This window comes from Podarcis gaigeae, assembly GCF_964106915.1.
Source record: "Podarcis gaigeae genome assembly, chromosome: Z".
Taxonomy (NCBI): domain Eukaryota; kingdom Metazoa; phylum Chordata; class Lepidosauria; order Squamata; family Lacertidae; genus Podarcis; species Podarcis gaigeae.
This window is the reverse complement of record NC_139691.1, coordinates 49,867,170-50,132,995: the sequence shown is the minus strand read 5'-3', so window position 1 is coordinate 50,132,995 and position 265,826 is coordinate 49,867,170. Positions and strand designations below refer to the sequence as shown.

General features: G+C 44.5%; 1 protein-coding gene and 2 long non-coding RNA genes across 5 annotated transcripts; 1 reads left to right on the top strand and 2 right to left on the bottom strand.

Annotated features, from left to right (window-relative positions):
* Nucleotides 1-27,122: 27,122 nt before the first annotated feature.
* Nucleotides 27,123-265,210, top strand: GPC3 (glypican 3). Of its 2 annotated transcripts, XM_083722916.1 has the most exons (8): nucleotides 27,123-27,493; nucleotides 47,551-47,712; nucleotides 130,359-131,053; nucleotides 159,731-159,864; nucleotides 163,892-164,017; nucleotides 194,754-194,874; nucleotides 226,403-226,562; nucleotides 264,189-265,210. In XM_083722916.1, exons 1-8 carry the CDS (start codon nucleotides 27,313-27,315, stop codon nucleotides 264,356-264,358), a joined length of 1,749 nt encoding a protein of 582 aa, XP_083579042.1. In that variant the 5' UTR covers nucleotides 27,123-27,312; the 3' UTR covers nucleotides 264,359-265,210. The 2 variants fall into 2 exon arrangements, with proteins under 2 accessions (XP_083579042.1, XP_083579043.1); XM_083722917.1 differs by lacking the exon at nucleotides 47,551-47,712 and having other exon boundaries at nucleotides 27,188-27,493.
* LOC310837060 lies at nucleotides 84,334-107,686 on the bottom strand. 2 transcript variants are annotated; one of them, XR_014560391.1, is made up of 4 exons: nucleotides 107,225-107,686; nucleotides 90,046-90,164; nucleotides 89,109-89,292; nucleotides 84,334-84,562 (listed from the first exon to the last, which is right to left on the bottom strand). It is a non-coding gene; the product is annotated as an uncharacterized lncRNA (long non-coding RNA). The 2 variants fall into 2 exon arrangements; XR_014560392.1 differs by lacking the exon at nucleotides 84,334-84,562 and having other exon boundaries at nucleotides 88,971-89,292.
* Nucleotides 122,650-135,328, bottom strand: LOC310837087. The gene is made up of 3 exons (XR_014560422.1): nucleotides 135,270-135,328; nucleotides 132,449-132,545; nucleotides 122,650-122,874 (listed from the first exon to the last, which is right to left on the bottom strand). It is a non-coding gene; the product is annotated as an uncharacterized lncRNA (long non-coding RNA).
* Nucleotides 265,211-265,826: the final 616 nt, after the last annotated feature.

Sequence of the window (265,826 nt, the reverse complement as noted above, 5' to 3'; positions counted from 1 at the left end):
GAGACCATATAACACCGGTCTTGAAAGACCTACATTGGCTCCCAGTATGTTTCCAAGCACAATTCAAAGTGTTGGTGCTGACCTTTAAAGCCCTAAATGGCCTCGGTCCAGTAGACCTGAAGGAGCGTCTCCACCCCCATCATTCTGCCCGGACGCTGAGGTCCAGCACCGAGGGCCTTCTGGCGGTTCCCTCATTGCGAGAAGCAAAGCTACAGGGAACCAGGCAGAGGGCCTTCTCGGTAGTGGCGCCCGCCCTGTGGAACGCCCTTCCAGCAGATGTCAAAGCGATAAACAACTACCTGACATTCAGAAGACATCTTAAGGGAAGTTTTTAACGTGTGATATTTTACTGTATTTTTGGTTTCTATGGAAGCCGCCCAGAGTGGCTGGGGAGGCCCAGCCAGATGGGCGGGGTATAAATAATAAATTATTATTATTATTATTAATAGGAAGATGGATACTTGCGACCTCCGGGGTCGGCACCATCGGTAATGGCGGATTCCCTCTAACTCTGAGGGACTTAGCTCTGCGGGAATTGGGTCTTGCCGCTACGGCGAAGCGGGGACCCTTTTAAAAATCACAGGCGGGTGAAGCCTGTGACCGTGGGACTCTGCGGGCACCTTCAGCGCCCCCCCAATCTGCAAGGGAACCTGATCACGGGCTCCGGAGCGAGCGGGGTGAGCGGCGCGGTGCTGAGAGTCAACTGCTTCTTCCGTGGAGCGAAGCCACACAGCTGTTACCGGAGAGCGCTGACTTTTTTCCTGTGACAATTCGGCCATCAAAACAACTACCCGTGAGTAGGCTAAATCTGAAAATAAGGGAAACAAAGGCTCAATTTGGCACCAAAGCGGGAAGGCATAAACAGGAAGTCCGCCTTCCGTTTCTTGTAAGCAGATCAAAGCAAAGAAGTTGTAAGCTAAGACCTGGAAAGTCGATTGAAAAGGACTACAATCCTAACATCAAAACAAGAGATCTTCCCCCCTTGGTTGCAGGAGAGGAGGGGGAAAGGGTGAACTATATTTTCCTGCAAAAAGAGAGGAAAAGAAACAAAAGTCCACCACTTAAAGCCTGGGAACGGGCTGCCAATAGACAATAAGACTGCTGTATAGTGAAATGTGCTGCTTATGAACAGTGTACTGTTTGACAGCTAACTCTGCAAGAGAGATACATTGTTTCTGACTGGTTTCTCCTCATTTTAAGGTAACTGAAAACTAATTGAAATTGAAACTGTTGCTTATCTTTGTTAAATGGGGGACCAAAAAGAGTTATTTTTTAATGCAACAAATATTGACTGCTACTGTGTCCCCCTAAAGGAAGTTTGAAATTGTTACAACAGGGCCAGGGGAATTTTCCACTTCAAAACAAACTCTGGCCGTGGGATCGACCTTGGGCTTCTGTTAGAGTGTTATGGCAGCTGGAAAAAAACAACGAGGTCTGGTAAATCCTGGCAGCAGCAAAGAGCATCAGCATCTGGCCCTTCTGCACCATCAGGAGCAGTATCTGCTCAACTTAAGTCAAAAGGAATGGCATCTGAAGATGTTTTAGCTCTGGCATTAGGTAAAATCAATGAATCTTTGGAAAAATTAAGTAAACAAGTAGCTAAAGCATCAACTAAAATCGACCAAAACACTACAAGCATTAATAACTTGGGACAGAAGGTGAATACCAATACAGAAACTATTGAGAAATTGCTACAGGAATCTACTTTGACCCAAAAGACAGCTGAAGAAGCAAAGGAAAAAGCAGTTGCTGTAGAGGAGAAGATACCACCGATATGTAGGCAACTCGAGGACCATAGGTCGATGTTGTCTATGATTGAATTGAAGGAAAAACAAACGAACTTGAGGATCAGGGCTGTACCTGAACTTGAGAAAGACAACCTGATTGACTTTCTTATGCAGGAATTTGCAGACTTTTGGAACCTAGATCTTGAGAACAAAGACTTTAAGATAGTGAGTGCTTTCAGGCTTGGAAGGGGGGGGGGAGAACAGGGTGAGAGACTGTTTGATCACCCTCCGAACAAAAGAGGAGAGAGATAAAATCCTGAGTCTGCATTTTCAGAAGACCTTGGAAATACATCAGTCAAGAGTGGAGATATTTAAAGACATTCCAAAATACCTTCTGGACCTTAGGTCCAACTACGGAGATTTGGTTGCCCTGTTGAGAAGTAACATAATTGTTTTCAGGTGGGAATTTCCCCAAGGCCTATCCTTTAGCTTTAAAGGAAGAAAGATAAAAATAAGATCAGTGGACGACAAAATAAGATTTTTGAAAGATCATGGAGAAGATTTGCAGAAAGAATCTGAAGAAGAGCCAAGAGCACTAAAAAGAGGAATACTAGACATAGCAACACTACCTTTTGGATTGGACAAGTGATACCACCGACAGAACAAGAACAAACACTGGGTGCAGTTGGAGGAAAAGCAAAGTAACTACATCATGGCTCTGCAACTACTAAGCTGGAATATTAATGGTTTTAACTCCCCGCAGAAAAGGAAAAAGTTTTTCATTTATTAAAAAAGGAACAATTGGACTTGATTTGTTTACAGGAGACACATGTGATAAGGCTACATAGAAAAGTATTGATCAATAAAAGATTGGGTCAAGAGTTTATTTCATCGGACAAGGTTAAAAAAAGAGGAGTAGTGATTTATGCAAAGGAGAGTCTATCACCGAAATTTATCTTTAAAGATGATCAAGGAAGATTTGTGGCAATTGAAATTCAAACACAAGGAGAGAAATTTCTGATAGTAGGAGTTTATGCACCAAATGAGGGGAAATCTGAATTCTTTAAAAAGTTGCATGAGACCTTGATGGACTATTTGGACTACAATGTGATTTTGATGGGGTATATGAATGGAGTGGTATCTACAAATATGGACAAGGCACAAAGACAGGTAGTCACCAAGGATGGTAGACTACTGAAAACCTTTTTTGAGATGACTGACAATTTGGACTTAGTTGATATTTGGAGAACAAAAAATCCCTTGGGTAGAGAGGGAACCAAATTTGGATGACTAGAGGTCCGGCTCCAAAGATTAGAAAAGTGAAAATTTGTCCTAAAAATTGCTCCGACCATAATGCTGTGAAAAATGGAGATGAAACTAACACCAACTGGCTCCTTCAGATGGAGGATGAATGACACCTTGTTTAGAGATGAAGAAGTGACCAAGAAGGCCCAAAAAACTTTGAGAAACTATTTTGAGATAAATATGAATACCACTGTTGAAAAAAGAGTAATCTGGGACGCAAGCAAAGCGGTCATGAGAGGGTTTCTGATTCAACAGAATGCAATAAAGAAGAGAACTCAAAATGAGAAAAAAGATAAAATTTTGGAGAAAATAAAGGAAGGCGAGAAGAAATTGAGAGCGAAACCAAAGTCACAAGAGATTCTGAGAGAAATAAAGCTACATCAAGTTCAATATATGAAAATGATGAATCAGGAAATTGAGTGGAAAATCAAACAGATGAGACAAAAGACATTTGAATCGGCCAATAAATGTGGGAAACTGCTAGCTTGGCAAATGAAAAAAAGACAAAAACTTAACACCATTACAAATTTGGAAGTGGAAGGAAAGAATATACAGAATCCAGTGGAGTTTAGAAAATGTTTCCAGAGATACTTTAAACAACTATATACACAAGGGCCACAGAAAGAGATTGATATAAATCAATTTTTGGAAATAAATGGACTACAAAAAATCTCTCAAGAAAACAAGCTAATGTTGAACTATAAAATAACGGAACAGGAGGTAGAAGGTGCCATCCAGAATATGCAACTGGGTAAATCTCCAGGGCTGGACGGCTTAACTTCAAAATATTATAGATGCTTGAAAGATTGGATACTTCAACCACTAAAGGAAGTTTGTAATGGAATTTGGGAGGGGGGAAAAGCACCAGAGTCGTGGAAGGAAGCTTACATTACACTTATACCGAAATCTGAGTCTGAGAAGACACAACTTAAGAACTACCGCCCCATATCTCTGCTTAATGTGGATTACAAAATTTTTGCAGATATTTTGGCTAAAAGATTAAAAAAAGTACTAGCAGAAGAGATACATAAAGACCAAGCAGGCTTTCTCCCGGGCAGACACTTGTCTGACAACACGAGAAATATAATTAATATCTTAGAAAAATTCCAAGTGAACATCAATACTAAAGCAGCTTTAATATTTGTAGATGTGGAGAAAGCTTTCGACAACATTTCTTGGAGTTTTATGAAGAAAAATCTTCAGGGGATGGGGGTTGGTCAAGGTTTTGGAAATGGTATAGGTGCAATTTATTCAGAACAAAAGGCTAAACTAATTGTTAACAATGTGGTGACAGAGGACACAACAAGGCTGCCCAATTTCCCCATTGCTCTTCATTTCGGTCCTGGAGGTTCTCCTAAATATGATCAGAAGGGACAAATTGGTTAAAGGTATACAAGTCAGAGCCAAACAGTACAAATTGAAAGCATTTGCAGATGATCTAGTACTGACATTACAGGAGCCAGAATCTAGTACTAAAAGAGTATTGGAATTGATTCAAGAATTTGGTCAGGTTGCAGGCTTTAAGTTGAACAAGTTAAAAACTAAGGTGCTAGAGAAAAATCTAACACCGAGTGAGAAAGAGAGGTTTCAGAAGGAGACAGGTTTAACATTGGCTAAGAAAGTAAAATACCTGGGGGTTAATATGACCGCTAGGAACTTAAATTTATTTAAAGACAACTATGAAAAATGTTGGTCAGAAGTGAAAAAGGATTTAGAAATATGGTCAAATTTGAAGCTTTCCTTGCTAGGCCGTATTGCTGCTATAAAAATGAATGTATTGCCAAGAATGTTGTTTTTGTTTCAATCATTGCAAATTTTGAACAAAATGGACTGTTTCAAGAAGTGGCAGAGAGATATTTCCAGATTTGTCTGGCAGGGCAAGAAGCCCAGAATAAAATTTAAAATACTAACCGATGCAAAGGAAAGAGGTGGATTTGCCCTGCCAGACCTTAAACTTTATTATGAATCAGCAGCATTTTGCTGGCTGAAAGAATGGCTACTTCTTGAGAACACAGACATTTTGGATTTAGAAGGTTTCAATAATGTATTTGGGTGGCATGCATATCTGTGGTATGACAAGGTCAAAGCACATAAAGCATTTAAAAACCATATTGTCAGGAAAGCATTGTTCAATGTTTGGATAAGATATAAAGATTTACTTGAAAATAAAACCCCAAGGTGGCTATCACCGATGGAAGCGAAGGCTCAGAAAAAGCTCAATATGGAGGCCAAATGGCTGAAATATTGAGAGATTTTCGAACAAGAAGGAGATAAATTGAGTTTTGAGAAACTAAAAGACAAAGTGCGAGATTGGCTTCATTATTATCAAATAAGGGAGGCCTACAATCTAGACAAGAAAATTGGCTTCCAGGTGGAAAAATCAAAATTGGAAACAGAACTGTTAGATCCCAAAACTAAGATACTATCAAGAATGTATAACTTGTTGGCTGACTGGGAACAGTTATGGACCACAGGTATGAAATTTACGGCATGCAATGCCTTAAGAGAGAATATTATGAAAATGATATACAGGTGGTACATGACTCCAGTCAAGCTTGCAAAAATTTACCATTTGCCCGATAACAAATGCTGGAAATGTAAAGAAAAGGAAGGTACATTCTTTCACCTTTGGTGGACGTGCCCAAAGATTAAGGCTTTCTGGGAGATGATCTATAATGAAATGAAAAAGGTATTTAAATATACCTTCCTGAAGAAACCAGAGGCCTTTCTCCTGGGCATGGTCGGCCAATTGGTGTTAAAGAAGGATAGAACTTTTTTTATGTATGCCACAACAGCAGCAAGAATACATTGCAAAGTATTGGAAGACACAAGATCTACCCACCCAGGAAGAATGGCAGATGAAGGTTATGGACTATATGGAACTGGCGGAAATGACTGGCAGAATCCGAGACCAGGGAGAAGAGTTGGTGGAAGAAGATTGGAAGAAATTTAAAGACTACTTAGATAAATACTGCAAAATTAAGGAATGTTAGAATGATGTCGGAATGAAGTTAAGTGGGTTTGGCAGCAATGTTATAAAGGAGTATGTAAAAATGGATTGTTATTAGGTGAGAATGTAAAGTTATAACACATTAAGGTAAAAGATTAAGATAAAAACAAGGAGGGAAAGGATTTGCTGAATTAACTAATTGAACAGGAATACAAAAAAGGGAGGTGTGAGGAGGTCAGGGAAACAAGCAAATGAAATATAAGATATGAAAAGATTGATTTGTTTTTAACTGCTTTTTATTTTTCTGTACAGTACTTTGTATTTCTTTGTATTTTTGTATTTTTTCTTTTTTCCTTTTTTCCCCTTTCCTATTTTGTAACTTTTTTTGTAACCTTTTTTTGAAACTTTAATAAATATCTTTTTTTAAAAAAGGAAGATGGATACTTGCCTGCATGTTCTGAAATGCTAACAAGAAGGTACTTGTAACCTCATGCTCCCCACTGCTTTCCCCACCAGAATGCTAACAGCAAACACTGCACAATGCAGACAGAAAATGAAAAGACTGATATTAGGCTAATATGGCATGCTAAAATTCCAGGCTTTTGTTTGAAAGGAAGTCTCCATGCAAAATGTAATAGCTTTGTAACCTAGATCAATGCTTCTCAAACTTTTTTCACTGGGCCAAACTTTCAGAATAAAAATTTGCTCACACCACACTAATTTTTTTACTGGTAAATAATACATTGGGAAACAAAAAGAAACAACTCCTAGCAGTACTTGCTTTTGAAAAGATATCTAAGCATATTCTGCAAATAAAAAAAATACTTTGATGAAATGTTTCTTTGATTGTCCTAGAATCTTCCTGCCACACTTGCCTTCCTCTCCAGCCACACCAGTGTGGTGCTTCACACCCTTTGAGAACCACTGGTCGAATTAATGCTGGAAGGGTTATAACCATAGAGTAAGTTGTCCTGCCAGGCTTAGCTCACTTTGGGAGGGACTAAGTTATGAAGCCTTTGTTTCCCCAGTCTACCTGAGAAACTCAATGTATGAGAATGTCTGAGCTGGTTGCTCCAAGTTCAGACCACAGGCTCTCACAAGCCACTTTTGAGTTTAATAATAATAATAATAATAATAATAATAATAATAATAATAATAATAATTTATTTATACTCTGCCCAGATGGTTGGGTTTTCCCAACCACTCTGGGCGACTTCCAACAAAATATTCAAATACAGTAGTCTGTTAAACATTAAAAGCTTCCCTAAACAGGGCTGCCTTCAGATGTCTTCTAAAAGTCTGGTAGTTGTTTTTCTCTTTGACATCTGATGGGAGGGCGTTCCACAGGGCAGGTGAGAAGGCCCTCTGCCTGGTTCTCTGCAACCTTGCTTCTCGCAGCGAGGGAACCGCCTGAAGGCCCTCGGCACCTTCAGGTATACTGTTTAGGGCTTTAAAGGTCAGCACCAACGCTTTGTGCTCGGAAACGTACTGGGAGCCAGTGTAGGTCTTTCTTTTTTCTTCTTCTTCTTTTTTAAAATGATATTTATTAAGAGTTTCAAGATTACAAAAAAAGAAGAAAAAACGAAAAAGATAAAGATAAAAGAAAAAAGATACATAAAAACCAATACAACAACACAACAGCAACAAAAAAGAAAAATACAAATCCCATATTACATATCTTATCTTTCATTTGCTTGTTTCCTTGACCTCCTCGCACCTCTCTTTTTGTATTCTAGCTTAATTAATTTTTTCAGCAAATTCTTTCCCTCTTTTTCAATTATTATTGAATAATTTATCTTGACAGTCTAACCTATTAATTAACTCAACAAATCCTTTCCATCACTAATTCCCAAAATAAAAGTTTTTCTTTATATATTTTCTTTCAATTTTCATCCAACGTCCCTTCTTCCTGGTCTCGAGTTATGTCAATCCTTACTGTCCTTTCCATCTAGTCATCAACCTGGTAATCTTATGTCTGAGGCTCTTAAATCTCTTCCATGCCCCTTCTGCAGATCTTCTTCTTCTTGTTTATACTTGCACTTTTCCTTGTCTTTTGTTGGTCTCTTTCTTGATTTCTTTCCTTTCTCTTTTTTAAAAAAAGAATTTTATTGAGTTTTCCAATAATTATATAAAAACAAAATAAAACAATAATATAGCACAGACAAAAAAAAGCAAAACAAAAAAGAACAAGTATAATTTCATTCCCTTTTTTTCTTATACCTTACTTTCCCAACTTCCCCATACCTCCCCTCTCTGTATTCCAATTTCTATTATGTTAGTTCAGCAAATCCTCCCCCTTAATTTCATTTAAACTTTTAACCCTTCTTTTCTTGTTACTTATCCAATTCAGCTGAAAACCACGCAATGTCTAAGCCAACGCCATTCTAACATTAATTAATTTTGCAATATTTCTTAAGATAGTCCTTAAATTTCTTCCAATCTTCTTCCGCTGTCTCTCTCCCCTGGTCTCGGATTATGCCCGTCATTTCTGCCAGTCCCATATAGTCTATCACCTTCATCTGCCATTCTTCCAAGGTGGGTAGATCTTGTGTCTTCCAATACTTTGCGATGAGTATTCTTGCTGCTGTTGTAGAAGAAAAGAGAAGAAGAGTTTGGATTTGATATCCCGCCTTTCACTCCCCTTCAGGAGTCTCAAAGCGGCTAACATTCTCCTTTCCCTTCCTCCCCCACAACAAACACTCTGTGAGGTGAGTGGGGCTGAGAGACTTCACAGAAGTGTGACTGGCCCAAGGTCACCCAGCAGCTGCATGTGGAGGAGCGGAGACGCGAACCCGGTTTCCCAGATTAGGAGACTACCGCTCTTAACCACTACACCACACTGGCTCACCACACTGTATGTTGTAGCATACATAAAGAATGTTCTATCCTTCTTTGGCACCAATTGGCCGACCATGCCCAAGAGAAAGGCCTCTGGTTTCTTCAGAAAGGTATATTTAAATACCTTTTTCAATTCATTATATATCATTTCCCAGAACGCCTTAATCTTAGGGCACGTCCACCAAAGGTGAAAAAAGATACCTTCATTTTCTTTACATTTCCAACATTTATTATCAGGCAAGTGGTAAATTTTTGCAAGCTTGACTGGGGTCATGTACCACCTGTAAATCATTTTCATAATGTTTTCTATTAAGGCATTACATGCCGTAAATTTCATACCGGTGGTCCACAACTTTTCCCAGTCAGCAAACATAATGTTATGACCAATGTCTTGTGCCCACTTAATCATAGCTGATTTCACTGTTTCGTCCTGCGTATTCCATTTCAACAGCAAATTATACATTTTTGACAAATTTTTAGTATTGGATTCTAACAATTCTGTTTCCAATTTGGATTTTTCCACCTGGAAGCCAATTTTCCTGTCCATCTTGTAAACCTCCATTATTTGATAATAATGAAGCCAGTCTCGCACTTTATCTTTTAATTTCTCAAAACTCTGCAATTTCAATTTGTCCCCTTCTTGTTCCAAAATTTCCCAATATCTCGGCCATTTGGACTCCATATTAAGCTTTTTCACAGCTTTCGCCTCCATTGGCGACAACCACCTTGGGGTTTTACTTTCCAGCAGATCTTTATATCTAATCCAGACATTGTACAATGCTTTCCTGACAATATGATTTTTAAAAGCTTTGTGTGCTTTAACCTTGTCATACCACAAATATGCATGTCACCCAAAAGTATTATTAAAACTTTCTAAGTCCAGAATGTCTGTGTTTTCAAGAAGTAGCCAGTCCTTCAACCAGCAGAAAGCTGCCGATTCATAATATAGTTTAAAGTCTGGCAGGGCAAATCCCCCACTTTCCTTTGCATCAGTTAAAATCTTAAATTTAATTCTGCGCTTCTTGCCCTGCCAGACGAATTTCAAAATGTCTTTCTGCCACTTCTTGAAACAGTCCATCTTGTCCACAATTTGCAATGTTTGAAACAAAAACAACATTCTAGGCAATACATTCATCTTTATAACCACAATTCGACCAGTCAAGGAAAGCTTCAAATTTGACCAAATTTCTAAATCTTTCTTTACTTCTGTCCAAGTTTTCTCATAATTGTCTTTAAATAAATTCGCATTTTTAGCTGTCATATTAATCCCCAAATATTTCACATTCTTAACCACAGTTAATCCTGTCTCATTCTGAAACCTCTCTTTTTCAAAAGCTGTTAAATTTTTCTCCAATACCTTAGTTTTTAACTTTTTCAATTTAAAACCTGCAACTTGACCAAACTCTTGAATTATTTCTAAGACCCTTTTTGTACTAGATTCAGGCTCTTGTAGTGTAAGTACCAAGTCATCAGCAAATGCTCTCAATTTGTACTGTTTGGCTCCGACCTGTACCCCTTTAACCAGCTGATCCCTTCTAATCATGTTCAACAAGACCTCCAGGACTGATATAAAAAGTAATGGAGAGATTGGGCACCCCTGACGTGTCCCTTTCTCTATCTTAAATTCTTCCGTAACCACATTGTTTACAATTAACTTTGCTTTTTGTTCAGGGTATATTGCACCTATACCATTTTCAAACTCTTGGCCTACCCCCATCCCCCGGAGATTCTTCCTCATAAAGCTCCAATAAATATTGTCAAAGGCTTTCTCCACGTCCACAAATATCAAAACTGCCTTAGTGTTTATATTCACTTCCAACTTTTCCAAGATGTCTACTATATTCCTTACGTTGTCTGACAAATGTCTTCTTGGGAGAAAGCCCGCTTGGTCTCTATGAATCTCCTCCATCAGAACTTTTTTCAATCTCTTAGCCAAAATGTCAGCAAAGATTTTGTAATCCACATTTAGTAAAGAAATAGGGCGGTAGTTCTTAAGTTGAGTTTTTTCAGTCTCTGTCTTCGATATAAGTGTAATAAATGCTTCTTTCCATGATTCTGGTGCCCTTTTCCCTCCCAAAATTTCATTGCAGACTTCCTTCAAAGGTTGTAATAACCACTCCTTCAAAGCTTTATAGTATCTGGAAGTCAGCCCATCTGGTCCCGGAGATTTACCCAATTGCATATTTTGAATGGCACCTTCTATTTCCTGTTCAGTTATTTTCTGGTTCAGTATTAATTTACTTTCATCAGAATTTTTTTGTAATCCATTTATTTCAAGAAATCGGTCTATGTCCATTTCTTTCTGCGGCCCTTGTGAATACAGTTGTTTGAAATATCTCTGGAAGCATCTTCTGATTTCAGTTGGATTGTAAATATTCCTTCCTTCCACTTCTAGGTTTGTCACCGTATTTAATTTTTGTCTTTCCCTTATTTGCCAAGGCAAAAGTTTCCTTTCTCAATGAGGAGTAGGTCTCTGGGGGATTCCAGCCCATAATTGTCTCCATCTCCCCTCATCAGACCAGCCCATTTCCCACAGTCCCACTTACCACAGTCATCAATATAATCCAAAAAATATTTAACAGCATATTTCAAAGTCCCTCCAAAGTTAACAGCCTCCTCAGCTCCAGGCTCCCCCTGGCCCACTCCAAATTCAATCTTCCAAAACAGCAGCTTATGCTCCTGCAGGGCCTTGGATCTCTCCATTTGTATTGCTTGAGGTGCAACCGCAACCTCCTCCATTATCATCTGCCCTTGCACTTGCCCAGTCGAACCAGTTTCCTGAGTTGGTCCCTGTATGATTTCTGTGTCAGTATTCCCTGTTTGTCCACATTCACTGACTACAGCAGTCATCAAATCCAACTTCTCATTCATCAAATCCATCTTCTCATGCAACTGCTCCAGCAAAGCATTTGTCTTGCAAAAAGCAAGCACCAAAACTTCCTCCCAACACATTTTTATTCAAGGTCAAAAGACTGGTTCCACGATCTTAATCTCACAGCTGTAAAGTTGCCATGTAAACTGCAGCAACAATTTGACAAGCTCCCTCTAGAGGAGACAATTTCTATTTGTATCCATCTTTTTAATGCATGTCCAACAAAAGAAAGTTACTTTCAATTTTCAAATATTTTGTTTCTTTAGAATGCAGAAGGCAACATTGGAATCAGTTTGTTTCTCTCTCTTTTTTAGCTACGGGTATCTGTCAAAATGTTCCATTCATAGTCAATGGATGTCTCCAAGAATTTCTGTCTCTGACACCCCGTTCCCAGGTTTGAGACGGTGGAAACTTATTTTTCTTTACTCCCTCTCCTGCAGGCTTAAACAGTCAAATCCCCCCCTTTTCTCCTGCTTCCAAGGGGGTTTTAGTGGTTATAAATGAAGGAAATTTCGACCTTTACAAACAACTTTCCAGGCTATTAGCTTACAAGGTTTTTGCTTCAGTCTATTTACAAAAAGCGCTTCAGTGCCAAATTAGAGTGTTTCTTGATCCAATTTTCCGTTTTTACTCACAGGTACTTGTTTAGAGTCCAATTGTCAACAGGAAAAAGTCAGCGCTCTCCGGCAATGGCTATGCGGCTTCCCTCTGTGAAAGTACCAATCAGTTCGCAGCACCGTGCCGCTCACCTCACTTCGCTCCAGAGCCCCAAAATGGGGTTCCCCGCGAGTAGGGGAGGCGCTCCTGGTGCCCTGCTGAACCCCACGTTCCCAGGCTTCCTCCACCTGGGATTTCTAGTGGGTCCCCACCATTGCCGCGGCAGGAAGACCCAGTTTCCACAGACCCCGTTCCTCCGGTCGGAGGAACTCCGCCATTCACCGATGGCGCTAACCCGGAAGTCCCCAGTGTAGGTCTTTCAGGACCGGTGTTATGTGGTCTCAGCAGCCACTCCCAGTCACCAGTCTAGCTGCCACAATCTGGATTAGTTGTAGTTTCTGGGTCACCTTCAAAGGTAGTCCCACTTCCTGGTGTGGTGTGCTCAGCGTCGGGTCAGGGAAAACGCTCTGCTGCAGTAAGAGCGCTCCCAATCACGGCTACGGGATAAAAAGACGGGGAAGCGAGGGCGACGCAAACCCTGAAGAGGTCTGAGAGGAGGTTCCAGACTGAAGAAAACAGATCCAAGCAGCGCATAAAGGGGTTTTCTGCCGTCCCAGCACAAAAAGTGGAGGGAGGTGGAAGAACTTCAGCGCAGAAAAGAACGCACACCCGACCGTGAGACGCCCCTGAGACCCGAATGAGAAAGCACCAGGCTGCTCCAAACTAAAACTGTAAAATCAAGAGTACTCCTGAAGGAACAAGGTAATAATGCTGGCTTAAATTAAAACAAAGGAGTACGGACTAACTTAATATTACAAAGGACAGTAAAGCTAATGGAGAGAGGAGCTTCAGCGTTCTGAGATTTATCAAGTTGTGGAAAATAAGCCTTGTAAAGAGGCAGAAAATATAAGCTGAGACATACTGAGTACCTGCTTCTACAGGGGGACGCTCTGTTGAGAGAGACAAGGAGCTGAAATAGCAAGCAGCAGCAGCAGCAGCGGAGACAACAAAGCAGCGGCCATTAAGAAGGAGATCAGCGTAAAACAAAGGGGTGAGTGAAAAAGGAAAAGGAGGGGGAGAAACGTGGAAGATTCAGTGGAAAAAGAGAAGGAATAGAAAAGATTTGAAGACCAGGCAGCGGTGGGAAGATAAAGATTAAGATAAAGAAGTGAAAGGGAAGAAGAAGAGATATACAAAGGGAGAGAAAGAAGGAGGAAAAGACTGGAATAGGGAAGAAAGCAGCTGGCGAAAATGGCACTGGGAGGGGAAGAATGAGTCATCGCCCTCAGAAGGGAAAAAGCCGGAAGAAGAATAGTGGAGGAAACAGTCACTGCAACAAAGAGAGGCTAGAGAAACAAAACAAGAAGGACCACCTCACAAGTAGATTCGAAAATTGCGCCACCTAGTGGTGGAAAATAAAATTACTCCCATAATTTAAAAAACGCTGCTAAGACACAGGCTTGAAGTACAACCATAAAGAAAACTAGCTATACACGAAAGGACATTTGAAATACCAAGTTCAGCTTCTAGAAAATAAGTTCTTATGACGGATGTTAAGTACTGCGAAGGTTTTTTTTCCTTTCTCTCTGATCATTGCCAAAGTAATTAAAAATACTTAAATAATTTTTTATTAAGACTTGGATTTTTTTTGCCTTTTTTAAAAAAAAAAATTAAATATTTGAGATGAACTGATAACAACATAGGGTAAAACCACCGGAATCTTAACTGACTCTCAATCCCATCAGGTAAAAGGACCAAATTATAGACTATAAACAGAGCATTTTCAAAGTTTAGGAATATATATATTCTTGGTTTGAAATAAAGATATCTAGATCAGAACCAAAAGGAAGAATGACAAATATGGGTTCTAAAAAATACCAAACTACACTGACATCTGGGTCAGGTCTACAAGTGAGAAGACAATCAACAGCTGAAACAGACCCCAATGCTGACATAAAAGACCTTATAATGGGGATGGAAAAGAGCCTAAATGATAAGTTGGACATACTAACTGGCAACATCCAACAAAACTCAAAGCTAATAATAGACCTAACAATACAAATAAGTGACCTCTCACTTAAAAATAAAGAACTGGATAAATCTGTACAAGAACTTAAGAGTAAATCTACCAAACAAGAGGAAATGACAAAGAAACTGCAAATGGAAAATAAGGACATTAAAAAATCACAAGACTCAACGAAGGAAGAAATAAACGACCTAAAGAGAGCCCATGAAGAGCTGCTAGATGATATATCATTGATGGAGATGCATCAGAAGGAGATGGTCCCTCGTTTCCGAGGCGTCCCACAAACTCATGATGAACAAATTCAAGAGAAACTATCACAGGAGATTGCAAACTGGTTGGGAGTAGAGGTAGAAGAGATGCTATTGGATATTGATAAAATTTTCAGGATCAAATCAGAAAGATCGGACACTTATAAAGGGCCAGGAGATTGCTTAATTTTTTTCAACTCAAGACTTTTAAAGGACAAAATATTACATCAAAAAGGACAAGTGAAGTTAGTAATAGATGATAGGCCTATCAAAATATTCAAGGAAATTCCAAAAAGAATTCTGAAGAAAAGGCAGAACTATAAGACAGTAACAGAAGCACTCAAGAAGAATTCGATTAGATTCCGGTGGGAATTTCCTGAGGATATCACCTTCACATATAAGGACAGAAGAAAAACTTTTAGATCAGTAGATGAGCTGGGAAAATTCTGGAGGAAGTACAAAAAAGAATTAACTGGAGAGCCAACATTGGAGCGAGAGGAAACAACGCAGACATCACAAGAAGCATAGAGAGACAAGCGCGTATTAAGGAGGGGGGGGGAGAGATTGGAAGAAGCAGATTATCAAAATCCTAAAATTTCTGAGTTTTCTCTCTCTCTTTTTTCTTTCTTTTTCTTTACCTACTCAACGAAACTACTGTAGGTAATAAATAAAAATTAATGAATCTAAAAATTATATCTTGGAATGTTAACGGTCTAAATGATAAGAGGAAGAGAAATAAAATAGAACATGTATTGAAGAAAGAACAATGGGATATTATATGCTTGCAGGAGACCCATGTGACTAGAAACCATAGAAGGGTTTTAGAAAATAAGAGATTGGGTCAAGAATTTATATCCTCAGATGTAAAAAAGAAAAGGGGAATTGTGATCTATGTGAACCCTAAACTAGACGCAAAAAAAATCTTCAAGGATGATGAGGGTAGAATACTAGGGGTAAAAATAAAAGGTAAAGAGCATTTAATTATAGTAGGAGTTTATGCACCGAATGGTAACAAAACAGAATTTTTCAGAAAAGTAGAAGCTAATTTACTGGAATTTATAGAAGAGGAAATTATTTTGATGGGAGACCTAAATGGTGTCACATCAATAGAATTAGATAGGACACAGAGAGAAAGAAAATCTTTAAAAGGCAGACTCCCAGACACCTTCTTTCAGATGGTAGAAAACTTAAATTTGATTGATACATGGAGATATAAAAATCCAGGAGAAAGACAGTATACACATTTCTCGGAAGTTAAAAAATCAGCGGGTAGAATTGACAGCATATGGGTATCAAATAACTTAACAACTAAAATTAAAAAAGCAGAAATACAGACCAAAATTATTACAGATCATAACCCAGTCACATTAGAATTAAAGGAACACAAGAAAACTAATAAAAGATGGAGACTTAATGAAAGATTATTAAATGACGAAAAGATTGTAAAAAAAGCGCAAGAACTATTGAAAGAATTTTTTGAATTAAATAAAGAACAGGATACAGACCTCAGGACAATATGGGATGCAAGTAAAGCTTTCATAAGAGGCTTTTACATACAACAAAGCGCAATAAGGAAAAGAAACAGAGAGCAAAAACTGGAACAAATATGGAAGGAAATAGGAATAAATGAAAAATTATTAGCAAACCAACCAAAAAATGAATTAATAAACCAAAAACTAAAAATATTACAAACTCAGGCTTCAGCAATATTAAATAGTGAAATTGAGGATAATATTAAATGGATGAAACAAAGGTCATTCGAATTTGCAAATAAACCCGGAAAGATGCTAGCCTGGCAACTGAAAAAGAGACAAAAGGAAAAACTGATTGATAAAATAGTGGAAGAGGAGAGAACTTTAGACAACCCTGAGGAAATTAAAAAGTGTTTTACAAAATATTATAATAAGTTATATAAAGCAGGAAATGAGACAGAGGTTGAAATAAAAGAGTATTTATGTGGAAAGGACATACCTAAAATTAAGAAAGAAAAGATTCAAGAGCTAAACTCCCCAATAACCACGACAGAGCTTCATCAAGCGATAATTAAGATGAAACTGGGAAAATCCCCAGGCCCAGATGGTCTTACCGCAATACATTACAAAAAATTAGAGGAACCATTATTATCACCTATGAAGACACTCTTAAATAGAATATTAGAAGACAGGAAGATTCCCAACACCTGGAAACAGGCGCACATAGTAGTAATCCCAAAACAAGGACGAAATAAAGAGTTTATAACCAATTATAGACCAATATCATTACTAAACAATGATTACAAGATCTATGCACAAATATTGGCAACAAGATTAAAGACAGTTTTGCAGGAATGTATAAATAAAGAGCAGGCAGGGTTCTTGCCGGGCAGGAAAATGAGTGACAATATAAGAACAGTGATCGATATGATCGAGTATTTAGACATGAAACCAAGTAAGAAGGTAGCCTTTGTTTTTGTGGACGCGGAAAAGGCGTTTGACAAAGTATCATGGAAATTTCTAAAAATATTATTAGACCAGATGGACATGGGAGACCAAATCACAAGAGGGTTAAAAGCAATTTATGAACAACAAGAAGCAAATATAATAATAAATAACGACACAACTGATTATTTTAAAATACATAAGGGCACCAGGCAAGGGTGCCCACTTTCACCTTTGTTATTCATTTTGGTTTTGGAAATATTAAATCAAGAAATCAGATTGGATCAAGAAATAAATGGAATATCCCTAGGAGAGAAAATATACAAAATAAGGGCATTTGCAGATGATTTAGTTTTAATGGTGGAAAATCCAAAGGAAAGCATAGCAAAGGCTCTAGAAAAAATGGAAAACTTTGGATGGGTATCAGGTTTTGCTTTGAATAAAGAAAAAACGAAACTAATGGTAAAAAATATGGGAGATCAAGAGAAAAAGGAACTGGTAGAAAAATTTGGATTACAAATTGTAAAAAAGTGAAATATTTAGGTATACAAATAACAATGAAAAATATAAATTTGTTTGAAGATAATTATAAAAAAATTTGGGAAGAAACAAAAAGAGAAATGGAAACTTGGACAAGACTGAAATTAACACTCTGGGGTAGAATTTCAGCTATTAAAATGAATATCTTACCAAAACTTCTGTTCCTTTTTCAAATGATTCCCATAATAGGGAAAGATGATTGTTTTAAAAAATGGAAAATGGACCTAACAAAGTTTATATGGCAAGGCAAAAAGCCACGGATCAAACATAAATTATTAACTGACATAAAAGAGCAGGGAGGTTTTGGACTCCCAGACCTGAGACTATATTACGATGCAGCATGCTTTACTTGGATCAAGGATTGGATTAAATTGGATAACAGCGACATTTTGGATTTGGAGGGATGGAACAACAGATATGGTTGGCATGCCTATCTAATTTATAACAAAGTGGCAGTCCATAAAGAATTTCTAAGCCACGTAATTAGAAATGCATTATACAAGGTCTGGGTGAGACATAGAAGGTTGTTAGAACCAAAAACCCCATGGTGGGTCTCACCGCTAGAAGTAATATCAGTTAAAAAGAAAAATACTATAGGAAGAATGGCAACTTACCAGCAGCTCCTAAAGGAAGAACAGGGCCAATTAAAACTAAGACCATACGATGAGGTGACCCAATACTGTACCACATGGTTACAATATCACCAAATTGCACAAATATTCAACCAGGATAAAGTAATAGGATTTGAAAAAGAAGAATCAAAATTACAAAAAGTATTATTACAAAACTCAAAAAATATATATCCAGAATGTAAAATTTATTATTAGAATGGGAATTAAAGGATGAAGAAGTAAAAGAAATCTGGTATCTGAAGAAGTGTGCATGCACACGAAAGCTCATACCAAGAACTGACTTAGTTGGTCTTTAAGGTGCTACTGGAAGGATTTTTTTTTGTTTTGAAGTAAAAGAAGTTATGATCAAATGGGCATGTGATATAGGATATGTAATTCGGCTGGACCAATGGGAGAAATTATGGAAATATGACATCAAATTTACGGCATGTTATACAATAAGAGAAAAATTTATGAAAATGGTGTACCAATGGTACTTAACTCCAGTAAAATTGGTTAAAATTTACAAATTAAAATCGAATACCTGTTGGAGATGTAAAAAAGAAATAGGAACAATGTTCCACATGTGGTGGGAATGCCGACCTATTAAACAATTCTGGAATGAAATCTATGAAGAACTCAAAAAGATGTTTAAAATATCTTTTAGTAAAAAACTGGAGGCATTCCTTTTAGGTTTAATTACAAATGATATCCCTGAAAATCAAAGGAAAGTATTCCTTTATGCAACAACAGCTGCCAGGATGCTTATAGCTAAAACCTGGAAAGGCAGAAAAATTCCATCAGTGAAAGATTGGCAAATTAAATTTTGTGAATACATAAATCTGGCAAGACTCACAGCTTACATAAGGGGACAATCGGACCAGAAATTATTAAAAGAATGGGGTTGTGCTAAAGAGTATATGAAAAAACATTGTTCTGGAGCTAGTATATTGGTATGTAATGAATGATGCTTTACAGGGTTAAAGAACAAGAAAAATGATGTAAAAAAGCACAAAGATGGAAGTAATCTAATTAGACACAACAATACAGTAAGAGTAAAAAAAATTTTGGAGGTCTTAGAACAAAGGAAGGAAGTCAATTTGTTTTTATGTATGTAATGATATGGTTTTGCTCTGTAGATGTGTGTTTTTTTGTTTTTGTCTAGTTTAGTTTTGTTTCCTTTGCCCCCCCTTTTTTTCTTTTTCTTTTTTTGTCTTTTTTTTGTTTTCTTCTTTTTTATTTTTATATGTGCCGGGGATTTTTGTCTGTATAGTACTATTTTGGATTCAATGTTTGTAATTTTTGTTATGATTCTGCATTGAAAATAATTATTTTTTTTTAAAAAAAGGTAGTCCCACATAGAGCGCATTGCAGTAGTCCAAGTGAGAGATAGCCAGAGCATGCACAACTCTGGCAAGACAGTCTGCAGGCAGGTTGAGTCTCAGCCTGCGTACTGGGTGGAGCTGATAAACAGCTGCTCTGGACACAGATTTGACCTGTGCCTCCATGGACAGCTGTGAGTCCAAAATGACTCCCAGGCTGCGCACCTGGTCCTTCAGGGGCACAGTTACCCCATTCAGGACCAGGAGTCCTCCACACCAGCCCGCCCACTGTCCCCCCAAAACAGTACTTCTGTCTTGTACTTCTTATAAATGATTTAGGAAATTTCACCACTGTGACTAAGTCAAATTTTACTTTTCCTTGCAACTTTTTCTGAATGCTGTATGGATAAAGCAAATGAACCTGACCTTTGGAGAATTGGTAAGTAAACCATTTTTAACCTACCTAATGTGTGGTCTTTTTCTATGTTTGGGGAATAGGGAAACTTTGGAAGGAAAGGTACATTGTAAGGCATACTGTAAAGGTCTAACAGCCTATAATTCCATGCTTTACCTTGCTGCACATCCTGTGATTTTAAATCTTTGCTAGAATTTTCTCACTGAAGGGTACTTCCCCAAAACCAGGATCTTAGCATCCTATTTCATTACATGAAACCAACACTTAGACAGCCAAAATGGCACAATTTGTACACAAAGCGGGAATTGGAGGAAGTCCAAGTGTGGCCAAACAAATAAATTTCCTTACTCGGGGGCACGTATGGGAGGGTGGGAGACAACAAAAACAGCTGTGACCATGGAATACTAACTGACTGTTGGAGGTGTGGATAGAAAGGAGTAGGAATGGTATTCTAGGCTGGCCTCAACTGGAACACTCCACCTGGCAATGCTGTTGCATGTCACAGTTGTACCATCCCCATCTGAAAACCTGGAGAACCACAGTGATTTGCGGTGGAGAAGAGGAGCATGGGGGCAGGGCTTAACCCTCTCTCCACCCACCACTTCTCCTTTCAGAATCAGCTCCTCCCACAAATTCCCCTTAGAAGAAAGGAACTGTTGTGCCTTCGGCATGCCGCTTGCTGCACTTAATGTGTGGCTTGACCCTCCCACTGATATGCGGGAAGCTGCTGGCAGCAGTCAGAAAGATGTCAATGGGCAAAGCTGCCTTCCTCCCTGCTATTCCTGTGCACTCTCTGAAGTCCTTGGAGCACCAGGGCAGTTCTGAAAATATAGCAGGCTTTTTAACACCAAGCAGGATTACCCACAAATCTGTGGGAAAAGCCACCTCTATCAACACAGATGCTCCCCCACCCTTTGGACTGGAATGATTCCTTTTTGCAGCACACTGATAGGCGATTACAGGTTTTGGTGCCTTGCTGGGAAATGTAGACTCTGAAATAACAAGGAAGGAATTATGGAAGCATGACTTTCATTGCACCTTAAAAAAGAAAATATATTAACCAACCCAATAAGTTCTTGGAGGATATTTTGCCAGGCAAGCTGACAGCATGAATAGTTCTTGTGGGGAAGAAACAGAAACTGAACATTACTCAGAAGCAGATTCAGAAGCTCAGAGTCTCTTTGTGATAGTCAAGGCAGCCTCCTCACAGCCATACCCTCTTCTATGATTAGATTATCATATTTAATAATACAATAATAATAATTAAGGATGCATTGGAATGATTGATACAAATCTCCATGGGTTGCCTTTCAGCTGGATCTACTATTTTCTGTGCATTTCTCCATTATCTTTCTTTTGAGTGACTTCAGTTGTGTTTACATTAAAGTTCCACACTATGTAACTTGCATACCATTCTCTTGAGAATGAATCATACAACTATGGAGTTGGAAGGGTCCCTGAGGATCATCTAGTCCAACCAACCCCCTGCAATGAAGGAATATGCAGCCGTCCCATATGGGGATTGAACCTGCAACCTTGGCATTATCAGAACCACACTCTAACCAACTGAGCTATCCAGGCTCACTGGGAGTTTCAGTGTTCCCTCTGGTGCCTCCTATGGATGCATGACCTGACTGCATGTCTCCAGGCACTGTAGTCATCTGTTTGGGATTCCCACACTGCAGAGTTGGTGTTGTCAGTCTTCATGTCACGTTTGCAGACATCTTTGCAACATAGAGTTGGTCTGTTAACAGGCCTGGTGCCTGAAGCCAGCTCCCCATAGATCACATCCTTGGGGATCCTGCCATCTTCCATCCTGGGGACATGACCAAACCAGCATAGAGATTGCTGAGACAGGAGTGTGAATGTGGGCATAGCCAGGATTTATTGGGGAGAGAGGCTTTATGTTGGGGGGGGGGGGCTGAACTGAGTTGTCTGCGACACAGTTGGCCAGTTAATTTAATTAAGTTTTTATTTATTTACTTGATTTCATGCCTGCACAACTGATGGATTGATAGTTTAAATGGTTTAGATCCATTTCAGTCCGGTTTCCGTCCTGGTTTTGGGACCAAGGCGGCTCTGGTTGCCCTAACAGATGATCTCCGTAGACAACTGGATCGAGGCAGGTCAGGACTGCTGATCCTTTTAGATTTGTCAGCAGCCTTTGACATGGTCGATCATGATCTTCTGGACCACCGCCTCGCCAACGTGGGGATACAGGTCATAGCCCGTAACTGGTTGTGCTCTTTTATCTCTGGTCGGGGACAGAGGGTGGCACTAGGGAGGGAAATGTCGTTGCGCCACCCCTTGGTGTGTGGAGTGCCGCAGGGCGCAATCTTCTCCCCGATGCTTTTTAACATCTTTATGTGCCCCCTTGCCCAGACTGTTCGGCGCTTTGGGCTGGGCTGTCACCAATATGCTGATGACACTCAGCTCTATCTGCTGATGGATGGCCACACCGACTCGGCCCCAAACCCATTGACCAGATGCTTGGAAGCTGTGGCTGGATGGTTTCGTGGGAGCCGATTGAAACTAAATCCTTCAAAGACAGAGGTCCTATGGCTAGGTCGGGATGGCATGGGGATGAGGGACCAACTCCCTTCTCTTGCGGGGGCCCAATTAGTGCCATTGCCTTCCGTTAAGAGTTTGGGTGTAATCCTTGGCGCCTCCCTTTCCATGGAGGTGCAAGTTACAGCAACAGCCAAGGCGACATTTTTCCACTTTCGCCGCATCAAGCAGTTGGTCCCTTACCTTTCCCGCCCCGACCTGGCCACAGTGATCCATGCGACGGTCACCTCCAGGCTTGACTACTGTAATTCGCTCTATGCGGGGCTGCCCTTGAAGTTGTCCCAGAAACTCCAGCGGGTGCAGAATGCTGCAGCGAGGCTCCTCACAGGGTCTCTGCCATGGGAGCATATTCACCCAGTGCTTTTCAAGCTGCACTGGCTCCCGGTAGAGTACAGGGTCCGGTTCAAGGTGCTGCTTTTGACCTTTAAAGCCCTTCACGGCCTAGGACCCTCGTACCTACGGGACCGCCTCTCCCGGTATGCCCCATGGAGAGCCTCAAGGTCCATAAATAACAACACCCTAGTGGTCCCAGGCCCTAAGGAAGTCAGATTAGCCTCAACCAGAGCCAGGGCCTTTTCAACTCTGGCTCCGGCTTGGTTGAACGCTCTGCCTCATGAGACCAGGGTCCTGCAGGATCTGATCTCTTTCCGCAGGGCCTGTAAGACAGAGTTGTTCCGCCTGGCCTTTGACTTGGAGCCAATTTGATTCCCTCTCCCTCTTTCTTTTTTCTTTTCATTTCTCCTCCTGCGATGAGGCTACATTTTAATATTTTAATGTTTCAATATTTTAATGTTGTATTTTAATGTTGTTTTTAAATTGTAATCATTCAACTTGTTTGTATTATTGCTTGTTAGCTGCCCTGAGCCCGGTCTTGGCTGGGGAGGGAGGGGTATAAATAATAATAATAATAATAATAATAATAGTTGGAAGTCACTCTTTACCTTATTTCTACCTCTCTCTTTCTGTTTTGTTATCATTCTTATTTTTTCCTTTCTCAGTATTTTACTACCACCACCACTACTACTACTAATAATAATAATAATTTATACCCTGCCCATCTGGCTGGGTTTCTCCAGCCACTCTGGGCGGCTCCCAATCAAATATTAAAAACACAATACAGCATTAAACATTAAAAACTTCCCTAAACAGGGCTGCCTTCAGATGTCTTCTCTTTGACATCTGGTGGGAGGGCATTCCATAGGGTGGGTGCCACTACTGAGAAGGCCCTCTGCCTGGTTCCCTGTAACTTGGCTTCTCAGAGCGAGGGAACCACCTGAAGGCCCTCAGCACTGGACCTCAATGTCTGGGCAGAATGATGGCGGGTGGAGACGCTCCTTCAGGTATAATGGGCTGAGGCCATTTAGGGCTTTCAGGGTCAGCACCAACACTTTGAATTGTGCTTGGAAACGTACTGGGAGCCAATGTAGGTCTTTCAGGTGTTATATGGTCCCTCCGGCTGTTCCCAGTCACCAGTCTAGCTGCCACATTCTGGATTAGTTGTAGTTTCTGAGTCACCTTCAAAGGTAGCCCCATGTAGAGTGCATTGCAATAGTCCAAATGGGAGATAACCAGAGCATGCACCACTCTGGCGAGACAGTCCGCGGGCAGATAGGGCTTCAGCCTGTGTGCCAGACAGAGCTGGTAGACAGTTGCCCTGGACATAGAATTGACTTGCGTCTCCATGGACAACTGTGTCCATAATATGTTATCTGTCTGAACTGCATGCAAATGAAGGTGATGTGCAGTCAGAAGGACCCTGTGTGAGAGATGGGGTGGGGGTGGGGAATCTCCAGGGTGAGAGGCTGAGAGAAAAGAAGGACGCTCCTAGATGTGAGGTGGGAGGACATACATTTTTCTGTACAGAACAAAAAAATTCCTTCCAGTAGCACCCTAAAGACCAACTAAGTTAGTTCTAGGTATGAGCTTTCGTGTGCATGCACACTTCTTCAGATACACTGAAACAGAAGTTTCCAGACCCTTCTATATAGTGAGAAGGTGGGGAGGGGTATTACTCAGAAGGGTGGTGGGAATGGGTGATTGGCAGATAGCTGTGATGAGCCTGTTGATGACTCTTAACGACTGCAATAGGTCTTACAGGAAAAAGCAAGGGGTGAGAAGGTGAAAAATGGCTTTGTCATGTATAATGCGATAAGAATCTAATGTCTTTGTTCAGACCAGGTCTCTCCATGGTTTTAAGTTTGGTAATAAGTTGCAATTCAGCAGCTTCTCTTTCCAGTAGCTTCTCTTTTCTGTACAGGACAAAAGTTAAGATATGTCTGTGAGAAACGATTCTCTTATCTATCTCTTCTATCTTTTATCTGTTATTTCATTCTTTTTAAAATTCTTTTTTGTGTTATTAGTTTGTCTTTTTTAATGTGAAAAATTTTAATAAAACTTTTTTTAAAAAATGGAATGTGGGCTTGGGAGAACACAAAAAGAAATTCCTTCCAGTAGCACCTTAAAGACCAACTAAGTCAGTTCTTGGTATGAGCTTTCGTGTGCATGGTATCTGAAGAAGTGTGCATGCACACGAAAGCTCATACCAAGAACTGACTTAGTTGGTCTTTAAGGTGCTACTGGAAGGAATTTTTTTTTGTTTTGACTATGGCAGACCAACACGGCTACCTATCTGTAATTGGGAGAACACATCTTTGTTTAAAACTCTGTCCTGCCATATGATACCCAAAATTTTCCTGATGCAGTACATGTGGAAGGTGTTGAGGTGTCGCTCCTGATGGTTGTAAGTTGCCCACGACTCACCACCATGAAGCAGTGTGCTCAACCCACAAGCCTTGTAGGCCTTCATCTTGGTATTGGGTGTTAGCATCACATTCTCCCAGACCCTTTTGAAGAGGTCAGCCATTTCTGTAGCAGCCTTGCCAATAGGTTTGTCCAGCTCAGCATCCGTGGAGAGGCTGCTTGTTATGGTGGAGCCATGCAGAAAAAACCAAGCATGTGGTCACCAATGCTGATACATGGAGTGCTGCCGAAGATCTGGCCCAGGATGTTGGTCTTCATCAGGCTGATAGCAAGGCCAAACTCAGTGCAGGCTTGGACGAAACAGCTGATGAGCTTTCTGATGAGTTTCTGAGTGTGCTGTCAAGGCTGTGCCATCTGCACAAAAACATATCTTGCTGTTAGGGAACTGCCATCGGAGCTAGAGGCGGAGGGAAGGCTCCAGAGGGATGCCGGAGAGGGTCCCAGTAGGGAGAGAGGCAGCCCATCTGCTGGGGAAGGAAATCAGTGTAACACCAGTGGAGAAGGGGGGCAGATGGGGGAATCGGAGAGGAGGCTCCAGGACTCACGGGTCCTCCGCTGCCCACACCCTCCCTGCGCAGAAGACTTCCGCGCAGGGAGAGTAGGAGGAGACTTGGCGTGAAAGAACTTCTTTGCTGGAAGAAGTTCAAGAAACGCCCACTGACGGATTCTGCCAGCGACTGAGACAGCCACGAAGTGAAGGGCTCAACCAGACAGAAAGGGTTCAACCAGGTAACCTGGCCAGGAGTGGCGGCAACTTACGCACGAGCAACCCCTATTACCATTACACTTGCATAAGGACCTGTCACACTTTTGTCTCGGTGTGAGATATGCCAGATTGAACAGATGCCCGTTGCTCCTTGAATATACGGTACATTATCTTGAGTTGAGCTGAAGGCATAGGGGAATAACAGGAGGAGGAATATGCAAAAGAGAATTGGGGTAAGTACCCTGTTTCACACCACTCTTTTTAGGGAAGACATCCGAGGATGAGGCTCATATTGGACAGTGCCACATATGTTCTCATGGAAGAACACAATCATAGTGTGGTGCATTTCATCTTGTTGAGCAGTGTGAAGAGTCCTTTTCTGCTAACAAAGTCAAAGGCCTATGTCAGGTCTATAAAGACAACATACAAGGGGCTCCTCTGATCTTGCCATTTCTCATGCAGCTGGTGCAGTGAGAAAATCACCTCCACTCCTGACCTTTGAGCTCTAAAGCTGCATTGTGACTCGGGTAGACCCTGTCAGCAAATGATTGTAATATGTAGAGAACTACATGGACAAAAGGATTCCCCACAGTGCTCAGCAGGGAGACCCACAGTAGTTCTTGTAGTAATGGCAGTCCCCTTTGTTCTAGACTACTGTGTCCAATTCTGGGCACCACAATTTAAGAAGTGTGTTGACAGGCTGGAACATGATCAAGGTTTTGGAAGCAAAGCCTTATGAGGAATGGTTGAAGGACCTGGGTATGGCTATCCCTGTCCAGGAATGACTGTAGTTGAAGAGCCAGGCACTCCTAGCCACAACGACACTAGTGACAACGAGATGTACAGGAATATCCCCAAGCTAGTTTCTCGAGCATAGGAAGTAGAGTCCTCTTGAACTCGCTGGATTTTCTTTCGCGCTATAGATTTGGAAGATTCCGGTGTTACTGAGGATGGCTAGGTGTAGCTTCCTTGGTCAGAAGCAGTGTACCAGCCCAGCGGGAGGGGCTGCTCCAGCCCATCAGAGCTCCAGCTGTTCCAAGTATTAGTCCCTCCTACCTCCTTTCCGCGCCCTCCCTCCCGCCCGGGCGCACCAATAAGAGACGGGAAAAGTTTGCGCGGAGCCAGTGAGGAGGGGGCGGCGTGCCGCTGGGACCAATCAGCGTGGACCTCGGCTTCTCGTGCTGGAGCGTCGGGGTCGGCTTGGCTGCTTCAGTCTGCCTGGCGCTTCTAGCTCGATCGCCCGCTGACTGACTGGCCGACTGGCTGTTGTCTCCTTTCCTCCTCTTCCTCCGGGCCTGGAATGCACGACCGAGGGCAGCGGTAGAGCGCGGCAGCCGCCCGGTGGCTAAAATGAAGGGCGGCGGGGCAGCTCCGCCAGTCGCGGCGCCCCCTCCTTGTCCACTGCGCCTCTGCGCGATCCTAGCCGCCGCTCTGCTCAGCGTCAGGGCGGAGCCCACCTGCCAGCGCGTCCGCGCGGCTTTCCAGGCGCTCCAGCCCGGCGCCAAGTGGCTTCCCGAGAGTCCCGGGGCAGGTGAGTTCCTGCTGGCGGGGGGCGGATGTGCGGGTGTACGCGGCGCAGGCGGCGGGTCCGGGGGGTGGGATGGCAACTTTGCAGCGCTGAGCAGCTCCGGAAGCTTGCGCAACTTCAGAGCCCCCTAGTTGGCTTCTGGCTCTCGGCCCCAGGTGGTGGGGGCTTCTGGGGACGTCTGGTCGGCTCTGGACATCGGAAATCCTCAAGGAAGGTTGAACTGAAGTGCCCGTCTGTGGGGACGGACCCGGGGTCTGCCTGGGTGGGAAAGGCGACTTTTCTGGCCAGTAGGTGCTGGGGCTGAGCCCGGGCATAGCTTCGAGGAAGGCACCTGGGTGCCCCCCCACCAGCCCCCCCAAAGCTACCTTTCCTTGGCCCAGCCGGGGCACCCCACGTTCCACCGCTGCTCGTCGTGTCCAGCGGGTGCCGGTTCTGCTCCCAGCGTCCCGTTCCCGGGCAGATTTCGCTGGAGTTGCGGGGGCGGGGAGTTTTAGGGAATCTTGCGCTTTTTCTTATTTGGGATTCGGAATTAAGTCCGCTCTCCTGGCTGGTTTTACTCCCAGGTAAGAAAACAGAGCGGTCTACTACTGCCGTCTGCAGTTTTGCTCTTGCCCTTTACAAACGCATTTCTGCGCACTCCGAGGGGGGAACTTGTACATGGAGCAGCCTGGATGCTTTGATGCCGAGAGGGGGAGAAATGCTGTACTGTACGGGCGTGGAGACCCCGTTTTGCATGCAGAGGCTCCAGTTCAATCGCGGGCGTCTCCGAGCGGGGAAGTGGGGGTGCGTCTCGTCTGGTCCTCGCCGTCGGGATAGCAGGGCTGCCCGAGAGGACGCCGAGGTCAGGTTTAGGACCAGACAGCTTTTTCTGGGGAGCCCAGTTGGTGTGGTGGCTGCGCACAGCGGCGCCTGGATGCGCAGCAGAAAGTTTTCCAAAGCGCAACATGATCGGGGAGATTCTCTAGCAACGGTGAGAAGGAAGAGTCTCTTTGAATCCCCGAGGGCCCGGCTGCCAGACTTGTCTCCTGGGCGGCCGCCCGCCTTTTCTCTCCCCTCTCTCTCTTTTTTGGGGTGGGGGTTCTTGCTCATTGTCCCTTCCTTGGCTCTTTGTGCTAATAAGCAAGGCAGGAGCAACGCATTAGCTTGGCTGCTTGAAAATGGGAGCCAGCCTGTCCCTTTTGAGTTGCTGTTAACGGTTGGGTAACCTTAAAAATGGTCGTATAAAAGAAACCTGAAGACGGATTTTTGTGACTATGGGACTGAGATGGTGGCGTGTGTGTCATGGGCGTAGCCAGGATTTATGTTGGGGTTGGGGGGACTCCCACCTGTCATTGTCCTCTGTCTGCCTCTGTCTGGCAGATTCAGAATGAAATGTCTCAGCAGTTGTTTTAAATACTTAATTTTGACCACAGGTACTCAGAAAAAGCTGTCAAAATATTTCTACAATTTCTACTTTTAGTTAAGTGTTTTTATTTATTTACTTCATTTAGGGAGCAGCAGCTGCCCTACCTGCCCTCTGGCTATACCCATTGTGTGTGTGTGTCAACCCTTTCTGGCAAGATTGCAGCTTCTGAAGTATTTTTTCCTCAACAGGGAAGGGGCAGGTGTGTTGAGATGCTCCAGGGTAAACTTCAGCTAGCCATGGCTACTAGCTGCATTGTCAGTGTTCCCTTCCACTGTTGGAGTCAGTGTTGTTTCTGCATGTCAGTGGCTGGGGATTGGTAGCAGGGAGGGGGCTATTTCACTCAGGGCATCTGGCTTTGAGAACAGGATGCTGGCCGAGATGGTCCTCCCCCCTCCCTCCTCGGAGGCGCTGCTTTGGCTGAAAGGCTTCTAGGTCGCTTCAGGTGTGAACTGCCCGCTCATGTCACAAGGGGGCGCTCAAGAGTCTCCTTCTCCCTCTCCACCTGCCTTGCCTTGCTTGGCCTGCAGCCTCGTTCTACACAGGGCCTGATCCTGCAGGGACTTTCCGTAGAGCAGCTGCTACGCATGTCCTGCGTGTGTTTACTTAGGAGCATGTCCTGAGAGCTCAGGACGATGTTCTGCCATGTCAAAGGTGCCCAGAATGGGAGCTGGCATGTGCTCCTGGGGCAGAGTGGGGCAGCTCCCAATATCTGGCTCCAGGGGGGCTCTGAAGTGTGGATGGGGGACCCCCAGCTGGAATCTCTCTGCAGAGCTGACTTATATGCTCTGAGTTTCCCTCTGGGGTTATACTTTTGCCTACCTTGCAGGGTTGTTGTGAAAATGTCTGGAGAAACCATGTGTGCTTGTCTTCATCAACCTTCAAACAGTATACATAAGAGTGCACTGTTATCAGCCATTCCACAGATAATAAAGCACACTAGAAACTTCACCACATTGGGCCTGGAACTTTGCCCCGGAACAGAGAGCTCTAGAAGAATCCCAACTGTTGGGAGGCTTCTGGGCAAGCCCTGTACTAGCCTGGAGGGGGGGAGACCCTGGGGAGCCTGATGTCTGCACCAAGCGGGGCTCCAGGCTGCACTCTCTGCTAGCCAAAGAACACTTCATGGGAAGCCCAACTTGCTATTCTTGGTCAGTGGAGGAGTGAAGCATGCAGGATAGGGATATGCTGAGGCACTGACCCCCTCAGGGTCATTTGAGGACATCCTGTGGGAATCTGGTTGGTCTTTGATGCAAGCAGGATGCTGGAGGTGATGCGCCTTAGCTCTGAAAGAGAAGGGAAGAAGCTATGTATCATAAAGACACCACAGTCACTCCTGCACTTCAGTCTGAAGGAAGCACAATCTCTGGTTGATTGCCTGGAACCACTGGCATCTTGCACCACACAGAGATTGGGGAGATGAGCAGCAGTGCAATCAGTTCAATACCAGCTTGGGCAGATGCTGGAGGAAAAAAAGGACACCAGAAATGAGCTCATGCCCCTTCCACACATTCAAAGTGTCTTCGCTTTCCTCAAAGAATACTGGGAACTTAGTTTGTGAATGGTGCCAGGAACTGTAGCTCCGTGTGGGTAACCTAGAGTTCCCAGGATTTTTGCGGGGAGCCATGTGCTTTAAGTCTGCAGTGGGGATGGGACCAGATTCTCTTTTTCTGTCACTTGAAATGGAACAAGCATTTGTTCAATTTGAATATCCTTAGATGCATCAAAAAGAGCTGAAAACCACACGATTGCCTTTGACTCCATAACATTTTTACATTTCAAATTCTGGCTTAAAAACGGATCTGTAATTAGTTCTAAAAAGAGCCTTAAAAAAGAAAAGGTGCAGAATGGGAATCTCGGTGACCTAGAGGGCAGAATGTCCAGGAAGGACTACCTTCCCCAGGGGGAGCCCAGGCCAGCTCTTCACATCACCCAGAACTCCAGTTCAGCACCCGTAAGAATAGGGGCTCAAGGAGTCAGAAGCTCAAAATGAATATGCCCTTAATCATGTGGAGCTCAGCATTAATATCTTCCATTTATCTGAATACCACTTTCCCACAAAATTGTGATCACAGCATATCAAGGGAATAACAATAACAGTTCAAAAATCAGTCTGTACAACATTTCAGGAAAGAATGCAAATAAGCTAACCTAATTTTAATGGCTTACAAGTAAACAGGAGAGAGAACCATGCCAAACCAGGAATAAAATGGTAATGTGCAGAACTGGAAGTGGGGATGGCGAGTCAGGGTTCCAAAAGGCAATCCTCAGTTGACTTCCATGAGCTGGATGGTGGCTACACTTGGCATTTGTGGCATCTCAGCTTTCACCTGGGTTTCCTCTCTGTCACTTCCCCAACGCTCACCTGGGGAGGTTAATGCTGCCATTCCTCCTTCAAGCCCCACATCTACCCACAGTTTCCTTTTTAAGAACCTAAGAACAGTCTGCTGCATCAGGCCAAATGCCCACCTAGTCTAGGTTGATGATCACCACTGCTGCTTGTGGGAGGGAGTGCCGCAGGTTAACTATACGCTTTGTTACACAAAGTCTGTTGTGCACAAACTCTACTCCTTGTGACACTCCTGTAATCTGTGTGGCCAGTATCTGTGTGGATTACTCCCCTCTTAAAGGTAAAGGGGCCCCTGACCGTTAGGTCCAGTCGTGGCCGACTCTGGGGTTGTGGCGCTCATCTCACTTTACTGGCCGAGGAAGCCAGCGTACAGCTTCTGGGTCATGTGGCCAGCATGACTAAGCCGCTTCTGGCAAACCAGAGTAGCACACGGAAACGCCATTTACCTTCCCGCCGGAGCGGTACCTATTTATCTACTTGCACATGATGTGCTTTCAAACTGCTAGGTTGGCAGGAACTCCCCTCTTAAGGTGGCATAAATGGTTCTCCTCTTCCCCAATCCATCCTCACAACAATCTTGTGAGGTAGGTTAGTCTAAGCCCCTTCATGGATCACTGCCTTGCCGTGGTGAAGGGGCTTGAAGAACTCAGAGAAGCTATGAACTATGCCGAGCAGGGCACCCAAGATGAACAGGTCATAGTGGAGAGTTTTGACCAAACGTGATCCACCTGGAGGAGGAACCGGCAAGTCACTCCAGTATCCCTGCCAAGAAAACTCCATGGACAAAGACAACAGGCATATAAAAGTTATGACGCTGGAAGATGAGCCCCTCAGGTCGGAAGGCGTCCAACATGCTACTGGGGAAGAGCGGAGGACAAGTAGATCCAGAGCTGATGAAGCAGCTGGGCTAAAGCCGAAAGGACGTTCAGTTGCGGATATGCCTGGAAGCGAAAGGAAAGTCCAATGCTGTAAAGAAAAATATTGCATAGGAACCTGGAATGTAAGAACCATGAACCTGGGTAAGTTGGATGTGGTCAAAAATGAGATGGCAAGAATAAATATTGACATCCTGGGCATCAGTGAGCTAAAATGGACGGGAATGGGCGAATTCAGTTCGGATGACCATCATATCTACTACTGTGGGCAAGAAACCCGCAAAAGAAATGGAGTGGCCCTCATAGTCAACAAAAGAGTGGTGAAAGCTGTACTGGGATGCAATCTCAAAAATGATAGAATGATCTCGATACGAATCCAAGGCAGACCTTTTAACATCACAGTAATCCAAGTTTATGCACCAACTACTGGTGCAGAAGAAACTGAAATTGACCAATTCTATGAAGACTTACAAGACCTTATAGAAGTGACACCAAAGAAGGATGTTCTTCTCACTATAGGAGATTGGAATGCTAAAGTAGGGAACCAAGAGATAAAAGGAACAACTGGCAAGTTTGGCCTTGGAGAGCAAAATGAAGCAGGGCAAAGGCTAATAGAGTTCTGTCAAGAGAACAAGCTGGTCATCACAAACACACTTTTCCAACAACACAAGAGACGACTCTACACGTGGACATCACCAGATGGGCAGCATCGAAATCAGATTGATTATATTCTCTGCAGCCAAAGATGGAGAAGCTCGATACAGTCAGCAAAAACAAGACCTGGAGCTGACTGTGGCTCAGATCATCAGCTTCTTATAGCAAAATTCAAGCTTAAACTGAAGAAAGTAGGAAAAACCACTGGGCCGGTAAGATACAATCTGAATCAAATCCCTTATGAATACACAGTGGAAGTGAGGAACAGGTTTAAGGATTTAGATTTGCTGGACAGAGTGCCTGAAGAACTATGGATGGAGGCTCGCAACATTATACAGGAGGCAGCAACGAAAACCATCCCAATGAAAAGGAAATGCAAGAAAGCAAAGTGGCTGTCCAACGAGGCCTTACAAATAGCGGGGGAGAGAAGGCAAGCAAAATGCGAGGGAGATGGAGAAAGATACAGGAAATTGAATGCAGATTTCCAAAAAATAGCAAGGAGAGATAAGAGGGCCTTCTTAAATGAGCAATGCAAAGAAATAGAGGAAAACAACAGAATGGGAAGAACCAGAGATCTGTTCAAGAAAATTGGAGATATGAAAGGAACATTTCGTACAAAGATTACCATAATAAAAGACAAAAGTGGAAAGGATCTAACAGAAGCAGAAGACATCAAGAAGAGGTGGCAAGAATACACAGAGGAATTATACCAGAAAGATATGGATGTCTCGTACACCCCAGGTTGCTGACCTTGAGCCAGACATCCTGGAGAGTGAAGTCAAATGGGCCTTAGAAAGCACTGCTAATAACAAGGCCAGTGGAAGTGATGGTATTCCAGCTGAACTATTTAAAATTTTAAAAGATGATGCTGTTAAGGTGCTACACTCAATATGCCAGCAAGTTTGGAAAACTCAGCAGTGGCCAGAGGATTGGAGAAGATCAGTCTACATCCCAATCCCAAAGAAGGGCAGTGCCAAAGAATGCTCCAACTACCGCACAATTTCATTCATTTCACACGCTAGCAAGGTTATGCTTAAAATTCTACAAGGAAGGCTCAAGCAGTATGTGGACCGAGAACTCCCAGAAGTGCAAGCTGGATTTAGAAGAGGCAGAGGAACCAGAGACCAAATTGCAAACATGCGCTGGATTATGGAGAAAGCTAGAGAGTTCCAGAAAGACATCTACTTCTGCTTCATTGACTATGCAAAAGCCTTTGACTGTGTCGACCACAGCAAACTATGGCAAGCTCTTAAAGAAATGGGAGTGCCTGATCACCTCATCTGTCTCCTGAGAAATCTCTATGTGGGACAAGAAGCTACAGTTAGAACTGGATATGGAACAACTGATTGGTTCAAAATTGGGAAAGGAGTACAAGAAGGCTGTATATTGTCTCCCTGCTTATTTAACTTATATGCAGAATTCATCATGCGAAAGGCTGGGCTGGATGAATCCGAAGTCGGAATTAAGATTGCCGGAAGAAATATCAACAACCTCAGATATGCAGATGACACAACCTTGATGGCAGAAAGTGAGGAGGAATTAAAGAACCTTTTATTGAGGGTGAAAGAGGAGAGCACAAAATATGGTCTGAAGCTCAACATCAAAAAAACGAAGATCATGGCCACTGGTCCCATCACCTCCTGGCAAATAGAAGGAGAAGAAATGGAGGCAGTGAGAGATTTTACTTTCTTGGGCTCCATGATTACTGCAGATGGTGACAGCAGCCACGAAATTAAGAGATGCCTGCTTCTTGGGAGGAAAGCAATGACAAACCTAGACAGCATCGTAAAAAGTAGAGACATCACCTTGCCAACAAAGGTCCGTATAGTAAAAGCTATGGTTTTCCCAGTAGTGATGTATGGAAGTGAGAGCTGGAGCATAAAGAAGGCTGATCGCCAAAGAATTGATGCTTTTGAATTATGGTGCTGGAGGAGACTCTTGAGAGTCCCATGGACTGCAAGAAGAACAAACCGATACATTCTTAAGGAAATCAGCCCTGAGTGCTCACTGGAAGGACAGATCGTGAAGCTGAGGCTCCAATACTTTGGCCACCTCATGAGAAGAGAAGACTCCCTGGAAAAGACCCTGATGTTGGGAAAGATGGAGGGCACAAGGAGAAGGGGGCGACAGAGGATGAGATGGTTGGATAGTGTCTTCGAAGCTACAAACATGGGTCTGACCAAACTGCGGGAGGCAGTGGAAGACAGAAGTGCCTGGCGTGCTCTGGTCCATGGGGTCACGAAGAGTCGGACACGACTAAACGACTAAACAACAACAACAACAACAACAACAACAGGTTAGTCTAAGAGATCATGACTGACTCCACGGTCATCCAGGGAGCTTCATGGCTGAGTGGGGATTTGAACCCTGGTGTCCCAGGTCACAGTCCAACACTCTTGCAACCATTACACTGCACTGGCTCTCAATTCACAAGCCACCCACTCACCCCCTTTTCCTTAGCACTGCTTTGTATCTGCACCAGGTTATTTCAATTAGAAAATGCTCATTTTCTGCCAAGCCTTGCAAGCAAACTTGTTTGAAGTTCATAGCAGACGTACGTACATACAACTGGAGGAAGGAGGCGAAGAGGGGGCTTGGATCAGACTACCATATTTTTCTCAAATGAGAAATGAAAGAAGACTGGGAGAGAAAGAGAGGGAGCAAAAAACTGGGAGCCAGAGCTCAACGACCATTCCAGAATGACTCTTCCCTGATTCCTGAGATTTATGTAGTCAGTTCTGGAAAGTAAACGATCACCTAAGTGTAATTACTCTGCAGAGATCTTCTAGAATGGGCCTATTCTGAGACAGATAAGAGGCAGCCATTTTGTTCATTATGGCAACATGTTATTATGGTCTTCAGCAAACGGAGGTCCCACCAGCATCCCCACAGCAAGAATGAAATGCAGAACACTCCTGTCTCTGGGCCAGTCTGGACCTTATTCACACAGCTGCCAGGCTCAGAGTGACCATGGGATTTCTCAAGGGGGCCACTAGGGGGCGCATCGGAAGATGGCTGACCATAACATCTCTCCGACCCACACGAGGTAATTGGAGGCTAAGATGGGGGTAATTAGCCTCCTTAACCCCCCCAGGATTGGGGGGGGGGGACGGCCCTTGCCTGCTGTGCCCTATACCACCCCTCGAATTTGTGGGGATGGGGGCACTAAGCACAAAGCCCTCCTGTGGGATTCCGGCACTCATCGATGCTGTCTCTGATTCACGCCACTAGTTGCAAGAATCTTCAAAAGAAACAATTTGGACGAGATAAATTGCACATACTTCAAGGAAAGAGGGGGAGTAAAGACTGCTGACAGAAGAGATTCTGATAAAACAAGACAAGAATAAAACATGAGAAGATACGCCAAGATACGGTACGGCAAATGACTGAGGGGGGAGGGGGGGAAACCTTCCTTTCTTTCTCTATGTGATTAAACAAGAATCCCCTCCCCTAATGAGTCAGAAATGTCGTTTTAAGGACTTAAGCTGTGGATTTAAGGCTGTGTGGAGATAAACTTTTGAACCAAAGCAATGTTTCAAGACGAAGCTGGAAAGTTAAGAGTTTTGGAATGACACAGTTAAAAATGCCGTCGCCATTTTGGGAGGCACTGTCGGAGGTCTTGAGTCGGGGAGGAGAAAGAGAGAAACAAAGCTGTTTACATATCGTGGATTAACTCCTCAGTGGGACTTAAGGGAGACAACTGCCTAATTTATGATGGAAAGAGCGATGTTATCTACGAAGGAGATGATATATGGAAACCATCTGGACTTAGATTGGAAGAACGGGAAACTCACACAGGATTATTATATTTGTGTTTATCGGCTTAAGGAGACTAACAGAAGAGATCGTAAAGGAAAAAGAGAAATTATATGAACAAGATATGATGTGGAAACACCAAGATAAGACTGGATAGAACTATGAACTCTGTTTGGACTGATTGGGACTGATTTGGACATTAACGCAGTAATAAGAAGATGATTTGAATCCCCCTTTGGATCTTGAAGTATGGGTTCCCCCAACAAAATTTAAAAATTTGGCTTTGTAATTCGGAATTTGTGATGTGATTTAATTTGATGTGATTGGCCAGTTAATAAAAATTATTTTAAAAAAAACAACAGAGTGACCATGGGATTTCTCAACCTGTGGCAGTTCTGTGATCACCGAATCTATGCATCTATTTTCCAGGGACGGTCCTGGAATTACAAAAGCCATTCGGGCTTCTGATTCAATACTGGGATGTACATGGGTGTAGCCGGGGGGGCAGCTGCTTCCCCCTCAAATCAATAAAAATACATAGCAAACTGAGGTTCTCCCCCCACCACAAAAGGCCTGCCGCTCCTAACAAAAATCCTTGCTATGCCCCTGCCCACCCTCCTGGCCACCGCCACTGAACTTGGGGAGGAGGATGGGCTGGTGCTTGCCCTGCGTGGCGGCCATGGCAGCAGCAGTGGTGGCTGCACAGCAACATCCCATTGCCCCTCTATGGCCTCTGCATGGCTGCTGCTACCAGTCTCCTCCCTTGGGCAGCTTGGGGTGGCTCCTGCAGAGTAGCTGCTGCTGCAAAGCCTTGTATGATGTCCTGGCTCTGAGGTGCAGGCAGAGGGCAGGGCCACCCTGGCTGGGAAGAAAGGGGTGCAAGGAGTCAGATTTTTTTTTTAAAAATAAAAAATTTCTTTGTGCATCTGCACCTATTCTTGCCCCCTTCTAAAAATTTATTTGTTTGTGTTTTTCCTCTTGTAAATCTACAAAGAATAACATAAAATTAAATTGGGATTAAGGGGTTTTCTCAGGACAGTGGAGGAGGGTACGGGTGCTCTGTTCCCTTGGTCTATGCTCTGCTGGGGTGCTGGTAACAAAAATGGGGGTGGAGTGGGGGAGTAAAGGAGGGTCAGTTGGTGTGTGTGTGAGAAACCTCCCTATTTTCATCTGAGAAGTGTTTGAGAGTACATTTGTGACTAGAGATGGGTGAATTTGTGGAAGCAAGAACATTTCCACAGAGGAGGGGGAGGTAAGCATGTATGTATGTATGTATGTATGTATGTAGCTCAACAGCTGGGTCCCAATTTCTCCACAGTGGCCTTAGCCCTGGTTAGAATCACCAGACATACAGTGAAGCCAAAGTTCAGCTTGCCCAGTTAAGCCCAAAAGGCACATAGAGGGAAGTGCCAGCCAGCCTGGCTTGCTGCCGTTTGGCAAGCATAGAGGCAGGGAAACAACCCTAACAATGACACACAAAAGCCATGGTTTGCAAGCCCACTTCAGCGCACAGTGTCACTTCCTAGTTCACAGGAAGCAACAGTTTATGTGTTCAGGTGTAACATGCTTACATTCACATTTGCAGAGAGCATAAGAGATAGCGCACCATGCCTTCTGCACAGCATGCCCACTGTATCTTGGTATTACCGCTAACTTATTGCTCCAAAAGGAGGCCACTTCAAAAGAGTTCCTGGATTTGCAAACCCATCCTCATATGCCAACTAGATAATGGCTAGTGTATATAGATAGATCAGCTTCATGACACACACACACACACACATGCAGAGAGAGAGAGAGAGAGAGAGAGAGAGAGAGAGAGAGAGAGAGAGACTGAGACTCCAACAGGGGAGGAGTTTCCACAAATGTGCATACTGAAATAACTGCTTTTGGAGAAGGAGCATGCAAAGCCCCATCATTTAATGCAACATGGACAGCAAGTAAGCAAGTGACTCTCATACAGACTGAGAAAAGCCAGGAGTGGAACAGAGGAAATTGCTTTAAATCAGGTCAGGCCATTTGGCCACCCAACCTGGGGTTGTTTCATTCAACTGCTAGTGACCGCTAAAGGCCTTGCACAAAAAATGTGTGCTTTTGGTTGCATTGCAGGGGATTGGACTAGATGGCCCTTGGGGTCCCTTCCAGCTCTATGATTCTATCATTATGTGGAGAAGAACATTGTCAGGATTTTGTTAGTAATATAGAATTCTCTCTTGGACATTCAATAAATACCAGAAAGATTAAACATGCCTTGAGTCTGGTCTTCCTGTTCATGATGTTGAAATGGGGGCCTGTTCATTCTCTTTGCTCCCTGCTGCCCTCCAGGGTGTAGCTATGGAGCCCAAAATCAAGGTGCAATGCTTTCCCCAGGGCAGGAGCTGCTTTAGCCCTGTTTCAGGTCTCAGTCTGCAGGGGATTAACCTACCCAAGCGTTTGCCCCACCTTTGGTACAAGCAAGCGATAACTGCAGTGCATTGTCTAGTTGTAGAATAGATACGCCTTCGATTGTACACCTGTGTTGGGCTTTGTCTACCATTGCTTTATGCATACTGTGTTACACTTACACATTTGGGGGAGCACTGGGCCCCCTCTGTGTTTAAGAGAGGCATCTCCTGCTTCTCTACAGAAACCTGAAATTGAACAAGGTCAGTAGTTGCATAACAAACTAAGGACCTATCCTCACTTCCCTTTCCTCTGCACTTTCCAGGCATCGTGCACAATTTAAAGTGTCCTGTTGTTGTTGTTCCAGAGCTTTAAAGCTCAATAAAGCAAATTGCAATCCTAGAAAATCTCAATTGATGTTTGCTCCAATTCAGCTTTAGAGAGCAGGTTTTTGCAGGGAAAGTTTGGGGCAAAAATTCTCTCTCTCCCTCCCTCCCTCCCCCTTCCCTCTATTTGAGTTGATTATTCTTGTTTAAGTCTCTAGAAGCACCAAACTAAAATAATAGAATCAAAGAATTGTAGAGTTGGAAGGTACACTTGAGAGTAATCTAGTCCAACCCCCAGCAAGGCGGGACATCCCTGACAGAAGACCAGTCAACCTCTGCCTAAAAACCTCCAAGGAAGTAGAGCCCACCACCTCTCGTGGGAGACTGTCCCACTGCCAAACAGCCCTTACTGTCAGAAAATGTTTCTGAATGCAGTTGGAATCTCCTTTCTTGTAGCTGGAAGCCATGGGTTCAAGTTCTGCCTTCCAGAGCAGGAGAAAACAAATTGAAGGTGCTCAGTACTTCCCTGAGACCTTGGAGGCTGAATTGAACTGAAGGGGAGGAGAATTGCAGTTCATAGCTTGCTCCTAGCAGATGATGTTGGCTGCTTGGACTTTTCCCCTGGCTCACAGCATTTGTGTCTGCTTGCTGCTTCCCCAGCACATTTCTGCAAAAGTGGCAGATATGGATGCCCTCCTGGAAAAATAGGAAGGATTAACCTGTAACATTTCGGTACAGAGAAATGAGACTTTTGGAGAGGGGGTTAAGTGAAAAGCATCTGCAGAACCTGGAGTTGTCGTGGTGAGTGGCTTCTCCTGGGCATGTATGCATTATAGATATATATGTGATTTCAAAGTGGGTGCTAATGATGCTTTTGGTCGCTTTCCTCCTTCCCCATTTAGTAGTGTGCGGCAGTTTTCAGGTCTTTTAGTTTGCCACGTAATTGAGTTTTCCACTCTTAATTATTTCAGGCCCGTAAGTTATTCTCTTGATAGCAGAGAAGCAAGGAGCAGGCTCCCCCCTTCCTTCCAAACTGCCTCAACCTGCTTGCAGCAATTGCTGTACACTGTGGCCATTTAGGTCTTGTTCCTCCTCTGCCAAGGGATTAATTTTAACAACTTCCTGAAGTGCTCTCTTCCCTTGTGTTCCTCTTCCCTTGATGGCTTCCTCTTCCCTTGATGTGTTATTTACAGTATTTACGGTATGTGCATAATTAAAATATATGGGAGCTATAGGCCCCTACAGTTTGGAAATGCGCTCTTTTTATGGTTGGAAATGTTCAGAATCTGTCTTGGATGTTTACATGGCCCTCTTTGTGTTATTTGAGAATCTTATGATTTTATCAGCAAATGTTAACTTAATCCCACCCCCTCCCCATGAGGCAGAGAACTGTAGAAATTAAGATCTTTCACTGTTTTGTTCAGGGATAGAACATCTGCCCTGCATGTAGAAGCTCCCAGGTTCATTCTCTGGAAGAGCTGCACTCTGAACCCCTGGTTTGCTCAACCCAGCAACCTCAACCCAGCACAGCTTGACTAAGACACACTACATTTGGGCCTGGAGGCAGGAGGGTGTCACACAGGATAAGGCATAACAGATGCCCTAAGCCAGATCCTCCGTGTGTTCTGGTTTTTATAACCTATTGAGCCTCGTTGGTATACAATTTATCTCTTTTTAATTAGGTTCTTAAAAACAGATAGCCCAGAGCTTGACCTGCATGTTGTCATTCCCCGCCAGCCACTACCTCCTTCTTGTTCTGCACCCCTGTGGGCATGGAAAAACTTTCTGCAACAGACGCCCGATGTATTTATTGCATTGCGGATATATGAGCTTTCCAGTAAAATAAAATATGGCACAGGAAAATCTAATTGCCTAATAATTCTCTTGTGCTTATATATATATGTGTGTGTGTGTGTGTGATCCTCATGGTATACCTCTGCCTGCCACCAAACACATCCCTGCTAGGCTGCTGTTCTTTGGGGGGAAACTGTTCTTGTTTGAGATTTATAAAGAAATGGTTTGAAGCTGCCAAATTCCACACAATGCAATTCTCCCCCCCCCCCCCTTTGCCTTTCTTTCCCACTCCAATTTTCTGTGGGTGCTCTTGCCACAGACTCTTCTTGGATGCTTTTTTGAACTCTCGCTGAGATGCAAAGTTCAACTTCGAACCACACTTTTTTGGAACAGGTTGGGCTATGCAGTGGCTGAATCTAGACTTTTGAAGGTCCCTTGCTGGAGATGGGAGCCAGAAAGTCTGGGCAAATGTGAATCAAGAGCCCAACAGGCAGGATGTGCTGCTCCATTGACCAGACAGAAGGGTTGTCTTAACGCTGTTTTGTCTGTCACAGGGCCTGCTCCTTTCTGTGGAGGAATTCCAGCCTGGGTATGGTGTCAGGTAGCTAGCCAGGATGAGCACCTTTTAACAGGACATTTGCTCTAGGCAGCTGCTTGGCTCGTGAGTTGTGGTTGCATCTTTTGAGCTGTGGCAGGCAGTCACAAGCCATGGGGATGTTGCCTTAGGACAAGAGGTTGTGCTCAGTGGTGCTTCTGCTCTGTCCAGCTTCGCTCATCTGTGTTATGCCTTTATTAATGTTACGGAAAAATCTTGGTGCGAGGCTGCTCAGTCACCAGCTTGTTGGGCAGAGTCTGTGGGTCCCTGCGGAATAAAGGAAGGAGTCCAGCCACCAACCAGAGCAAATAGCTGTAGACCAAAGTTTATTGCGCAACAGGTTCAAAGAGGAATCAAGGACTTTCCCACCATATCCCAGAATACAGTTCGTACAGCATCATTGCTACATCACTGACATGTCACAAAAGGGGAGGGGTTAACCTTGGCAACCTCATCAGCTTCTTATAGCAAAATTCAAGCTTAAACTGAAGAAAGTATGAAAAACCACTGGGCCGGTAAGATACAATCTAAGTCAAATCCCTTATGAATACACAGTGGAAGTGAGGGACAGGTTTAAGGATTTAGATTTGGTGGACAGAGTGCCTGAAGAACTATGGATGGAGGCTCGTAACATTATATAGGAGGCAGAAAAGAAAACTATCCCAATGAAAAGGAAATGCAAGAAAGCAAAGTGGCTGTCCAATGAGTCCTTACAAATAGTGGGGGAGAGAAGGCAAGCAAAATGCGAGGGAGATAGTGAAAGATACAGGAAATTGAATGCAGATTTCCAAAAAATAGCAAGGAGAGACAAGAAGGCCTTCTTAAACGAGCAATGCAAAGAAATAGAGGAAAACAATAGAATGGGAAAAACCAGAGATCTGTTCAAGAAAATTGGAGATATGAAAGGAACATTTCGTACAAAGATTACCATAATAAAAGACAAAAGTGGTAAGGACCTAACAGAAGCAGAAGACATCAAGAAGAGGTGGCAAGAATACACAGAGGAACTATATCAGAAAGAAATGGATGTCTTGTATACCCCAGGTAGTGTGGTTGCTGACCTTGAGCCAGACATCCTGGAGAGTGAAGTCAAATGGGCCTTAGAAAGCACTGCTAATAACAAGGCCAGTGGAAGTGATGATATTCCAGCTGAACTATTTAAAATTTTAAAAGATGATGCTGTTAAGGTGCTACACTCAATATGCCAGCAAATTTGGAAAACTCAGCAGTGGCCAAAGGATTGGAGAAGATCAGTCTACATCCCAATCCCAAAGAAGGGCAGTGCCAAAGAATGCTCCAACTACCACACAATTGCACTCATTTCACAAGCTAGCAAGGCTATGCTTAAAATTCTACAAGGCAGGCTTAAGCAGTATGTGGACTGAGAACTCCCATAAGTGCAAGGTGGATTTTGAAGGGGCAGAGGAACCAGAGACCAAATTGCAAACATACGCTGGATTATGGAGAAAGCTAGAGAGTTCCAGAAAGACGTCTACTTCTGCTTCATTGACTATGCAAAAGCCTTTGACTGTGTCAGCCACAGCAAACTATGGCAAGTTCTTAAAGAAATGGGAGGACTTGATCACCTCATCTGTCTCCTGAGAAATCTCCATGTGGGACAAGAAGCTACAGTTAGAACTGGATATGAAACAACTGATTGGTTCAAAATTGGGAAAGGAGTGCGGCAAGGCTGTATATTGTCTCCCTGCTTATTTAACTTATATGCAGAATTCATCACGCGAAAGGCTGGGCTGGATGAATCCCAAGCCGGAATTAAGATCGCTGGAAGAAATATCAATAACCTCAGATATGCAGATGACACAACCTTGATGGCAGAAAGTGAGGAGGAATTAAAGAACCTTTTAATGAGGGTGAGAGAGGAGAGCGCAAAATATGGTCTGAAGCTCAACATCAAAAAAACGAAGATCATGGCCACTGGGCCCATCACCTGCTGGGAAATAGAAGGGGAAGAAATGGAGGCAGTGAGAGATTTTACTTTCTTGGGCTCCATGATCACTGCAGATGGTGACAGCAGTCACGAAATTAAAAGACGCCTGCTCCTTGGGAGAAAGGCGATGGCAAACCTAGACAGCATCTCAAAAAGCAGAGACATCACCTTGCCAACAAAGGTCCGTATAGTTAAAGCTATGGTCTTCCCATTAGTGATGTATGGAAGTGATAGCTGGACCATAAAGAAGGCTGATTGCTCAAGAATTGATGCTTTTGAATTATGGTGCTGGAGGAGAGTCCCATGGACTGCAAGAAGATCAAGCGCATCCATTCTTAAGGAAATTAGCCCTGAGTGCTCACTGGAAGGACAGATCATGAAGCTGAGGCTCCAATACTTTGTCCACCTCATGAGAAGAGAAGACTCCCCGGAAAAGACCCTGATGTTGGGAAAGATGGAGGGCAGAAGGAGAAGGGGATGACAGAGGACGAGATGGTTGGACAGTGTTCTCGAAGCTACAAACATGAGTCTGACCAAACTGCGGGAGGCAGTGGAAGACAGGAGTGCCTGGCGTGCTCTGGTCCAGGGGACACAACTAAACAACAACAACCTTGGCAAACATGTCCAGACAAGTCCTTGGTACAAGATTAGCATAAGCAGACATGTCAGGGCAAGACCCAGGTATAAGATTAGCATAGGCAAACACCTCTGAAGTCCCCCCACCCAAAGCACAATAAAACTTCCTTTGCATGTCTGGACCCCGTGGCAAGTCCAGTGATGGAGTTAGGCTTTCCTTGGCCAACAATCAGCTCAGCAATTGTCACCTCTGGGAACCTCCTGGGGTAGGCTTGGGGAGGTAGCAGGGAAAAGAGTCATTTTTCCAAGGGCAAAATAGTGTTGAAATAGAGGAAACTGGCAAAGGAGTTGATTTTATATGATTGTTAAAGCTAGGTAACTTTCCTGAGCTGTCAAGTTGAAAGGATACACTTATGCATAATATTTGTAACATTTAACAACTTTAAAGATGTGACCCCCCCCCGTAATTTCCATAACAATTAATAAGGGCAGGCTGGTTGGTGTTTGGTCTGTGGGCTGCAGTTGTGAAAACTGATCAGCAGAAAGAGATCAAAATGGGCACACTTTCCCCCAAGTGTTGTATTACTAGAACCGAGGGTGGGTTTCCTTCTCAGAGGGGGTTGCCAATGGCATAGTTGCAAATAAGAGGCTGTTTTGGAAGACTGAGAAGAGCAATTGTGAGATACAGTGGGTTTGAGATGCCTTCATCTTCCCCTCCCCCACCAACCACCTGAAAACAGATCGGAAGGTAAAGCAATCTTTAGGCTAAGGACCATTAAGCAAATAAATTATCTTAGCTGCCAGAGAGATATATTTTTCTCTCCAGAGAGCTCTCAGACTTGAATTAAAATGATTGGGAGGAGAGTGTTACATGCTCCGGCAGACTTGATGCTCTGCGGGGCTTATTCATCTCTCCACCTGAGGCTAGTGCTTGGCAGCTATGCAGCAGAACAAGAGTTGCACCTGAACACCTCCCCAGGGGTGACCAGGTATGTCTAACTGCCCTCTTTGTCGGTGAGCAGATTTCTGCAGCAGCCTTGCATGGAAGTGAGCTTAGTGTGATTTAGCACAAACGTTTGGCTCCCAAATGTCTTTACTGGTTGGCTTGCCCTCGTGGGTGGCCGTTCGACATTTGCAGCACATCAAGTGGTCTGGAAAACAGAGATGGGCGAGTGAGAGAATCTACCAGTTTTGCAAACTCTTCATTTGGGAGGCAATTTTTACTTGCATCAGGCAAGAAGCTGTTTAGAAAACAGGATATGTCAGTTTTCCTCTATCTGGGTAGCTGGAAGAGGAGTCCTGCTAGGCCAGCCCCAAGTCCCACCAAATCCTGCATCCCTCAACAGCACACAGGTATCTTGGAGGGGATGCTGCAGCTTCCGAAAGCCTGCATTGTGGAGGGTGCTGGACAAGGGGATTCAGAGAATCCTTTCCAACTCTGTAGACATTGAGAAGGCCAGCACAAAAGAACAGGGCGGAAAGAGTGAGGGAGATGCCACACTTTGCAGTGAGATGCAGCCGTTTTGGTTTAGCCAAATGTCTCTGGATCCAGCCCAGCAGGCCTTTCTTCTTTCTTCAGGGTTCAATTCCCACTCAACCCAGAAGCTGCTTGGGTGACCTTGGGGACAAGTCTCTGCCTGTCTCAGCTTAGCCTACCTCACAGGGTTGTTGTGGGAGGGTTAAATGAGGAGGGAGAGAAACACATGCATGCCACCTTGAGCTCCTTGGAGGAAAAGGTGGGATACCAAGGCAATCAATCAATCAATCAATCAATCAATCAATCAATAACAAATAGTTACTGATTCCCACAGTCCTGGCTCAGGAAGGAACAATGTCATTTTCACGTTCTGTTTCCCTGTAACGGCACAGTCCAGCTCATTCCCGTACTTCTTCACCTCCCTCCCTCTAGCTCTGAAACCTAATTTCCTGGCTTTGCAGCTGTTCTGGTCTGCTTCCCCTGCATTTAAGTTCCTTAAAACAATCTGGCTTTTTCAGTGCAATGGGGAATCATGCTAGAAGAGTCATATGGATGGTGAAGCGTTCCTGCGGGGCCAGCACCTGGCTGCTGACAGGGGCCAGCCAAATATATGAAGCCTGAGGGGCTGCGGACAGTCGGACACATACCTCCCAATTCCCTTGACTAAATGGAGCCCCCATAACCAGGCATAGTGTACCTCAATATCACTTGCCGTCAAAGCCCATAAGTTTGCCTCTTTCTTGCTATGCTTTGAGGGCATGTCTTCCATCCTCCTGTGTTACTATCTTTTAGCATGATGCACAGGGACCATGCTGTCAGAAAGACTTCCTGCCCTCACTGAGGCTTCCTGTGGTGATAGAACGGTGTCTGATTGCCTTCTGTAGCAGAGAAAGTGGGCTTGCCAGCCAACGGTGCCCTGTGCAACTGGAGCATCCCCTCCCACCCGGGGTGTTTAATATTTCCCTTTGTGTTTTTGTTTTTAATGTGCTTTTGATTGAGGAGAAGAACAGGCGGTGCTTGTCTGGCATTCCTTTGCAGTTAGCCAAGGAATCTAATGCCCTTATAAAAATGGATAAAGCAAGAGAGGAAGATTTAATTTGTGCACTAGAGATGACTTACTGGAGGGCAAGTGGCAAGGGTCTTGTGCTCCTTGTTCAAGGCAGGTCAAGAGCGCCAAAGGGGCTCTGTCCAGCCCAGCCTCCTGTTCTCACAGTGGCCACAAAGGCCCACAAGCAGGACCTGAGAGCAAGAGCAGGACTCTCCCTTCTTGCAGCTTCCGGCAACTGCTGCTCAATAAGCACTACTGTCACCAACCATGGAGGCAGAGCATGGCCATCAGCTTGATCCAAATATAATCCTTCCCTTTCTTTGCTAAAATGGATGGTTCCAGGGCCTGGTCTTGTGGGTACATGAGGTCATTCCCTTTCCAAAGCTAAGCAGGTCTCAATCTGGCCCAGATTTTCTCAGGAGATCACTGGGGAAGACACTTTGTAGGCAGACGGGAGTCCCATATTGGGAGAAAGGTGGGATATAAATAAATCACACCTGACCTTGCCTTTGCCAACATGGTACCCTCTAGCTCTTTTGGACGACAACTCCTGCCAGCCCCAACCAGCACAACCCATGCAGATGTGGTCCAAAATAGATGGAGGGGGAGGGGCTCCAGGTTTTTAGAAAAAAGAAAACCTCACAGTAGGGCTGCTATGAAGGGGTTCCTGTTCCACCCCCTTCCTCTCTGGGGTCCAGATGCAATGTGCAGCTTGATTGGTGGAAAGAGAGGAAACAGCACAAATATTCCAATCACAGACCAGAGCTCTCCAGTATTCCTTTACCAAAGCACCCAGAGTCTCTGAACATCCCGGTTCCTGCCTCTCTGTTTGAGGACCTGCTGCGTGCTAATGGGATGTTCCCTGATGTTCTGCCTGCAGGATCAGATTTGCAGGTATGCATCCCTAGAGGCCTGACATGCTGCTCCCGGAAAATGGAGGAGAAATACCAAGCTATGGCTCGTTCCAACATGGAGCAGCTCCTGCAGTCGGCCAGCATGGAGCTGAAGTTCCTCATCACCCAGAACGCGGCGACATTCCAAGGTAGGTGGCAGCGTTGCATGGTGGGTCTTCCAGGTAAGTGGAGCTTCTGCTGGGAAGTCCTGAGGTGGGAAGGCCACTGGCTGGGGTTAGCCAGGCATGCCAGGCTGGGAATCTTCAGAGGGTCAGGGAGTAAGTCCCCCATCTTTCTTCCTGAGTTTATGAAACATGGCTAAGCTGCAACTATGATTGCTGCAGGTGCCCAGTGAGTTGCTCAGAAGTTGAGCTTCAGGTTGGCACAGTTCATTCTGGGATCTCCCGGTGGAGATCCAATCTGTTGCTGTAGTACAAAAAACCAGCACTTCCCCTGCCTCACTCATGTTGCAATCAGCGGTCTGCTGGTCCGTACAGTATTCATAGTCCATTAATAGATCATCTCACTGCAGTAATAATTTCTTAGGCAACACGTTGAGAAAACACTACTAAGCAGCGAACAACCACTTTTTTAAAAAGTATGTTTAGAACTTAGTAAAATGAATAATTCCTTTTCAGCCTGGCCTTTGGCTTGATCTTAACTAACTATGGCCTTTTAGAGTGGGTGGGATGTGGGGTTTTTTATTTTGTTTCCAAAAAAGTTTATATATATACACACACACACACACACACACACACACACATATACATATACACACACACACCGTATTTTTCACTCTATAAGACGCACCAGACCACATGACACACCTAGTTTTTGGAGGAGGAAAGCAAGAATAAAAATATTCTGAATCTCAGAAGCCAGAACAGCAAGAGGTGTCGCTGCGCAGTGAAAGCTTCTGGGATAGCTGTGCAGCCTGCATTCGCTCCATAAGACGCACACACTTCCCCTTACTTTTTAAGAGGGAAAAAGTGAGTCTTATAGAGCAAAAAAACCAGTATATATATAGAGAGAGAGAGAGAGAGAAAGAGAAAGAGAGAGAGATTTACATCAATAATATTTTATCTAAATCAAAATCAGCATGTGTGACTGTTTGGGCTACTGCACTGGATGGATAATAATAATAATAATAATAATAATAATAATAAATAAATAAATAAATAAATAAATAAATAAATAAATAAATAAAAATAAAAATAAATTTATTTGTATCCTGCCCTCCCCAGCCGAAGCCGGGCTCAGAGCGGCTGACATGAAATGTAGAAAACATTAACATAAAATCAGACAATCAATTAAAATACATCCTCAAATCAGATCAGGATCAGAATAAAATCCAATCAGATGGCAACCCGCAGATTAGGGTTGGGGACCTTAAATGCTCACCAGGCCCAACTGTTTGTGTTGAACTTACATGGGCCTGTGAGAAAAATTGGGAGGCCACTTTCATGCAAATTCTTATGGAAGGGGAAAGGGAGTTAGACTGAACCCCGACCAAAGGCCTGGCAGAACAGATCTGTCTTGTAGGCCCTGCAGAAAGATGTCAAGTCCTGTAGGGCCCTAGTCTTTTGTGACAGAGCATTCCACCAGATTGGAGCCACAGCCGAAAAAGCCCTGGCTCTAGTTGAGGCCAGCTTAACCTCTCTGTGGCCTGGGACCTTCAGGATGTTTTTATTTACCAGGAGAGGCGGTCCCGTAGGTACGGGGGTCCTAGGCCGTATAGGGCTTGAAAGGTCAAAACCAGCACCTTAAACCTGATCCTGTACTCCACCGGGAGCCAGTGCAGCTGGTATAGCACCGGGTGAATGTGATCCCACAGCGAGGACCCCGTAAGGAGTCTCGCCGCGGCATTCTGCACCCGCTGGAGTTTCTGGGTCAGTCTCAAGGGCAGCCCCACATAGAGCGAGTTACAATAATCCAGTCTGGAGGTGACCGTCGCATGGATCACAGTGGCTAGGTCAGGGCGAGAGAGATAAGGGGCCAACTGCTTAGCTTGGCGGAGATGAAAAAATGCCACCTTTGTTGTAGCTGCATTCTGCACCTCCATGGAAAGGGAGGTGTCGAGGATTACACCCAAACTCTTAAAGGACGGTGCTGGCACTAATTGCGCCCCTGCAAGAGATGGGAGTTGCCCCCCCCCAATCCCACATCCTCCCTTCCCAGCCAAAGGACCTCTGTCTTCGAAGGATTTAACTTCAAGCAGCTCCCATGTAACCATCCAGCCACAGCTCCTAAACATCTGGTCAGTGTGTCTGGGGCTGAGTCAGGATGGCCATCCATCAACAGATGGCAGCATACTGATGGCAGCCCAGCCCAAAACTCCAGACAAGCTGGGCGAGGGGGCGCATAAAGATGTTGAAAAGCATCGGGGAGAGGATTGCACCCTGAGGCACTCCACACACCAAGGAGTGGCGCAATGACAGTTCCCCCCCCCAAGCGCCACCCTCTGTCCCCGACCATAGAGAAAAGAGCGCAGCGATTGAAGGACTGTGCCCTGGATCCCCACGTCAGCAAGGCGGTGGTCCAGGACTTCGTGATCGACCATGTCGAAGGCTGCTGACAGCTCTAGAAGAATCAGCAGCCCTGACCCGCCTCAATCCAGCTGCCTGCAGAGATCATCTGTTAGGGCGACCAGAGCCGTCTCGGTCCCATGACCAGCGCGGAAGCCGGACTGGAATGGATCCAGGGCCGATGTTTCATCCAGAAACTCACTAAGCTGTTCAGCAACCGCTCTCTCAATCACCTTACCTAGGAATGGAAGATTCAAAACCGGGTGGTAATTGGATAGATCTAAAGGATCTAATGATGTTTTCTTTAAGAGTGGGCGCACCACTGCCTCCTTCAGTTCCCCTGGGAATGTCCTGGTGCCAAGAGACAAATTGATGATATCACCCAGGGAGGCCCGCACCTCGTCTGGACACGCTCTAATCAGCCAAGACGGGCATGGGTCGAGAGGACAGGTGGTGGGCTTTCCAGCTCGGAGAAGTCTGGATAGTTAATGATCATCAGCCCTGTGGACCAGGGGTAGGCAACCTAAGGTCCGTGGGCTGGATCTGGCTTAATCGCCTTCTCAATCCAGCCCATGGATGGTCCAGGAATCAGTGTGTTTTTGCATGAGTAGAATATGTCCTTTTATTTAAAATGCATCTCTGGGTTATTTGTGGGGCATAGGAATTCGTTCATTATTTTTAAAAAAAATATAGTCCGCCCCCCCACAAGGTCTAGGGAATGGTGGGCCCGCCCACAGCTGAAAAAGGTTGCTGACCCCTGGACTCTGTACTCAAGAACAGTGATCTTAACAGCACCACCAAGGATCTGTTCTTACCTGCATAATCTCCTGTCACAGCTGTACAGATGTCTTTGAGCTGTGCATCTACATCCACCCACAAACATTTCAATAAGAATTATTTATGATTTAAACAGCAACAGATTGGTAGTTATAAACATCTATTTGAAAACTGAGGTGTGTGTTGATATTCATGCAAGGCTGCTGCAGAAAGGTTGAAACATAGACAAACCAAACCATGAACCCCCAGGCCATGACAAGAGTGGAGGACTTTCATGATAGGAGTCCTTCAGGTAAGCAGCCTTTGGAAGCTTTTCTGCCTGAAGTGTTAACAAGTTTTCAGTCGTGGAAACTTGGGCTAAAGCAGGTATTACAACATCATTCTCCCAGAGAAAAAGCCTGGGATTGTCAGAAGGGGGAAATAGCAAGTTTTGGCTCTTTCTCCATCTGTGTGTAGCAGGGTGAGACAGTGGTGACTCCCCTCTTCTGGGTCATTTATTTGGGGTCTTGGCAGTCTATCTATGTGGGGGTTTTATAACAGAATCTAAACAACATAAGGACAAATCTAGTAAGAAACCGCACAGCACTATGAAAAGTCTTTTCCTTAGAAACAGCTAGTTCTGTGAAGCCTTCCAGAATAAAAAAGTCTTTACCTGCTGACAGGAGGACAACAAAGAGGGAAGCCAGTCTTGATTCTCAGGGAAGAAAATTGCAAGCAGTCGTTGAGGAGGCCCTCCTCTCTCATGTCTCACAGTACTTTTTGTTACTGTGCTTAGAGAGTGATGAATAGTGGCACTGCCAGGTCCCCTGCACTGGTCAAGGGTTGCTAGTTTCTGATTCTCTGTCTATGCTAGACTTCAGTTGCAAATGCAAGTGGGGGAAGTATGCAGTTTCGCTAAGAAATATCCTGACCAGGACTGCTGGGAGGAAATAATCTGATAGCTCAGAGCTTCTTTTTACAAACAAACAAACAAACAAACAAACAAACAAACAAACAAACAAACAAATTGTTGAGTTGGAAGGGACCAGGAGGACCATCTAGTCCAACCCCCTGCAATGCAGGAATTTAACCTTTTATTTCCACACCCTTGAAACCTGGGGCTGCTCGGAGTCGGATAGCAAGAGGTTCCAGGACCAAGATGAATAGGAAGGGAGACAGTGGGTATCCTTGTTTTGTGCCTCTTTGGATGCTATGGTATTGGAGTCCATATTGTTAATTTTGCTGAGGTTGGGAGTAAATTTCTTTGAGGGTTTTTTAGGAAGTGGGGCCAAATCTCATGTTTGTTAATACTGCTACTAGATATTTCCATTCTAAGCAATCAAAAGCTTAAAAGAAGGTGTCTAGGAACATAATTGTCAGTGGGAGTTTGGTTGTTTTGCTGTGTTCTATCAGATTTAGTAGTTTCCTAAAAGGATCTGCTGTGTTGCAACCAGGGACAAAGTCTGCCTGATCTGGGGTGATTAGTTTGTATAGGAAGATTTTTAGGTGGTTAGCCAGGATTGATGTGAATATATTACTATTGAAAATGGATGGAGGGGTATATGTATGTATGTATGTATGTATGTATGTATGTATGTATGTATGTATATGTGTGCATATATGTATATATATGGTGTTTTTATTTGTTTGTTTATTCAGAAGGGGATAAAGAAAAGAAGAAAAGTGTAGTACTACTTTAAAAAGGGGGGGGGGAGGGGGAATGAAAATGCCAGGACTTTAAAAAGTTTATTTTTTAAAAAACAACATGTTGAGGTATTGTAATAAAATAAAAATATAAGGTAGAAATAAGATGTAATGATAGACATAGTGAGAAAGCAGGATTTTTAATATGAGAAAATAATACTAAAAACTAAGTGAGTAATAGAAAATGCGTGAAAATGAATAAAAAAATCAAAAGTAATGGTATTCATGGAAAAAGGAGGTTGTGTATATAATTAAAAATGTATTGGTGGTATTTTTGACTCACAGGCACTTTTAATTTCACTGCGGGGCCCAAGGGCCTGGATGTCGGGCCCCTGCGTGAGGGCTAAGGCGGCAGTCCCAGTGGTTCAGGCCTTCTGCATGGATGCCATTACACTACTTCAAAGAAAAAATAAATGAAATAATAAATTAGAAAAAATAAAATAAAAATAAAATAAAAATTTCCAGCAGGGGAGGTCCCGTGTTGCGTCCCCCCCAGGTGGTCTCTGGTGCACGATTCCCACCTGGGCCCTGGCCTGCCCTTTCATGCTGGCCACCAGGGAGGTTACCTCGGGGTTGGGCCTGGGATAGGCTGTGTGATTCCTCCTGCCTTTCTCCCTTGGTGGTGGCAGCAGTGATGGTGGGGAAATGGTTCTCAGCTGTTCAGCTCCCCAGGCCTCAGAGATCCACTGGGCCGTCAGTTGGGGGCTCCCAGTTCCGGCAGGGTTGAGACCACTGGGCGGGCTGGGGGCTAACCCAATCAAGAGCAAGCCACCTCCCACTCATCTGGTCTAGGAATCACCCACTAACAGTGCCTCCTCTTATCTGGATTGAGCTTCAGTCTGTTGGCTCCCATCCAGCCCATTCCCAAGGTAAGACACTGCTCCAGCACTTCCACTGTCTCACCTGCAGAGGTAAAGGAGCTGTGTGTCATCAGCATATTGCTGACAATGTACCCTAAACCTCTGGATAACCCCACTCAGAAGCTTCATGTAAATGTTAAACAGCATAGGGCAGAGCTTTCCAAACTGTGTGTCATGACACATGAGTGTGTCGGCTGCAGTGTGTAGGTGTGTTGTGTGAAAGCTCCCCATGCTCCTGCTGGAGCTGGAAAAGTTTAGTTTAACTTCCGGTTTGCTAGTAAAACCGAATTACTGTGCCAAGAAATGATGCATGTCTAAAAAGGGTGACATGAAAAGTCTGAAACAAAATTTAAAAATTCCTTCCAGTAGCACCTTGTTTTTGTTTAGTTGTGCCTGACTCTTCGTGACCCCATGGACCAGAGCATGCTAGGCACTCCTAGCCTAACTCTATCACTGGACTTGCCAAGGGGTCCAGACATGCAAAGGAAGTTTTATTGTACTTTGGGTGGTGGGACTTCAGAGGTGTTTGCCTATGCTAATCTTATACCTGGGTCTTGCCCTGACATGTCTGCTTATGCTAATCTTGTACCAAGGACTTGTCTGGACATGTTTGCCAAGGTTGTTGTTGTTTAGTCGTGTCCCCTGGACCAGAGCACGCCAGGCACTCCTGTCTTCCACTGCCTCCCGCAGTTTGGTCAGACTCATGTGTGTAGCTTTGAGAACATTGTCCGACCATCTCGTCCTCTGTCATCCCCTTCGCCTTCTGCCCTCCATCTTTCCCAACATCAGGGTCTTTTCCAGGGAGTCTTCTCTTCTCATGAGGTGGCCAAAGTATTGGAGCCTCAGCTTCATGATCTGTCCTTCCAGTGAGCACTCAGGGCTAATTTCCTTAAGAATGGATGCGTTTGATCTTCTTGCAGTCCATGGGACTCTCAAGAGTCTCCTCCAGCACCATAATTCAAAAGCATCAATTCTTGAGCAATCAGCCTTCTTTATGGTCCAACTATCACTTCCATACATCACTAATGGGAAAACCATAGCTTTAACTATACGGACCTTTGTTGGCAAGGTGATGTCTCTGCTTTTTAAGACGCTGTCTTAAAATCTCTCACTGCCTCCATTTCTTCCCCTTCTATTTCCCAGCAGGTGATGGGCCCAGTGGCCATGATCTTCGTTTTTTTGATGTTGAGCATCAGACCGTATTTTGTGCTCTCCTCTCTCACCCTCAATAAAAGGTTCTTTAATTCCTTCTCACTTTCTGCCATCAAGGTTGTGTCATCTGCATATCTGAGGTTATTGATATTTCTTCCAGCGATCTTAATTCCGGCTTGGGATTCATCCAGCCCAGCCTTTCGCATGATGAATTCTGCATATAAGTTAAATAAGCAGGGAGACAATATACAGCCTTCTTGTACTCCTTTCCCAATTTTGAACCAATCAGTTGTTCCATATCCAGTTCTAACTGTAGCTTCTTGTCCCACATAGAGATTTCTCAGGAGACAGATGAGGTGATCAGGCCCTCCCATTTCTTTAAGAACTTGCCATAGTTTGCTTTGGTAGACACAGTCGAATACTTTTGCCTAGTCAATGAAACAGAAGTAGATATTTTTCTGGAACTCTCTAGCTTTCTCCATAATCCAGCGCATGTTTGCAATTTGGTCTCTGGTTCCTCTGCCCCTTCAAAATCCAGCTTGCACTTCTGAGAGTTCTCGGTCCACATACTGCTTAAGCCTGCCTTGTAGAATTTTAAGCATAACCTTGCTAGGTGTGAAATGAGCGCAATTGTGCTGTAGCTGGAGCATTCTTTGGTACTGCCCTTCTTTGGGATTGGGATGTAGACTGATCTTCTCCAATCCTTTGGCCACTGCTGAGTTTTCCAAACTTAGAATCATAAAATCATAGAGTTGGAAGAGACCACAAGGGCCATCGAGTCCACCCCCCTGCCAAGCAGGAAACACCATCAGAGCACTCCTGACACATGGTTGTCAAGCCTCTGCTTAAAGACCTCCAAAAAGGAGACTCCACCACACTCCTTGGCAGCAAATTCCACTGTCAAACAGCTCTTACTGTCAGGAAGTTCTTCCTAATGTTTAGGTGGAATCTTCTTTCTTGTAGTTTGGATCCATTGCTCCATTTCCGCTTCTCTGCAGCAGCAGAAAACAACCTTTCTCCCTCCTCTATGTGACATCCTTTTATATATTTGAACATGGCTATCATATCACCCCTTAACCTCCTCTTCTCCAGGCTAAACATGCCCAGCTCCCTTAGCCGTTCCTCATAGGGCATCGTTTCCAGGCCTTTGACCATTTTGGTTGCCCTCCTCTGGACACGTTCCAGTTTGTCAGTGTCCTTCTTGAACTGTGGTGCCCAGAACTGGACACAGTACTCCAGGTGAGGTCTGACCAGAGCAGAATACAGTGGCACTATTACTCCCCTTGATCTAGATGCTATACTCCTATTGATGCAGCCCAGAATTGCATTGGCTTTTTTAGCTGCCGCGTCACACTGTTGGCTCATGTCAAGTTTGTGGTCAACCACTTGTTGGCATATTGAGTGTAGTACCTTAACAGCATCATCTTTTAAAATTTTAAATAGTTCAGCTGGAATACCATCACTTCCACTGGCCTTGTTCTTAGCAGTGCTTTCTAAGGCCCATTTGACTTCATTCTCCAGGATGTCTGGCTCAAGGTCATCAACTACACTACCTGGGGTGTACGAGACATCCATTTCTTTCTGGCATAATTCCTCTTTGTATTCTTGCCACCTCTTCTTGATGTCTTCTGCTTCTGTTCAGTCCTTACCACTTTTGTCCTTTATTATGGTAATCTTGGTCCAAAAAGTTCCTTTCATATCTCCAATTTTCTTGAACAGATCTCTGGTTTTCCCCATTCTATTTTTCCCCTCTATTTCTTTGCATTGCTCGTTTGAAAAGGCCTTCCTGTCTCTCCTTGCTATTCTTTGGAAATCTGCATTCAATTTCCTGTATCCTTCACTATCTCCTTCACATTTTGCTTGCCTTCTCTCCCCCGCTATTTGCAAGGCCTCGTTGGACAGCCACTTTGCTTTCTTGCATTTCCTTTTCATTGGGGTGGTTTTCGTTGCCGCCTCTTGTATAATGTTACGAGCCACCATCCATAGTTCTATAGGCACTCTGTCCACCAAATCTAAATCCTTAAACCTGTTCCTCACTCCCACTGTGTATTCATAAGGGATTTGATTTAGATTGTATCTTACTAGCCCAGTGGCTTTTCCTACTTTCTTCAGTTTTAGTTTCTTCAGCACCAGTAGTTGGTGCATAAACTTGGATTACTGTGTTGTTAAAAGGTCTGCCTTGGATTCGTATCGAGATCATTCTTTCATTTTTGAGATTGCATCCCAGTACAGCTTTCACCACTCTTTTGTTGACTATGAGGGCCACTCCATTTCTTTTACGGGATTCTTGCTCACAGTAGTAGATATGATAGTTATCCGAACTGAATTCGCCCATTCCCGTCCATTTTAGTTCACTGATGCCCAGGATGTCAATATTTATTCTTGCCATCTCATTTTTGACCACATCCAGCTTACCAAGGTTCATGGTTCTTACATTCCAGGTTCCTATGCAATATTTTTCTTTACAGCATTGGACTTTCCTTTCGCTTCCAGGCATATCCGCAACTGAACATCCTTTTGGCTTTGGCCCAACCGCTTCATCAGCTCTGAATCTACTTGTACTTGTCCTCCGCTCTTCCTCAGTAGCGTGTTAGACACCTTCTGACCTGAGGGGCTCATCTTCCAGCATCATAATTTTTATATGCCTGTTGTCTTTGTCCATGGAGTTTTCTTGGCAGGGATACTGGAGTGGCTTGCTGGTTCCTGCTCCAGGTGGATCATGTTTGGTCAAAACTCTCCACTATGACCTGTCCATCTTGGGTGTCCCTGCACGGCATAGCTCATAGCTTCTCTGAGTTATTCAAGCCCCTTCTCCATGTCAAGGCACTGAAAGGGGGCTCCTTAGAGAGCACCTTAGAGACCAACTAAGTTTGTTATTGGTATGAGCTTTCATGTGCACACTTCTTCAGATATAAGAAGTTTGGATTTGATATCCCGCCTTTCACTCGCTTTAAGGAGTCTCAAAGTGGCTAACATTCTCCTTTCCCTTCCTCCCCCACAACAAACACTCTGTGAGGTGAGTGGGGCTGAGAGACTTCAAGGAAGTGTGACTCACCCAAGGTCACCCAGCAGCTGCATGTGGAGGAAACGGAGACGCGAACCCGGTTCCCCAGATTACGAGACTACCGCTCTTAACCACTACACCACACTGGCTCTCTCTACACTGAAACATAAGTCACCAGACCCTTATATATAGTGAGAGGGTGGGGAGGGGTATTGCTCAGAAGGGTGGTGGGAATGGGTGATTGGTTGATAGGTGTGGTAAACCTGTTGACGACTGTTAATGACTGCAATTGGTCTTACAGGAAAAAGCAAGGGGTGAGATGGCTAAAAATAGCTTTATCATGTATAATGAGATAAGAATCCAATGTCTCTATTCAGACCGGATCTCTCCATGGTTTTAAGTTTGGTAATAAGTTGCAATTCACAACTTCTCTTTCCAGTCTATTTCTGAAATTCTTTTGTAATAAGACAGCTACTTGAAAAGTTTGGAAATCTCTGGCATGGGGGATAAAATTGAACCATGAGGAACCCCACATTGAAGGCTCAACAATCACCCTCTGGAAACATCCATCCAAGTAGGACAGGAACCACCACAAAGCCGTGCCACCCACCCTTAATTCAGATAGCCAATCCAGAAGGATACCATGGTCAAAGGCATCCAAAGCCATTGAGAGGTCTAGGAGAATTAACAAGGACACATTCCCCTGTCTCTCTCCTGATAGAAGTAATCATACAGGGCAGCCAAAACAGTTTTTTGGCCTAAGCTGGACCTAAACCCTGACTGAAATGGATCTAGAAAATCAGTTTCCTCCAAGAGTGCCTGGATCTGTTGCACAACCACCTGCTCAAGAAAGGGAAACTGAGAACAGGCTGGTAGTTACTTAAGAAAGCAGGGGTGCCAACTTGCTCACCACATTGAGGGGGCCCGGCGTCATGTAACCTTCCCACCCCTGCCCAGTGCATTAACACTTTCCTGGTGGCAATGGGGGCTGGGGAGTGTGGAGGCTGATCTTCACCTTCCATGCCTCCCGCCCCCAGCTGGTGGGCCAGCACTCACCTATTGACTGCAGGGAGTGAGGTGGGTGAAGCCCCTTCTGCACCCTATAGTTGGCGCCCATGTAAAAAAAGGGGTCTCATGCACAGGAGAGAGGTTGGTCCTGCTGCTTGCTGCCTTCTGGCAGCCATTCACAGCTATTTCCACCATTCCATCTTGACTGTTTAGGATGCCCTAGGTATTCTTGTTAATTATCTCTTGGTTCTCCTGAGAAAGGTTGTGTTCTCGCGTCCTTGTTGTGGGCATCCAGAGTCGCTTGGTCCTCTGTTGTTGGAAGGCTGGCTTTGGACACAATGGTCACTCAGTCTTTTTCCAGTGGCTCTGTTGGATGTTAGCGCTCTTAAAAATGCAAGAAGTTTGCTAAGATTGTGGTGGTGTGTATGTGTTTAAAGAGAAGGAGAGAGATTGTTACTACACTGCATCACACAGCTGGTCTCATCTCCTTGTTGGTCTGGAATAATTTCTCTTTTTAGCCTGAGACAGTCTAATATGTTGGTGTGGGAATGGCACCTAGCCATTTACGAAGTACCCCCAACTCCTTCAGAGCTCATTTGAGTATTTTGTGTCGTGACATCTGAAGGGGCTCTCAAGGAACAGACCCAGCTCTGCTCTGCGATGGTTGTTGTTCTGTGTTAAATTAAATTTTCTATCCACTGAAATCACATCAACCTCACTGCTGATAAAGATCATGGGGAATTGCCTGGCATTTACCAAAATCTCATCCAGGCATGTCTGTTACTGTGTTCACTTAGCAAAATTTATTAGATTATGAAGATTTGAGACCTTCCGGCCTTTGCATGTATTACAGGAGTAAAACAGACAAATAAGGGCTGGGGAAGAAATGGTGGCTTTACACGTGCTTCTCTGTCCGTTTGCCATAGAGGGGTTTTCACAATATTATGTTTTCAAGAGCCTGCATTGTTCTCCTTTTTATCACTTGTGGTCGTGGTAAGCTCAACTCAGTAGAGATTCACTAGGGTGGAGATACCACCAAGTTAAAATCTCATACCAAACACTAGTGTCAATTCTCTGGCATTTGCGAAACATGCATTTTTATTAATTTGTGAGAAATGAATATCCATGGTAACTTAAGGGAGTCTGGGGAACCTGGTGGGTTGTCACAGTGTAACACAGAAGTCTCGTTTCTATGGGCGCTTCCAGATAATCTGCTTATTCAGCACCCTGGTTTGCCTATGAGGTGTAACACATCCTCCCATTAATCATTCAAAGTGCAAAAAGTCTGCTTGAAAAAGAAAGAAAGAAAGAAAGAAAGAAAGAAAGAGGAAAAATTGTTGGGCTAGAGCTCCTTAACCCACTTTAAATGTACAAATCTCGAATTGCATTATGCGCTTTCTCCCTGCCTGGCAGGCCTTTCCCCACCTCCCTTTTGATGGCAGGACCTCGACTGACTCCAGCTACAAAAGAAAGAACAAATGTAAGGGCAGAGAGACTCTGCCTGCTATCAGGGGGTGGTTGACTTCACCTCTGCTGACCCACCTCCAGCCCAAGGAGTTGCTGCCACAGGCATGATGTGCATTTTAATGAGCTGAATATCGTGAAAGATTATGAGTCATGGGCATTGGGAGAGTGTAGGTATGAACTTAACAGTGCTTAGTTTATCTTTTGGCTACTATTGTGCTAGTGTCACTAAAATTGTTTTACAGATTATAAATGCAGTATTGATTTGTTAATGATATAATATGACTTTTCCTTTTACAGTGGTACCTTGGGTTAAGAACTTAATTTGTTCTGGAGGTCCGTTCTTAACCTGAAACTGTTCTTAACCTGAAGCACCACGTTAGCTAATGGGGCCTCCTGCTGCTACTGCGCCACCGGAGCACGATTTCTGTTCTCATCCTGAAGCAAAGTTCTTAACCTGAGGTACAATTTCTGGGTTAGCGGAGTCTGTAACCTGAAGCGTCTGTAACCCGAGGTACCACTGTATTGTGACGTTTATCTTATTTTTTAGTTGTTGCTTCATTAACTGTAATCACAGACTGATGTGGCAATGTGGAGAAGTGAACTTACAACTGGAAAAAATGAGAAACTGAAAGATTTGCCCATTCCTAGCTGTGGGCACTTCTGCTGGCATAAAAGTACTCTGAAATTTGGGTAGATCATGTGGTAATTGTCACCATGTCACCATATCACATGCTACACCATGTTACAGTCATGTCTGTTCCCCCCTCCCCCTGGCCCTCCCATGGTGCTCTGACCAAGCAGAAGATTTTTCTAGTGGTTTAAATGTGGCTGGGATAACACACAAGCTTGTTTTATTGGCCTTCATTTAGAGGTGCTGTTCCTCCTCATTTGCACTGTTGGGGCCCCACCAGCAAATGCGCTGTCATTCCTGATAGATTTTGGCACTCTCCAAAGACAGTGGATTCTCTGCTACTGTAAGCTGTGCCTCCAGTTTTGGTTTTTTTAGCTCATTCTTTCCCATCTGTCAAGTGAAAATAGGCAGTTTCTACACAGCAAACTTCTATCAGGTTATCTTAATCACTTTAGAGGCACCTACACCACAAATATATCAGATAGCCAATCCTAATCCTGGAGCCAGCTAAAAGCGGAGGCTGAATTATTTATTTTGTTACAATGAAAATGTCTGAATTTGATTGAGTTTTCTTGGAAGAACTTTATCGTACTTGAAGCTTGCAAGATAAAAGATTGGTGTTCCATCTCCTAGAATATTCTTTCTTTCATAAAAAAAGCAGAGTGTACCTGTCTCCTTTTAAGGTCCTTTCACTTTCAAACTCAAATCAGTTTTTGCCATGTTAACGTTGATATGAGACCAGTTGCTTTTAAAAAGGGAAAGGTCTCTAACAATGTTAAATAAATGACTTCACTAACTGTGCCTGCTCTCAAAGTGCACCCTGCAATGGAGTGTGCCTCTGGGGGTGAGTAGCACTGAAGTTACCTCCCCAGGGCACATACCTGGGCAGTGCGTATGGAGGTCCTGGGCTGCCCAGGCAACAAGACCCCCCTCTTGGTCTCGCTGATGTGGCCGAAAGGAAAGCAGAGCAAGACGTTGGGCACCTGCTTGGCTGCAGGAGTTGCTGGAAGGGGGCGTACAAGGCGCCGTCCGACCCTCTTAGGGACTCCACTCCGGATTTGTGTAGGGTTCACTCCTTAGCCTTTCCTTCTCCCAAAGATGTCCCACAAGGCAGCGGAGGTTTAGCGTCAGAGTTTTCCTTCTCCCAGGCGGATGAGCCCCACCTGCCCCTCACTTCCCTGGGCAACATGTGCAGAAACAGCCTTCTTGACTGCTGGATCCACTGGTGGCCTCGTCTGCACCATCCGCCTGAGCCTTTTGTATGCAGGGGAAGTCCCTCAGGGCTTAGAGACCCATTGACAACCCCCACCTGGTTTAGCTGGGTTATATGGAGTGCTAGGGGAGGGGTGGTACCCATCGTGCTCCTTCTGGGATAGTTTGCCCAGCTTTGGTCTCCACCCTGCACTCAGCTATCACCTGTGGCTCCTGGGTGCTGTCAGCATGCAACAGTGGCCACACCTCTGGATGGTGTAAAACTCTATTGCAGTGGTCGGCAAACTAAGGCCCGGGGGCTGGATCAGGCCCAGTTGCCTTAAGGATCCGGCCCGCGGACTGTCCGTGGATCGGCGTGGGGATTCTGTTCGTTCGGGCTGCGCCATTCCCCCCCCCCCGCACCATTCCACCCCTTCCACTGCAGTGGTGCCTCCTCCCTCCCTCCCTCCTCCTGGCTTCTCCTTGCCCTGCCTAGAGGAGGAAGGGGGCTGGGCTGAGCTGGCTGAGCACCATTTTAAGCAGCCCTTCTCTGGAGCCAGCCCTTTCGCGCCACTCATCTTCCCTCCGCCATTGCCGCCCTGGTGCTCCTGTGGGCCAGAGAGCGGAGCGGATGAGCTCGCTCTGTCCACCCACAAGGAGAAGCAGCAGCGGTGGTGGTGGTGGCAGCAGCCCTTGGGAAGGTAAGCACAGGGGTGGGGAGGAGGACTACTTGCCCCCTCGCCTCTTCTTCCAGCTCCTCCCCCCAGTGCAGCTTCTCCAGCCCACCACAAGGTCTGAGGGACAGTGGACTGGCCCACGGCTAAATTTTTTGCCAACCCTTGGTCTATTGCCTGATAATAACTATCCCCTTCCAAAGGCAGGAGCAAATAAAAGGGTCTTTGAATTCCTTCTGAGCAGTGAGTGGGGAGTGGGGCTGCCAGATGTCCTCTCTCCCCCCATGAAGAAGCTGCCACAGAGAAAGCTTGTGCATGAGAAGAACAAGGTGGATTATCTTTGGGTGGTATTTATTTTGGAGAATGAAACTGTTGGGTATTCTTTCTGAAGTAATTATGGGTTACAGTAGTATTTCTGATGCTCTTCTCCTTTGAAACCAATGAGGTCTGACAATGGAGGGCAAGGCAGCTTTCCATGTCTGCTGAGAGGAAAATCCAGGGACAGGTTTTGCATTGCTCTTTTCTTGGCACCCTGTGCTGCGGCTTAAAAAATATGTTTTGGAAGTCGGTGTTGCTCATGCAGAAAGAAAGCAAAGGACTGAGTTGCTAGTGCTCATTCTTTGTTCTGAAGCTTTGGGCTTTATGTATGCCCTTGGCATCTTCCTTCTACATCAGCTGCCACTGATTGTGGTTTCTATGCATGGCAGAGCTTTGGCGTCTGCACTTCCATGCCACCCTTTCAGTTTGACTTTACACGTGTCATTGCAACCTTTATCTTTTGGTATCTTGGAGGGGTGGTGCTAAAGTGGACCACATCACCAGTCCATTTAAATAACTTGCATATGAAATCCTCATAATTTCCCCACATTGCATAACCAAAATCCCATGTTCCAAAATCCAGAGCTGTGTTTTTAGTGCATCCCCCCGCCCCCCGTGGTGAATGAATGGGTGGAGTAAGATTGGGTATGTTAATGTCAGGATGCAAAGCCAGAATTCAAAGCAGCGATTCTGAATAACTGGAAAGCATGGTGTTGATGGTAAGGAAGAGTGGGCAGCAGAATACTAAGCAGGAGCAGAACTCTTGGAAGGGCTTCCTTAGCAGACTGTCAAGCCTCTCCTCAACAGACCAGAGTGCGAAATGGCAGTTTTCCTGAAACAAATGCAGCTAGCTGTGCCACAATGCACTGCATTCCAAGGGAAGTAGGATGTGAAAGTGTCTGTGTTCGCACATTCTCTTTGATCGTAGATTTCACAGCTTTTTAAAAAGTGGGCTGGCAAGCTGCTCCCTTTGGATCTCAGAAGCCAGTGAACCTTCCCTTCCCATGTTGCCCAAAGCCTCAAAGTTGGTTTATGAAACTTGTTTCCCACCCCACCCCCCAACTCAATAGTCAGAGTTGCTTATGTCAATAGAATAGACACACAGTAACACAAAATCCATAGAATGAATAGCAGCCATGACTACTCTTCTACATGCAGTGCTGGAGGTGAAATGCCTCTTGACAACTGTTGCTGCATATGGCAGGTGGGCAGAAGGATGTTGTGCTCAGGTCCCGCTTTGGGGCTTCTTGCAGGTTGGCCACTGTGAGAACAGGATACTGGACTAGGTGAACCAGCGTAGGAGTGGCCGTTCCCTGCTTTCCCCTCAGAAGCTGGTAGGAAGCTGTAGATCAGGAGAATGTCAAGTGCTTCTCTCTGGTGGATTGCATGCTTGAAGAGCAGATCTGAGGAGTGGTTCCTGGCTGTTTGGAGATCAGAAATAGGGGACGCAGGTGGCGCTGTGGGTTAAAGCCTCAGCGCCTAGGACTTGCCAATCGAAAGGTCGGCGGTTCGAATCCCTGTGGCGGGGTGCGCTCCCGCTGCTCGGTCCCAGCGCCTGCCAACCTAGCAGTTCGAAAGCACCTCCGGGTGCAAGTAGATAAATAGGGACCGCTTACCAGCGGGAAGGTAAACGGCGTTTCCGTGTGCGGCTCTGGCTCGCCAGAGCAGCGATGTCACGCTGGCCACGTGACCCGGAAGTGTCTCCGGACAGCGCTGGCCCCTGGCCTCTTGAGTGAGATGGGCGCACAACCCCAGAGTCTGTCAAGACTGGCCCGTACGGGCAGGGGTACCTTTACCTTTTAAAGTGTCAAGTTTGCATAGATTCTGTTCCTTTTGCAATTGGGGTGCTTTGGCTTTCGAATGAGCACATCAGTGACATACTCTCCAAGTGCCCTGATTTTCCAGGGACAGTCCTGGAATTACAAAAGCCACCCCAGCTTCTGATTTGATCCTGCAGTGTCCCTATTTTGCCTGCCAATGCTGCCACTGCTGAGCTCAGGACCGAGGAGCCAGCACTTGTCCCAAGCAGCAGTAGCTGCAAGGGAGCAGCATCCTGCTGCCTCTTCCTTAGGCAGCTTTGAGTGGCTGCTGGAGAGCAGGCAAGGAGGAGGAGGAGGAGGAGGAGGAGGAGAGGCTGCCCCATGTGACAGGCCAGCTCTGAGGGGCAGGCAGAGGGCAGGGCTGCCCTGGGTGATAAGAAAGGGGGAGCAGAGCAGAGCGCAAGGAGACTTGTTTTTTTAAAAAATGATTTGTACCTCTGCATCTTCCTAAAAACAAATAAATGATTGGTGTGTTTTTCTTTTTGTAAATCTACCATAGAATAAAATGAATTAAAACCGGGATTTTTAATCCCAGCCATTTTCTCAGGATGGTGGGGGCATGTGTGCCGTGTCCCATTGGAGGAAATGCTTTGTGGGGGGTTGAGGAGGGTTAGTTGTGGGGCGTGAGAAATGTTGGAGGGCATGCAGTGAGAGCGGTGGCCTCTTGCACCAATCTCCATCCTCCATCGGGCCTTTTCTCTCTGAAGCATTCAAACGTGGTAACTCTCGTCTTCCATAATTACACTGAGGCAAGAGTTATCTTCACCAGTTCAAGTCTTGATATATTTCGTAAAGCTATAAAATAGCCAAATTATGTTTTCAGGATTTTCACTAGGCAGCCATAAATGTCAAGATACCTTCCAAAGCTGTATTTATGTTCCCCAGTGCCACTATTTTGGCTTCTCCCCCCCTCCCTCCCCTCTTCCTGCTCCCCACCCCACACCCAAATCCTTAGTGCAAACTCTGTACTTGCCAAATGTGCTGGGTCTCTGAGTCTGAAGGATTAAGCCAGTAGATAAATTCTCCCCAACTGTGCTGGAGTATTTAAAATGCAGAGAAGTAGCAGTCTGTAAACATTGCAAAGCAGGGCAGGGCAGGGAAGGGAAGGGGGGCAGCTCGGAGGGGCAGCCCTGAAGTCAAGGACAGGCATCTGTTTTATGTAAAAGAAACATTTCGCTGGATAGTCATCTGCTTTGCTTTTAAAGCTACAGCAAGATGAAGCGATAAAAAGGCCAATGACACATTTCAAAGCGGAGATGTGAACTCTTCCTGAGCCAATTAAGCTGTCAATATGCCCTGATTTTGTATCTTCTCTGACAAACTGGGTCACCTCGGAGCCATTGCTCATGTTGGCGACAGTTGCCAGGCGCTGCAAAATCAATCCAGCCATTTATAGTCTTATGATATGTTATGACGGTATATTAATCTGTGTTTAAAATAAAAGGAGAGAGGGAGCGCGCACGCACGCAGGGGAAGCTGCCCTACATATAATGTGAGGCACATTCACTCTGCACAGGCCTAACACTTCACCTTTGCAGCTTTTAAGCATTGAGTTGGTTCAGCTGATCCTCCAAACCTTGGCCTGGAGGATTGGGAATGAACTGCAGCTTCCTTCCTGCCTTGGTTTGCTGTGACACCCGGATCAGGGAAGTAAACTTAACCCACGACCAATCACTGAATGCAAATAAATGAATGAAATAAAAGTTTTTAGATGAACACGGTGTATTTCTCTCTCATGCGTATGCAAGAATTGAAAAAAACTGTCAAAATTAAATATATAACTAACAGACAATAAAACACACAATAACAGCTCAATGATCCTATATGGTTTTACAATATTTTAGTAGCAGCACAGTGCACCACCTCCCATAAATCTGTTCTGATCTCTAGCTATGCAGGCTAAATATTTTAATGTTTCAATATTTTAATGTTGTATTTTAATTTTGTTTTAAGTTTTAATCATTCAACTTGTTTTTATTATTGCTTGTAAGCCACTCTGAGCCCAGTCTTGGCTGGGGAGGGTGGGGTATAAATAAAAATTATTATTATTATTATTATTATTATTATTATTAAATATGTCTTAAAACTCCCAGCTATGCCATAGAAGCAGAATGCAAAGGCATCACAGCTCGAAATCCAAATGACGAAAAATGGCAAATCATATGGAACACAACCCTTGTAAGCAGATGTGGGTTGCCTTTGGAAAGTCTTCCTCACTGGCATCCTTGTTCATGGACTTGGATACCGTATATCCTCGACCTTTCAGCACATTTTTTATGCTGAAAAAGCCCCCCTTGGCTTATACCTGAGTGAGGTGGGCAGTGGCACCACCAGGTTTGCGGTGTGGTGAACCAGCTCATACTCGAGTCAAGAAGTTTCCTCAGTTTTTTGTGCTAAAATTAGGTGCCTCGGCTTATATACGGGTCAGCTTATACTCAAGTATATACGGTACTCAATTATTAAAAATATGCAGAAAATGCTTCTTAATAATGTAAAACATAAACCACCACTCTTCCAATTATACTTTTAAGGGGAAAAAATCAGTTATAATAACCTACACTGCATGTTTTCACAGGGAGTTGCGTATCACCGTGCTGCTGAAGAATTTTAAATTATTTCTTTTTAAAGCTATGAACATGCAGCAGTGGTATATGCTTCATGGTAAGCCCTGATTTTTATTGCAGCTGTTAATTTTTTCCTTGACATTTTTACTCATCATAGATTTCATTTAATGCTATGATGACTTAATACAGCAAATATAAAATATAAATTTAACCAGATTTCAGATTTGAGCAGAATCCATCTTTATTTACACATCTATTCTCAACTTTTTGTGACAGGAATATTCAAGTCTTCAAATAAGACTGTTTTCTAGGGACAGAAGAGACATCCAAAGTAAGAAGTCTGTGCTAAGCACCGTCATCTACAGCTTCAGGACAAGCACTGTTCTCCTCTTCCCCTGGAAATGTTGAGCAAGTGTGTTAATCATTTAATGTGTGACAGAAATAGAACTGTGAAACTAAACCATTTTAAAATGGAATCTCAAGCCATGTTAGGTTTCTTGGAACACAAGCAGAGGCCTTCACTATGGTGGCAATGACTTCCTTGGTGTTAGGTCAGCTTGGTTTACCCAAAGAGGCTTAAAGAGAGCTAGGGACCATGCTTGACTCTTCAGTCTACTCTTGATGAAGTCCAGACTACTGGAAATGGAAGCTTGAACTAGGTTCCCAGTGATGATTTGTAGGTAAACTATGGATTGCTAAAACCAGTAAGAGAAGAAGTCCTAAACCTATGAAAGGAATTCAGCATTGTATTATCATCGTTCCAGTAGTACAAGCATTTGTTTACCAGCTAGAACAATCTTCGCCCCCTCCATGTAGTATTCTGTTCCTCCAGAGGTGGGGGTGGGGGGAGATTGGAAAAAGGGGAAATCCTTACCAGAAGGAACACTTGTGCTAGATTTCGCTAATGCACCAGTCTAGTTGAACTGGCCCTTTGTTTTGAAGATAATATGAATTGGGCCATTATGTCTGAATTCCTAAATCATGGTAAACACAGGGCTAACAAGCAAGTTAGATGTGGGTTTGCAACATGCAGACCATGATAACCACCACACCCTTTTCTTGGCAAAGTAATGAACATGGATGGCATTTGCTTCTTTTGATGCATTCTCTCTGCCAGCAACAAAGCAGGCAGGTGTTTTTGGTGTGTGTTGGATGTCTTTGCCTGGTTTAAAAGGCGATGCACCATAGGTAGTGCTAACCCAAAATAATGCATTGGAATAGATATTTTGTGATTATCCTCCATAGTCGGTTCGTTGGTGGGAATCACAAGCAAGGATTGTCCTCTCTGCTCAGGTCCTTATTGTAGGCTACCAGTTGGGGTGTCTTGTTGGCTGTGGTAGTTAAGTATCTCTGAAAAAAATTATGCATCACCTGGGAAGACAGGCGAACTAATGCCAGTGTACTGGAAGAAGCAAAAAGTTCACGTGTTGAAGCAATGATTCTTCAACATCAACTTTGTTGGACTGGTCATGTTGTACAGATGCCTGATTGCTGTCTTCCAAAGCAGTTACTCTATTCTGAACTTTAAAATGGTAAGCATAATGCTGGTGGTCAACAAGAGAGGTTTAAAGACGCTCTCAAGGCAAATCTAAAAAATGTAGTATAAACATTGACATGTGCTTTGAAGACGCTTGAACTCAGGACGCAAGGGAGAAACGTGTTAGGAGGAAGGCATGCTTGGCAAATCTGCACTGGGATCAACTCCCACCCAGAAACCAACTTCCCCACTGTGGAAGGACATGTGGATCCAGAATTGGCCTCCACAGCCACTTACGGACTCACTGTTAAGACCGTGTTCATGGAAGACAATCTTACTTAGCTACGAGGGGTTGCCAAAGAAGATACTTGGCTGTGGAGAGAACAGGACGATGGGCCACTGGCCTGATCCAGCAGGCTGCTTATATGTACCGTATTTTTCGCTCTATAAGACGCACCAGACCACAAGACGCACCTAGTTTTTGGAGGAGGAAAACAAGAATAAAAATATTCTGAATCTCAGAAGCCAGAACAGCAAGAGGGATCGCTGCACAGTGAAAGCAGCAAACCCCTCTTGCTGTTCTGGCTTCTGGGATAGCTGCTCAGTCTGTGTTCGCTCCATAAGACGCACACACATTTCCCCTTACTTTTTAGGAGGGAAAAAGTGGGTCTTATAGAGCAAAAAATACGGTATGTTCTTAGAATTGTGTATATTACAACAAGCATTTGGGGGGGATTGGAGGGCAAGGACTGGCTTTCTAATGCTTGGTGGCTTAAACACAAAGGGAGAACTGACTGCTCTGGCTAAACCTCTAGTGCATTGGGGGAAAACAATTTCCACAGTTGGGCAAGAGGAACTCCTTTCTGTTTCCTCCTCTTTTGGGGGCCTGGAGTTAATGGCAAACCTTGACAGCCACTTTAGCTCAAGTGAAAGTGAGAGTGAAAGCACACATGTGCCAGGGGCACTGGAGTGTGTGTTTATCTTACATGGAGTCTCAAAGAGATGCTAGACTGATCAGGAGGCCTGCTGGGCAGGGCACATGCTTCCCTTATCTTGCACCTGCAGGTCTTGTAATTAGTGTTTGAAGGTCACACTGACCTGGCAACCAGCCAAATAGGTCACTGGCCTGGCAACTGGCCAAGGGTGTTTATCATTCTTGGGTATATTAAGACATTGCCTCTTTGCTTCGCTGCAAGGAAGCTCTGTCAGATTGGTACCTAATTCTGTGCTGTATTATTATTATTATTATTATTATTATTATTATTATTTATTATAAAAAATTGTTTACTGCCCTATACTCAGAGGTCTCAGGGCAGTCCACAGAACAAAATCAAAATATAAAACCACAAGATATATAATCAAAATAAAAACAACACAATGTATGTATGCTTTGAGTTGTACTTGCTTTGCATTTGAAGCCTGCACCTTCTGTTAGGGATCTAGTGGAAGCCTGTATATAGTGAAATTGCCTTAATGCTTTGCACTGCCATGAACCTACACGCTTGGGGAGTTGCACACGTTGGGCACACAGCATGCGGCAACAGTTTCTAGCCTGGTCCAGGAATTCAAGTTGCCTTTCTGTCTAGGCTGCTCTCTAATCAGAGGTCTTTAGGGGATTCCTCACATACCAGAAGGACTCTGAGCTGCCCAGAAATGACTGGATGGTTTCCCTGGCTGACAAGAGTCTGGAATAACAAGGAACAAGGATTTTGTGTAGGGGAGAGCTATGCCAGGGGCCCCAGGAAGCTTAGGGGCGCCTGGGAAATGGACTCCTGGTCAGATAGAGCTGGAGGGGATGGTGCATTTTCCCTAGATGCATACAACACCCACTCCCCCACTATTTTTTTACTATGTCCAGAGGCTGCTGAATTGCTTCACTGCCTGGTCCCTTGAACTGGGCAAGGGTCTTGCTAGCGCCTGATTCTGTGTCTGTGCTGCACGTCTATTGCATTTGTCATAAACTGCCGCAAATGGTAGAAGTATGTGGTTTTGCCAAGAAATATCCTGACCAGAACTGCCGGGAAGAAAGAATCTGATCGGCAATCTGATGGTTAAATTTGAGAGTGTATACAAAGGTGGGTTTTGCTTTCTTCTCCCTCCCACATTTTGGAATGCAGAAATAAAGAAAATAATCAAACTATCAATTCTAGCATGCAGGGGGCCACCTTATCTAAATTATGTAATTCGGTATTTGAACGATTGGTATTAGTAATTGTATTATAAATTGGTATTGTTATAACGAGGCTATTATTGGATTGTAATTGAAAACCAATAGAATTATTATCAGAGTTTAATTTTCAGGTAGTAGGAAGATAAATGTTGGAAGTCTGTGGCTGCAGAGCAGAGGTAGCCCAGGGGCAGTCAAGAGGCTCACAGAGGAAGTGGTGTGTGTGTGCAACTTGAGAGTTTTTCTTCCTTTCCTGCTGGCAATGCAGACTCTTTGCCACACAAGGAGGGTGGTTGCCTAATGCCCAGACTCTCATCACAGCTCAGAAAGAACCCCAGCAGAGATTGAAAATCACAAAATATGCAGGGAAGTGAAGTGTGGAATTATAGCCTGCTAGACCTTTAAAATATGCCCTTCCAAGTTTCATCCAAAGTTCCCCACTTCCTCTAGCATAGAAAACGACCACACATTTGGGTAGTTAAAGGGAGCCAGTCAGGTTCAAAATGGCCCTTTCCCCCTGTGCCCCAGATTACTCCTGTGTGATGAGTTTTTCTGACAGCACCACATGCCACATCCTGTCCATCCATCCATTGTCTGCTGGGTAAAGCGGGATGCACCCATCCAATGTAAGCTGACCTCAGCTCACACAGCTGCCAACAGATGTGCCCAAAGGTACTGAAAGTAAGGTGTACATACTTAATTTTATTTGAAGCATCTTTTACCCTGCCCCTTTGCCCCAAAGGCTCCCACAGTTGTTTGTGAAAATCAGTAATAGGTTGGTTCCTGCCTGCAGGCTTACCATCCAAGACATGTCACAAAATGAAAAGGGCTTGGAAGGGAGAAGGAAAAGCAAGTTCCAGCACTAGCTCTTGGCTGCAGAGCAGATGGAATGGAAAGGGGTTATCTAAATGAATAAGGAAAGAAATGTGATAATCCAGACACATTATGTGAATCATTCTTCAATGGATCAACTGACATAAAACTGCAATCCAAAATATATAGTCAATCATGACTGCTTGATGGCCCATGCTAATCCTGCATCTCTAGCTTGGAAATTATGCCCAAGAGGCAAGCGCACTAATTCAGTGTGCCAAAGACGATCTTGTACAACTCTCACTTGGAAGTGGCTTTTGTGTGTGTGTGTTTAGAAGCCTTTCCAAGTGCTTTAAGCAGTAAAGTGAGGCTCCATTTGGAAAGCAGGAGTAGTTCTCCTGCAAAAGTTCTGCTTGCTCCCCCCCCATACAGTCTTTCATTGTCGGGGGGCACCAAGATTGTGTTTTATAAAGAAGCAATTTAAAAACTGGGAGAGCTGTGAAACAGTTTCTGGGATTAGAGATCATACGCTACAAAGCACTGCTTTAAAGAAATGTTTGCTAAAGTATGGATTATGCTAAATATACATTTCTTCCTCTCCATGCCCCCTTCCTACCCTTACATCTCTATCCCTCAATTTATTGCAGCAATTCATTGACGATGTACAATAGCTTTTGCCCTTGTGGTGGTTGGGAGGGGGGAATTGAGATGATTTTATCTCTCCCCCCTTACCCCTATTTTGCTGTATTGCCACACAATGCACCCCACATGTCTGAATTTAGCTGTTTGAGATTGCAACTCGGGGAGAGCACACATACAACTATTAAGTTGTGTTCTGTTCTGTTTCTATTAAGTTGTTTTATTATGTTTCACTAGCTGTAAACAGTCACTGAAAAGCTGTGTTGGGGAGTCCAGCCATTCAGCTGGAAACTTCACCACATTGGGCCTGGAACTTTGCCCCGGAACAGAGAGCTCTAGAAGAATCCCAACTGTTGGGAGGCTTCTGGGCAAGCCCTGTACTAGCCTGGAGGGGGGGGAGACCCTGGGGAGCCTGATGTCTGCACCAAGCGGGGCTCCAGGCTGCACTCTCTGCTAGCCAAAGAACACTTCATGGGAAGCCCAACTTGCTATTCTTGGTCAGTGGAGGAGTGAAGCATGCAGGATAGGGATATGCTGAGGCACTGACCCCCTCAGGGTCATTTGAGGACATCCTGTGGGAATCTGGTTGGTCTTTGATGCAAGCAGGATGCTGGAGGTGATGCGCCTTAGCTCTGAAAGAGAAGGGAAGAAGCTATGTATCATAAAGACACCACAGTCACTCCTGCACTTCAGTCTGAAGGAAGCACAATCTCTGGTTGATTGCCTGGAACCACTGGCATCTTGCACCACACAGAGATTGGGGAGATGAGCAGCAGTGCAATCAGTTCAATACCAGCTTGGGCAGATGCTGGAGGAAAAAAAGGACACCAGAAATGAGCTCATGCCCCTTCCACACATTCAAAGTGTCTTCGCTTTCCTCAAAGAATACTGGGAACTGTAGTTTGTGAATGGTGCCAGGAACTGTAGCTCCGTGTGGGTAACCTAGAGTTCCCAGGATTTTTGCGGGGAGCCATGTGCTTTAAGTCTGCAGTGGGGATGGGACCAGATTCTCTTTTTCTGTCACTTGAAATGGAACAAGCATTTGTTCAATTTGAATATCCTTAGATGCATCAAAAAGAGCTGAAAACCACACGATTGCCTTTGACTCCATAACATTTTTACATTTCAAATTCTGGCTTAAAAACGGATCTGTAATTAGTTCTAAAAAGAGCCTTAAAAAAGAAAAGGTGTTTTGTTAAGGATTGCAGAATGGGAATCTCGGTGACCTAGAGGGCAGAATGTCCAGGAAGGACTACCTTCCCCAGGGGGAGCCCAGGCCAGCTCTTCACATCACCCAGAACTCCAGTTCAGCACCCGTAAGAATAGGGGCTCAAGGAGTCAGAAGCTCAAAATGAATATGCCCTTAATCATGTGGAGCTCAGCATTAATATCTTCCATTTATCTGAATACCACTTTCCCACAAAATTGTGATCACAGCATATCAAGGGAATAACAATAACAGTTCAAAAATCAGTCTGTACAACATTTCAGGAAAGAATGCAAATAAGCTAACCTAATTTTAATGGCTTACAAGTAAACAGGAGAGAGAACCATGCCAAACCAGGAATAAAATGGTAATGTGCAGAACTGGAAGTGGGGATGGCGAGTCAGGGTTCCAAAAGGCAATCCTCAGTTGACTTCCATGAGCTGGATGGTGGCTACACTTGGCATTTGTGGCATCTCAGCTTTCACCTGGGTTTCCTCTCTGTCACTTCCCCAACGCTCACCTGGGGAGGTTAATGCTGCCATTCCTCCTTCAAGCCCCACATCTACCCACAGTTTCCTTTTTAAGAACCTAAGAACAGTCTGCTGCATCAGGCCAAATGCCCACCTAGTCTAGGTTGATGATCACCACTGCTGCTTGTGGGAGGGAGTGCCGCAGGTTAACTATACGCTTTGTTACACAAAGTCTGTTGTGCACAAACTCTACTCCTTGTGACACTCCTGTAATCTGTGTGGCCAGTATCTGTGTGGATTACTCCCCTCTTAAAGGTAAAGGGGCCCCTGACCGTTAGGTCCAGTCGTGGCCGACTCTGGGGTTGTGGCGCTCATCTCACTTTACTGGCCGAGGAAGCCAGCGTACAGCTTCTGGGTCATGTGGCCAGCATGACTAAGCCGCTTCTGGCAAACCAGAGTAGCACACGGAAACGCCATTTACCTTCCCGCCGGAGCGGTACCTATTTATCTACTTGCACATGATGTGCTTTCAAACTGCTAGGTTGGCAGGAACTCCCCTCTTAAGGTGGCATAAATGGTTCTCCTCTTCCCCAATCCATCCTCACAACAATCTTGTGAGGTAGGTTAGTCTAAGACAGTGTTTCCCAACCTTTTTTGGGCAAAGGCACACTTGTTTCATGAAAAAAATCTCGAGGCACACCACCATTAGAAAATGTTTAAAAAATTAACTCTGTGCCTATATTGACTATATATAAAGTAACTCTCTTTAATAGGAATCAAATAAACACAAAGAAAGTATTTTATAATTACTTTATTATGAAATAGTAAGTAATCAGAAATATGAAAAATTATAAAATACTTTATTCAGTGCGCCTTTTGTCCCTCTCCTCGAAATGCTCCAACTCAATGTTCCTCCGCGGGCTGGCCATTGGAGAGCCGTGTCGCCCACACCGCAGCCCAATACAATATGAACCCTCCCCTCGCAAGCGGCAACCCCTCCACACTCCCCACCTTAAGCCTCCACACGCGCCCTGCCCAAAGAGATGCCCGCCCGCGCGCGAGGGGATCCTTTACCTCAGCATCCCGCCAAAAAAAAGAGGGCGGGAGACTGCAGTCCCTCACAGGCTGGGCGTTAGGAAGAAGCAGCCGCCTTCATCCAAGCAGGAGCAGCAGCAGCTGTAGCTGTAGTAGCGCCAAGCTGTGCCGGGGACTCCGTGCCCATGAGGGGAGGGAGGAGAGAGAGAGGAGAGGCAGCAGGTCGCCCTCTTAAGTCACGCGCGCGCAGGCATCACCACGCATCCCTCGCGCCCTCTCGCAGAGCCCCTGCTCAGCACCTCCCGCCTCGGGGACGCCCGTCATGAGCCGCTGAGAGGACGCCAAGCCTCCAGGCTGCTCCCATTCAGCCTTAGGCGCGCGCCCGCCTCGGGAAAAGCGGTGCTGGGAGGCGGAGAGAGAGAGAGAGAGGACGCCGCTGGCCGCGTCCCACCCTCAGTCAGTCGGCTTGGAGCTACTGAGGAGAGGGAGGTGGGGACGACGGTGCGTCTGTTCCGCTCGGGGCCAGCGCGCCCCCGCCCCCCTCTCCAGAATCCCCAACTAAATACGATGCGCTAAGGGAGGGGGGAGAACCCACCCACAAAGAGGACGCCTTTCTGCAGGGCGCCTAAGGCCTCTCGCCGCCTGACTCGCCTGCCTCCCTCCCACGGCACACCAGGCAACGTCTGGCGGCACACTAGTGTGCCGCGGAACACCGGTTGGGAAACACTGGTCTAAGAGATCATGACTGACTCCACGGTCAACCAGGGAGCTTCATGGCTGAGTGGGGATTTGAACCCTGGTGTCCCAGGTCACAGTCCAACACTCTTGCAACCATTACACTGCACTGGCTCTCAATTCACAAGCCACCCACTCGCCCCCTTTTCCTTAGCACTGTAAGAGAAGGGAGAATCAAGACTTGTGTTCCATGGAAGGTCTCCTCTTCTTCTGGTTTACAAGCAACACCTGCTGGTAAATCAAGTGCTGACTCTACTTCCAGGAGGAGTAGACTTTTCCTGCATGCTCCACTCCTCCACCGAAGGAGAATGGCTGGTCTGCTTGAGGACCTGCCTTTCTGCTCACTTTTGACTGCTTGTAGTTTATAGTAACAAGCCACCCTTCCCTTCCATCCAAAATCTGTTTCTTGCGAGCTAATTTTACCATACTCTTCAAGTAGGGTATACTGTTTTTTCCTCCAGAGTCTGCTGTTCCTGTTCCACAATATTCCAGAATAGGAGGTGTTGCGTTCTGTTAACTATGACTTGGAGTTTTGAGAAGTTTGTCCTTAGCTCAACCCAGTAGTTGAAGGAGGGGGGAGGGGGGAGGAAAAAAGATCTTTGTGTGTGTGTGAAAATGTTTATCTATTAAATTCCTGCCCCATTCTTCTCAAAGTAGCCCAGAGCAGAAAACATCAAAAGGATAAAATAATGCAACATAAAATAAAATGTAATTTAAAAACAACTTAAAAAACCACCCAACTTTGCTTTCCCCCTCTCACTGAGACTGGATTCCCAGGGTGGAGCGTCTTCCTGCCCTCCTGAAACCAGAGCTAAGAATTCCTTGCTTTAAATGGACCTATTTTGTTAAGAGTTTTGTGCAGTTTGAGGTGAACCCTCAAGGAGGTTCTTGCACCAAGGTGAGAGAGGAAACAAACCAAAATGGAGATTGGGGGTGGGGGTGGGGATGAGATTTCCACAACAGCAGGCGTGAAAGTAAGAGAAGAGTAATATCCTCCCAGAGTTGCTTACTTCAAGGTTGCTCTGGCCAGTATCATTCAATAATCAAGTGCTTGGCTAAACAGGAATGTTTTTTAATTTCTTCTGAGCATCAGTGATGAGACAGAAGCACCTTGTTGGAGAGGACTGGATTTCACATATGGGGAGAGAGACACCACTGAGAAACGCTGCCATGCCTGAGAGTTCATCTCATATGCCTGAGAGTGTGGCTGGGAGTTATCAAGAAAACCTTATGAGAATTGTTGGAGTCTCTGATATGGAAGAAGGGGCAGGTGGAAGAAGCTCCCTCCACAGCCACTTACATTTTTAATCTTCGCTGTGTGGTCTTCACAGCCCCTCCACAAATTCAGAGCTGGCAAGAAACCAGGAGGCCCCCTCCCTCCTTTTTAAAGTGGAGCATCTTAAAAGAACAAATAAATTCAATGGCATCTCCTGTCTCTCCCTCTCTCTTCTCCTCCACCCAACTGCCTTTTGAATTCAAAAAGATTGGCTGCCAAATGCATAGGATCAAAAGGGTTTCATCAAGCTCCCTGTGCTACTTGAGATAGGAAAGGTGCCTAAAGATTTTTGCCCCTCCCCGTTTACTCACAATGTAGGTCAGGTCTTTTGATGCAATTATGAAAGGGGGTGCCCTAAACAGCTCCCCCCCCGCCCCCCTGCTTTTCACCTTTTCCGATGTGGCATGACAGAACCTTGCAAGTGTGGTGTCTGTTGTGTTTCCAGCCCCCCCCATACTTCGTAGTGAGTACCTTGGATTTTGCAATGTGCTTCTCCTGCAGTGGAGTGGCTGGGATATGAAAGGCTTTCTAGGGAAGAATTGCTACCTGAGTAAACAGTTCTATTATCTGAAGGCTATGTTTATAATAGCTGTGTGTATTCAGAATCAAACACAGCACTTGACATTCAGGGATGTGTGTGGCGGGGGATGGGGAGGGGAGAGAAGTCTTTTAAATGTATCTGAAAGGACACAGTTAAAAAGTAGTACCCAACCTGTTAGGTACTGAAGTTTTCCCCCTGGCCACCAGGAATATCGAGTATATATAGTATATATATATAGTTTTCACTCAGGTCCACGTCAGTTAATTTAGGCGGGAAACCCTGGGCTGTTGTTGTTACAATGTTGACAGCCGGCTGCCTATAAAAGCAGGCCAGCTGAGCTGTTCAGTTCAGTTCCAGCTTACTATAAAGAATCACTTGGAGAAATCTCTGTGTCTTCTGCTTTGTCAACCCACTACTTAATACAACCAATAGGCACGCCGCCCATTACGATTATTTTCCTCTTTTTTTGCTGCATACAATTATCTTTAACATACAAGAGTCAGCTTTTAGCATTAGTACTTTTAAGTAAAAGTGTGTGGCTTATGTCTTGATGGTAAGGGCTTCCTTGATCTAGGGACTGTAATTGTGCCCTTGCTTCGTCTCGCTCCTTCTCCAAAGGGCATCTCTCCCAAGCGCCCTTTGCCACAACTCCTTTGACCCTCAAGCCCAGCAGAAACTAGGCCAAAGTGCCTAGAACTGGAATAAAGACGTCTTGCCATATTTTCTGAAAACTCATGGGCTGCAGATTCATGCAGCTATAGGGAACCTGTGGACCTTGTAGTGATGTTGGCCTCCAAATCCCATCAGCCCTGGATAGCATGGGGTCAAGGGTCAGGAATGATGGGAGTTGAAGTCCGTTATCTCTGTAAGGGCACCGGTTCCGCATCCCCGACTGATACGTTTTTAAATTTTGTGGGGAAAAGATGCATTCTCTTTTTAATTATGCATTGTTATGAGAAAAAACTGCTCCTTTCCCCTTATGGGGTACCCAAGAGCCCATATAGAGTCCTTTTGTAGGTTCTCTATCGGTAGGAAAAAATAACAGAGACCAACCAGAGAATATTGAGAAGCAAAGCAGCTAGTAAGCCTGATCTTTATTAAACTGTTGCAACAGGGAGCCCCCCCCCCCCCCCCGCAGGGAGGGACGCAGAACAAAGGTGTGCCTGCCATTATGTTGACTTTTTAAATTGCCCACCCTCAAACTTCAGGCTACCCCCAGAGACATCATACATACATCTCAGGAGCGGCGGACTACAACAGAAATCTGAGTGCATTGTTTTTTCCTCTTGTCTGCTAAGTTGCTTGATTGAATTACCTGAGCATCCTGGTTTGTTATTGGTATGAGCTGTTATTGGTATGTGCATGCACATGGAAGCTCATACCAATAACAAACTTAGTTGGTCTCTAAGGTGCTACTGGAAGGAATTTTTTATTTTGTTTCGACTATGGCAGACCAACACGGCTACCTACCTGTAACTGGGCATCCTGGCCACTCTTTTGTTATTCAATTCCTGAATCCAGGTCACAGGTCACAGCTCACACCCTATTCATATGTTAAATGTGCCATTAAGGCAAGATTTGTGAGCACAGAGACAATGGGGAGATTTCTCATTTCCTTTGACCTTGCTGAGAAATTATTTGAGGTCATTTTGGGAGAGAGAAAATGGTTTCAGGACTTTTCTGTGGGTTTCAGACATGTGGCTTACATATTTGTATGTGTTTGCTTGGTACGTTTATGAACATATATTTTTTATATATAAGACCTTAAAATTCTAATAACAGCATGAAGGTGCTAGGTACACAGCGAACAATTATTATGGGGGGGGGGGAGGGGAGAACATACTGTAATGTGCCATCTATAAAAACTTTAGATTGCATTTGCACAAATAGCAGTTGCTTCTGTACCAGATCTAATGCAGCTATTGTAACCAGTGTTTCAAGTGATGTTTAATAATCAAGCAAGTGCAGTATAATATGACAATATAAGCAGATGTTTATATAAAACGGGAGGGGATAAGGAATGCTTTCAGTAAATAAAAATTTCTTTAATTGTAGGGTTTAGGTTGTGTCACAGGCTGCACTATCTGATGGGATGAGGCTCCCACCTCATTCTGTCAGTTGAGGGGCAATTGTGATAACGATCTTTTTTACTGTGTGAGGACTTCATTGCTGCCATTGTGAATATGGATAGACACCCCCCCCCCCAGCAGCTCCTGCTACAGTTATGAGAGGGTTTGGAGAAGAACTGTCAGTTGCTTCATAGAGCTGTTGACTTCCATTGGATACCACAGAAATTCCACTTTATGTTCATAAGTATGGATTGGGTGGAAATTAAATTGGAAGTTGCTAGGCTAATGTGTTGGTTCCCATATGTACACAAGTTCCCTCCTTCCTTATTTTATGAAGGATTTGCACCTCTGAAAGCTTCCTCCACTGGATTTCATTAAAAAGTAATTTAGCACCTTTTGATGTGTTAAATAAATGCCATTCTGTCTGCTGATTATTACTATTTTTTGGTCTTTTGTTTCCCATCTCAGGCAACCCTTCTAAAATGGTGGCAGCTTCTGGTGCTTGGTCTCCCCTCTGTGTGACAGGTGCCCCCCCCCCCGGAATGTCCAGTTTTCCTTTCACTAAGTGAGGCAGCCAAAGAGGTCATGCAGTATTAATGGGGTACAGATCTCCAATTCCCCCCCTGCTTATGCATTCTGACACTTCTGACATTTCCTGAAGTGTATGATGTTTCTGAGGAAAAACAACAACTTGGCTTTTGCTGAAAAATTAATTATCTTGCCACTTTCCATCCCCCTTCTCCCCCTCCCTCCACTTACCAAATCACGATGGGCTTTTGTAAGAGGACAGATCCTTTTGAATGAAGAAAGAATGGGGGGGGGGGAGCAGCCCAGTTGATAAGAGGATGACAGGAGCATTAATGAGGTCTGCATCTTGGTAAGAGGATCTAATTAGGCATTGATTATCTGCCTGGTGCTTCAGAGATGGTAAACTCCTCTCTGGAAAGTGTTGCATTTTTGCAATTACTCTACCCAGTGACTTTCCCCCCTTTCTCTCAGAGTTTCCTTTGCATCCTAAATTAATATTCCACGTAATCATACCGAGAGGTCTCTGGGTTCTTTTGTTCTTATGTGGGATTCCAGGGGGTGTCCTGTCCCATTGATTTCAGAGGGTGTAGCTGGGGTTGCCTGCTACAGAAAGAGCAAAGGGTTCTATACTGCCTTGAAGGCAAAAAATGCTTATGGGGCAGAAGGTAAATGTTGGTTTTATACCCCTCTGAGATGATATTCCCCAATCAAAGCCTGAGGATTTGGCTCCTAGTCCCCTGAACAGGTGATGATCACATGACACCCCAGAAGTTGTTGAACTTTTTTTTAGACAGACCCCCAAGAGGTTTTTTATTTTTTTTAAAAAAATTACATATACACACATCAAATCAGATTATTAAAAAAGAAGGGGTGGAGCATATCAGCAATGAAAAAGAAAAAAGAAAAAGAAATGGAAAAAAGCCTCAAAAACAAGCATTTTCAAATACAATTCTTCATAGAGAGTGCAAGCTGTATTCGACCCCAAAGTTTTTGAACTACTGTCCAGGGGTTAGGCAGCCATGTGGTCGGGTGACCAGCAGCATCCCCAATCTGTGTCTTTGGTCCAACAGCAAATGCACACTCTGCACATCCCAAGGTCAAGGGGTTTCCTGGTCAATGAGATGCTGCAGTATTGAGAACCCAGACGGGCTGGGTGGGTGTGGTCAGGCCCACCCAGCTCACTCACCAAGTCTCCATAATGCAAGGAAAATCAGTGCGTTCATCCACAATCAAGTTGTGGGGGTCTTATTATGGACCAGAGGGCTCATTAGGGCTGCCACCTTTGGCAGGTGTTGCTACTAAAGGACAGGTCGGGGGGAGGTGGCGGGGGGCCAAAAAATTATGTTACCTGGTGCAGAAATGACTTCAAAGCAATCCATTACAAAGGCACACGGGGTTTTCAGTGCCCTCGTGTCTTTGTTGCTCCACTGTACTCCGGATGCTGTGCAGAGTCTACTGACTGAATTCTTTTTCTCCTCATCATGCTCCTTGGCTTCCTGTGCACTGCAGACTCTTCTGCTTCCCACCAGAGCAGGCCTGTTTGCAAACCCACTCTCTTGTTTTCCGAGTCTGAACTACCTGCCTCCTCTGCAAGGGCAAAAAGAAATCTCTCCACCAGCACTGGATCAGGCCTGTGCACTGCAAACCTCTCTCGCTCTCTGGGACTCACCTTCTGCCTGTGCAAAAACTCTCTCTCTCTCAAAGTCCTCCCCCCCTAATTTCAAGTTTGCCAGGACTTTCAGGTGTGAAGTGTCTGGGTGCAGAGGAAGGATTTTAAGTTCCTTCTCAAAGTTAACAAAGGAGCCAGACACACCTCACCAGTGAGAGTATTCCACAAATGGGGAACTGCCACTGAGAGAACCCTGGTGATGCCCACGGGTCAATGCCAACTGGGTATCACCTGGTGGTGGCACCAGGAACAGGGCCTCCTCTGCCCAGTCACAGGGCCTAAGATGGGCTAAGAGCTTCTCGAAGTTACATGGGCTGTTGAAACGTTCCATTGTATGATGGAGTGGAATGGTTTTCTGTTTTTCCCTGCTGCCAGGATGCTGCTGCTGCTGCTGCTGATTTTGTTTTGTATTTCCCCTTGGCTTTCTGTGTGTGCTTTAAATTTTCTCTTTAATCTTTGATGCTTTAAGAAGGGAAACTCACAATCCACTTTAAGCCTCTCACAGTTATTAGCCATGTTAAGCATCACTCTAATCCACAAGCGCCACATTTCTCTGACATCGGGATTGGGGGGGAGAGTGTGACTGAATCAACTTCTAAAAATGCACGTCTAAGACATTATGGGCATTATAAATGGTTTCTGATTATTACTTAAGCCCACAGGTTAATGGATGGTTATGATAGGGGCTCTGTTGTAATGTAATCATAATATAATTGGAGCCAAGCCTCCTACTTGGTTGCAGTGTTACAGCAGGCATAGGCAAACTTGGCCCTCCAGATGTTTTGGGACTACAACTCCCATCATCCCTAACTTACAGGACCAGTGGTCAGGGATGATGGGAGCTGTAGTCCCAAAACATCTGGAGGGCTGAGTTTGCCTAGGCCTGTGTTACAGGCTCTCCTCTCCCCCACTCCTAAACACCTCAATTGATTCAAGAAGCTGAAGCAGTCTAGCTAGCATCCCCTTTGCCTTCCATCAGGCTTTGAGAGCAAGCTGCGTAGTCAGGACCCTTAATAAATGAATTAATTCCAGACACTTTTAAAACATGGATGCACATAATAGTATGGGTTCTCAGTATTGAAACACAGTCTTGGGAGTAGGGAAATACTGAAGGGAATCACAGAAGAGCAAAAGGAAATGATGATCAGGAGGGAAATGCAGGATGTTTCTCTCCCCCTTGGTGTTGTATCGCCAAGCGCAGGCCTGTTTTGTACACCTCCTTTTCCTCTGGGGTTTAGAGGTGGATTTGGTTTTCGCGCATCCACTGTGCCAAGAGTCAAAGTGTTTGTGTGACTTATTTATTATTTTTATACACAGATTGAATTTGTATTTATGTTTTTAAAAGTATGTGCATCCATAAACAGCATTGTTTTCGTAATTACATTTCTGACCACTTTAATATGAAGCAAGATTGCAAATCATAATGTAATCTGAGAATAAAAAAAATATTACAATACTACTGCCTTTTGCAGCTCACCTTGGAATAACAGGAGCTGTTTTTTTACATTGGTACTACCATTTTTCAAGGGTGACTTGGTGGGCAGAATTGAGAAATCTAAAATGTTTAGTGGAAGGACAGCAATTTCAAGATTACTAGTGTAACTCTCCTGACTATGCCTCAAATATTTTGTATTTTGTAAATCCTCTACGTACATGGCATTAAGAGTAACAACCAGGGTTGTGCAGACACCATGTTTGGCTTTTTGGACAGCATCATGGGTTTGTTTCCTGTGTGCCACACTGCACCACTGCATCACCTGAGCCAAGAGCCTGGGTGTTCGTGTGGCTTAGAGCATCAGACTGGGACAAGATCTGAGGCTGTTTCTCCCAAAGAATGATCCAACATCAACTTTCCAAGCACACAGAATGGATGGCAGTAATTATATAACTCTTTTTTAGCGGGATATGGCTTCTTGTGAAAATGATATGCAAGAAACCATTTCTTAACTTCATTTGAGCTCTGTTTGAATGGCTTTGGATTTAATGCTAGATTATGAAGACCAGATGAATTAGACTCAATAAATGAAGCTGCCCAATTTGGGGGAGGTAGGGAGAGTGGAAGTGTGTGGAGGGCAACCTTACTAGGCGAGGGAAACAGAATTTTGATGTGTGGCATTCCTTTGATCAAGGAAATGGGCCCAACCTTTTGTGGCTTTCCAGCTGCAGAGCAAAAGCTGTACCATGTTTACACAAGACCCAGTTCCAGTAAACTTGATTAAATATGTGGTGCCAGAGTTTTGGGATGGCTTGCTAATCTTATGGCTGCTGTGGGAGACAGATCTCTCAAAATGGGGTCACGAAAGCAAAGTTTGATAAGTGCTCTGCCACTGGGTGGGGGGTGGGGTGGGGGGCTTCCTCTTCGACATTCCTCAGTTCACTGCCCCTTCGGCAATTTCTTTTCTCTCCCGGTTGCCATTACAGTTAATGAGAGTGGCAGGCGCGCTTAGAATTTAGACTCTGAAAAAGCTCAGCAAGAAACCCCAGAAGCCAGTGAACTTCTAAGTTGCCTGTGATCCAGCTGCGCCTGCTTGGCAGTGCATGGCAGCTAAATGGCACCTTGTGGTGCATTTTTTTGAACTTCAGAAGGTGCACCAGGCAAGACAAGTTGGAGGCAAAATGGAAGCTGGTGCTTTTTGTTGTTTTTCTTTAGGGCTGTCGCCCCCCAAACTGAAGAAAGGCAAGTTGTGGCGAAGAAAGATCTTTGCAAGAGGGTGGGGGGTGGTTGTAAAAAAGAGAGAGAAATAATTCAAAGAGGTTTACAAAAAGATAAAACAATAAGTCCACAATCTTGTGGCACAGTTTCCATTGCATCTTCTTCAAATAATGATTATTTTTTATTTTTAAAAAGGGGGGGGGTTGAGGGGTTCCATGTTTCAAAAACATTTTGTCACCCCCATATCACATTGGATACAAGTAGATGTGGATTCTGTAACCATTCTTCTTCCCCTGGAGGAGAAGCCATGGGCTTTCCCTCCACACCAGTTTCATCCACAATAGCCCACAGCAGCAGAAAACCTCTTGCCTGCAGGCAGATGCTGCATAGGTCAAGCAACTGCTGTTGTGCAAACACACCCACTTGCTGGCAGGGAGAGCAAGCCAGGCAAGGACCAGAATGATGCTCAGCTGGCCTCTGCCTGCCCCTCTGAAGGGCTGCTTAACATTGTAAAGGAGCAATGTAGTTAATGCCACAAACTATTAACAAAAAAAATACAGTGAAACTATTAACAAAAAAAATACAGTGCGATTTAAGCATTCTAAGTTCCACCTATTACATTAAAGAATGATTTTAAAAAACAAGGTGTTCCAAAAGTAGATGCTGAAAATTATGACCCTGAAGCAATTTAAAAAACAAACAAGCAAGAGAACATTTACAAAGAGATAGACTGCAGTTTAACTGAAGTGTTAAGGTGGTTGCTAATAGATTTGCATTATTAAAATCACATTCTGTCTTCACTTTATGATTTCAAAATATCAAATGTGTTACCCTTTAAATAGGACAATTTGATTTTTTACCAAGGAAAGACTGGAGGTTTGGTCCTAATATATCCTGTAAATTTGGAACCAGTTTAAATCAATACCCATGTGATTCAAGAAATTACAGGAATAGGTGGAATTTCTGTACTCTGCAGCCTAGTTTCATCACCTTTACTCCTTTTGGTGCAATGCACAGGAAATTCAGTATGAATTCAAGTAGGTACCTAAACAGCAGCTCCCCCCTCCTTGGGCAAGGCAGATGGAATAGCCTACCTATAAGGGTTCCCACAGTCTCCCCCCCCCCAAGAGAAATTTGGAGGCTTATATCATCTTGGGCACCCCTTCCCCTTCCTACTTCCAGAGCACACTTGGTTCTTCCTTAACTTTTTCCTCCACCTGAGTAGACCTCAGGAGCATCGTTTGGAATTTGCTGGGCACCAGGTGCCTTTTCCATCTGGCTACTGGCCACTTGCAACCAAGTGAAGATGACTGGGCACCAGAATGGCACCTGCCATCTCCACCATGCCCGGGGATCCTTGGATTTTCCCTGTTTTCACACACTAATACCCCATCCTGTAAAATTCTATCCATCTGCACAATCAGAATGAATTTCTGGAACTCAAAAGTCGTCTGGCCTCAAAATGGCAACTAGACATTCTGTTTTGGTGACTGTAACCCTGGTTTAAGGAGCCATTTGGTGCCCAGCTTATATAACTGAATTTCTAACACTGCTCAGGAGTGAAGACCTCATCTGTCAGGGAAGCATTTCTGAGCCAGCTCTGTATTTCACAGGAAGGGGAAGTAGTTCCAGGTCTAACTCCTGGCATCTCTGGGTGAGGCTGAGAAAGACCACTGCCAATTCTAGTAGATAGCACTGATTTAGATAGGCCCAAAGGTCTGACCAAGGTATAAGCATCCACAGGCAATCCTGCCAGTGCATTCTGCATCCCCAAGGATAGCTTCACATAAAGTGCATAGCAGTAAGCCAGCCCTGATATTATCAATGCACAGGCAACCGTGGTCTATCCTGATCCAGGAATGGCCGTTTCTGCTCTCTTCATTTCAGAAAAGCTGGAAAAAGTGCAGAAAAAAGGTAACTGATGTGATCAGGAGGCTGCTCCCCCATGAGAAGCCTGTTGTGGCTGTCTAGTTTGGAAAAAAGATTGTTGATGGTGGGGGCCTAGTAGAGGTTGATAAATCTGTGATTGTTGGGGTGAAGGTGGGATAAGAAGATTTTTCTTCCCGCCTATTAGAACCTGGAAGTTCAACAAAATTGATTAACAGTAAATTCAGGAGGTGTGGAGGAGGGGAAAGAAGCACACAGCACAAAACCTGTGGAATTTACTGGTGGAGGATGAAGTGATGGCCAATGGCTTTAAGAGGGAATTGATACCTTCCTGGAGGCTAAATCATCTTCTAGCAATTAGCTTGTGTGCTCCAAGGCAATATACCAGTACATCTAAGTAGCAGGTGCTGGGAGAAGAGTCAACAGCAGAAAAAGGCCCTTGCCTTCATGTCTTGCTTGTGAGCTTCCTGGAGATATCTGCTTGGCCATTGTGGGGTTCAAGATGCTCAACCAGGCCTAGTTATTTAAATATTTTCCACTCCTCTCTCCAGTCAAAGAAGACACCCAGGATGGCTTGCAGCTCAATAAAAGCAAGACAGTCCCCATGCTTGGGCTTTCAGTCCAGAAAGACACAGAGACAAAGATGGCAGAGGAAATGAGCAAATTTAGGCACTGTTTCTTAGTTGCCACTTCTAAGGAGCTGCTAGAATGGAAGCAGTTCAAGGAGAATCCTGCACATCTTCCTTTCTGCCCTCTGCTTTTGCCAGGGGACAGTTGGAGGGGAGGGAGGGAGACAGGGAGAGAGGGAACCAATGCTGATGGCACAGGTGGCCCTTTCATAAGCACATTTCTCCAGCTTGATGGGTGCAAAGACAGGCAAGTGAATCCCACTCCTTGCTCATAACCGTGCATTCAGTGTTGTTAACAAAAGTAGCTGCTCCAAGAGTTATTATGATCTGGTTCCCTAAGCTTCATTTGCTCTCATTTCCATTCCCTGCCCCATCACCTTTGGAAACTGATTTTAGAACTCAGGTATGGAAGCTTTTGCAGACTGAAACTATTAGGCTGCCATTTAACTGCAAAATGCAGTCAGATTTCCAAATGAAAGATGGTGTTGCATCCCAGGCAGCTAATGCTCTAGAAGCGTGTGTGTTTGAGAGAATTCCTTAGAGGACCAGCCTGATAACATATTTCTTGCCTGTTTGGATTTCCAGGTACATAAAACATTCAGTGGAATTAAAACATCCCTTCAAATCTTGAAAGCAGAGCTGAGATTCTTATCTGACTTGGGAGACTTGGTTACTGCTGGGGTTGCCTTTACTCCCAGAGCCCTGCTAAGCCTTTAATTGGTGCTTGGACCTGAGATAGTGAAGCACTTAGTGTTGAGAGGAAAGGTTTCCGACTTACATGCCTTAAGGGACTGCAGCGTTTGAGGGTTCATGGAACCTGGTACTGTTCCATTTCTCCTCTTCACTGCTGTTACAGATAGCATTCTTATAATGAAACAGGTATCCAAGAAGTGGTAATTATGTTGTGCTTGCAAAAATGGAACACAGCCCAGGAATTAGAGCCCGCAGTTCCAGTAAGCAACTGGAACTGTTGAGCATTAAATGTTTCTCTGTTTACTTGCTCATTGTGGATTGCAATAGGCTCTTTTATCTGTATAGGCTGAGAACTTCAGTAAATCTGGGCGATGGCCAATTAATGTTCCTAGTCAATAAGAAAGGAGCCCCCCTCTGCTTGCACAGGTCTGAGAGTGCTGCATATTTCGAAATGATATACAGTAGAGTTGTTCCATGTTAGCAAAAGGCTGCCATTCCAAAACAGCCAATGTTCTTTTTTATTTATTTAAAGATGTATAAAGGCCTCTCTGTTTACTGTGCTGATTAATTTGTGTGTTTCAACCTGAGTTTTGTAGCTGGAAGCAATGTCAGGAACCAATCCAAACACAAGATGAAAGTAAATAGTATCGGACTTAACTATCTGGCTGGGTAGTTGAACCAGTGCTGGTGTCAACGCAATATCAGTGGGTTGGACATTTGACTGATTTTTTAAAAAAGATTTGGTTGCATATAGTTGAGGAATTGCAAGGAAATTAAAACAAATATTTTTAGTCTTTCATCAACCACTTTGAGATCTACGGATGAAGGGCAGTATACAAGTTTAATAAATAAAAATAATAAGTATTTTCTGGACCTGCACCCAACACTTCACTGGATCTTTGCAGAACACACGCCTGCCTGCCAACTTTTCTGGAGAGAGTTAGAAAGGGATGCTTCCTCCTGCATGGTGGCATTCTGGGCCTGGAGGGATATTTGACTGGCCAGTTGACTAGGGTACCCACCCTTTGCTGTAGAAGAGGCAACCCAGGAAAAAAAGGGCTCTTGCTCTGCATGGAGATACCAGGAAGCTTAAAAGGGAAAAAAATAAAACAAAAAAGGTTTTGTTTTGTGCAAGGCCCTTTGCTGGTTGCCAAATGCATGTCCTTGGACCACATTTTTCTGCCAGCTGTGTAGGAAAACTCACCTACAGTCTAGGCAGCTTTCTGAATTGATCATTCTACATCCTAGGTTTTCTTTTTATGAAAAAGCCTCTAGTACAAATCTAACATCAAAGCCTGGCATGTTTACTGGCTACATTTTACATTGCTCTGGTATACGTTTTTTAATGCTTTAAAAGTGATGCTTTGACAAATCTGTTCATACCTGAGGCCTCCAAATGAGTAAATTTTATCTCCAAAGTCATTGCTTCATTCTGAAGCAGGTTTTAAGTGGCTCACTCAATTGTCTTCTTCTTCTTCTTCTTCTTCCTCCTCCTCCTCCTCCTCCTCCTCCTCTTCTTCTTCTTCTTCTTCTTCTTGCAATTGGAACATGATGGGAGGTCTGTTTACTGAATAATGTAAAACAAAAGAGCTTTGTTCCACTAAAAAAATCAATTAAATCACATATAAAACATAATGCACTGCAAATCTCTTGTTGAGTTTCCATATGGGCAGTTAGCTGGAATGACAGGTTTGACACTAACACTCATTTTTTAAAAAGTGTTTCTTCTGTCTTTTGAAGAATTAAGTAACACTTTATGGAGAAACAAAAAAAATTCCTTCCAGTAGCACCTTAAAGACCAACTAAGTCAGTTCTTGGTATGAGCTTTCGTGGGCATGCACACTTCTTCAGATACAACTATGACTATGGCAGACCAACACGGCTACCTATCTGTAACTGGAACTTTATGGAGAAGTGCATGTTGTGTAGAGAGGCCTTCCTGAAAAATCTCCCTCTCTCAAGTACAAAACAAAGAAGCTCCAAATATCCAGCATAATTCTTTATGGCAGGCCACAATTTGCTTCTCAGTTGTGTTGTGCTGTGTCAACAAGGGTGGTGCTCGGGGGGGGGGGGGCTACCAAGTGTGACAGATGTGGAGAGGAACTGGTGGGGAGGGCACCTCACTCACTTTGCTGGAACGTGTGGGTTGCCCAGTGATGGTGGCAGTAGATTTCAGGTAGGCAAAAGCAAAATACTCCTTTGCATAACAGGTTAACTGTAACCCCCCACTTGCTAATCAGCAGCTAATAAGGATTAGGCAAACAGATGGCAAAATGGAACATTCAAGTTCAGCAGCCTTCCGTCTCAGAATATTAGCTACCTGGAGAGGGAGGGAGCATGTTGTCTTTTTTTAAGGTGCCTGGAAACATTAGTCCTGGTGGCAGTTTGGACAAGTTCTGTTGGTCCGACGCAGCAGGACTCCTGTCATACTGTGGTTTCCTGTTACACATGTAATGTTGGTTTTGTTTGGTTAAAAGGAAAAACACATATGGTAAAATGAAAGGAGGCTTCCCTGGATGCCTAGATCCAGATTTGGGGCAAGTACTCATTGGTGGGGGAGCCCAACACAGATTTAAAATCACAAATCATTCAGCAAAGTAAAGCATGGAAATATAGGTTGTTAGACCCTTAAAATAGCCCCTTCTATGTTTTTTCAAAAATTCTCCATGTCCTGCAGCATAGAAAGAGATCACATATTAGGTAGGTTTAAAATTGTTTCCTTAGAAATCCTTTAAAGGTCGGATTCATGTGCTTTTCCAAACAACTTCAAGAAAAGACAGGCAGTATAATTTAGGTAAGTGTAAATTATTTGTATAGAAACACAAGGTGATTTCCTTAAGCCACACAGTCCAAGCTTGGAGGATCCAGTTTAGGTAAGGTAAAGGTTAAAGGAGCCCTGGAAGCAGGGCCCTCTTAAGCATAGCCGGCGCTGTGGTGCAAAGATCCCTCCGGTGCCCCCCCTTTCCTGACACCACCAAGAAAACAGGAAACTTAAGCAAACCTCAGTCAGTAAAGCATGTGACTCTTACTCTTAGGGTTGTGGTTTCAAGCCCCATGTTGGGCAAAAGACTAGATGGGCTGGACTAGATGACCCTGGTGGTTTCCTTCCAACTCTGTGAATGGTTCTGTTGTTCTATCTGAAGGGCTGTTCACAGGGAAGATGGAGCAAACTGGTTTTGTGAGAGATGCTTGTGCTGTGATTCCTGCGCTGGAGGGGGTTGGTCTAGAGGACCCTCGGGGTCCCTTCCAACCGTCCAGTTCTGTGATCTTATGATTAAAATACTCCAAGAAATAAATAAATGGGTTTCTCTGTGGCAGTCACTGGAAAGGGCTCCAGGGGCGGCCATCCCACAGAAAGTTTGGCATGTGCCCTGTAGCCCAAGCCCCATTCACCAGGCGAGACCCGGTGAGCCGAAGGACCTGAAGGACCACAGTGGCAAGGGCTGCCCAGGAGAGCTTGGCTGGGGATCTATCTATATCCATCTATAGGGCTGATCTATTTTATCTTAGGTAGGATTTAAAGATTAATAAACTGCCACTGATCAAATCAAATCCAGCTCCTTCTCATTTTAACCCACCACCCCTCCTGGGAAGAAGAAAAAGAAGAAAGGGGAGGCAGGTAGAGAAGGTCATATGCAGATCTTCAGACACATTTTCTCTCCAGCAAAGACTTGATAGGTGGGGTGCCTTCTGCTACCTGTCCTTACAAAACTTGACCCCCCCAAAGAAGTGCGTTCCCAATAACAAAGAATAACAAAGAATGTTAAATAATACAAATGCATATCTTGGGTTTGCAAGGTGCGGGAGGGAAGGGAGAGGGAGAGAGGAGCTGATCTACATATAAATGCTAGCTAGCAGAGAGATCTAGGAGAGAAAGAAGCAGAAAGGGGAGGCCATCCCTAAATGCATTTCTTCAAACTGAGGTTTGAACGGGACATTTAAAGCAGAAGAACGCTCTTTTGCTGAGGTGAATTTGACTATGCCGTGGGTGAAAATGACCTGGAGGAGGGAGGCAAAGTGTGCCTCCCAACCCGCGATTTTGTTTGGTGGCTGAGGCTCCGTCCTCTTCTTTTAGCCGAGCCTGGTGAGGGGCTGGGAGGCAGCTGGCTTGCCAGAGAGTCAGCCTGGGAGGGAGGGGGACAGAGGAGCTGCTTTGCTGGGAGGGAAGGAGCCCCACCGGGGCTGCCGATTGGCACAGCTGTGCCATCCGCCTGCCCGTCGGGGCTGCCAATTGGCATGCCCACTGGCCTGCCGGGGGGGTGCCGGTGCTTTCAGATGCTTTACCACTCCCCCCTTCCTCCCCCACTGTCGCCAGCCATATAGGTGGCAGGGTGCAGCTGGCGAGACTCGCCTGGGCGCCCCTGAGAGGCCTGTAGCCTGGCGCAATGCACCAGTAAGCCCAAAGAGAAAGACGGCTCTGCCTGGACTGTTAAGTCCAGTCAAAGGCGACTATGGGTTTGCGGTGCTCACCTCGCTTCAGGCCAAGGGAGCCGCCGTTTGTCCACAGACAGCTTTCCAGGTCATGTGGTAGGATGAAACTGCTTCTGGCACAACAGAACACTGTGACAGAAACCAGAGCGCACGGAAACACCGTTACCTTCCCACCGCAGCAGTACCTATTTATCCACTTGCACTGGCATGCTTTCGAACTTCTAGATTGGCAGGAGCTGTAACAGAACAACCATTGCTCTTCGCATCGCAGGGATTCAAACAGTTGACCTTCTGATCGGCAAGCCCAAGAGGCTCAGTGGGTTAGACCACAGCTCCACCCACGTTCCAGCTTAGACCTCCTTACTGGCAGCGGCGGAGCATATGCCTTCGCTGCCCAGGGCAGGCATGCTCCTGAGGGGCACAAGGTGCGGAGGGTGCCCTCCCACGTGCCACAGTTCAGGGTGGGAGAGGGGCAGGGAAGCTGCTGCTCACTCTTCTCCTGCTCTGTGCACTGGCTCAGAGATGACCCAGCAATGGAGCTGCTGCAGTCGGGTGTGCCTTGCCACGGCTGAGGAGGGCTGCTCTCTGCTGCTGGGTCAGAAGAGCTGCTGTCGCTGGGTGCGAGGTGTGCTGCCCACTCACCTGCCATTTTGTCACCCCCTCAGTCATGACACCTGGGGTGGGCTGCAGCCCCTGCACCCCCTTCCTACGCCTCTCCTTACTGGTAGGGTTCACATGGTGGAAAGGGAGAGAACAAAGAGTTTGGTAACCCAAACTCTTTGGGTGAGGTGAGGGGATGTGACCTAGCTAAGCCTAGCTGGACAACTTATTCTATGGACTTAACTCCTTCGTGCAATATGCATGTTGGTTATATGATACTGGATATCCCTTACATAACACAGAATGTAAGTCAAACTGGGATGCCTAATGGGAGATTTTGTCTTAGGTGCAGGAGTGACCGCTCCACTAATTCTGACTCTTCATAGGTGTTGCTATGTTGTATTTAAGAGTTCTCTTGTCCATAGTGCCCTGTCTCCATTAGCATTAAGCAACCTACTCCCTTTCTTTCTCTCAAGCTACAATGGTTCAGTGGTTAGTATGGCAGACTAGGACCAAGCAGATCCAGTTCTGAATACCCACTTGGCCCTGAAGCACTTTGAGTGATTTTGTACCAGTCTCTCTCCATCTCTATCTCTCTGGCTATGCACACACCTTACACTTAAAACACATCCCCTCCCTGCAAAGAATCCTAGGAGCTGACAAACTCCCTTCTGCCTAATCTTTCTTGCATGGTTTGTTGTGAAGATGAAAGGGGTGTAGGGAGAGAGATGATGGACAGAGGGAAATCATTGATTTCTTTGGAAGAAAGACTGGATATAAAAGTGTAAATACATTTCTCAGCATCTCCCCCCCCCCTTGCAATATGTGGATAATGCTGACCTACCTTATAGGCTCATCCTCAAAGATTGCTGAAAACAATGTAATTTGAATGCGAAGTGTGAAGGCTTAGTGAAGCAATATTTAACAAGTAACTGTGGTTAAGCTTTAAAATATACCTTGGGTTATTTCCTGCAATTATATTCCAGTGTAGTGCATAAATTGTAAAGGATTAACAGAGCAATGAAAGATGAGCCCTGCAAGGGAGGACCACCTTCCTCCTCACCATTGGTAATTAAATATTTGCTAAGAAGCCGCACATTATAAGCGTCATTGCTGCCACTGTCAGCCAGTACACATGGCTGCGTTTCCCATAAATGCAAAGGTCTAAGAGAAGAGTCTATTGAACATGATCCCTCCATTAAAGCAGCAAGTTGATGCCAGACTGCTCTTGAGGAGTGGAGGGAGGACTTGGCTTTCAAAATTTGCATGCAGAGGTAGCAGTTTCCTCCTAATTTAATTAGTAGATACCTTGCCACAAAAATCCCATAATTAATTGTTGTGAAACTGATAGGTAACAAAGTGTATTTCCACTTCTGTAACAGTTCATATCTTCCTATATGCATAAAAATGTAAGGTGTCATCATGCCTACATAGCTTCTGATAGGCAGCCAAGCAGCTGCAGCACGTGGATCTGGCCGGACCCTTGGGAGTTGTTTCCCCTCCACTAAAATGTGTATGGGGTATAAGGGGTGGTTGGTCAGGTGTGTGTCTGCGGGGGGGGGGGGGAGAGCAGAGGGCTAGGCAGTGGGGCAGCCCCTGGTCATAAACATAACAGCATTCCCATAACACAGGCAGCATCTCACTAACCAATTCAATAAGCATAGTAGCCATTTCAGCAAAGCTCAAAGCAGCAATGGGAGGCGGAGGATTAAGTACAAAAATAAAAATCCATTTAAAATGAATCAATTCCTACAGAGCAGCAGCAGTAAAATGAAATGAAAGCACAAATCCTTAAAAGAAAACCCAGCCCCACCAGCCCCCATTATATTAGCCCAAACTGATGCAGTTGTGCCCAAACAGAAAATGTTCTCAGCATCTTACCTTCAACCGTCCAAACATTTATAAAATTTATATACTGCATTTCACCAAACCAACACAACCTTTTAAACATTCTGCAAGTAAAATCAAGCAGCAGTGGTGCAACACAAACACGCCTAACTTTCAGAGCAGAACTAGCCAAATCTTCTCAATGCTTAGGAGGACAGATGTGTGTTAAGTAGGACCCATGAATGGGCAGGTTGGCTGGGGAACTCCTCCTGGGACCTAACTCTTCTGGCCCAAGGAGAGCAGTACTTCTCATGGCAGGGATGGGAATGGATAATGGCCACATGGTAAGCCAAAGTCTTGAGGGTGCCTGTGGCGTTCGTACAGAGCCCCTGGTCGTTTCACGGACTATTGACCTGTACACCACTGCTTTATTCTTCCGCTGCCACCAACCAGGTTTCTTCTGGTGAAATACTGAGTCTCAGTCAGATTGTAAACAACAAAGATTAAAGTTTATTGAAGAACAAACAAGTTTTAAATATATTCAGAACGGTTTCTCAGATGCATTCCCTTAACTAGATGTGACACTATCTCACACTGTCACACTCTTCTCTCTCAGTTCTATCCCTGTCTCTCACTCTGGTTGTCACAACTGCTATGTTCGTCTTACTGGCTCTGTCTCCTCTATCTCCCAATGGTGAAACCCCTGGGCTGAGCCTCAAAACCAGGTAGGCTCCACCTCTGAGCTTTCTCATTGGTCAATCTATATTAACTATTTCCACCCCCCTGTACAAACAAAATCACAAGGAATGGGCAAATGCCACAGTGCCCAAGGGGGGGAGAGAAAAAGAAGACAAAGCCAGCTGGAAGACTGGGCTATCGGGCACTTCCACTTCCTACAAACCTCCAGTTTGTTTTTGCTTTGATGAAATTTGCATGACAAGGAACAATAATTTTAGACAACTTCTGTTGCTCCCCCAGTGCCCCCTGGACATTCAGTGTAGCATTTTCCTCCACTAGAGAGGAATAGTAAAACCAATGAGCCAGGCAGCACCAAACCTCCCACTGGTGGCTGAGTGTGGTGCAGAAAAATCACATGATAAAACTGCTAATTGCTGGAGCTCAAGAATTCGCTTTTAAAGCTGGAATTGTTGCTAAGGCATTTTAAGATTCTGTCCCTATGGCTGCCATTCTTGACCGGGTTCTGCTTATTTACTTATTTACTGTTTCAAAGGTCTGATTATGAGCCTGAACACCTGCTCAGTCAGCTCCTGGGTAAAGTTTGTGCCACTTATGCCCTCTCCCAGACCATTTCATTGATCACCGCTCCACACTGCAAAACAGTAAAAAATCAGCAAAACAGACCCCACAGCACTGGAGAGGGCGCTCAGGAATTATCATGCCAGTGGCCCTGGGAGCTTCACCATTCCGTAGTGGAATTAGGGCCCCAAGCCATTTTTTTCCAGGAGGTGTTAATTATTTTCTTCTGGTAACCAGATTACTTGTGCCGATTACTCCAAGAGACCAGCTTCAATTGTTTAAGACAAAATACTTTTACTTCCGAGGGACGCAGGTGGTGCTGTGGGTTAAACCAAAGAGCCTTGGGCTTGCTGATCAGAAGGTCAGCGGTTCGAATCCCCACGACGGTGTGAGCTCCCGTTGCTCGGTCCCTGCACCTGCCAACCTAGCAGTTCGAAAGCAAGTGCAAGTAGATAAATAGGTACCGCTCCAGCGGGAAGGTAAACGGCATTTCCGTGCGCTGCTCTGGTTCGCCAGAAGCGGCTTAGTCATGCTGGCCAAATGACCTGGAAGCTGTACGCCGGCTCCCTTGGCCAGTAAAGGGAGATGAGCGCTGCAACCCCAGAGTCAGTCACGACTGGACCTAATGGTCAGGGGTCCCTTTACCTTTATTGTTACTTCCAGCCTGTGACAAGATGTGAGGATTTCATTAAATAGCCCCAAATAGTTTGCATGTGATCACTATACTGCCAGTTTCTTCCTCCTCTGCTGCTGATCCCATCACTGCTACTGTCAAGACTTCTATTCTTGCTTATTTTCTACAGCAACCCCAGGCTCAATACTTGTAATCATTATCTGTTACCTTTTACAGTGGTACCTTGGGTTACATACGTTTCAGGTTACATACGCTTCAGGTTACAGACTCTGCTAACCCAGAAATAGTGCTTCAGGTTAAGAACTTTGCTTCAGGATAAGAACAGAAATCGGGCTCTGGCGGCGCAGCGGCAGCAGGAGGCCCCATTAGCTAAAGTGGTGCTTCAGGTTAAGAACAGTTTCAGGTTAAGAACAGATCTCCAGAACAAATTAAGTACTTAACCCGAGGTACCACTGTATATCATAATGAACTTGACATTGCTCCAGGTGGCATTTGGCTTTTTCACCTGGCTACCTGCTGTATATCAAAGACATGGGTAGGCAAACTAAGGCCTGGGAGCCGGATGCGGCCCAATTGCCTTCTAAATCCAGCCCGTGAACTGTTCGTGAATCAGTGTGTTTTTACATGAGTAGACTGTGTCCTTTTATTTAAAACGCATCTCTGGAGAGCCAGTGTGGTGTAGTGGTTAAGAGCGGCAGTCACATAATCTGGGGAACCGGGTTCGCGTCTCCGCTCCTCCACCTGCAGCTGCTGGGTGACCTTGGGCCAGTCACACTTCCCTGAAGTCTCTCAGCCCCACTCACCTCACAGAGTGTTTGTCGTGGGGGAGGAAGGGAAAGGAGAATGTGAGCCGCTTTGAGACTCCTGAAGGGGAGTGAAAGGCGGGATATCAAATCCAAACTCTTCTTCTTCTTCTTATTTGAGGGGCATAGAAATTCATTCATTTTTTTTCTTCCAAAATGTAGTCCAGTTCCCTCACAAGGTCTAAGGGACAGTGGACCGGCCCCCGCTGAAAAAGTTTGCTGACCCTGATCAAAGACATCACTAGTGTTTCTCTGCTTCTATCTTTCTAAATAAGCAAGCGAAGGTTGGGTCTCTCCCCTTGCCCCAACACTCTCTTTCTCTTTCCAAGCAACCTGGTCCATAAAGACCTCCCACTCCCCCCCCCCCAAATATTTTTTATTGAACTTTATAACACACAACATAAATAATCATGACTGTTAAGTCAGCAAAGTGTCAACTGTGGTGGTTCTGTTTGATATGCTTAAATAGAAAGGAGAGGAGGATGGTAAATGAGCTTTGGGGGGAATGGGGAGGGCAGAATGGAATATCAGAAATCTTTAAGCTATATCTGTGTTACAATTGGGGCCAGTCCAAGATGACATGTGTGCTGTTGTTGGGCAGATGTCCTTGTGCTTGTTGACAAAGTCCATGAAAGGATGCCAGGTTGCAACCAACAAGTTCCCCCTTTTTCTAAAAGTGCCCTGAGCGAGCCAGTCTGGCAAGTTGAGTTGCCGTTTTAAAATTTATAAATCTGAGATGCTAGGCACTTGAAGTCTAGTGTTGACTGAGTTCACAGGTGTTGATATGACATTTGGGAGCATGGAGGCTGTCATTGTTTGTGGAGTTTATTAGTGAAAGAGGCAGGAGTTGCATGATAACACCATGCTCTTCTTCCACGGCTCTAGGGTCATCCTCTTTATGTTCATATCTTTATGTTCATATCTCCTCATCTGGGTTTATTTCCTCTGGTTCTCTGGTTAGCTGATTGGACCCCTGAAATGATCTTGCTCCTCTCTGATTCATGATGGCTTGTTTTGTCAGCTGAAAATTCTGGTCTCCATTTCTGAAGTGATTTTGCAAGGAGATCTTTGGCTCCAGCCAACTGATAATTGTCCCAGTAGGTAAAGGCCCCTTTTTTTGGGATGCATGCTGGAGCTGGAGAATTTGGAAGCAATCATTTAAGCAATTCATTGTTGCCATGGAGTATCAACTGGTCTTGGTCTAAGGAAGAAGGATGGCCAGAGGAAGCAGATTACCAAGTCTCTCTGTTATCCCTCAGCTTGCAGCGTCATTTAAGCAATCTGGCTATAGAATGTGAATTCTCCTCCCAGTTGGCAGCTTGTGATGCCCAACATTAAAAAAGGAAGCTGTGTTTTGGATGTGTCTTCTCTGCATACCAGGGAGCTACTTCCTTGAGAAGCCAGAGAGAAGTTGCAAGATTACAGATGATTGTTCTTTCCAATTTGTCTTTTATGCTCCTTTTAACATATGTGTTACATATTTTTTGTTGTTGTTGTACATCTCTTTGAATTACTTTCTGTATATATATAAAGGCAAGTGATAAGTTTAACAAATCATCACCACCTTTCTGCTGTTGTGGGGAGAGTACCTGGTCTAGATGGATCTTTCGTCTCCTCCAGCAAAGTAGTTTTTGCTGCCTTAAACCTCTTCTCCAGGGAGCCTGAAGGAAAGCCAAGCCTGTCTAAAATGTATAGAATCATAGAATCATAGAATCATAGAGTTGGAAGAGACCCCAAGGGCCATCGAGTCCAACCCCCTGCCAAGCAGGAAACACCATCAGAGCACTCCTGACATATGGTTGTCAAGCCTCTGCTTAAAGACCTCCAAAGAAGGAGACTCCACCACCTTTTTTTTCCTTCCTGGTGTTCTTGCAAGCCTTTATAGGCTGCAGAGTTCCATTTGGAAGGCAAAGCACAGGACTTAAAAATAATAAATAAAGGTTGGGGAAAGAAATTCATTATTCCAACAGAGTGCACATTCCATTACAACTGTCCTGAACTGCTACAAATAATGGATTTGTTCTCAGAGGCTTTTATGCTTCTGGCTTCCAGTATTATTATAAAGTCCAGACTTTAGAAGTGTTGTAAAGGACCTTCCCTCTCCCTCCCCTCTCTCCACATTACAGAGACATGTTCTCATTTTTTTCTGACTATGGATGCCCTCTTGGGTTTTTTTCATTTAAAGCAGGAAAAAGAAGGAGAAGGCAGGTTCCCCCTAATGCCAAACTCAAGTGGCAGAGTGCCAACAAGACTGGTGCATTTTTGTTTACAACATGCCAAAGGATGGCTAAAGAGAAGCAAGAGGGTGGTATTGCCAGGCTTACGTGGATACTGAGGTATGCGGAAGTATGGAACATAAGATTAAGGAACCCAAAGGTGATAATCCCCTGCAATGAGAACTGAACACATTCAGTGACCTCCAAGAGCCACCAGAATGTTGGAAAATAAAATTGGGCAATGGAGCAGGTAGTGAATTGGTCTGCTTGAGCCCCTTACAGCAGGGGATATGGACCTTTGGACCTTACAGATGTTGCTGAATTGGAACTGCTATCATCTCTGGCCATTGGCCATGCTGGCTGGGGCCGATGGGAGTTGTAGTTCAGCACCCTGCCTTATAGCTGATGGTGTCCTAGGTGGGGGTAGGGAATGTTTTGGATATTACGGGGGCGGGGGGACATATTTAAATGTTACAAATATTATGCAAAAAACATATCCTTTTGACTTGACAGCTCAGGGAAGTTACCTAGCTTTAAAAATAATATAAAATCAACTCCTTTGCCAGTTTCCTTCATTCCACCGCCCATTTGCTTCATTGACCAAGGACTTGGAAGCCATTTGGTCCCCACCATAATCCCTCAAGTGGGAGGTCATGTATTCACAGGAAGGTACTCATAGGTGTCAATCGCTGGGCAAAGGCACTCCTCTGGCCGTGCCCAGGTGGCAGACTATGCAAACCAAAGTTCTATTGTCCTTTTGTAGTAGGTGCTTAGAATGTTCTTCCCAATACATATCCTGTATCTGCCTGTCGCCCCAACACATTCCTCCTGTGTTAATCACGTATAACCCTCCCCTTTTCTGATGTAGCAATGATGTAGTGATGATGCTCAACGAACTGAATGCTGGGATAAGATAGAAACCTAGAATCATAGAATCATAGAGTTGGAAGAGACCACAAGAGCCATCGAGTCCAACCCCCTGCCAAGCAGGAAACACCATCAGAGCACTCCTGACATATGGTTGTCAAGGATGGGGTGACAAGGACCTTTAAAAGTCCTTGTCACCCCATCCTCGGGGTTCAAAATTCCTCTTTGAACCTGTTGCACAATAAACTTGGTCTACAGCTATTTGCTCCGGTTGGTGGCTGGACTCCTTTCTTTATTCCGCAGGGACCCACGAGCACTGCCCGACCAGCTGGGGGACTGAGCAGCCTCACACCTAGATTTTTCCGTAACAGGAAGGACTCCTTTTTTAAGGAGTGAGCATGTTGTTGCTTGTTCCAGATTTCCTAGCCTAATTTCCAATGACTCAACTGAGCCAGTATATTTAATATGGACTGAGCAAAGACTTCCTGGAACAGATGGCCAAGCATGCAAAAGGAAGGGAGATAGTAGTAATGGGGGACTTCAATTACCCGGATATTTGTTGGATGTCAAACTCAGCCAAGAGCATAAGGTCAAACAGATTCCTCACTGGCCTTGCAGACAACTTCATTGTCCAGAAAGTGGGAGAAGCAACAAGAGGAACAGCCATTTTAGATCTGGTCCTAACCAATGTTGATGACCTGGTTAGTGGGGTAGAAGTGGAAGAATCATTAGGCGCGAGTGATCATGCTCTTCTGAAGTTTACTATTGAAGGAAAGCCTTCAATAGAAACAGAATCATCACAATCATTAGTCAATTCCACAGAGCATCGATATCGAGAGCGGGATAAATGATGCTTCTTGGGTAAAATGATGGACAAACGGCTTAAGCAACAAGGTGTGCCATGGCTAATGTTTGCTGGAATATAATTGAATGTGTAACCTGGGCACGACCAGAACCAGCCTTCAGGCAGCTCTGTATATTTATATATATATGAAATGTTTACATAATTAGAGCAGTTAAAATTATTATCCTTGCCCATTTTCACACAGTTGGTTTTTGTGCAATTGACCATACAGGCACAAGTGGCATTAAAGGAGGCCACGTATGGGGTCAACAAATCAATTGCCAGAGATGGGCATCGGCGCAGTTGGTTACTCCAGTGATGGTAACCGGAATAACCAAGGGTGCGAAGAGAATCATTTTGGGGTAGGGATGAATAAAACCAGGTATCCTTTTGCATATCAAAAGGGTCATGGCAAACAGGGATAAGGCAAGAGCCAAGGATTTCACCTATTGATACCTGTTGAGTTAGGCAAAAGGAAGAAACATTGAGGGTTTTTGCAAAAGATTCCCACACATTTATTGGTGTGGAATCACTGCTATTAGGAGCGGAAGCAGAAAGGGGCAAAAACAAAACACTGAAAATGAGCACTATCATGGAATTTATATTAAGGCAGGAAATGAGACACAGAAGCAAATCTCCATTTCCCACTTTTCTTTTTTACGAAGATGGGGGTATTATCCGCCAGGGGCTCTGCATTGTTTAGCAAAATGACCTGGGCGCTTACAGTTAAAGTAGTTGCCTGTTGGTTTATTGCCAGCTTGGATGGCACCGGCAAGCAAAGACATCGCATGGCTCTGGCTTCCTACATCTGCACAGGTTTGAATCATATCGGCCAGGTCATATTTGGGGCGATGTACAACTGACTGCAATGCCTTCTTGCAGTCGGTGTTAGCATTTTCGAAAGCCAATTTTTTCATCAATTCATTTTGAGCTGTAGGGTCATCAATCTGCCTGGTGATTGATTGATTCTTTCAATCTATCAATAAATTGATGGTAAGGCTCCGAATGTTGTTGCTTAATATTAACAAAGGAGCTCAGTGGTTGCTCTGAGACAGGGACTTTCCGAAAGGCGCGTTGCACGCAGGTCGCGGTGTGACTAAAATGCAAAGGTGTCAATTGCGCCTGTGCTGGTATAGTATCATACAGACCAGCACCAAAGAGTTGAGCGGCTGCATGCTGTGGATCAGCCAGAGCTGCTGCGCTATGCTTAAATTCGCTTTCAAAAACTACATACTGAGCAGGAGATAAAAGCATGCGCATCAAATCCTTCCAATCTTGAGGTAGCATTGTGTAACCATTTGCGATCCCCTCCAGCATCCCCAGCACATAAGAAGATTTGAGGCCAGAATCAGTAATGGCTTTCCTTAATTCTCTTAGAATAGAATAAGGAAGCCCCTCATACATTATCTGTTGTTGCGCAGTGCCTGGGTTGGTATAGGAGATAGGGAAAGCAGATGGCATCTCCCCCGCCCATCCAGCCTCTTCCTCTAAGGAGGGGTGCCCTTGCTGCCTAGCTTGAGAAAGCGCGGCGCGTACAGCTCCAGTGGAAGAGCACGCAGGGGCTGGGGTAGGCAAAGGAGGGATGGGGGGGTGGATGTGGGCTGAGGCGTAGGGAGGGGTTGGCAAGGTTGCGATGGGGGTGAAATCTTAGGGTAAGGTGGAGGATTGTCTGCAACGGCTGAAGGAGCAGGTGCCGTCGGGGATGCCTGAGATGCCTGAGGTCCTAATCTAGCGAGAATCTGCACATTTCTGCCAAGTGAGCAGACAATGAATCGGTGCCCTCGGTTCTGCAACGTCAGGCAATACCAATGAGACGGAAACATGGAAGGTGCCTAAAGAAGCCAGGGTGGCTATCTAAAGAACTTTTAACTGAGTTAAGATTTAAAAAGGATGTGTACAAAAATGGAAAAGGGGGGAAACCACCAAAGAGGAATTCAAACAAATAGCCAGCACGTGTAGACACAAAGTCAGAAAAGCTAAAGCACAGAATGAACTCAGACTTGCTAGAGAGGTTAAAAGCAACAAAAAAGGCTTTTATGGGTATGTTCGTAGCAAAAGGAAGAACAAAGAAACAGTGGGGTCACTCAGAGAAGATGGTGAAATGCAAACAGGGGACACAGAAAGGGCTGAACTCCTCAATGCCTTCTTTGCCTCAGTCTTCTCCGATAAAGAAAACAATGCCCGACCTGAAGAATTTGGAGCAAATGATTCAGCAGAGGAAACACAGCCCAGAATAACTAAGGAGATAGTACAAGAATACTTGGCTAGTCTAGATGTATTCAAGTCTCCAGGGCCAGATGAACTGCATCCAAGAGTATTAAAAGAACTGGCAGATGTGATCTCAGAACCACTGGCAGTCATCTTTGAGAATTCCTGGAGAACAGGCGAAGTCCCGGCAGACTGGAGGAGGGCAAATGTTGTCCCTATTTTCAAAAAGGGGAAAAGAGAGGACCCAAATAATTACCGCCCAGTCACTCTGACATCAATACCAGGGAAGATTCTGGAGCAGATCATTAAGCAAACAGTCTGTGAGAAAGGAATGCTGTGATCACTAATAGTCAGCATGGATTTCTGAAAAATAAGTCATGTCAGACGAACCTGATCTCATTTTTTGACAGAATTACAAGCCTGGTAGATGAAGGGAACGCAGTGGATGTAGCCTACCTTGATTTCAGCAAGGCATTTGACAAGGTGCCCCATGATATTCTTGTAAAAGGTAAAGGTAAAGGTACCCCTGCCCGTACGGGCCAGTCTTGACAGAATCTGGGGTTGTGCGCCCATCTCACTCAAGAGGCCGGGGGCCAGCGTTGTCCGGAGACACTTCCGGGTCACGTGGCCAGCGTGACATCGCTGCTCTGGCCAGAGCCAGAGCCAGAGCCGCACATGGAAACGCCGTTTACCTTCCCGCTGGTAAGCGGTCCCTATTTATCTACTTGCACCCGGAGGTGCTTTCGAACTGCTAGGTTGGCAGGCTCTGGGACCGAGCAGCGGGAGCGCACCCCGCTGCGGGGATTTGAAGCGCCGACCTTTCGATCGGCAAGTCCTAGGTGCTGAGGCTTTAACCCACAGCGCCACCTGCGTCCCATTCTTGTAAAGAAGCTGGTAAAATGCGGTCTTGACTATGCTACCACTCAGTGGATTTGTAACTGGCTGACTGACCGAACCCAAAGGGTGCTCATCAATGGTTCCTCTTCATCCTGGAGAAGAGTGACTAGTGGGGTGCCACAGGGTTCTGTCTTGGGCCCGGTCTTATTCAACATCTTTATCAACGACTTGGATGATGGACTCAAGGGCATCCTGATCAAATTTGCAGATGACACCAAACTGGGAGGGGTGGCTAACACCCCAGAGGACAGGATCACACTTCAAAACGACCTTGACAGATTAGAGAAGTGGGCCAAAACAAACAAGATGAATTTTAACAGGGAGAAATGTAAAGTATTCCACTGGGGTGGGGGGGAATGAGAGGCACAAATACAAGATGGGTGACACCTGGCTTGAGAGCAGTACATGTGAAAAGGATCTAGGAGTCTTGGTTGACCACAAACTTGACATGAGCCAACAGTGTGACGCGGCAGCTAAAAAAGCCAATGCAATTCTGGGCTGCATCAATAGGAGTATAGCATCTAGATCAAGGGAAGTAATAGTGCCACTGTATTCTGCTCTGGTCAGACCTCACCTGGAGTACTGTGTCCAGTTCTGGGCACCACAGTTCAAGAAGGACACTGACAAACTGGAACGTGTCCAGAGGAGGGCAACCAAAATGGTCAAAGGCCTGGAAACGATGCCTTATGAGGAACGGCTAAGGGAGCTGGGCATGTTTAGCCTGGAGAAGAGGAGGTTAAGGGGTGATATGATAGCCATGTTCAAATATATAAAAGGATGTCACATAGAGGAGGGAGAAAGGTTGTTTTCTGCTGCTCCAGAGAAGCGGACAGGGAGCAATGGATCCAAACTACAAGAAAGAAGATTCCACCTAAAGATTAGGAAGAACTTCCTGACAGTAAGAGCTGTTCGACAGTGGAATTTGCTGCCAAGGAGTGTGGTGGAGTCTCCTTCTTTGGAGGTCTTTAAGCAGAGGCTTGACAACCATATGTCAGGAGTGCTCTGATGGTGTTTCCTGCTTGGCAGGGGGTTGGACTCGATGGCCCTTGTGGTCTCTTCCAACTCTATGATTCTATGATTCATAAGATGAGGAAATCTTATTTACATGTGTAGGGGGAGGGGAAGCACATTGTTGCTTAGGGGAGGGGAAATGATAAACACAGCCAGAGAATATAGACACAAATTCATTTCCTCATAAATGAAATGGCATATAGGGCATTTCACAACAGCTGGCCATCTGCAGGGACCTGTCTTTAGTATCTCTTCTTTCTGCCATCAAAAGGGCAATTTATTTCCTGGAAAACTTCTCATAGTCTGCTGTCGTTAACACGTAAAAGGGCAGAGGTGAGTTTTTGAAGTCCATAGCTTCTTTTGGTCTAAGTTGCATTATTTGCCAAATGAGAAATCCCAGAGTTTCCCCAAAAGTCTGGAATGGCAGTATTTTGATAAATTTGGAAGCACAAAGCCAAGAACATACCGTAAATGTTTCCTTTTGCCTGCCTGAAAGAAAAGGTTTCCCCAAAGTGTCAGAGAACGTAGTGGTTTTTCCCAGTCTGGTGCCTTCCAGAGCTTTGAGATTATCACTTCCCTTCAGCCAACATCAGAATATTAAAAAGAAATTCAAAGGTGCTCTAGAATGAGAAGGTCAGCTGAGCCAAGACCATGAACTGTGTATCTGTCCCAGAATTGGCTTCTCAACTCGACTAAGAACCAAAGCATGAGAGCAGGGGAGTGCCGTCAGTTTCAGCCTTTAGCTGCTAAAATGTGGGTCTTGACAACACCACAGTAACACCTGTCTGATGGGATTCTCTTGTCTTTGTGGTGGATATCCTTGTATCTTCATGAATTGAAAGTGTGCATTTTCCTAGTTGCTAAAATATATGTATGAGAGAGGAGTCTGTCTTTCTTTGTTTTCTTCCTTCTGAAAATTAATTACACCCCACTGTTTTCACTGATGCTCTGCATATCAGAAAATATCTGGGAACCCTCTAAGTGCCAGTTTTACTTCCTTAAGCAATATTTCTAAATGTCAAGATAATGTAGTTAGGAAGCCATGAGCATTGCTGCAACCCAGGATGAGCAGCAGTTGCATCTGCCTGGGATGGCATGGAGCAGGTTCCATGCGGGTTTGGGAATCAGCCCTTTCCCTGTTTTACAAAACACACACACACACACTTTTTCTTAAAAAGAAAAATTACTTTCTCCCCTTGTGCCCACCCCCAACATGCTGCTGTTCTTTCCCACAAGGAGCTAGTATTTGAGAAAAGCAAATTAAAACACAAGAGGTGAAAATGTATTACTTACACCAACTGATACAGGCTTGAAAAATGCATTTCCAGCAGCATATTTGCATATTTGACCATTGCAAAACAATGGTTGGAAAGATACAGTATGTGCATTTGTTGCGTGTTTCTTCTTAGCCTCTGACCATGTTGACTTTCATACAGGTGCTTGATCAGCCTTTAGCAAACCATAGTGGTACCCACTGATGGTCCGTTCATGCTGGGAGTGAGAGGGATTAGGACAGTGGTTCTCAACCTTCCTAATGCCGTGACACTTTAATACAGTTCCTCATGTTGTGGTGACCCCCAAATATAAAACTATTTTCGCTACTATTTCATAACTGTAATTTTGCTACTGTTATGAATCGTAATGTAAATATCTGATATGCAGGATGTATTTTATTGTTACAAATTGAACATAATTAAAGCATAGTGATTAATCACAAAAACAATATGTAATTATATATTGTGAAATATTTATTTCTAATTACAAATAAATGAAATTTTGTCTTGAAGCATGGTGTAGCATGGGTAACAGTCTTAATATAACAACAGTAAACTACATTACTACATTTTGCCACAGTATGCGTAAAAAGCCAACATCAGTGCAAAGGTTGAGATTGCTTCTCTCACCAGATCAGAAATTCTCAAGGCAATCTTTGCAAGAGCACAACGAATATCATCTTCCACAAGAAGTCTACTTCTGTACTTAGACTTGATAACCAACAAGCAACTCTGTTTCACAAAGATATGTTGTTGGAAATGGAAGAAGAAGGCGCAACACAGTCTCAGACAGAACAGGATATTACTGCAAACACTTGATCCAGAATTTTGTAACTGGCATTGTAGAGAAATCAGTTCTTGCTGCATCGCTGTTAATAGGTTCAGTGAACTCCTCTTGTGCTGTCTCAGGAGCATCTTCAACTTTGACTGTGAATGGGCGTCTGGCAAGTGCAAATGGGGTGTCAGGTAGATTTGGAAAGTATGACGAAATTTCGTCTGCAAGCATGTGCAAGTGTTCTTTCACAGAAATTATCATTGTAATCCTTTTGTCTGGTTCAATGTCATGTTCCTCAAAGAAAGCAGATAAGGTAGGCAACAGGTAAATTTTATTTTCATCCAATTTTTTTTTTGCCAAAGCTGAAGTTTCATTTGGAATGATTGGATCTTTTCAGACAAATCAAGGCATGTTGCATTTGGTCCTTGCAGTGATAAATTTAACTCAATCAAGATGGCAAAGATGTCAGCCAAGTAAGCTATTTTCTGCAGTTCACTTTTATTGCTGAAAAGTGCTTCGAACTGCGGTCTTGCTTTCTGATTAAAAAAGTTGTGAGTTCATCACGAAGCTCAAAAACACGTTTTAAAACTTTTCCTCTCAACAACCATCTCACTTCAGTGTGAAATAGCAGAGCATTGTTCGGCGCATCCAACTCGTTGCACAGTTGTGAAAACAGTTGACTGTTTAAAGTGCTTGCCTTTACAAAATTGACAGAACTTATGATGCTTTTTTTACTTCTTGTAACTCTTGTGGCAGCGTCTTCATTGCTAATATTTGCCGATGAATCATACAGTGAGTTCTGATGTCTTTTGGTGACTCAGTACCAAACGTTGAAATCCAGATCGACATCCTAGCATAGCTGGAGCACCATCTGTGCAAACACCACAAACCTTTTCCCAAGAGATCTTATGCTCTTTCAGAAACGAACCAACTGTGTCAAATACATCACGTGCAATAGTTGTCATTTCAAGAGGTTTGCAAAAAAGAAACTCATCTTTAAAGTCACCATCATTACGTTACCTCATGTAAACCAGTAACTGTGAACAGTTTGCAACGACTGTAGATTCATCAAGCTGGATACTAAATATTGGAAGTGGAGCAGATTTAATTTCCTGGATTACCTGATCAAGAATATCAGCAAACAGGCTTCCTGTTTCCGGTGTTGAGAAATGGCTGACTCCCACATGATCGGACCCCAGCCATGCCGGTAATTCAGGGTTGATATGGGGATAATTAGCCCAGGGAGACTCCCAGGGTGGGGGAGGACTGTCTCATAGACCCACAGACCGTCTGAGATTGTCAGCTTGCATCAAGGTCTTCTAAAGCCTTAGCCTCAAAGCTTGCTCCTTAGTCCTCTCTTGTGTCAAGATGTGTCCTATTTCCCTCTCCCTTGATTGCTGGCTTGGATCCTAACTGTTGTGACGTGGGGTTTGTGATTTCAGCTCTCTTGACATAATATGCTGGAGACAGTTCTCTAGTAACACTTCTTTATTAAAGCAAACAAGACTGAGACTTGAGGAGGGGAGAGCTACATTTATAGGGACAGGGAAGTAGCTAGAAGGATACATTTTGGAGGGAACAATATCAGGCAATCACAGTCCTGCCTTTTGGAGGAAACCAATAAGACAGAGGATCCAAATACAGCAGCTTAAATGAACCAATAGTAGCTGTACCCTCTGGAACCAAAAGGCAGTTACTTTACCCTAATGCAATACAGGCGATAATAATACAGATATAAAATCCTTTGACTCAATACACAACACTAACCCCTGCCTCATTTTGGGCACAGGCCTGCTTCTGGATTTCTTGTACTGATTTCCAGCTCCTCTCACCCCACCCCCAAAATAATGCCTGATCCTAGAGCCTGATAGGTATAGAAGGGCATTTTTGTTTGTTTTTAGATATGCACAAAAATATAATTGCATTGCTTCTATTTTAAAAAAAAGAAAAAGTTAAATCTATTGATTTATCATAAAATGTAAGTGCTTCTTTAAAGGGTGAGACTGGTTGATCTTTTTCCTTGTAGGAAAGTATGAAATTTCTGTGTGCATTTCCCTCTCCTTTCGGGCTGGTTTTGTAAAAGCAAGTAAAAATTACGGTGTATTTTCCAGAGTGGAAGTAACATCTTTGTCACTTAGCTTTTTGGAGCTCAGCCACGGATGAATAAAATGTTCCGCTAGTGCATTATATTTCTTCAGTATAATTGCACTAAAAGGGCACAGTGACATAGTGTACAGAGCATAATGAGCTATAAACAAAAAGAAAGAGGAGTGGGGACAAACAAAGGACTGCTATGGAGAGCTATCAAGGAAGCTGTTGGAGGTGGTGGCTCAGAGACCACAGACAGGAGTCAAGTGGCCGAAGAAACAACTCTGTCAGAGTGACAGGTTCTCAAAATGTGAGACCCAGGTCAGAGTCAGCAGTTTTAAGACTAGATGGGACCCTCCTGGATTGGGAATTGTAGTATTGCACATAGGCTGTCTGTGGTGGTGATGCCATTGTATACTGGAGATGAGGATCTGCTTCTACTTGATACTGGGAGCCAACTTTGGACCATTCAGTCCAGATAGTGGAGTCTCCACTTAAGATGCTTAAGGGATTGTCTGAAGTGAGATTGAAGTTACATTGAAAAAATATAATAAAACAGCAACTAAGTGGTTCACATTTGAAGGGTCCCCAGGAAAAGCCACCTCAGCTTTAATGTCCCTTTGATGTGCAACTTCCACCACATTTCCATACACCTTCTTTGGACCTCCTTTACCCTCCACAGGTATGTCTACTAAGGGTGATTATTGGGCTACTGGAGAACCCAAGGCTGGGGTTGCTGGCTGCCCCATGATCTTCACTGGAAACACATAATGTTTATTTTCGTCTGGTGAACCACTCTGAGATCTTTTGATGAAGGGCAGTATATAAATCAAACAAACAAACAAACAAACAAACAAACAAACAAACAAACAAACAAACATTGACCAACCATTGAGAAGATTTGTGCCACCTCAGTGCCACATCCATTTTTATGCATGTGAAAATATCCATGTCTTCTTTTACGCATGCAGATACATGAGATCCACAGAAAAAGGGCAGAATACATATTTAATCTTCTTTTTCTTTGGCGATCCCTCATAGCCAAGTAAGATTGTCTTTCATAAACACGGTTTTAATAGTGAGTCCGTAAGTGACCGTGGAGCATAGCTGTCAACTTACAGATTTGAAAATAAGGCACCAGCAGCCTCAAAAATAAGGGATCAGCAGCCCGAATAAGGGATGTTAGTCAACCAGCAGCCAAACCAAGCCTCAAGCGGTGGTTGTGACCAGCATGAAGTGGGACTGCCCAGCTCCCCTCATTCCCCGCAAGCCTTCCTTTCGCCATGCCCTCTGCCTCTCGCTTCTTCCGCGCTCGCTCATCTCTCCCCACCACACTTCCTAGGGAGGGAGAGAGGAAGGGGACGGTCTCTCCAGCTCCGCCGCGAGCTGAGGGCAGCTGCAGCCCCACCGGGAGAGGCGAGAGGGCAGGGAGGACATCGGGCTGCTGCTGCTAGCCCCCTCCCTCCCCGGCGGGGTGGAGACTGCTGCTCCTCCTGGCTCAGGTTTCTTTCACCCACCCCGCAACCACGGTGCGTGGCCTGTGGGGTTTTTCTTTGAAAGTGAAAGCACCCTAGGCGCGCAGAGGCAGCTGGAAAGGCTTGCACGGCTGCGTTAGACAGGAGGGAGGAGAAGGGGGAGCAGGGGTGGAGATTGCAAACCCCCCTGTGCATTCAGGGCGGGCTTGGTTTGTTCCTGTCACTGACAGGAGAGAGGAGGAGGGGGGGATTCTCGCTGAGCCACTATCGTTCCCTGAAGCGAAGGGACTGAGGGATCCTGGAAACTGACGGGGTGATGTATTTGGGCCGGGGTGGTGGTGGTGGTGGTGGCGCTTTTGCTGCTGTCGCCACCTCTGTTGCCGCTGGAGAAAGGAGGCAATGAAGAGGAAGAGGAGAAAGACATGGGGGCTCGGGCCACAGGGGGCTGTTGCCCGGTGGGCCCGGGCTTGGGTGGGAGACAGATGCTGCGGAGCAGTGCGCGGCTGTGGGGTGTAGTTGTTGCTGCCACCGGCGGTGGCATGGAGAAGGGTCGGAGAGGCTGAGCTGGACTCAGGGAGGGAGGGAGGGAGAGGAGCTGCTTCCTTTGAAACCCAGGAAATTTACGGGAATCATCAATCCGGGACAGCAGTGGGAAACGGCACTGGGATAAGGGAGTTTCCTACCAAATAAGGGATGGTTGACAGCTATGCTGTGGAGGCCAATTCTGGATCCACACATCCTTCCACAGTGGGGACGTTTGGTTTCTGGGCGGGAGTTGATCACAGTGTGGATTTGCCAAGCATGCCTTCCTCTTAGCACGTTTCTCCCTTGTGTCCTGAGTTTGAGTGTCTTCAAAGGCCATTACACCTTTGGTAAAGGCTGTTCTCCAACTGGAGCACTCGCAGGCCAGTGTTTCCCAGTTGTCAGTGTTTATACTACATTTTTTTTAAAGATTTGCCTTGAGACAGTCTTCAAACCTCTTTTGTTGACCACCAGCATTAAGCTTTTCATTTTTAAGTTCAGAATCGAGTAGTTGCTTTGGAAGACGATCATCAGGCATCCGCACAACAGGACCAGTCCAACAAAGATGATGTTGAAGAACCATTGCTTCAACACTGGTGAGCTTTGCTTCTTTCAGTACACTGATATTAGTTCACCTGTCTTCCCAAGTGATGTGTAAATTTTTTCGGAGACACTGTTGATGGAATCTTTCGAGGAGTTGGAGATGGTGTTTATAAGTTGTCCATGTTTCACAAGCATATAGTAAGGTTGGTAGTACAATAGCTTTGTAAACAAACATTAGGAAGAACTTCCTGACAGTAAGAGCTATTTGACAGTGGAATTTGCTGCCAAGGAGTGTGGTGGAGTCTCCTTCTTTGGAGGTATTTAAGCAGAGGCTTGACAACCATATGTCAGGAGTGCTCTGATGGTGTTTCCTGCTTGGCAGGGGGTTGGACTCGATGGCCCTTGTGGTCTCTTCCAACTCTATGATTCTATGATTCTATGATTTTGGTTTCCCTATGAATGTCCTGGTCCTCAAACACTCTGCACTTCAGTTGGGAGAAAGCTGCACTCGCAGAGCTCAGACTATTCTGGATTTCGGCATCAATGTTGGCCCTTGTGGAAAGATAGCTGTGCAGCTGGGAGAAGTGATTGACATTTTCTAATGTTACACCATTGAGTTGGATTTGTGGCACTGCAGAAGGGTTATTTTGTACTTGGTGGTGCAGCATTTTGGTTCTTTGGATGTTGAGTGATAGGCCAAGCTTTTTGTAAGCTTCTGCAAAGATATTTAGGATGGTTTGGAGGTCATCCTCTGAGCGTGCGCAGACTACGTTGTCATCAGCATACTGAAGCATACTGAAGCTCTATGACGGAAGTTACAGTAACCTTACTCTTTGCTCTCTTTTTTTAAAAGTAATATTTATTAAAGGTTTAAGGGTTACAGAAAGGAAAAAGGAAAGAAACAAAGTTCAACAAAACAAAACAATACATTACAATAAAGAAAGAAAGAAAGAGAAAAAAACAAACAGAAAACACTACTTAAACAATTAAAAACACAACGAATATTCCCATAACTTATCTTTCATTTACTTGTTTCATTGACCTCCTCACACTTCCCTTTTTTGTATTCTAGTTCAGTTAGCTATTTCAGCAAATCCTTTCCATCTTTCCATAATTTGTCTTGACTCGATCTAACCTTACTTTCCCCCCTTTAGCCAGTTAACAATCTATTTTTATTTAATCCTTTATAACATTTCTGCTAAAGCCATGTAACTTCATTCCAACATCTTTCTAACATTCATTAATTTTACAATATTTCTGTAGATAATCTTTAAATTTCTTCCAATCTTCTTCCACCGACTCTTCTCCCTGGTCTCGGATTCTGCCAGTCATTTCCGCCAATTCCATGTAGTCCATCAACTTCATCTGCCATTCTTCCTGGGTGGGTAGATCTTGTGTCTTCCAATACTTTGCGATGAATATTCTTGCTGCTGTTGTTGCATACATAAAGAAAGTTCTGTCCTTCTTTGGCACCAATTGGCCGACCATGCCCAGGAGAAAGGCCTCTGGTTTCTTCAGAAAGGTATATTTAAATACCTTTTTCATTTCATTATAGATCATCTCCCAGAAAATCTTAATCCTTGGGCATGTCCACCAAAGGTGAAAGAATGTACCTTTAGTCTCATTACATTTCCAACATTTATTATCAGGCAAATGGTAAATTTTTGCAAGCTTGACTGGTGCCAGGTACCACCTGTAGATCATTTTCATTATATTCTCTCTTAAGGCATTACATGCCGTAAACTTCATACCTGTGGTCTATAACTCTTCCCAGTCAGTCATCATAACATTATGTCCAACATCTTGTGCCCATTTAATCATAACTGATTTCACCATTTCATCCTGAGTGTTCCATTTCAACAGCAAGTTATACATTCTTGACAAGTTCTTAATTTTGGGATCTAACAATTCTGTTTCCAATTTTGATTTTTCCACCTGGAAGCCATTTTTTTTTGTCCAAATTATATGCCTCCATTATTTGGTAATAATGGAGCCAGTCTCGCACTCTATTTTTTAATTTTTCAAAACTCTGTAGTTTTAATCTGTCTCCCTCTTGTTCCAAAATTTCCCAATATTTCGGCCATTTGGCCTCCATATTGAGCTTTTTCTGAGCTTTCACTTCCATTGGTGACAACCATCTTGGGGTTTTATTTTCTAGCAAGTCCTTATATCTTATCCAAACATTAAACAGTACTTTTCTGACAATATGGTTTTTAAACGCTTTATGTGCTTTGACCTTATCATACCACAGATATGCATGCCAACCAAATACATTGTTGAAACCTTCTAAGTCCAACACATCAGTATTTTCAAGAAGCAGCCATTCTCTCAGCCAGCAAAAAGCGGCTGATTGCTTTCAGCCTGCCTTGAAGAGCTTTCCATCTGTTCGGTACATGATTTCTACTCCGGTGGGGAGTTTCCCTTCGACAAAGTGTAGGATCATGGCAATGAAAATAATGAATAGAGTTGGGGCGATAACACAACTCTGTTTAATACCTGATCCCACTGTGAATGGTTCACTTTGAGAGCCATTGCTATCTGTGATTGTTGCTGTCATATTATCATGGAGGATCCAAATGATGTTTTCAAATTTATCTGGGCAGCCACTTTTCAGAAGGACAGCCACAGAGCATTACGATTTACAGTGTCGAAAGCCTTAGTCAGGTCAAGAAATACACTGGTTGGTTTTGCTCTCTGCATTATTCTTGAAGCTGTCAAGTGGTGAAAATCATGTCCGCTGTCCCCCTAGAAGGCCAAAAACTGTTTTGGGATTCAGGAAGTGTCACCTCAGATATTGTTACGAGACGGTTTGCTAAGATCCTTGCAAGAATTTTGCCAGCTGCAGCTAATAGAGAGATGCCTCAATAGTTTCCACAATCAGTTCTGTCACCTTTTTTTTAAAGAGATTGATAATTTTGGAATCCTTAAAGTCTGCTATGATTTCTTCTCTTTTCCAGATTTTTTGGATGAGCTTGTGAAGTTGTTGTGTAAGTTCAATTCTGCCCACTTTGAAGATTTTGGCAGGTATCCCATCAGGTCCACTGGCTTTGTTGTTTTTCATTTGGTTAATAGCTGTACACAACTCTCCCAAGTTTGGAGATACTGCAAGCTCATCTCTAACTTGTTTTTGCAGAATTTGTGAAAGGACCTCAGCAGTAACGGGGGAGTTGCGGTTAAGGAGATGTTGGTAATGTTCTTTCCAGCACAGTGCAATAGCTTCTTCATCTTTTAGAAGTGTGGTACCGTCTGCTGAGCATAGGGGGCATATGCCATGATTTATTGGCCCATAGATGGTCTTTGTGGCTTTAAATAAACTCTGTGAATCATGAGTGTCAGCTAAGTGCTTGATCTCTTGAGCTTTTTTTATCCACCAGGTGTTTTTTAGTTCTCTGGTTCATCTTTGAACCTCAGCCTTAGCATAGCATAGCATTAGTTGGCATAGTGTCACAGTTTCTATCTCTTTCCTAGATCTGAAAGGCCTTCTTTTTCTTGTCAATCATGCATTCAATCAAACCAGTGGAACATATTAGTCAGTGATCTGTCCAGCAGTCGTCGGCGCTCGTCATAGCTCTGGTAAAGAGCACATCATGGCGATCTTTAGCATGGAGAATAACATAGTCTAAGAGGTGCCAGTGGTTTGACTGAGCATGCCTCCATGAAGTTTTAAATTTATTTTTCTGACAAAAGAGTGTGTTGGTAATAACAAGGTTGTGAGCTGCACATATCGTCAAAAGTAAGATTCTGTTCTGGTTGCTGTTGCCAACTCCTTCTTTCCCAATAGTCCCAGGCCACAGATCGAAATCTCGCCCAACTCTTGCATTAAAATCACCCAGGAGGATAATTTTATCTTCCTTAGGCATCTCTGATAGGATTGTATCCAGCTGAGAGTAAACATTTTCTTTAATGTCTTCATCGGCATCCAGTGTTGGTGCATAAGTGCTTATAATAGTAGTCTGTTGGATTTTTGTGAGCTTTATTCGAAGGGTTGAGAGTCGCTCATTAATGCCAGTAGGGACTTCTGACAGGAGCTTCACAAGGTTGTTTTTGATAGCGAAGCCTACCCCATGTATTCGATGTTCTTGTTCAGATAGACCTTTCCAGAAGAATGTGTAGCCTCCTTTTTCTTCCTTCAGTTGTCCCTCACTTGCTCTTCGAGTCTCTTGAAGCGCTGCAATATCGATGTTAAAACTTCGCAGCTCTCTTGCAGTGATGGAAGTTCTGTGTTCAGGACGCCTGTTATCTGTGTTATCCGACAAAGTCCGTATATTCCATGTTCCAAAGTTCAATTGTCTTTTACAACCGCTAGGTGGTGACCCCTCTGGGCGCGGTAATCCAATCAGGGAAAAAGGGAGGCAGACTATGTTTAGGGCACTGTTTCCAGCCCCTCCCCCTTTTTGGGGTGAGAAGACTGGATCCTTAAAAGGGCTGCTCAGTCATGGATACAGCTGCCGAGCTGCTCAACTGCCTCGTTCCTTGAGTCAGAACGACTGAATCTGAATCCACCGCCCATGTGCCTGTTCATGACTGAGGCCTTCTTGGATCATTCTTTGTTTAGCTCCTTCCTTTGACCTTACCACCTTGGGTGATCCTGCTGGGAATGCGAGATTCCTGATGGCTTTGCTCACAAGGGTCATAGGAACATGTAAGCCCACTCACCATGACATGGTGATGATCCAGCAAGTGGGACATATTTAATAAGTAAATAATGATGATGATTTTAAGGACTTCTTCACCCATAAGCTCTGCCAACCACCTCATCAATCCCTGTCTCTAGATCTGATTTCCAAGTATGCTTTATTAAGTTTGTTTAACCCAGTTGTATCTTAAATTAGTCTCAATGGTACTTGGGGTTATGTTCTTTCCCCCCATTTTGGTCTTTGCTAAATACCTTTATTAGTTTTGCACTGTAGCATTTATAGTAGTAACATTCCCCAATACTGCATACTGTTCTTATTTGTAAGTTTGAGGAGGTGTGATCCTTTTAAAGACCTGAGTCCTTGGCTAAGTGAATCAAGCCACTGGCTTTTCACTAGACATCTCATTTGCCTACATTTGCTATTCTCACTTACAGCTTTTGTCACTTTATACAAAAAGGTATTAAAGTGACTTAAGATAGACTAAAAGGTAGAGGTAAAGGGACCCCTGACCATTAGGTCCAGTCGTGACCGACTGGGGTTGCGGCGCTCATCTCGCTTTACTGGCCGAGGGAGCTGGTGTACAGCTTCCGGGTCATGTGGCCAGCATGACTAAGCTGCTTCTGACGAACCAGAGCAGTGCACGGAAACGCCATTTACCTGCCCGCCGGAGTGGTACCTATTTATCTACTTGCACTTTGACGTGCTTTCGAACTGCTAGGTTGGCAGGAGCAGGGACCGAGCAACGGGAGCTCACCCCGTCACGGGGATTTGAACCGCCAATCTTCTGATCGGCAAGTCCTAGGCTTTGTGGTTTAACCCACAACGCCACCCGCGTCTCATTAAGATAGACTACAAACAGATAAAATATATCTAATACCAGGAAATGTAAAAGCTACAGATAGAACAAAATTCCTAAAATGCTCATTAAACACCTCCCCACCCTGCTAAATAATAAGCTCTACAGTAGAGGCTCACTTGACTGCTAAAGGTCTGTGGGCACCTAAAACTAACCACTGTGTCAGGTATGTATTCCTGATGAGAGCATTCCATAAATGTGGAACCACCACTGAGAAGACCCGTTTTAAACAATTCTGCAGAAACATGACACAATGTTGGGTTGACCTTGAACTGCATATCATCTACACAAATTGAATGTAAAGGATGCTGGCAAGATGTGGAAAAGGCACCAGGTTATTTGGGTTTAAAAGCGGACAGCCTCACAGTGGCCATCATAATGGCTGAATGAAGCCTCCCTGCTTTGCAGGGCATTTGCATCTGAATTCAGCAAGTGGGGGGAGGGGGAGGACTGGCTAAAGGCATATGCTCAGCCACTCCTGAAAACAGGATGCTGGAGAGATCTTTTTGCCTCTGATCCAACACGCTCCTCTATCAGCTATCGCTTAACACCACTTTGCAAGCTAAATTGCAAACTGGGAAACTTGAGCCTCCTCTATCTTCAAGGCCACTTTTTTAAAAACTCCCCATTTGTATCACTTCCAAGAACCCAGGGGATGTATGCAGTAGCCTTGTCTGCCCGCTGTAATTTTAAGCCCCTTTGATTACATTCCCCTTGGCTTTAATGTTACATATCCCACCGTATGTCCACCGTAATTGAAAGGGATATGGGGCAAATTTGATCTGTCTAGATTTGACTTATGCTGTCCTTATCTCAGCCTTCATGTCATTAAGAAAAAAACTGGCATCGATCTCGGCCTATCTCAACTAGATTGGGTTGCAATTTTTCTTCCTAGTGAGTGGAATATAAATCAATAAAAGGCATCTGCTTCTAGAATTGAGTCTGATATGGTCCTGTCATTTATATATTGTAAATCCAATGATGGCTGATCAAATCAGTGGTCCTACTGTTCCAAAAGGACATGATTGAATCAATAAAAAAAAAGATTTTGCATTAAGTGCGGGAGAGCTGACACTATGCTACAAAATGAAACAGTGAGTGAGATTACTGAAGTTACTTGTTTGCCATTTCTTTTATTCGGGCACCAAAGGAAGAAAGTACCAGAAAATACTTGGCCTACTTTGCTTTACAAATTGCTGTTGGGTTAATTTGATTTTTAGTGGTTATACACCCTTGCTGAAAAGAACCTGTAAACACTTATGGCTTTTTCGAAGGGAGTTTTGAAGTAGTTGCTTTCCTGTTCACCCCATGGCGAGTGGAGAGTTGCCCCTAGGTGACCAAGGCTGGAAGTTTTACAAAATCTGCTTAGATTTTCTCTAGTTGGTTTATTTGATTTTTTTCCCCTTCAAAAATAATAATGTTTAACATGCCTTTCAGGCAAAAAGGCTCCCCTAGCATCTTCTGTATGCAAATGATACAGAAGAAAGAGAGAGGAGAAAATGGGGGGGGGGAGGGGGGAGGAAGAGGTGAAATAGATCAAACTCAATTACCGAAGTCACAAAATTATTACATAGACTGCTTTTCACATCTGCACTGACCCAAAGCAATTTCCGACGCAATAGAGTAACGCAACCTTTAAAACATAATGGATCCAACACAACCAGAATATTGCAGTACACAATGAGTCCTGTGATTCAGAGGAGGCTTAACTAAGTCCGCTATATACCTGCATGACCTGAAGGTGAGAAACACTGATGCTCTCTTCTTGTTTCTTCTTGACATGCAAACTTTCCCTTTCTTGTAGTTAAGCTTAAGATATTTCCAGTCTAGCTACTTTTCTTTTATTGCTGCACCTAATCAGAGATGCTGTCATGACTAAATTCAAACCCGAAATTATTTTTCTGTCATTTGCAAATGCTGTCCCCCCCCCCCTTTCTGCCCACTTGGCATTGCCTTAATGGTGCTTAGGCCAGCAGAAACTGTTTTGTGGCAAAAAGCAGTTGCAGATAATAATTCACGTGGGAATAGTGGGAATTAGCTTATCTACTTGATTCCTATTTTTTATATGTATACACTTACAGATTCTGATTGCAAATGCTGAAATGTGTTTGTTTCAGCAAACAGGGAGCAATGCCTCAAGCCACACAGTGTTTCATAACCACCAGTCCCTTCTCTGTTTATCCAGATCTGCATTCCAGTCTCTAATTCAATAAAATGGCTCTTTGGAAAAGAGTCTGTATGGTGTGGTGTCTGTATGTGTCGACTTTAGTAAAGGAAATGTAGAAATGTGGTGGGACTGAGCTGTTAGAAGCTTCCCCAGGTGAGCCAGGAGCTCAGAGACAGAGCTGGGCAATTTTCCATATCATATTCCTGCATTGCAGGGGGTTGAACTAGATGACCCTTGGGGTCCCTTCCAACCCTACAATTCTGTGATCCTATGGCAAGGTTCATGATTTATTGTGAACATGCTAGACGGCTCCCACTTCGGGTCTCCTCTGCCACAAGTGACAAGTCCTCACCCCGGCTTAGTGTTATCTCTGAAAATGAGGTTGTGGTTTGTTTCTCTTCAAATGTAAACTAAGAACAAATCTTGGCTTCATGCTGCATAACGATATAACACAGTACAAAGCAACAAACCAGGGTTCATATCCTATGCTAGTTCTACTCAGAGTAGACCAGGTCTATTTAATATCAAGTCTGCTTCGAGTAGAACTCCATACAATCCATACAATCCCACGAACTCTAATTCACTTGGAACACCGAGCGGAAGACCATGGTTTGTTGATCCTCTTTGCACTAGGAGAGGAGTAAAGCATGATCCAACTGCACATTCATGATTAACTGTTCACCGTGGTTTACCATGCTGTGTGACTGTTGCCACAGAAACATGCCAGAGCTCAGGAAGACCTTGTTGCTGTGGTGCAGCTTAACTCTCAAGTGAAGCCCTGTCCAGGAGGATACAGAGGCTGGCTTGGGCAGGGGGTGCCAAGCTGTAGTCTGAATGTACTTCATTGCCTAGGCAAATGTTCCAACCTCCAGCTTTGTAGTTTGCTGTGAGCATCAGAGCAGGAGCACACATGGAGATGCCATGCAGAGAAGGGCCTTGGATGGTCTCATCTGGGTCCAAGCAGGTTTATATGGGGAAAGAAGGTCCTCTAGGTGTGGATATATTTTAGTGGACAAAGAGGAGTACAGCATGATGAACTTGCACAGTTTTATGCTGTTCACTTTTGCAACAAATTGTTCCTTAACCATTGACAGGTGTGTTTTTCCCTTGCAAATTACACAACATTCCACAAAAGAGGCTGTATTCTACTGCCACGTAGATATTTTCCAGTGTTGTTTATTTCAAAAATTTTCCATACTGCTTAAAACTTACAACACTCTCTTAGTGTTTTATTATTAGTATAGTGAAATGTATTATTTTTCTCCCCACTTACGTTCAAATTTTCATTGTTTAGGAAACTCTCCTCACCTCAAAATAAAAAGCAATGATGAGACAGTGTCAATATGTCAGAACCACATGGCAATACAGTGGTGCCTCAGTTTACGTACTTAATTGGTTCCGGAAGTCCGTTCTTAACCTGAAGCGGACTTTCCCATTGAAAGTAATGGAAAGTGGATTGATCCGTTCCAGACGATAAAAAACACCCCCTAAAACAGCAATGTAACACGAATTTTACTGTCTAATGAGACCATTGATCAATAAAATGGAGGTAATAATCAATGACACAACCTTGATGGCAGAAAGTGAGGAGGAATTAAAGAACCTTTTAATGAGGGTGAAAGAGGAGAGCGCAAAATATGGTCTGAAGCTCAACATCAAAAAAACGAAGATCATGGCCACTGGGCCCATCACCTGCTGGGAAATAGAAGGGGAAGAAATGGAGGCAGTGAGAGATTTTACTTTCTTGGGCTCCATGATCACTGCAGATGGTGACAGCAGTCACGAAATTAAAAGACGCCTGCTCCTTGGGAGAAAGGCGATGGCAAACCTGGACAGCGTCTTAAAAAGCAGAGACATCACCTTGCCAACAAAGGTCCGTATCGTTAAAGCCATGGTTTTCCCAGTAGTGATGTATGGAAGTGAGAGCTGGACCATAAAGAAGGCTGATCGCTGAAGAATTGATGCCTTTGAATTATGGTGCTGGAGGACTCTTAAGAGTCCCATGGACTGCAAGAAGATCAAACCTCTCCATTCTGAAGGAAATCAGCCCTGAGTGCTCATTGGAAGGACAGATCGTGAAGCTGAGGCTCCTGTACTTCGGCCCCCTCATGAGAAGAGAAGACTCCCTGGAAAAGACCCTGATGTTGGGAAAGATGGAGGGCACAAGGAGAAGGGGACGAGAGAGGACAAGATGGTGGGACAGTGTTCTCGAAGCTACAAACATGAGTCTGACCAAACTGCGGGAGGCAGTGGAAGACAGAAGTGTCTGGCGTGCTCTGGTCCATGGGGTCACGAAGAGTCGGACACGATTAAACGACTAAACAACAACAATAATAATCAATGTACTGTACTATAAAATAAATAAGACAATATTTTAGAGAAAAAAATTAACATTTATTTCTTTTCTTACGTGCACTGATGATTGTCAGTTTGGATGCGGGGGGGGGGGGGGCTTTTATCCATTTCTGCAGCCACACAGTCAACCAGTAGCTGAACTGGGTTCCACACAGTCACAAAAAGAAGTCACAAAAATGAAGTCACAAGCCACAGTCACAAAAGCGAAGTCACAAGTCAGTCGCATAAAATGAAGAACAAGTCACAGTCAAAAAAACGAAAAAGCTACACAAACCAAAACGCAAAAAGGAACCAAACGATGAAAAGTGACCCCTAGAACAGCAATTTGACATGAATTTTACTATCTAACTGTTATGTACTGAAGTTCTCACCCTGGGCCAGCAGGGGGATATTGTAGATAGTTTTCACTCAGGTCCACATATGCAAATAAGGGATTGAAAGTGACGTTCAGTGATTGGATAGTTACAGAAAGTGGTTACTGTTGCTTTGTAGTTGAGCTCTATATAAGCAGGCTGGCTGAACTCTTCAGTTCAGTTCTGTTCTGGCCTGTGAATAAACAAGAGCTGTCTGAAGAATTGCTGTGTCGTCTGATATGTTCACCCACAGCTTAACACTAATGATGCTATTGATCCATAAAATGAAATAAATAAAACAGTACAAAATGAAAATGTTATTTTTTTTCTTACCTGTGCTGATAATAGTCATTGGTTGGATGGGGGCTCAGGGTCCTCTTCCATCATCACAATCTGCCTGGCTCCCAGAGAGCTCCGTAGGCCCCACAGATGTCCGGGTTTGGCTCCAGGCAGCAGCGAGGCCTCCGAGAGCTCGGACAACTTACTTTCGGGTTACAATTGTTCGTAACCTGAAAAAAAAGTAAGTTGAAGCGTTCGTAACCCAAGGTACCACTGTACTAAAGGCTTTACCTGAGCTTTAGGAGAAAAATATTTTTTAAAGAAAAAAGGAGGGAAAAGAAGTCCTGAAGCCTCTCTGGCCTGTTGCGGGTGGAAGGCAGGAGTTGGCTGCCTTGTGATTTCAAAAACACATCTGTGTTCCTTCATTGAATATAAATACTTCAATACAAGATAAAGCACCTCTTTAAAATGCTGCATACAAACACACACCAATATTAAGAAGAGATAAAAAGGAGAAATGAAGAAGAGGAAGGAGTGAAATAAGGCAGTGGAAACTTAATGCACTATTTTACAAAAACGCCAAAGGGGTTGTCCTCTTTACCCATACTTCTGTTGACAGTTTCTTTGAACCTAAGCTGTTTTTTCTCTGATGGCTCCATTCATCGACTTCTGATATTGGCCTACCTTTCCAGTTTCATATAATAACAGTTTGTTCTATTTCTTCCCCTCCTTTTCACCTGAAGGAACCCAGGACAGTGTAGCATAAAATACAAATGCAAAGAAAATAATTATTTTGTCTATTACATAAACTCTTATTTTCTGACATCTTTCTGCTGAAAGAACCCTTGGTAAAAAAGGGTGGACATATGAGATGATAAAACTGAGTTGATATGATTGCATGCTTAATCACAAAAATGGACAGTTTTACTCCCTATAAAGGGGGAGGGGGGACGTTCTTACAGATTCTGCAGATATCATAAAGCAAGGGAAATGTGTAACATACAAAGCATTATGCATAGTACTAATGCATTCCTTTAAAATAAATAAAAAGAAATTAAAAATATTGTCCTTCATGAGAGCTGGATAACTTTCTTTGTTTCTTTTCTGGCTTCAAGCATACATTGCAGGCGACAGCTTAGTCAGCTGCATAACTAACAAAAAATACACCGTATCTCACATTGTCCAACCACATTGTTGGTTTGTATACTAACCAACTCATATATGACTGATGCAAATCATTGGACAATTTATTCCTGTTCCACTTCAGTTTGTTTGCATTTAGCTTTCACTTGCCAGAAACCTCTTTTTTATGTAGGAAAGTGAGTGTTCCTCTGGATTCCCAACAGTTTTGGTTAGTGCACATTAATAGGAATTAAGTGCGAGAGGCATGTAACTTTTTAGTGGATTGTAGCTGAACCAGTTAATTCCCCCCCTAAGGGGATATTAGCAAAATCAGGTGGCAATTGAGATGGTTCCTCAAAATTCCCTAGTTCTTGTGCCTTCCCTTCCCTTCCCTTCCCTTCCCTAAGAGATATGGTAAATAAACATTGCAGTCTAGTAGGTGAACTGTGGTTTGGCGACCGCTGAACTATGGTTTGATGCTGGCATTCCTCACCTCCCCCTTTGCTGGTTAGTGACACCTGTGGTTTCTTGTAGCATCTGAATTGACACAAGCCTTATTATTGCCAACTATTGTTTTGCTCTCAAACTGGAGTGTCAAACCGGGATCTCTAACTTCGGGTGTTTATTTTACTTAAAAGTGGATCATTTGTCAGAATAAGCTATTTTTATGAGCTAATTAAGCTTAAGCTGAAAGTGAAACCACTCATTGGAGTCTAGATCTTGGTCCAAAGTAAACAAGCTTTTTCCTGAAGAGTTCTGGATGGCTGCGCCTTAACTTATCTACTCCCCTGTATGTTTTAGATATCTCTTCTATATCTCTGGGGAAAGGGCTCATCAAAAGAGGCAGGTTCCATGCCTTCAACTTGGCTGGCCTGTTCCCAGTGCCTCCATTGGACTTCTTCACTTTCTCTGGTCGGCTCTTGTCTCCCCACCTGGGCTGCTTTCTTTCCATCAGGGAGATGAATTAAGAATGGTTGCATGGCAGCTGCTTCTTCCACAAGCTAGAGCTTCTCAGCAGCCATTGCTTAGTTTGGTTTCCCTCTTTTTGAGAGATGGCTTTTAGTGGTTGTGTAGTATCAGGAAGAAATTGGGAGTGCAGAAGACAGAGGGAAGGCAGAGGGACAAGTTTGCAATCAATTTCATAAAGCTTTGCAAGAGTTTAACTCCTAGGATTTTACATAGTCCAGAATTGTATGTTGAGTTCAAATTTCCAAACAGGTAGAACAATGCTGCTGTCCCCCTTCACCCCATTTTAATCTTTTTGCTGCCACAGCAGCAGAATTCATGAGTCTAAACATTTTAATAATGGAGATGTAGATTTAAGAGTCTTCAATAATATATTCTCTGTTGGTTTCTGCATGCAAACATTATGAAATATGTATTCATAGTGCGGGGATGATTACTCTACTTTTGATAGCATGTTTTCATCTTCCAACCCCTTTCCTTATTCCAAAGCACCTTGATATAATTTATTTATAAATCCAACATTCTCTTGATCTTTTAAACCTGGCCTCTGCAGACTTTCATGAGCTGTGTCTCCATCACTAGAGTATCTGCAATCCTGGTAAGTCCTCCCCCTTGAAGAAATTCAGTGTGGGTTTTTAATTGCCTGAAAACTCTTTCTAAACTATATTGTATGTTCAAAAGATATTTTCGGATTATCTCAATGCATTTTTAGCTCACCATCTTATTTTATTTAATTTTGTAGTGTAATATTAATAATAAAAATGAAGAAAGATTCCCAGGGATGTCATGGCAGAAACTGCTACTGGAACAGTTTGTCCTTATATTCCCTGTGGATATAGTTTGTGCTTGTGTTTGCAGAGTAAAACAATCTCTGCTACACTGTCATTTGCTGTGGTAAGCTTAACCACTTGACAGAATTTTCATGCGCATCCACAACACCCAATAACTATGGCATAGAGGTCCATCCATTGGAAATTAAATGATTGTCTAGTCTTGCACAATCTTTTTACCTAGCAGACATGTTTGAGCAGTCCCTAAGATCAAAGTTAGCTACTCTCTTGGCATCCATCTGTCTTGAGACACAATGGGGTGCGCCTTCGGGGGTGAAGTCAAACTGCTGCATTAGCAGCACCAAAGTGAGCTCTTTGGGGTGCAAGCTTGGGCTGTGTGTCCTGGGCTGCCCAGACGACAACCCCCCCTCAGCCTCACTGATGTGGTCCAAAGGGAATCAGAGCAAGACGTTGGGCACCAGCTTGGCTGCAGGAGTTGCCGGAAGGAGGTGTACAAGGCGCCTTCCAACCCTCTTAGGGACTCCACTCTGGATTTGTGTAGGGTTTACTCCTGAGACTTTTCTTCTCCCAAAGATGTCCCACAAAGCAGCGAAGGTTTAGGGTCAGAGTTTTCCTTCTCCTAGATGGGCTACTTCCCAGGTGGATGAGCCCCATCTGCCCCTCACTCCCCCCTTCAGCATGTGCAGAAACTGCCATCTTTACTGTTGGACCCACTCAAGGTCTTGTCCACTCCAACTGCTTGAGCCTGTTTTTGCATGCATGCAGGGAGTGTGTGTGTGTGTGTGTGTAATAATATATATTCCACAAAATATTATAAAGAGGTGTCTTTATAATATTATAACAAAAGAATGACAAAAGAATAACAACCATGTCCCTTGGGGGTTCTTCTGCTTTAGGTTTCGGCCACGCTATAGATTCTTTCAATTGATTCAAACTCCAGAGCGATATCACGAAGCATTTAATTAATGCTGTAAAAGCGTCCCATAAATTTGATTCTTGAGAAGTGCTCCAGTGCTCCACAGATACAGACGTTAAATCAGCAGTCTCTATCCTGTGCATTCCTCAACAGTAATTTGATGTCTGCCTGCATTATTTTGATTAATTTGATTGCAGACCAGTTTTTCAGGCTGTGCTCCATAGCTTTGTTTGCTGCTATCATGACATCTGAAACTGTTTGGATACATTCAGATGTGAGGTTTTTGCACAATCTTGGGGCAACTCCTTCCAGAGTGGCTAACACTGTTGCATCAAGTGACTTTTCTTCTCATTCTGAATTATTTTTGCCAATCCTTTGAGGCTGTGCTGCCATAGTAGGACTGCCATATTCCTGTTCCAGCGGTTCTCCGCTGGTCTGAGAAAGAGTAAAAAACCAGTCGTCCAGTGTGTTGTTATTTTGCAGTTTTCGGCTTCTACAGTGCATAGCCCGGGGTGGTGGTGTGGCACTAACACAGTTTGAAGCAAATGATTTAATTAAAGCAGACTGTGCTTCTAATTGCCTTCAGGGTGAAGGGGAGTCATGGTTTAAGATGCCCTTTTCACTCTGTGATGTCACCACTCCCCTTTAATAGTTTCCAGTTTTGACTTCTTTTTCTCCTTGTGTGGTTCTGCAGATGTGCCTTCAGAAGGCCTTGGAGATGTATCTATACATTGCCTGAAACTGGTTTAAAGTTAAAGTTACAAGAGTGATTTTAGAATTTCCAATTAGGCAATGTATTCCCGCAAATTCCTGCCCCGTTCGCCACCAGCATTACACATGTCAATCAAGCCACCTGATGGATGCCTGGTGCTGCCTCGCCTCGCAGCCCAGCCACCAGCCTTGGGGGTGGGGTTTGCTTGTTAGTTTTGCCCAGTTCTCCAAATCGATTCTGTCTTCTGTGGCTTCAGCTATCCCCCTCAGTTTGGTGTCACCTACAGATTTGGTGAGTGTGTATTCAAGTCATGTATAAAGATGTTGGACAACAACAGGTCCAGGACAGAACCCTGCAGCACCCCATTTCCCATTTCCCTCGAGGACGACAAATAACCACTCTTTGGGTTTTGGTCAGTCAACCAGCTACAAATCCACCTAACTGTGGCATTTCCTAGCCTCTCTGCAAGAGTATCATGGGGAACTTTGCCAAAAGTATTAAAGCAAGAAACTCTTGTTTTTTAGCCTGTAATTTATAGGCAGTTATTCCTTTCAGCTTCCTAAGTTACTTAATGCAAGGCTCTGGCTGCTGTTGCAAGCTCTGCTGCAAAGGCTCCCGTAACTCGTTCTCTCTTCAGCCATAATTTGAGCAAGGGGCCATGGGCAGGAGAGGGAGGAGACATAAAACCTTATGCTTTTGAAACTTTAATAGATATATAGGTATATATATATTTAATATTTCATGTGAATCATTTTCATGCCTGCTGCATCCATTTCCCCCTCCCCCTCATTCCCAGGGTGGCAGAATAGAAAGCTGTTACTCCAAACATGGTTAGTGACCTGTGAACCGCAAGGGCTGTTTGTGACTTTGCCATCACTTTATTAAGGGTGTCCTCGAGAGCTGAGGAGCCCTGGAGCCGTGTGGCTATTTAGCACTAGAAAGAATATAAGCCTCCCCTCTTTCAACGTGTTCCTTTTATGTCCTGGTGGATAGAAAGAGTTTGTCATTTTGTGTATCCTGAGCAGGGAAGTTCTGCATGACTCTGGGTGCAGAATTATACAACTGGGCCAAAATCTATGAGAAATGTGCATATGCTTTTTCCATCCAGAGGTTTGTGGGGGGTTCCATAGGGAGGATGCAGAAGGCTTTACTTGCTTCAGTTTGACTCAATTTAATGTGCTTACTGCCTGCTGAATGTCACAAGAGACCTCAAAGCAGTTTACATATAAAAATAGAATAAATCATAAAATTACAAATCACAGAATGCAGTTAAGGTATCAAAAAAACTTCCAGCAACATAAATATCAACAGGTACAAAAACTGTTCTATAAAAGCAAATGGGCTCAAGGCTGGAAAACAGTCTTAACGATGGACACCATAAGCTGGAAAGAAGCAAGGAAATTCCCATAGAGGAATGAACTCCCAATAAGCATCCAGAAGGACGGTGTTCTAGAATTGGGGGGCTACTGCCATGCCAGAGCCATTGGGTTCTTCTCCTCCTTCATCTCTGTACGTAGGCTGCCTGAATTAATAGACCCTTAATGTCCTCTCCATCTTATGCGCCAACTCTTCAGCCTCAGGTGAGAGCCCCAGGGTGAGACCCTTTGGGTTAGGCACCAGCTTTACACGGGAACTGGGAAGATGGGGGAAGGAGAAGAAACAGTTCTTCTGAATCAACCCACTTGGCACACACATGACCCTTGCTTGGCAGGAGCTGCTGGTCCAATATGGCTCAACAGAAAGGGAAGAGGTCATGGCAGCAGTTGGATGTTGTGATCTGGCTCCATTAATGTAACTAGGGCAGCATTCATGTGACTCTTTCTCCAGTTTGTGTGAAGATGCCAGGTAGACCCCAAAGGCGATATTACCTAATATTGATCTGCTAAAATGTTGTTAAATGCTCTTTTTTAAAATGCAAAATGCTAAATTTCCATAAAGGGACAGCTTTCTAAAATATTACTCTTTCATTAAATGTGTAATAAATGCATAAGCATATGTCTGTGGTTCCATGTTTAAAATTAAAATGATGCTTTAACCTAGGATAGAGTATAGCATTTCAATTTAGTAAAAACAAAATGCAGAATTTAAAAACTCTATGTTAACTAGAGAGGATTCAGCATATTTAACAGCAACATTATTAAAATGGCTCCAAGTTACAAGAAAGGAGATTTTGACTAAACATTTGTGTAATGGTTATATGGGGTTGCTCATGCGTAAGTTGCTGCCACTCCTGGCTAGGTAGCCTGGTTAAACCTTTCCTGGCTGGACAGCCCTTCACTTCGTGGCTGTTCAGTCGCTAGCAGAATCCGTCAGTGGGCGTTTCTTGAACTTCTTCCAGCAAATAAGTTCTTTGACGCCAAGTCTCCGCCTACTTTCCCTGCGCGGAAGTCTTCTGCGCAGGGTGGGTGTGGGTAGCGGAGGACCTGTGCTCTCCCCGCTGGTCTCCAGCGAAGAGTCCTGGAGCCCCCTCTCTGATTCCACCATCTGCCCCCCTTTATCCCTGGTGTTACGCTGATTTCCTTCCCCAGCCGACGAGTCCCCTCTCTCCCTGCTTGGCCCTTCTCCAGCATTGCTTGGGAGCCCTGCCTCCACTTCTGGCTCCGATGTCAGTTCCCTGACAATTTGGAAAAACTTTCTGACAGTAAGAGCTGTTCAACAGTGGAACGGTCTCCCTTCGAAGGTGATGGACTCTTCTATCTTGGAGGTTTTTAAGCAGAGGTCATGGATGCATTAGCTGAGTTTCCTGCATTGCAGGGGATGGACTAGATGACCCCTGGGATCCCTTCCAACTCTACAGTTCTCTGATTCTATTATTCTAAAAATGACCACAATACCCTATTGGCCAGCAAAAAAAGAAAGGAAAAAGCAAAGCCACATAGCTGTTAAACTGTATGTGTTGGAGCACATTGGCATATATTAAATGTACACTGGAAAGGAAAGGTCTCCTGTCCTCCAAACATGCTTCAGTAATGCTCTGATTTATCTTCTGTCTAGGGAGAGTTGCTGCTAGTTGGTTGGGTAGGCAGGGGGTGTGAAATTATTTCCAGTTGGGGAGAGTTACACATTTCTTCAAGGTTGCTTTTGATTTGCTGTCAACATGGATTCTATAGTTGAAGTCCCTCCTCTTAGAAGAAGACCCACCTCTCCTGTTTCTGCTTTCTGGAAAAGGGTTCACTGATCCCTCCTCCTTTCTTTCTTTTTTTCCAGAAGCCTTTGAAATTGTAGTGCGGCATGCGAGAAACTACACCAACTCCATGTTCAGAAACTATTATCGCAATATAGCTGCCAGAGCTTTTAAATTTGTGGGGGAGTTTTTTACGGACATATCCTTGTACATCCTGGGCTCAGACATCAACATCAATGACATGATAAACGAATTCTTTGACAGCTTGTTCCCATTGGTCTACCCGCGGCTGGTTAACCCGGGCTCATCGGATCCTTCGCTGGAAATGACCGAGTGCCTCCGACTTGCCCGGCGAGACCTGAAGGTGTTTGGGAACTTTCCCAAAATCATGATGACGCAGGTGTCCAAGTCTCTCCAGGTGACACGAGTCTTCCTCCAGGCACTCAACCTTGGCATTGAGGTGGTGAACACCACCGACCACTTGAAGTTCAGCAAGGACTGTGGGAGGGCCCTGCTGAAGATGTGGTACTGTGCCCATTGCCAAGACTTTATGATGGTGAAGCCATGTGCTGGGTTCTGTGGCTCTGTCCTGCAGGGGTGCCTGGCCAGCCTGGTGGAGATAGATAGCTATTGGCAGGAGTACCTCCGTTCTCTGGAAGGGCTGACGAGAGGCATGAGGGGCATCTACAACATGGAGCATGTGCTTCTCAGTCTCTTCTCCTTGATACAAGATGCCATCACATACATGCAGAAGAATGCTGGGAAGCTGTCAGCGACGGTGAGTTCTCCTTCCAGTTTTTACAGACCATTTGCTCTGCAGTCGGAAGCAGTTCTGCTCCTGAATACCAGTGGCTAGGAGCCGCAGGAGGGGAGCTCAGGGAGAGCAGGATGCTGGGCCAGGTATTCCACTGGCCTGATCCAGCGGACTCTTCTTATGTTTCTATTGTTTATTTATTTGAGAGAGCAGTGGAAGAGGGGTGAGGGGAAAGAAAGATATCGTACAGAAGCAACTACAAGTGAACATGTGTAATAGAGCTCAGCAACAGCTTAGGAAAATCCTAGATCCCAAATCAGGCTGATCCAGGGTTTGCTTGGAATGGGTTGAGGCATTTCCTGGGTTGGATGCACCTGGAAAGATCTGGCACTGTCAAAGTGGGTGGCTGTTTCAAACCCTAATTAAACATGCAGTTGTGGGAGGGGGGATAAGGAGATGCAGGCAGATACTCTTGCCTGTCCTTTCCCCCCTTCCTCACTGCCGCCTGCATAGTCATGGAACTTCCTCCCTGCAGAGGTGTGTCCGGCACCATGAATGCTGAAGATGTGCCTCTTTACCCTATTTTCAGGGCCCACCTTGTTTCAAGTTGCTTTGGACTGTTTCTGATACTGTGTTTTAATTATTGTAACCTGCCCTAGTACCTTGGGGCGAAGGAAGGGGAAATGATAAACAAACAAACAAACAAACAAACAAAAATATTAAATTAGGATTTAAAACATGAAGTACTTTGGTGTATTATAGAACTGTAATGATGTTGGCCACATTTACCCATAAAAACCAACTGCCTTCTGGGTGGTTTTTGTTATTACTATTATGTATTAAATAGTGAGGAGCAAAGGGTGGTTTACAGTATAAAAACACAAAATGTATAACATAGTAAACACAACAATACAACCCTCCCACAGTTTATAAGGCCTGGGAGAAGAGGAATGCTTTTGCCTGACAACTAAAGATATGTAATGAAGGCACCAGGTGAGCCTCCCTAGAGAGAGCATTGCACAAACAAGGAGCCACTGCAGAAAAGGCCCGTTCTCATGTTGCCACTCTCCGGACCTCTCATGGAGAGGCCACATGAAGAAGGGCCTCAGAAGATGATCTCAGGGTCCAGGAAGGTCAATATGGGGAGAGGCAGTCCTTGAGGAATTGTAGTCCTGAGCTGTTTAAGGCTCTGCACTTTGAACTGGGTCCAGAAACTATTTGGCAGTCAGTGCAGATGGGCCAGGATTCGCATTATATGCTCAGACTATCTTGCCCCAGGGAGCAACCTGAATGCAAAATTTTGCAGCATCTGAAGTTTCCAAACTATCTTCAGAGGCAGTCTCTTGTTGCAGTAATCTAATCTAGAGGTTACCAGAGCATAGACAATTGTAGCTCTGCTACAGAGGGCCTCAATCTTACCTGAATTGAGCTTCAGTTTGTTGGTTCTCATCCAGTCCATTACCAAGGCAAGACAACAGTCCAACTCATTGAGTGCCACACCTGAAGAAAAGCAGAGCTGTGTGTCAACAGCACATTGCTGACAACGTACTCCAAAATTCCAGATGACCCCACTCAGCAGTTTCATTTGGAAGTTGAACAGCTTGGGAGATAAACTGAACCCTGAGGAACCCTGAAAGCACTTCCCAAGCGACTCCCTCTGCAGTGTCCATCCAAGTAGGACTGGAACCAGTGCAAAGCAGTGCAAAGCAGACAGATGTTCCGGAAGGATACTGTGGTTTATGGTATTGAAAGCCTCTGAGAGGTCAAGGAGAATTAACAAGGACACATTTCCCCTGTCTCTCTCTCAACAGAGGTTATCATACAAGTTGACCAAAGCAGTTTCTATGCAAAAACCAGGCCTAAACCCCAACTGAAATGGATCCAGAAAATCACTTTCCTGCAAGAGTGCCTGGATATGGCCAAGGATTCTTGTGAGAATTTCACAAAAAAAGATTTCTGGATAAGACTGCAGCATATGTGCAAAGAAGCAAAGTGCTACATCTAGATATATTTGTCCATAATTCCACATTTCTAAACCAACTGATTGTGGGGGATATAACAGAACTAATTGTAAATGAAGTTAACGTCAGATTGCAAAAAAGGTATTGCAAAAATACCTGCATTCTGATTCCTCCCCAGTATATCTTCAGAAAATGCCCCCCCCCCCACGAACCTCACGCTCTGGAGGAAGGAACAGACACAAGTGCACATGAGAAGAATGGAAGGGTCCCTCCTCACTCCTTCACTCAAGTTTTTTCAGGCGAACAGATGTCAGATTTGCTTGCAGACCAGCCTTGCCAGTGATGTTTAAGGTGCACCTCTGGCAAATGCTGCTGATGACCAGTGTAAAATGAGAGAGGCTTCCTTTTCCTCTCCTTGAAATTCACTTTGCATTGACCAGCCTGGGGATATGGGGTCTTGATGATGGCTAACTCTCATACAACAACATGGGGCTGGATCCAGTGTTCTCTGTTCATTGGCACAAGGACTTTTGCACTAGAGGATGGGTGAGTTTGAATGTTGCACAACAGAGGAATCCAGTGCAACAGTTGTGCTAGTGGACACTCGTTGCCCAGGCAATTGAGGTGCAGTCTGTTATGCAACAGTGTTATGAGCGATCTGCTTGTTCGTTCGTTTGTGCAGCAATTTTCTGCTGGCACAAAACATTTCACCATTGGAATGAATGTGCAGTTGATTTGCAACTTGTGTGATTGCAGCTCTACGCAGCTTTTTGGTGGCCATTCAGCTGAAATCACACAAATTAAATGCACACAAGGTGTGTTAAATGCACGTAAGCTCTCAGACTTGCTTACTGGGATCTGAGAGGTGCACAGAACAAAGCTCACTTGGCATGTCAGCTTCAGAAAAGGTGGAGATGGTTATGTGAGGTTGTTCTGGCTATACCCACAACTTTGTGTGCAATCCCTGGAATGTAACCCTGTGCATGATGGATGTCAACTGTCCCACTAAATGACTTTAACTTACTGCTCCATTGGCTACAATCTATAGATTTATTTTCTTTTTAAAAAATTCCATCAATATAATAACAAGAAAATGGAAAGAAACATTGGCAGCTCATGTCAACAATTAAAATAATACACCAATCCTGAATTATATATCTTAATGCAGTTTGTCCATATGTACAAATAGGCATCTAAATGAGATTGATGGTCGTCAGATCCATATTTAAAAATTTGTGCATCCTTACAACAATATTTGACTTAGCCTGAGTGCTTTAGAATGACCTCCCTTCCAGTTGAGCAATGTGTTGTCAGAATTAATTATCTGTGCTGATTGTTCTTCTTCCCCATTGCATTCCCAGGAAGTCCCATGAGTATTTGCAAGCAAGAAATACTCAGTTTGCAGTCTGGAACTGATGGATTTAGGAGGAAGGGTCAGTTCTGACCACTAGACATGCTGGCTGGCAGGAACTGTCTAGAATCCAGATGCTGCTATAAGCTGCTCTGAGTCAAGCATAGAGTATTGCGGGATTGGCAGAGAAATAGCTTTGGGTTGGTAAGAATGCTGCTGTAGATGCAAGATGCAAAAAGGACCTGGAGAGCTTTATTTGGGGCTGGGAGAAAGAGGAACAGAACTCGCAGTTTGAAAGGAATGAAGTCATAAAGTGTGATGAAGGATTTCTGCCTTACAGAAGCTCTCGCTGACGAGGGGAGGGGAGGGGTGCTGGGGGGAGGAAGGGCAGGTGATTCTAAACAAATGGCTTTTTCTGTTCTGGGGTTAATAACTCGTGAACAATTTACTGGTACATTAAAGGTAAACAAAGATTCAAATGGATAACTGGAGGAGAACCTTGATTAAAGCACTTGTGAATAAAGCTGTTCAGCATTTCATTTGCTACTCACAGCACCAATTTCACTGAAGTATCTGGGAGAGAAAAGGCTGCAGGTGACTTCAGCATCCATGATGAGGGTGCCTCAGTTCTCTTGCTCAGGAGTTCATGGCCTCTGCGGCAATAATGGGCCTGTCTCAGTTGGTCATTGGTCCAACATTGGTCTGGAAATAGAGGGTGACCATCACCTCATTATCATGGTCAGAACACTTCATGGTGAGGTTTGGAATTGCAGCGATGATTCTCCCCTGCAAAGGCAAGGGACCAGTTATGATGGTCCACTCCCAGAGACTGATGGAAACTGATGGATTCCTGACTGTTCTGTGGGATTGAGCAGTAGCATAGCTAAGGGGCGGGCGGGGAGGGCGCTTACCTTGGGGATGGGTTTACTGCCCAAGAGCCTGGTGGACTGCTCCCAAAATCAGCATGGCCCGGGGCTTGGCTCCCAGGGCGCTGGGCTGCTGCGTCTGCCCCCAGCCACCAGAGGGCAGCTAGGAAAGATGCAACTACCCTGTGCTCGTCCCACGGGGCCTGCAGTGTGCCTGAGCCACACATCTCTCCTGGGAGTTACGCCTTGGCTCAGGCGCCTGCAGGCACTGCACTCTGCCTGAGAAGGCAGCATGGGACTGGCCTCCGCCCACAGCCTTCCCCTCAGCTGCCCTCCAGCAGGACTCAGGAGAGTGCCTGTGAGTGACTGGAGGGCGCCAGAGCCGCTGTGCTGCATCACTCGCAGGGGCCCTTCAGCTGTAGGGTGACCCACAGGAACACAGGGGCTCGGGCCCCAGCCCTGTGCTGCTTTTGCAGGCAGCACTGGGCCAGCCAAGCACACTGCATCTCACTCAGTGTCCCTATGGGAGGGACACAGTTCTGGCAACATGCCCTGACCTGGCTCACCCTGCCCTATGGGTTGGTCTCCCCCCCCCCCCACGTGAGTGGCACACATGCCCTGGGCAAGCACCTTCCCTAGGTGCCTGAGCGGTTTGCCATGCTGCTGCTGTGGAGGCCCTAGTTTCCCCATGGAATGGTGAGTCTCATGGGGCCATTGACATGATTGCTTCTGAGTGCCCCCTCCAGTGCTGTGGGTCTGTTTTGTTCCTCCATGTGCTGAGGAGCTGTGGTTCTCAGACCACAGACCGGTTGGAGCGTAAGTGAGGAAATGAGATTCAGGCTCATAATCAGGTCTATCATGGTAGTGAGGGCAGCAAAGAGATTCCATGTTTCTGCCTCCATTGCATCTTTGAGGTACCGTCCAGCGGAGTTCTGTGCAGTCCAGAGGTTGGTTACTCTTGTAAGAACTCTGCTTAAGGTTCATTTCCCTGCCATTCTCATTCTTGCATCATTTCTCACCTCTCCTAGTGCAAGAACACTATGGGATGCGGGAGGAGAGGCCCCCTGCTGTGCCTTTGTTCAGGAGCTGCTCTGTGGGTGTAATGGGATGCTAAATGGTTTCTGTAGCTTCCGCTGCATGATTAGGCTTGCAAGCCAACAGCTGACATTCAAGGTTACAAATGCAGGCTTTTAAAGTAATTTACATTTCCCACCATTTTTACCCTCTCTTATGAGTCTTCTCCATCACACACACACACACACACCCTGCCCACCCTCAAGTTCCTCCCTGGTAGTTGTTTTTTATCCTTTAAAGACAATTTCACTTGGCAGAGCTGGTTGAGGAAAGCAGCCTCTATAGTAGGAAAAGAGCAGAGATTTTAAAAATGCCTTCAGCATCAACCATGGCTTGAGAACTTGACAGGATTTGGTTTGCTGGCAGATGTTTTGGACTGCAGTTTCCATCAGCAGCCTGCCATGCTGCTTACAGATGATGAGAGTTGTAGTCCAAAACACAGGAAAAGCTGGTTTCCTGTCTAACCAGATTCCCTCTGAAGTTGGTAACATCTTGTAGCTGCCCATCCATTCCATTTTTTGTGGTCCCCCCCCCTGCACCTGTCATTCCTCCATTGACTTAGATTGTAACCTCCCCAGAGTAGGGGCCTGTCTACTTGCTCATTTAAATGGTTATGATGTCCATCATACACATTCAAGGTGTTGAATAAAGCACAGGTTGTCAGGTGTGGGGCAGGTGAGTGTGGCAAAATGGTGTGGTGGGTCAAATTAGGCACTCTTGTGGGCCTGTGTTCACCCAGAGGGTCAGAGGTTCCCCATGGCTGCCTTAGAGCAATGTGGTTGACTGAGGTTTTCAACCTGAGACCCTCAATCTAGCAGTACAGATTTATATTACAATGAAAGGATACTAAATAGGTTCAAGGTGTTGTTGATGGTGCATGAAGCCTATGTAGCTTGTACCAGGCTACTCAAATCAACCCCTGTACTCTGCAGGTGAGGGCTTCCTGCAGATACTATATTATCAGGAGGTTCATACTGTAGAATATTGGTAGGAATCGGGCCTCTGATGCTGTGGCTCCTGCCTCTTTGGAGTTCCCTCCCCCTGAGTATTAGACAGGTCCTGTCTCCATTCTGTTTTCAGGGTCTGCTGAAGACCTTCCTTCTTCAACAAGTCTTTTAAGCTGAGATCTTCCCTGGGCTGCATCTGCACTGGAATTGCACTTAAGATATCTTCATCACAGGTTATGGCAATTGCAGAAGAAAGAGAATGCCAGCATCTACAGCATAGAATGGTCTTCAGCAGACAAACCAGCAAATTACTGCTGAGACTGTCTCACCGCCACTGTAACAGATGGGGCTCTATTGAAGATATGAGGGGTGAGCCAGAGGCTGGCGTGTGGCTGCCTCATTACAGAGTTCCCTCCAAGTGGCCAAAGTGAGTGAAAGGAAATTCTCTCACACCCTCTTACTGTGCCTTCCATCTTGTTTTATCCCTAATGCTTTCAATCAATTTTTAAATTGACATTCATGGAGGCAAGGAGGATGACTAACTTTTTATGCCTGGTTATGTTTCTGTTAGAGCTATTTCACACTCCGATGTCGAAAAGGAGAAGAGAAAACATCAGGCTGTGGCAGAGGGAGAGAAGGGAAGCAGGGCTGTTCCATTGGCTCTGTTGAGACAGCAGTTGCACCTTTCAACTCCCCCCGTGGTGGATATCACCAATTGAGGTGCTGACAACCAAAAAAGTAAATATGGAAGGGAAAAGAGTAACATATGAGGATATTACCAGGAAAACAGATCAGGGGATAAAGCTCAAACCATATGAACAAATTGGAAAGATGCTAACAGGGTGGCTACAATATCACCAGATTAATGACTTATTAAATGAAGACAAAAAGAAATGGGTTTAAAGACAAAAAATCAAAATTCCAAATCGAGTTTGTTATGTAGTGAAGTTTCACCCTGGGCCAGCAGGGGGATACTGTAGATAGTTTTCACTCAGGTCTGTAGATAGTTTCCACTCAGGTCCACGTCAGTTATTTTAGGCGGGAAACTCTGGGTTGTTGTTGCTACAATGTTGACAGCCGGCTGCCTATAAAAGCAGGCCAGCTGAGCTGTTTGCTGTTCAGTTCTGTCCAGCTTACAAGTAAAGAGCTGCTCTGGAGAAATCGCTGTGTCGTCTGCTATGTTCGCCCACAACTTAACAGAGTTAATAGAGTGTAAAGGTAAAACCTTATCTAGAATATATAGTTTGTTGCTTGAACGGTATACAAAAGACGAAGAAGTAAAGGAATCAATGATAAAATGGGTGATCATATTGGGCATAACATCGAATTGGAAGCATGGAAAAGACTATGGAAGTGTTACCATAAAGCAGCAATGCTGCAGCAAGCAAAGGCTCTAAGCAGCTCAGCCAGCTGCTTGTGGCTGCAAAGCCAAACAGGATGTGTGTGACTGTTGCCATGGAAACAAAGGGGCAGTCCATTCCCCTTATTGAGCACAGGATGTGAGCTCAGTGTGTGTCATATGACCTGTACAGGATGTACATGGGTGGAGTGAGATTCTCTCTGTTGTTCAAAACGAGTGCAGACATCTTTATCTGTATGGCTGCGAAAGACAGAAATAAAGACATGTAAATACGTTTCTGTCTGAGTCTAATTCCCCTCCCTGGGGAGCAGGGAGGAGGAGAAGCAGCGGTGTGTTTTTCTCACAGCCTGAGAAAAATCGCCAAAAACGGACCTCGTCTGTTTTCCTGCCGGGAGTCGCAGGAGGGAGGTCAGAAAGGAATTCAGCCGGTGCCTGGAAGACTGGCACATCCCTCTGACCGAGGCAGAATTCCAACAGGAAGGAGGGTTTGAGATTTACAGGATGTATGGCTTTAAAGAAAAACGTTTTAAAAATGATGTATAGATGGCACTTGACACCAGTAAAGTTAGCTAAAATGTATAGAAAAAGAGAAAGAAAATGTTGGAAATGTAAAAAAGTAGATGGGGATTATTTTCATATGTGGTGTACCTGTGACAAGGTTAAAAAAATTTGGGAATCAATTTATAATGAACTAAAAAAAAAAATTAGGTATACTTTCCCCAAAAGACCGGAAGCGTGTCTGTTAGATTTAATAGGAACGGAAATCAAAATGGGAGACCAAAATCTGTTTATGTATGCTACGGCCGCCACAAGAACCCTCCTGGTCCAAAGATGGAAAACACAAGACATACCAACCATCCAGGAGTGGCAGGTGAAGTTGATAGAATATGCAGAACTTGCCAAATTGTCAGGGAGGATCCGGGACCAGGAAGATCAAAGATACCAAAATAATTGGAGTAAATTTATTGAATATTTAAAGGAGAAATGTAAAGAGGTCAAGACACTAGCAGGATTGACATAATACCTTCAGTGTATAAAAGTATTATTGTGAGAATGATGTGCGCGATAGAAAGGGGTTAAATATACCAATTGTAGGGAGGGAGGGGAATCGCGACTCGGCAGAGTCAAAGGGAATGTTTGGTATTGTTGGAAAAGAATATGTAAGGAAAACAATAAAAATTTACTTGGGAAAAAGAAAGAAAAAAATGTTGCCGGTCCTTTGCAAACTCTAGATCTGTCTGCCAATTGCGTAAAAATCTCCTTCTTCAGGCTGCAACTTGTGCATTGTTTAGTGGGTCATTCCTAGGGCATCCTTGATGTGAGCTGCATTGACTCTGCTCCCAAGGGAACAACAAGGTTAAAACCTGGCTAATTACTTTGTTAGCAGGTCTGCAGAGAATGAAGCCAAAAGTAACCTTCCTTAGCACAATGAAGCTCTCTTGTCTCTCTTTGCAGTGTTTTGTGTGTGTGTGTGTGTGTGTGTGTGTGTGTGTTTCTGTGTGTGTGTTTCTCTCTCTGTGTGTAGTCAAGACATAGTATTATATACTTTCTGGTCAAAAGATTCTAGAGAATGGGTATCATTCATTTATATATTCTTTTCTTTTCCCACATCCCCATAAATGAAATGGCTCCAAAGTTCCCTGCAAATAAATCGAAGTGAAATAAAAATGAGTTATAGCAATAAAAGCAGGATTTGCAGTAATCCACGGCAGCAGAATCACATGCAGGCTGCTGACCGGATTTCAGAATGTGTATTGATTGAAGCCAAATGAATTAACTTCCCGCTTCTTAAGGGCTCCATTATTCATCTCTTAATTTCTTTTCTAATACCCGTTAATAAACTTGCTGGGCCCAAAGCCCTGCAACGGGAGTGTGCTGTCGGGAATGCTTCGCCCTGCCCTAGTCCAAGGAGTCCCTTGGTAACTTGAGCTCCATCTGCATTATGCATTTGAAGCTGTATCATGCCACTTTAGAACAACTACAGTTTTCTCAAAGAGTCCTGGGAAGTGTAGTTCATTAAGGGCACTGAGAGTTCTCTGGAGGCCCCATTCCCATCACTGAGCTACAATTCCCAGAGCAGTTTAACAACCCAGCCTCTCTTTCCAGGAAACTCTGTAAATTGATGCTCGGGGTGGGGTAGGGTGCAGGAATAGGGGCCTCCTGACAATTCTCAGCACCCACAACAAACCACAGTGCCCTGAATTCATTGGGGGAAGCCACAACTGTTTAAAGTGGTATGATACTGATATAAATGTATTTTGTGCAGATGGGGCCTTGTTATGACTGCTTTTGACTCTGTTAACATAGGAAGAATATTTGGGCAGATGCTTGTACTTGGAACTCTATGGCTGAATGATGCCACCAAGTGAGGTGGTTTACCTGCCTGCCCTGTTGGTTGCACCTGCCCTTGCCAGCCTTGTCTCCTCCATGTCTTCTTCAGCTACAGCTCCCAACAGCCCTGCTGAGTTGTAGTCCAACAACTTCTGGAAGCTGCCAGGTTGGTGACGGCTGGGTGATTGACCGTTGCCTTCCAGAATCTTTCCTGATCCTTCTAACTGGATCCAGGGTCTTCTGCCTGCAGAACTGTGGGAACGTTTATATAATTTAGCAGAGTTTAAACGATCCCCTGTTTGAGTTTATGCAGCGACAAGCAGGTTGCTAACTCGTTTGAGTCCTATCAATAATTATACCTTCCTGGTTGATAATCCCTTTCTATCCCTCTTAAAGAAACTACTTTACTATCAGATTCATTCAGGTTTACAGAGTTGTTCCTGAAGGCAGGCTTAGGTTACATAACAGATAAACTATATACTAGATAGCAGTGAGTCATGAGAAGACTGCATCCGAGTAGTTACCGGTTACCACTCCTTGCAGCAGCCGACCAGCTGACAAAACTGCCTGCACACAGAGGCAGTCAGTCCTCTCAGAATGTTGGACTTGACTGACAGCTTTATATTCCACAAGAACATGGGGTATACCAGCTGAATCATGGGTCCTCCCCATAACAAGATGGCAGTTGCTTGGTTTGCAGCTTACTTAAAGGGGTCCCATGTGCCATGATGTTCAGCAGTCATTTATGCTGGCTGGTCTTTCTATCCTAAATCAGTTTTCACCCCTAGTTCCCTGTCCCTCCCAACATCAGTTGTGGAAATGAGGCTTTTAGGCACTCACCTAGAGAGGAGTGCATCAGTGCTTGTGACATTAATTCGTGGAAGGATTCATTTTTACTGGGCTGTTTTGCCATCCTGTTTATTTACTCCTTGGCTGCATATTCCAGATATATTGACCCATGTTTGCCAGTAGATAAGTTTTAATCTTACTTTTGGTGGTAGTAATTAATCTTCTCTCCCCGCCCCCCATCTCCTGCTTGAATAGGAATGCACTTCTCGTGAACAACTTTGTCTGCTTCAAGAAGTGTTGCCTTTCTGCTAATTTTATTGGCGTGAGAATTGGAAAGAGATCCTTGCTGCACAAGATGGCCACCATCTTGGATGGCTTTAAAGGAGAATTGCACAAATTTAAAGGAGAATTGCACAAAGAGAAAGCTACCAGTGGCTACCAACCCTGACTGCAGTGTTCTGCCTCCACTGCCAAGTGACAGCACTCCTCTGAATACCAGCTGAAGGGAGAGAGTGCTGGAAGTGTTGGGATGCAATTCATCTTGCACTTCATGGGAAAGTAGATAGGAGAGAGGAGCCTCCAGATTTCCCAGACTATCATTTCTTTCCTAACCTGTGCTGACCTTCACTCGGGTGCTAGATTGACTCTAGGGTTGCTGACCTCATTTCCTGCTTCTTGCTTTTTCATCCTGGCAGAGGAGACAAATATTATGCCTCTCCTGTTGAGGGGCAAGGCCAGGGGTAGGCAACCTAAGGCCCAGGGGCTGGATGTGGCCCAATCGCCTTCTCAGTCTGGCCTGCGGATGGTCCAGGAATCAGAGTGTTTTGACATGAGTAGAATGTGGCCTTTTATTTAAAATGCATCTCTGGGTCATTTGTGGGGCATAGGAATTCGTTCATTCCCCCCCCCCCAAAAAAAATAGTCTGGCCCACCACATGGTCTAGGGGTTGGTGGACCGGCCCATGGCTGAAAAAGGTTGCAAGAGCAAGCATGGCTCAAGGCACCTCCACCTTAGTTAAGGAGAGCTAGTGATCTTTCCTATTAAGTACCGTATGTACTTCTGTAGCACCCTGCTTGTGGTTAACGCTTAGCTGGAATGAAATATTCAACGCAGCAATAGAGAAATTAAAATAGTAATTTATTTGTCAGACAAATAAATGAGAGACACAGTGGTATATGGTTACCAAGCTCTGGCCTGGCCTCCTGCCATTCTGGCCAGCACTTATATTTCCTTAATCCAGCCCCCTTGCTCCTCCTGTGGCTGCCTCTGTCCAATCAGCCTGGTTGAAATTCCTATTGGCTGTTTGCTAGAACCAATCACAAAAGATACACCCATTTCCTTATGCCCTTTTATGGGAAACATAATAAATGACAAATAAGTAGTAATATATCTTACATGTGTCTCAACAAGGAATCTTAATTACTAGCTCACCTCTTGCCCTCCTTGCCCTATTGCCTTCCAAAACAGATGGTTAATCTTAATTTTTTATCTTAAACTTTTATCTTAAACAGATGTCAAGGATCTTGAGTTCACATCAACATTGAAAGATCTCCTTCATTTGGAGGTCTTTAAACAAAGGCCTGATAATGTTTCCTGCTTGGCAGGGGGGCTGGGCTGGTGGCTGACTTAATTTCAGGATAGTTACAACTCTTATAACTATATGAAATAAGAATCTAGCATTTCTTAAATCCTTTGCATAATTACATTTAAGCCAATATATTTAATACATAACATAAATAACCTTTTAAAAGGAAAAGAAATCTTAAAAGGATCTCAGTTTAAGAAAGAAACAACTTTAGAAAAGACTTCCAAAAATACTCTCTTCCTTTCTGCCAGCCAGATGCTCTTGGCCTTTAAACCTTAGGAAAATATGGCTTAAGTTTAATGGGAGGCACATGGTGTTATTTTACTATTTACCCACTCTTAATTATGTTTATCTCTGCTTTTTTTATATTCTGTAACATGCAAGGTCAGTGTCCTGCTCTCAGCCTGTAATTCCTTTTTTTTACGACTTTGAGAATTGTTTTCTGCTATAAATCAGGGGGCCCCCTTGTCTAGGAGGAAAAACATTGCCAAGGTTCTTAGGCAGCTGGTCTTTTGCCTGGCATAAACATTTGAAAATCTTTAAGCTCTTTTTAAGATACAGGCCCTGATCGAAATATAAGCTTTGATAAAAATGCAGGCTTATGATTAGATGCCTCACTTCGTGTGATAAACATAGCTTTTTTATTTTATTTTCCTGAAGTCAGAGTTTCAGTGTGATTATATCCAGGGTAGCTCCTCCAACAGAGATTCAGTATTAAGTTCAACATCTCCTGAACATTTTTACTCCAGGTGCTAACAGAGTGCTGCTGCAGTCCTTCTTGACAGTTTTCCCCAGGCATCTGGTTGGTCACTGAGCACAGCATGCTGGACTGGATGGGCCCCCTTTGGCCTAATTCAGCAGCTTTGCTCTTTGTTCTTTTGAAAGTGTTTGTGGTGTGACGCCCTCCCAAATCCACTTAGGTTGTGGCTGTGTGGATCTTGCACATCCCTGCATGGTAGCACTTTCAGAAGCAGGGTACCTCTGGGTGCCGGAGGCTGGGAATCACATGTGCAAAGAGTGCTGCAGTTGAGCTCAGGTCTTGCTTGCAGGTTTCCCATGGGTACCTGCTTGGCTACTGTGGTACCTTGGGTTACAGATGCTTCAGGTTACAGACTCTGCTAACCTAGAAGTAGTACTTCGGGTTAAGAACTTTGCTTCAGGATGAGAACAGAAACCATGCAGTGGCAGTGGGAGGCCCCATTAGCTAAAGTGGTTAAGAACAGTTTCAGGTTAAGAACGGACCTCCAAAAAGAATTAAGTTCGGAACCCAAGGTACCACTGTATTATGAGAAGAGGATGCTGGACTCAGTGGGACATTGGCCTGATCCTGCCTCTTCCTATGTTCTTTCCCAACCTCTGGCTGCTTGTCCCCCAGGGGAGCAATGGTAAGAAGATTTTTGATAGACAAAGTTTTTTTATTTTATTTTCAACCATGTCTAATCTAATCCAATTAAATATTATTACAGAGATCATTTAACCTGAAATGTGGATTAGGAAGTACAAAGGATGCTCATCAGATTTTCTTTCTTCATGGAGGAATTAAGTTATTTTCAAATTCAAATCCTGCATCATTGAATTGTTCTTTTTATAAAGATGTGGATCAGATTTTTGTTTTGTTATGTTGCTAAACAAAAGATTCTTTGCTTGCTGTATATCTTGTTCTTTCTGACCGTGGCATTGAGTGCATTTCAGCTTCTGAATGGATAGATTAGATCAGGGGCCCTTTGCTGGAGAATATCCTTTGTAAATATGCATGACATCGACCCAGCTGCCATTTTCTCCTGAACATTCCAGCTAGTTCTCCTCTCCGAATTATCGTCCTTTGTCAGAACTGGCAGAGTTCTGGATCAGTGAATGTCTTGGCTCAAGCTTCACCAGACGCTTTGTGCCACACCTCCCAGCAGCCCCAGCTTCTTGGAAATGTAAGAAATTGCTGTGGACCCCACAGAATACTCATCTCACATAAGGAAAAATGGGGTGATTAGAACCACCTTGCCTAGCCAAAATACCCCCCCCCAAAACCCCACTGCTGCCCCAATTCAGGCAACACCTCCCTCCAAAACAGGCAAAACACTCCTCCAGTCTACAGTAACAAACCACCAAAGATTAAGCAAAGTGCATATTCAACCCCAACCACTTACTCTACTTTTCCTTTCCTGTGAATATAGTCTTAGCCTCATGGGAAAGAATTCAAAAGACTGGCATTTTTTATTTTAAAGAAAAATCAGGAGGGGCAGGGACCTTTGGATAACAACATATACGGGACCCAAGGACCACAGAGAGAGAAAGAACAATAATTATTGGGGTTTTCATAGGTGCGTTTAGGTTTTTCTGTAGGCAGAAGATTCATCTCTTTACCTCTTTAGTTCTGAGCATTGCCAGTTCTTCTGTGAAATGGGTATTTTGTGGCTCCCAGAACAGTTTTTCTTGGGTATCGGGCTATGGCTGTTGGTTCCCAATGATCCCCTGAAATAATGCATCCATCCTGACTGTTTCTTTCTCCACTCCCAAGAAACGGGAGGTTCTTCTTACCAGTAAATTTAAAAACCATGCAGGCACCTTCTTGATGTCCTGAGCACCTGAAGTTGGCTCCTGCAGTACATTTTAAATGCAGCCAAGACTGGAGGTCAATGTTTGTCCTGATCTTCTGACCGTTTGTCTTGTCTAATGTACTTACTTGTTCATAGATAGGTGTGGGTAGCAAAAGAGTTCCTGGAATGCTTCCAGGAAGGGATTTTTATTGGATTGTAAATCTAAACTAGTTGAGCGTCTTACAAGGTTGCTTCATGTGTTCCCAAATTGTGATTACCTTCTACCAGCTGATAATTAAACGGACAGTTTTCGTTGGTATGCCATGCTGGAACACTGTTATATAAATATGTACAATTGCTACTAAGTTGCTAATAGGGAGGAAAGGAAGGAGAGAGGTCTAATTAAGGAGATAGGATATCATCATCAGTTTCCTCCCTCTCCTCTCCTCTCTGCTTTTCAGAAGCAGTAATTTGAAAAGGGCCCTATTAAAGTCATTGATGGACAAGTTAATGCTCCGTTTCCTAGAATATTGCTCTTCACTCTGAGGATGATAGTGCACAGGCTAATTGCAGAAAACCCACAGTCAAAAACGCCTCTGCTTTCCAGAGTTTGATAGCTCTGGACTCCCCCCCCTGCCCTTTTGTAAATCTTTTGCTTTCTCAGAGGGAAGCTGTTAAAATTATTGTGCTTCTTTTGTGCATTGTAGTGATTCACAACAGTTCCTCCCTGTCCCCAAGTTTGGAAGAAGATGTCTGTGGTTTGTCACTGCTGGTGCTTAAATGATATCCCCCCCGAAGTCTGTTTTAATTTATTTATTTCCAGCGCAGGCAATGTTGTGCCTTCCAGATGGTGTACCAGCATTGTGATCACTTTGGGTGGCCTTTTCTGAACTTTCTGTGAATTCTACAATAGCCATTCTTTGCTTTTGAGATGTTAAGTGTGCTGTGATCTTTGTAACTCAGACCAAGACAAAGAGCGGTGGCTCTCTCACCCTCTTGGTTTTGTTGAACTCCTGCAGGCATGGAAAATGGTTAGGGATGATTTGTTTTTGATTTTACTTGCCACATTTATATCTTGCATTTCCTCCAGGGAGCTCAAGGTGGCATGTGTTGTTCTCTTCCTCCTCATTTCATTCTTCACAACATCCCTGTTAGGCTGAGAGACACTGAGTGGACCAAGGTCACCCAGGGAGCTTAATGGCTGAGCATATATTCGAACCCTAGTCTACCAGGCCAGTACTCTGATTACTACATTGCACTGTAGTCCAACAACTGGACAACACAAGCCATAAACACTGGATGCATTCAGGTAAATCAAGGGTAGCTTAATTTAGCAATGAGCAGAAGGCAGCTCTCTGTGCAATTTAGAATTGTTCAGCTGGAGTTACACTCCTCTGGATGCACTCTGGTTTGTCAGTGTCCCTCTTAAAATGTGACACCCAGAATTCAGTGTTCCAGATGTGTTCCAGATGTGGTCTGACCAGCACAGCATAGAGTAGAAGCACAGCTCCTTGCAATCTTGACACTGTGCTTCTGTTAATACAGCCTAAGATGTAAGGGGCAATGCCAAGTTAAATTGCAGACCCAGGCATCCCAAGTGGGACTCATGGGATGCAATCAGCCTTCTTCCACCTGGTGTCCTCTAGGTCTTTTGAAGAACAATGCACACCAGCCCCAGGCAACATGCCCAATGGTCAGAGATGATGTGAGTTATTGTCCAAAGCATATTGAGTGTGCTGGGGGCATGGGGGTGGAGGAGGCTGCCTCTTCCTACCCTGTAAGCCCCCATTTTGTGACTGGTGAGCGAGGTCCTTGCACAAAAGGTAGACTCTGCATGCTGGAAATCTGCTCATGTCTGGTTTAGGAACAGCTGTATGCGTTGCTTTTAGCCAAAGGCCTTTCCCAAATGTACGGTGCAGTTAATAAATAAATAAATAAATAAATACAAAGTGGTACAAAATATAAAATACAAGTTCTTAAAAATTAGGCTCTTGCCATTTGCTCTCACCAATTTCAGACAGGAAACAAAATGATATTTATTAGCTGAAGACATCCCTTGCATAGTTAACAGCTCCTTTTGCTAAATCAGTTTTTTCATTGAGGAATATCAGAAGCTGCCTCATAGTAGAACCCAAGCTCCTTTTCCATCTAGACTGACTTACCCTGATTCTTCGGAGTTTCAGGTGTGACTTTTTCTCACGCATTCCTGGAGACTGATCCTGGGACCTTCTGCATGGAAAGCAGATGATCTGTCTTGGAGCTACATCCCCTTATCATAGTTGTAATCCAGTAAAAGTCACAGCTCTCTTTGATGTGCGTCAGAATTGCATCTTGCTCCATTTCTGCTATGTATAGTTGTTGGCACATTTGACATCACTGGCTGACTTGAGTGTTCGTAATCCTGCCGCTTGTGCACAGACACCCACCCACCCCAGCCTTCTTCTCCCACCACCTCAATGCTGACACCTTTCTGTGATTTTTACTTGCTGCTGAAGACAGCTTCCTAATTTGTTGTTTCTGTTCTGCACTTAACCTTTCTAATTCTCTTGCTGCAGCCTCATGTCGAGTTGCTGGTATGCAAATGCTTAGTGTCTGCTAATAAGCAATTGAATATGATTTGCATTAGGAGGGTGGGCACAGCACAGCAGGTCTGCTGAACCTCAGCCACCCCCACCCCACTTCAAGCGTTGCTAATTACTTGCTAGAATGTAAATTGCTCACAAGGAAAGCAAAGAGAATCCTGTTGCCTTTATACAGGCAGATTTGCAAGGCCTGAAGAATGAATGGACTCCTGTCTCCATAAGCAGCTCATACCTGAGATTGCCTCTGTGTGTGTGCGCGCACGCGTGTGCGTGTGCACACACACACACACACACACACACACACATGTGTCTGCATGCACCATTGGTTTGAGGAAGGGTCCAGTAGGGTCCAATGTTACAGAGGTCTGGCTGGGCAGAAACATTGCAGAGTCTGAGCCAGGGGGAAAATGTAGGCTGTAGCTCAGTGGAAGAGCGGTTCCTTTTTAAGTGAAAGGTCCCAGGTGCCACGATTCCTATGGAACTGACTTGGAGGGGAGGGTCAGATCAGGACAAGGGGTGAGAGGAGCCCAAAGAGATGGAGGCTGGCAGCCCAGGGATCCAAGTTGGCTGGGGAGGACATGATGGGTGGCAAGTCAGATCCCAGGGAGAGACCTAGTGGGCGGTCACTGAGCCAGCCCATGCAAGCCTCTCCAGAAGACCCCGTTCTGCTGCCTGTGCCATTAGATCCTTCCTCCCTGCCCACTTCAGCTGAGACACCTCTGTCTAAAGAGGAGGTGTCAGGAGTAAAGTCTGGAAGGAAGTGCTGGCTTTCCTCCCATCACCTGGGGCACGGACAGTCTGGTGCAAACAGTGGTGCAGCCCCAGCCCACCAGAAGGAGTTCCATTTTGCTTGCCCAGCCCAAAGAGGCACCTTGAGTGCAATGTCTTTGCTTGCTTAGCTATGTATTATACCTGCTGCGCCTTTGACTCCTGGATTCCCCAAGTACCATACTGATTTGAGCATGCTTGGTGGGGGTGCAGGAGAGGGCTGCTCCCAGACTTTGGAACTGCCTTCCTGGAGAAGCCTGTCCTTCAGCCAGTTTTGACTGTGGTCTCTCTGGAGGCAGAGTCCGGGGTACCTTCCCCTGCTGCCATCACACTCTTCAACTGTGATTTGACTCTGCCTCTAGGAAGAGTTACAGTAACCCTTTCCTGGCTGGCGCACTCTCTGCTGACCAGAAGAACTTTATGGTAAGTCCAACTTGCTAATCAAGATCAGTAGCTGCAAACTCTGACAGTTCCATTGCCCCTCAGCTTGCAGGGAGCAGCAGTCCTCTGAATGCCAGTTGCTGGGGTTCAAATTGGGCAGTGGCGTAGCATGGGTTGTCAGCACCCGGGGCAAGGGAAGTAATTTGCGCCCCCTAACCCGTGGATTTTAGTAGGGGCAGAGAGCTGCGAGTGCGAGCGCCCCCCCCAGATGTTGCGCCTGGTGTGGGCGGCCCCCCCTGCACCCCCACGCTACGCCACTGAAAAGGTAAAAGAGTATCACTGCTGCCTTCAGTTCTTGCTTGCGGGCTTGTCCACAATGAGAGCAGGATCCTGGGCTAGGTGGCATTTTGGCCTGATCCAGTGGGCTTCCCCCCCCCCTATATTTTAAAGTACAGTGGTACCTCCGGTTAAGCACTTACCGTATTTTTTGCTCTATAAGACTCACTTTTTCCCTCCTAAGAAGTAAGGGGAAATGTGTGTGCGTCTTATGGAGCGAATGCAGGCTGTGCAGCCAGAACAGAAGCCAGAACAGCAGGAGGGATTGCTGCTTTCACTGCGCAGAGATCCCTCTTGCTGTTCTGGCTTCTGAGATTCAGAATACTTTTTTTCTTGTTTTCCTCCTAGGTGCATCTGGGTGCTATTTCTGGGTTAGTGGAGTCTGTAACCTGAAGCATCTGTAACCTGAAGCGTATGTGACCCGAGGTACCACCGTACTGGAATTGAACCACTTAATAGATATTCTGCCGCCACCCCCCGCCCGCTCTGTGTGTCTCATTCTGTATTACTGCCACTCCACTTAACCTGACGTTGACATCTGTCGTGGTTGTGGCCATGATGTATATGTCAGTAGCATGTTTTTCAGGAGAGAGTGTTAACTGGTGTGACAAAGACTGTGTTATTCTAAGCATTTATGTTTTGATGCTTTTACACATTTTGACAATGAATTATTGAAAACTCTTGCATTATTGAACTGTCTGCTGGGCACAGAGTGTGTTTCCTTCTCCTGTGGCATGTGAGGTCATGTCAGAAGGACTTAAATTTTAAAAGTTGCTTTTACATAACTTTGTCCGATTCACTGCCTTTGAAGTAGCAGCCAATTATTACAGAATCTTTTGGTTGTTTTATTTGTTTAATTTCTAATATGTATAAACTGTTCTTCCAAAGACAAGTAACAAGGCAATATGCAACATGAAAATGCAATACTGCAACAAAAACATTTTGGGGAAAAGAAACACTACAGTTCGTCAATCAAACGATCTGGTTTTCAGTGGCAGAGCCTACACTTTGGAACTCCCTGCCTATTGATATCAGACTAGTGCCTTCACTGTATGCTTTTCAGTACCTGCTAAAACTTTTTTTTTAGGCAAGCTTGTTCAGACATGTAGAATGTTTATGTGTGTTTCAATCTGGTTTTTAGCTTACGGATGATTTTAATTATTCTTTGAATATTTTAAATAGGTGTTTTTACTGATAATTCATTGCTTCATTCTTTTGTAAATTGTTTTATGGTTTCTTTGGTTCTACTAATCAAGTGGTATATAAATTTTATGAAACAAACAAATAAATAGCTGGATTAAAAACATCAATGTTCAAAAGGCCTGTCTGAACAGAACATTTTTCAAGAGATGCCTTATCTTTCCCGCCCCGACCTGGCCACAGTGATCCATGCGACGGTCACCTCCAGGCTTGACTACTGTAATTCGCTCTATGCGGGGCTGCTCTTGAAGCTGTCCCAGAAACTCCAGCGGGTGCAGAATGCTGCAGCGAGGCTCCTCACGGGGTCTCTGCCATGGGAGCATATTCACCCAGTGCTTTTCAAGCTGCACTGGCTCCCGGTGGAGTACAGGGTCAGATTTAAGGTGCTGCTTTTGACCTTTAAAGCCCTTCACGGCCTTTTTGTGAAGATTGCCCACTCTGGGATCCCACAGCTAATTCTCCCCTGGTCTCCTCGCTGGCCCAAGTGGGACTAATTTAGCCAGCTAGCCCTGGTGATTATCTAATGTTTATTGGATGGATTTCCCCCTTCAAATCAAATTTATTTTTGATTTTATTGTTATTTACACTTTATACTGTATTTTATGCTTTTTTTTGTAGCATCAATTAAGTGTTTTAAATTTGTTGTTAGCCACCCTGAGCCTGGATTCCTGAATTTTATTATATTATTATTTTTAAAAAGCAGTCTGACTTTTGCTGGACTCCTGTTGGCAATGAGTTCCACAGGGCAGAACCTGACAAAGGTCAGTTGAACCTCAGGGGTGTCAGGAACCCCCAGTGGTGCCAAATTATGAGATCTCAGTGTTTGAGGTGCAGCATAGAAAATCGGGGTTGCAACTGATCCAGCCCAATCAGGACAGTCACTCTTAAAAAGGATATTGCAGAGCTTGAAATGGCTGAGAAATAATTGAGGGGAAACAGAGAAAAGGCAAGCAAGGGGGTACATGATGGGGTGCATAATATTATGCATGATTCTGAAGAAGTGGATGAAGGAAAGCTTTTCTCATGCATAATGCTAGAACTTGTGGTCATACAATGAAGCTGACTGTTGGAAGATTCGGGAAAGAGAAAGAGAAAGGGCTCCTTCATGCAGCTTATAGTTAAACAATGGAACTTGCTCCCACAGTTACAAGAAAGGAGATTCCAACTAAGCATACGGAAAACCTTTCTGATGTTCGAAAGTGGAACCATCTCCCTCGGGAGGTTGTGGGCTCTCCTTTCATGGAGGTTTTTAAGCAGAGGTTGGACTCCCATCTCTCATGGATGCTTTAGCTGAGCAATTCCTGCACTGCCGGGGGCTGCGCTAGATGACTCTACAGTTCTACGATCCTATGGCTTACAGAAGCTAACTAGACTGGCAGCTGGCTCTTACTCCAGTACCAGCTGCAGGACAGTGTCCTCCAGCACACCGGAAGGCAGCCAGCTCTGTCCTCGGATGCCCAATTGGAACAGGCAGGAGGCTGCTGCCCCTGCCTCCAGCATCCGCCCAATGTCAGAGCCAGCTCTGGCATTCTGCTGTCAGACTTCCGCTCTGATTTGGGCCACTAGTCCAGGCAAAGTCTTCCTTTTTCTGGTGTTTTTAAAACAGCGTTAGCATGAATGTTCTTACTTGTCCCCCAACCCAAGGTAGGAAGAAGAGGGGGGAGAGCATGATTCCTCCTGCTCCCGCTCTTTATGACAAAATGTGTATAATGATTACAGGCGTGCAACAATAAGAGGGCGATTTGAGGTGGGGGCAGCGAGAAGTTTATTCACTTTGTTCTTAATCAGTATTCGCTCGGGAGATGTGCCTTTGCAGAAAGCGATGCAATCCATTGAGAATCCTGGCAGATTTAAATCTGCAATAAAAGCCCTGGGGAAATTAAGAAGACAAAACATTAACCACAGACTAAACATTAACATATATTAGCATTTTTATTACACCTGTAGAAATGTTAAATGGAGCTGGCTACTACTATTAAAAAACTTTATGCTCTAAACCCCATCATTCCAATGTATATTTTAAACATTTCCCTTAAAAAAAGAGAGGGGAATTTAATTAAACTGACTTCTATAGCAGTAAGCGCTTAATGGAGTTGAGGGTCACCTTATGGTAACTTTAAATGGAAGAAATGCACTTATTTGCACTGCAGAGCATTCTACTAACAGGTTGCTGCAGGAAGGGGGCGGCGGGGGGGGGGGGAGCTGCTTATTGCAGAGCTGCAAAGGGCGGAGAAGTTGGGGACTGCAAAGATGAAGCAGTTGAGGGAAAGGCTAAACTTTTTGATAAATATTTTTAAAGATGCAAACACAATAGTAGGGATTAACATTAATTAAAACTAAGCGGGAATAAACTTACAATTAGGGACAGGCGAATCTTCTGGTTTCAGTTTCCCTGTTTTTCATTTTTCCATTCTTAAATCAAGTTCTTCACCATTCTGCAGCAATTTGCAATGCTTTAAAAAGAAAAAAAAAGAAAATACCACACAAGGGCCAGAGTCATAGCTAGGCAGCGGCGGGGAGTAGCTGTTTTTTTGCCCCGGATGAACCCAGGCAGGACACTGAAATAGTCCTTGAGATATTTCTCAGTTGATAAAAGGTAAAGGGACCCCTGACCATTAGGTGCAGTCGTGACTGACTTTGGGGTTGTGGCGCTCATCTTGCTTTACTGGCCAAGGGAGCCGGCGTACAGCTTCCGGGTCATGTGGCCAGCAGGACTAAGCCGCTTCTTGCAAACCAGAGCAGTGCACGGAAACGCCATTTACCTTCCCGCCGGAGCGGATACAAACAAGCTAATGGGAGAGTCAGTGGTCAGGCTCCTCTTCTTTGTTTGAAGGTCTTGCAAGATGATAGTCTCATTTTAACTGTAATTTGTATCTTATGTTCTTATTTTAAAAGATAGTGTGTTCTACATGCTCATTCTTGTATGCTTCGTTTTTGCAGTCTGTGACCACATAATAAATGATTGATTGTCTTGAAATATTTTCAGAGTTGTAATATGAATTTCTCCCCATAAACACACTTTTGGCGTATTTTTAACTAATGGACATTTTGTTCCCCCTAATATAGTGTATTTTTGTATGTTGTTTTCACTAATATGATTCAATTGGTGGGGGAAATTGACCTTCTTTGCCAGAGCACAGTAGGGCTTACTTAGCAATTTCCTTGCCTGTGACTTGGCAGCAGGGTGGTGGTGGTGGTGGTGAGATGGCATGCTGAGGAGAAGAATTACAGAGAGAGTTGGATAAAAGAAAGAAGGAGGGGAAGAAATGATTGCAGGGAAACTGAAAAAGCAAAAGCTGCTGTGGAGTGGAAGCTGTTTCATAGAGGATGGCTTCAGGTGCCAAGGAGCTTGTTGCTAGCCAGCTGAGATTAACTAGTAATTAAAATACAAATGTCTTGACAGCAGAACAGCTGCCTGTGTAAACGGTGCTGCAGATAATACAGTGATGGCAGAGGAGTGTCTATGTGTGTGTTGCTGATTTACTGAACTGCAGTGAGGCTGCTAATGGGGAGGGATGGTTTTCTTTTAATCACAGAGCATGCAGCTGGCTAAGGGCAGAGGAAAGGCATATAGGTAATTTGCTACATGGTGGGGCTGCTCAGGTACAGTTCTCCAGCAAACCAAGCTCAGACCATGCTTTGAGGTCTTGGCAAGTCAAGTTCACATGCAGCAGCAAAAGATGCTTTGCTTCTACTTGCTGTTACAAACTTCTGATTACCGCACATGGAGAGTGTGGGGAAGGTAGCACTTGAGCCTAATGCTTGAAAAAAAATTGTATGTGTAACACTAAACTATGGCCCAGTGTTAGATTTGCAAAGAGAAGGGCCTGGTTTGGATGTATGCTTCTCAATTTATTAAGTCAAGGTTATGTGAGCCTTTCACCCTTGCTGCCTGTTCTCTCATTGGCTTGCTGCAGTTCAACATTTTCTGGGTGCAGTTGGCCATGGTTTCTCATTGCATCCAAACCAGGAAACTAGGTTTGCCAGGCTCTTACACCATTGTTTGAAGTTTGCTTAAGCAGCAGTTTCATCTGGAGGACATCGGAAAGCAGAGTGAGATGCTGACCCATCCTTGCTTCCTGTGGTGGCCAACCAGATTCCTCCAGGGAGTCCACAAGCAAGACACTGAGCTCTCCTCCAGGTAGGATTTCTGTTTAGGTGGAATCTTCTAAACATTAGGAAGAACTTCCTGACAGTAAGAGCTGTTTGACAGTGGAATTTGCTGCCAAGGAGTGTGGTGGAGTCTCCTTCTTTGGAGGTCTTTAAGCAGAGGCTTGACAACCATATGTCAGGAGTGCTCTGATGGTGTTTCCTGCTTGGCAGGGAGTTGGACTCGATGGCCCTTGGGGTCTCTTCCAACTCTATGATTCTATGATTCTATCTAATTGAATTCATTCCTTAACCCAACAAAGGGCTCCGGCTTCAAAGTATATCTTCAAATCTGGCAGGGAGATAATGCTGAGGTTCTTGATTTGGAGCAGTTTGACAATGTATTTAGTTGGCATGCTTATCTATGGTACGACAAGATAAAGGCCCATAATGGTTTTAAAAATCATGTAATCAGAAAATCTTTATATAATGTTTGGATAAAATACATAGATCTCTTAGAAAGGAAAACACCCAGGTGGCTTTCGCCAATGGAGGCAAAGGCCCAGAAAAAGTTAAATATGGAGACCAAATGGTTGAGATATTCTGACCTATTGCTGGAAGATAATCAAGGATTTAAATTAAGTCCATTTGATCAAATTAAAGATAAAATGAATTGGTTACAATACTATCAGATCAATGAATTGTTTAAGCTAGACAAGAAAAATGGTTTTGCAATGGAAAAAACAAATTGGAAATGGAGTTGTTAGATACTAATGTTAAAAACCTATCTAAAATTTATAATTTACTGTTGCAGTGGCACACAAAGGATGAACAAGTTAAATCTGTGATGATAGATTGGGCAAGAGATGTTCGACACAATATAATGTTTGAAGATTGGGAAAGGTTATGGAACAAAGGGGTTAAGTTTACTGGATGTACGGTGTTAAAGGAAAATGTTATGAAAATGATGTATAGATGGTACTTAACCCCTGTAAAATTAGCAAAGATCTACCACAAGAGTGATAATCTATGTTGAAAATGTAAAGAAAAAGAAGGTACATTTTACCATATGTGGTGGACGTGCCCCAAGGTGAAAGACTTCTGGGAAAAGATTTATAATGAATTGAAAAAAATGTTGAAATATACATTTATTACAAAACCAGAAGCCTTTCTACTTGGAATAACAGGTTTGGAATTGCCCAAGAAAGATGTTAGATTGTTTTTGTATGCCACAACTGCAGCTAGAATTTTGCTGGCCAAAAACTGGAAATTACAAGAAGTACCAACCGTGGAAGAATGGCAGATGAAGATGATGGTCTTTTCGGAGCTAGCCGACCTGACCGGAAGAGTCCGCAACCAGAAGGAGGAGGAGTATCAAGAGGATTGGAAGAAGTTTAAAGATTACTTAGTTAAATATGCTAAGATAATTTACCTTAAATAGACTTACTTGTGAGTAACAGGTGGGCCTAGGATTTAAATATGTAATATTGTAGAGCATTATGGATAAAAGTCAAAATGAAAAGAAAGAAAGGTGTTAATTGACCTAGTAACTTTATGTGAAAATAGTTTTGGAAAACTGCTACAATGATTTATATGGAAACTCAACCAGGGGGATTCGAGGAAGTCATTTAACAATGATAACAAAAGTGGAATTATTTCAGTTAGAATAAATGTTTGTTTATTTGTTTGTTTGTTTGTTTGTTGATAGGGTTATGTTTTTCTTGTTTGTTGATATGTTTGTTATAAAATTGGAAAACTAATAATTTTAAAACTTTTTTTTAAAGACACTGAGTTCTTGTCACTCCCAGGTGTATTCTGCCTCTGAACATGTGGAGGCTCCATTCAGCTGTCATGCTCATTAGCCATGGATAGATCTCTCTCCTCCTCAGTGGAACTCTTAACGTGTCCAGCCCTGCTTTGAAGCCATCTATGCTAGATACTGTCGCCACAGCTTGTGGCAGTGCATTTCATAAATTACGCATGGTGCCTAGAGTATGTCAGCTCTGAATCTCCTACCCACTGATTTTGCTGAGTTCCATTATTTAGCACACACAAAGAGAAATCTTCTCCCATTCTCCCCTACATCACGCATAATTTTATAAACCACGGTCGATGGCCTAACCTTAATTGTTGCCCTTTTTTCCTTTGTAAACTAATAAGAAACAAAATAAGCTTCTCTTTGGAAAAAAAATGGGGGCTCCAGCCTCTGAAGGAAGGCCACAAATGAGGTTTTAGCAAGTGTTTCAGTGTGCTGCTTGTTTGTATGTCTGTTTTCCTTGAGCTCAGCAACCTAGAAAAAGGTTCAGATATATAGAGACTGTTGATTGATAGCATTGACATCTCCCTTTAACATCAGTTCACCGCAGTGCTTATCAGGAACAGCTGAACACAGCTGGCTGGCTGGGCCAAGAACATAAAAATTCAATAACGCCAGTTACTATCTGTAAAAAACAACAACCCTGCTCTTGTGGATGAATGAACCATCAGAGTTTTGGCGCAGCCAGTGGCATGCTGTGATTTAAGACCCCAGAGCCTAACAGGTGGGTGCATACAACCCGCTGTGGACAGCATTAATATAGAAGAGGTTGTGCACCTCTCAAGAAAAGCTCTGTCAGTTGGGATTGTTATAGCAAATAGAGCCCTCCCTTCCCAGTGCCCCTGCTCTTTCTGACTGACTTGGGCTGTCAAATACTACCATGTCTTAAACTCATGTGCTGCATTATTCCACCCATAATGGTTGAAATCCAAGGACACATTTAATGTTGCAAAATATTGGACCTACGTGTCCATGTGTGGCCATGCCTGGGAGAGGGTGTCTGTGAAGCCAGGGGACGCAGGGGCACCACAGAGGAGGAGGAAACTGACACTGATGGTGAGGATCACCTGGAAGAGGCTTGCTGGGGAGGGGGAAGTGACAGTCAGGGCGAAGAGTGCTTGATGTTGAGCTGTCAGGATGGGGCAGACATGGGGAACCGGGAAGAGGGTGGGAGAATTACCAGAGGGATCTGTTCAAGCAAGCAGGGAGTCCCAACATATTCACCCGCCCTACTGCTGCTGTCACCGTGAGCCTGTAAGTAGTCAAGGAGGGAAAAACAACATTGTTTGCCAAGGAGAAGGAGTGGGCAGCTGCATGCATGTGGTCAGCAGCTTGGAGAGAATACCTGCCAGACACAAGTGTGGAATGCCTGAGGAAATGCTGGCCTGCTCTGCCTGAGCAGGCTGAAAGCACAGAGCAGGTGATCCCTGCACCTGTAGCTGACTCAGATTGGAACCCACCCTAACAGTAGTGCCCTATTTAAAGGAAGAAGAGGCAAGCCCAAATGTCAACACAACTCTCCAGGGTAGACATGAAGAGGAGTATTGTGAAGACCAAGGGGGTGATGTAGCATGTTGGAGCACAGAGGAGGATGGAGTGACTCATGCTGGATGAAGGTGCTGCAGAGACGGGAAGAGTAAGATGTGATGAGGGACCATTGCACACTAAGAGGAAGCAAGGGCAAAGAGGAGCGAAGTACCACCCAGACGTGCCAGATCCAGGATAGGTGCCATGGGGAGGGGGTTAGACTTGACACTGGACCACCTCCCATCTCAACCTTACACCAAACACCACACTAGGAAACCTTAAAATAGGACAGGTACTTAATATATCATGTGATGGAAATGTGAGACGGGATTGGGAACTTTTTTACCACCTGTGGATGTGTCTAGCAGCAAAGAACTATTGGACAAATATTGAATGTGGAGGCTGAATGCAGCTCTCTGGACTTGTGCAACATTTTTATTGAGTCTTGTAGGTGTGTGTGCAAATAGCAAATCCTGAGAAGTATTAAAGGTATGTGGTAAGATGCAAAGATCCTTTACACTAAATCCTGGAGAGTAGGAGGGATGCCAGCAGCAGAATAAGGAGAAAATAAAAGGCATAATGGTGCTATTAAGTTAATTGCCTTAGAATTAAGAAAACAGGCAAAGTGGCAATAAAGTTGCTGAGAGCTGGCTATCTTTTCATGCTCGGAATAATAAAGTGCTCACATCAACAAAGATTAGTCATGTATTTTTTTATTTTTTTAATGAAATTGTGGTTCTATGTATTCTGAAATGATGAGATTTTTGAACAAAATCGTAATTTTTAAATATATAAACGTATGAGAATGTTTTAAGCTAAAAACATCCTTAATTAGATTGTTCTGCAGCTTTGGTCACATGAGACAAATTCACATTCTGCTCCTTTGGTCATGTTAAAAGTAAACCATGAAAAAATGGCCTGCAGTTTCAAAGGGTGTTGGCTTAAGATGATCTGGCATGTGCAAAGAGGGGTGGGACTCAGAGGGAAGTGGGAGGCACAGATCGTCAGTTCTGGCAACTGCTTTACTGGGAGACAGTATTGCCTATGGCTTTCTCTGTATTCTGTTTCCTTGAACAAATAATCAACTTTATTGCTTGTCTCTGAGTCTCTATGCAGCTGAACCAACCCTGACAACTGCTAGCATTTCAGCAACTATATCAGGGAGGGGGAGAGGTTCATGGTTCTTTGGTTTTGTTATTTTTTCAGATTGGCAAGTTATGCAGCCTTTCTCAGAAGAGGTATTCCCGGTCAGCTTGGTATCCTGAGGACCTTTTTGTTGAGCAGAAGATGACACGGGTTGCTCCTGTGGAACACGAAGAAACTCTGTCCACTAGAAGGAGGTGAGAAAGCCAATGCCAGCCATCTTCGTAAGATTCCCATTTATTTTCAATATGTATGTATTATATTTTTATCTCCCCCTCCTTCCTGTAAGGAGCTCTGGACTGTGTGCATAGTTCTTTCAGCAGGAAAAAAAAATGTTTCATCATGAGTACAACCAGGTAAACAAGAAAGCACTGGTCCAGTTACAAGTCTTATTTTCTGTGCCTTTAAGGTCCAGCCCACACTGTAACAATCCCATGCAAAATCCTTAGATTTACTAACTTTTAACATATCCTGTCCACGTCCAAGCTTGGGTAGCAGGTGGAGGCAGAGTGTTCCCTCTTGCATTCATGTGTGAAAGAAAGAGTAGCCAGGCTCCAGCAAAACCATCTTATTCTGAGGAGCCTCTTACAAGTCTTCCTTGTCACATAAGGCATTCTGAGCACTGAATAGTAACTTGGTTTTAGAGTTCCGTTGTTGCACTCTCACCAAGTGGGCAGCAGACCGTAGGAAGCCGACCAGCTCCCTGTGCTGCAGATCTGAATTGATATTAATGTCCAATGACAAAAGTGTTAACACTGGATCCAACTTAATAGACTGCTCCGTAACATTAGAAATGGCTTCGAAGATGTGAGATGTTCCCTCCCTCTTTATCCTTGCAGCATCTCTTGTGGGAAATCTTTGGATGAGCTCCTTCACCTGAGTTCTGTTCCAGGGAAGCCACGGTCAAACCCAGCCTGTTACAAGTTTTGTGCAACGTTCCTGTTGGTGTTGCAGACAAGTCACCCTGAAGTGATCTTAGATCTCGTCAGTTGCATAGTGGCAGATTACAAGGACCCACAAGGACCAAAAGCAAACCATTGCCTGTTTGAAAGGGGCTCTTAAGCAGAGAGCCACATTCCCCTCTGGGTCACTTTCAGTTTATAGTCTCCCAGTGACAGATGAAGATGAAGGCACAAGCATTATACTCAGATTAGAAAAGCAATAGCATTATACTCAGAAAAACTAATGAAAACTTGAATGCCACTCATTAACTGAATTTTGTTTACTGTGTAATACTGTGTTTGTGCATTATCCTCAATGAATGGGTTGCCTTACTCCTCATCAGTACAGAGGGGGGAAATAAACATAAAAATAATAGATCCATATTTCATTTCCTCTCTGTGGCTTTTTTTATTGCATAGTCTGTGTGCAGTCTGCCAGAATCTGATTATAGGGGGGACCTGGGTGGCTTATTTAAAGAGGGGAAAACAAATTGAGAGAGAGAGAGATGAGAACTCCCACTGGTAGCATTGCAAAGGTTTGTGTTTGTTAAGGCCGCCCCCAGCTGGGTGCTTCACAGCTTACAACTAATCTGCCTAAGAGTTTCCTTCAGCCGGAAGGGTATATACTGCCTCAAGCTGTCTCTTTAAACAAATAGCTGAAAATACCAGGAATCAAGCAGCAGCCATAGTTTATGCATGTCACCAGAAAGTCCATGAGTGAAGAGAGTCCTCCTCCTTTTCTTTTGCTTTTGGGAACTCTACAAAGCAGTTACAGATAGGTAGCCGTGTTGGTCTGCCATAGTCAAAACAAAAAAAGTACCTTCCAGTAGCACCTTAAAGACCAACTATGTCTTTGGTCTTTAAGGTGCTACTGGAAGGAACTTTTTTTGTTTCTACAAAGCAGGTAATTGTGGCAGGTGCATATTTTAAACTCTACAATTCAGCCACGCTGGGTGAAGCTGCACTGTGTGGAAATCCTCCCGCCATCTTCCAAAATTGGGCAAGTTCAAGGTGGTGTGGCTATAGGGGAGGATGCTTAAGCCTTTGACAAATAAGCAGCCAGCCAGGGCAGAGAATGTTTCAATGGGCAACTTGATTTCTGATCATTAAATAGCTGGGGGGCAGGAGCCCTTTCTGATGCAGTACAAAGCACCTAGAGATCTTTCAGTAGATCCTGACACTGGTGTGGTGGCCAGGGTGGAAGATCCATCACTTTTGTGCAGCAGAGTCCCTGAACTCCAGCATCCTGGAGCCACCTAGTCAGCAGGAAAGGGGAGCTTTTCAGCCCCGAGAAGAAGACAGTTCACCCTTTGTGCAGATTGCAACCCATCAAGGGGAAAGGAGGTGAGTCAGCCATGAAGGATGGGCTTTGAGGGTCACTCTGGAGAAGGCGCATGGAAAGAACACTTAGAAGCAGTTTCTTCCATATACTTCACAGCTAAAGATTTCAGGACACTGAAAAGAGAAGGGGCTTCAGTTTCCAGAGAAAGGTGTGCAAGTTCAGTTACGAACCCTGGAAGTTCAAGGAAAACCCAATTGAAGTTACTGCAAAAGAAGACATTGGAGCAAGCAAAATCATTTGCCTCTGCGTGCAGGCACACACACACACACACACACACACACACGAAGCAGTTGGTCCAGCTCAAAGGCAACACATAGAGATCTGTATTGGATCATCTCAATGCATCCCTAATCAGTATTATTGAATAGTTACAAAATTATAGGACCATCTTGGAAGGTTATATATCTTCTGCCCACCCCTGGGGCAGATAGCACGTTCCACATGCAGGCTCCTTCCCTGGCAGCATCCGCACTGAGATAGATGTTGGGGAAGGGAAGGGAAGGAGCCTCATCCCAGAACCGGGAGGGCAGCCTCTGTCCAAAAGCAGATCGTTCTGGTCTGGATGCACAAATAGCACCATCTGGGATAAGGTAGCAGCTTTATGAGCAGGCTGTGTGCACCACCACAAATGTGTTGGTCTTTGGGGCGCTGTGGGGCACTGTGTGGGGGGTTCTGCTGCAACAGGGAAGCTTAGCTACTTCTTCTGTAGTTGATTTCATCATGCGAAAGGCTGGGCTGGATGAATCCCAAGCCGGAATTAAGATTGCCAGAAGAAATATCAACAACCTCCGATATGCAGATGACACAACTTTGATGGCAGAAAGTGAGGAGGAATTAAAGAACCTTTTAATGAGGGTGAAAGAGGAGAGCGCAAAATATGGTCTGAAGTTCAACATCAGAAAAACGAAGATCATGGCCACTGGTCCCATCACCTCATGGCAAAAAGAAGGGGAAGAAATGGAGGCAGTGAGAGATTTTACTTTCTTGGGCTCCATGATCACTGCAGATGGTGACAGCAGCCACGAAATTAAGAGACGCCTGCTCCTTGGGAGAAAGGTGATGGCAAACCTAGACAGCATCTTAAAAAGCAGAGACATCACCTTGCCAACAAAGGTCCGTACAGTAAAAGCTATGGTTTTCCTAGTAGTGATGTATGGAAGTGAGAGCTGAACCATAAAGAAGGCTGATCGCCGAAGAATGGATGCTTTTGAATTCTGGTGCTGGAGGAGACTCTTGAGAGTCCCATGGACTGCAAGAAGATCACACCTATCCATTCTGAAGGAAATCAGCACTGAGTGCTCACTGGAAGATCCTGAAGCTGAGGCTCCAATACTTTGGCCACCTCATGAGAAGAGAAGACTCCCTGGGAAAGACCCTGATGTTGGGAAAGATGGAGGGCACAAGGAGAAGGGGACGACAGAGGACGAGATGGTTGGACAGTGTTCTCAAAGAGACCAGCCTGAGTTTGACCAAACTGCAGGAGGCAGTGGAAGACAGGAGTGCCTGGCGTGCTCTGGTCCATGGGTCACGAAGAGTTGGACATGACTAAACAACAACAACATGTGCTTAATGCTGCTTTTCTGCGTATTCTGCCTATTGCAGAAGCCAAAACTATTGCAATCCTCCAGCAGCACCTAGCGGCAGAGGAAAAAATTACAATGTCATGTTTAAATATTGGTGAAAGTTGTTGCAGGAGGAATCCCCAAAGCATCTCTGTAGGATTTCAGCTCAGTAAGCCACACAGAGACTGGACACCACTTAAATCACCATGCTAACCCAAGGAACCAACCACTGGAGGACAAGCATATTAACTCATTCTATGTTTGTGTCTGCTAAATGCTTTCTGTTGTGATTCAAGACTGGTTTGCGAACTAGTTTAAAACAATAGCATTACTTGTTTAAGCCTATAGTTTCATTTTTGGCATCTCTACTTTGTTTCAGGGAACTTATCACAAAACTAAGAGCCCACAGTAGTTTCTACAGCAGTTTACCAGACTACATCTGCAGCCACAGCTCCACTGCACAGAATAATACCCATTGCTGGAATGGCCAAGAAGTTGTAGAAAGGTAAAATGAATTCATTTCTTTTCATTCCTCCCCCTTTAGTGATGCTGAGTTGTTGTTGTTGTTGTTATGCTTGGCCCCAGCTTGAAATTCTTCGTACAGTGGTACCTCAGGTTAAGAACTTAATTCTTTCTGGAGGTCTGTTCTTAACCTGAAACTGTTCTTAACCTGAGGTACCACTTTAGTTAATGGGGCCTCCCGCTGCCACACAATTTCTGTTCTCATCCTGAAGCAAAGTTCTTAACCCGAGGTATTATTTCTGGGTTAGCGGAGTCTGTAACCTGAAGCGTCTGTAACCTGAGGTACCACTGTAGTAGTATTATGCCGTCCATCTGCCGCAGTTCCTCCGTGTGTCTTTGGACTCCAAATCCCATCCTGAGAAGAGCTTGGATGCTGGATTAGGCTGAAGGCCCACTTTGTCCAGCATCCTGTTCTCCAAATGGCCAAGCAGATGGGAAGCCTGCAAGCAGGACCCGAGAGCAGCAGAACTCTCCCCTCCTGCTTTTCCAGCAACTGGTGCTCAGAAGCATGGCTGCCTCTGACAGTGGAGGCACAAGATACCTAGTCATTGTGGCTCGTAGCCATTGATAAGTCTTCATCCTCCATGAATTTGTCTTTTAAAGCCATCCAAGTTTGCAGGGGGGGGGGGTCATATTTAATGTTGTGCTGTATGAAGAATTATTTTTGTCTGTTCTGAACCCTCCAACGCTCAGGTTCATTGGATGACTCAGAATTGTGACCATGCTGCTGTTTTTGACCTCTAACTCCCATCAGCCCCCAGGCAGCATGATCAGTCCTCAGGAATGAAGGGGAATCAGGCTCAGCAAGAAAAGGGAGTGCTGTATTGCTGGGGCTTCCCCTTTCAACTGCTAGTCCAGCATAATGGAAAGATGTTTTCTGCAGCAGATACAACACTTCCAAAAGCTTAGAACCCCCCCCCCCCAACCACTTAATCCATACTTAATCCACGGGGCAAGGTGCTGCTTGATGCACAGTGAGAAACAAGTGACCAGCCAGTAACCCAAGACCTGAAATGTCTTCAAGTGAAACAGATTGAAAGCAAAACGTAAGTGTTTCTCATTACCATTACGATTAAATCTTAAGTGGACTTTTTCTCAGCAAGGTGGATGGTTGCAATCACAACTACAAGCCGTGGGGAGAGAGCAGACTCTGCTCAGAAACAGGCTCCCCACTGCCCCCCCCCCCAATTTCCCCCTGAAAAGCTCAACTCTCAGAATTGCTCCAAACTCCATCAGTAATGGAGGAACTTCCTGACTGAAGGGGGTAGTTTAATGTTCTGTTCAATTTGTAGTTACTGTTTCAAGTTTCTACCTTTTCAAACTCCTTTTTTTCTATCTTTCCACCTATTGCATGACACATTTTTCTGGCTAAATGAGTATTTCAAGCACAAGAGCCCCATCTAGTGGCTCAATTAAGGTACTGACATTGAATGTAAAAGAGCTTGGAAGCCTGGTTAAGTGTTCTCAAAATAATAATAACCGGAAACCATGTTTCTTCAGGAAACTGAGCAAAAGAAAAATTATGGGTATAGAATCTCAAGGGAAGACGGCTAGAATCACAAATAGGTGGAACTGGCACATCAAAAGCAAGAGGGGTAGCAGTTATTATTACCCAGAAAAGTCCCTTTGTAATGCAGTATACCATCACAGATCTTAATGGCAGATTCGCCTTTGTAAAATGGATGTTTTGTAAAGGGGACGCTTCACAGAGAACTATACACTCGGGGAGCTTTGTATGCACAAATCAATCAACATTCTTAAAATTCACACTGAACAATCTCAAGGATTTTGCAAAAGTCTCCATAATATTGGGGGGGGGGGGCATCTGCCTCAATAACTCTATGGACAAGAGCCACAGTGCAAACTCAAACAATAGCCCAGGCACTAAAGCAGTGTGAATAATAGAGGCTCATGATCTGGTGGGATTATGGTGACACCTGCACGAGGGACTTCAGCTTTTTCTCACACTGCTTTATTTATTCCCATTATGATTATATATTGATTTCTTCAGGACTCATGCAAAAAGTCAGAGCGGCAGGAAAATGGAATAGCAACTGTCTCAGACCACGCACCAGTCAGTACAGACATTGCATGGACAAAAGCTTTCTGCATTACTCACCAATGAAACTTTCACCCAAGTGCTGGCTGCATCAAACCTGAAAGGAACAATAGAACAATATTAAGAAAGCAATAACACTTCAGGCAGGGAGCCTTGAACCCTCTGGGATGCTGTGAAGGTGGTACTGAGAAGCCATTGCATTGTGGGAACCAGCAAGATCTGGAAAACCAGGATATCCCTAACATGGCAACAGGAACAACAGATCAGACATCTTGAAAGAGAATATAAATGAACAAGCAGGGGGGGTAAAGCATACCACCTTCTTCAGTCTAAAAAACATGAATGGCAATTGCTGGGGAAAAGCAACATTAGTGCGGTAAAGACTAAATGTAAGGCAAATACTATGAATTTGGAGATAAGGGGCCTCAAGTTACCAGCCTTTGAACTCAATTGCCTCAACATGGACAGAAGCAGGTGAAATACACTATAGGACATTAATAAGGACTTCAGCACTTTCTCTTCTGACTTATACTTCCCAAGTAATTCTGACATGCAAATAATGGAGAACTTTATAACATCATCTTTGATAGGCATGCTTACACCAAATCAAGGGTAATTTCTCAATAGTGCAATACAAGAATCGGAGGTATTCTCCATTAGCAAAACACTAAAAATGTAGACACAAAGTCAGAAAAGCTAAAGCACATAATGAACTCAGGCTTGCTAGAGAGGTTAAAAGCAACAAAAAAGGCTTTTATGGGTATGTTCGTAGCAAAAGGAAGAACAAAGAAACAGTGGGGTCACTCAGAGGAGAAGATGGTGAAATGCAAACAGGGGACACAGAAAGGGCTGAACTCCTCAATGCCTTCTTTGCCTCAGTCTTCTCCGATAAAGAAAACAATGCCCGACCTGAAGAATTTGGAGCAAATGATCCAGCAGAGGAAACACAGCCCAGAATAACTAAGGAGATAGTACAAGAATACTTGGCTAGTCTAGATGTATTCAAGTCTCCAGGGCCAGATGAACTGCATCCAAGAGTATTAAAAGAACTGGCAGATGTGATCTCAGAACCACTGGCAGTCATCTTTGAGAACTCCTGGAGAACAGGCGAAGTCCCGGCAGACTGGAGGAGGGCAAATGTTGTCCCTATTTTCAAAAAGGGGAAAAGAGAGGACCCAAATAATTACCACCCAGTCAGTCTGACATCAATACCAGGGAAGATTCTGGAGCAGATCATTAAGCAAACAGTCTGTGAGCACCTAGAAAGGAATGCTGTGATCACCAATAGTCAGCATGGATTTCTGAAAAATAAGTCATGTCAGACGAACCTGATCTCGTTTTTTGACAGAATTACAGGCCTGGTAGATGAAGGGAACGCAGTGGATGTAGCCTACCTTGATTACAGCAAGGCATTTGACAAGGTGCCCCATGATATTCTTGTAAAGAAGCTGGTAAAATGCGGTCTTGACTATGCTACCACTCAGTGGATTTGTAACTGGCTGACTGACCGAACCCAAAGGGTGCTCATCAATGGTTCCTCTTCATCCTGGAGAAGAGTGACTAGTGGGGTGCCACAGGGTTCTGTCTTGGGCCCGGGCTTATTCAACATCTTTATCAACGACTTGGATGATGGACTCAAGGGCATCCTGATCAAATTTGCAGATGATATCAAACTGGGAGGGGTGGCTAACACCCCAGAGGACAGGATCACACTTCAAAACGACCTTGACAGATTAGAGAACTGGGCCAAAACAAACAAGATGAATTTTAACAGGGAGAAATGTAAAGTATTGCACTTGGGCAAAAAAATTGAGAGGCACAATTACAAGATGGGTGACACCTGGCTTGAGAGCAGTACATGTGAAAAGGATCTAGGAGTCTTGGTTGACCACAAACTTGACATGAGCCAACAGTGTGACGCGGCAGCTAAAAAAGCCAATGCAATTCTGGGCTGCATCAGTAGGAGTATAGCATCTAGATCAAGGGAAGTAATAGTGCCACTGTATTCTGCTCTGGTCAGACCTCACCTGGAGTACTGTGCCCAGTTCTGGGCACCACAGTTCAAGAAGGACACTGACAAACTGGAACGTGTCCAGAGGAGGGCAACCAAAATGGTCAAAGGCCTGGAAACGATGCCTTATGAGGAACGGCTAAGGGAGCTGGGCATGTTTAGCCTGGAGAAGAGGAGGTTAAGGGGTGATATGATAGCCATGTTCAAATATATAAAAGGATGTCACATAGAGGAGGGAGAAAGGTTGTTTTCTGCTGCTCCAGAGAAGCGGACAGGGAGCAATGGATCCAAACTACAAGAAAGAAGATTCCACCTAAACATTAGGAAGAACTTCCTGACAGTAAGAGCTGTTTGACAGTGGAATTTGCTGCCAAGGAGTGTGATGGAGTCTCCTTCTTTGGAGGTCTTTAAGCAGAGGCTTGACAACCATATGTCAGGAGTGCTCTGATGGTGTTTCCTGCTTGGCAGGGGGTTGGACTCGATGGCCCTTGGGGTCTCTTCCAACTCTATGATTCTATGATCTGCATGCAAACTCTACAACCAAGCGCAACTTCTGCGATCTCAAGCCACATATGAAACCACTGCGCCTGATCCACCCTGGCCTACAAAGGGATGGCTTCCCAAATTTATAAACTCCTATTTGTCCTAAAGAAGGGGTTGTCCACAACTCCTTGATCCCAGCAGGAAACCAACCTCACCACTCAAATAGGGGAGTAGATGTGGGATAGGCTTTGGACAAAAACCCACTGTTGAAATCCATTTTGACAAACACTCAAGAAGCAATTTTATGAATCCTGTTTCACTTGCACTGGACACCTCCTTGCCTGCATAGCATCAATCTGACTCCCTCTTATGTTGGTAAGGCTGCTCAGAAACTGGCACTACTATCCACATGTGGTGGAGTGGTTAAGCACTCACCCACTTCTGGAACAAGTTACTTGATTGCTGGGATAGCTCAATTGGTAGAACATGAGTCTTGGTCTCAGGGTGGTGAGTTTGAGCCCCACGTTGGGAAAAAGATTCCGCATTGCAGGGGTGGGCTAGATGGCTCTTGTGGCCCCTTCTATGATTCTATTACTTGGTGCCTTATGTTCTATTTCTGGTTAAGATATCTTGCCATGTCCCACCACAGCACTATTGGCAATAATAAATATTGTCTACATTTCCATTCACACTAAAACATTGCTAGCTTTCCTTTTGGCAACAGCTAGATTGGAGTCACTGGAAGGATGTTGTGCATTTTCCACACCACAAATAGATTGATGAACTATGGCACAAAGCTTTATAGGAGAAACTGTCCCAGCATGCCCGGGTTATGCAAGGCACAACAAAAAAAATCTATCCTTTGCGAGTTGGCAACCTTTTAATGACTTTATAAATAAATAGTAAGATCTGGATCCTCCTACAACTCATGCATAGTTTTCAAGGGGACTTATTCTCAATAAGTCTTATTCTTTCCCCCTCCTCTTCCACTCTCCTTTCCCCTTACCCTTTTCCATGATCTTATACCTCATTTCTGGCTAGGAAGAATAACAGATGCTTTTAAATAACCTTTTATTGAATGATGCGTCTAAAAAGTTTTCATTTGTTCTGTGTACTTTGTCTTTATGCAAAAGTTTCATTAAAAATATGTTTGGGGGAGGGGAGCCCAACACCTTCCAAAGGAGTCCATTCCACTGTTGAACAGCTCTCACAATCATAAAGTTCTTCCTGATGTTTAGTCAGAATCTCCTTTCTTTGTCATTTGAATCCATTGGTTTGGGTCCTACCCTCTGGAACAAGACAAAACTTGCTCCATCTTCCATGGACAGCCCTTCAGGTATTTGAAGAGGGCTATCATATCAACTCCCAGTCTTCTCTTCTCCAGGCTAAACATCTCCAACTCCTTCAACTGTTCCTCATAAGGTTTTGTTTCCAGACCCTTGATCACCTTGGTCGCCATCCTCCTCTGCATATGTTCCAGCTTCTCAGTCTCCTCCTTAAACTGTAGTGGCCAGAACTTGATATAGGGCCCAAGCTTTGTAAGTATTGACAGTCACTTAAATTGGCTCAGTATCCAGTTGGCAGCCAGTGCCATTCTTTCAGGACCGGTATAATATGACCTTAAGGAGCTGAAGTGGCCAACAGACTAGCAGCTACATATTGCACTAACTTTAGCTTCCAGACCATCAAAGATAGCCTCACAGAGAGCACATAGCAGTTACCATACTTGATAGATGGCCATCCAACCTCTCCTTATAAACCTCCAAGTCCATCACCTCTCAAGGGAATCTGTTCTACAGCTCTTACTGTCAGAAAGTTATTTCAGACATTTAGCCTGAATCTCCTTTCTTGTAACTTGAATCCATTGGTACAAGTCCCACCCTCCGAAGCAAGTGAAAACAAGCTTTCTCCATCTTCCATGTGATGGCCATTGAGATATTGGAAGATGGCTCTCATATCTCCTCTCAGTCTCTTCTTATCCAGGCTAAACATACCCAACTCCCTCAACCATTCCTAATAAGGCTTGGTTTCCACAAGCTTAATCATCTTAGTTGCCCTTTTCTGCACCCATCTTGTCAACATCTTTCTTAAATTGCTGTGCCCAGAGGACTGCAGGTGTGGTCAGACCAAGGCAGGACTATTGCTTCCCTTGATCAGGACAGTATACTTCTATTAATGCAGCCTAGCATTAGCTTTGTGTTTTTTGCTTGCTAATGATGTATTGCATGGATTGATAATGTTGGGTCTGTGAACTAATACTATGGGTCCCCCCCCCCCCGTCCATCCAACTGGGTTGCCCCGGCCACTCCAACAGAAAATACAAAAACACAACAGAACCTCACACATATGGCACTCATAGAGTGCTATCTTCTCTGCACTTCAATCTTGCTGAAATTAGGCTCAAAATGACCAATAATGTTAATATTATCGATGTAGATAATTTGTTAATCACTTGTTATCACAGATTTCCAAGCAACTTGCAACAGAATAGAATAGCAGCAGTGATGGCAATCGATATCATTGCATCCCATGGCAAATCCTGATCAATGCCCAAATATTCAGTGGATCCCAGTGAGGTTTAATTTTTACTGATCAGCAACTCAGTGGAACAAGAGTAAAACTTGCACAATAAAACCCCCACAGAGCATTGTGCAGGCTACGTGGCTGCTTATCTGCAACTCAGATTGGAACGTCAAGGTCTCCTGGAACCTTATCGGAAGCAGAAAGTATGTGCGCAAATGTAAGATGTTGGAGCAACCCAATGACCCACCTTATCCAAGAACATTCCTCTTCTTACAGAGCCCACCCAGATGCTTCAAAGGAAATCTGGCAAGCGGGAACTGAGCAAAAGAGCACTCTGCCCTACTGCAGTTTCCGGGAACTGATATCTGAAAACATTCCTGCCTCCAGCTGTGGAGGCGGCTCTTAGCCATCATGGCTGCTAGCCATCCATAGCCCTCTCCTACTCCATGAATTTGTCTAATTCTCTTTTAAAGCCATCCAAGTTAGTGGTCATCATTGTCTCCTGGGGGAGCGAGTTCATGGCTTAACTATGTGCCACGTGAAGAAGGACTTTCTTTGATCTTCCAGCAACTTCACTGGATGTCCACAAGTTCATTATGAGAGGGAAGAAAACTTTTCTTTATCTAACTGGCTTCTCCACACCATGCATTACAGTAGACAATTCCCTTGCTGCTTCTTACATGTTCTGGGAAATTAAATTGTCATTGAGGCAATTGAAGAGTTTGGTGGACCTTACATTCTTGGCAGAGTTTGAGTTGCAACTGATATCAGGATAGTTGCAGCCATGACTGCTATATCTTTATTGTTTGGTAATCTGCCCTGGGAAGGCATCATCCAAGTACACAGTCTGGCCTGGAGGTCTATATCAGAAACCCACAGGTCCCTGTTCCTTCCCTCTCCTACAATTTTTACCCATATGCTCTCAATCTGCTTTCTGTGCTCCAGGTCATGGACCTCATCACAAGTGTACTCATCCTTTACATATAATGCTCCTCCTACTCTCCCCCCTTCCTGTTTGATCTTTTTCTTTTGAATAGGCTATACCCCTCAGTTTCAAGATTCCTGTCATAAGTCTCACCTCACCAGGTTTCAGTAATTTCCTTGTCATTTGTCAATAATTTCCTTGTCAATATTTGCAATATTGTCTCCCTTCTCCCCAGGATTTGGTTTAAAGCTCCATTGCCTTGGTTTCACATCAGTGGTAGCCAGGGCTGATGAATGAACGGCTGTGCATACTATGTTTGTATGAAATGTTCCAAGGGAAACTAGCTTTTCTCTTCAAATCACCGCAGGGTGTAGAGGCTCTTGGCTGTGAAATTGCAGAATTGTTGGAGAAACTCATATGGAGGGGTGAAAAGTAACAAGACTGTGTTTACAAAAGATGTTGCCTGTTGATGGCAAAATGCTGGCAATATATACTTCTCCCAGGTGGCACATTCCCAATTTATAAATGTATATACAAAGGCTTGTTGAATTCTTTGCTAATTGAAGGATTTTACACACATGTCAGGGTTTCCTCAGTTCTCAAATCTAAAATCCTAATATGTGTTCAGATTGACAGAATTTCATAAGCTTCTTGGTGGTGGTGTATTCTTATAATTCTCTCCTGAATAAGATGACACAGTTCCCTTTTCAAAACAACTTTTTTTCCAAGCGCATTGTGAGAATATGCTGCTGTTACCAAACAGTGAAGAAGAGAATTGGATCCTGCACAAACATAATTCATCTTAAACTTTCCCTTTTCTCAGTTTATTCCCTCATTACTTAAAAGACTTCAACCACTTCCCTAAACTCCTTCTGCTTTGCTCCTGGAGATGAATTAGTTTCCAATTTTGCTTTTATTGCCAACATATTGTGTAAAGGTTTTATATACAAGGTAAGCAAACAAGGCAGAAGCGGAGGTGGGCCTCCTGGAGCTTTCCATTTCCCCTCCCATCTTCAGGGACCCGAAGCCAAATTCATCTGCATATGGTAGTCCACCAGAGGCTTAGGCAAGCCATATTTGGGCCACTAGAATCATGAAAAGGGGAGGGCATACCATCCATAGGCCACACCCACACCTTACATTGTAAGTGCTGTTATACCACTTGGACAGCCATGAGCTCTCAAAGCATTGTGGGAACTGTAGTTTTCTAAGGTGCAGAGAGTTATTAGGAGACTCTCCATTCCCCTGACATGGCTGCAGTTCTCATAGTGGCTTAACAGTCATTCCCTCTTCCCAGGGAACTCTGGGGACTGTAGTTCTGTGTGGAGAAAAGGGGCCTCCTAACACCTCTCAGCTTCCATAACAAGCTACTGTTCCCAGGATGCTTTGGGAGAAAGCCATGTGAGCTAAATTGTGCTTTAAAAGCATAGTGTGGATCCTGCCCCCTCCACCATGGAGACTGGGGTGCATGGAGTGCACATGTTCACACCCTGCATTCACCTGGCTGGGAGAGGGGTGGAATTGCAGGTTATGTGGAAGGGATTTCCCTGTGGGGGGTCATGAATGTTGTGCTCAAATTGGAGGTGGTAGAAGGAGGGTTAGTGGCACGCAGGTAGAAATGGCTCTGTTGCTATTAGAATTTGTATGGTATCTTATTACACGCTGCTCTGGCTGTGCGGTTTATAAATCTGTAAAATGAAATAAATAAGAAAGCACCTGGGACCCAAATCGGCCTATTTTCTCTCTTGCGTGTCAAGGTCCCCAAGCCACCCCCCAAATAAATCACAATTCACACAACTTTATTAAAATACATAAATGTGAGTGGTTGCTTAGGCATTGGTTACGACTATCTGTCCCCGCCCAGGGACAGAACTGACTTCCGGATTCCAGCGAAAGCCAGTAAGGGAAAACAATATTGGGGAGGAAAATGGAGTTGGGCACCATATCCTCACCTCTCCCTGCATGCTTCCAGGGGTTTGTATGGCCCAAACCCCACACCAGGGATTCAGATGAAAGCATGGCAAGCCCCTGGGTTCCTTTAATGGAATACCTTTGCGCATTGGAGGGGACAGGTGCTCCACCCCCCCTCCAGACCACTTTAAACCAATGCCTTAACATATTTTGAATCCAGGGAGAGCTGCCATCAACTCATCCAAGCCCTCTCGCATGCAGAAACACAAACTTATGCTGGGGGAAGATGGCAAATCGTTTTCGCCCAGCTGCACCACCAGCGCTGCGGGAGGACCTTCACAGGTCACACTCGACTGCACCAAAGGGAGGAACTGCTCCCAAAGCATTCCCCATCTGGACATCCAGTATACGCTCACAAGGGCAGGAAGGCCGAGATGGCACCCCAGTCCAGACTCATCAGCGCGCTTGCCAGCCCAGTGCACAATGCTGTGGCAGACAATCCAAATGTACACAGCTGCTCCTATGAAAAAGGAAATAACAGACAGGCATCAGCACAGGCATCATTGGTGACGCTTCCTCACGTAACCCTTGTAAGTGTCAGACTTCCAACATCCGGTATTCTGAATCTTGTCCACTGATAGGCCCCAGAATGAATGAGGCACACATTCAGTAGCAGACAAGCAGCCAGGTTTGGTATCCATAACCAGGCAAGGGCTCGCCTCACCACTGGCCAGAAGCCTGATGGTGGCACCCCCGCCCACTTGGTCAGACCGCATGTAAGAAGTTTTTGATGCACAGTTTTGAACCACTTGCTTTTGTGGGGGTCTTGCATTACTAGAGGCAGTAGACCAGGTGGATTTAGATTAAGACGAAGCCAGTAGTTGAATGTTCTTTGCCAGGTCTGAGTTTCTACAGATGGAAGGCAGGCCTCGAGTCGTAATGCTGCGTTTGGAACACAGGAGGGGACGCCGAATATCTGCCTTAGGAATTTAGACTGAACAGTTTCAAGACTGGAGCAGTGGTTCCCCGTCCAGATTTGTGCCCCATACAGTAACTGCGCCAGAGGTTTTGCTTGAAAGACTTCAAAGGCTGCTGGGATGTATCTGCCCCCCTTCGTATAAAAGAAGCGAGACAGCATCTTAATACTTTGAGCTGCTTTTTCTTTGGCACATTTTTGATGGACATCCCAGGACCCGGTCGACTGGAAAACGATACCCAGATATTTAACCTGTTCAATTGTCTGGTTATCCATCCTCCAGCTGTACTGTCTGTGTTTCCTTGCAAAAACCATAATTTTGGTTTTCTGATAGTTTATTACCAGTTGCTCTCTCCTGCAGTATGCTGAAAATTCACCTATGAGCCTATTTAAGCCTATTCTTGTTCGAGATAGGAGTATCGCATCATCAGCATACAAAAGTACTGATATTGATTTGTCAGCCAGTTTGGGGGCGTGGAAGTCCGGAGATGACAAACAATTAACCATATCATTGATGTAAAAGTTGAATAAAACTGGGGCCAAGATGCAACCTTGCTTGACCCCCTTGCAGACAGGAACTGGTCCTATAAGATGGCCATTTGACGAAGTTCTTACATGCAGCACCGTGTCTTTATATAAACAGCTGATCAGAAATAATAGTCTTTTGTCTATACTTGATGTGCTCAATTTATCCCAGAGTCTTGCACGTGGAATTGAATCGAAAGCAGCCTTTAGATCGATAAAGGCTGCATATAGCACCCCATGGGATTTTTTGGCATATTTGTCAATTAAATAGGCTAGGGTGAAGCAATGGTCTATGGTGGACCTGCCTTGCCTGAAACCCGCTTGCTCTTCCGCTAGAATAGCTTCAGTTTCGAGCCAGCTAGTTAGCTTAATATAAAGATGTTTGGCATATAGTTTGCTGGGTATAGACAGAAGACTGATTGGTCTATAACTCGCCGGGTCTGGCATAGGTCCTTTTTTATAGATTGGAATAACTATTGCCTCAGTCCAACCATCTGGGAGTAAACCCGTTGAGTCGATCCAAGAAAATAAAGACGCCAGCAGGGGGGCCCACCAGCCAATGTTGGACTTCAGAGGTTCGGCAGGGATGTAGTCATTCCCTGGGGCCTTGTTGTTCTTTAATTGTGCGATTAAGTTCTCAACTTCCTTTACAGTTACTGGTGGCCAATGAGGTAGGTCCTCCAATTGAATACATAATTTGTAGTGTTGGGCTTCCTGGTCATAGAACAAAGATTGAAAATGGCGCAACCACTCCATTGGTTCCACTGTACAGATGGAATTAGTACGCTCCTGGTCCAGTAGACCAGATATGGTTCGCCAAAAGCAAGTAGTATCTTTCTCGTGCGATGCCTTAACCAGACTGTGCCATGCGGCTCTTTCAGCTTCCAGTTTCTTTCTCCTTAGTAATTGTTTGTAAGACCTTCTCAGATAAATATAAGCATTAAGTAGGAGGGCAGTCCCTGATTTCCTATATCTCTGGTAGGCTGTTCTCATTTGTCTCCTTGTTTGCCTGCACTCCAGGTCAAACCAGCTAGCTCCGTCCTTTGCCCTCTTTGTAGCGGCGCTATGTATCACTGTTGTTAAATGGGATTTCAATCTTTCCAAAAGTAATTTAAAGCGTTCCATAATCGCATCTACTGAATTGCCTGACACAATAGCGGAGCGAATAAGCTTTAACTCCGCTGACTGAAGAAGGAGGGTTAGATTTTCATTCAGTATTGGGGACCATTTGAGTCTTTTGGGAGCAGGTATACCCAAATTTACAGAAGGTATATATTGTGGCTCGGCAATAGAATAGTCAAAAGGCCGACCTGCAAGCTCTAAAATTAGAGGTAGGTGATCACTCAGAGTATTGTGGCCCACTTGGAACTTCCTTACAGAGCTGTGAGCAAATCTTGAGATTAGAATATAATCTATAACGCTTCCCCCAGCCTTGGAAAAATGGGTATATTCCCCGGGGCGATCCCCCTCTATGTTGCCGTTTAATATCAGCAGTTCCCTCCGTCTGGCAGCCTGCACTAAGCAGAGACCTGAAAAATTACTTCTTCTATCTTTGGACAGTCGTGTCGCACCAATATCCGTCTGTTCTTCCGGGTCCATAAATAGGTTGAAGTGAGTGTATAGACTGTTGTCATCTGTTCCTATACTAGCGTTAAAGTCTCCACACACAATAGTCAGGGCAGACGGGTAAGTAGATTCGAAAGGCTCTAAAAACGCCTCTAGCTCAGCCCAAATAGCCTTGACCGCGGGGTTTTTTTGGCCTGGGGGAATATAGACATTGACCAGCAAAAGAGTAGTTCTCTTGAAGCTAAGTAGAGCGGCTGTTGCTAGAGAATTGCAGCTGGGTAGGGCTGTTAGAGAATGCGCCAGCTCCGTGGAAATGAAGCAAGCTAGGCCACCACTAGATCTGCCGCCCCTTAAAGATGGAGAGGCAGGCAGGTAGTGGCAGTTATACCCATTGAGAAATATAGGGTCATTCTGCCATGTCTCCTGAAAGAAGATGATGTCAAATTGCTTAAGGTAGCACAAAAATTGTTGGTTGTTTTTCTTGGCGTGCCAACCTGCGATATTCCAAGACAGCACTTTTAGGCCCCGGGCCCTTCGGGGAGCTGGATCTATGTCACCACCACGTCCAGCAATTCTTTGGTGTCTAAAAAAACACACCCATTGGCTCTTTTCGAGGATGACTGCTTGGAGAGAGTGTAATGATCCTCTCTTCTTGGTGATTTGGGGCTAGATTTTGGAGTTGGGGGGGAAGCTAATTCATACGGAGACAATTTAAGATAGGTGTGCCAGGCGCTTTGAGATTTCACACCTTGATTTGGTCTTACTTTATTGTACATCACAGGGGGCTCTGATTGTAATTCCACGTCTACACATTTAAAGGTGCCTCCCACCGTCCTCCTATCCACTAGACATTTGGGAGATATGGGCTGCACATAAGGGTCCTTCATTGTCTCACCTTGGTCATCCTTTTTTTCTAGTCTGCTTCGAAGTAAATCAAGTCTTTTCAGGATCTCAGTTTGAGCTGGAGAGTGCAGTGACCAGAATCGCTTTATCAGTGAGAGTTCTTCCTCCAAAACGGAGTCCTCACTATCACACGTGAGAGGCCAGACGCCAGTTGGATGTGGAGCTTCCTTTTTTTCATTTGGCACTGTTTGATGGAGATGATCCTGCTGGAACTTATGCTTTCTATTTTGATGGTTTTGGTGGTTGGTTTTTTCCCTTTTGTGAACTTCCATTCCTATGCCCTTGGGCCCCATCAGAGAGGTTAAAGGTGCTCTATTTTCAAATATTCTTAATAGGATTATTCTTTCTTTTTTGAATAGGTTTTTAGCTCTAAAAATAAAGCTGGCCAGACTATGATCTAAAAAAGTAATCAGTGCTCGTACCGAGCAATCATCTTGATGTAGATACTCTATAGCGGCTATGTCTATTGCTTTTACTACCCCCGGTAAAATGCCACTTATGATGGACAAAAAGTGGTCTATACGGTCCGACCCTGCATAAAATCTAGGCGGTTTAGGGTAATTAGCAAAGACAAGCTTTTGTGGGATTAGGACTAAACTCCATTCTCTTTTGGGACACAACATCTGTCGAGCTTGAGAGGAGTGGTTCCCCTCAATAGCTTGGGTAATCAAGCTAATGGTACCCCCAGTTAAACGAGTCTTGACTCGCAATGTTCAATCCAGAAAGGTTCTAAAGGACTCAAATGCTGCACAGGCTATGGTGCAACCAATCGGCATCACCTTATCTATATATTAAGCTCCATCCAAATTAAAGCCCAACCACTTAAAATCTCAAGGGTGAACCGGCAACAGCCTAACAGCCAATTAAATATTGCAAGTTGCCAACAAGGCACCTCTTTCAAATTGTTGGTAAGCTCAACTGCCTGATCCAGAGACACGTATTTCACGGAACAATTCCAGAGGGATAGCGTCATTCACTGAGGTGCCTTTGGGACGCAATAAATATGGATCAGATGGAATTACATGGGGCTTTCTTAGGGATGATCCCCAAATGGGATAAATCCAAATCGGGACTAGAAGGAGAATCAAAGGGGATCCAACTATATGTCCCAATGCAAACTCTTTCCTAACCTTCTTTCTGGCTACGTCAGCTCTCTAACCGACTTGATTTGCTGTATTCCTTTTTTTTAAAAAAATAATTTTTATTAGCTGGCCAATCACATCAAATTAAATCACATCACATAAATTCCGAATTACAAAGCCAAATTTTTAAATTTTGTTGGGGGGACCCATACTTCAAGATCCAAAGGGGGATTCAAATCATCTTCTTGTTACTGCGTTAATGTCCAAATCAGTCCCAATCAGTCCAAACAGAGTTCATAGTGCTATCCAGTCTTATCTTGGTGTTTCCACATCATATCTTGTTCATATAATTTCTCTTTTTCCTTTACGATCTCTTCTGTTAGTCTCCTTAAGCCGATAAACACAAATATAATAATCCTGTGTGGATTTCCCGTTCTTCCAATCTAAGTCCAGATGGTTTCCATATATCATCTCCTTCGTAGATAACATCACTCTTTCCATCATAAATTAGGCAGTTGTCTCTCTTAAGTCCCACTGAGGAGTTAATCCACGATATGTAAACAGCTTTATTTCTCTCTTTCTCCTCCCCGACTCAAGACCTCCGACAGTGCCTCCCAAAATGGCGACAGCATTTTTAACTGCGTCATTCCAAAACTCTTAACTTTCCAGCTTCGTCTTGAAACATTGCTTTGGTTCGAAAGTTTATCTCCACACAGCCTTAAATCCACAGCTTAAGTCCTTAAAACGACATTTCTGACTCATTAGCAGAGGGGATTCTTGTTTAATCACATAGAGAAAGAAAGGAAGGTTTCCCCCCTCCCCCCTCAGTCATTTGCCGTACCGTATCTTGACATATCTTCTTATATTTTATTCTTGTCTTGTTTTATCAGAGATCTCTTCTGTCAGCAGTCTTTACTCCCCCTCTTTCATTGAAGTATGTGCAATTTATCTCCTCCAAATTGTTTCTTTTGAAGATTCTTGCAACTAGTGGCGCGAATCAGAGACAGCATCGAGGAGTGCCGGAATCCCACCGGAGGGCTTTGTGCCTAGTGCCCCCATCCCCACAAATTTGGGGGTGGTATAGGGCACAGCAGGCAAGGGCCGTCCCCCCCATAATCCTGGAGGGGTTAAGGAGGCTAATTACCCCCATCATAGCCTCCAAATTACCTCGTGTGGGTCGGAGAGATGTTATTGTCAGCCATCTTCTGATACGCCTCCTAGTGGCCCCCCTTGATTTGCTGTATTCCAAGCCACTGGCTGAAAAGCCAGAGGAATCCTAAACCTTGGGAAAACCCTTCCCACAAGCACAAAGCCGCTGACCTATCTGGATAACCTTTTAGCCAGGCTTTCAAGGGAGGTAATTTTATGGGAATATGGGTGAGAGTTATTGAGCTATTGCTTGCCAGCCCCCAGCCACCACTTGGGCAGGGCTTGTCCTGTGCTGCCGCCATGAGCCCCCCCTCCACCAGGAAAGGGCTGTCTGCCTTCACAGCAAGCAGCAGCCAAATGGCACCCAAAGCATCTAATGCCAAGATGTGTGAATTTACGGGGCCAATGCTGGCAAGAATCCCTAAAGACGTCCCAACAAATCTGCTGCTGAGCTGGCTTCCTACATACCAGCTTCAGGTTCTATTGCTCAGGGAATTTCCATTTGAAATGTGGAGCTGCGCAAGTGGTCCACACGTCCCTGCAATCCCAGCGAGCTGTGGGGATGAGGGCAGCCCAACATTCTCACCATAGCGAATCACCACTTATAGAATCATAGAGTTGGAAGGGACCCCGAGGATCATCTAGTCCACTCCCCTACAATGCAGGAGTATGAGGCTGTCCCATACAGGGATCAATCCTGCAACCTTGGCATTACGAGCACCACGTGTTGACCAGCTGAGCTATCCAGGATGATCCGTAAGGACCTGGGACAACCTCGCCCTGACCCCCGTAGAGGTCCAAGGTGATATCTGAATCATCAGAGCTCAGGAATGATGTACCTGACAAGGAGGTGGAATCATGTTCCCTGCTCCTCTTTTTTTTTTTAAAAAATAATTTTTATTAAGATTTTCCAAATTAAAACAAATTAAATCCAATTTATACATTTCTTCCAATAACCAGGACTTCCCCCTCCCCCCTCTTGTGTTCCAAATCTTCTAAATAAACAATTAAATTCAACAAGTTCTTATCCCCAAATTACACTCATCGTCAATAACCCAGTTTTTTCAAATTCCCATCCCCTAAGATCTGTCTTCCCTTCCACGAGTTCCCCCCTTTCAGATATAGTGCAAATGAAAAGAAAATACAAAAAGAAAGAAAAAATAATTTTACAGCCTTTGGATTCCAAATTTCCCTCCCCTCTTTCCCTGTTGCGTTCCTTATATCCCTCCAATTCTAATATCTTCCTGGTATTCCCACATTTCACTACACCCATATCTCTCTGATTCTTTACCAGTCATTTTTAATCACAAGTGTCCAATCTTAGAAGGAGTCTATCTCAAGAAGGGGCTCATTTCTTCTATCCAGATTTTTGTATCCAGGAGTAAAAACTCCAATTTTATTTCCATAAGCTTGTCAAATCTGGATATCCCAAATGTCCCCACTTCCAGTTCTGTCCAGTTCTTGTTGTTTCCTTATTCTTGTCGGTCACTCTCCTCCTTTTTGTTTCCCTGTTCTCCCGCAGAAAGGTTCTTTTTCCAAAAGCTTCTAATTCCTCTGCAGAGGCTTGTTATTCAGGAGCAAAACATTACGTCATGTCCCTTTCGTTTTCCAACAGATAAATCCATTGTTTCTTGTAGTATGTGAACCTCTGTAGACAAAATAATGTTCAATTTCTGCAGTTTCCCAGGAGATTGAAAGTTCTGTTCAACTGTTCAAGTTTTCTAGCAAAAACACATGTAATATCCCTCAGCTCCTCTAGATGGATTACAGTAACTGAGTTCCCTTCCAGATCACATCCACCAGTCCAAATAGCTTGTTAATCCTTATTTGAAACAATTTGTATCCAATTTGTATCCAAATGTAACTGGCAAAGTCCTCAAAACACCGTCTCTATTTTGTTCTTCCGTTTTGACAGCTCTTTGACAGCTGTCAAAACCTCCATTACTCTTCTCCAGGTATTCTCGCAGATCGCTCCAGGGATTCCGGGGGGGGGGGGTTGCTTTTTAATACAAATTCTCCTTTTCTCCTCCAGCTCAAACTTATAATTTTCCCTCGCGAAGTTGTTAGTTCATCAAGATAGGGTTACACTCGGTCTTAGGTGTCAAGTCCTTTGTTTTGTCTTTTCTACAATAAAGGGGGGGGGCTGACTTCCTTTTTCCACCTCCCCCGTTCGCATCAAATTTTAAAAATTTATCCCTCTTTTTAGTCCATAGTCCAATTACTCACGGGTTTTTCTTTTGGCTCCAAATTTTCAATAGAAGAAGCTAGCGCTCTCCACCGAATGGCATGCGGCTTCGCTCGGCAGGGGAAGCGGCGGACTCAAAGCACCCCCCCCAGGCGCCCGTTCCTTAGCCTTTAAAAAGGCTCTTTCGCGGGCCGGGGAGGGGCGCAAAGGTGCCAGCCGAGTCACCATGTCCATGGGGCTCCGTGCCCATGGCTTTTGAGGGTCCCCGCGTCGCCGGCGCGGTAGAACCCAACCCCTGCCGAGCCGGCTCCCTCCGGAGCACGGAGGGAGCCCGCCATTCGGCGATGGCGCCAACCCGGAAGTCATGTTCCCTGCTCCTCTTTGCCCTCCTCCTGGATCGCTGCCTCTGAAGATGCTTCCTTCTGGAAAAAGGCACCTGGGGCATCAGCAAGTCATCCGTTGCAGGAGAAGCAAGCGCTGGAGACATCTGCGAAGGCCCTGCCATAGTCTGCAAAAAACTAAACAATGTGAGGAACCGATGAAAGCAATGCTTCGTGCACCACTAGGAGACGCTACCTTCCTCCCTAAAGACCTAGCCCAGTTCTGGAAAAATTGTGAATCAGGAAAAGGGGGCCAGAAGGAGGAAAATTCTCTCCCTCCTTACTAGATGGGAGGCCCCTGAGCTTTGATCACAGTCAATGAAGAAGGCCCTGGGTGGAAGGTGGAAGCAGGCCGGAATGTTGCAGGAGGCCATCGAATTCTAGGGCAAAGCGGACCAAAGCCCTAGGATCACCTGCTAGGCCAGACAGAAATGTTTCCAGTGAAATAACAGACTCGAGGCAGCCCACCGCCTGTCCAGGTACCCCTGCTTGCCCTTTTAGAGGGAAGCACCCCTCAAGAAACCCAAAGTTCTTTTTTGGGGGGGCAATAATATCACAAATAGGCTGAACTACCCAGCAATAGAATAGTCCCGGGGGGCGGTTCCAAGATGGCAATGGCTTAGCAAGCAGGCTTCAGAGCTCCACAGATAACAGGACTGTAATTAGCGTTGATTGCTACCTAGGGAAGTAATTTTTCCCTTTTTCTTACTTCTCTACTTTTAAACTTACCAACCTACTGAGATTCTATCAGCACCTTCTTGTCTATGCTATGAGAAACATCTTGGGCAAGTTCTGTGAAGCAACCTGGGCAGGCCACCAGCTGCTAGCTATTAACCACCAGCTCCCTTCTATATTTTGTTCCTGGAACTCCTGGCAGTCACCAAACAGAGAAGCTCTTAAATTGAACAAACCGAGCACTTTCTATTTTCTCTCTCTTCTGCGGTCAAGGAAACCTCTCCTTGTTTGCTTTCCACCATTATACTATGCCTGCTAGTAAACGCTACAGGGACCCAGAGGATGCAGCTCTCTCATCAGTTCCCAAACAATCTAAAATAGAGGACTTTTTAAACAAATCTGCTTTTATAGTTCCAACGAAAAACCAGTTTTCTCCTCTTGAATATGATTGTGAGTGTGGGGAGAGTATTCAAGGTTAGAGTGTGGAACTGGATCCAGCAATGGGGCAAGTTGATTCTGTGCTGCTCAGAGAGGAAGGAATAACAAGTAGGGAGAGCACCCAATTAACTCTAATTGCAAGAACGGTTGAGCATATCTTCCAACAAATTAAAGGTATTGCCTCTCAAATAACCCAATTATCCAAAGAGGCCCACAGTTTATCAGTTAATGACAAGCAGGCATCAACAGAACACCATAGTACCAAAGGGAATTGGTGACAACAAGAGCAGACCCCTAAGCTCAACATAGAATGTGCAGAGGCTCTTAAAACAAACTCTTCTTATTTAATCTTCCAACCAAAAAAGATCTGCATGGCAATTTGTGGAAGGCCAGATCAAACTCCGAGCTGGAAAGATGCTCAGCATTCCAAACAACATTTAGCAGACTTACTTGGCATTGGACTTCTCTGGCATCGGACTTAGTTGGGATTGAACCCTTGAATACCACAAACCAAATCCAAAAAATTATGTTAACTCCCCCCCCCCACTAGACTGCCCTCACTGATTCACAAGCTGAACTTCAGATTGTCAAGCAGAGGAGTTTTTCCAACCCGGGTATTTCGCAATTCTATTGTTGCACCCTTATGTAAGATGAGGACTGGTGCTTCAGAGGGGCCCACAAAACCAAAGCCTGGATACCTAATGGAAGTAATGACATCACACAAAAAACTTGACAGGTGGGGAGGAAACAGACATGCCTGAGTTGAATTCGCAGGGTCATGCCCAACATCAAAATAACCAGATGAGCCAAAAGGAACAGCCGATTCCTCTAGACAATCATCTTCCGGAATCTGAGCACTCTGTAAATCCTTTGGAAGAGGATTTTCTCAGCTCCTTAAGGAATCTCCCTCAGGAAGAGCAACAAACAGTTATCAAGAGGCTTGATCTTATGAGCCAGACATTGAAAGAGATTAAAGAATCGGAGGCAGAGACTGACAACAGACCCAATGGCCAAACATAATGATAACTTTAGAACCACCAGAGTACTGGACAAAAATGAGATACTTAGATGAGGAGGAGTCAGGAAATACACCTAAGGAATCCCCGCTGGTGAGCAATTTGCAAAGAAAAGGCCCAGTGAACACAAACGTGAGTACTTTATGTACGACGACTGATATAATCAAACATCTGGATTATTCCACTAGCATTAGCTAGTTGCCTCAAAAACTGGTAAACTCCGAGAGTACATTGGCCAGCAACTGACAGTAAATCACTGTAAAACAATTAAACTTCATTCATGGAGTGTAACAGGGTGGCCAAACAAGATCCAAGACAGTGATTTCTGTTCCTATCTACAAACACATGCTATCATCTTTCTTCAAGAAACTTTGCCAAAAGAAGGCACTATGGTTGAATTACAGTGTACCTCTGATTATGTACTTAATTCGTTCTGGAGGTCCGTTCTTAACCTTCAAATGTTCTTAACCTGAAGCACCACTTTAGCTAATGGGGCCTCCCACTGCTACCGCGCCGCTGCTGCACGATTTCTGTTCTCATGCTGAAGCAAAGTTCTTAACCCGAGGTACTATTTCTGGGTTAGCGGAGTCTGTAACCTGAAGCATATGTAACCTGAAGCATATGTAACTCGAGGTACCACTGTACAGGATTTTACAAGTTACACTCAACCAGCTCTTAAAATTGTAAAGTATGGAAGGCCTAATGGGGGGCTGGCAGTGCTGGTGTCAACCTCTCTTAATGTATCAATTCAAACAGTGTCCCTCGTTGACCACCCCTAATTTTTTAGTGTTGTCCCTTTCTGATAGTCTCCTGAGAAATACTTATTGCATCTGTGTGTACATACCTCCAGTAAAGTCTTGTGGGGGAACTGAGATCATATTGGGAAAAACTTGACCAACTACTTGAAAGTATAGACTCTCTGTCACTCAACCCTTGGCTTGTCTTGGGAGGCGACTTCAATGCCCGAATCGGCCTTGTTTCCCCACAAAATACAATATTATCTGGACTAAACTTGGAGGACAAACATGAAATCTGTCAGAGGGCAGCAATGGATACCATCTCTAACCGTTCTGGGAAATATCTTTGTGAACTTATAATTAAGCATAACCTTTTGTTATGCAATGGCCACAGTCAAGGGGATCAAGTGGGTTATTTTACTTTTATCTCTCCCAGAGGATTTACTAGCACCATACATTATATCCTAACTTCTAATAATGTGCTGATTAACTGAGATACCTCCAGGATAATTCCCAGAGCTGAAAGTGACCACTTTCCACTTGAGTTATCTCTGACATCATTCGTTTCTCCTGCCTTTCCTAAATTATTGAATGAAACAGAATATCTGATACTTGGAAATGGAAGGTTAAAATGGAATGCACAGGTCCAAGAAAAAATTCTTTATTAAAGGGGACAATGTTGTTAGAAACAGGAAACATAATCGGACTTTATGAAAAAATAATTAACCGAATGTGCCCACTGATGACCACAACTAGTGTGATAAAAAACAAAAGGTTTAAAAGACAGACTTGGTTTGATAAGGAATGTCAGAATATCAAAAAATGCCTATCTAGAGAACTTAGAAAACTGAAGTTAAAACAGGATATGCACAATTTTGCTCTACAAGCTGAGGTAGCCCAATTACGATACAATTATAAATTATTACTTAAAAGCAAGAAACAAATATATTATGAGCAAGAGTGGAAAGCACTGGGAGATGCAGCACTTCAAAAGGACTCATGGAAATTTTGGCATCTGGTTGCCCAAGGCACAAATGGGCTGGGCTACTCGTTAGAAACATCTGTCCAAGGAAAGGATTGGGTGACATATTTTACAAGAATATATGGCCCCTGTCCTGACCCACCCCCACAAGTTTACTACACTCAGTTATCAGAACTGCCAGAATGGCCAGACGTCACACCCAATCAGATTAAGAGGCTAATCGTAAGCCAACTAGCCAATAAAGCTCCAGGAGAAGACATGGTCCCAATGGAGATCTATAAAATAAGACCGGATTTCTGGTCACCCATTTTTGCAAAACTGTTTTCATACATTAACAGCTCAGGTCGCATACCAGAAGGGTGGAAGCTGAGTATAATTGCCCCAATATATAAAAAGGGTGATAAGAAAAACCCTACCAATTATAGACCCATTAGTTTGTTAGATGTAGCCTCTAAACAATATGCCAGGCTCCTTCTTGGGAGACTGGAAGAATGGGCAGATACAAATAAGGGGATACCTGCAGTCCAGGCAGGTTTCCAAAGTGGAAATCTATATTGGACCAGTGCTTTGTGATGAGCTTTCTGCTATGTAAATACATCCATAATTGGAATCAAAAATTATATGTCGCCTTTATCGATCTAAAGTCAGCTTTTGATATGGTCACAAGACATGCATTGTGGCAAAAATTGGAAAAGACAAATATAGACCTCCGTCTATTATTTCTCAACAAAACATTATATACTGACACATTGATACAAGTAAAGGTGGATCTGGCTGGCCATCTCACCACCAGAATTAAAACCATTACAGTGGTGCCGCAGGTTACAGACGCTTCAGGTTACAGACGCTTCAGGTTACAGACTCCGCAAACCCAGAAATGGTACCTCGGGTTAAGAACTTTGCTTCAGGATGAGAACAGAAATCGTGCAGCAGCGGTGCAGGAGGCCCCATTAGCTTAAGTGGTGCTTCTGGTCAAGAACAGTTTCAGGTTAAGAACGGACCTCCGGAATGAATTAAGTTCTTAACCCGAGGTACCACTGTACTGGAGTCAACAGGGATGCATTTTGGTGCCTTTCCTGTTTAATTTTTATATTAATGACATGGTTAAAGAACTGGAGGGCCTACAGTTTACCCCTGTCACAATTCTTGGCCAAAAACTCTCAGTCTTAATGTATGCTGATGACCTAGTACTTGTATCTAGAACCCAGGTGGGCCTGAGACGGCTGCTTGCAAAATTAAGTTCATATTGCACAAGGAATGCTTTATCTATAAACTACAATAAGATGCAGGTCATTGTATTTGGGAAGTGTTCTAAAAAGCATGTTTGGCACCTGGATGAACACATCATAAACCAAGTAATAAATATGTTTAAATATATGGGATTGGTTTATTCAGAATGGCATCCTGGAATATACAGCTCTCCAATATTAAATTGCAAGCCTTTAAATCAGCAAAAGCCATTTTGAAATTCGCTGCTTGTAAAGGTGGAAATCTGGTTAACCCAGCTCTATCTGTGTATAAAGCAAAAACAATGGCCCAGATTTTATATGGTGCAGAAGTTTGGGGTACCTCAAAGGTCTCCGGTCTGGAACCCCCACAGAATTATTTTTTAAGAGTTCTTTAAGGTTTACCCAAAGACGTGGAATCTGCCATGGTCAGGTTGGAAACTCGGATGTTGAGCATAGAGAACCAAACAGATAAAAGAATCCTCTGCTACTGGTTCAGAGTTCAACAGATGGACAACACTAGGCTACCAAAAAAATGCCCAATTGAGCTCTCGAATGGATTACCCCTTAAAAACTGGGTACATCACGCTGCCCAACTGATGGGCAAATATGACCTCTCAGTGACCGAGATCAAAGAACTTCCCTTATATTCCCAGAAAAATATCTTTAAATGAACCATAAGGGCAGTGGCAACTAAAAACGACCTAAACTCTATGTACACATCTACATGCGCCCCATTGTATTTTAAACTTAGAGAGGCCCATGAACATACGTTTTGAACTGACTTTTGTGCAACTTCAGAAAGCTTTTACAGAGTTACGATTAAATACAATAAACTCTGCTTTTAGAGATGGGAGACACAGAGGCAGACCAACAAATGAACGTGTTTGCATTAGGGGATGTCCTGTATATCCAAAATGTATAATTTATTGATTGGGAATTAAAGGATGAAGAAGTAAAAGACGTTATGATTAAATGGGCATGTGATATAGGATATGTAATTCGGCTGGACCAATGGGAGAAATTATGGAAATATGAAATTAAATTCATGGCATGTTATACAATAAGAGAAAATTTTATGAAAATGGTACCAACGGTACTTAACTCCGGTAAAATTGGCTAAAATTTACAAATTAAAATCGAATACCTGTTGGAGATGTAAAAAAGAAATAGGAACAATGTTTCACATGTGGTGGGAATGCCGACCTATTAAACAATTCTGGAATGAAATCTATGAAGAACTCAAAAAGATGTTTAAAATATCTTTTAGTAAAAAACTGGAGGCATTCCTTTTAGGTTTAATTACAAATGATATCCCTGAAAATCAAAGGAAAGTATTCCTTTATGCAACAACAGCTGCCAGGATGCTTATAGCTAAAAACTGGAAAGGCAGAAAAATTCCATCAGTGAAAGATTGGCAAATTAAATTTTGTGAATACATAAATCTGGCAAGACTTACAGCTTACATAAGGGGACAATCGGACCAGAAATTATTAAAAGAATGGGGTTGTGCTAAAGAGTATATGAAAAAACATTGTTCTGGAGTTAGTATATTGGTATGTAATGAATGATGCTTTACAGGGTTAAAGAACAAGAAAAATGATGTAAAAAAGCACAAAGATGGAAGTAATCTAATTAGACACAACAATACAGTAAGAGTAATTTTTTTGAGGTCTTAGAACAAAGGAAGGAAGTCAATTTGTGTTTATGTACGTAATGATATGGTTTTGTTCTGTAGATGTGTGCTTTTTTGTTTTTGTTTAGTTCAAAAAAATTTTTTTTTATTTACGGCCGTAGGCCCATACAATTAAAACAACACATAAATAACAACTTGTGCACGTGGGAAAAACAGCCGCTAAAACACCACTATAACAATAAAATACAATACGATAGAATGGCATACTACGCCTTAGTTAGCTTGTAGTGCTCCTTGGCGTCTCTTTTGGGTAAGGACAGCGACCAGGAACCTTGCCACTTTCAGGGTCGTATGAGTATCCTTATCCTGCAAGATTTGGGCAAGGTGGAATTTTGGTGGGGTACCCTCTAGTTTCTGTATGATTGGTCCCAACAAATTTGCCCGTGGCACATTGAACAGGGGGCAAGTGAACATAATGTGCTGGAGCGACTCCAGTGTCTCCTTATCACATTCGCACGTGGCGGGGGCTTGGCCCTTTGAGAATCTATGTCTCAGGACGTTGGAGGGAAAAACGTTGAACCTCGCTTTGGTGAAGGCCAGTCTATGGGCAACAGACGAAAGGGAGGAGAGGTATGATGGAACGCAGTAAGTTAAAGTGATCCCGATGTTCTGGGGCGAACAAACACCTCCCCCCAGCATATAATTTCGCTGTAGATCGATGTCATCCAGTCTTTGGCGGATCAGTCTTTGAGCAGTAATTTGGTCTAGTTTTAAGGAATCTGAAGGAGAAATTCCATAACTCAGGAGTTTGGCATGAATTCTACTAGTCCAAAGGCTAGAGAATTCATCTCGCCATAAGCATTGGACAAGGTAGTGGTTTGGTAATCTATGCCACAATGATAACCAATAATTGAAGACTTGCTTCCACAGGCAAGTTTCTAAGGATGCGATCTTCAATTCTAGTCGCATGGCTGCATTGCTTACGCACAGGGGGAGCATTAGGAGCCGGCGTAGGAATTGATTTTGCAGCGTCTCAAGAGGAGCAAGATCTGTCATCACAGCCCAAAGCGAGGCAGCATAAGCAAGCACGGCAACCACTTTTGCCTTGAACACCTTTAGGGCCGAGGGAACATGCAAAGCTCCATCCAAAAAAAAGAATCGGAGGAGCGCATATGACAGAGTTTTGGCCTTGTTAAGTAGCTGTTGAATTTGAGCTTTCCACCCCAAATTGTATTGAAAAATAACTCCTAGGTATTGAAATTTTAGAACTTGCTCTATTTTTGCTCCACCAAGCTTCCATTTGTATAGCCTCCGGCTTCTGGAGAAAATCAGAATCTTGGATTTAACGTGGTTAATGGTTAATTGGTTGAGTTGACAGTACGTGGCAAAGATCTTCAAAGCTCTGGTTAGTCCAACACGTGTGTAAGATAGAATTACCGCGTCGTCCGCATATAAAAGGAGTGGGCAGCGGTAGTCCGCTAGTCTAGGCGCGTGTGTACTTAGAGATGAGTTAACTAGGGGTGCTCGCATGTCGCTGATGAATAGGTTGAATAGACAGGGAGCCAATATACATCCTTGGCGCACTCCCTTGTTTATTGGTATCGAATTTGTGAGGTCGCCTGCAGGAGTAAGTCTCACTCTGGCAAGGGTACCTTCGTGGAGCTGACTTATAAGCCATAAGAGTCTTCTATCAATGCCCTGTTTCGCAAGTTTCTCCCATAGGATATTTCTAGGAACGCTGTCAAAGGCTGCCTTTAGGTCTAAGAAGGCAGCACAAGGGTAGCCCTGGGGAGGAGAGGAGTACTTCCGTGCAAGATGATAAAGAACTATCGCATGATCGGTTGTAGAGCGTTTAGTTCTGAACCCTGCTTGTTCGTGGCCAATCTGATTAGTCTCATCTACCCATCGCAATAGTTTAGTCAGCAAAAAGCTGGCATAAATTTTCCCTATGATCGAAAGGAGGCTGATGTTACGGTAGTTTTCCGGCTCCGTTGGAGAACCTTTTTTATGAATTGGTACTATAATGGCCTCCTTCCATATTTTGGGGATGAGGCCAGAAGCGTTGATTGCATCGAAGGTTTTGGCCAAGATGCCAGCCCACCATTTTGGGTGTAGTTTAATGGCTTCAGCAGGGATCAGATCGGACCCTGGGGCTTTACCCGGTTTCAGCTGAGCTATTAGCTTGGCTATTTCATCGGGATCGGTGGGAGGCCAAATAGGTAAGTGGGTAAACAGATGCGTCAGGTGGGCAGAGGGAGCATCCGCCTGTGAGAAGCATTTCTTCAGGAACAATTCCCATGTCGGTGCGGGGATGACTGTCCTTGGGTATTTCCTCACCCTTCTGTTGATCAAAGACCAGAATTCCCTGGATCTGTGTGATTTTGAAGCAGTAATCAAAGCCTGCCAGCGATTGTGTTGCCACTCACGTTTGGCAATTTTCTGCGTGCGTTTGTAAACTAGCTTGGCTTGTGCATAACTAGCTGGCAGAGTAGATGCACCGGAGGTCTTATATACATTATATATAGCACGGAGGCGCTGTCTTGCTTGTTTGCACTGAGAATTATACCAGGGGGCAATTTTGTTTAGTTTAGTTTTGTTTCCTTTGTTTTGTTTTTCCCCTCTTCCTTTTCTGTTTTTTTTTCTATATGTTCCCGGGATTTTTGTCTGTATAGTATTATTCTGGATTCAGTGTTTGTAATTTTTGTTATGATTCTGCATTGAAAATAAAAAAATTCAACAAAAAAAGGGATGTCCTGAAGTAGAGGACCTTATACATTATATCTTGCGCTGCCCCTTGCATAATGAAGGAAGAGAAGGATCTTTAGCACTATAATGACAAGGTCCCCCGGATATGATTTTATATCTCTACGCAGACACAGATAAGTATGTGACCTGGAGTGTAGCACTCTTTGCAACTGCCGCTAGGAAAACTAGAGTAAATTATATAGCCACCAACTGTAAAGGAGATGAATTTATTTGACCCTCAAGCTATATTCTATCTTTATCATCAAACTCTGAATATAATTGCACATTGTATTAATTAACATTATTTTTTAATATATTAGTGGCCATATGATAATTTTAGCTTATAAATTTTATTGTTTAATGTCTTAACTTGTATATTAAGCTACTTTTATAGCTTTGTTTAGAGTAGGTAATGTCTTGATAATATAAATGTTTTAAGTTTTTTGAATCAATCCAGTATATTTTCTTTTAATTGTTGAATGATTCTGTGTACATTGCGACAGTCTTTGGCTATGTGAAATAAAACTGACTGACTGACTGACTGATTGAATAGTCCCTGTAAGGAATATGAGGTAAAATAGATGTCTAAATGGCAACCATCACGATCAGGGCAAAACATACTTGAAGAAAATAAACTTGTTCAGAAACAGCATAGTTAAAGAGCCTACACAGAGTGCTCATAGTCATTGGAGGCACAGAGAGACACTGGCTCCACTCTGTCTGCCTCAGATTTACAGGAGCAACAATTCACACACACTGAGCTACTAGGGAGGGTGAGTCCCGTGTCACAGAGACTCCACAATTCACCGCAAACAGTAGCAGGCCTTAGGCTGGAATGATTTGTGCAGGTCTCACTGCTTCTGCTCTTAAGAATCTCTGACTAAGGATGAGGACCAGCCTTCGGGAGTACTATAAACGAAGGTGATTCCAGCTAAGCTGGGAACAGCCCTGACTAGCCCCACAATTAACCAACAGGTGAAATGGGGGAAACCTTTTTGCGAAAGAAAGGGGGCTCTCTCCCTATTGGGAAAGGCAAGCCAAGGAGGATTACGCACAGGCAGTGCTCACAGATACAGGGAGAACCTTCCCATGGGGCAGGGCAAGGGGTGGGAAATCAAACAGGAAAAAGGGGGAATTAAATGAATTAAGGGGCTAGAGAGGATTAAAAAGAAGGGAGAAATAAAGAAATTTAGCCAGACAATGAGAAGATCGCTCCACTGTCCTCCAGACGGTCCGATCGCTCCAGGTGATCTGGTGCATGCAGCAAAAGCGAACGCTCAATGCCGTGTGCTCAGTATATAAAACCCTTGGTCCATCCCACAAATTGGCAACATCAAAATTTCCTCAGCAGCTCAAACAGCTATGGCCATCTATACGATCCCACCCAGCAACAGAGGGGTGGCCTGCCAGACCCCACCCCTCTATGAAGGAGAACACGCTTTGTCAGCTTTGCCAACTGTTTATGACCAGATAAGAAGCCCACCTGGTGCCAGCTATTTGTGAATGTGGGCGCTGCCCCCAGTCTTACGCGATAAATGGAAGATCTGAAATACTATATATACATTTATGTGATGAAATAGCTTTAAAGTGATCCTTTGCAAATGACCAAAACACTTACATAAGGACATAAGAGAAGCCTGCTGCATCATGCCAAGGGCCCCCCCCCCCCCAGCCCACTACCCTGCTCTCATGGTGGACTCCCACAAGAGCACCCTCCTCGCCTCAGGCAACTGATGTTCAGCAGCATTTCTGCCTCTGGCCATGGAGGCCAAGCATAGCCATCCAGGCTAGTAGCCATCAATAGGGTTCTCCATGAATGTGTCTCGTCCTCTTTTCAAGCCATCCCAGATGGTGGGGCCATCACTGCCTTCTGAGGGAGCCCATGTTCCAGTTTAACTATGAGCTGTGCGAAGAAGGCCTTCTTTTTAACTGCCTTGAATCTTCCAACATGCAGTCCTCTTCATTGGAGAGAGAGAAACATTTATCTCTCCACTTTCTCCATGCCATGCATAATGTTATGAAGCTCTTATTATGTCACCTCTTCCTTGCTTTTTCTCTAAACTGTGACGTCCCAGGTGCTGCAACTTTTCCTTGCTCCATCCTCATGGTCATTCTGCTTTGCTTGTTATTCTGCTCACTTTCCCCCACCCACTTTTGCTGTTATTGTTTTTAATTTAATGAGGATCTTTGCTAAAATAGATGTTTTTTTCTGAGCTGATCTTGTCTTGCCTTTGCTGCCTTAAAAGCAACAGGAACAGAGCACTTACAGATTACTCAAAGCATAAGACACCTGCACCAGGTGTCATGCACTGTGGCTGTTGTTCCACAAGATGGAACCAAGGGAATTGTTATCAAGACTTGGAAACGGCAGAGGGAACTTCGGTAACTCAGAAAATGAAGGTTCTCCCAACACCCCAACTTCACTGCTCAATTTCTGCCTCTTCAAGAAATTTTTGGAACATCTGCCTTAGACTCTGGGGGGGGGGGGGAATACCACACTTTGTGCCTCCTTCTGAGACCCTCAGACAGCATCTTCTTATTTCTTGCACACCATTTGTGTTACTCATGCTTGTCATGCCCTTGCAGGTACACCCGCCAGGCAGTGAGGAACGGAGGAAAGACCCAGCTCAGCAACTATGAAGTCAAGGTGAAAGGACCTGAACCCGTCGTTAGCCAGATCATTGATAAGCTGAAACACATTAATCAGGTAAGCTCACGTACTCTCTCTTAGATGCTTCTGGCTGAATCATTGATGAACACTGAGTATTGTTCAGAATGACCCAGTTTTCCAACTTAGTAAATCTGCATTCAAAAACCCATGGAGAGACATTGTTCCCTCTTTAGAAATTACCCCATACTGGAAGCCAGAGCTGTGCATGGCTGAGGCCAGGGTTGGCTGTGGCTGTACCTGAATCTAGACCTGAAGAGTGTATTTTTCCAGGTCAGTTGCTGAGGCTAAAAGCTGTTCCTTGAGGAACTGTTCAGTACTTAAGATATTTTGAGTCAGGGGAGACCCTGTTGAGATACAGTGGTACCTCGGGTTAAATACTTAATTTGTTCTGGAGGTCCGTTCTTAACCTGAAACTGTTCTTAAGCTGAAGCACCACTTTAGCTAATGGGGCCTCCTGTTGCTGCCACATGATTTCTGTTCTCATCCTGAAGCAAAGTTCCTAATCCGAGGTACTATTTCTGGGTTAGCGGAGTCTGTAACCTGAAGCATATGTAACCTGAGGTACCACTGTATATGAATGTATGGAATAAGAGATCTGGTTGTGTTGTTCCTATTAGGAATGTGTAATGCAACAGCGCCATCTGTTGCTGTGGAGGAAGGTAGCAATGTAAGCCCTAGGATTTTTAAGTCGCGTTCCTTTTAAGGTGTCTTCCCAATAGATTTATTTCTTATTTCTTCCACATGATGTTAACATTTTTGTAGAAAGGCCAGCACTGCCTTGAGGACTCCTTCCTCAAGTCATATATGCCAATAATTTCATAGTGAGAAGGTAAAAACAGGGATGGTGGGTGCAAAACAGAGGTTGGAAGAGAGAAGACAGAAAATTTTGGCATTCGGATCAGCCCTGGAACAAAGCGCTCTTTCGGTGTAACAGTTATGCTTAAGGTCTTCCAAACAGTTATGCTTAAGGTCTCTGCCAAAGAAATGTCCATACTAGACAATTATTAGACAATTAAGTTCCAGAGGCTACTTCCCTGCAAAAGGCAAAGCATTTGTTTCAAATGTGGACCCCATCCCCTAATTATCAGCCTTGAAAAAAGCAATTAAAACATCAGAGGGTAATCAAAGAATGAGTGTGTATTTATTCAGTTCCTGAGCTTGAAGCTGGAGGTGGTAAAGGGGGGAGCAGAGAGGGAGGGAGGAAGTTATAGTCAAATGATTATTGCTGTGATCAAATGCACAGTTTCCGTAATTTGTAATTCATAAGTCAACTTAAGGCTGTGACTCTGGAAAAGAAATTGCATCGGGCAGGCCGGATCATTAGCAGGTTGAAAGGCTTTTAGAAGGGAAATGGTTTCTCTTCCAGAGGTGCAGCCGATGGTTGGAAATATTTCTGGCCTACCATATCTTGACAGATCTTTGGGATGCACATGAACCAATTTATAACTTAGCTTGCAGAATCAGCCTTTCACTTAAGGAAGTGGGGGGCGGGGGGGGGGCGGAGAGATGGCTTGCTCTTCGGCCAGAAAGCCTAACAGTCTCCAATGTTCTTGAGGGATAAAGGAAACAAACAGAATGGGAACCCAAAACCTGCCAAGAAGTTTGTGCAAGTGCTGGGAAGCTGATAAGCTGCAAGTGTATCCTGGTCCAGTAGCACCTTCAAGACTAATTAATTTTATTAATGGAGCATAAGCTGTCATGAGCTTATTGCCTACTTCTTCAGAAAACCGGAGGCAAAAGTTTGTTAACAGCATGGCTGGGGGGGGGGCAGTTAAAGGATTCCTTCCTTGATTTTAAAGTACAGTGGTACCTCAGGTTACATACGCTTCAGGTTACAGACTCCACTAACCCAGAAATAGTACCTCAGGTTAAGAACTTTGCTTCAGGATGAGAACAGAAATTGTGCTCCGGTGGCGCAGCAGCAGCAGGAGGCCCCATTAGCTAAAGTGGTGCTTCAGGTTAAGAACAGTTTCAGGTTAAGAACAGACCTCCGGAACGAATTACATAATTAACATGAGGTACCATTGTATTAAAGGGACGCAGGTGGCGCTGTGGGTTAAAGCCTCAGCGCCTAGGACTTGCCGATCGAAAGGTCGGTGGTTCGAATCCCTGCGGCGGGGTGCGCTCCCGCTGCTCGGTCCCAGCGCCTGCCAACCTAGCAGTTCGAAAGCACCTCCGGGTGCAAGTAGATAAATAGGGACCGCTTACCAGCGGGAAGGTAAACGGCGTTTCCGTGTGCAGCTCTGGCTCGCCAGAGCAGCGATGTCACGCTGGCCACGTGACCCGGAAGTGTCTCCGGATAGCGCTGGCCCCTGGCCTCTTGAGTGAGATGGGCGCACAACCCCAGAGTCTGTCAAGACTGGCCCGTACGGGCAGGGGTACCTTTACCTTTACCTTTTTACCATTGTATTGCACACTCTGATACACAGCCTTTCTCAACCTGGGGCATGAGCTGTGCTGACTGGGGCTGATGGGAATTGTAGTCTAAAGCATCTGGAAGGCACCAGGTGGGCTGTGTAGTAGAGCTTGTCGGCAATAAGTGCTAAAAGGAAGGTGTGTTTCTCAGAACCTAGAAAGGGGATCTACAGCAAATCCACCCAGATATATGTCAGTGAATTCCAGTCTAGTTTCTTCCTATCCTGTGCTAAGATTACTATAAAATGACATGGGGCAAATTTGTGGAGGGCTGGTCTGTCAGCAGCCATTAATGGTTAAAGACAAAACTCCATGCTGAGATGCAGATAACCTGTTGCCGAAGGTGGAAGAGCCGTTGCCTTTAAGCCCACCTGGTGGGCATCTCACTAGGGCATCTGACTGCCAGTTGTGGGGAAAATTGGATGCTGTAATGGTCCTGGTTCCAAGACCAATGACTATTTCTGTAGCAGGATCCCAAAAGCGTCCCTGCCATCAACAACCTAGAGCTGCCCAGTCAGTAAGAAGGGGAAGAAGAGTTTGGATTTGATATCCCGCTATATCACTACCCTAAGGAGTCTCAAAGCGGCTAACAATCTCCTTTCCCTTCCTCCCCCACAACAAACACTCTGTGAGGTGAGTGGGGCTGAGAGACTTCAGGGAAGTGTGACTGGCCCAAGGTCACCCAGCAGCTGCACGTGGAGGAGTGGAGACGCGAACCCTGTTCACCAGATTACGAGTCTACGACTCTTAACCACTACACCACACTGGCTCACACTGGGGAGTATTTAGAAAGAGACTCCTCACCCTTTGCTCTAATTGGAACCCATCTGAGTGGAAGGAGGTGAGTCAGCCACAGAGGATGGGCTCCTAGGGTCACTCTGGAGAAAACGTCATGCAGGAAGAGCTCTGCGGTGTTGTTCTGTATGCTCAAAACCTAAGCATTTGGTGCTTCAGTCTCAAGAAAATGGTGGGCAAGTTACATACAGTGGAGCTTTGATGTCAACACAGTGGGAGTCACTCCAAAAAAGGTACTGGAGAACTCAAACTCATTGGCCCAGGCAATCCCTGGGGTGGGATTTCTCTGAGTCAGAGGAAGGCAGTGCTTCTCCTGTGCCTATGTGTAATCCCCCTACTGACTCGGGAGTTATTGCTCTCACCCCTGAAAATGGGGAAACCTGGTTCCAGGGTCATGGCAGGAACCTTCGCGGGGCAACCATATAGGAGATGTTGATATGCATCCATTTTACTCAGGGTGCCGGATCCTGCTTGAATTCAGGAACTCATTTTCATGATGGCATTATGCCTCATCTGACAAGGGGGAGGGAGAAGTTTTCTGAAAGTGCACCAATAATTATTTGGGCCTGTTGTTTCTGGATGGAATTATTATATTTTGTGTGGCAAATGTGAAATCTGAAATCCAAGGGCTGCTAGGATCCACCCAGCTGTTGCCATTATTTGCTACTAAAGCAAGAAGACTGAATGATGAATGTACTGCAGGAATCTTTGGCCTCTGTATTTTCTTGGGGGGGGGGGGGATGGAATAAAAAATGCTGCAGAGTGTAATCTATCAGTCCGCATGACTCACACCCTGTATTTAAAGACTAACAACATTTTTTTGTGACTCAGGAAAATTTTTAAGGCTTTCTCGGTAGCAGTTCACCATAACGCAGGGCTCCTCCCAGACTTCCACTCCATATGGAAGGAGCAACTGGGACAGTTAAATCAGAATAAGTGTGGCAGACTCTGACTGCTACATATCATTAAAAGTCTGAACATACAGTGCCTTTTTTAATTGCTAAAAAATCTTCCCATTCCCCTTGACATTTTCAGTGAGAATGTACACTTCATATCCTCTCCTCCCAAAATGCCTATAAAACACCTGGATTCTATCTCCTCTCTTGGGAGGGTTCTGTTGAAACAGCACATACCAGGATTGTGGGAAATTCGGGAGAGATAAAAGAACGTACTTCTTCATATAGCATGAAATCAGACGATGGAATTCCCTCCTACCGAAGGCAGTGATAGCCACTAACTTTGATGGCTTTAGAAGAGCATTGGACCAAATTATGGAGGAGGAGAGAGCTATCTGAGGCTACTAGCCAGAATGACTTATGCTCTGTCCAATAAGAAGAAGAAGAAGAAGAGTTTGGATTTGATATCCCGCCTTTCACTCCCCTTCAGGAGTCTCAAAGCGGCTAACATTCTCCTTTCCCTTCCTCCCCCACAACAAACACTCTGTGAGGTGAGTGGGGCTGAGAGACTTCAGAGAAGTGTGACTGGCCCAAGGTCACCCAGCAGCTGCATGTGGAGGAGCGGAGACACGAACCCGGTTCCCCAGATTATGTGACTGCCGCTCTTAACCACTACACCACACTGGCTCCAATAAGGCTTCTGAATGCCAGTTTCTGGAAACCACAGGAAGGAAGGGAGAGTTGCTGCTCTTGTGCTCGGATCCCATGGGCATCTGGTTGGCCACTGTAAGAAAAGGGTGTCAGACTAGATGTGACATATACAATATAAGAATGTAAGAAGTGCCCATTTCTGTGAGGGCAGAAGGGCATGGCAATGCACCTGGGACACAGCCAAAAGCAGGTTTCTGGCTCCGTATGGAACACAGAGATAGTCAGGGTGGGCAACGCATGCCAAAAAGTCAGAAGCCAGGTCAATGGCTGCTTGGTCAGATTTGTAGATGGTGGAACTACAGTGTCTCCATGTGCATCGTTGCCTGTGGAAATTAGGCAGAACAGTTAGGGATGTATCAAGACTTTCCTCGTTGATTTTGCTGCAGCAAACAAACACAGCTAGTTCTTTGGAAATGTTCTAATCAGTATTTTTCCTTCCTTCACTGCATTTATATTCTGCCCTTTCCCCCTGAAAGAGCCCACGGTACCGAACACAGACACAATTTAAATACAAAAACAAAGCAAAAAACCATTACCTGTATAAAGCAGTTAGTTTTAAACATTGCATTTCAAAACATTTGAAAGCAGTTACAGTCAAAAACTTTCTAAAGGCAATTGCAGTTTGAAACATTTCCCCATCCTATGATCTTAGGGTTGCCAGGAGCAGTATTCTTCAGCCACCAAATTCCTGGGTAAAGAGGAATGTTTTCGCATTCCTCCTGAAAGTTAAAGATAGTGGCAGGCGCGTCTCATTTGGGAGGGCATTCCATAACCAAGGAACCACCACTGAAAAGTCTCTGTCACAGGTCAGCCACCCAGGCAGCCCCCAATGGTTGCACCACCAACAAGGCCTACTAATCATGAGATTTGAAGTGGCTGATATTCGGGAAGGAACTATTTGAAGTACTTGGGTGCCAAGCTATTTAGGGCTTTGTATGCTAGTAGTAGCACCTTGATTTTTGACAAGTTGGGTCTGGAAACCAAGGCTTATGAGGAACGGTTGAGAGCATTAGGTAAGCTTACCCTGGATCCTGAGAAGAGATAAAAGAGCGTCTTCAAATATCTCAAGGGCTGTCACATGGAAGATGGAGCCAGCTTGTTTTCTGCTGCTCTGGAGGGTTGGACTCAAGCCACTGTATTCAAGTGAAAATAGAGGAGATTCTGACTCAACACCGGGAAGAATTTTCTGGTGGTAAGAGCTGTTTGACAGTGGAATGGTCTCCCTCGGGAGCTGGTGGAATCTCTTTCCTTTGATGTTTTAAAGCAGAAGTTGGATGGCCACCTGTCAGAGATACTTTAGCTGAGATTCCTGCATTGCAGGGGGTTGGACTAGATGACTCTTGGGGTCCCTTCCAAGCCTACAATCCTGACTCCCTGGCTGCATAACATTGTAATGCTGCAATGGAATGAAACCAGTTCAGTGTGAACAGTGAGGGAGGGCAGATTAGCAATCACTCAAGTCAGATGGAACCACAGAGATATTGTTTGCAGAAGACCCAATTAAATCAGGGGTAGCTAATGCCTGGACTGAGAGACTGACCTGGCTCTCTATAAACATTTCCCCCCAGACATCAATGCCCAAACAATTTGGGACTGACAAAAAGCAGCGTGGGGGTGCTGCTGGAGTGACTGGAGGGATTACACTGGGGGATACAGATTCATCTGCTCCCTTGCCAGGGGATGGGTGATCACCCACCTCCTCAGTGGATCTGCACAGATCAGCTTAGGGAGGAGGTGTTTTGTCCTTGCATGGGGGGGCATGCAAGAATGTGAGTTGGCTGCACCCACCATCAGGGTTGGCTAAGGCTGAATGTGGCCCTCAGGCTGAAATAGATTAGGCATCTCTGCCCTAAATAAATGCTCAGTAGTAGCAATATTCCTTCGATAGGAAGCTGTGGAGCTCCCTTGTAAACAAAGGCAACTGCTGTTGGTTGGCTCAGCAGCAGAAGGGCAAAATCTAAAGGGCGGGTAAGCCTGCAGATTACCCTCCTGGTGTAGCTCTTTAAAACCTTAGCTTCTGCCTTTCCTCGGGGTCAACATTGTCAGCTGATTGCAAGCATCCCTCGTGCATATTTGCAAGGGCTGTAAATCAAAAGGCCTCCACTTGGCACGTGTGGTGCCAAATTTGGAATGGGATTGACAGTTGTGGCTTCAGGTACAGTTTCCTCTGGCCTGCAAAGGTGCGGGGGGGGTGGGGCTTTGAGGCCTGGGCAAAAATAATGAAAGGGGCTGGCAGATAATTAATGAAGGGGAAAGTACCCAGGCAACTGGTGGTAGAAGCTTTGAGAAAGGAAGCAAGGGCTGGGAGCCGTCCTTTGGGAGTTTGCAAGGAAAGCAGCCTGGCTCAAAATCCATTGAATTCAACAAGTGCCCTTTCTTTTTAGTTTTGGTGGTTTCACAAAAATCAAGCTCATGTCTAAAGTAGGAGTGAACAGGCATTGGTGATAATAGCATTTAGTGACTTTTCACATCACTTGATACTTTCTTCCTTCAGAATATCTCTAAATTCTGTGGAAGGTCAGTCCAAAGTTAATTATGCAGTTTGGGCTTGGTAGCTGCTCTTCTTCTTCTTCTTCTTCCTCCTCTCCTCGTCCTCCTGGTCCCTCTCTACAAAAAATAACTTCTCACACACGCACCCCATACATGTCTAGTTGATGAATGCAAAGCTTCTTTCTACTTCTAAATGTTGAGATAGGCCTTTAGAAGAGAAAGATCTTGATCAGAGCACAGAAACAAACCACAAATAACATTTGTGGAGCAATACGGAGAGAGAGCGGGGTAGGGTTAAGCCACAATTCATTAACAGCTGGAATAATTAATCTTCAGGAAACTGTAGCATGCTTGTGCTTTTCTCACATGTGCCCTAAGTCGAAATAACTTTTTGTTTGTTCAGGAAAGTAAGGCTTAATCATCTGGATGAAAAAGCAAAGGAGATATGGTAATCTTTTTGAAGGAGATATGATAATCTTTTTGGCAAATGGGCCAGTAAAAAGAAGTTTTAATTGACTAGGAGACCTACCATGGAGCAGGGGCTGCATTCAAAGAGTCCTGCTGCTTCCTCCTCCCCTGCTAAAATATCAAGAGAGTTTGAGAACTGCCTGTGAGTCATATTGTTTATCAAACCCAAAGCGATCAGCTATGTGACCTAAGCAAATATTTCAGGACTCACAAGCCAGAAGAGTGTGTGTGGTTCAGGAAATTGAAGGCTTATAAGAAGAGGCTGGTATGTGGCCCTGACCCTTCAGAGTCAACAGCCCTTGATTGGCTAGAACCTCACAATTCTGGGAGGCATTACAGATGGGTGGCTTCCAAACTGTGTTACGAGGGACCTCTGGAGATGCTTGGAAGCTCCCCAAGGATGCGTGGCAGATGTGCTTTGCTGAAAGAGACCCTTCCCCTCACTGGCAGTCTTCTCCTTCAAAACACAGATGCCAAGAACACGGCCGGCAAGGTGATGGAGAGAAGCCAATAAAATTCTATAAGGGAGATGCCAGTGTGGTAGGGAAGCACACTGTATCACCGGAGTGGGGGCTAGATGTGGCCTTCCAGACCTCTCTGGCTGTCCTTTGGGACCTTTGCCACGCCACAGTCCCTCACTCTGCTGTTGTGTGTGTTTGAACATTTGGTCTCTGGGCAGCTGGAATGCACTCTCTTGGTCAAAGCTGAAAGTCTCATCTTTTGGACTGTTCACATTTAAACTTTGGTCCCGCCCATCACTGCCATGTGCCTCCCCCAAAGACTGACCATGAGGGAATTGCACCCCAGGCCATTGAGAGCTAGGGGGTCTTGGGCTGCCATGTCTAACGCTAGTCACTTAAGGTTGCCAAATTCAGTGGTTTAAAGCTGGATCTTGAAGATCAGCAAGGAGAAATGTTTGCTCTCTTGACCAGGATAAAGCTCCCAGCATTTTTGTCTGCATCTTGTCTGCAACCCTAAAAATGGTTTTCTTGTGTGTGTGTTTCTTTGTGGCTGATTAGCTGCTCTCCCTGTGCAAAGGTCAGAGGGGGCAGGGTTTCTGTTGAGGCAGGTGATTAGCTGTGGGGGGAGCTTATCAGAGCTTGCAGGGCAGCGGCACGCACAGTTTGATCCATCTTTTAGATTTAGGGGAGCTAGTCTCAAACGTTTGTTGGGGGAGACCTCGGTTTTTTTTGGGGGGGAGTTATTTGTCCTGTCTTCGTGCTTTTTATGATGGAGGACCGCTGTAGTCACCCCCAACGACACGTTCTCAAGATGGAGGGTGAGGGAACAGCTGCAGTCGCCTGCGGTTCCTGCACAATGTTTGCCATCTTGCCAAAGGTTGCAGGCAGCTTTACCTGCAGCAATTGCATGTTGATTTCCCTCTTAAAAGACAAAGTCCAGCAACTGGAGGAACGTGTAGCTATGCTCCAAAGAATTAGAGAGCTGGAGCACTTCTTGGAAGCAGCAGAGCACACCGTCTCCACCAAGGAGGAGACGGGACTCCCCTGAGAAGGAGGCTAGTTCACCAACACAGGAGCCAGATATATGGAGAAACATGACTCAAAGAAGTAGGAGGCCCAGGGTTCGCTCTGATTGTTTAGAAATACGCAATCACTTTGACGTCCTCTCCCCTAGCATGGAAGACGAAGAGCAGACTCCATTTGAGGATCTCTGCCTCATTACAGTCGATCAGGTATATGAAGACGAGCAGCAAAGTCAGTCCTCAGGGAGTGTGCAGGCGACCTTGGAACGGACAGCTCACGGAAGAACCCCGACCAGACCTAAGAGGAGGCGTGTAGTGGTGATAGGGGATTCCCTACTGAGGGGAACAGAAGCAGTGATCTGTGGGCCTGACAAGATGTCTCGGGAAGTGTGCTGTCTCCCCGGGGCTAAGATCCAACTTGTAACTGAACGACTGCAAGGAATCATAAAACCCACTGACAAATACCCCTTCCTCTTGGTTCATGTGGGAACCAATGACACTTTCATTTTTTTTTTAATAAATTTTTATTAGGGGTTTTTACAAAATAAAGTACAAAGATAAACAACCTTTCTTTTATCTCAACAGAGTTTCATAACTTCTTTGGACTTCCTCACATCTCCCGCTGCCATTTTCATCATCATAAATTTTTCCCAGCAATTTATCATCTAATTTGCAAATTTTATAACCACTTATTTAAATATAATCCTCTGTAAATTAATTTCTCTTAATCTCACTTTACATCCCATTTCAATCCGATTTTGTGGTGGCCAATTATTTATGATCAAACATCCTACTTAACTTTCCACCAAGTCACAATATTTTTGTAAATAAGTCTTAAATTTCCTCCAATCTTCTTCAACCCTCTCTTCTCCCAGGTCTCGAATTCTGCCAGTCATCTCAGCCAGTTGCATATAGTCCATCAGCTGCATCTGCCATTCTTCCAGAGTGGGTAGATCTTGAGTTTTCCACTTCTTGGCGATAAGTATCCTTGCTGCTGCTGTTGCGTACAAAAAGAATGTTCGGTCCTTCTTTGGCACCATCTGGCCGACAATGCCCAGAAGGAAGGCCTCTGGTTTCTTAAGGAAGGTATACTTAAATACCTTTTTCAGCTCATTATATATCATTTCCCAGAAGACCTTCACCCTGGGACAAGTCCACCAGAGGTGAAAGAATGTTCCTTCATTTTCCTTACATTTCCAACATTTGTTGTCTGGCACATGGCATATTTTGGCTAGTTTAACTGGGGTCATGTACCACCTATATATCATTTTCATTACATTTTCCTTCAGAGCATTACATGCCGTGAAGTTCATCCCCGTGGTCCACAACCTTTCCCAATCCTCAAACATAATATTATGCCCAATATCCTGTGCCCACTTTATCATGGCCGACTTAACCATTTCATCTTGTGTATTCCATTTCAACAGCAAGTTATACATTCTTGAGAGTACTTTAGTCTTAGGTTCTAACAATTCTGTTTCCAACTTCGATTTCTCCACCTGGAATCCTAACTTTTTATCCTTTTTAAAAATTTCTTGAATCTGAGCGTAATGTAACCAGTCTCGCACTTTGTCTTTCATTTTTTCCAAACTCTGCAATTTCCAATTGTTGCCCTCTTTCTCTATTATTTCCCAATATTTCGGCCATTTGGCCTCCATATTGGGTCTTTTTCGGGCCTTAGCCTCCAGAGGTGATAGCCATCTTGGAGTTTTATTTTCCAATAGGTCTTTGTATTTTGTCCAGACATTAAACACTGCTTTCCTGACAATATGGTTCTTAAAGGCCTTATTGATCTTAACTTTGTCATACCATAAGTATGCATGCCAGCCAAATGCATTGTTAAAACCTTCTAAATCTAACACGTCAGTGTCCTCTAGAAGTAGCCAGTCTTTTAGCCAGCAGAAAGCTGCGGCTTCGTAGTACAACCTTAAGTCTGGCAGGGCAAAGCCCCCTCTTTCTTTCGCATCAGTTAATATCTTAAACTTAATTCTGGGCTTTTTGCCCTGCCAGACAAATTTAGAAATATCTCTCTGCCACTTCCTGAAGCACTCCGTCTTATCCACAATTTGCAATGTTTGAAACAAAAACAACATCTTAGGCAATACATTCATCTTAATAGCAGCAATTCGGCCTAACAAAGAAAGCTTCAATTTTGACCAACTGTCCAAGTCTCTCTTGATTTCAGACCAACATTTTTCATAATTATCCTTAAATAGACTCAGATTTTTTGCTGTTATGTTTACCCCTAGGTACTTTACTTTTTTAACCACAGTTAGTTCTGTTTCTCTCTGAAACCGTTCTGACTCTGCATCTGTCAAGTTTTTTCCCAACACCTTAGTTTTCTGTTTGTTTAGTTTAAAGCCCGCTACCCGACCAAAGTCCTGAATCAATTGTAACACTCTTTTTGTACTAGATTCTGGCTCTTGCAATGTCAAAACAAGGTCATCTGCAAAAGCTTTAAGTTTATATTGTTTCGCTCCGATCTGAATCCCTTGCACCAACCGGTCCCCTCTAATCAAGTTCAAGAGCACCTCCAGGACAGAAATAAACAGCAAGGGGGAAATCGGGCAGCCTTGTCGTGTCCCTTTTTCAATCTTAAACTCTTCTGTAACCACATTGTTGACTATCAGTTTTGCCTTTTGTTCTGAATAAATCGCGTCAATCCCATTTTCAAAACCCCGCCCCACTCCCATTTCTTTTAAATTCCCCTTCATAAATTTCCAAGAAATATTATCGAAGGCCTTCTCCGCGTCTATAAAAATTAGAACTGCTTTAGTGTTAATATTTGTTTGCAAAAGTTCCAAAATGTCAATAATGTTCCTTGTATTAGCAAATAAATGTCTTCCTGGGAGAAAGCCTGCCTGGTCTTTATGAATTATCTCATTTAAAACTCTTTTGAGTCTTCCTGCCAAAACGTCAGCAAATATTTTGTAATCCACATTTAAAAGGGAAATGGGACGGTAGTTCTTAAGTTGTGTCTTTTCAGTTTCTGACTTTGGTATCAATGTGATAAAAGCTTCCTTCCACGATTCAGGCGCCTTCTTTCCCTCCATAATTTCATTGCTGACCTCCATCAGTGGTTGAATCAAATAGTCACTTAATGTCTTATAGTACTTGGAGGTCAAGCCATCTGGCCCTGGAGACTTGCCCAACTTCATATTCTGAATGGCCTGTTCTATCTCTAGTCGTGTTATTTTACTATTCAGGAGTGATCTATTTTCTTGTGATAGTTTTTTAAGTCCATTTTTCTCCAAAAATTTTGCAATCTCTTCCTCCTTTTGTGGCCCTTGAGTGTATAATTTCTTAAAATATTTCTGGAAACATTTTCTAATTTCCGCCGGGTTCTGAATATTCCTTCCTTCTATTTCCAAATTTGTTACTATGTTCAGCTTTTGTCTCTTCTTCAACTGCCAAGCCAGCAGTTTCCCACATTTATTAGCCGATTCAAATGTTTTTTGTTTCATTGATTTAATCTTCCATTCTATTTCCTGATTTATCAGTTTGGAATATTGTGCCTGATGAAGTTTAATTTCTCTCAAAATCGGCTGTGACTTCGGGTTTACTCTTAGTTTCTTCTCTAACTCTTTAATTTTCCCCAAAATCTTGTCCTTTTTCTCATTTTGTAGTCTTTTCTTTATGGCGTTCTGTTGTATCAAGAACCCTCTCATCACAGCTTTGCTTGCGTCCCAGATTGTTCTTTTTTCCACAGCAGTGTTCAAATTTATCTCAAAATAGTCCTTTATTGTTTTTTTGGCCTTCTTGATAATCTCCTGATCTCTAAACAAGTTGTCATTCATCTTCCATCTAAAGGAGCCGGTTGGTAATAATGTCATGTCCATTTTCAACGCGTTATGATCGGAGCAGGTCTTTGGGCAGATTTCCACTTTCTTCACCTTAGGAGCCAGACCTCTAGAAATCCATATTTGGTCAATTCTTGTCCAAGTCAGTTGGGCTTCAGAGAAAAATGTTCCTTCTTTCCCTAAGGGATTCTTTGTCCTCCATATATCAATCCAGTCCATGTTGTCTGTCATTTCAAAAAAGGTCTTTGGTAGTCTGCCTTCTTTAGTAACCTTTTGGCTTTGTGACCTATCCATGTTTGTAGAAACGATCCCATTCATATCTCCCATCATAATGATGTTATCATAGTCCAGATAATCCAGCATAATCTCATGCAACTTCTTGTAGAATTCTGATTTCCCTTCATTTGGAGCGTAGATTCCTAATATCAAAATTTTCTCTCCTTGGTGCTGTATTTCAATTGCCAAAATTCTTCCATGTTCATCTTTAAATAGAAATTTTGGTGAGAGGCTCTCCTTTGCATATATCACCACTCCTCTCTTCTTAACTAAGTCCGAAGATATAAATTCTTGGCCTAACCTTTTATTTACCAATATTTTTCTGTGGAGCCTAGTCACATGTGTTTCTTGTAAACAAGTAATGTCTAGTTGCTCCTTTTTTAATATGTGAAAGATTTTCTTCCTTTTTTCCGGACTGTTGCAGCCATTTATATTCCAACTTAAAAGTTGCAGAGACATCCTGGATAGATCTGTTTAGTTTCCTTGGGATGGTATTTTGTTCTGTGAGTCTTCAGGGTTCTGAGGTACAGGCACCTGTGGTGGTTCAGGCCCTGAGGGTAGTTCAAGTCCTTTATGAAGGTCCTCTCCGTAGGCAGTCAAAAACTTGTCCCTATCTTCCAAAGTTCTAATTTTAATCTTCTTCCCTCTAAAGGTAAAAGATAGTCCTTGGGGAAAATCCCACCTAAAGATGATTGAGTTGCTTCTCAGCAGTTTTACTAAGTCCAAATATTCAGATCTAAGATCCAACAGCTGTTTAGGAATGTCCTTAAAAATCTCAATTCTTTTGTCCGAAATGTTCAAGGAGCTTCCGTAGTGCAGGCCCAAAATCTTGTCCCTTTCCTCCTTTGATCTCAACGTAATCAAACAGTCTCTGGGCCTTTCTCTCTTTGTAAGTCTTCCAAGTCTGAAGGCTGACACAATTTTAAAGTCTTCCTCCTCTAGACCCCAGAACTTGGAGAATTCTTTGGTCAGAAACTCAGCTAGATTACCTTCTTCCACTTCTGGTATCGATCTTATCCTTAAATTAATCTCCCTGTTCCGAAGTTCCAACATGGAGAGATAGGTCTGGTGTTCCCCAACCTGCTTACTGAGCGGCCTTACTTCTTTTTCCAACTCTCCCACTCTTTGGCTGGTCTCTTCGGCCAGTTTCTGATTTTCACCTGCAGCCTCCTTCAGTTGTCCGATTGCTTGTGCATTCTGTGCAACTTGCCCAGATAATTTGTTTAAAGTTTCTGTATTAAGGTCAATTTTCGCAGTTTGTTGGTCAACTTTCCTCTCCAAAGACTCCAATTTCTCAAGAATTCTCTCTAATACAGAACCAGATCCTCCTGAGGCCATCTCCTCTAGTTGTAAATCCTCAGTTTCTTCCTCCCCTGCCTGTGACAGGGAGGTAGCTTTTTCCTCCGAGGGCAAAGTGGGCACAGATGATCTGCGTGCTTGTGAGGCTGCAGTTACGGTTGTCAGAGTTGTTTGTCTGGTTCTTAATCCCTTTCTTTTTGCGCCACTCATTCCAAAGTTATCTAGCAGTCAAGGTCAAGCTGAGTTGTTCCCATGGGAAAGCTACGGCCCAGGTGGTAGCAATCAAACAGAGGGCCGGGAAATAGAAAGTAAAACAATGTTTTTGTTGTAAATCCTCAATCCTCTAGGGGGAGCATAAAATGTCCTAGGAAGAAGAGTCCATTCCACATACGAAATCTGAACCAATACTTAGGGATCTTCACAAGAGTAGTTTTAGCAGAGTTGGTTTTAGGTTTGCCACAATATTTCAAGTTGTGCTTACTGGAGTTCCAAAATGCAAGAACGTAACCATTCTGAGCTCCCTCAGACTGTCTCAAAGTTTAAATAGAATGTATCCAAATTTGCAGTCTGACAGTTCTGCTGCTCAGGCAGTTCTGACACCTGGGCTTCTTAAACAGAATTGTAATCCACAAAGAAAGGAGTATATAAGTCCTAATAAAAGTCCAAAAATCAATTGCTTACAGTCTTTAAAGGGAAAAGTAATTTCTGCGGGTGCTCAATCTGAGCTGTCAAAAGTTCTCTCTATGCCTCCACTCCTCCTGCTCTTTGCTTTAAAAGTCAATGGCTGCGGAGGACGGACTTCCTTTTCCTCGTCTCTCCGCTTTCAGCTTATTTTCAATATTTTTAGTCCCGAAATTTAGTAAAGTCCTCAATTACTCACGGGTTGTTGCGTTTTAGAATCTTGTGTTGAAGGAAGAAAGGTCGGCGCTCACCGGCAACGGCAGCGCGGCTTCGCTCCGCTGAATGCGCATAGACCCACAGCGCCGCTACCCCCTCTGCGATCCGGAGCCCCTTACAGGGTTCCCTCAACGTTTCGGGGGTAGCTCCTGGCGCCCGCCGGGTCCCGAGACCGCAGGCTTCCGCTGCCTGCGGTTTTCCAGAATGGGTCTCCGCTTCGCCGTAGCGGACGACCCTTTTCCAGCGTAGCTTCCCTCTCCCGGTTAGGAAAGGGCAGCCATTACCGTTCGCGCCGCCAGGCGACCTTGGAACGGACAGCTCACGGAAGAACCCCGACCAGACCTAAGAGGAGGCGTGTAGTGGTGATAGGGGATTCCCTACTGAGGGGAACAGAAGCAGTGATCTGTGGGCCTGACAAGATGTCTCGGGAAGTGTGCTGTCTCCCCGGGGCTAAGATCCAACTTGTAACTGAACGACTGCAAGGAATCATAAAACCCACTGACAAATACCCCTTCCTCTTGGTTCATGTGGGAACCAATGACACTTTCAATTTCCTGCCCAGAGCCTCGTAATCTCTTTTGATCTTCTGGAGGCTATTGCTTGCTTGCCCTAAAGTGCTCATTAGCCAGACTGTGAGGTTTTGAGTCCCTGACACGAGTGTTGCCATGCACTCTGGAGAGGTGGCAGCTTTAGCTATAAAAGGAGGAACGAGACCCCACTGATTTTGGTGTGGAGATTATTCGGAAGGAATGTGTTTCCCCACACATTCCTGCTCAGGTCTTAAGATCTTCATTGGAGGCCTTCTTCAGATTCCCCCACCTGATGATGGCTTCTTGGGAAGGCCTTTTTGGTGATGGCACCCAGTTTGGGGAAAGCTTCACCCATAGAGACTTGCTTAGTGGATGTCCAATGATCAGCAGAGATTAGGAAGTCATTAGTTTGCACCCGGCGTCCTATTGGGAAGACCCAGTTTTCTGAGTGCATGTTCTGGAAGTTGGGCAATAGGGGCAGTCCAGGATTCCTTTTGGTGTACCAATCTCCTCGCTGCACCAAGGATTCCCTGCCTGAGCTGCTTCAGGTTGTGGCAGATGTTCTCCTGGAGACACCTAGTTTGGTTGTTCTAGGGGATTTTAACATCCATGCCAACATGACCTTACAAGGGGCTGCTCGGGACTTCGTGGAAAGCATGGCCTCCATGGGGCTGTCCCTGAATAGGTCTGGCTCAACCCAGAGCCGTGGACATGCCTTGGATCTGGTGTTCACATCTATGGAAGTTATTTATGAAATTTCTATACAACCATTCACCTGAGGATCACAGGGTGGTTTACAATAAGAAACACACACAAAAAATAAACTATAGTAACAATAAACCTGACTTGTCTTCCTCAGAAGTGCTTTTTAAAGCAAGCTGGGCTCCCGCTGCTCGGTCCCAGCTCCTACCAACCTTGCAGTTCGAAAGCACACGCCAAAGTGCAAGTAGGTAAATAGGTACCGCTCTGGTGGGAAGATAAACGGCGTTTCTGTGCGCTGCTCTGTTTACCAGAAGTGGCTTAGTCATGCTGGCCACATGACCCAGAAAAACTCTTCAGACAAACGAGATGAGCGCCACAACCCCAGAGTCTTCTGTGACTGGACTTAACTGTCAGGGATCCTTTACCTTTTTTATGGTTTCCCCGGAAGCTCCCTGTCACCCCAGGGGACGACAAATTTGCATTTAATCAACACCTCAGCACCTCCCTTGGATTTCTTTCAAAGGGGATAATGGCCTATTTATCAGAGGGGCTACTAAACCTGAGAAAGCAGCCCACCTAGGAGAAGGAAAACCCTGTTCCTAAAACTTGGTTTTAACTATTTATTAATACTTTTATGGCTTTACTCACCCTCCACCCTTGGATACCAGTTTCTGGAAGCCACAGGCAGAGAAGGAGTTGCTGTTGGGCCCAGGTGCTGCTTGGGGCCTCTCACGGCAGCACCTGGTTGGCCAAATGAGAACAGGTTGCTGGGCCAGGTGGGCCAGGGGCCTGATCCACCAGGCATATCTTTATTTTCTGGCAGATCAGACCAAAGACCATCAAGTGCAGAGTCTGGTGCTGAGTGGCCGGACAGATGCATATGGAAAGCTCTGAAGCAGGACATAAATGTATCATGCCTTCCTTCCATAGGCAGCATTCAGTAACTGGAATTCTGAGATATTGCTGCCTCTGGAAATGGAGCGACTTCTGTGTTTCACCTCCCCAGTTTCACCTGTGCATGTACAGGTGGGATAACAGAAAGGTGAGAAAGCGATGGTCCAGGGTTCTTGCTCTCTCCCTCACTACACCACAGCCTCCTTGTTCTCTGTTCTCTCCTTCAGCTCTGCATGGTCCAATTTTCCTTGCCATTTAAACTATTGTTTTAGCTGCAGACCCATTATCAACCCTTTCCAATCTCCACGCTTGATGATTGTCCAAGGGCTTATAGAAAAATATGCCAAGAATTTCAGCACAGCCCTTGGAACATTTTTTTATTAAATTCTTTTCAGTCATGCAGACTAAATTAAAGGAGAAATATGCACTCCAGGAAGAGTATAAATATTAATTCAGACTCATTTTTTTGCCTTGGCAGACTCCTAAGGGAACCCTTTGCTTGAAATAAACCTTCTGCACTTATCTTAACGATTGAGGTCACAGTTTGCTGTTTTGTTTATGCTAAATTGGGAGGGGTGTTGAGAAGCTTTAAAAAAATACCCTTAAAAGGGCAAGATAACTTTCATTATTCATTGACAGCTTCAGTTTGGAATAGTGGTAAGACTCTTGCTGTGTTTGCTGGTAATAAGGAGGGAGGCAGTCTGGGAAGTGCCTGCCCCCTGTTCTTGGGCTCCATGGTGAAAGAAAGGGGTAAAAATGGAAGAATATAAAAGATTTTGACACAGGAGGTGTAGGGGTGGGTGAATGGTAGCTTGAGGAGCTATACACGCCCCCCCATCCTTTGCTGACTCCATTGATACTGCCTGTCTGTCCCACACTCCTGTTATATATATATTGGGGTTGGCAAATGCAGGCACCCTGGTGTGTGTGATTAAATGAGAGCTAGTATGGGGTAGTGTTTAGAGTGTTGGACTCTTACTGGGGAGACTAGGGTTCAAATCCCCCACTGGGCCATGAAGCTCACTGGGAGACCTTGGGACTGTCACTGCATCTCAGCCTAGCCTACCTCACAGGGTTGGTTGTGGTGATTAAATGAAGAAGGGGAGAACCATCTTGCATGCCACCTTGAGCTCCTTGGAGAAAAAGGTGGGATGTAAATGCAGTGAAAAATAAATTTGGCTCAGAAACTGCAACTTGCTGATCTGTAAGTAGACCTTTGTTTTGACATAACAAGGGCTAGATAAAGCAATCAGTGGTTTATGATCAGGATATGTTAAGAATTCCCCTCTACCTGTATATGGAATTACCCCATGCCTTAAGGTGGTCATTGGGGACCCTGCACTACATCTCTATTTACACAGCCTTTTTGGTGGTGGCGCTAAGGCTGCCCAGTGGCCTCCATGCAGAAACCAGTCATGCCCTTTCCCTTGCCTCATTTTGACAGGTGCCAAAGACTTGCAGGCTTTATGCTATTTCTTACTGCTTCTGGGGGAAGGGTTGTCACTCATTGGTGGAGCACATGCTCTTTCATGAAGAAGGTCCCGTGTTCAGTCCCTGGTGACCTCTCCTTGTAGTGCTGGGAATGTCCTCTGGCTGAAACCCTGGAGAGCCATTGCTGCCAGTTAGTGTAGACAGTACTGAACGAGGTTAGCCAATATTTTGACTCTGCATAAGGCAGCTTCTGGTCTTCTTAGTTTTTGTGCTGCTTTCTCATGGACCGGCTGGGTGGAAGGCCCCAGCTGGGGAACCCCCAAAAGGAAGAAGGCTCAGAGCCAGAAGAGTGGTGGTGGGATGACAATGAGCAGTCAGGGGGAGAAGAGGGAGAAGCCTGGAAGAGGTCACAGGGTATAGTGAGCAGGGAGAGTCTGTGGCAGAGAGCAGTCAGAATCAGAGACAGAAGCCAAAGCAGGAGAGGAGTTAGGCTGATGAAGAAGCATCGGTGTCTCCCCTTCCTGCTGTGAGAAGCTCCCCTGCCCTCCAGTCTACAAGGACCAGAAGAGGTATGAAGCGGCAGGAACAAAAACAGGCAAACTAACATAGTCTCAGATTACAGAGGAGGAGGAGACTGAGGCAGCTGCGGGAACCTTCAGTCTCTACAACTGGGGCAAGATCTACTGAGAAGAGTTGCTGTGCTCATTAGGTCTGACACACCTGAGCTGACCATGTTTCAGCAAATAAAGAATCAATTGCTCTTACTTTATGTGATTTACTGCTGGCTATGGCCTGCATTGCATGTCCCCCCCCCCCTTTGTTTTATTATAATTGAATCAATTAGCACAGTTTTTGCTGCTTTGGGAACTAATATTTTGGAGCATTGTGGGATCTTATTAATATTGTGTATTAAATGTGTATACTGCCCTTCATCTGAAGATCCCAGGGTGGTTCAGAACAGGAAAAAGCAAAATGAGAAAAATACAAAATAACCCCCTTCCACAAAAACATTTTAAAAGTCATAGAATGTCAATCAGTCCCAAACTTGATTGAAGGGAAACAATTACTGAAAGGTGTTTAATGAAGGCACCAGAGGAGCCTCCCTGGGGAGAGCATTCCACAAATGAGGAGCCAGCACAGGAAAGGCCCCTTATCCTGCTGCCACCCACCAGCCATCTTGTGGAGAGGCAGGTCCTGGCTTTTAATTGTAAGTTTTGAAACTGTTTTAAACTGTATTGTAAACTGCCCTAAGACCATAAGGTCTCCAGCACATGCCCAGGATTGATTTGTTGTCCTCCTTGCGGGTGTTGTGTTGGGCTTCTTTTTTCTGCCATCCTGGTTTGGCGGGGGGGGGGGGGGGGAGAGAGAAAGTTCTGGTTAAACTCTTGCAGCTGGATAAATTATCATTAAGTTAAAACCTGCTTATTGTTACATGTTGCTCTCAGTGATTATCGGGTTGCATATTTTCCTGCCTCTTGCCACAAGATGAGAATCAGCCGTAATGTCAGGGTAGCAACTCAGCAAGAGCAGTTATTTAAAGGCAGAGAAACCACCAAATGCAAATTTTTTTCGGCGAGAGGGAGGGAAACAGTTGTAATTGTTACTTAATAGGAAATTGTCATGGCTTGTGGGTCTGACTCTTTCAGAAGCTGAAAGACTGAAACATTCAAGCCACTGTGCAGAAATAGAACACTTTAATAGAAAAGCACGTTGAATAACAGCCTTAAGCTATGTGCAAACAATAGGATCCCCCCTGTTAAGTTGTGGGCAAACATATCAGACGACACAGCGATTCTTCCAAAGCAGCTCTTTATTTGTAAGCTGGAACAGAACTAACTGAGGAGCTCAGTCAGCCTGCTTATATAGAGCTCCAGAACAATGTAACTGTTGCCATTTTCTAAAACTATCCAATCACTGAACGTCACTTTCGATCCTTCATTTGCATAACTATCTACAGTATCCCCCTGCTGGCCCAAGGTGAGAACTTCAGTACATAACACCCCTCCCCACCGAGATAAGACGTTAGTTACAATCATAATGGTATATACAGCACTACACGTAATGGTTCAATTAGGCACAAAACCATATCAGTTACATTTCACATACTTGGACCAACAGTGATACATGTCCAACAACATAGTCCTTTAAATACGTTGGGCTCTTGGGAACTCTGCCAGACCGCCGGGGACTGGTAGCCAAGTCCGGAGGGCCACCCAGTTCTTGCTGAGGCTGTGGTGCGACCCTAGGTGGCGTTGGAACCAAATCCCCTGGATCCGCTGCTGTGGGTGGAGCCTCCGCAAGTGGAGTGGTCTGAGTCTGTGGTAAGTCTGGCAGACCCTCTGAAGCGTCTTGGTTCGGCTCCACGCTGGCAGTTTGCGAGGGAGGTGTAGGTGGGGCCTCGCCATCTGTACGTGTCTCTTCTTGAGCCGCAAGCGCAGTTGGGAGCACCACGGTAGTGTCCAAGTCCCAAACCCTGCGCCTAAGCTGGTCTATGTGCTGGCGCCACAAGCGTCTGTTTTCGAGTGCCGCCTGGTACGAGCGAGGTCCAGTGACTCCCACTACTGTGGCTGGCACCCAAGGAATGTCCCCCACATAGTTCCGGGCAAAGACCTGGTTTCCTGGGACAAATGACTGTGGCGCGTTGGCACAGCCTGGGGGTTCAGCAATGGCAAAGTCCGGGTGCAGCCGGTCGAGCGGGGACCTGAGGCGGCGGCCCATAAGCAGTTCAGCAGGACTCCTCCCTGTGGCCGCATGAGGGGTGATGTGTTGCACGAACAGGTATTCAGCGACCCACTCGTGCCAGTCTCCCCGGTCCAGGCGCACCAGTGCCTCTTTTGCCGAGCGCACCATCCTCTCCGCTTGCCCGTTGCTGGATGGATGAAATGGTGCCGTTAGGGCATGGCGGATGCCCAGTCTGAAAAGGTACCGCTCAAAAGTGCCTGACGTGAACTGCGGTCCGTTGTTGGAGTCAAGGGCATCAGGACACCCATGCGTTACAAAGATGCCTCGCAGCACCCGGATGACGGCCTCAGTAGTGGTGGAGAGCATCAGGGCCACCTCCAGCCATTTGGAATAGGCGTCCACCACTACCATAAAGGTCCGGCCATGAAAGGGGCCAGCCAGATCAATGTGTACCCTCGACCAGGGTGTCTTTGGCATCTCCCAGGTGTGTCCCTTAGCTGCTGGTGGCGCAGGCCTAGATTCTTGGCACACTTGACAGGCGGACACCCAGGCAGTGATGGCATCGTCCATGTTAGGCCACCAGACGTAACACCGAGCCAACGCCTTCATTTTGATGATTCCTGGGTGGCCAACATGTAGAGCCTCCAGGACACGTTGACGGAGTCTTTGGGGAATCAAGACGTGGTCTCCCCACAGCAGACAGCCGCGATGAGTCAAGAGTTCGTGTTGTCTGGTTGCGAAGGGCTGGAACTCCAATGCAAAAGGCCCTTGTGGCCACCCCCTCCACACCCAGTTGAGCACATGGCTGATGGTGCAATCCTGGGCAGATGCGGAGGCCACAGTGGCAGCCAATACAGGCACTGCTGGAAGTTCCTCAATCAGGAGGAGCGATGAAGCAGGAGCCGGGTCTTCCACAAACACTGGAAGAGGGCAACGGGTGAGGGCGTCGGCATGACCCATCGATTTCCCCAGGCGATGGACAAGCCGCGAGTGGTAGGCAGCCAGGAAAACAGTCCATCACAGCATGTGCTGCGAGAGGACCGGTGGAGTTGGACGATCACCAGCGAGGAGGCCCAGGAGTGGCTTGTGGTCGGTGATGAGGTCAAAAGTCCTGCCGTAGAGGTATTCATGGAACCTCTTCACTCCAGCCACAAGTGCCAGTGCCTCCTTGTCGAAGTGGCTGTAATTCCGTTCAGTCAGAGATAGCGTCCTGGAAAAGTAGGCGAGCGGTGCTTCTCTTCCGTCTGGAAAACGGTGACTAAGGACAGCGCCGATGCCAAAAGGTGAGGCGTCGCAGGCAAGGACCAGCGGCCTGGCTTCACTGTACTGTACCAGCACACTGTCCGATGAAAGGAGAGCCTTGACCACGTTGAAGGCGGCCGTCTCCCGATGACCCCAGGACCAAGGCGTCTTTGTGCTGAGGAGTTGGTGAAGAGGCTCAGCCACCATGGCTTTGTGGGGCAGGAACATGTTATAAAAGTTCAGCAGCCCCAGGAACGCCTGCAACTCCGTCTTGTTCTTTGGGATGGGGGCCTGCTGGATAGCGCGGATCTTGGATGTGGTCGGGTGAAGGCCGGAGGCGTCGATAAGATAGCCCAGGAACTCCACCTGTGGAACGGGATCTGGCACTTCTCCATCTTTACCTTGAGTCCGGCCTCCTGGAACCTGGTCAGCACGGAACGGAGGCGCTCGAACAGCTGCTGGTGTGAGTCTGCGGACACCAAGACGTCATCAAAATATGGTACCACGCCCAGAAGCCCTTGCAGGAGACACTCCATAAGAGTTTGGAAGATGCCAGGAGCCACACTCACCCCAAACTGCAAACGGCGGCAACGGAATGCCCCTCGGTGGGTGACGATCGTCTGGGCTTCAGCAGTGGCATCATCAACGGGCAGTTGTTGATAGGCTTGGGCAAGGTCCAGCTTAGCGAAGACCTTACCCTCACCCATGGAATGCAGCAGGTGTTGGACAACAGGAACCGGATAAGCGTGCTGCTGAAGTGCCTTGTTGATTGTGCACTTTTAGTCGGCACAGATTCTCACCGACACGTCCGGGTTGACACGCCCACAGATGATTTGATCCATCAGGGCATCGTCTAAGTCTTGGAAATCGCAGTGCATTGCAGCCTGTCGGAGGGCGGTGGTGTAGTTGTTGATTGACTGGAACCCACTCTGCCTGGTTCCAGTGGTAAAACGCATGGCGGGCAGCAATCTTGGATGGCTTTGGCGCATAGTGGTTGCGGAGCTTCTCTTGGATCGTGTCCCATGGTGTTGCTTGGACTGCTTCAGGCGCAACCAATGCTCGGGCCATCTCAAACACCTCAGGCCCACAGAGGCTGAGGAATATGCCCCGCTTCCGTTCCTTTGATACTTGTGTCAGCTCGTTGGCTTGGAGGTAGCAGTCGAACCGAGCGAGGTAGGAGTCCCATGATTCAGAGGCTGGGGCAAACGGCGGTAGAGGCACAAGTGAAGCCATGATTCCGATGCCGGCGTGAAGGGCGATGGATGGAACGCAGTGCTCTAGCCAGAACAGTCAGCTCTAAATTGGTTCTGTTCAGTGATTTCGCTCAGTGATTTCGCTCGGTGATTTCGCTCAGTGATTCAGCTCAGTGATTCAGCTCAGTTCAGAGGATGGCCGCATCTGAATCATAGAATCATAGAATCATAGAGTTGGAAGAGACCACAAGGGCCATCGAGTCCAACCCCCTGCCAAGCAGGAAACACCATCAGAGCACTCCTGACATATGGTTGTCAAGCCTCTGCTTAAAGACCTCCAAAGAAGGAGACTCCACCACACTCCTTGGCAGCAAATTCCACTGTCAAACAGCTCTTACTGTCAGGAAGTTCTTCCTAATGTTTAGGTGGAATCTTCTTTTTTGTAGTTTGGATCCATTGCTCCCTGTCCGCTTCTCTGGAGCAGCAGAAAACAACCTTTCTCCCTCCTCTATGTGACATCCTTTTATATATTTGAACATGGCTATCATATCACCCCTTAACCTCCTCTTCTCCAGGCTAAACATGCCCAGCTCCCTTAGCCGTTCCTCATAAGGCATCGTTTCCAGGCCTTTGACCATTTTGGTTGCCCTCCTCTGGACACGTTCCAATTTGTCAGTGTCCTTCTTGAACTGTGGTGCCCAGAACTGGACACAGTACTCCAGGTGAGGTCTGACCAGAGCAGAATACAGTGGCACTATTACTTCCCTTGATCTAGATGCTATACTCCTATTGATGCAGCCCAGAATTGCTTTGGCTTTTTTAGCTGCTGCGTCACACTGTTGGCTCATGTCAAGTTTGTGGTCAACCAAGACTCCTCGATCCTTTTCACATGTACTGCTCTCAAGCCAGGTGTCACCCATTTTGTATTTGTGCCTCTCATTTTTTTTGCCCAAGTGCAATACTTTACATTTCTCCCTGTTAAAATTCATCTTGTTTGTTTTGGCCCAGTTCTCTAATCTGTCAAGGTCGTTTTGAAGTGTGATCCTGTCCTCTGGGGTGTTAGCCACCCCTCCCAGTTTGGTGTCATCTGCAAATTTGATCAGGATGCCCTTGAGTCCATCATCCAAGTCGTTGATAAAGATGTTGAATAAGACCGGGCCCAAGACAGAACCCTGTGGCACCCCACTAGTCACTCTTCTGGCTGTGCTCTGATGTCCATCGATCCCATCCTCGTTGCCAGTTTAACTTATGGGCGAACATATCAGACGACACAGCAATTCTTCCAAAGCAGCTCTTTATTTGTAAGCTGGAACAGAACTAACTGAGGAGCTCAGTCAGCCTGCTTATATAGAGCTCCAGAACAATGTAACTGTTGCCATTTTCTAAAACTATCCCATCACTGAACGTCACTTTCAATCCTTCATTTGCATACAAACTATCCAATCACTGAACGTCACTTTCGATCCTTCATTTGCATAAGTATCTACAGTATTCCCCTGCTGGCCCAGGATGAGAACTTCAGTACATAACACCCCCTCCCCCCCCCCCCAAGATTTGAAGGCAGTGTAATGCATCCATCATTGCCTTGAGTCTACTTTATATTGTTGCTGTTGTGTTATCCTTGTATGGTCTCAGCAGTTTATGATTTTTTTCCCTGTTGCTGCAGAAGCCTCAAAGCCTGATTGGCTGGAGATGGTGGCAGGACAGTCACAAATATAGCAGCTACACTCTATGTACAGGTGTGCAGCTGTTGTTTTGCTAACATGCAAAGCATCCCTTACCCGTTGCAGGGAGTGCTTGGGTAATTATGTAATACTGAAGGACAGAGGTGGAATTGGGGCCCTCAAATTTCAGCTGTACCCTGTGCAACATGGGCGTAGCCAAGGCGGGGCAGAGGGGCAGTTGCCCCCCCCCAGATCAATCAAAATAATAATAATAATAATAATAATAATAATAATAATAATAATAATAATAATAATTTATACCCTGCCCATCTGGCTGGGCTTCCCCAGCCACTCTGGGTGGCTTCCAACCAAATATTAAAATACAGTAATGCATCAAACATTAAAAGCTTCCCTAAACAGGGCTGCCTTCAGATGCCTTAATTAACTGACCAATCATGTCGGTCCTACCCCACCCAGAAGTGCTGCCCCCTGCAACAAAAAAACCTGGCTACTCCCATCCTGTGCAACACTAAAATTCACTTCCCCCGCCTCCTGTGCTCCATTATACAGCATTATTCTGGTACCCCCCCCCTGCAGTGGGACACCCAGCGCAGCTGCACCTTACTCTAAAACTGTTGCAGATACTGATATTGTGTAGTCTGAAGCAACTGGAAGCATAATAACTGACTTCTTTTGGAATAAATCATTGTCCAGACCCATAAAAGTATTATTCAAACTTTTACTGGCAGAACTCTTTAAAATAATACAAGCCAGTTACAAGCCAGTCACATACCCTCCAACATTTCTCTGATGAAAATAGGGGTGTCAATAATAATAACAATAATAATAATAATAATACCCCACCACTCTGGGCAGATTCCAACATATATAAAAACTTAATAAAACATAAAATATTAAAAAACCTCCTGATATAGGAATGCCTTCAGATGTCTTCTAAAGGTCGTATAGTTACTTATCTGCTTGGCTCGGGGGGTCGCATAACTGAGGCACAGCCTCCAACATTTCTCTGATTAAAATAGGGATGTCCTAAGGAAAAGGGGCACTGTGGGTTAAACCATAGAGCCTAGGACTTGCTGATCAGAAGGTCGGTGGTTTGAATCCCAGTGACGGGGTGAGATCCTGTTGCTCGGTCCCTGTGTGGTGTAGTGGTTAAGAGCGGTAGTCTTGTAATCTGGTGAACCGGGTTCGCTTCCCCGCTCCTCCACCTGCAGCTGCTGGGTGACCTTGGGCCAGTCACACTTCTCTGAAGTCTCTCAGCCCCACTCACCTCACAGAGGGTTTGTTGTGGGGGAGGAAGGGAAAGGAGAATGTTAGCCGCTTTGAGACTCCTTCGGGTAGTGAGAAAGCGGGATATCAAATCCAAACTCCTCCTCCTCCTCCTCTTCTTCTTCTTCTTCTTCTTCTTCTTCTTCTTCTTCTTCTTCCTCCTCCTGTCAACCTAGCAGTTCAAAAGCACGTCAAAGTGCAAATAGATAAATAGGTATCCTACCTTCTGGCAGGAAGGTAAATGGCATTTCAGTGCACTGCTCTGCTTTGCCAGAAGCGGCTTAGTCATGCTGGCCACATGATCTGGAAGCTGTACGCCGGCTCCCTTGGCCAGTAAAGCGAGATGAGCACTGCAACCCCAGAGTCGGCCGAGAAAAAAGGAAAAGTAGAAAATTCGGGTTCACATCTGAAACCAAGATGGCTTCTGTAAATCCTGAACTGTCCCTGGAAAATAGGGACACTTGGGGAGGTCGTGGGGCTGTTTCATTTCCTGATGCTTTGACATCAGATCTCTGACATGGGTGGTTCAGGATCCGCATAGGGCTGCTGTTTCCTGTGATTACGTAGCCATCCATTCCTTGTCAATCAGTGAGTGTATATGAAGAACCCCATGTTTGCAAAGGCTTCCTAGGAGCCCAACGAAACTCTATGGATCCTGGAAAAGTTTCTGTGACTTTCTTGCCAGTCTGGGAACAAAGGGTGAGGCAGGAAACCTTGAATTATCTGGCGGTGGTTTCAATGGGGAGAGGGTTTAAATATTTATTGTGTAGTGTGAATGAACCCATTACTTGCTGTGATTTTTTAAAAAGCAACTTTTAAAAAGATGTTCTCTTATAAATATTTAAGAAAGGAACTTATAGCAGCAGAGAGAATCCAAAATGAACCAAAGGACTCTTAATGAAAGTTTGCTCCTCTAAGACAAACAAGAGGGAAAGTTTTTAGATTACTGCGGACATATGAAGTCAGATGCCACAAGTATAACTCCACAACCGTGCAAACTGCAGACTCAACAAAATTTTTCAAAACCTGGCTCGACATATTCCAAGTATTTCAAAAACACTCAAAGAAGCAGCCTTTTGCTATGGAATGAAGCTGGCTAAATCCTTGCATAGTCCACAATAACTCCCCATTTTAGATTATATTCTTAAAATATTGACTCTGGTATTTGAGCCACTCTTTATAGAAGAAAAAGAAGAGTAGTAAATTCCAGAGCCATGAGCATCACAGTGGAAGTAACAGATACTTCTCAGCCTGCATGAACCTTCATTTGAACAATTCAAGAATGTCACTGGTTATTTTTTATATATATATAAATATTTTTTATTAGATTTTCCATAAAAAAAAAACATTTTTACAAAATTATACATCCATTTTTAACTTAAACCCTTTTTTCCAGAACTTCCCTCAGCTTGTCTGATAATTTTCCATTTATTTTTTTATCCTCTTCTCATATTTCCCAATATTATATTGCACTCAAATACTCTTAATCACATCATATTTTTTAAACAATATTTCTAACAGTAATTTCACAGAGCTTCTTGAAAGCCAACGAACGTTATTTGCTCATCACATAAATTTTTGATATACTCTGTAAATTTCTTCCAGTCCTCGGAGAATCTCTGGTCACGTTGGTTCCTAATTCTCCCCATCAATCTGTCCATTTCTGCGTATTCCATCAGTTTCATCCTCCATTCTTCTTTCGTGGGCATCTCTTCCTGTTTCCATTTCTGTGCCAGCAAAATTCTGGCTGCTGTTACTGCATACAAAAGTAATTTCACATCTTTTTTACTAATTTCATTATCCTGTATTCCCAACAAGAGAGCTTCTGGTTTTTTAACAAAAGTATATTTCAACATTTTCTTTAACTCGTTATAGATCATCTCCCAGAAGCTTTTTACCTTCTTACATTCCCACCACATATGGTAAAATGTTCCTTCTGTCTCCTTAGACTTCCAACATTTATTACACACTTTATACATTTTACCCAGTTTTACTGGTGTTATATACCATCTACCGTATATAACATCTTCATAACATTTTCCTTAATCGTTGTACAAGCTGTAAACTTTAACCCATCCTTCCATAATTTAGTCCCTTTCTCAAATTCAATATTATATCCGAAATCTGTAGCCCAACTAATCATTACAGATTTAACCTCTTCGTCCACAGTATTCCATTCCAACAATATTTTATACATTTTAGATAAAATTTTCACTTCATTGTTTAAGATTTCTTGTTGAAATATAGATTCTTTTTCAGAATATCCCCTCTCTAAAAACTCTTTTTTTAAACATTTCATTTAAATGAAAATAATGCAGCCTAGAATGTCACTGGTTAGGAGGCACTGGTTCAGTTATTTTGAAAACTGCTGCAATCTTTGGCAGTTGGCACCCCTCATTAAGGACTTGAGAGTCGCAGTTCAGAGCCAGGGCAAGCACCCACCCATTGCCCAGTTGTTTCGGTGCTGGGGAAGGCCTTAGCTTAGTGGCAGAGGTCATGCTTCGCTTGCAGAAGATCCCAAATTCAACCTCTGGCATCTTCCTTGAAGTAAAATCTCGGTAGATTGAGACATCACAGTAGTCCAGGGCTAGATGGACATAGAGTCTGACGGGATAGAAGGCAGGCTGCTCCACAGAGGGAGTGGGCAGGAATCCAGTTCAGTTCACATTTAAAGGCAAACCTACTTAATTTGTGCTTTTTTATTATTATTAAAGTTTTCTTGGTTTACAAAGGTATGCGCAATGTCTCTTTTTTCAAGTTACGTTTTCCATAGGTCAGTTTCATTTGTTGAGACATTAGGAAGAAAGGGGGGGAGAGGTGGCGGGGGGAAAGGCGAGGGGGGGGTGGAGTCGGGAAGTGATGTTCCCATTTTGCTTAATGTATGTGTGGGTTTTGTGTCAGTGTTGTTTGTGCGGGTTCTCTTTGCTATTCGCTTGTGTTCCTTTGGTGGTGAGAGAAATTGGGGTTGGCCTAAGGTGCGGTTGCTTGTTTGGGGTTGGCTGTGATGAACTTTGTTTTCATGTGTGAGTGGGGGGGTGGGTGTTTTGGATCAGGTTAGCCATATTGATTTGTATATTGTTGGTGGATTCTTGCCATTGTCTTGTTGGGCTGTGTACGTGATAAAGGGGAGCCATACCGGGGTGAAGGTGTCTTCTTCTGTTTGTCCCCGTGTCAGTTTCAGTTTATTGGTTAATTTTTCTAGTAGGGCTGTTTCCCATACTATTTGGTACCATTGGTCCATGCTTACTCCTGACAGGTCTCTCCAGTGTCTGGCTATGATGTTTCTGGTTGCTGAAAGTAGGTGGGCGATGAGTTCATTGTGATGTGAGTGGGCATTATTGTCTTGGAAGATGTTTAGTAGGGCCAGTTCTGGGGTGATTTCTAATACTTGCTTAGTTATTTTACATATTTCTTGTTTGGCTGTTGTCCAAAATAATTTGTGCTTTTTGAAACAATGTGCACATTGCAATGTAGTCACCCTTTGAAATCCATTCACACTTTTCTGAGATTTCCCACAACAAAAATGCAGATGCTAGGATAAAGTGTGCATAAATATTAATGTGTTTGTGAAAATAGCATACTTGACACTCCAACTTGCAAGGGAAGCATTTAAGAAATGGCACCCCCCTCCAGCCCCCTAAATTGGTTCAGCCTGCTCTAACAACTAAGCTGCACATTTGGTGAAATTTCCTTGAGCTTTTGGTTATTAATCTAGAGATCTAATCAAGGCCAAATTCTGGTGAATGCAATAATGCCCACTTGATCCTTCAGTTAAGGTTTGGTGTTGCTCAGCAGCAGCAAAGGGGAACAGGGGGTGAAATTTGACCAGTAAAACCACAGACTCAAGATTGTACCTGAAACAAACCACCCAGCTTAATAGTCTCCAAACTTTTATTAATGATGAGGATGATACTACATTTAATTTGTTGATTGCCTTCTAAACCACCATCTCAAAGCAATTTATACATAAAAAGAGGGGGGAAAGACAACCATCAAATACTTTTAAGACAAGACTAAAACCCTGACAAGTGGGCCCTTGTGTCAAAGACCCATTCATCCAGCAAGGGATGTCTGTTGAACAAAAATGTCTCCAGCTGTTTTTGAAAAGTACATGTAGTAGGTACTTGTCATATCTAGACAAGGATGCTATTCCAGAGAACCGGAGAAGCCACAATAAAAGCCCTGCTCCGAGTAACAGCAAATCTTTGCAACTTGTAGGAGAAACTCTCCCACAGACCACAGGGAATTCCTGGAGGTGTAAGGGATACATGGTGTTACGAGGGATACAGGACTTACAGAGAATACAACAATATAAAAGTTACATAAGAATCAAAGGCAACAGATGTGATGAATCTCCTGGCATTTGAAGCCCCTCTGATCCTTTCCCCCGTAAATATATTCTCTTCCAGCTCCTAAAAGGAATGTCCATCTCTCGCCGGAAAAATCTGGAGAAACCAGAAGATGAGGATGAAGCAGGAAGTGGGGGCTGTGATGATGAGGACGACTGTGGTGGTGCAACTTCCGGAAATGGGGAATTAAGAGTGAAGAGTCAGTTGAGATTCTTGGCAGGTAACTGGTGAGGTGGGTGGGCAAGGCTGAACTAACCAGTTCTTTATCCTTTCCTGGCAGGGGGCTTGTCTGCAACCAGGGCAGCCAATATATGGCTGTGCATCAGCTGTCCCCCACTTCCAGAACTAAAAACAGGACTGGGCAAATTCATGGAGGAGTGGTGGGCACCCATCAGTGATGACTCACAATGCTTGACAGAGGAGGCTCTACTGGTGGTGCCACTGCTGAGTTGCCACTGACCCTTGATCAGGACTTTTCAGTGGTGGTTCCCCTCTTGTGGAACATGCACCCTGGTGAAGGAATCTGTCTGAACGGTGGCTATTCCTGGGAAGCTTGAAATTATTAGCAGTGAGGGCATGTTGTTTTTACCTGTTTTCAGCACTGTGTGCTCCAGTGTCTTGCACACAAACTGGTTGTGCCTCTCAAAAACTGAACACACATACATGTGAAGAAGGACTTAGATTAGAGTAGGAATTTGCAGTTTTGAGGCTATCTTCTGTTTTCCTCCCCCCCCCCCAATGCACAGACTTAATGGGGAAGGGTTGTTGCTGAATGGAAGAACATCTGCTTTGCACACAGAAGGTCCCAGGTTCAGGCCTGTGAATTTGCCCTGTCTGAAACCCTTGAGAGCCTCTTCCAGTCCATATAGACAATGCTGTGCCAGATGGACCCAATCATCTGGGATGCATGGCAACATCATCTTGCAAACCCTCACTTATGTTCACATAGGCCTCAGAACTGGTGTTGCTGGCATAACAGTTTCTCTCCCCAACAGCACCACCACTCTGGTTTCCCCATCTATCATGGGAAAGAAACTGTTTTGGGAGGAGAGTGGTGTGCTGCCCTCCTCCCCCCAGCAGATGCTGTATCCTGGAAACAGACTCACTGATGCTGCACTTTATGGAACCACCCTTAGGAGATCCTTCCGAATTGGATGGGGGTCCAGAAATTGAAATGATTAGCTTGGGAAAAAACACCCAAGTGATAGCTCAGTGACCAGTGTTTTGCAAGGATCATTCCCAAAAGGGGTGAATCTCATTATATGGCCTATGTGGATTCCAGGGCATCTTTTAGCCATAGACATCAAACTAGCACCAGTAGATGGGTGAGAACCACAGTTCCCTGGGGTGTTGCTAGGAAGGCTGTGTCCTGCAACTCTACACTTCTGGGTGCCCTTAACCACTGTGCCTTGGGTATACAAGAATGCAAGAAGATCCTGCTACATCACGCCAGCAGCCTGTCTGCCCATCACCATGTGGATAGGGATTTATCCCAACATACAAGCAATTTCTCCCAATATAAGAATTACATCGCCACCATTATCATTATCGGTACTAAATCAGCCAGTCTTATTACCTGAAGGTTTCCAAGCGACTTATAATGCAGGTAAAACCACAAATAAATATATTTATACCATAAAGCAGAACAAAAGGCAACCACCTATGTAACAAACACAGGAAGCTTTGTCTGCATGCTAACAGTAGTTTGTCAAAAGCTTGGTAGGGGGGGCGATATAAGTCTTTACCTGGTGTTAGAAAGATGAATGAAGGTGCCAGGTGGACCTCACTGGGGAGCACATTCCAAAGCGTTTGCTGCTTTCATGAATACTTCCATCTGTGTGCATAAGTTACCCTAGCATTTCTCTGCACGTTCCTTGGCTGGAGAACTGCATCACAAAATTCGGAGAAGTGCAGATTTTGAAGGATGGGTGTGTTTCGCTTTGCAAACTGTTGCATAGTGAGTGTTATGTTGAGTTCTTCTTTATCTGTGACCTGAATGGAATCTCTCCCACATTCCTCCCTCCCTCCTATGTGGACCACAGTGCAAATGTCACTCACTCAGTCACTGCAAAGCAATCCTTTCCCAATCATTGCTGCTTGCTTCCCTCGCCCAAGACCAGATAGATGAACCTGGATAGGCTCAGCCCTCCAGCTTTCAAGTTTAAAGAGGAAAACGTGGTCTCTTAAAATGAGGCCAGATGCTTGTATAAATTCCCTCCCCTTGATCAGGGACAATTACCTGCTATTTAATAGAGTGGAAGCTGAGGTATTTAGCTGCTGCTTGTCAGGCACCATATATATGTGGATAAATAAAACACTGAGATAGTAAAATACTGGGTAAGAGAGAGCAAAAGTGACCTTTGAGCTATCCTATCCAGCCCTGGTGAACATTGGGCCATGAGAGGCCTTCTGTGGTTCATATACAGAGGGAGACATCTCCCTCACCTTATCTAGTGCTCAAGCCATCTTGACGGCCAAAATGGCAGGTCTGCAATTGGATCTGTTGGCGGCCTCATCTTTAATGAAATGCAGCCAGTTTTGGATCTGAGAAGCTATGCAGGGGGAGGGGGTGTTTGACCCTTGTTCTTGCACTTGTTCTTGCACTGCTTTGACCCTTGTTCTTGCACCAAAACCCCCATCCATGGGCACTTCGCCCCTCTCCTGATTCTCCCGCAGGGGGTGGTTGGGTAGGTAGAGATGGAGACCAGGGAAATGAGGTAAATGGAGAGAGGGTCAAGCATGTCTCCTGTAGCACCCCCACATGCCTGCAGTTCATTAGTCAAGAAAACAATTCCCCTTCATCATGTGTGTTTTGACCCTGACTGGGAGGGGAGTGGGGTGGGCAGAACCAGAGGATATGATCTGCTGTGGAAATGGGGCACAGGCTTCAGGTGCACAACTCTGCTATCATGCTCGCTCAGACTGCAAGGAACAGACCTGATTCCACCCTCGCCCATTGAAGGACTACAAGGGGGAAGTAGTGGCTTAACAGGGGTGAGCTGGAAAGCATCTAGTTCAGATGTTGGCTCCACCCTGGTTACATTAGGTGGCCTTGGGCAAACAGGCATTCCCTGGCCTTGCCCCCTGTAAACATTTGTCAGGGATGCTTGAGCTGAGATTCCCGCATGGTAGGGGGCGGACTAGATGGCTCTCAGGGTACCTTCCAGCTCTACAACTGTATGATTCTATTCTGTGAAAATGGGAATAACAAAACGGACTCTAGCCTAGTAGGGGCATTTGTAAGGACTTCTGTTTGCAAGGAGTTAATGTATTGGGAGCACTTGATTTATTCTTATGGGGATTTGAGCCATGATGGCTTTTCTCTGCCTCAGGGCCAGCCCACCCATGAAGTGGGGTGAAGCAGCTGCCTCAGGCTGCAGAAGTCCCCTAGGCATCACACTCACAGCCTCCCTCACACAACCCACCCTGAAACCTCCACCACTGGCAGGGGCGCAACTTGAATAAAATATTGGGGTTGAGGGCAAGTAAGCCCACATTTTTTATTTTATTAGCCCCCTCAAATATTTCATTGGGGTGCTGAAGTGACCTCAGCCCCTAGGAGTTGGCTCCTATGACTTCTGGCAGAGAAGCAGTGGCGATGCAGGCAGCAGAGGTGATGTGGGGGAGGTGCCACATGGCACTGGTGGCAGTGGCAGCAGCTTGAGGAAGGTGGCAGAGCTACTTCCCCTTTTGCCTCAAGCAGCAACTCCCCTGCTCTGCCTCCACGGTCAGAGGCCACCAGTAGCTGGGAGCCACAGGATGGAAGAGGGTGGCGCTTGTGCTCAGGGGGGTCCTGCTTGCAGGTTTCCCATTGGAGCATCTGGGTGGCCCCTGTGAGAGCAGGATGTGGGACCAGATGGATCATTGGTCTAATCCTGCAGGCTCTGTTGCTATCAAAGGGTTAAAGGGTAGCAGAAACGCTCTAATCACTGAGCAGCTGGAAGTCATTAGGCTTCCAGGAACATGAGTTTGTATAAATAGTCTCCTGTGTGTCTGTTCTCCCCTTCTCCCCTTTTGGGCGTGTTTGCTGATATGTGTGGTTCGTCGCCGGGGTTTTTTTGTTTTTGTAAATAAACCTATCTTTGAGTTCCAAAACCGCTTGCTCCAAGACTCCTCTTTGAAAAGATACTGCCTCTCCTGCCCTTCTTAAACTGCTGCGCGAAATGCTCTGCTGTAGTGGGACTTGTGACGATGGAAGCGCACTGGGCATTTACATTAAACTAATTAAAGTTTAATGGGACAGGTTATGGATGTTTGTACGTCAAGAAGGAGCTAAGGAGTGCAGTTCAGAGTGATTTATGCAAGGACTGGAGCGAAGTCAGAAGCGGTTGCCGACAACGAAAGCCTTCAAAGCAGCTTGAGTCCTGCAACGTGCCTAGAAAAGTTTTAAACAGGCACTAAGCAGTTTGTACTCGCTGGAAGACGTCTTATTCCTCAAGGAGCCACCTCAGCAGCTGGGAGACGGTCTACAGGTGTAGTTACAGATAGGTAGCCGTGTTGGTCTGCCATAGTCAAACAAAAAAAATTCCTTCCAGTAGCACCTTAAAGACCAACTAAGTCAGTTCTTGGTATGAGCTTTCGTGTGCATGCACACTTCTTCAGATACACAGTATCTGAAGTGTGAGTATGGTGAGTATGGTCTACAGGTGTGTGAGTATGGTTCCTAAGCCCCAGGGAGGATGGCAGAGTCCCAGGAAAGTTTTTCTGTCCCATTTATGCAACTCAATGGGAAAAATTGGCAAGATTGGAAGGCTAGAGTAAGGGTTTGGTTGCAAGCAAAAGAGTTGTGGAGTTGTACTGAAGCACCGCCTTTACAGGCAGCTGCAGACGCGTCTGCAGAAGACAAAGCAGCAGCAGCAGCTTCACAGAAACGCGACAGGAAAGCCCAAGGTCTACTAGTTTTGGCAGTGGGACCAGAGCAAATGCCTTATGTTTCTGAGTTAAAGAACACGCATGAGGTCTGGACGGTTCTGCAGCGGCTAAATTCCAGAAACACTGCGGGGGCCAAGATCCATGCTACAAGATGTTTGATTGATTTACGTCTCCAACCGGGAGCGTGTGTGAAAGAACATATTGCCAAAATGGTGTCTGCCTTTAATCAACTAAGACAGCTGGGCATTCCTTTCTCTGTGGAGCAGCAGTCATACATATTGTTGTCTTCTCTTGATAAAAGCTATGAGACTCTAGCTTTAACTTTGGAAGCTATGCCTTCAACTGAATTACCTCTTGAATACATTTCATCTCGGCTTGCAGATGAACAGGATAAAAGACAAAGAGAAAGAGGTTTGTCTTCAAAGGGGAGTTATGCTGTGCCTAAGAGTGTTGATGCTGAGTTTGAGCACACAGTAAATGCTTTTACAGCTAGACACTGTTTTCGCTGTGGTTCCCCTTCCCATCTAATCAGGAATTGCACACGTGAACCTGGTCAAGACAGCACCAAGGCCGTTACCCCTAGTTACCAGACAAGGAGTTCCAGGGGACGTCGAAGAAGAGGAGGAGTTCGTGGCTACTCCCACAGCACACAGCACATGGCTTCAGCAATGACGTTGATGCAAGGGCGTGGCCAAGGCAGCAATCTACGCTGGTTGATCGACAGTGGTGCATCTCACCACCTGGTGGCGCCATCTAGTGTCCGTTTGCAGAATTGCAGACATTTGCAAACCCTTAAAGTTGTGACAATGGCAGATTCAACTAAACGTTCCTTAGAGACCGTAGGCACAGTGTTCTTGAATTGTTTGCGAACAGAAATTGATGCCTACGTGCTAAAGGGAATGAAGGGGTGTATTTTGTCTGTGTCAGAACTTGATAGAGTTGGGTTTAAAACTGTGTTTGAAAATGGGGTTTGCACTATTTCAAAGAATAACGTATCTCTTTTGCAGGTGGAATGCAGAGATGGGTTATATTATTTTGAGACAAGTCCAGATGAAGTTGAACAGGTTCGTGCTGGTTGTGTGAACACGCCTACCCATAATTCTTGTGTCCATTTATGGCACCGCCGTTTGGGACATATTAATTTTCAGTATGTTAAAAGGCAACCTGAATTATCAGAAGGGTGCAAAATGAACAAATGTACTAAGTATTTGGATTGTACTGCATGCAAAATGGCGAAGGTTCATAGATGCAGCTATCCCAGTTCAGATAGGAAATCTGACAAAGTATTCCAACTTGTGCATATGGACCTATGTGGCCCAATGCCTGTTGCTAGCATGGGAGGTTTGAGGTATGCACTGTGTCTCTCGGATGACAAAACGAAGGTTACATGGTTTTTTCCTCTCAAAACAAAAGCAGATACTGCAGAAACAGTTAAAAATTGGGTTCATGCAGTAGAACTTGAATTCGGTACTAGAGTACTTGCTTTTCAAACAGACAGAGGGTCAGAATTTACCGGGTCTGTGTTGCAGAATTTCTTTAAGAAAAAGGGAATTAAGCATCGTCTGTCTACACCTTATTCCCCCCAAGAAGGAGGCGTGGCCGAACGTAAAAACAGGGTTCTGCAAGAGTTGGCAAACTCTATGTTGTTTGATGCTAAACTCCCTCAAAGTTACTGGGCGGAAGCCTGGCAGGTGGCTACTCATATTCTGAACCGAGTATATAATTCTGTAATTGGCACTACCCCTTATTTTGCTTTATATGGGAAGAAGCCCAAAATTAATTACTTTCGGGTGTTTGGATGTCAAGCCTATGTACTTATCCCAAAATAATTAAGGAAAATGGGAAGTCCAAGGGCTAGGAAACTCATCTTTTGTGGGTACGAACCACACGCTAAATCTTGGAGATTCGTGAACCCAAATGGGGATACTACAAGAGTGGTCCTCAGTAGGAGCGCTGAATTTTGTGAGCAATCCGGATGGACTCACTTACATGGTAACCCTGACATTTTGAGGGATGATTTAGGCATTCATGCTGAGAATGAAAGGCCAGAGGGTGGTGAGCCAGAAGGGGATGGTGCACATGGTTCAGATGCAGATTCTGACCAGGCACAAGGTTCTTCTCCTAAGGTAGAAAAGCCAGAATCTAGGAGTGTTCCAACATCACCAGTCAGTAGGCCTAGCAGACAGCAAAAGCGAAGCAGGTCACCTGCAACACCAAGCCCAAGGGAGATATCTAAACGGAGGTCTTTATCCCTAGAGGCACATCCAGATATTAAGTCTGAGACAGATTCTGACAGCCAACGGTCAGAGGGGGCACAAGAGGAACAATTGCGCAGGTCAAACCATGCCACAAAGGGCAAGCCACCAGAGCAGTTTAAGGTGACAAGTGTATACGTAAATATGGCACAGTGTGAGCCAGATAGCTATATAGAGGTACAACAGCTTCCAAGCTCAGAAGCCGTAAAGTGGCAGGAAGCAGTGGAAAAAGAGATGGCTTCAATGAAGTCTCTCGGTGTGTTTACAAGGACAGAGCTTCCGAAAGGGCAACAAGCTGTAGGTTGTCGATGGGTATATCGTTTAAAGCCCACAACTACTGAAGAGTTGCAATATAAAGCCCGACTAGTTGCAAAAGGGTTTTCGCAGCGCAAAGGTGTTCACTATTCTCAAATCTATGCCCCTCTTCAAGATCGGAGTCACTAAGAATGCTTTTAGCCTCTTCAGCTAAGAAGGGAAATAAGCTGTTTCATTTTGATGTCAATGTGGCTTATTTAAATGCAGACTTACAGGAGGAAGTCTATATGACACCACCACCAGGTTTTGAAGGAGACAAGCCAAACCAGGTCTGGCGCCTACACAAATCCATTTATGGGTTGAAACAGTCCGCCCGTAATTGGAATTCCTGCTTAAATGATGCTCTAGAGAGCATGGGGTTCAGAAAGAGCGCAGCAGATGCGTGTCTTTATCTAAAAGGCTCGGGATGTGAAAATGGGAACTATTGGCTCAGCCAAGAAGCTAAGATCCAGCAGTTGCTGGAAAGGTTTAAAATGGACAACTGTGCTGGTGTTAAAACCCCAATGGAGTTAAGTTACATAAAGGATGCTCAAGCCGAGCAACAGGCAGAGTTCTGTAATCCCAGGATTTACCAGTCAGCGATAGGCAGTCTACTCCACATTGCACAGTGGACTCGGCCCGATATAACATATGCTGTCAACATGCTGTGTTGACAAGCTGAAAAACCATCAATGCATGCTTGGCAAGGAGTAAAAAGAGTTTTAAGATATCTCCAAACTACCAAAAGGTTTCGCTTAAAACAATCAGCAGAGGGCAGCACACAACTTGAATGTTGGGCCGACAGTAGTTGGGCAGATGCTGGACCAGATAGAAAATCAGTGTCAGGAATGGCGATAAAATTTGGAAATGCACTAATTGGTTGGAGATTAAGAAAGCAATCACTTAAAGCTATATACTTATAGCTTTAAGTTCAACTGAATCTGAGTTTAATGCATTATCAGATGTATGTAGAGAACTGGAATTTTATAAGCAACTGGTACAAGAATTGTTTGGAGAATGTTCCCTACCTATCAGAGTGTGGGAAGACAATCAACCTTGTATTAAACTAGCTAAATCAGGTCAATTCAAGGCACACACAAAACACTTGGATATCCGTTATCAAAATGTATGCCAAAGTGTAAAACAAGGTTTAATTGAACTAAAGTATTGCCCAAGCCAAGAAAATCTCGCAGACGGTTTTACGAAAGCTTTGAGTCTGCAATCTCATAAATGTTTCTATTCAGGTTTAAATTTGAATTAAGGTTGGTACAGCTCAGTGTTACGAGCGAGAGGGGGTGTTGCTATCAAAGGGTTAAAAGGTAGCAGAAACGCTCTAATCACTGAGCAGCTGGAAGTCATTAGGCTTCCAGGAACATGAGTTTGTATAAATAGTCTCCTGTGTGTCTGTTCTCCCCTTCACCCCTTTTGGGCGTGTTTGCTGATATGTGTGGTTCGTCGCCGGGGGTTTTTTGTTTTTGTAAATAAACCTTTCTTTGAGTTCCAAAACCGCTTGCTCCAAGACTCCTCTTTGAAAAGATACTGCCTCTCCTGCCCTTCTTAAACTGCTGCGCGAAATGCTCTGCTGTAGTGGGACTTGTGACGATGGAAGCGCACTGGGCATTTACATTAAACCAATTAAAGTTTAATGGGACAGGCTCTCCTTATATTTTAAGGTTCAATTACAGTAATATATACATAAAATAAGAAACATGTTATTACTCATTTTAACACTGTACTTGTTTCCCTGTATCCATTTCTGCATATCACAATGTAGGAATATGCAGCTGCCCATATGGGGTTCAAACCTGCAACCTTTGCATTCTCAGCACCACACTCTAACCAACAGAGTTATATTTGTGTATACAAATAGCATGGATTTTTATTTTTATTTTTTGCAAGGTCCTCCAAGCCTTTGGCAGTTTGTAAATTATGAGCTCCCCCCTCCCCGCCCCCCCCAACCAGCAATGCTAAACCCACATGTTTTTATACCAAAGCAAAAGTCACAAATCCTGCAAGGTTTTCCATTTGGGGGCGATTGAGGTTCTGGCAGCCGTCAGCATCCATGTCAAGCATTCCTGAGAGATGAAACCTTTCAACTGATTTTAAGTTAATTTTAATTGCTCTACTCTGAGTAATATGAGACATATATATTTGGGACCCACCCTATTTTTGTGATGGCAGTATTTTTAAACCATTTTTAGTGTTGTATTTTAAATTGTGCTGGGGCCTTCAGGTGAAGGGCAGGGAATAAACTGAAATACTACTACTACTACTACTACTACTAATAATAATAATCGTCATAAAAAGGAGAAGAAGAGGAAGCATTGTTGGATACAACCCAATATTAGTTTGCTCCAGGCTTTACTGTTGTGACCCTGGCAGACATCAGATATATTTGCTATAAACTGCTAAACAGCCACTGGATTTGCAAGGATCCTGTTTCGTGGCAACAGGATTTAACTTACCCCTGCTTTCCCCCTTCTCAAGACTGCCTGCCACAGTCTTCTTCCCACAGCTGTTATTCCACTTCATAAAAAGAACTCAAGAAGTAACTCATAATCAGGGGAAGGTACATAAAGGTAAAGGGACCCTTGACCATTAGGTCCAGTCGTGGCCAACTCTGGAGTTGCGGCGCTCATCTTGCTTTACTGGCCGAGGGAGCCGGTGTGCAGCTTCTGGGTCATGTGGCCAGCATGACTAAGCCGCTTCTGGCAAACCAGAGCAGCGCACGGAAACACCGTTTACCTTCCCACCAGAGCGGTACCTATTTATCTACTTGCACTTTGACGTGCTTTCAAACTGCTAGGTGGGCAGGAGCAGGGACCAAGCAACGGGAGCTCACCCTGTTGCGGGGATTCGAACCACCGACCTTCTGATTGGCAAGCCCACAGCGCCACCCGCGTCCCTGGGAAGGTACATAGCTGCTTCAATTGCGTATTGTTTTTATGTTGGAAAACAGCAGTGTGAAGGCTCCTGAAGGTAGACAACTCTTAAGGTAGAATATGTGTACAGATTCATGTGCTCTGCTATGCATGTGGCAGGTCAGTTCATGCTCCTCAGGTTAGTTCTTGCACCTCTGCCCAGTTCTTGCTCCTCAGCTGACTCTGTTTGGGTAGCTTCTTTGCCTGGGAACCTGGCAGAAGTTCTTAACTCGCCATAGGTGAATAGGTCTGTTCTTCTTTGAATTTCCCACCCTAGAAACAGAGCCTCTTGTGGTATCAGAGGGTGGCTGCAGCCAGTTGTAGCTATCTTGTGAGCCAGCAAACTTTTCTTCCAAATTCCAAACTTAGGGTTATAGTGAAGTCTTACCTTATTTATTTTGGGCTCTTAATGACTTACTATTTGAATGAACCAATGTTGGAAAGAGCCTGCTGTTTTCCAAGGCATTAATTCCACCCTAGCATGGGAGAAAGGCAAGGGGGAGACACGTCCAAGCTCCAAGAGGATTATCTTTCCATGAGAGCCAGCATATTGCCAGCATATAAAACACTGCAGCAGAACTGTTATCTTGAAAGCGTGTGAGCACATTTGCTGAAATTTCTCTTCTTTTGTTTTGTTTTCAAAGAAGTCTTGATTGGAAATCAAGAATTCCTTGTCAAAATGCAGTTTTATTAGAGAAAGAGGGAGGAGTCTTCTCATTCCATTTTAATTGCAACTGGAATTGCTAATTGGTCTATTGTTGTTGCTTGTTGTTGCTCACCATACTTTTAAATTTTAAAGTAATGCATACGAAGCCAGAGCAATGGTTTTCTGGTGTGTGCAGCAGAATTTGCTTATCAGTTCCCTCTCATCTTTTGGAGATGGGTTTGCAGTTCTGTCTGGATTTGATCTGTGTGTAATATGGCAGGAAAACAATGGTTAGTCTGAATACCCACTCTTGAAGAACCCAGTTTGTCTTCCAAGGCAGCAGCAGCAGTGCTGCCAAAGCACCTCCTCCCAGGCCTTTGCAAAGGACTCTGTGGCAGAAACTAGAACAGATTTCTGACTTACAGGATCTGCTTTGTGTGCCTCTAGTACCTAGAGCCCAGTGCAGAACCAGAGCCAGACACAAAGCGGCAGCTGAGAGGGCGCCCCAATATCCAAGCAGCAAGAGACACCAGGGTTCCAGCGCTTACCCGGGATTTGGTTTCCTTGGAATGAAGGCCGGTGGGGACTGTGGTGATACATGTTTTTATCCACACATATATACAACCTGAGCATAGAATGGAGGGGCTCACAACCCCAACAGATCTTGCCTCCCCATTAGGTTCCCAGAGAGACCCCTGAGCACCAGCTTTGAAATTCAGCACAGAGCAAGGCAAGCTTCTATGTACCCAGCCTGCAGCATTAGACAAAATTCCCCCACACCCCCAGCCCATCTTAGTCTGTTGTTCTCCATCCTAGGATGACAGGTGAGTTAGGGAAAGGTCCACCCATTTGTTTATATGACAACAGAGCAACCTATTTAAGATGCTGATTATAGATACTTAGCTGAGCAGCTGTGGCCATTACCTTTACAAAATAGCTGGTTTGACTGACTTCCTTTTATAGATCCTAACCTCATAGATAAAGGATCACAGGCCTAGAAGGGGACCACAAAGACATCCAGACTGACGACTGGGACCAGCTGGCCTGAGTGCGTACTTACTGTGCTGTCCAGCTGCTAGCTGGGATGGGGCAAAGTTCTTCCTCTTGGACAGGCAGGCCTCCAGACAGAGCACTCTCTGTAAAGTAGGACATTTAGAGCCATAGTTGTTAAGTTGCGGGTGAACATATCAGACGACACAGCGATTCTTCAAACAGCTCTTGTTTATTCAGAGGCCAGAACAGAACTGAACTGAAGGGTTTAGTCAGCCTGCTTATATAGAGCTCCAGTACATATAATTGTAACAACTTTCTAAAACTATCCAATCACTGAACGTCACTTTCGATCCCTTATTTGCATAACAATCTACAGTATCCCCCTGCTGGCCCAGAGTGAGAACTTCAGTACATAACACCCCTCCCCACCGAGATAAGGCGTTAGTTACAATCGTAATGGTTTCCTTATATACAGCACTACGCGTAATGGTTCAATTAGGCACAAAAGCATATCGGTTACATTTCACATACTTCCATTAGACCAACAGTATTACAAGTCCAACAACATAGCCCTTTAAATAAGTTGGGCGCTTGGAAACGCTGCCAGACTGCCGGGTGGGCTGCCCAATCCTTGCTGAGGCTGTGGCGTGACCCTAGGTGGCGTTGAAACCAAGTCCCCTGGATCCGCTGCTGTGGGTGGAACCTCCGCAAGTGGAGTTGGCGGAATGTCAGGCACGGCAGTGGTCTGAGTCTGTGGGAAGTCCGGCAGACCCTCTGAAGTGGCATGGTTCGGCTCCATGCCTGCAGTTTGCGAGATATGTGTAGGTGGAGCCTCGCCATATGTAAGTGTCTGTTCCGGAGCCATGAGCGCAGGTGGGGGCACCGCGGTAGTGTCCAAGTCCCCAACCCTGGGTATTTTTAGATTTTTCTTAATTGTTTCAAAATAGTTAAAATGCCTTTTTTTGGGGGGGGGGGGAAGAAATATTGTTTTAACTTTTGTTGATTGCCATCCTGGGCCCTTTTGGGAGGAATCATGGGGTAGAAGTCTAATAAATGAACAAACTACCTGGACAATTTAAAGGTGAGGTTGTTCCTTAACACCTTGGGACCCATTTACCTGCAAGATCATCTTCCCCTCACATGCACCCACTCAGTCACTTCAGTCTGTGGAACTGGTGCTGTCTCAGGGCAGCATAGTGCTTGCCCTCCATTTGTAAGAAGTCAGCCTCTGGAACTTCCTGCCCATTGACATCAGGCAGGTAACTTCACTGTACTATTTTCTGCACCTGTTAAAAGCTTTTTTGCTTTCACAAGCCCACACAGATATGTGATATATGATTTAATTTGGTTTTCAGCTAATATTTGATTTTAATAATTTTTAAAGGTTTTAAATTGTTGTTTTTACAGTTTTACTTTATTCTTATTTTACTTTTGTAAATTTGAGGGTTTGTTATAGTTTAGTGGTTGGGAAGTATATAAATCTTGAAAAGAAGCAAGGAACCAATTTCCTGGCAAGATAACTGAAAATGGGATGGAGAATGATGGCTTTATATTTTTTTGAATTTATAACCTGCACTTTCATAAGGCAGAGTACAACATGTAAGGATCAAATCAACACAACATCACAAAATACAATCAATAAAGCATTGGTGGTAGTATGACCAAAACAGAGGCTGACCTTGTGGGGAAGAGGCAGAGGTCAGTGGTAGAGCACCTGCTTGGAATGGAGAAGGTCTCAGGTTCAATCCCTGACATCTCCAGGAAGAGTTGGGAGAGACTCCCTGCCTGAAGCCCTGGAGAGCTTCTGCCAGTCATTGTAGACAATAAAAATGTAGTGTAAGCACTGATAACTGGGAAACACTGGCCTGCAAGCACTCCAGTTGGAGAACAGCCTTGACCAAAGGTGTCAGGGGCTTTGAAGACGCTTGAACTCAGGACAAAAGGGAGAAACGTGTTAAGAGGAAGGCGTGCTTGGCAAACCCTCACCGTGATACTGCCTGAAACCAATGTCCCCACTGTGGAAGGACGTGTGGATCCAGAATTGGCCTCCATAGTCACTTATGGACTCACGGTTAAAACCGTTTTCATGGAAGACAATCTTACTTGGCTACGAGGGGTCGCCAAAGAAGAATACTGAGCTGGAGGGACCATTAGTCTGCTTCAGTATAAGGAGACTTCCTTTGCTCCTTGCCTTGAAGCAGTTTGGTGCAGCCTTTGACAACCTGGCAACCACTCATCCCACCCTGTGAGCACAGTCAGTGGCCAGGGGGGTGGGAGTTGCAGTGTAAAACATCTGAAAGGGTAGCAGGATGGCAAAGCCTGCATTCAGCAGTGAGTCTGGCACCTTGTTTCAGCCTCTTCTTACTTTGGCTTAAGTGCACCCCCTCCTCCTCCTCCTCCTTACTTTGGGCATGGGAGGGGTGCAACTGCCACTATTTTGGGTCTCCGAAAGGTGCTTCCTGTTCTGGGAACTCACTCTTTCAAACAGCTGTTATCAAGGAGGGAGTTAGAGTGGGGAGAGCTTTTTCCTGTTTCTATTTACCATACCACTCAAGCTGCCTGGTGGGACTTCTGCTTATTACCGGGATATCTTTTTATTATTATTAAATTTTGACATAAATATATTTCACAAACGTACAAAAGACAAAATGAAAAAGAAAAAACAGAAAAAGAGGGGGGTAAAGAAAAAAAGAGAGAGAGAAAAAAGAAAAACACGAAAAACATACAACTTTAAATGACATTAATCGACTTCCCTTTATCTCGATTTCGGAAAATATTATCTTGTTTATCTATCTGCTGTGTCTATTCCTTAATAAAACTTTTTACGTAGTAAGCGTTATCTCATGCCTACTGTGAATTCTGTAAGTACATATATGTTTCTGATCAACATTTTGATTTTCCCCTTGTCTCTATTTCCATATATATCCTAAATTTATCCCATTCATTGTTAAATTTTGCACTTCTTTGATTTCTTATTTTCTGTGTCAATTTAGCCAACTCCAAATAATCGGATAATTTAAGTTGCCACTCCTTTAGTGTTGGGATTTTTGGTGTTTTCCAGTACTGTGCTATGAGGGTTCTGGCGGCCACCGTTGCATATTGAAAAAAGGTTCTATCTTCTTCTTTGATATCCTTACCAATTATCCCCAGCAGGAAGGCTTCGGGTTTTTTAACAAACGTATATTTAAGAATTTTTTTAAATTCATTATAGATGGATTCCCAGAATTTTTTGAGAATCTCGCACGTCCACCACGTATGGATGAAATCGCCCTCCTTGCTCTTACATTTCCAACACAATTTATCGCCTGTTCTATACATTTTATGTAGTTTTACCGGCGTTATGTACCATCTGTACATCATCTTATACATGTTTTCCTTTAGTGTCGTGCATGCTGAGAAATTCATATCTTTACACCACAATGCCTTCCATTTGTCAAACTCTATGTTGTACCCTAGGTCTACCGCCCACTTCACCATCACATCCTTTACTTCCTCGTCCTTGGTGTCCCACTCAAGCAACTGGTTGTACATTTTTGATAATAATTTTGTTTTACTTTCTATTATTTCAATCTGTTTTGGTTAGTAAATCTTCATATGTCCATCTTTCCCCCTCAATGTTTAATTTTTTAATTGTTAAAATGTCTATTGGTGATAACCACCAGGGCACTTTCTGCTCCAACAATTTTTTGTTCCTTTCCCACACTTCCAGCAGTGGCCCTCTGAAAATGTGATTAGAAAAACCTTTATGAACCCTTCCTTTGTCTCGCCATAAATAGGCATGCCAACCGAATCTTAGATTAAACCCCTCTAGATCTAACAAATTTTTGTTTTTGATGGCAATCCAGTCTTTTACCCAACAAAGGCATGCAGCTTCATAATATAACCTCAAATTTGGAACCGCAAGACCATCCCTATCTCTTTGGTCTGTGAGCAATTAAAATCTAATTCTTGGTCTCTTTCCCTGCCAAATGAATTTAGAAAGTAATCTCTGCCATTCTTTGAATATTGAGGTTCCTCTAATTATCGGTATATTCTGGAATAGGAAGAGTAATTTAGGTAGTAAGCTCATTTTAATCGCCGCCATTCTCCCCAACCACGAGAGATGTATTCTATTCCATGTATCCAAGTCCTTCATTATTTCTTTCCATGTTTTCTTGTAGTTATTTTCAATCAAATTTATATTTTTCATAGTTAACCAGATTCCAAGGTATTTTACTTTTTTAGTTATTTTAATTCCAGTTTGACTTTCAAGATCGTTATTGGTTTCTTCTTCCATATTTTTGGTCATTATTTTGGTTTTTGCTCTGTTCAATTTAAATCCGGATAATTTTCCAAATTCCTCTAGTAGCTTTAACACTGCCGATGCTCTCTTTTGGTTCTTCCAATGACAGCATAAGATCGTCTGCATATGTTTTCAGTTTATATTCTTTCGCTCCTATTTTTATGCCACGGATCTCTGGGGTTTTTCTTATCTTGTTTGTGATTATCTCTAAAACCATGATAAACAACAACGGTGACAGAGGGCACCCCTGTCGAGTACCTTTTGCTATTTCAAACTATTCTGTCAGGGTATTGTTAATAATTAATCTAGCTCTTTGTTGTGTGTAGATTGCTCTAACTCCTTCCAGGAATGTGCCATGTATCCCTGATCTTTCCAGGCACTATCAGAAAACCCCAGGAGACATTGTCAAAAGCCTTCTCGGCATCAACGAACATTAAAGCAGCGGGAATTTCATTATGACATTCTAAATATTCAATAATGTCTATTGTATGTCTAATGTTATCTTTTATTTGTCTGTTGGGAAGGAAACCGGCCTGGTCAATATGAATGAGATTAGTTAAACACTTTTTAAGTCTGTGTGCCATTATATCTGCGAATATCTTGTAGTCATTATTCAATAATGAAATCGGTCTGTAATTCTTGATGTTAAGTTTGTCTGAATCTGGTTTCGGGATCAACGTGATATAGGCTTCTTTCCAGGATGCTGGCATTTTTCCTCCTCTTAGTATCTCGTTGATTACGTCACATAGTACTGGTGTTATGTATTCCTCTAGGACCCTGTAATACTTGGCAGATAACCCATCTGGGCCTGGGGCTTTCCCCAGTTTCATCCTTTTGATTGCCTCCCGGATCTCCTCTATTTTTATAGGTTTATTTAAGGCGGTTCTTTCCTCTTGATATATTTCCCCTGATATATTTTTGGGACTATTTTCTTCTAGGTATTTTGCGATGTCCGTTAAATCTTCTTCTTCTCTTTTGTATAGGTTCTCATAGAATTTAAGGAAGTTCTTTTTTATTTCATTGGGGTCTTCCAGGACTTGTTCTTCAACTTTTATTTTATTGATGGTACTAAGTTTTCTTCTTTTTCTCAGTTGCCACGCCAGAAACTTTCCAATTTTATTTGCCGATTCGAAGGACCTTTGTTTCATTAACTTTATTCCCCATTCCACCTCTTGGCTTATTAATATTGAATATTCTGTTTGGAGCATTTTATATTGTTGCTTATGGCCACCGTCGTTTGGATTTTTTATCATATTTTTTTCGCATTCTTTCAATTGATGGATTAATTCTTCTTTTTTTTTTCTTTAGCCTTTTTTCTTTGGGTATTTTGTTGTATCAGGAGGCCTCTTAACACAGCCTTGCTAGCATCCCATACTGTGTCTATACCTGTTCCTTTATTGATATTTAAGTCAAAATAGTCTTTTATGGTAGTTTTGGCTTTTTTGATCACTTCTTCTTTTTCAAGTAGGTAGTCATTCATTCTCCATCTGTACAACCCTTGGATCTTCCACTTTAATTGTAATGTTATTGGGCTATGATCTGATAAGGTTCTGGGTAGAATTTCACATTTCTCCGTTCTTATTATTAATTCTCTTGAGATCCATATCTGATCCAGCCTGCTCCAGCTCTGATGTGGTTCAGAGAAATGGGTAAATTGTTTCGTTGTAGGGTTTTTGTATCTCCATATATCTATTAGGTCCAGATTTTCTTCCAGATCATTAAACGATTTCGGTAGTTTCCCTTGATTTATGTTCTTTTTTCTTGTACTTCTATCTAGTTCTGGCGTCGGAACCGCTTTTAAATCTCCGAGTAAGACCAGTTTATTGTTGTCTAGCTCTAATAAAGATTGTTCCAGTTTTTTAAAGAACTCCATTCTATTTGAGTTTGGGGCATAGACTGTTACCACGTTTATTTTCTCTCCCTGGTAGTTAATTTGAATTCCTAAAACTCTTCCATCCTCATCCTTGCAAATTTGTTTGGGTTCTAGTTTCTCCTACGCATAGATTACTACCCCTCTTTTTTTCTTTGAGTTTGAATTGATGAATTCTATTCCCAACTTCTTATTTATTAGAATATGCTTATGTTTTTTGGCAACATGAGTTTCTTGGCAACAAATGACATCAATATTTTTTTTCTTTATAATCTTTTCAAATTTATTTCTCTTGGGCTTATCATTAAAACCATTCACATTCCACGAAAGAAACTTGAGAGACATTTTGGGTTATTATTGCGTGCGTTTAGAATCTGGTGTTATTCTTTCTGTTGGATTCTCTGTCTTCTCCTTCCTCTTCTTCCTCCGATTTTGTGTCTTCCGTCTCCTCCTCCGTTCCCCCCCGCCCCCAACTCCACTCTCCCCCGCCTCCCTCCCCCCCCCCGCATCCAGGTCACCTCCTCGCTGTCTTGCTTCCTCCCTACCCAGATCTTTTTCGTACCTTCTCAGGAATTTTTCTGCTTCATGTGTGTCTGTCAACTTGAATTTTTTGTTCTTGTAATAGAAGGAAACCCCTTCTGGGAATTCCCATTTATACTGAATTGTGCTTCTCTTCAGCACACTTGTCAACTGTGTATATCCTTCCCTTTTACGTAGAATCCTGACTGGAATTTCTTTTAAAATGATGACTGGACGATCTCCAATCATCAGCTTTTTTTTAAAGCTCGTTCTTACAATTGTGTTTTTCATTTCTATGGTGTTAAAAATTACTAAGCAGTCTCCCGGGGTTTTTTTTTATTTGATTTGTTGTGGTTTCCCTCTTATTCTAAATGCGTTCTCTATGGTGTATGCTACTTGTTCCTCTTTCATCTGCAGCCATTTTGCTAGTTCCTTAACTATTCTTTCCCTTATGTTTTCATTTGCTTCTTCGGCAATCCCTCTGAATTTTAAATTAAGATATTTTTGACGCATCTCTGCCATGGCCAAATTGTCCCATAGTTGATCTTGTGTTTTATTTAAGTTTTTTACTTCATCCTTTAGCTTTTCTGTTTCTTTCTTTTGATCCCTCAAATCTCTCTGCGTTCTTTTATTTGATTCTTCAAGTATTTTTGATTTGACTGTCAGATCTTGTATCTTTTTTGTGAGTTCGCCTACAGCACTTTCTATTTTACTATCTATTTGTTCCTGCAATTCTCCTAACTTACTTTCCATGTGCATTTCTCTTTGTTTGAATTCCTCTTTGATTTTTAGCCATAGAATGTCTAGATCTTTAATCTCTTCTTGCCGGGATACCTTTCTATCTCCTGGAGTCCCTCCGACTTTTTTACCATCTTTCCACGACATCTTGTAAGTTGTCTCTCTCTCTCCTGTTATCAAGGAGGGAGTTAGAGTGGGGAGAGCTTTTTCCTGTTTCTATTTACCATACCGCTCAAGCTGCCTGGTGGGACTTCTGCTTATTACCGGGATATCAGTAATATCTCTTCCCTCTGCCCCCACTCCCAATGTTGTGTTTCTCTCTCAGCTCCATCAATTCACTGCAGCTGTTTACTTTTTGCTCTCCACCTCCCCCCCCAAGAAAACTCCTCTGTGTTAGGCAAAGCTCATAACATAGCTACGTACCCTGGGAGTTATTGCGTGCTCCCTAAATCACACTGGAGGGCAACTGTTGTACAAAAGACAGTAAATTGATTTTCAACAACAAAAAAATACTGCCTGTCTCACGTCGCCTTTTCAGGCACAAATTGCAGCTAGTGCTAAACACACACACAAACATACCAGTCATATTTTTTCTGCACAAAGTTAATTTCAAGTAGCTGGAGCTGATGGTTATTACATATGAAACAGGATTTTACTTTGAATATTGTACGAGATTTTGTAAAACTCTTGGCAAAGCCAATCTTTGGAAGGGTGTTGGGGGGGCAGGACATGGGAGACTAGGGTTTGAATCCCCACTCAACTGTGAAGCTCAATGGGCAAACTTGGGGGCCAGTCATTGTCTCTCTCAGGCTAACCCTCCTCGCAGGGTTATTGTGGGGATTAAATGAGGAGAGCGAGAAAACCATGTAGGCCACCTTGAGCACCTTGGGGGAGGGGGGAAACATAGGATATAAAGTCAATACATGAACAAGAAGAATTCCACATTGTTTGTTTGTTCCATTTCTATCCCACCTGTTTCTTCAAGGAGATCAAGGTGGTGTGCATAATATTGTCTTCTCCCATCTTTCCTCACAACAGCCCTGTGAGGTAGGTTAGACTGAAAGACATTGACTGTGCTCAAGATCACACCCAGTGAAGATTTGAACCCTGGTTTCCCAGGTCCTAGTCTGATTCTCTAACCACAAACCACACTGTGGCACTCAGGAAGCAAAACCACCCACTTCCCTTGATCTGTGTACTCTGATGGAGAGGTGGAGCTCCCCCCTCAGTTGATTTCAGTGTAGGGTTGTGCTATATAGGAAGGTGCCCTAGACTGGGCCAGAACATCAGTCCATCTACTTAAGTATTTTCCAGATTTTCAGACAGGGTTGTCTCCCAGCCCCATCTGCAGATGCTGACAGGAATTGAGCCTGGGACCTTCTGCATTGCACTTTGGAGACCATGCCATCTGCTGCTGCTCCAAGCTAGAATGGAGTGGTGGCAATAGTGTTTGAGCAGGACCTGGGTGACCTTTGACCAACCACAGTCTCCCAGCCTAAGCTGCCTCATAGGGGTTGTTGTGGGAATAAAATATGGAGGGGGCGAGAGCTCTGTGCATTCCCTGAAGAAAGGTAGGATATTTTTGTAAACAAGAATAAAAGGCACACCTTTTTGTTTTCTGGAGCAGGAATTTTTAGGAGTTTGGAGAGCTCTGGGTTTGCCTGGCACTTGTGCCTTAGCGATTGGTTCCATCAGCCTCAGAGAGGAGATGGTGTCATCCAGAAAAGCAGATGGAAAGAAGTGTCTGAGCAGCCAGAGGTCCAGAAGCACACGTCCTTGCCAGATGCTGGAAATAGCCAGTAGCGGACACCACATTGTGTGCGCGCATGCACTCTCCTGATGATGTGACTTTTGAATAGGGAGCTAATTCTGGTGACTGGCATTCCCACTCTTACCCTGCTCTCTCTCCTCCCAACCCCACTTGAAATACAGATTTATTATTCCACAAACATCCAGGCTGGGAAACAAAGGGGGCCTCTAAGGCAGCATGCTTTGATGCACAAGGTTTCAATGCTTGTGTGTTGCCCACGGCACACACAGATGGCCTCCATGCCACGTTTAGCATGCCATGGTTGGAAAAGAACAATCAGGCACAGGGAAGGTCAGATCAAAACTTCCCCAAGTACCAAGATCTTCTTGCCACTGGAATATGCAATTGTCTGGGGAACTTGAAAGGGAAAGGACTGTCACTCAGCATCAGAGCATCAGCTTTGTTTGCAGAAACTCCAGGTGCAATTCCAGGTATAGCTGGCAATGGTTCTCCCCGCCCCCAGTGTCTGAAACCCTGAAGGGGCCCTTTTAAAGCCATCTTACATGGTGCCCATCACTGCTTCCTATGGAGTGAGTCCCATTGCTCCACTGTGCGGAGATGTGCTTTCCTTCCATATGCCTCACTGAATCTCCCAGCGTTCAGCTTCATGGTCCATCCACTTTCTCTATCAGCCTTCTCTGTCTGCTTCTCTATGCTATGCATACTTTTATAAACTTACATCACGACATCTTGCTCTCCTTTAAGCTAAAAAGTCCCAAGTGCTACAACTTCCCTGCATGGGGTGTGTGTGTGTCTCCCCATCCTCTTTATCAGTTTGGCTGCCCTTTTCTGAACCTTTTCCAAACCTGAAATATCCTGTGCACAATAGCTCACTTTGCTTCTGTGAAATTGCCATGCAGGGCTGCACAGAGGAATATTCCCCCAGCAGTGGTAGGCCCCATTGTGTTTATGCAGATTTCAGATACAGGCTAGTCACTTGTGAGATCAGGCTTCTCCCCCCACTCTTTAAATGTGTGACCTTGCCCATAGGTCAAGGTAAAGGTACCCCTTCCCGTTCGGGCCAGTCTTGCCAGACACTAGGGTTGTGCGCTCATCTCACTCTAGAGGCCTGGGGCCAGCGTTGTCCGCAGACACTTCCGGGTCACGTGGCCAGCGTGACAAGCTGCATCTGGCGAGCCAGCGCAGCACACGGAACGCCGTTTACCTTCCTGCTGGTAAGCGGTCCCTATTTATCTACTTGCACCCAGAGGTGCTTTCGAACTGCTAGGTTGGCAGGCGCTGGGACCGAATGACAGGAGCGCACCCCACCGCGGGAATTCAAACCACCGACCTTGCGATTGGCAAATCCTAGGCGCTGAGGTTTTACCCACAGCGCCACCCGCGTCCCGACCTTGCCCATAGGAGGGTGCAAATGTATTGGGCTCCTTCATAAAACGGAACACACTTTTTGAAACTGTTGCATGAGTGCTTTGCTCCACCTCTTTTTTTATCGTGGCATTCTCTCCCCCCCCTTCCCCCCTCTCCAGTTGATGTTGCACAATGCCTGGCACTTCATGCATTAACATACATAAATGAGCATTTTTACAAGTGTCAGTCTTTAATGCTGCTGGAGGCGGAGGGGGAATTTTAAAAGGGGGGGGGGAGAGGAATGTAAACAGAATGAAATTCTGAAGCAAGATCATTGATATGACAGGACTAAAGCGCAGGGGCTCTCTCTCTGAAAAGCCCCTCCTTTCATCCCTCTAATAAGTCCATTACTTGTCCTAGAGAATATTTGAAGGCCCTTTTCATGGGGAGCTGAGGAGCTGAGCATGCTTTGCACTTCAGGGCTTTGTCTCCAGGCTCGGGAGAAACCAAAGTTATTTCTTCTTTAAAATAACAGGAGCAAAGGAACAGCTAAGCTCCTTTCATTCCGAGTCCCTTACATTATTTTACTGGACAAAGTTTGTGTTGGCTACAAAACAGGCCCATTCACAGGACCTAAGAGAAGGAATTTAGGTAAGAATGAAGCCAAGATTGTGCCATATATAAAGGCTCCTTTTGCGAAGGCCATTAAGAAATTGCAAATCATGAGCCTGGCTGAATGGTGACATTAAAATTAGCCTTGCTAATTTTCAGTAATTCAAGCTCATTGGGCTGAGCTTCCAAGTCTTCCCCAGGAGATGTTCCCATAATTGCAGTCTCAATATCTGCTTCAGTTAAGGTGAGTCTGCTTTAAAAAAGGGAGAGAGAGTTAAGTTGGGAAGAGGGATGCATCCTGACCAAGTTTTTAAAGTCAGCTGTATAACCAAGCAGGTAATCTCTTGATTCAGGGATAATATAGGCTGTGAGACAGCCATGGGTCATACTTTTTGCTACTTCAAAAATACATGTCTGTGGGTCTCTCCTGCACGTTCCAAAGATCTCAGAAGTCCATTCTGCGCTAACTTGCAGCAGGGCTTTTAGTGTGGCTACCCCGTTTCCTCTTGAGACGCAGCTTCTCTGGAAACAACTGAAGATGCTTTTGTTCCAACAGGCCTTTCCCAGCTGGATGAATGTGTCTTTGCCACAAGGATCCACTTGTTGGACTTTTAGTCTTGCCTTAAACATATCTGTTGGTTTTGTGGTTTTAATTGTGTTTATTATCTTATGTGAAAATTGCCTTCAGACTGGTTTAGAAGGTGATGTAGTAGTAGTAGTAGTAGTAACAGTAACCATCTATTATTCTATAATAATGACTAATTAAACATGTTTATGCTTACACACTCGCACAGGTGCAAATGTGTACATGTTTCATGAAATAGTTGCTCAAACCACTTAGCAGTGGTATGATTTTCTGAGCCACATTAGGCCACGATCCAGCGTAGCCCCTGCTCAAGGACTCTTGAGGAGCCTGTGTTTCTGAAGCCGCCATAAATCCCTTTGCGCTGAGGGCTTGGAGAGGAACATGAGTGAGCAGCATCTGCCCTTGACATTGGGAGGCAGCAATGAAGCCTCGGAATTGCCTGCGTTGGGAGTACATGCTGGGAGACTAGATTTCATCTATTGCTTGATCAGTGGAGAGCCACCTTGGTTGCAGCCGTTGCTTTTCTAGAATTGCCAGGCTGACTAAGCAGTCTGAGATTAAAGACATGCCCCTCCCAGTTCATTTGCTTATTTAATTTTTACAATTTATGCACTACTTGATTGTCTCCAAGTAGCTCAGTACAAAAGACAAACATACAGTTTCAGAATGATTTTAACTATCAACTCCTGTTCCAAGGTAACACTGGGAATTGTAGCTCTGGAAGGGGAATAGGGGGTCTCCTAACAATTTTCAGCACCCTTAACAAACTCCATCTCCCATAATTCTTTAGGGGAACCCACATATGTTTAAAGTGGCATCATAGTGCTTTAAATATATGGTATGAATGCAGCCTCCATTTCTATCATGGGCTGCCTGACTATCCTACAGCGCAGTTGAGAGAAACCAACACACATACTCAGATTGAAAGTTTTGTCCAAACAGGCATTTGGGTTGTTGTTGTTTAGTCGTTTAGTCGTGTCCGACTCTTCGTGACCCCATGGACCAGAGAACGCCAGGCACCTCTGTCCTCCACTGCCTTCCGCAGTTTGGTCAAACTCATGCTGGTAACCTCGAAAACACTATCCAACCATCTCGTCCTCTGCCGTCCCCTTCTCCTTGTGCCCTCCATCTTTCCCAACATCAGGGTCTTCTCCAGGGAGTCTTCTCTTCTCATGAGGTGGCCAAAGTATTGGAGCCTCAGCTTCACAATCTGTCCTTCCAGTGAGCACTCAGGGTTGATTTCCTTCAGTATGGAGAGGTTTGATCTTCTTGCAGTCCATGGGACTCTCAAGAGTCTCCTCCAGCACCATAATTCAAAAGCATCAATTCTTCGGTGATCAGCCTTCTTTATGGTCCAGCTCTCACTTCCATACATCACTACTGGGAAAACCATAGCTTTAACTATACGAACCTTTGTTGGCAAGGTGATGTCTCTACTTCTCAAGATGCTGTCTAGGCCTGTCATTGCCCTTCTCCCAAGAAGCAGGCGTCTTTTAATTTCGTGGCTGCTGTCACCATCTGCAGTGATCATTGAGCCCAAGAAAGTAAAATCTCTCACTACCTCCATTTCTTCCCCTTCTATTTGCCAGGAGGTGATGGGACCAGTGGCCATGATCTTCGTTTTTTTGATGTTGAGCTTCAGACCATATTTTGCGCTCTCCTCTTTCACCCTCATTAAAAGGTTCTTTAATTCCTCCTCAGTTTCTGCCATCAAGGTTGTGTCATCTGCATATCTGAGGTTGTTGATATTTCTTCCGGCAATCTTAATTCCGGGTAGGGATTCATCCAGCCCAGCCTTTCGCATGATGAATTCTGCATATAAGTTAAATAAGCAGGGAGACAAAATACAGCCTTGTCGTACTCCTTTCCCAATTTTGAACCAATCAGTTGTTCCATATCCAGTTCTAACTGTAGCTTCTTGTCCCACATAGAGATTTCTCAGGAGACAGATGAGGTGATCTGGCACTCCCATTTCTTTAAGAACTTGCCATAGTTTGCCGTGGTCGACACAGTCAAAGGCTTTTGCATAGTCAATGAAGCAGAAGTAGATGTCTTTCTGGAACTCTCTAGCTTTCTCCATAATCCAGCGCATGTTTGCAATTTGGTCTCTGGTTCCTCTGCCTCTTCTAAATCCAGCTTGCACTTCTGGGAGTTCTTGGTCCACATACTGCTTGAGCCTTCCTTGTAGAATTTTAAGCATAACCTTGCTAGCGTGTGAAATGAGTGCAATTGTGCGGTAGTTGGAGCATTCTTTGGCACTGCCCTTCTTTGGGATTGGGATGTAGACTGATCTTCTCCAATCTTCTGGCCACTGCTGAGTTTTCCAAACTTGCTGGCATATTGAGTGTAGCACCTTAACAGCATCATCTTTTAAAATTTTAAATAGTTCAGCTGGAATACCATCACTTCCACTGGCCTTGTTATTTGCAGTGCTTTCTAAGGCCCATTTGACTTCACTTTCCAGGATGTCTGGCTCAAGGTCAGCAACCACACTACCTGGGGTATACGAGACATCCATTTCTTTCTGGTATAATTCCTCTGTGTATTCTTGCCACCTCTTCTTGATGTCTTCTGCTTCTGTTAGGTCCTTTCCACTTTTGTCCTTTATTATGGAAATCTTTGTACGAAATGTTCCTTTCATATCTCCAATTTTCTTGAACAGATCTCTGGTTCTTCCCATTCTATTGCTTTCCTCTGTTTCTTTGCATTGCTCGTTTAAGAAGGTCTTCTTGTCTCTCCTTGCTATTCTTTGGAAATCTGCATTCAATTTCCTGTATCTTTCACCATCTCCCTCGCATTTTGCTTGCCTTCTCTCCTCCGCTATTTGTAAGGCCTCATTGGACAGCCACTTTGCTTTCTTACATTTCCTTTTCATTGGGATGGTTTGCGTTGCTGCCTCCTGTATAATGTTACGAGCCTCCATCCATAGTTCTTCAGGCACTCTGTCCACCAAATCTAAATCCTTAAACCTGTCCCTCACTTCCACTGTGTATTCATAAGGGATTTGACTTAGATTGTATCTTACCAGCCCAGTGGTTTTTCCTACTTTCTTCAGTTTAAGCTTGAATTTTGCTATAAGAAGCTGATGATCTGAGCCACAGTCAGCTCCAGGTCTTGTTTTTGCTGACTGTATAGAGCTTCTCCATCTTTGGCTGCAGAGAATATAATCAATCTGATTTCGATGCTACCCATCTGGTGATGTCCATGTGTAGAGTCGTCTCTTGTGTTGTTGGAAAAGCGTGTTTGTGATGACCAGCTTGTTCTCTTGACAGAACTCTATTAGCCTTTGCCCTGCTTCGTTTTGATCTCCAAGGCCAAATTTGCCAGTTGTTCCTTTTATCTCTTGACTCCCTACTTTAGCATTCCAATCCCCTATAATGAGAAGAACATCCTTCTTTGGTGTCACTTCTATAAGGTCTTGTAAGTCTTCATAGAATTGGTCAATTTCAGTTTCTTCAGCACAAGTAGTTGGTGCATAAACTTGGATTACTGTGATGTTAAAAGGTCTGCCTTGGATTCGTATCGAGATCATTCTATCATTTTTGAGATTGCATCCCAGTACAGCTTTCGCCACTCTTTTGTTGACTATGAGGGCCACTCCATTTCTTTTACGGGTTTCTTGCCCACAGTAGTAGATATGATGGTCATCCGAACTGAATTCACCCATTCCCGTCCATTTTAGTTCACTGATGCCCAGGATGTCAATATTTATTCTTGCCATCTCATTTTTGACCACCTCCAACTTACCCAGGTTCATGGTTCTTACATTCCAGGTTCCTATGCAATATTTTTCTTTACAGCATTGGACTTTCCTTTCACTTCCAGGCATATCCACAACTGAGCGACCTTTCGGCTTTAGCCCAGCCGCTTCATCAGCTCTGGATCTACTTGTACTTGCCCTCCGCTCTTCCCCAGTAGCATGTTGGACGCCTTCCGACCTGAGGGGCTCATCTTCCAGCGTCATATCTTTTATATGCCTGTTGTCTTTGTCCATGGAGTTTTCTTGGCAGGGATACTGGAGTGGCTTGCCGGTTCCTCCTCCAGGTGGATCACGTTTGGTCAAAACTCTCCACTATGACCTGTCCATCTTGGGTGGCCCTGCACGGCATAGCTCATAGCTTCTCTGAGTTATTCAAGCCCCTTCGCCACGGCAAGGCAGTGATCCATGAAGGGGGGCATTTGGGTTACCAGCTTCTTAATACTTGTATGTTGGCGTGCTGCTACTGGGACTCATGTTAGGCCTGCCTGCAACCCATTAGAGGGTCCAAGATGACCCACTAAAGACCAATACTGTAGACCACCCCTAGCACCCATCATCTCAGGCCTTGCTGGCCACAGGGGCTGATGGAAGCTTGTGTCCAACACCTGAAAGGTGCCAGACTGGTGTGTACAATGCTGAGCTAGATGAACAAACATTCAGATTTAGATATAGCAACTTCTAGTTGTTGAGGTTGCACACATCTGTGCACACACACTAAGCCTTCGCACTGCAGCAACCTACCCTAGGATACAGAACACCCTCTCTCTGGGCTTAGTTGTTAACATAAAAAGACCAGGATCAGGCCAATGGCCCATCTAGTCCAGCATCCTGTCCTCCCAGTTTCCTCACTGATGCCTGTGGGAAACCCAGAAGAAGCTCCTGAGCACAAGAGTCGTTTCCCCTCCTGTGCCTTCCAGCAGCTGATATTCAGAAGCATTGCTGTCTCCAGCTATGGAGACAGAGCACAGCCATGGATAGCTTTCTCCTCCATTAAATAGCCCATGCCTGGTCCCAGCCATCCCATTTATGGCTGCTTCAGTCTGTGGTCCAAACATTTCCAAAACGGATGGGTCTACAGAGCCCCTGCAGGCTCTCTTGCAAAATGTTGAATAATGAACTGAAGATGTATGATCAGGCCTCCACTGCAAGAAGGGCTGCTGCTACAAATTAATCTGAGAAGTGGCAATGTGGAGAAAGAAACCCTCTCTGTCTGTCTGCTTCTCTCTCTCTCCCACCCACAGCATTCTGTGTTGTGGCTGTTTCTTCCAGAGTGTGCTGAGTGGCAAAGGAAGAAGTCAGCAAAGCGCAGAGCACAGCCAGTTCCCAAAGAAGGGACTCAAAGCATCTGTTGTGAAAAGTGAGGGTTGCTTTCCAAAGATCTCCCCCACCCTCTCTTATGCCACAGTGTTCCAGCACCATGGTGAGGCTGAAACTGGGGTTCTTCCATGAGGCCTGATGTAATTGGAGAAAAACATCTTGTCCTCAGGAGAGCAGGAGAACAGCTGAACGGTGTTTCAGTCTCAGGAGCCTGACACAGTCAGAATGGTTTGACATAAATAGCTCAGTTTCACAAAACCTTTGACAAACTGCAGGCTTTCATTTTAAAATAATAAGAATAAGAAGCAAATAAATGAAGAAGTCACCTGCTTCTGGGTGCTCTTGCATCTGGTGGTGCTCTTGCAACTGATATTTTATTTTTAAGAACAACTTTGCCTATGAATTAACTGTTGAGCTGGTGGAGGTGGCCAGATGTGGAGGGATGAACTTCTTGGTCTGCACCTCAAACAGAGGAAGCTACAGTATGCTGAGTCAGAACTGAGTTGGTCTTCCTAGCTCAGGAGCAGTGAATTTCCGTGGTCTTGAGCAGAGAGAGGTTTTTTTAAAAAAAATCTGCTCCCTGGTCCTTTTAATTGGAGACGTCAGCGATTTAACTTGGGACTGTTCAAGTATGAAGCAGGGAGTTGTGGCCCCTGCCTAAATGGTGATCTACTTAAGCCAAGGGTGGGGGGCCCAGGGATCTCTGGATGTTATTGGACCCCCAACTCTCACCAGCCTCAGGCAGCATGACCAGGGACAGGGCTGATGGGAGCTGGAGTCCAGAAACGCCCAGAGAGCCGCAGGCCCCCACCCCTGACATAAGAAGCAGCATTCTTCTTCTTCTTTTAGATTTTATTAAATCTTTTTCATAATATAATAAAAGAAACTGAAACAGAGAGTGGGAGAAAATGTTCTCTCTAGAAGAATAGAATCATTTATTATGTATTGAATTTATGTACCACCATAGACCTGGAGGTCTCAGGGCAGTTCACAGAGCAAGAATCATAGAATCTCAGCATTCAAAGGGACCCCAAGGATCATCTAGTCCAATCCCCTGCAATACAGGAATTTCAACTAAAGCATCCATGTCAGATGGCCATCCAACCTCTGCTTAAAAACCTCCAAGGAAGGAGAGGCCACAACCTCCCGAGGGAGACTGTTCCACTGAATGATACCAAACTGATCTGCTTTCAGTTTGGCAATATTTCCTCAGTCTTCTGACCTAAATAGATTAATTCATTTTCCTTTTTAAACAAAAAGTCCAAAAGAGGTTCTCTAATTAATGTTACTATCAACTTTGTCTCCAATAACTTCAACAATTCCTCCATATTAAACAATAATTAGCCTTTCCATCTTTGTCCACACAAAGAGTCTCTCTGCTATGATCATACATTAAAATAATATTCCATAGTTCTTTACTCATTAAGTATTCATTAGTTCGTACCTAGTTCTGTTTCTTCTGTTCCCATTACTTGCTGTATTTGCCGTGGTTTGTCATCTTGATTTTGAAAAAATTACTGCTTCTCTTTATGCATCTTCCATTATTTTCCCAATAAAAGCATCAGAGATTTGATAGTCTTTCCCCTCTAGATTCATGCAAGATATGGAAGGATACCTCTGCTTAGAAGAGGCATTCCTTCCTGAGGGAGATGCCACCTGTTAGCTCAGGGATTAAGAAGCACATGGAGCCCCCTGGACGCTGCTGGACTCCAGCTCCCTCCAGCCCCAGAGACCAGGGCCCAGTGGGGAGGAATGTGGGGCAGTTGGATCCCAGCAACATCTTGACAGCCACATCCTTCCCGCTATAATGGTGAATTGGCTCACCTTGATTTTAGTTGGCGGCAGCTGCTGCTGCAGTTAGAAGCACTGTGAAAATTATTGTGTATTTATTAAACCTATTAGTTGTTTTAATTAAAAAACTGATGTAACTCAAAGCAACTTAGCAACAAGGGCTGGAAGCAAGCTGAGGTCTTTTGAGTCTCTGCCCCTGTTGCAATGCACCTTGTATGAAAAAACAGCCACTGCCTGAATTCTGGGTTTGTTCTTCCTCCCCTTGCTGGAGGTCTGAAGGTTCTTGGAAGGACCTGCCCTCTGGCATAAGGGCTGCCGGCACTAACTGTGTGCTCTGTTAGAGTGCGCTGAATTTTTCAGTTTTCAAATTACAAAAATGAGAGGTGGTAAAAAGTTGCAACATGAGTTGGGAATTCCAAACATATTTGGGTTAAATTAATATAATTTAGTTTTGACTGGTAAGTAAGATCTGTGCAAAATAACGTAGAAATCGTTAAAAATAATTGTCAAGTACTTGCAGTTATATTATATATTACTACCAATAGCAGTAGTATTTGGCATTCCCTGACGTTTTCAGAAGGAAGGTTAAAATTCTTTAGTTTCCAAAAGCAGACTTTGTTTTCCTTCATCAGACTTCGACTTACCAAGCTAATGTTTCCCAGTCACAAAAATAATAGCAGTTTTGAATGCCTCACACCCAGAAATATACTTTTCAGACCACTCACTGAAGAAATATACTAAAATTAAGTTTCGCTCCCTAAACGATGTGTCCTTGTAGCTTTGTGGCAGAGCAGCTGCTTGGCATGCAGAAGGTCCCAGGCTCAACCCCCAGTGGCATCTCTAGAGGGGGCTGGGAATGTTTCCCTCACCTGACACCCATAGAGCCACTGCCAGTCAGTGCAGACAGTTCTGATCTATACGAAATAGTGGTTTGACTCAGCATAACGCAGATTTGCACGTTCTTCTTTAATTCAGTTCTTCCTCTGAAACCACCAGGGCTACATTATTACTGTAACTTTAGGGGATAGGCCACAGCTGAGAGGTATATAGCACATCATTTTTGTGCAGAAGATCCCAGGATCATTCCCCAGCAGCAGCAGGTAGGGCTGAGTGTGTTAGAGACAAAGACATAGAATCATAAGTGTTGGAAGAGACCCAAATGGTCACCTAGTCCAACCCCCTGCAATGCAGGAATCTCAGCTAAATCTCATGCTTGAATTGATGCACATTCAACCTTTACAAAAACCTTGGCCATGGCAAGAACTTGTTTGTACAGCAAGGGGTGTTTCTACACAATGACAGCCTTGCAATACTTTTACAGGGGATTTCATTTCCCTGTGCACTGCGTTCCAGATACAGCTGAGCCCAGTTGGGAAATGACTTTGTCCCTTGGTGCATGCCTGGTCCAGATTAGAACAAAGGCACTTAAAGTAAGAACATGCTGAGGGCAATACTTCTCCCCTCCACAAGATCCAAGCTGGCCAAAGAGGATGCCAGGCAGGAGGAGAAGCCCTGCCTCTGGTGAACAGGGGCAGCCTTGTCTTGCAAAATGTGCTGAGGCATTTGAGCGGGATGACACAGATGTCAGGGCAAGGATGAAAGGAAAGGGCACATGCACATACAGGTAGGAAAAGACCTGGATGTTTAGAGGAATAAGCACCCAGAGGTTGTGGCAGGTAAGCACACAGGGGTCCCAACAGGCATGGGTAACAGTGAGTCGTACATAGAAAGAGAACCTCTCATTCCATGACAACACAAAACTGCATGTTACTTTGTGCAACCTCTCTCATGTCTGAATTCATGGAGAGCCCCTGCCTGTCAGTGCAGACAATATGGAGCTAGATGGGTCCAATGGCCAGACTTTGTATAAGGCAGAAGGGCAGCAGCTCTTGTGATTACCAGCAACTGGCATTCAGAGGCATGTTGTCTCCACCATCCTGTCCATGTTTTGTCCATGACACTGAATGGTCGCTTGTGTATTGGAATCCATGACAGCTCCAGAAATGATTGGGCAAATGCAAGGGAGAAGTCTGCATACCTTCCTGGGTTGCCACTGTTGTAGCTGTCTTTGCTCCTGTGCCTTTAATGCCCAAGGGTGCTGATGAGCACACTCTCTCTGTCTCTGTCTCTCTCTGGGTGAGAAGCAGCTTCTTTTCATTTTCTCATAATCCACTGCATTTAAAAGTGAACACCCCTTTTAAATTGGAGTGGGGAGAGGTAGAAACCACAAATTCTCTGGGTGCCACGACACTTGCCCATGATGCGACTCGACATGCAGGATAATTGCAAACTGGCACCCAGCAGCTTTGTTTCCACCCTGCTATTTGGCTCAGAGGGTGGCTGCCTCGGCTGTAGGTGGACACGCTGCGGTACAAGGCAGTGAATGATTTAGGCAAGCGAAACCAGCTTCCTCCAGTAACAAAAGCCAACTTGTTCGCAAAGCATGGAGACCCTGCCATGCAGCAAGATTATAAGAAGATGGAGAAAGGAACTGGGTTCTTCCAGGGCCGGATTATGCCCTTTAGAAGCCCTAAGAACTGAACAGATTGTGGTGGGTTCTACATGCAATTCAAAATAAGAGCACTGAACTGGAAAATAAAATTTTACTTTTGAAAAGGCACAGAATTTACATGTATGCTGAAATGTAAATGCATGGTTAAACTATGGAACTCCTTCTCACAGGAGGCAGTGATTGCCACAAACCTAAATGACTTTTTAAAAGGATTAGACAGATTCACGGAGGAAAGAACTATCAACAGCTGTGAGCCATAATGGCTCTGCTCTGCCTCCATTGTCAGTGGCATGATTGTTTCTGAATATCGGTTGTTGGAAACTGCAGGAGAAATGAGTGGTTTGGGGCTTAATTCTTCCTTGTGGTTTTCCCATGGCTGGCCCCTGAGAGAACAGGAGGCTGAACTCGAGTTGGACCCCTGGCCTGATCCAGCAGCTGGCTCTTCCTGTGCTGTAATGGCAAGATCTGACTTCCTCGCATTATTTTGATCGGCGTTAGTAGGAGAGCCCCTGGCTTAGGCAGGGATAAGTGATAAAAAGAGAAGAGGGAAATGGGGAGTATAAGGACGTCCGGCTAAGTTTTTATTTTCCCCGTGGTGACTAATTCTTTAGAAGCATCAAATGCCAAGTTCTGTTTTGCTGGTGGCCTCAGCCTTCCTGTTGGGCCCTCCCGAACTGGATGCTCTCCAGCAGCCAGGTATGAAGGGGGTGTGGTTACTGGGCAGAGTCCATGGAAATGAGAGGAAATCAGAGTTCCATCTCATGCCTGCATCATCATCATCATCATCGTCATCATTAATTAAATTTATATACCACCCTGCACAGGGCGGTTTACAAAACACAAAATGCAAATAACAACAACAACAACAACAACAACAACAACAATAATAGAAAGACATTTAAAAGGACATAGGTTGTTTAACAGCTTCCCCTAGAAGATGGTCTTCAGGAAGTGAAAGTATTCACCAGGGCCTCTTCTGGTTGGAAGCATCTGCCCTTCAGGCCCTTATTTTTTACTGTGAAGCAACCTGTGCAAAGACCTTTGCGTTTTCTTCTGAGCCTTCCTGGGAGTGCAGTGGGTTTGCTTTGTTCTGCACTTGCTGCTTTATCTGTTTCCTTTTTTCTGTTGCTTTACACTTGTGGGAGGCATAGCTCAGTGGCAGAAGATCCGCTTAAGAGGGTGGGGTCTCACGGGATGGATGGGCAAAGACCCTTCTCTGCCACAAACCTGGGGAGCTGCTGCTGCTGGTCAGAGCAGATCACAAATGGGCAGGATGGGCAAATTTGTTGCTTAGTCGTTTAGTCGTGTCTGACTCTTCATGACCAGAGCACGCCAGGCACTCCTGTCTTCCACTGCCTCCCGCAGTAATATGTGACAGCTTCCTGTGTCCTTTTTATGATATTGATTTGTTGCTGAATTGGCTCTTTTTTCAATCAGTAGTTTTGTAATTTTGCACCTTTTTATTTCCGTTGTGTTAGTGTTGCAAGTGGATTTTATTTTATTTTAAAAGGAACTTGGCAGCAAGATGGGCTACAATTGTTGGAAATAAATGGAGGAGGAGAGGAGTTGGTGCACTAGGGGCCACTATAGAGATCTCCCTTCCCATCCCTCCCTCACCAATGCAGGAGTGTTGAAACTTATAGCATCACATTCATTGTGCTCTCAGATTGATACTCAGTGGAGCTTGGTGAAGGATGTGCTTCTGGGGAGCTGGAGAGGGAGAGGAAAGGGGCTGGAATGTGTGAGGCCAGGACATAACAACAACAGAGAGAGGTAGGGCTTGCACATCTGAGACCCCAGGGATAGGTCGCACCTACAATACTCTGTGTGCTGCTCAATGAGGCACCATAGGGTTGTACCCAATGCTAGGTCTTAGGTTCATTTATTTTAATGGGTCTACTCTTGAGTAGGACTTGGTTGGATACAGCCCGTAAGAGTTGGATGGGTTGTCAGAGGTCATCTAGTGCAGCCCTCTTCTGCACGTGTGTTGGTGAAACCAACAATCCATTGTGGGGATTTGCAGTTGGCTCCAAAGTCTGCCAAAGTGTTCCATCTTCTGTTGCCTTTGCACTCATACTCTGCGCTCACATTCACTGCCTTGTGTCTGTGTGTGTGTAAGAGAGAGAAAGTTTGTTAACTGGAATGAGTACAGTAAAATGTTAAATTTCTTGACTTTGCTGGGGATTCCCTGCCTCCTCCTTTATATACCAGTGACAGTGACAAAATCACCCTGAAGGTGCCCCTGCTGCTGATCCAGGTGCGTCAGAGTCCACAGACAAAATCCCAGATCCTCCCTAACTATTGGTTTGATTATTTTTTTATAAATGGTGCTCAATGTGGTGGCCCATCTTGTTTTTATTTAGCTTTCAAAATGGGTTGTTACATTCTTTTTCCCAAAGGAGAGGCAGCAAAGGAATACTGAAAATTAAATATTTAGCTTGTCGGAAGTGAAAAGGGACTTAATGTTCTGTATTCAGCTTCACAAACACCCTTCTGAGGCATATTCCCGTTTTCCAGTCTGAGGACACTCGGGGTCACCATTACTGGTTCAACCAAGCAAGGCTCAAAATCTGTTATCTTTTCAGCAACATGCAGGTCACCCTTGATTTTCTTGCATCTTTGATAGCTGTACCTTGATAGCACCACACTTCTTGCTCATCTGCGGGCCAATATCCCCACCTTTCTCAGCCCCCTGATTCAATTCATTCTTGATGGGTGTTAGATGTCAAAGAACAAATAATTCTTTCCCCTTGCTGCTCACGGCACAGTCTTCATGGCGGCAATGCAATTACGTTGCTCAGCTTCATGCTCTGTTCAGCCTGGAGGCCATCCACCAGACTGTGCTTGGCATCTCCTCCAGAAGGCCCGGAGGCATGGCAACATGAAGGCATTCTCTGGCGTTGGCACCTAGCGGTCTCTCCTGTGGCCGCCTGGCTGGGTGCCAGCCTCACGTTGCCTTTGATGTTCTCCTTTTGTTTACAAGGCATGAGTCAAAAAGGCTGGCCTTTTATGGGACTGAAAATGGGGTGAGGATGGTGAGGATGGTGAACAGAGGGGAGAGCAGAAGGTAGTCAGTCACAGATATATAAAACCCACTAGGTTTATTTTTACATTTGTGTCTGTGTGTGTGTGTGTGCTCTCTGCTGCAATGCACGGGCTGGCTATGGCAGCTCAAAAGCAAATCTCCTTCCCTTCCTGGCTTTTGGCATGACTTTGGCTGCCCTTGCAGAGCTTTCCAGAAATGTTGGCGTCCAGCAAAAGGCGGCTGGTTGGTGATGACTCGGTACCTGGAAAGCTTGTGCCAAGGGAGATGAGAGGCATAATTCAAATTGTGTTTCCCCAGTGGAATGTCCCCCACCCCTTAACCCTTCCCCCATTTTTTATTTTTTATTTTTGTTGACATGGAAAGCACATATTTGAAGGCTTACAGCTGCTGGTCGCTGTCATTCCTGTTGCATGTTGAAGCAAGTCCAGAAGATCCTTGCGTTTGATGTGCTACCAGTTTGAAAAATCAAACATCCAAGCCCAGCCAGCCGCTCACCACTAGAAGGGAGCTTTTACACACACACACACACACACACACACACACACACACTGCACTCAGAGAGAGTGGGTGTGTGCTTGTGCTTTCAAGAGAAGAGCTGGTGGCGGGAGGAGGTGCTTCTTCTCCTGCTCCAAAATGCCAGTGGCGCTAACGAATATCCTTGCAAAAGGTCTGTCTAACTAGAAGCACAACGTACAGGGCTGGAGCGTAAGAGGAGGGAGGCTGGGGGAATTGAATTAGCACAGGTTGTCAAAATTGTCACCTGGGTGTAGCCTGCCTGGTTCAGCTCTGGAGCTGATTTTGGGAGGCTGCCTGGAAGAGCTTGTGTGGCGGGGGGGGGGGGAGAATCTTGGCAGGACCAAGAGATTTAATTGAGAACTGGCTCCATGGCAGGAATGTTTGCATCATACAGAAGCCATTAGCGTGATTGGGCTCCCTTGTCCTCTGTGAATGTGCCATGTGGTGTGTGGTCTGTGCTCCCCAATGGAATCCCGCTTTGTGGTTGCTTTTGCTGGAGTGACTAGAGAAGAATTCTGAACACTACGTAAGGTGTCTGGATTCTTCTCTCTCTCCACCCACCACCCTTAGCCCACTTCTCCCACACCTCAGGCTGCTCCTTTAAAGGAAAGGAATGCTGTGGGGAAAACCTGGGAATTTTGAAATGCAGTTCTTCTGCCAAAATGAATCTAGTAGGGCAAAGTGTGCATAAAAATACATATGATAAGTGAAAAATGGCATAGGAAAGTCAGCATTACATTAGGGAATGTTGGTTTGCAAAACAAAATGTGTGCATTTGGCAAAATTGTGCAGTGAAATGTGTGTATTAGGAGAGGTTTTCACTACAATCCTGATGAATTTTCATGAAGACTTGAAAAGTTGTGCAAATGTGGAGAACTGAAGATTGTAAAAATGGGAAATGGACACCCCTCCAAAAAGGTAGAGCAAGATTATCCCAGAACTGGAGCACCAAGAGAGCCTTGTTCTCTAAGCAATACAGAAAGCTTAAAAGCTCCCCACCTTATTAGCATTTAACTTGTGGAATTTCAACTAGCCAGGCTTCAGCAGCATATGGTTGAAATCATGTGGGTTAGATGCACACAAGATGTGGGTATATTGTACTGATAGACCTGGAATACTCAAATGACTCAAAAGTCATTTGAGCCACTAGCAGTAGGTTCCAGTCCATATTCAATATTCTTTCCTTTCTTTATTCTAGAGCTGGCGTATGATCTGGACACAGACAACATCCCTTCAAACAAGCAGCTCTGGGATCAGAAAAGCAAAGAGGTGTCAGTGATTCACAACCTTGGAACAGGCATCGTGATGCCGGGTCTGGATCTTTTGGGCTCTCTCCTAACAGTCCTACTTCTTCTGCTTGCCAAATAGTTGCGGAACTATCTCCTCACTGAATTTGCGACATTTCGTTTTGTGAAGTTTGCTCACAAACTCTCTTTCTCCTCCCAAGGCATGTGGAAAGAGCAGCTTCAAATAAGTTTCATTTTTAAAAAATTCAAATAAGACTCGAAGGAGGGACTTGTTGTAGATGTAGTGAACAAAAGAAAGTTCTTGTGTTTTGGAGAAGTCTTGCCTAATTATAAGAGGGTAAATATACTCAACATTTGCATCCCTTAAGAGATTTATGAAGATGGAAGTTTTTCATAGCTTTTTAGAACAACAGCCTTGTTTCATCTTGAGCTAATTGGCATGGTCACTTAAAAATGGTATTAAGCATCATCCACTGGCTTTTAAATATAAACATATTCAGTAATTGGACTGATTTTAGTGGACACTCACCTGAGAAACCTACAATATCCCACAGCAGCAATGACATGTTTTTACTCTGAGGGCTGGACCCCTGGACTGAATTTTCAACATCTGTAGCAAGATTGGCAGGAGGCATTCAGACTGAGCTTTCGTTGATTTGAAACTCTGAATTGTGGTTAATTATGAGCTACATATACAAATGTTGGAGAAATGTTTATGTGTGTTACATGGCTGCCTAGACAGCTCCCTGAATTGCAAACAAACAGACCACTTCCTGGAAAAGATGGGTGCTGGGAGTTGGGAAGAAAATGGGCAGAACTAATTCAAAGCCTTCCCTTGTAGAGATGACCTGATTGGTGATGGGAAGACAGGCCATTCTGGAGAGGCCCCACGTTGTAGAAAGAGGCACCAAGCCCTTTGCAGAGAATACAGAACAGCAAGCATGTCATTTTTAATAAATTTCTAAAAAACAAACCACCGACAACCAAACGTGTTTTGTTTATCTGTTGGTCTTGTGCTCAGAGACTGCATTTTGAGTCTTTGGAGATCAGCCTAGTTGGGCAGCTTTGGGTTTATAATTTGCTGTTGAGGCAGCCAGGCAGTATTTTTAGGAGAAATAGATTCCAGTACCAGATGAGGCAAGTTGATCTATAGTGGTGGGTGTGTATGTGTGTGTTTCTGCATTCATTGCAGCTGCAAAACTGAATGCATGCAAAAATAATGTCTTAAATTTAAAATAAAACAGGAGCCCTACTCGATCATACTCAAGGGCACCCCCAGCTGAGACTTGCACTCACAGCGGCTATTCAGAAGCTTCCAGGAAGCCTGTAAGCAGGGCTTGGTGGCAACAGTCCTCTCTGGCTGTTGCTCACCAGCAGCAGGTATTCACAGATAGACTGCCCATGAACATGGGGTCTCCATCATATATATTATGGCCAGTGATAACTGATAGACGTCTCCACTATGAATTTTAAAGGCATTTCTCCTGTAGCTTCAGGTTCCCAAAATTAAGGTGCATCATGTGAAGGAAACACTACAATTTGCCTCTCAGAACTGCAGGATTATTTCCATCTTAACTCAAGGAGCTGAT

Coding starts and splice junctions, on each gene's coding strand:
- GPC3 (XM_083722916.1), top strand. CDS start 27,313: ATGAAGGGCGGCGGGGCAGCTCCGCCAGTCGCGGCGCCCCCTCCTTGT. Junction 27,494..47,550: donor TCCCGAGAGTCCCGGGGCAG/GTGAGTTCCTGC, acceptor TTCTGCCTGCAG/GATCAGATTTGCAGGTATGC. Junction 159,865..163,891: donor ACTCTGTCCACTAGAAGGAG/GTGAGAAAGCCA, acceptor ACTTTGTTTCAG/GGAACTTATCACAAAACTAA.